The sequence below is a fragment of the Scomber japonicus genome, chromosome 21, assembly GCF_027409825.1.
Source record: "Scomber japonicus isolate fScoJap1 chromosome 21, fScoJap1.pri, whole genome shotgun sequence".
Taxonomy (NCBI): Eukaryota; Metazoa; Chordata; class Actinopteri; order Scombriformes; family Scombridae; genus Scomber; species Scomber japonicus.
This window is the reverse complement of record NC_070598.1, coordinates 19,406,347-19,694,704: the sequence shown is the minus strand read 5'-3', so window position 1 is coordinate 19,694,704 and position 288,358 is coordinate 19,406,347. Positions and strand designations below refer to the sequence as shown.

Below are 288,358 nucleotides of genomic sequence, written 5' to 3'. Positions count from 1 at the left end.
GTTCCTCATTTGAGCTCAATGCTGCAGTCAAGAAATGTGCAAAAGTAAAACAGTAAGATAAATTGATATTTTCAGTGTTGTGTGGCTGTAGTATTAGTTAGGGGTGTGACGAGACGAAAACATTTCGATATTCGATATTAAGTGAATTTTGTCTCGTGAAGCTACAATTAAGGGGCACACCAAAAAAAAAAAAAAACGACAATTGGTTTTCTATGGCTCATTCACACGTCATGTCTTCTTTTTATAATGTCACGTGTGGATCATTAACCTTGTTGCAGCTTCTACCTGCTGAGAAGATCTCAGTCAGCAGTATGAGATGAGGAGAGGAGCAGGTTGACCTCAGGTCTCAACACTGAAAGCCTGAAGTAGGAGGAGCGGAGGAATCTAGCTGAACTATGGAAGCCTAATGATGCCAAAAAGTAAAATGAGTCACTCTACCAAATTATAACACAATTCATATGTTGTTCTATTTGTGTATTTATGTGATACAGGAAATGTGCAATTTACTTTTATTTCTGTGTTTTTTTATTAGTAATAAGTCATTTATTTCCTCATTGAAGTTTTCTTAAAAATAGAGTTAAAAGCTCGTCTTGTCTCGATCTCATGAAGCCAATGTCGTGTCTCGTCTCGTCTCGTGAGCTGAGTGTATCGTCACACCCCTAGCATTAGTTTAAGACTTTGAATGGACTTTGCCTCATTCATCCTTTATTTGGCACTTCTATTTCTTCTCACCTCTGTGCAGTTGTCATAATTGCGTCCACCACTTCAATGATTCTGTGCAAAGCGGAGTCGGTGCCGATTGTCATGTCAGTTCCGCAGAAGTCGTTATCGATGGAGCCAACCATCCCGACAATGTGGAGGGCCGAGTACTTCTGTACAGCGTCGGCTTGAATTGAACCTGAAATGATCCATTGGTCAGTGCATCTTCTGTGTTTTCCAGTATTATTCTACAGTGATTCACACACGCCACGCTCACAGCTTGTTGTCATAATACAATGTGATGAGCAGCACTGCTTTGAGTCATGGAATGCTGAGCTCAGGGAAAATCCAAAACATTTCCTCACTCTTAAGTTTTGGTAAAATATTAGTTACCTTGCTCCACCAGCTCCCCCAGCAGCCCGCTCCATTCCTCCCTGAAGAGGTTGGCTCCCGTCAGGCTGCCGTCTCCACCAATCACACACAGGTTGGTGATGCCACGCTTCACCAGGTTGTGAGCCGCCTTCAGACGCCCCTCATGAGTGCGGAACTCTTTGCAGCGGGCGCTACCAATAACAGTCCCACCCTAATGATGACATGGCAAATTTACAGTGTGAACATGTCAACAACTTCAGTTAATCCATTTTTCTTTCAACTGTACATTGCATTCAACCTCCACTACTGTACATGTTATTATTATTTTTATTCATAGTAGGGATGGGCCGTTAAAATTGAATGACCAAATAATGACTTGCAGGGTCAAACTTCAGCCTTTGTGCTGTGGTCGTTGTTGCTGTGTTTGTTTTTTAGAGTTGAGCTGTGTAGTCTAGTATGAAGGGTTCATTAAAAGTTAGAGAGCAGTTTTTTTTTTCAATTTCAGCCACTAGTAGGATGTCTCTGGTTTTGTAAACAACCTCCACCTTGTGTTGAAGGAGAATCTGACATGGAGTGTATTTGTACTCTTATCCCTGGCTACTAGGGCTGGGTATCAGTACTGGGTACCTTCAAGATATCAACCAAAATAAATCGATACCAAGTAGTATGGAAACATCTCCCGTCATATGATACGTATGTGATTGGCCCACTACCACAGCAGCTACAACCCGTCTGTGGTGGTGAAGTCGTGGTGAATTTGAGTCAGCGAGCTTAGTAGTTCAGCAGCCAAGATGCCACCTAAACACCCTAAAGTGTATCTACACCACACACCTGTTACACTGGATAAGCAAGAGCACAAAATGTGACATGGGTATTGAATGAAGTACTCAATAGATATCAGTATAACTTTATGGGTACTTGGGATTGGTAGTGGTATCATCATTTTTTAAAACAATACCCAGTCATACTGGCTACTTTGACTCTGTAGTAAGTTAGCCTGCTAGCTAGCTGACAGGAGGGAATATGATGCAGACATAGTCACACAAAAGTCCAGCGTGGACAAACTTTAACAAAGTAAAGGATAATCTTGTCAGATGTGAAATATGTGGAACAGAATTGAGCTATCGTGGTTTCACAGCGACAATGGTGACTCGTAAAGAAGCTGCTGTCTGCTGTGGCGGTTACTGAGGGAGATCGACTTGACACTAATCACCAAACTAGTACATCAACATTTGTAACAGCTCCTTGAAAGTGTGACAAAAATTACACCTCTCATTTATGACGGGTAGAAAAAATAATCCAAGCTGTTAAATTTATAAGCAAGTAAGATTTGCTTTTCTTTTTATTAATGTGTTTCTGTTGTTTATTGTAAATATTTAGTTATTTCTTGACATATCTATTTAGTTCTTGTGAATGTCTGCATGCAGCAGATAGTCAGTTATTTGTTCTGACCACCCACTAGTGAACCGACCATGAAAACATGGGTTCATGCACATCCCTGATTCATATTATCTTACTTTTGTTGTATTTTTATCCTTCTATATCGCCTTTGTGGGAGCAAACGGCAAGACACATTCTTTGTATGCTGCACATTTGCTAATGAAACTAATGAACACTTATAAACTGATTGTGTTCTGATCTAAAGTCAGTTGTGTGTCCTTGGTGCAGTATGAGATTCAGCATCTTTTAGATAATACACACTATTAGATGTTGAACGGAAGTGGTGACATCTCTAACAGCAAAATCTTTAGTTACTGTACATGACTTGCATATTTTTTCTATTAGCCAATACTTCCTGACGTCTTCCTGCTGTTTCAGTCTGAAAACTATGAGAATAATTGTACTTTTACTCTAAACAATTAAAACAGTCAAACAGAAATCCACAGATGAGAGATCATTTCCAGAACCTCATAGTCATTGCATTACTGTGTGAAATGCAGCTCGTGCTAATGACTCACCACTTGCAGCATGCTGGAGACACTCTCCCATGAGGCTTCCCTTATGTTCTCCCCACCGTCCACCATACCCTGATATCCCTGAGAAACAAATAAACAAGAGTTAGAACAACAAACATGTTCAAATCCATCAGCAGCTCATCACTGCTGAAAGAAATACTATAACTAACCAGCACATGACAAACGTGACTGTGAAATTCAATAATTCTATATGATTGGTGTTAAATACTGTCCATCCATTCTCATACATTGTATTCAAACACACACACACACACTCTCACTGTGGTACCTGAGTGGGAGGCGAGTGTCATACAGGACATCTGCTAAAGCCTCAAGTCAGTTATGTAACCACAGTTAGCGAGTGGGACCATAACATACACACAGATGTGCTGGGATCAGCACAGGATGAGCAAGCAGAGTACAGCTCCTGCCAAAGCTTCCCCTAACATCTGTTAACATGAGAATAAACAGCCAAGTGTTCAAAGGGAAGTGCTGACATTCATTTAGTCACACGTGCCTAAACTTCTTATGCTGATACTGATAGAATTATTATAAGAACATTAACTAAGATACTGTATTTAATGAGGATCCATCACTTTATTCCAAATACTGAACCTGCTTAATATGAGTATTTTCTGACTTCAGGCCCATTATAATAAGCAGGAAGGAGTAGATTATAATCCTACTTTAAAGTAAAAGGCTGGCAATTTTCTTCATCTTCCTTCCTGTCAACACATCTCAAGTGCAGACTTTGTGCTGAAGTTCTTTGAGAAATTATACATTGTGGTAGAAGCAGTCTCTTCTCTGTGAGCTCTGTAAACAGACCTGCGTACCAGCACATGCGCCGTAGCATCAGCCACACATGGAATTTCTCTCCTGAGGCTGAGATCACTGTTATTTGTCTTTGGATCCGTTTCTAAACAAACTACCGTGACCGCAGTTCTCCAGCAAGGAAGGGAAACATGTCAGCCAGTGCAAAAAGTGTGATTCACTGATGTTTCTGGTCAACGAGATATATATCAGGCTTTGGATACACACGTAGTACTTAGTAGTAGTTTGTTTGAATTTTCACACAAGATTTGTTGACAATAAGGAAATTAGAGTGTTGAAAATTGCACTTATAAGCACATAGAAAGGCTGGTGGTAGATTTGTGGATTCACCTCATGAATGAAATAAACTTTAGCTCCCACATATAAGCCCATTCGAACCACAGCACGCACGGCAGCATTCATCCCTGCAAGAAAAAAGAGAAAATAAAAAAAACATTTAGAGTAATAAAATAAGAAATATTACATAATTTAAACACAGCGTGCTGCGATGAGTAAATAAACAAGCTGTAGACAGGAAGAACATGTAGGATGCCACTGCAGCAGATTATCTTGATGTGCATGGTTAACTTGTGGTTTGAGCTTAGATATTTATTTCGTCAGAACTACAGCTGTAAAACTTCAACTTTTACAGTATGTGTGTTGAAGCGTAGGCTATCTGTATTTATGTTGTCTATCTTTGTCTTAGGCCTTGTTTTTCTTTTTCTTTTTTTCTTCTCACACACACACTCCACACACTGCCTTTTTTGGTCTGAAGGTTTCTCAGCTCCTCCTACAGCCTTTCAGTTTCTCTGTGCTCACTCCAAGACAACTCACTAACCAATAAAACACTCTGTGACTCGACTGTCGATCACAGGTTCGCTTTACACACTGACACTGATGATCGTGGACAGCACTTTACACACAGCGGGGCTGATAGGAACTTGGCTGACTGTAGGTGGGGGGGTGACTGGGCTATAAACAACAGAGCAAAAGGACTGAACCTCTTTTCTTGTTGCAAACCTGGCAAACCCTACGAGTCTGATGGCAGCCAACATGTTGCGGTTACTAAGCAACGCAAAGGTTCAGGCCACTGGGGCAGCGAGAGAGGACAGTAATGAAAGAAAGAGAGGAAATCTGAGGAGTGGGAAAACTCTGTTTCCTGTGTGGCATTCAAGGCACCCATAACCACCAGAAAGCGATGAAATATTCACCATACTGTCTGATGTGTGGTTATGTAACTATGCTCAAATGAACAGCCTGGTTTTTATTCACCTTCGGGGATAAAAGAGGGATCAGAGACAGGCAGATAATCAAAAGACACATATCCTTCATTTTTCTTGTAGAGGTTTAGAAGTCTTTATCAAAGTCATTTTTGGCCTTCTCGTTCTGCATGCCTGACACTTTGTCCTGCAGACTGAGTGAAAGGACTAAGCCAAGGCTACACAATGCTCTCTGACACTGACGTTCAGCTCCTGTCATGCATGCCACTGCCTCATTGGCTCAAGTTCGCTCTGGGGCCAACTAAATGCTTTTATTATGTGTGTGCATGTGCGAGTGTGAGTGTGCGTGTGTGTGCTCTTGCAGTGAATGTTCGCTCTAAAACCAAAGAGCAATTAATTTCTCCTGAGCAGAGGAGGAGAGCTGTGGATGGAACTTGGCCGGAGATCAACATTCAGAAAGTTGTGGCGCTGCTTCTTTTTGAAAGAGAAGTGGGGGGAAAAAGTGAAGAATGTGAGCTCAACATTTACAAGTCGACTTCCAAAATGGTACGCAGCAACAGGTGATTTTCCTTTCCCTGGCACTAACACAGCCCACTATCTACAATTACAGTCCAAGCCACAGTAGATGAAGGAGAAGTCCAACGTGCTTGACCTGGGAAGAAAAACAGGGTCTCCCATGACTACATAGATATGCCATTGTTAAAGTTAATATATAAAAGACAGTATACCAGCATCACTGCTCTGCCACACAGGCTGACAGACAACAAGTCAGTATTATGATGGAATCAATTAAGCTTGTGTGGTTACATAATGATTGTATAATTAATGAGAAACAATAACCACAATTCAAAAACAACAATAAAGGTGTTCAATCTTTAATGTTCCAATATTTAACCATAATGTAAGCACTTGCACAATCTCCTTAATAGACATTTGCTTTAATCTAATTGTATTATGATGAAAACCTCTCATATTTCCTCATGTAATAGCTGCATTAGACAGTATGAGGACCGGATGTGAAAAGCCACTTAGTGCATCTATTAGTGCTTCCACGCTCTACTTTCAATGCTTTACACTGCAGCAGGTGTGCAATATAAAAATGTGTTTAAGTCAAATGAAGAGACAAGCCGTGGAGAGCACATGATCAGGGATCTCCCCCCCTCCTGTGACGCAGAGGATGTATGCAGCACATCACGTACACAGGATACAGGCATCTCACCGCTCAGCCACATATACTGTTCATCTTAAATCTCCTCGGGCTCAAAATAGAAATATCACGATATGTTCTTTTTGCAGTTTTATTAGGTCTTCCTTATTTAAGCCTGTTACTGTAACTATGAGCTAACCTACACGACGACCCGCATTGCAGTGGCCCGTTAAGTGAATTAAACAGCTAGTACATGTAGTGGGGTAGCCTAATATAAAGTCTACAGTAATGATGCTGTGCTGGTGATTTGTTTCCCACACAACATGGCTCGACCTTGGCGACAACAAAGCCCACCCCCAAAAAAATAATGACAGAGGATGCTGCTGTTGCTGTAAGTGTTAGCGGGTTAGCAAGATATATGATGTGTTAGCAGCTAACTGGCTTCCTGAATCAAATGAATTAACTTTGCTGCGCTTTTAGCTGCTGCGCAATGTTTGGCGCCCTCATGGATAAAAGCCTCCGCTCACAGTCCAGCATCGGTTTTTCTGTCGTCACTCAAAGACAAGATACATATCTCCCAAACTGTCCCTCCACACTTTACCTTGAGCATCACCTCCGCTCGTCAATACAGCTATAGCCTTCCCGGCCCCCGAAAGGTTCTCAAAGAATATCTTCTTGCTGTCGGGCTGCGCCATTTTCACCGCGTTTTAGTATTTATCCCAGTCCTCGATAAAAACTCAGCAGCAGGCCGGCGACAGTATGAAACTGTGCTGAAAGGATGAAGGGCAACTGTCGTCAGCCTCCTGTATGCCCGCTATGCTCTCCTTCTCTGTTCCGCATCTAGCCGACGATTTGCATAGACTGACTGGAGGGGAGGGTGATTGGCGTTGTTGTGGACGAATCAAGTGTCGGTCCTTTTGTTTTTAAACCAATAGGAGTCATTTTGATGCTGTTGTAGGCGGGACTGCTGTGATAGGTAGGGGAATGTACGTGAGTCTTAGTTCTTAGGGATGTTGTTGAGGTAAGTTAAGTGAGTTAAGTTTTTCTCTCATAGCTGTTGTCACTTAGCATGGGGCATGTGTGCTATAAACAGGACGCATCATACTGCAACAACATGAATGAACACTTAGTGGAATGACACAATGTTGCAGTGTTACAGTTTAACTAATTCAAACTCTTATTTCCCCTGAGTAGATACATTATCACAGCCTCTGACTCTTCTGTGATATTATGTCTGTTCTGTTGTACAGCACATTTAACGTTTTACATATAACTTTTATTTAAGATTATTATGATGGCTATTACTATTAGTAGACCTAGCAGTTGCACTACTAGTTGTAGTAGTATTGGAATAGTTGAATACCCAGGTGCAGACACCATCCAGCAATAACTCTTTTTTTCTATTAATTTCTCATGCAATAAGTTTTCACCTGACAGATTTATAGATCAATAGATTTATTATCACAGTCTCTCAACTCTTCTGTCAGTCATGTCATGTCTCTTCTGTTGTATAGCACTTTGTTGCATGTTTTAAAGTGTTTTACAAATGAAAATTGTTACTTTACAATATAATAACAATACCTTTATTTATGTTGCACCCTTCAAAAGAATGTTACAAAGTGCTTTCCATTAAAAACAAGTAAAATATAGAAAGAGCAAAATTGATAGTTCTGAAAACAGTACACGCAATTAAGATTATAAAACATCAAATCATAAAACAGTCAAACCAACAATAGTCAAAACCATGAAATAGAAATAAAATACAGAATTGAAGATGATGGTTATTAAAAGTACTTGCAGTGGTAGTAGTATTAAAATACCTAATATCCAGGCATACAGACAATCCAGCATACTCTATTTTCTGTAATAAGTTTTCTCATGAGCACACACATTTCTCTTCACTTACACAGACCTTATCCATGCCTGCAGCACAGAGTTAATACACCACAATATGTTTCCCTGTTGGGGAGGGAAAAACCTACTGTAACCTTTCCATTGTGCAAGTTTCAGCCCTTTGACTGCTTTGTGTGACATTTATTTTCATAAAAGCTAACATGTGCAGAGCTTTGATTGCATATGTCAAGACCAGCTGTGCTCTGAGGATTCCTCTCAGTGTAGGTCAGATTCCAGTAAGTTAGCTCAGAATCCCTCCTGACAAACAAAATCTAATTTTCCAATTTTCCAATTAGATTTTCACTCTCTGTTGCCATCTTGTGGCATCCAACTCAAATTACAAGTATTTCTCAGTACTAAAATAGATTGAAATGGAAGTTATCCTCTGTATTTGACCCATCCTATGCACACACACTAGTGCATCACCGGAGGACCAACTCCAGTTCCTTTTGCTTGTGCCTTGGTCAGGAGCACTCTCAGGAGTATTAACCTTAACATACACGTCTTTGATGGTAGGAGGAAACTGGGGCACCTGGTGAAAACTCATGCAGACATGAAGAGAACATTAAGATCCACACAAAAAGGCCCTGAGGTAGCAGGGCTTCAAAGGCCCTTCTTTGAATGTGCTTTTTATTGTTGCTTGTTGTTTCTTGTCACATCAGTTAGGAGCAGTCACAAAACCTTTTTTTACTGATGTCATACTGATGTCTTCATGAACCAGAAAACCAGCCAGATCAAAACTATGTTTGTCATTATCACTCATTTGGAGATACAGAATAAGTCATTCATTCACACATGGAGGCAAGTGTAAGTCATGTAAATAAGGGGATTACAATCACAGTGTGTACCATTGACTGGAAATTACTGGGGAAAAAACATTTACAGAAAATAGTCAACTTAATTGTGCCAAAAGGATGTGCGCTAAAGTCTTGAAATTGAGCATTATGTCCATATGCTGCTGTACTGATGACATGACTGGGATAATCAAACCTAATGCACAAACTTTAATGTCATTACACTATTCGGTACTATACTTTCTATATATCTGCCTGAATCATCACTGGAAATCAGTTTGCGAACACAGATTGCGGCACCATCTAATTAAGCTCCAGTATTTCAAATTTAATAAACTCAAGTGTTTCCTTGAGAACAACGTCCAGGCTTGACATTTGTGATGACGTCTTCAAAAAAAGTCTGATGACAACTCTGCTGCCAGATCCTCACCAAGACCAGGACAGTGGATCACATCACTGACTTGCCTTTATTTCAAAGTCTTTGCAAGGTAACTGTCCCTTACTACACCAAATGTGGGACTATTCATCTTAAATTGTAACTGCACTCTAAAATTCAGTCTATTTTAACCCTGTATTTTATTTCATTCTTTTCATATCCTACAGTACCTGTGCTTTGATATTACCTTGTATTTCTTTTATGTCTGATGTGAAACACTTTAAATTGCCTTGTTGTTGAAAGGCATTACACAAATAAACTTTCCTTTTAGTGTTCTGGTAAAATCTGAAGATGAAAAATGTCAGGTCCATATCAAAACTGAATAAAAACATGCTAAACAAACACATACTGTTTCTTTTAAATGATCCTTTACCTCCGTCTAACTTGTGCTAACAGTCACTTCTTTTTTATCTCTCAGCTCTGAGAGAGGGAATTGCTTCCTTTTACATTAGCAATCCTCCTCACCCCTCGGGCGTTTACAGCAATCATATGGTTTCACTCCATGGGGTAGCCGAGAAGACTGCTTTACTAGGAAACTGCAGAAAGATGATGCTGCCAGCTGGAATCTCAAGTAGAGCCTTTTCATCTCTATTTTATCTGTATTCATCAATTTTTTTTTGCCTTCAGCTTTTTTGCCTCACGTAACATAAAAGCTCTATATCTGTCAAATTATGTCATCTGCTGCAGCACAATAGGTCGTGTGGGTACAGATGATAAAGACATTTTAATCCATGTGACTTAAATCTACAGCATCTGTACAATTTTTTTATCTTTGCTTTTTAGTTTAAATGGATTTCTGAGAGTTTGATTTACACACCAGAAGCTCATTGTACATAATCTTACTTGGCTCTAACCTGAGTATGCATTATAGCATTCAGCTTTCAATTAAACTAATCACAGATTCTCAGAGAAGCATGAGAAACACCAGTATTATCAGTCTTGTATAGGGATGTAAACAGCAGGTGTATCTGCAGTGTTTTGACACGGTACCTGTACAGTAAATAGACCTTTGTATTTAAAGAGCTGGCTCTCTCTGGGAAACTGAGCCTTTGTCTCTGCCTGTTACACTCTGTTAGCTTCATCCTAGACGTCTGTAATGGAAATGACACTGAATGTGAAGAGAATGGCTGAATAAACTGCATCGAAGGGAAAATGAATGCCTTCGTGTCTGGCTTTGGTGTTGATAAGATTTAATGGTGTGTTGAGAGACTATCAGGAGCAAGGGTGTAATTGTGACATCGGAGTTAAAACGCTGTGGTAGCCTGCAGGTACAGTAAAGCTCTCCAGGCATGACGTTCAATGAAAGGTTGCTTTTAAAACAGTCAGACCTTATAAAAAAAAAAGGTCTGACTTCTGCACTGTTGCATGAATGTTTCAGATAGAAAATTAAATCAAACACTGACTCCACAGTCAAGTTATTATTTTAAACGATTACATCTATACCTGCTATAGCTATAGCTGCTTCTAGTGGATACCTATCTTTGTCTCCATCATTGTTGCTAAGCACCCACTCCTATGGTGTTTCTACTCTGACTTCCAAAAGTGTTTTCTTAAATGGAATTTGATACTGTAGTAGTCACCATTTCTCATAAATACACAGTTTTTCTTCTGTATATTACATGCAGAACTTTTAAATACAGCATTTATTATATGACTATTGTCTTATATTGTATCAGACTCTCGATATTTATAGCACAAAAAAAAAGTTCTCATTAACTGCTAGATTAAATTATAATGTTGCGGTATTAGCTAGTGATACAGTGCATTGAACATAAGCATCATTTGTGAATGGAGATGACCCACATTAAACTAAACCTGACATTTTTAGTGAAAAATCATTTAAAAAAGTATTTACATAAATGCGTGTTGTCAGGCGTGCGACAGCTAATAATGAGTTTCAGTTTGACTCCAACTGAAATGAGATTCTAAATAAAACGTTTTACACTGATTGCTTATATGTTTTCTGCCAATATTCATCATTGCGTTGTTATAAGTGTTAGCAGTGAATGGAAGTAATGGATCAATCAAGTAAAAACAGGACAACAGTTATGCTAGCAGCTCTGTGGCAAGACCGCGGTTCTTTGAGCTAAATGCTAACGTTAGAATGCTAATGAATAACGAATGAGAATGCAATTAGTTTTATAGGGATAAGTTAAAAGTCTGTACAAAATTTCATAGTAATTTATCCATAGCTGTTGAGATATAGATACTTTATTGATCTTTCACAGGAAATAGCTTGTTTTACAGCAGCTACAGCCACACTTAATACAGCCACACGTAACATCACATAGAAACACATCTCTAACTATCCAATGGAGAAAAAAAACCTAAAAAAACGTATTTCTAAAAATACCCAAAAGTTTTACAAATAAAACCAATATATGTATATATGTGTGTGTGTAATAAATAATTATAGAATATTCGGTACGCAAAAAGTGCCAGTAAAAGTGCAAAATATCTAAAAGATATAACACCTAAAAAAAAAAATGGTGACTGTCTTCCATAGCTGCCAGTATGGCTAATCAATGCAGTATTATACCGTTTGCAGAGAAGACCTTCCTCCTGCCTCAAAAATGCTAATCAGCTGATACGTGATATATTTTAATAAAGGCTTCTATATTCTTACTGAAATACCAATATACCATCTAATAAACTATCCAACATTAGTGAAATCTGTGAGTCTGATTGTGACTGTTCCCTCCCAGCAGAGGTCACTCATGACATCATTTCATATCCCAGCGGCTGTCTGTCCCTTAAGGAGAACCTCAATCTTTGTCAAATTACCTGCTTGTAATTTTGCACCACAGACCACGTCTCTTATTGCATTGCTCAGTTGCAACTTGTGTCCCAGGGGAAATCATGTCCCAATTTGAGCAGGTTTGTGCAATAGGCTCACATTGATTGTTTGTTTATTGGCTGGAGGTTGTCATTCAGATTGCTCGGTTTGTTGGGATAAGGTTTTAGCAGATATTGTGACCCAAAGGGAAAGAGCTCAATCTTTACCCATCCCAGGTGAATTACAGCTGCCTCATAGCTGCGCTGCATGGAGCAAGTTAACACTGAGCACAAAACTTTTTTTTTTTTTAATTTTAATTGCAACCACCCACTCCCCAATGTAAATTAATGGTGGAAATAATTAAATGATTAATTAAATTATAAGCTGCAAGGTGCTTAATAAACAGGTACAACAACCACTGTGAAGAATTACAATTAAATGTAATGAGCTTTAGATTACAGCCCACATATTGCAATGTCAATATTTTTATACAGCTACCAGTTGATACTTACTGGGTAACCACCAGCAGGTAAGGGAATAGGGTTATAGGTAATAAGGCTGTAAATAAATGTGCATTAGGGGGGCCATTTGGATTCTTTTACAAAAGGTATGGAAGGTATGAAAAGAAATCATGTATGTAGTCCAATAAAGATGTGAAATTATATGTATTTAGCTCCATACCTTAATATAATATTATGATATGAAGGGACATAAAGGTTGGTCTAGGTTTGATTGTCTGAAAGATCCCATAGTGGATCCTGAAATAACATTCCTGTTTCCCAGTTTTTTATCATCATTCAAACGTATACCTCCTTTACCTATGCACAGCTCACACATATACTGTACACCACAAGTGTCCCATATCAAAAACCTTGTAATAGTGTAATTTTAGTTTAGTTTAGTTTATTGTGTTTTGATTAGTAATACGATAATTAGTTTCACTACAATATTAGCACTGTTATCCTGTTCTATAATGTTTTTATGTCCTGTTATCTACTGTATAAGATAAGATAAGATATTTGTTTATTGGTCCTACAGTGGGGACATTTACATTATTACAGCATCAAGTGGACAGCAAAAATAGAAAAGCATCAATAGAAAGAATAAAGAACAATAAATAATAAGTAAGTATACAAGCAATAAAAAGACAGGAGTAGTAAAAAAAAAAGTAATATTCATGCTGAATAACAAGATACCTGAGTTTGATATTGTTATTGCACAGGTTTTAAAGTGACAAAATAAATATGTATGTATACATATTGCACATTTGAACTGAAGTAATAGTGTACTGAAAATACTGATATTACTATACCTGTATGATAGATGATACTAGATATATACAATAGAGTGTACCCTATTATTAAATAGGTAATCAGTAATTTAAAAATATATACAGCATAACTTAACTAACTATTTAGAATTATTTTATTGCTTTAATTTCTTATTGTTTGAATCCTTCTTTAACATAAAGTTGTTATCATTTTGTTCCCTAGCCTCTAGTCTTCAGGGCTACTTCACTTGTCTGGTATGATACCCAGTCATTATTGTATTGATACCCCATACAGTAAAGTGACATTTGCAGGCTGTAATCTTAAACACTGATACTGCTAATAAATTCAAGTCTTAAGTATTAATGAGATGTAAAGATGAAGTGATCCAGGGTATGGACAGAAGCAAAAAGCACACAGCATACTTGTCTTTCTCATTATCTTTATTTAAATAGTGAAGCTTAGATTATTTAAAGTTTGTTACTATGTTGGACTTTAAAGTGGGATCATGTAAAGTACACACCGCACAGACATTGTGAGGTAATGGCGTGTAAAAAGTGGAGAGCCGTGAACAATATTCTCCATGAGCAGAATATGATTGTGCCTGTCATGCATGTCTGCTGACGTGATGCATCATTTAGGTTGATACACGAGGCTCATTAAAGTATTTTTAGTATGCTTGATGGCAGACATTTGAAATGCAGGGAACATGTGTATTTAACAATGCCGATTATTAAAAAATAAGCATCACTGATTTTTTTTATTTCTTTTCTTTTTTTTAAACAGGCAGATTAAATTGGGTGTTGTTACCACCAGACACAAAAAAGGTGTTGTCTCGGGGTTAATAGAGGTCGCATTTGGATTCAGGAACATATATTTTCAGCACCAAATCACAGAAAAGAAGAAAAGTGACAAGAAAAGTAACAATACAAGAATACAAAGAGACGGTTTATAATGTCAGGTAATAGAATAAAGGTTGTGAACTGAATTTTTTTCCCGCTCTCTGATTGCCACATGAGAACAAATGAACAAGCTGCCAATCTGTTGAACTGATTTCGGTGGGCCTCAGGTTGCTGATTAATGAAATGTGGGAGGACAAAAAGACGGCTGTGAGCGGTGGCACAGCCTACCCACAATCCCTCACTGCTTTTTTTTTTTCTGATTGAGCTAATCACCCCATTGTCCCTCAGCACTTTGAGTCCGGGATTTTTAACAGCAAGAAGAAAAGACTGACGGAGGAGAATTGGGCAGAAGAGAACTACATTTCCTTTTTCCACCCTCTCTCTCTCTCTCTCTCACTCTCTCTCTTTCTCCCACATCAAATCTTGCACCATTACCTCCAGTTTTTCCATAACGCCTCGTGTGTCATCCATCTAGCTCACTTTAATGGCAGCCTCATAATTATTCAGATGATTATGTGTTGCAAGCCATTTAGCATGCTCAATGACACATGTTTAATTTATTTGCTGCTGCAGCTTCACATAGAGGAGCAGAGAAAAGGAAGTGAAGACGGGGCGATGGTGCTACTGCCGCCGTGGTGCTGCTAGTGAAGCAAATCAATGCCAAAATTGTTTGATAAATTGCTGCTGTTGATATAATATGCTATGCCACATCAAAGAGCTAATGTGATACAAATAAGGTATGCTTTGTGTAGCATTGCAAAGCAACGTTTGCTCGGGCTAATGGCGTGTGTCTTGGTTGACCAGTGAACCCATATAACACACTGCACCATTGAGCAAGCTATTAGGACATGATAATGGGCAAAGCTGCCTCTGATGCTCAATGTAGCTTCCATCGCTTCAGTGTTTTCACAACTCCAGCAGACTAGGGATAAGAAAACGCTGTTACTTCCTACAGTGGATATTCATATTTCGACTAAATCAAATGGTTTTAATTCTGCAGTTTATAAAAATACATTTTTAGGGGAGTCATAGTGTCTAAAAAGTGCAAAAGTGATTAAAAATGTTGGTTTTGATAGTAAAAAATTGACATTGTAAGGAGATCTGCTCTGAAAAATATACGAGTGGAATTTGTGCTTTCACTTCTGTGTTCCTGCAGCAGTTTCAAAAGACCACTAGAGAGTAGTATAACCTCACTGGAAGGTAACAGATGACAGATTCCTCCTAATCCCAGAAGTGTTGTTTTTTTTTTGTTGTTGTTGTTTTTTGGTCTTAAAAAGATGGAGAAGTTTGTTTTTGACAGGTGTAAAGGCTTTTCCATGTTTTATCTGTTTATTTTGTCGACTTCATTCAGAATAGATTCATTCTTTATGTTTGAAATGTTAGAAATGTGATTCTGAGTGAATGAGATTACAATACAGATGACATTTTGCTGTGTTTTTTCTTTCTTTTTTTTACTATTTGCAACAAAATGTAAACATATTTTTTTATTTGTGATGTAGGAGAAGAAGCTCTCTCTGGGGACTCAGCTTTGCGATCAGTACAGATTTGTGCTTGCACAGTGCAGAGCAGCACAGCTTGCAGACAGCGTGTCGGGTGCGGTGTGTTGCAGCTGGGTCTTGACGTGCGCTGAAGTCTGTCACTGCTGCTCCCGGACCGCTCTGTCATCTCCAGCATCTGCCGTGACTTCTTGTTGTTGGAGGAGCTTCTGGAACAATCACAGTTCCCTGGTTGTCAGCACCTTGTGTTCCTGTCTGCTTCCCTACAACACACACACACACACACACACACACACACACACACACACGTCTACACACACATCTGGCCTGTAAGCATATCCTGCTCTAGCTATGTATTCTCATAAAAGTGCATCTACAAACATATGCACCTCTGACTCACCAGATTTATTGTTATAGCAACGCTCACTTTCTTCTTCTTATGTATACGTGCACATGAGATGATTCACGTGTCAGGCAATAGAAAGAAAAAACTGTTTTATATTGAATTTCTAACATCTTCTATAACTCCATGTTTCATAAGTGTACAATTCTGTCGCTGCAGTAGCAATTAGGGCCTTTACTGAAACAGTTTTTCACAGCTGGTTAGAGACATTATCCAAAAGTGGGTTCATGTTTCAGAGCATTTGATTCTCAGCAGTACAGAGCTGCTTGAATAAAAGGTTGATTTCATTCTTTAAATGCGCTCCGACTCTCAAACAATATTAAAAAACAGCACATCTGCTCTGGTGTTACACACTAACCCACAAAACACAGACAACATGTATTAATACTGCAGTGAGCCCTTTGTGTTTGTGTGGTGGGCTGTGTAAAATGTATACATATATATATATAAGCTTCTGCCTACATGGACTTTCTGCTGACACCACATAAAGATATAAGAATGGAGAAAAAGGGGGAAAATGCACAAGTGGACACATTCTGCAGTGTTATACTTTTTTATTGCTTTATATTGTTCATTATCAGAGAAAACTAAAGCTGACAACAATGTTATATTGTGACACTGATATCATACATTCTCTCAGCCCTTGTGTTTGTCCAGGGTTTGATGGATAGTGACCAGTAGAGATTGATATCAGTGCTATAATAAATCAGTTTTCAGATCCTTTACTTAAATAAAAGACTCATGTGACAACCATGTGACCAGTAACATCCAATCGTATTCATTCAGGTGTAGAGCACAAACATTATAAGGTGGCACTGTGGCAGGTAAGTCAGATGTTCACAATCATTTCACCAGTCTAAGCGTTTAGTTTAGTTTAGTTTAGTTTAGTTTAGTTTAGTTTAGTTTAGTTTAGTTTGGACCACTTTATCAAGCAGTAAATGTGTTGGGACTCTGTGGTCAGTTTTTCAAACAGCTGGTTCAGATGTGAGGACAGAAGCAGAAGATTTCCTATGTTTGCTGTCAGACCCTGAGGCCTGCTCGCCGGATTTCCACTTGTCTTTTGAAAGTCTGAGATAAGTATCTGCTCTGCTGCTTGTGCTTCCATTCTTTGCTAGTGGCATGGCCATGGTTTGGATCTCTTTCTGTGTTATTGCCAGTAAGCTGCTAGGCTGCATTGTGCAAGTTGTTGATGTTGAGCTGCTGGATGCTCTGTTTGCTATTATGCTGCTCAATATCTGCATTACTTTACGATGCCTGTGTATTCATGTGCATTGGTGTTGTATGAAGTTGTATGTATGCATGTATCAGTGGAGCTCATTTCTTGTACTGTCTGGCATTGGTTTACCTTGTTGCTAATGTCCAAGTGATACAGTATGAATCCTCCTGTATGGGCTGAATTGGTTTGGGCACATTTTCCTCTAACATTTGGAATTGTTATGGAGGTTTTCTATTGGTTTATGCATGCTATTTAGATAATACTACATTAAGTTTTGGTGAGTGGGCCTTTATGTTATATAGCTGAACTTCTGCTCAGTGCTAATTTGGGTCTAATTTGCATCTGGCTTGCATAAAAGCAACATATTACTTTACATCGTTTAGCTACATTTTAGTTTAGATTCCCTTGTATCAAGAAGATATTATTAATCCCACCACATGTTCTTCTGAGGGAGATCCATATTGTTGAGCTTCATCTTACATCATTTACAAGACATTGCCACATGCTGTTGCTTCTGGTTGTGTACATTTAATTTAGAATATTTCTGTTGAACATAGTTTTCCTTTCTCGCTAAATGTTCATCTGAGGTGGAATGTCTGAGCTCTCACATGTTGGCTGATGTAACTCCCTCCACCACCCCAACCTTCTCATAACATGGTAGTTCATATTGTTAATTTTAGCTAAGATGTATCACCATGTATGTTTATTAGGGGGATTAGCTCTCTAAGCAGAATCCTCATCACTGCTTAGATTCTTTGAGGACCCAAATCGAACTGCTATGTGACTCAAATCATTATATATTTCTCTAGAGTGTTAATTTCTTGTTAAATATCGGAAAATCATCTTTTTGAATTAAATGAAACCATCTAAGAAGCCGTTAGGGGGAAGGACTTGGTGGAACTGCTAATAACTAGTAGATACCAGTGACTAGACAGTACACAAGACATAAAGGTTAGGGGTCGCTGGTTTCAACCTCAGCATGTATTATATTTTATAAGATTATCATGTTTTTTGTATTTTTCAATCATAGTCCATATAGTCACCAGTGACTATAGCTTTTGTTGTATGGCAGTGGAGGTAAAAAGCAGTGTAACATGGAAAAACAAGAGTAAAGTAAGTTACGATATGTTGAAATATGCTGTCAAAGATGTCTATTTTATGGGTTTAATACAAAAACTGAAATACATGAAGTAAAAGAGCCTACATCAGATCTGTCAGTGAGTGAACATGGTATAAAAGAGGCATCCTCGTATGTGTCATCCACATCAGAACAGTGGAGAGTGAGATGTCTGGCTAGAATGAAAGATTTAGACGTTAAAACAATTATTCATTGATATTGCATAGGAAGACGATTACAATGGGTTACCTCACTCGCACTAAAACCATCCTCTCCCTTCAAAGTTTTCCACAGCTGGATTAAAACATTGATAGAGATGATGAATAAGAAAAGAAAAGATCCGAGGTAAGAGGCAAGGAGATGTACCGGTACTCCGATTTTCCCACACAGCAATCCATTCTGTGCAGGGCTGCTTCAGGGCTCCAACCTCCCTTCAAAGTGAATTTACACAGTTAAGCAAACATGTTCCCCTCCTCCGTTGCCATTTCGACCAAGTTTGATTCAGCACCTTGGAGACACGCTCAAATCCACACACCTTTTTTTTTTAAACAGGAAGAAAAGTTCAAATTCTTCCGCTCAACTTTTTTTTTTTCCTTTGCCTCAGCTTCTCTAAATAACACATTTCAAACTCTAGAGATAATTTGAACCTCTTCACAATCCTCCAAGTGGGATACTTTAGAGTCGCATCTCTTCCTCATCACTATTAATTAATGATTAAATGATGATTGAAAGTTCCCTCACCTGACTGCTTATGGTGATGTGTTTAGTTTGCTGATTGAAGTCTCTCAATCAGCGGCTAAGTCCGTAATCAACACCTGATTATGACATGCCAAACATTACAGTGGTCCCCTTCCCCCATCCTAAAATCACCCTCCCCCCATTTATTTCAATTAATCTGTTAATGATGTTAAGGTCAGTTAATGTGCTGCCTATCATATCCACTCTTATAGCTTAGACTCCCTCTTTTCTCTCTACAACATAAACCGACCCAGCATCCCTCCATCACTCCATCAAGTGACACATTAAAGGAAGTAAGAGAATGATAATCTCGGGGCTTCATGTTTTCTCAGTGATTGATTGGCCAGTTAGGGAGCTAGCAGGCAGCTCAGATCTCCAAAGTTCAGAAAAACTGACACTGCAGCCGAGACCGTGTTCCAATTTTTCAATTTTTTCCCCCTCAGCTCTGACTGAGATCTAAAGTTTCCTTATCACTGTGAAAAACAAAAAAGCAGCACAGGTTGAAGCTTGTTTTTTTAAGCTCCTGAATCATACAGAGAAGTGGAACAAAATCAGATTCTGGGACATGCAGATGTTTAATCCCCAAAAAATGAAAGCCAATCAGAAGATGTGTTTGGTGCTTGGAAAGGCACCTGAATTCAGTCAAAGCGTCATTGAAAAGCAGAAGTAGCGTAGGTACAAAAAAACCCAATGCTGTCTGCACACATTTCGCCGTCAGTGTTTGTTCACATTAGTAACAAAGTATGTGTTATATCTCATAATAGATATGAGCAGTCAACCGACAAAAACGGGAACAAGAAGGGACTCGGAATGGAGCGTGAAGGTTTGTGTGCAGTGTGAAAACCGCTTTGTTTACAACCCATCAAACCCAGCTTAAAGGAATACTTTGACATTTTGGGGAAATACACTTATTTGCTTTCTTGCTGAGAGTTAGATGAGAAGATCGATACCGCTCTTGGAGAGTGGTGAAGAAAGCTAAATGAGATTATTTCCCAAAAAAATGTTGAACTATTCCTTTAAATCTCTAGAAACAGCTGTGTTTAAGGAGATAGCATAAAGTGTGATTGTACATCTCTAGCAATTTAGCACATTTTTTCCCATGTTCTTAGGGTTTGCACTGCTTGGCCACCTTTCCCAAAATCCACCACCCTGTTCTGGCTCTGGAATCGGGGAAAGGTCATTGTAATTTTACTCCTGAAAAGGATTATAGTGAAATACTGATTACCTGACAGAGGGAAATGAGACCACAGCCAGTGTTAGTGGGTTTTTAACAAATCTGAATTGACAGGGCGGAGGTGGGTGGTTAAGTTCAATCCACTATTGCTGATGAGCAGGCTGATTTCTATTAACCTGCAGCCTGCAGATCAGACTGTTCCATTCTGCTGCTGTGAGAGAGAGAGAGAGAGAGAGAGAGAGAGAGAGGGAGAGAGGGGGGGGGGGGGGGGACTCTGCCACCAAACTTTTATGACACAGAAAGTCTGCTTAATGGGCTGGAAGATTCTTCCCATTTAGCCCTGTGCGGAAATAAAAGGAACCTGGTCGGTGCTCAGGAAAAATGGCTACTTCCAGTTAAGTCCCCCAGTGGATTGGAAATTAGGAAATTATAAGCAGAGTGATCAATCATGGAGTAGTACGTGCTCCCGCATGAAACGCCCCAGTATTCTCCAAGATGGGTTTGTGAGAATGTAGAGTGACGTAAAACTTCATCTGAGCAATTATCATAGGAGCATCACGGCCTGTCCCATTAGTTCAGCTGCGCCTCACAGAGCACGCTACTGACTTAGACGCAATATTCATTCAAAGACGGATGAAATAGAAGCTCACATCAGACGCCATTGTGATTATTTTTAAGCACCGACACCAGCAGGTACCAGTTTGTCTGGATACAAACACAATATGTTGAACAACCAAGCTAATCTCAGTGATATCCTTCACAAAAGCAACTCTTATTCACACCACATCCTGTTGTATCCAGCCAGTCGTGAAGCCTACCGGCGACACACACACAAACAAGCAAACATCCAATGTTAAAAAAGATTGGCGTTTTTTGTCTCCCAGTCTCCCGTTCACTGACAGCCAGAACCCCCTGGAACACGAGCGCACAGAGCCAGGAGCGGCGGCAGTACGAGATCAGGATGCCCCCCCCCCGAAAGGAGAAGCAGAACTGGGGCAGATGGGAAATGTGTCAGCCTCTGTGCTGTGGGAGGGTTGGAGGGTAAAATATTGATGCTAATCAATCATGACAAACAAGATGCAGATTGTCAACATAAACAATCAAACGTTTCTCTCAGCTGACAGTTGGAGATGTTTGATTGATAGTGAGACAGAAGTATTAGAATAGAATCGAGTTTAAAGCGGCGACACTAAACTTTTTTGATTGGCGCACATCATGAGACATGACAACAAGGAGAGAGGCAAATAAGCAAAGATGCAACGAAGCTAAACACAAGGCATTGTTTTTACTGTGTTTTTTTGGTTAAAACAATAATTAAATGTGTTCAAATGACCTTTTTCTGCTACCAGTGCTGGCTAACCTGAAGCCATCTAAAGCTCATCAGTGAGTGACAAGTGTTAGAGCAGAACTTAAGCAAATGAGGGAACAGACTGAGATCATAGACTGTCAAAAACCACATGTTGTGTTTGTTACGTCATGCATCATCTTCTGAAGGGAAAGGGGATTATTGTTCTAATTGCTCCATCGGATAGGATGACACAGCTGTCAATCTGCCAGTTAGGAAAACATGCTCTGACACATACCTATTTTAAGTCCTTATATCCTCTTAACTGAATAATAACTTTCAAAACCAGCATGTAAAATACATCAACTGTCAAATTTACTGCTGAGTATATTAAAAAAAAGTTTCTGCACTGTAAAAAAAAAAGAAGTAAATTGTTTCTTAAAAAACAAGCTTAATGTAACTGGAGCTAAATTATTAGTTCAAATTTGGCTCTTGAGTTATTATGCTAAACAAACCAAGAAAATAAATTAAATAAATTAAAGATATTAGGTTAAATATCAAGTGTTCAGTCACATTGGTGCTTCATTTGTCACAGAGGCCCTGACCTGTTACTGCTTCTGTTACAATATTTTGCATCCAGAGTTAAAGTCCAGTCAGCAGATTTTTTTAATCAAACAATCATTTAAACATTTATTTCCCTAGAAAAAAACTTAAAAATTAAGTGGTTTCAGCTTCCAAAATGTCATAAAAAAATGAAACAAAAAACCCACTTATGTTTAGGGTCTGGATTATGGTTGGCCAAAACAAGACATTTGAAGAATAAGAGTAGATGGAGAGTTTGCAGTCATGATATCAGCTCTGTAAAGACTGATCTTAGCTAAATGTTGAAGTTAGCATGCTACAATCACAATGCTAACATGATGTTTAGCAGATATGTTTACCATGTTGTTCACCATCTTAGTTTAGCCTGCTAACAAGTAGTGCTGCAACTAATGATTTCATTCATTATTTATAAATGTGCAGATTGTTAAATTATGAAGAAATGGCATTCACAGTTGAAATCTTATATTTGCTTGTTTTGTCCGACAAACAATCCAAAAGCTTTTCACTTTGCTGTTAAATATGTTAAAGAAAAGCAGTCAATCCTTATCGTTCACATCTGAGAAGCAAAAAATAGAGAATATTAGCCTTTGTGCATCAACAATTAAGTAAAAGATTATTCAGTTATCCAAATAGTTGTTGATTCACCTGTTGGAACTCTTCTCATTAGTACTTAACACACAATCTAGATGAGGCAGATGGAGATGTTATTAGTTTGCCAGGTATTGGATATGAAATCAAATTATTGAAGAAAATAAAATGTTGACCTGATGATGGTCTGGCATTGATATCACTAGATGCATAATACTAGTAACTTACTACAATAAAAAGGGTTTAGAGTTAGAGTAATAATAGGACAAACATCAGATGGTGAAGTTTTTGGGAAGCCTTGCAGATCGCCTCCACACTGGGCACCGAGTAGCAATGTGGGAAATATCTGCCTCTGCTGCGTCTCCATGCTCTGCTTCTTCAACACCACCCATGCATTCCACCCCGCTAATGACTTTGCAAGGCCGAATAGAAGAGAGTGCAATTCCTCACAGACATTTCCACTCACACGAATTACTTCAGCCTTGTGGGCTCTTAGTTTTCCCACTGATTCATTCTATTCATTCCTTGTCACAATTTAAGAGTTTTGGACTAAATAATGGTCAATTAGGAACCATTGCTTAGGAGCTCAAGTAGCTTAGGTCAGTAGAACAGACCAGCCCCCATCCTGTCTTTATGTTTGTGCAGAATCCCCTGTCAGGACCTGATAAATCGTACCCCAGAAATAGTTTATGAATTAATGTTTTGATGGTTTTGGTAAGAGAGAAAGAGAGTATTAATGTGAAATAGGCCCTGTGATGAAAATAGGGTCTATGATGAAAGGTGTGGGCAGGAAAATCTTTTATATAAATTGTCTGTATGGGAGAGGTGAGGAAGACACAGAGGAAGTAATGGCCAGAGAGCCAAGAGATGTCTGGGATGGCTATAGGATCTGTGTGTGTGTGTGTGTGTGTGTGTGTGTGTGTGTGTGTGTGTGTGTGTGTGTGTGTGTGTGTGTGTGTGTGTGTGTGTGTGTGTGTGTGTGTGTGTGTGTGTGTGTGTGTGTGTGTGCGCTACAGCCTGCACAGGGAGCTGCCATGGCGGGTGTGCGCTGATCATTCATGATGGCACCTTAGAGGCCATCCTGTAAGGAAGAAAAATGAAAACTATTAAAGGCTCGCTGGGCTATGTTGGCTTTGGTGTGTCAGCAATTATTAGCCAGGGACAGCAGTCTTTAGGTCCTCAGATACAGAAGAGTGGGAAACTGTGGCAGAGGAGAGAAGGACACTATGATCCTGTTTTTACTCTGCTCTGATCTGTGCCGCACAACTTTCTGCACTGAGTGGCAGCGCTGGTGCTGAGGGTTTATTTTTATCAACAGATTATAGAGTAAATTACTTGTGATCCTCAAGGTTGGCTCCATCTTTTGTTTCTGCTCTGATTTGCCAAAGATCACCTGTCAGTCAGACAGTGTGGATGGTACTGTTACCTGTGTTCCTTTGAAAAAATATGCACTGTTGTTTCTTTGTCTTTTCTTCCATGGTGGGTTTTTTTTGGTGGTTCCTAGAAGCCAGGAAAAGATGATGTTGTCCAACTACTTCTAAAGGCCAGAGGGTGTACAGGTCTTCCAAATGGCCACACTCGATAGCTCAAACTTGTTCAAATGTAGATAACAGCACACACTTTCTGACAATCTCTCTTCAGAGGCATTCATAGTGTTGTGCTCATTTAAGTGGAAATGAAAGGAATAGTTTTGTGAATGTCAGGTTGGAAAGTTTTCTTAAAAAGTCAGACACAGGAGTCAGACACACGAGCTCGAAACTCTTTAACTAAAAGTGGAATCTTTAAGATTCATACAATTTGATTGAAATCCAGTTACTGATTAAATAAATAGCAAGGGGGCCTGTGTTGACCACTGACCCTAATCCTAACATTATTCAATTTGGTTCTATTTTTCCTGTCCACCCCCTGCCTTTTACCTCAAGCCAAAATGGACAAAATACAAATGCATAGATCAACCGTTGACACCTTCGTCATAAGTTAAATTTGCGAAATACTCCTGGGTCATTTGAAAGGCCATACACAACTACAAAGTTGCTAAGTTAGCAAGAAAAACACTGATTTATATGAAAATGCAGCAGATGATTACTTTCATATTATTTTTTCATCATAAATAACATAAAAAAACGACTGTAGGCACATACGCTATAAATCACATAAATGAAGGTCACTGTGTCTATTAATGCATAGCCTGCTGGTCATATTCACATATCGCATTATCAAACTCCTACCTGCTTGTGAATTTGGTGTCCTTGTATTTGCGGCCCCTGCTGGAAGACAGATCCTCGATGGACTAACCCTCATTACTCATTACAGTGTTTGAGGACGCCGGGGACCACCTGCAACACTTATAAATGACTTGCTTGTACAGTTTGCCTCAGGCAGAGCTGTTGCTGGGTCTGACCAGATGGCCTGTGATCGACTCTCATGTGGTGCAATATACATGCAGCGTGTCCATCGCCCAAGGGCCCAGTTTACTTTTCACATATATTATAAGGTGAAAGAAATGCAGTGCTGCATGAATGACTCTTTCTGGGACAAATTATTATTTTAAAAGATCAGTTGAGTTTGGTTAGTGGGAACACAGGCTGTCATAATGCGTATTTAGCTTATTCAAGACTTTTTTCCGATATTTACCACTAATTGTGAATTCCTAATACAAAATAGTTGCAGGCATAAAAATTTTTTGGGGACTGGGGAGGCCCCTCTGTAAGTTATTTTCTGTAAACACTCCCTGGTTCACATTTTTAACAGACAAAGCTCTGATAAATCTTTGTCATCTTCTTAAAAAAATTAGTATTCTGCTTGGAAAACAAAGGTAGACAAGGAACACAAATGGCGACGTTTGTGACAGTAATCCATGACGGAGTGGGAAGGTGATGCAGGAGGTCACTGAATGTAAACGCTGCTGTTATTCGGGTAGTGTTAATCCCTCGGACATGGCGACTGAGCATGCATCAATCACAGCCGTGTGTGTCCAGAGGTGAGCCAACAGGCATTAACCTTGAACCAGAAGTCAAAGTCTCTCTGCTCTACCCCCATGGCCACGAGATAGACCACCATCATGTCCACTCGCAGATATACAAGCTGGAACTCAGCCAAAGTTAAGAAGCCCTGTGCTGGTGTGACAGAACTGAGGAGTCAAATTTTCTGTTTTGAATATTGTCACTGGAAAATCACATGCTAGTTGCCGGCATAAGTGACTGCTAAATACCTCATTCATTGGTCAGAGATTACAAGTTTTCTCAATGATGCATTTAACTTTCTTTTTTGGCCACTTGGAGGCAAAAACTACGCAATCAAACACATTTGACTCAATATGACCAAAGAGGCTGATATGGACAACATTAACAAACAATTACATTGGGTTTCTTGAGAATATTTGTCAAACACCTGCTACTACTAGAAATTTGTAGCCTGGAAAACCAAAACACTGAGCTAAAGCAGGCTATAAAGCACTGTAAGGGAACTGGAGAGTCGGGTGACAATCGTCTCTGGGTTAGTCACTACAAGCTTATGGACCTCCTTTCAATGTGTTTCGACAGAAGACAACACACAGGTAGCAACAATAAATAGCTATTTAATTAAATTGGTCCACACAGTGTCCCTGGTGCTTTAAATAATAACAAAAGAACAACTTTATGGGAATAAAGTAGAAGAAACACATATAAAATCATATAAAGCCAAAACATAGAAGGAGGTGGCCTGTACAGTATTATGTAGCCCCATGCCTTTGGTGCATACAAAGCAATAAACATGTTTGTTTGTTTTTTTCAAAACTAGCCATACTAGTTTATAGATAGCAAGCAAACCTAACTAGGCCACTTACCTTCAAATATAAAATAGGACCTTCCAAAACTTTTCCATTATAAAAGGGTACCAGGGTCATTTTTGCATATAAAGTTCATCTGATTAAATTTCTTTCATGGACATGTCAGAGTAGGAAATGCACAACGATGGCTGATTTCCATTTAGTTGCTTCAGTTTCAGGGTCTTAGTACTGAGCATCCAATTGCTCACTGTCACACTGTCATGGTTTACTGGGACACTTGAATAGAATGACACTATCATTAATGTTATAAGTAACACCTGTTTCTTTTCTACTGTGACAAGTCAAATGTCTGCTGTTAAAAAGGCATATTGGCTGGAGTCAAAAGAGGGAGTTGGCTCTTCACTGAAATACTTGATTGGACTCTGATACCACGTTTATATCACATAGTTCAGTGTGTAATTACAAGCAACCAGGTAAGCCCATTTAAACATCAGCTACAGTATACATGGTTCATTTGTATCTGATTTTACTTATTAACAGACTGCTCTAAATATGTAACACATTGTCATCAAAGATATTACCTGGTGAAACCCAAATCCTCAGAGGTCAACGTACATCAATTCCCAAACTAATTATCACCACTGCTTACCATTTGCTGAGTGGCTCGTAGTGTTTCTCTTCAGGTGTGGACTATTTGCTGGTTTCTGGAATTTGTCTAAGAACCACAATAGTAACAGTGCAGTTAATGTGGTGATAAAAAAAAATACACATAGCGTAGTTCTGGGGCTACATTCCAACGCAGGTAAGAGGTCAATTAGTATGTACTGTCCTTTCAATTCTCCACTAGTGCTACAGACCTGAACGTGTTCATTCATAAGTTCTGTGAGGAATTGAAACCCAGTTCTTAGGAGAGCCAGTGTTAATGACATCAGCTGTTGTGTTTTTGGTGTTCCTGGTGTTTTTGCCAATCCCTCGTACTATAGTTAACATCTTATGGCATGGTCTAGTGATGTTTTGTCTAGACAAAGGTTGACTGGTAAACAAATCCTATTGGAGGTTTTACAAAGTATTGCTCAGGACCCTCCTTTAGACTTTGGAATACAGTCTCTTATAGAGACACTGAGGTGAATGCTACCCCAATGTCTCCTTGGTCGGTTAAGTTGCCAGTTTTTGCTTCATCCAAAACTCCTGGTGTTCCTGAATTAGCAAACTCCAGATTTGTACACCACTATATTGTTTGATAAATATCACTGTGTTTCAGTGATCATGGTAGACTCAGCAATGTATAGACGAGTGTTTGACCGTTTTGTCCTGTAGATTACATTTTTCTACAGAGAGAACTTTTTGCCTCGTGGCTATTTTAGAAAAGACTAAAGTGACTTTATAGCTTAGATCTAATCATGCTTCCTCAGCAAGCAACATCAGATAGGCTCCCACACCTTATCAGTGTAGGCAGGCAGAGGAATCATTTCAAGCATCTACGGCCAGAAGGGAGGAAAAGGAGGAATTCATGGCTGTAATAGCAGTGGTTCAACAATTAGAGAAAAACTCAGAGAAACTGGATGAGGGGGGAAAAACAAAAGTACGCCTTGGAGGCTTTTGTGATTGGGGGAAAAAAAGGAGGGAAGAGGAAATGAAGAAACAGCCAGACTTTTATAAAATTTCAAGAGCAGATGAGGACGATAAGCTCGTATAGCACTGTTTGATTCCTTGGGTTTTTGATTTCCTGCTAAGTTATATAAATGGTGCTCATAGAGAGAACATCAAAATTCAATAACTCCCTTTGAGAAGCATGTTATTAGATTTTCATATGAGTGGAAGTGTTCTTTCATCTGGCAACAAAAGCAATACAGCTGAAAAAGACTTTGTAGTGTTTGCATTAATATCACATCAATTAGCATAAATCTGAACCTCTATGACATTGGCTGGACAATAGTGTTATTACTCTCAAGTGCGGAGTATTTTAGCAGGTAAATGAGGACAATGTCATAATAAATATGTGCTCAATGAAAATGAGGCCATTTAAAAAGTAATTCAACATTATCAAAAGTGTTGACAAATGTAATAGGTTTTGTAAAGAAAATATGTTCCTTAAAATGGCATCTACTTCATCTCCATCATTAAAAATTCCAGAATCTAGAAACAAAATAAAAAATAATACAAATATTTTTTTAATTTCAAATGTTTAACTGCTGAACACAAGATGTCTCCTACTTGACTGTAAAGGTTATTTTCAGTGTTTGTGCATTGAAGACTTTCCACATCATGCTTGTGAATACTGGACCTTCCACACTAATTGTTATGTCAAAAATCCTGCTCATGGACCTGTCCCTTAAAGTGGAGGGGGGACTTTAAACTCTAACATATCAATATCTGCCTCAAAAAACCTGTATCACTGGGGTTATAATTATATAAAATATAATCTGAATTCATAATATAGGGTCAGTGAATACATTTCAGTGCAGGTTATCAAGATGATTCACCCAAAACCAAAAGTGTCAGCCTCATCAGGGGTTCAACAAACTCATTAGAAAATAACCCAGGAAGAACATGAATGTGTGTACCAAATTACATTATTATCCATGTAATAGTTTCAGTTTGGACCAGGAGTGATGGATAGCCATGCTAAAAACACTAAAAATGGATCCAACTTTTCAATCAGTACCTTTATCGAGGATGAAATTTAATAAGAGATAGACTCATGTTTACTCATTATGTTACCTCGATGTCCACGTGCAACTAATCAGTTATTTAATTTCAACTTTCTCCAAAATACTAATTTATTGATGTGGCTGAGGCTGCAGAGAATATTGCGTTAGGAATCGGAGATGTCTAATAAGGTGCAGAGAATGATTTTCCACTTTGAAATGCTAAAAGGGACGGAGGTACAAATTAGCCTGGAAATGCCTTGTGCGTGTAATTAAAGGCTCCAATGAATTCCAATAATCAAATAGGCCATCTTCTGAGAAAACTATTACAGGAGGAATATTAGTGTAGCAGGTTTCACTAATCACTCACTGACAGACAGGTTGTCTGCCAGCAGTCTCGTCTGTCAGAGAGGTTACTGTCACACACACATATGCACAAGGCCATGCAGTCGCACATGCAGACGTTCATGTGTAATCACAGTCACACAACCCCCCCACCCGAAAACATGCATGTAGACAGACTGGTACACACGCACGCACACAGGCAGAGACAGTCAGTCAGTCCTATTGATGTCAACCTTTTGCTCTCAGTTATCATCTGCACACAGGCAGGCTTCATATTGAATCAGAGGGACAGGGTTAAATAAAACTGGAAGGCTTTCACTTTCAATCTCATCCAGCCTCCAACTTACATGCCTCCACCCAAAAGATTCAAGAGATAGAGGGGCTTTGGATGTCAACATGCAGAGACAACATATATGGGCATTTATTGTGTGCTGTGTATCTGTAAAAATTCTCTGGTCCAAACACTCGGAATTGAAATTATATTTCGGTGCTGTAATGAGAAAAGTGATAAAAGCTCATAATGTGATGCCCATTCAGATGAGTGTTCTTTACAGCAGTTAAGTATTTACTACATCAGATTCAACCACACACAGACTTGCACACAATTTGTTAGCTGTCAGCCCTCTGCAGCACCGAAGGACCCTGGTAAAATTAATCAGTGACATTAAAAAACAGACCAAAATGCGTCACGCTTTGATGCAACCCAATGTGTTTATTGATTAATAAACGGTCAAAGGATTCCATTTCCCAGATATACTGTCTCTGCCTGGCGCTGCTCTTTTTGCTGCCGAAGAGGCTTTTTCCCCCAGGACAAATGTGTTTCAGCTGAGCTGATCCAATCCCTTCTCCATTGTTTTTATGTACTTCTGTTTAGCTCTCCCCGAGCTCCACTGACTACCTGTCTGTTTAGAAGCCTATAAACATAAATCAGACTTGTTAGAGACTTTTTCATAAATTCCTCACTACAGAAAAAGCCACTCTAACAGATGGATGAAACACCAACAGGGCTGGAGTTTTTTTTCTCTTTTCTGAAATTAATTTCTGTCCTGCCAGCGTTCAGAACATTATTGGTATCATTAAATCCCTGATGAAAACCTGTGGTAGTAAGCCAAGAGTCAAAGCACCAAGCCGTTGTTTTATGTCCATATAACATACTGTACAGTAGATTTAAATGATTGGATCAGATCAGCTGTATGGCCATAACTTTTTCCACCAGTTCATATTGACATTCTGGTGAGACTCCTTGAAAGACATTGATTTGTAATTTACAACAAACCCCAGAAGACCTATTCTCTGTCTACTTTCTACTTATAGAAAATGACAAACAGTAAACACAGCTGTTCTGCCATGCATTGAAAATCTTCATATGCAGTGCAAACCCTTGTCATTTCTGCTGTAAAGGCCAACCGGATAGATAAAAAAGCTTCAAAGAACTGACCTTAATCTTTTTTTTGTTTGCCATAAGCATTCATCAATATTTCCATCTCTCAGGCAACTTTGATTTTAACCTAAATTGTATGTGTTAGTCATCATAACTCTCTATTTTTCCCCTCGCTAGTCTTTTGGCTCGGAGGTTTGACCTTTTGTAGCCCACCAGTAGAGAATCTATGTCACCTCTGGCGCTCCCATTTGTCCCCTCACTGCACTTCAGTGGGAAAGATAATTACGCTTCAAATGAAGCTCCCTTCAACGTGCCGGCTAATGTTTAAAGCTCGCTCTCTCCCTCTCACACGCAGCACAATGGAGAGGGTCAATGGATCCACGCTCACCTCTTATTTACAAGATTCATGTTTATCTAATGCAAAATCAATAGCTCAGCACCAGGGAGAAGTTAGGGCTCGACTAACAATCGTTGAGAGCTACTTAACAGCACATCTGCCAGTGCTTTAGAAGGCCATAAAGGAGAGGGATCAGCGTGGACTTGTCCTCAACGGCTGAGACTAGTGTCTAGACACAGTTGTGGTTCAGCAGCACATATATCTCAGTTTCCCTGTTTAACTACTGTAATGGTGCTTAAATCTGCAGTTACCGTGTTTGGCCACTTGGGGGCAGTAAACACAAGGGAGACATATTATCACCTTTAAATTGATACAGTCGTTAGCAAACTGTTGCCAATTTACAGATCCAGAAGACACAGAGCAATATTAGCTTTCATTTGGGGTTGTGTTTCTGTCTAGTTGCTAGCATAAGTGACTGCTTGTTGTATTCTCTATTAAACATAAAAGTGATTAGTTTGGCGTTAAGTTGATAGCGTTCTGTGGGCTTTTAGACCTTTTCCGCTAAAAACAGCTGCTTGCTGTGGTTAAAAAAAAGCAGTGACATTAATAAGACTGTACCAAAAAAGTAAAGTTATGCAAGTGTAAAACCATAACAAGAAACTAAAGGCAGTTAATAATGCTTAGGGGAACCGCAGAATATGATAATTGCCTGTGGGATCATTACTAACTTTGCACATACAAATATTCATGTGATTCATTGTTAATATGCAAACATTGGTTATAGATGCTGGTTAATTCCAGTTTTGTGCCGTCCAGCAGATTTAAGAAGCCTGAGTGGTCTCCATCTAAAACTGCAAGATGATGAACACTTTTGGAAAGCAAAAGAAATAAACCCATTTCCTTTTTCTTACTTCTCTCTAGTCTTGTCTTTTTACTCTTGTGATATATATTTGACCTTTTCAAACTATTAAAATAAAACAGTCTTACAAGAGTACATCACTCTCTAGTTGAACTGGTCACAGCTGGACACATGAGCTGTAATGAAGGGTTGTGGGTGGACAGAGTCAAAAGCCAAAAAAGCTTTTCTCTCTGGCCACCCACAGAAGCAGAAACGTAATTAGGCACTGGTCTTTTTTTGATTAGGATAATTGTAACAATGCTTAAAATCTTAGATTTAAAATCTCAGATAAGACAAACATGGGTAAATCAAGAAATATGTACAGATTGTGATGTTCTTAAGCACCAACAATGGGGCTATGTGCTGCAATAAAAGTTTCCAAGACTAATTGACTAACTGTGATGATACTTAAATTACGTCTCTTCATCATGCAAAACTCTCCCTTGACATAGTGGTATAATATCCTCTAGACCTGTAGACACCTCTACCTTATTTCCTGGTTCCTTGCACTTTGAATAGATCAGCACTTCGAAATCTGCCTCAGCGGCTCTGCTCGGGGGTGTGTATCATTTGGCCCCAAAATTCACTTTTCTCCACCAGTAAGCACTATCCGCCTCACACCCCCAATAACCCGACAAAGACCTTGCCATCTGTCAGTGTCGTTCGCCGCAAAGTGGCTGCGATTAATTGAAAAACAATGGTGGGGCCAAGTGGGTGGGTCAAAGCAATATGCATTGTGGCCTCGCCGGGTCACCTCCTCATTTCCTCATTGTCGAAGCGCCTTCTCTTGACATTAGCCGCAGAGATGTCGGAACACATTGTGCCTGTTCGGTTTAACATCCTCCTCTCTTTTGGCAGTAGATATTATCAGGTGGACAGATCCAGGAGACTCTATCTGTCTCTGTCCATGTCAGTGTAACACAGTACTAATCAATGCTGAGGGGGAAAACATGGAGTTGATCCCCGAGGACAGGAGGCTTCTTCTACGACAAAACTCTACATGAGTTATGACCACCCAGAAGAACTGTTGAGAGTGATGGACAGTGAAGCACAGCAGTGAGAATAAAAGATACATTGGGAGGTTAACAGTGAATGTGAGCGCCCAGCAGGACACGATACCTCCGTGCCCACAATGTTATTTTTAATCCTGAATGAGTTTCAAGCTCCTCAATCTCCAAGTTTCAACTATCCTGCCTCTCGAGTGAATTCTTCCTCCATGTGATGGGTTTTCCCTTCTATGCAGCCTCAGCAGATCGAATCGTCCTCCACACATGCTTTCAGGGTTGACTGCGCAGCTTCTCGCCCTCAGTAACCAGGTGAAGTGACCCTGTCTATATGCAGACTTACAACTCGACACCGCCGTTTACAGCCATCCAGTCCATTTTGCTGACACCGTATTGCAAGCTGATACATCGAAGCAACGGAGCGTCTCCATCAGTGCCAAGCCGAGGGTTGGTCATCTTTATGTCACCCACCGGTTTCAGCATCGGTCTTTCACTGATAGATTGCTGATGCAGCTGGGCCGAGAAGAAGGAAAGAAGTCTGTTACTTAGAGATACAACACTAACTTTAAGTTTTGCATAAGTAAAACATGTTATGACAGAATTTCCGGGTCAGTGTATGTAATATTTTAAAAAACATACTACTTTAAAGCCCAAATGATCACATGGTCATTTGACCAGCCAAAAGGATAGTGACTAGTGACCAGAATCTCCAAATGAATACTAAAGATGCTGCATACCTGACAGATGTGTAAATAAATAAATGTGCAGGGTGGTAATATGTCATGGTTGTGTTTGCAGATAGTTTCCACTGCCCCAAAATGACCAAAAAAACAGTTGATACAGGTTTAAATGCATTAAAAACATTTAAAAGTCACAGTGTCCAATCCATGCATTTTATGTGTAACTAGTAACGGTTGTTGACAGTCAAAACTTTTTTTTTTCACTTTCACATTAGTGTTTACCCACTGTAGATGTTTGGTTAATATTGATAACTATAAGGACTTATTATGGAGACTTTCAACTTTAAGCAAATAGTTTTCTTTGTGGAAACGAATAATCAAATGACACATGATCCATTGGTTTTGTGAAGCAGTGCATATAGTCCAAATTTGCTCAATTGGGGTTTAAGATAGTATTTTTTTAAATGCGAGTTGTTCAATTAAGAGGACTAATGTTTTGAAAGTAACTCCTGAAGCTATTGTATTAGCCAGGCTCATTTTAGAATAACATAAAATCTAAAACAATATTGAACAATACTATATCATATTACTGATGTTTCTGTGTTCCAGGAGTATGAAAGAGGCAGATCAAAAAAATGTGCAGATTTTCATCACATCCTCCAAATCAATCTCTCATTTCATTTAGAGAATTTAGCACGTCACACTGTTTGAATATTAGATCACCAGCAGTTCTACGGACGTTCTGGAGGGATCACAGCAGGTATATTAACAAATCAATAACCTATGGTCTACCCTTCATTCACAGAACATATCCATGGAAAACAATATCAGAGTCTGAGCATCATTTTTCTGCCATTAGAAACGTCTACACATGAGGAGACAATGAAAAGTAACTAACCTCTCATATATACATGATATGACCCTAACCCTAACCCTTGCTTTACTTGTTCACTGTCTAATAATCACATTTTATTATTGCTGTCAAGTAGCAACTGTAAATCGCTGGGCTCTCAGGGTTGAACTAGAAACTAAGCAAACTACAAACTTAACTAGATGTGAAGAAAGTTTAGTTGAACCTGTCTGCAATACTCATAAATACACCACAGCCATATGCTCCTCCATGTCCTCTTTATTTAAAAATATCCCAGGGTACCGCATTCGACGACATCTTTAACTTCCTTCATTGCCCATCATGAAAGGATCTTCTAATGTATTTCTGCTACCGTGTAATTAACATTAAAATTATTCATCTGATACTCGTCAGATTGCAGACAACCAGTGGTTACGTCGGGCACTGTTCTAAAAAAGATGGCAGAGGGGCTCAATTACCTCCGGCTGAACAAAACCACTGTCTCCTGTGCTTGATGCGCGACCTAATACCGAATGATTTGATTATTCTGCACAAGCAAACACATGCAAATTACATTTCAGTTTGAAGTTGTTAATTTCTAAGCATGTTGATTAAGTGTAAGCATATGTTAGAGATATCCTGCCAAGTATTCATGTGGATTTCAAATCAAAACATTGGAAGGAAAGTTCAAAATCATATTTGTATCCACGGGAATGAAAAGCTTTAAATATTTTTGAAAGAGGATAAAAGTAAAGTCCATCTGAACCTGCCTTTTCTGTGCTTTTTTCCTCTTGAAGAAAGCCAGCCGGGGTTAAATTCAGAGGCCGTTTTTACAAAGTGAAAGGGGGATAAAACATGGGCCGACCTGGTTGTTCACTCTGCCATCCAAGCCTTTGTTTTTCTCACAGTGTGGATGGCCATCTGTCAACCTTACCTGGAGAGAGGCAATGATTTTTGCTCGCCTGAGTGAACACCCCAGCAAAGCAATATTTCACATGTTAGCACTGAAAAAAGACCCGTCTCTGAGAGGGGTGGGGGGTGGTGGTGGTGGTGAGGGGGGGGGGGGGGGGTTTGCTTACTGGAGTGATGTGGTGGTTTACATCAAGAGTGATCGCGGTACCTCGGTGATGGAGCAGAAGCTGGTTAACCTCAAACACCAAACTCACCTAAACACCTGGTTGCTGCTTGAATACCCAGTTTCCTAAATACTACATTCTGTTTTTTGCTTTATTTAAAAGAAACCATTTCCCAAAAACAATCCATGAGGGGGATGTTTGTGAGGCACCACTGGTTACCTTCAGTGATGTTCATCCATCCATTCTCAATAAATACTTCTATTCTGGGTCACTGGGTGGCTGAGGCCCATCCCAGCATGCTTTGTGCTACAGGCTACATGGAAACAAGAAAACGTGCCAGACAGTTTGCCAGCATGTCTGCAGGTCTTCCGAAAATGTCAAATAAGGTCAAAGGTTGAATGCTTTCTCTGTTGCTACGCTTTTATATCTATGTGACATTGGTTGCTATGCTCCTCATAATCATTGTAGTATAACAGGAATGCTCTCTAAATTACAATGACTTAATTTAACCACTTTGGACAATTATGTTTAATGTTATTGACTGTGATCTGATGCTCTAAGATAGCTTTTTATTTTATTTACATATTCCCTATTAAGAGTGCTTTGCTGTATTGCCTTATCTTTCATTGATATTTAATTCTAGCATCATTTTTAAGGGAATATTACTCTTCTAGTCTTCCAAACCACTCTGGTCAGACTTCCCTACACACAGCTTTGGCTTTTGTGTGCCTGCTCCTCTAGACTCAGTTTTTTTTTTGCAGCATGATTATGAGCTGAGGTTCTGTGCTGTAAAAAACAAGCTATCAGAAAGTTGTCTGCAGAGGTTTCTCATGAAGAAAATAGTCCCTCAATTTGAAAGGTGTTCTTTCTAAATCAGATGTGTGTGTGTGTGTGTGTGTGCTGATGGGGTTTTTTTTATTTAAATATTTCAGTTTTGCATGCCAATACTATGTGAAAGTAGTCATGTTTTAAAGTGTTTTGGCAATAACTCAGCTTTTTATCGTTTAATTCATCAATTCGATATGATTGGAAGTGATTTCTCAATAATGCTGCTCAACCTGGAGAGGCTGCGAAACTGAGAGGAGAGATTTCTAATATCCCACCCCACTGTGCGTGAAGTCAACATTAACCCACTCCCCTCTTTCATCTCCCTCGCTTTACTTTTTTACGACTTGAAGCCAACTGCAAGAAGAATCGATCCTGCGACTGCCGTTGCTGACATTTTAGAGACGCACATCAAAGGCAAGTTTTTCTATGCAGCTTGAAAATGTGACTTTGAGGAAGTTTCATTTATTCTGCACGGAGTGACCAACGAGCAGCAACACCTACCCCCCCCCCCCAAAAAAAAACAAAGTGTCACTCTGTCTCGGCCATTAGCTTTCACGCCCGGGGTATCATTTGTCAGATCTCAACTTCTTTTCAAGGTTGCAGTCTACGGCGGGGCTATAATTCAACTATCATGCAATTAGGGAGGCCAATGATCATTTGAAAGGAGTAATGAAGTATAGAAAATGCCTACGTCAGACTGTATTAGTGCCAAGCAGGACACTCTCAGAAGTGATGAGCCATTAGCCAAAGGGATACAACCAGATGAACAGCTAATTAGCATCTCAAAGGAAACCTAAAGAGCAAATTGGCTAATAATTATTGTAAAATCTGTGAAAATAAATATTACCACCCATTCATTCATGCAATAAACCAAACGGTGGAATTTGTAACTTTTCAGTGTGGCGTTAATCAGTTTGCTAATGAATCTCACTAAAACACATGTAGATGAGCTACTATTTGGAGAACATTTTGTAAATATATGTTAATGAAAGACATTTTTTCAAATATTTTATCACACAACAAGAAACAGGTTATTTATGTAGCGGCTTCTGCTCTGTAAGAGGAAGTGCGGCTGACAAAACAAGGCAAAGTTTATGGAAATACAAACTCCCGGTTGTTCAAGCTTGTCGAATTGCTTCCGTTTAGCAACCATTTCCTCCACAGCCATGTAATTGTGTTGCTGTCATACGTCCCCCCCCCTCCCTACATGAAGCTTTGGATTCTGAGTCTTTATCTAATTTATGCATCTCGTGAAAGTACAAGTCTGAATTTATTGGCGCCGGGCTAATGGCATTCATTAACCTTCGCAACAGTGAAATGTTTGATTGGAATATGGCATTTCCTCCTTCAAAGACATGTTTCATTCCCTTTGCAATTCAAATACTTCAAATAAGTCATTAAATGCTATTTTACTTCAAACGTCCGGTTTATGTATGGTAATAACTATACCCGATCACGCTTAACACACGCACCCACACTGAGAGACAGACACGCCGTCGTGCACACGGGCAGACAGGGTGAAATGTATTCAAAGCGGGGGTCACGAAAACAGGAAGTCGCTTCACTGTGACAGACAGTTTACATCTGACACTCACTGGGCTGTGTTTGAATATTAGCTCTCTTGATTAGAAACAATGCATTCGGAGACATAATTGTGTCTTATCATTAGGGTGAACTCGGACTAATTATAGGCTGTAATTCATGAGCTGTGATTATGAGACTAATTATGAGTTCCAAGTTGGAGTTTGCAAAGATGTTAAAACATGAAGAAAAATAAATTAAAAGAGTTGACTTTGGTGACTTTTAAAGGAACGACATGCATCAGCTTTCTGTCTGTTGCTGAGAGATGTAACACGATCGTGACTCAATCTGATGAAACGTGCTTGCTTAATTTTCCTGTTTATTTGGATTGGGAAGTTGTTACCTTGGCAACAACTTGTGCTCTTGCTGTGAGTCATATTGAAAACTTTATGGAATAAACAAAATATATTTGAAAGGAACAGAATAAATGTAAACAGGGCCTGAGATATCCTGCATTTAAGGCCCTAGTCCAAAAACTCTGGATCCTACAGTTCCCATAATGCAACTCAATAGCATCTTTCATTAGACCCTCCAAAAACTCACTCCAAAGCCACAGAAGACATTTTAACTTCACAAGCTGTGAAAGGCTCCTTATGGTTAGTCTACTATTGGTGAAGTGCCCCTGTAAAGTCCCTGTGTGTAGGATTTGAATATTTCTGACTGTGGTGACTCCTAGTGGTAGTATGAAAAATAAACTGTAGGCAAAAGCAAAACCATCCTTCCCCCATAGATGCAACACAGTAAAACAGATCAATTTACATCAATTTTTAAAAACAATCAAAAACTACAACCATTACAACAATTTGGAAGATGTTATAATAACAGTACATTTCTACAACATACAGTAGGGGCTTTAAAACAGCAGAAACAGTGAACAAAGGCTGCTGCAACACATGAAGATGAAATAATAATACCACTGAATAGTAGCTTTAAAGCATTTGACATACAGTACAATGTGTTTTACTCAAAGTCATAAGTCCATCTCGGCCTGTTCTCCTAAGAATAGTCAACTGTCGTTTAGACTCCTGGACGGGGTGATGAGGAAGTGTTTCATTCAAGGGCGTTTTGGTCACGGAGCGATCCATGCCGCATCCCAAGCGGCCGATTGCCTCCGAAGTTCTCCAAAACGTCCGGCTCTGTGTAATGATTTTTCCAGACAGCTGACTGGCCCGGTTCGCTCGCGTCATTCCACTGATTTCACCTGATAATACGCTTAGACACAGTGGCTGATCACATTCACCTGACCTTGCTGCACCAGCTAACTCGGGAGAAGAGAGGAAGAAAACGTTTCCGCTTATCTGTTCCATTTGCTGAAAGAGGAGAGATTCTCCAACACTCGCTCTCAGCGTGGCTCCCATCCACTGTGAACCTTTTGTTTCACTCAGGCCACGGATAGTATCTCAGGGGGTTGCTCAAATCGTGCACAATCACCCCCAAATACAATTCGCCATTATGAAATGAATAAACGTGAAATCCCTGAAGGACGTGACAGATTTATCTGCCTTGTTTGGCACAATGTAGTCACATGTTTCTTGTTTTGGAGCACTAATTGCATTTGTCATTGAAGGCTGCCTAAATCAGGCAGTTTGCTGCACCTAATGAGATGCTGATTAAAGATTCTGAAATTCACTCACTACTGATTTGGTGTTATTTTAGCAGAAAAATTAAGATAATTTTCTGTAATGCCACTTGTTAAGGTAATTACTCCATAATTGCCTTATCAAGGTGTCACAGAGTCGAGACAAAAAAAATATCACTAACCCCTCAAGGGCACTTTGTCACTCTCCATTTAGCTTTTATTCTGTTAAAGCGCAGTCCCATCGCACCGGCACCATTTCCACACATTGAATGAAGTAAAAGAGCTTGTGTGGTGTGTGTGAATATTACTTTTCCAGAGGCAACGCACCTGGTGGCACAAAAACAAGACTTGCTGCATATAAATAGACAGAAAACATGACCAAAAAAAATCCCAGCCATGGTTAAAAGGGGATCACATTTCAACATCAAATACTTTATCTGAATCTATGGGACATATTTGAAGTTGAAACCATGCATCATTTAATTAATCTCATTTTATTAAAGCAGTTATGATCATTCAAAAAAAGTCAAGTTTAGGAAAAAAAATGAAACTAAACAAAATGGCCTGTAATGTCTCCTAGAGGATGCAATATTGAAGCCCTGTGCTTCCTGTGGAGCTTGTTATTGGTTTATCGTGTACCATGTAATTTGTCTGTGATTGAAACAAACAGCAGAGATGAACAAATAGTGAGGTGTATAGGAATCTACCCCTGGCAGCAGCGGGGTCATAGTGTTTCAGCTCAAAGACTAGCAGGTCTCCATATCGGTGCAAGCAATCGGTTCTAAATCAACTTGAATGGCGTCTCATCAGCAATCACTTCAAATACTTTTTTCCACCAGAAACATGCAGCCATGACGCTGAAATATTTTTCTAGATATGAAAAGACCTACTACCTACAATGTCCTGATTAGAGAGGTAAGCTCAGACAATAACCTGCTGATTGTGGCCAGAGCTCCCCTCACAATAGGGTATGAACAAGACTCCTGTATTTCTTTATTACATTTTTTTTTAAAGTATATTTCTTTGCCAGCATTGATAATAACTTTAAACAAGAATGCACAATCACTCACCCCGTAATTGTATGCACATGTATATATTTAAAGTTACTATGAGGCATTATTCAGTTGTGTTTCATAACAAGCTTTATTGTTTTCAGCAGCATGGGTCAAATATATTTTGCTAAACAGTCTTTGCACATATTTTTTTTGTGAGGAAACTAAGCAGCTAAAATGATAGTCTAGGCAGCATGGATATATGGCAGCATGAATATATGCAAGCAGTGTCCATCTGCTGATACACACAACACATTTACATGCATCTGTCTCTCTTGACTGGTGCACAGTGCAGCACTCGGGCTATTTACAGTGAGAAAACATTTTGTTCACACCTTGCAATGAGTCATTTTATATCAGTTACTTAAACAATATACTAATTATACCACACTCTGAGTGTTGGTATGCTTTCTGCCTGAGCCTGAATAACCCAATCACATGTATTACAGCAGATTGAATGATTATTAAAGCCACTATGTGATGAATTTGAAAATTCCAATTTTTAGCACCCTCTTGTGGGAAAATTAAAAAAGACCCTGTGGGCGCGCAGGTGGTCGAGTGGTTATAGCGCATGCCATATACGCAGCTGACCCCGGTTCGAATCCCGATCGGAGATCCTTTGCTGCATGTCATCCCCCTCTCTCTCCCATGTTTCCTGTCAATCTGATGATTAATAAAGGTGTCTATGCCAACAAAATCTTTAAAAAAAAAAAGACCCTGTGTCAGATTAGAATTCTGAGTAATTATCTAATCATGTCCTGAAAGATACACTAACTTAAAAATTAATATATAAAACTAAACAAGACATTTACTTAACTACAACAGGTCTTAAAGATCCCCTCCAGATATACATATATTAATAAATACGCTGCTTGGAATAATGATAATTTGTTATATGTGATGTGATATGGTTTTTCAACTAAAAATTACAGTTAAATCTTCCTCATTAAAACAATACAGAACCGATGAATATGCAAATATTTGTGTAAAGCAAACAAGATGTCTTCTTGTCACTGCTAAGTCCATTCTCAGTGTTTGTGCACTTTAGTTTTAGTGTGAGTGAAGCTCCAAAAAAACCTGAATCCTACACTTCTTATAATGCAACATTATATTGTTCATCATAACCTTCATTTAATTGCCTTCCTCATCTTCAGTTTGTAGCACAGGCTTGCTGTTAAGAATTTTAAGTCTCAAACCCAAAGCAAAGACACCTCTGATAACATCTTCATGGATATTTTTTTTTACATGTTGCAAAGCTGCCGCAGATGCACAGAAGACAGTTTACAACATGCTGAGAAATACTGTTTGTGATGAATTTCATGTGTAAATTTGGTGGAGTGTCTCTTTAAACACAGTGGTGTTAGATGAAAAGATGCTGTTATGTTTGATAATTTGTAAGTTATCAGATCAGTAAATGCCTGTATGTGTTGTTCAGGAGTGCAGTTACACAAAAACACATAGACCAAATTTTTCTTTTTTCTTTTTCTTCAAATAAAGGAAGAAACATAGAAAGCTGAGTACATAAAAAATGTTACAGATGGGGACTTTAATTTGACATGATAAATACATTTTGACCTTTAAAATGGAGGCATTATCTGCTAGTAATTTATTTTCTGTACTTCTGTCATGATAATAGTCAATAGTTAATGATCAGCAGAGGATGTGACTCATACATGTTGGTGAGTTCAACAGTGAAAGCACTATAACTCCAAACAGCTATGACCTGTTTATGCCTTGTGATGGCATCTTTTCCAACACGTTGCGATGTAACTGGACTGTTTTGACTGACCCGTCCAACTGGTGTGGACGCTAACAATAACCACAACAGAACCGCGTGTCACAGTCTCCGCCATGGCTGGATTTTTTGCCCTCGGACCCATCTAGCCTACTTTCACATGAGCAAAGCCCGTCTGTCATCATGTGTTACAGTGAATGATGCCTTATCTTATTTTTTATGGCTGGAAAGAAAAAAAAGCCCCAATATTGGAGAAGCTTTTTTCCTTTATCCAACTTTAAGGATTTTCTTTGTGCAACAGGACCAAACAAGGGGTGTATTTAACTTGCAGAGCTCAATCCATGCTCATTTATGCAGCCTAACCTCTGTTTCTCTCAACTATAAATAACCAAAAATGCTCCCTAATGGAGTAATTTACACACACCCTGCTAAAGCCATTGACAGCACTCTCTCCTATGGCAAATGTCTGGCATTTAGCAAATCGATGACATGAGTTATTAAGAGGAGCCGGGGCCTTGCAGCCTCTCCATTCTTCTCAATAACAAAAGAGGAAGTGCATTAAAAACTAGCATTGATGGGTTGTTGGGAGTTGCAGTCAATGAGCTCTCAAGAGTTTAAAATTAAAAGGCTCTTAGGGTGAAAATTGTTTTCTCTGGTCATCCGTCATGTCATGAAGGGTCTTTTTCATAGTGATTAATTAGAAAGTAAAAGGGTAAAGGAGGGAGGAGGGAGGAGGAGTTTGAAATCCAGTTGTTATAAAATCCTGGTGTACTTACCCTGCTCAGTTGTGAGTTAATGACACCAGTTTCGCCTTGACTAAGTGTTATTGCTGCAGTCCATAATTTCATCTTGAAAATGGGCGAGGGAGTGGATCTTCCTTATAGTAATTGAGTATTGATTTGAAAATAAACAGCAGCGAGACTCCCACCCTACTGACAGACCCATCTTTCGGATGGAATCGACAATAAATGGGCCCCTGGTTGGAGGAAAAGTTATGGATCAGGATGATACAGTCAAGCGCGCCTTTTCCCCCTGCGATCTCTCTTCCAATATATATTGGATTTTAGATAACCCATTTACGAGCCCTGTCATCTAAAACCTATAGTTTTGAGCAGGCAGATGATAAGTTAAGGGCAGGACTTTGCACGGCTCTCTGCTGCTTACACTTCTGCAGTCCCAGAGGTGTTTTTTTTCTTTCTTTTTTTTTCTTCTTTAAAGCATATGTATCATACAGGAAATGTTTCAGGTATCTGATAGAAAAGCGTGATGAAACTGAGACCTGACCGAAATGAAATGAGATTCTGAACCAGCGTTAAGCAAATGTTTGAAGTCAAACATAATGTATGCTCTCATAAATGCAAAGTACAGCTGTCTAGCCGTGGGCAAATACCTTTATCTGAGTGTGAGGGGGAGACAGTGGTAATGGTTCAACAGCTCAGTGAATCGACATAATACGAGGAGTCTAACACTTATGTCGGGGCCGGCCGTTAACCTCCGCGTAATCACCGTTGAACTATGCTCACACGCCCCAACACCACCCCACCCCACCTCCTCCCCCTCCTCCCCCCCGAGACACCCCACCCACCCCACTCGGCGCTAACGACATACAAATGCGCTATTCGTTTTCATTAGCCGCCACTTCACTTATGATTCAGGGGAAACTGGAGTTGCGTTTACGGGAGGGGTGGTGGGTGGGGGGGGAGTCAACGTGGAGGAGTAAAACGGTGCTCTGCCAAATGACCTCTAGGTTCCTATCAGGCTGCAGAACAGATTAACAGAGAGATACGGGGGCTCAGTTAATTTCACCGGCTGCCCTTAGAGCGCCGGAGGTGATGTCAAACTGTGGTCGCCACCGTGCTATTGTATTGTCATTCACACCTGCCTAATGACTCCTGATTATCATTCACATGCTAACGCTTCATTTGTTATCGGTGTGACCTGCGTTATCTATATTTATCTTGCCAATTATTGATTACCTTTTTCCCGCCGCACGTCATTATTAATTTGATGTGCTGTGTCAAGCTCACTGTTAATCATATTTAAACAGATATGGGGAGATAAAAATCAATTTTCCATTATCCTTGAGGTTTCTCATATCCATCCGGGCGCCGCGGAGGGGACTTGAGAGATCGGCTATGCATGACTGAGCAGATACAGAGCCATGCAGGGTAAATAATCATCTAATTTGAGTTTAATGGGGAAAAGCGGTAGAAAGATGGAAGTGGTGTCTTGGTTTTTTTTTCTTAAGGTAAGATTACAGCATATAATATAATGTCATTTTCAGATGTTTCACTGAGCTGGTGTTATGGTATTTATTCAGGTCTTATCACTTTATGAGTGCTGCAAGGGAATCCATGTTACAGACGATCATGATGGAGATGAGTCCCTTATCACGAGCATCAATACCCACTCTAAGAGGTTTTATATTATAGCAATTACGCCTTACATTAAAGCAGTATAAAAGGAGTTCTCGCAGTTCAGAGAAAGAAACCAAACAAGTTTTTCTTTTTCTTGTAACAAAAGCAGGACAGAAAGACAAGAAGTCTAAAGAGCTATTACCCAGAGGAAGGTAATGGCGCGAGGCGAGGGAGGATACAAATAGCCGAGGAATGGCACTTCACCCAGATAATGGGGTTGAAGGATCCTGGCATGGTGAGATTCATGTACGGACAAGGCTCCTTTGATGCAGTGACATTGGAGAGCCCATAAAAGCCGTAGTATAAAATACTGAGGCGTTACTCTCAGCTAATAGGATACCCTGCTTTTTGGAGGCAGATTTAGCATAGCCTGACACAGAAGACACAGAAACACTAATTGGATACACCTACCTGGGTTCAATAAATGAACACAAGGGGATCCATCAGAGAGGATAGAGGTTTGGAGTAGGGAAGGAGGGGGTTTAAGAAGTGGGAAGAAATAGTGTGTGTTACTCTGAGCTTGCTGTACACATAAGTAGCAGAGGTACACATTTCCTTCCTCATGTAAAACATAAAGGCAGAAAAGAAAGAGAAAAAAAGAAGGTTACTGGCACTGCAATAATATTAATACAACACTGAGAATAGAAACCCACTCAACCCATAAATCATTGAAGAAAAGCTTTTTTTTTATTCCTTATGTATTTTTGTGCATTAAATATATTGTACAGTCAAAAGTAAAAGTATAATATAAATTTTCAGTAGCAGGGGTTCAGTATTTGGCATTCACTCGCAGATGCTCTACAGTTCAGTTACAGTGTGGAGGTCCACAAAGAGGTGGCTGTGTGCTAACAGGGTTTTCAAACCTATACTTTATTTCCTCTGCTCTGAGTCAGTGGATGTGTTGATACACTTTCCACTCGGTTCAGTTGCTTTTCACACAGAAAGTGAGCCAAAATGCATCAGTACAAACCAAGTGGACACATTAACTCAGTGGTCAGATGTGTCTGGAGCAAGAGCAAGAAGGTCATGAAGAAGGTCATGAAGAAGGTCCTAAAGAAGGTCCTCTGGTTTTATACAATGTATTTTGCAACTGATGATTTCACTCATCTGCACTCCTGTACGCAAAGCACATGTGGCTACAGGAGTACACCTTAGAGTTGGGTCAGGTGGAGGTCAGATCATATGTGTATACATTATTTTGGTCCACACCCGAGTATGATTGCTATGTTCAGATCCAGCTAAACAAATCAGACCAAGGGGGAAAAACAAACAGACTTAACAGTTCAGGTTGTAAAATGTCCAGGAGTTTACAGCCTTGCTAGCAGCTCTGTGAGACTGTATTTAGGTAAAGGTAAGCTAAATGTTAACACAAGCATGCTAATATGCTAATCTGTCAACTGTATTCACCATCACCATCAGTTTAGTGTTTTAAATTTGGGCATGACAATTTGTACAGTATACAACATGCTCTATTTTTAGACTCATGACTCTTCTTCAAAATTGAGGCTCTGACTGATCAAAATTGGTATTTGGTCAAAATTAAAGGTAGATTAAAAGAAAGGTTTAACTAACTAATGTTTTAACTTGCTGCCAGCATTTCTGATAAATATCAGACTGGTTGTCAGCTTGGTTGATTTAAAACCCTACAGTATAACTGGCTTACACCAGCAAGCTTCTACTGTCTCAAGGAAAAACTGCTGAAACAGAGCTCATCACAGCGCTAAGGCTACAGTGTCGATGCAGGTTTTCAGTGTAGATTCCTAACGAGGGACCGGTGAGCATCTCTAGTGTAAGTAAATCTCTATCCCACACTGCTCTTCTCTGGGACAAATGATACATACATGATTTATCTCACACACAGGAGACTGAGGTTTGATTCTCCCCGTCTGCATCCAGCCAGACACTATTTAGCGTTGCTGTCAGAAAAGCTCTTTAGACGGACTAATCTTTGGCCCGCTGACAGCTGTGTCCTCTTCCAAAATGAACACAAATTCCCTCAGACCAGCTTCTCCTCCGGCTCAGATCAATATGGCTCTGATAAGCCAGGACACCTTCCAGGAGCTGCAGGGCATGAGGAAGGGCTCTGACATATCATGATTTGGGCTTTAATTACTTGGCAAATGCAGCTGACTTGAATGCATGTTTAAATGTGTGTGTGTGTGTGTGTGTGTGTGTGTGTGTGTGTGTGTGTGTGTGTGTGTGTGTGTGTGTGTGTGTGTGTGTGTGTGTGTGTGTGTGCATACAAGGATGTGTGCCTGCAAGGTAATTATGAATATGATCGATTAGTTCAGTTTAAATGAAGGGAGGTGATTTTATAATATTAATAACTTTGTTACAATGTGCTGTACACATAAAATAAAGTAATGAAAATCATGGGTAAAAAGAAAAAAACAAACCAACTAATTGTCAGTTGGCAAAGACGTGTTAAAGCTGCAATTTCAAATATGAATGTAAAAAAGAAATTGAATAAAACTAAAAGATAAAAAGTAAATAAATGGGTAAAAACAGGGGGTAAAACATCAGAATCAACAATAAAAAGCAGCTTTAGACAAGTGTGTAATGAGGAGTGAATTAAAATATGGCACTGATTCAGCGCCCCCGATCTCCTCAGGCAGGGCGTTCTGTAGTCTCGGCGTTCTGAACAACAAACACACAGACACCTTTAGTTTTTAGCTGTGACTTTGGAACAGATCTCAGGCAGCGTGTTTATTCATATCACAAACTATCCCAACCTTTTCAGCAGCATCCCTACTCAAACTAATGTGTTGAGTCATGGTATTGATGTGGGTGATCACAAACTCATAAAATAGCACACTTTTACTTTTGAATTTAAACTTAAACCATAAACTTAATTTCACATCTAATAACTTCATAATAAAACATCTCAACATATGAACTCTTTTCTCCGTGTGTATCTCACTGACAGTCAAGTCTCTCCGCATGTACAAATGCACAGACTTGATTGGCTGATTAGCATCACGTGAGATTTGTTATGCACAGTGGTCTGTGATCCCAAGGGCAGCTCCACTTTTACCGTAACAGTTAGAGAAGCTGCACCCATTAAAATAGAAATGCTCAGAAAAAATGTAACAATCCTGATCAGTTACAGGTCCGGGTCCAGATAGGAGTGGGTCTGGGTCCGGATCTGGAACACAGTCTGCCCATGAGTGTCCTCTGATTTAGAACATGGTTTTGCTGTTCCAAGCAGTAGCCCTTGGAGTCCACCTTCATTACTTGTCCCCAAGTCTGATGGGACCTCACCGTTTTGCAACAAGTATTGTAAGTTGAACAGCATCACCAAACTAGATTCATTTCCACCTCCACCAATGGATGACTGTTGATCATGTAGGCTCAGCCAAATTTGTCACAAAGCTCAATCTCCTTAAAGGTTATTGGCAAGTCCCACTTACACCCCACACGTTTGAAATATGTGCATTTGTCACCCCTGCCCATTTCATACAGTACACAGTGATGCCATTCTGGTTGAGAAATGCACCAGACACTTTTCAGCAGCTGATGAACACAGTACTGCGTGGTGTGAAATATTGTGAGGTTTATCTAAATGATATAGTGGCCTATTTGTCTGTTTGCATACCGCTTACCTCACACTCAGTTTGGCTAAATGTGAGTTTAGAAAGGCCTCTGTTACCTATCTGGGTAAACAAGTGGGACAGAGTTGTATTAGCCCTGTCTCTGCCTAGGTGCAGGCAGTTTTAGATGTCCCAACTCCCCAAATGTGCCTTGAACTCCGCCGGTTCCTGGAGATGGGACAGGGGAACCCATTTTTAGAGTCAAATAAATTTTTACTTTATAGCAGATTTCTCAACAATGTAAAATCTAATAATCTGTTATGTTAAATGAACTATTATTTCATTATTATCTCAGTATGTTTTGAAATGATGAGTTGACTAAATTAAGATAGACATTTTGTTTGCATATTGGCATATCCAGCATGCATTGCATATAGGTTAGAATTTGATTCTCTAGTTTAAAGAAATGTATTATGTTTACATTTTTTAAATTTTAGTTATGGAGGCTTGTGTTTCTTGTAGTATACAGTATCATACTTTTTTTTAATGTAAGTCAGACTTGACCCTATTATACTGCTGTCAAAGTAAACATTATTAGTGATCAAACCCTATTATAAAGAAAATTCCAGTTGTGAACAATTCAGTTTAAGTAAATTAATATAACTAAATATAGTGTTGCAATTATATACTAATGTAAACTAACTGTGTATGATTTTTACACAGTTAAAATGTATAGCATTTATAGAGCTTGGCACATACTTAAAACTTAAATTAAACAAACTCCAAGCAAAGATTTTAAATAATGAATTAACTTAATGAATTAGCATAATGTAAAATGTTATTGAAGTTTGTTGCCTTTTTTAATATAGAATTTTCTGCACATGTTTGACAATGTAAAAGGGAGACACTGAAATGGACTCTGGTGTTGAACATTTTTACACAGCCCTCATGTTGAGACCTAGCTTTCAGTTTGCAAACTATCATGACCGCTGTCCAAGGTGCTGATCCTGAAGCAGCTGTGGGTGAGATAAAATAAGAATAGATAAACTTCAATGCCCCGAGGGAAATTCATCTCGAGCAAAAGTGCTGCACAGTGCTGCAGTCAAGTAATGCATAACAATACAATACATAGTCAAAATAACTGACAAGACAATGCAGTAGTGCACAGGTCCAAAAAGTGCTGCACAATACATGGCAATACAATGACAATATAATGCATGAACAAGAAAGACAATGCAGTGATGCAACAGTTACAAGCTGTAACCACACATGATCAATGAATACACCGCTCTCAAGACAATGCAGTGGTCCATTCATGCTAAAAATACTGCACACAGCTGCAATCAAACAATAAACAAATTCATCACCAACATGATCAATGCAATCCATATAATGCAGTGGTGCACTCGGACACCAAGTTGAATACATCCAACTAGAAGAAGGGATAAGATACTGCACATAACCCATGATAAAAGAAGTAAAACATAATTCACCTTGTGAGAAAATAAATCCAATCTTAAAAATCATAAAACAGTGCTGTAGCTGTCCAAGGGTAACCATTGAAACAAACAAAAATAATACTAAGACAGATCTAAGCATGGACAGTTCTCCTAAATCAGGTTAAAAAAAACTCCAGCTTGTGTAATTTTAATAGTAGTATATAGGCCTTTTCTGAGCTCTTGGTGTTCATGGCTGAAACCTCACAGGATATAAACATCACACCATGTATTATATACTCAATATATGATGTTGATACAGTACAGTACATATGGTACTTGATGTTTTTCCTGTGGTCTGTGAAAGGACTTACTCGGTCCTCTCGAGCCCCAGCATACATGATACTTCTCCTACATTTAATTTATCTCCTCAGCACGCTCCAGGCCTCTGGCTAGTATGGCGGAATGGGAAATAAATGACACAGAGGGGAGTGAGCCCATCACTCTGCCAGCCCACAGGCCCTCACATAAATAGCTTTTAACATGGGGATCAATAATGTTAAGTTGTGATTAAATAGATTATTACATTCAAAATTAGCCACCCCAGGGGCTAACACATGTTTATGGAATAACTAAAGGAGTTCAGTTACGCCTTCTTAGTTTTTTAAAGGAGTGCTTGCAGATGTTTTTGCAGATGTTTTGAGCATGCTAGTTGTTTGAAAGGTAAACCGTACAATCCAAATCCCATTTTGTTCCAGTGGAGAGGAGGACAACGATCTATGGATCAAAAAATAAAATCCTTGTCACATTGTTCTCTTTTCTCACCTGTAGAGATGTGTTGACATCTTACCCTGTTCAAGCCTTATCCTTTTCTATAATGCTTCTTCTTTTTCTTTGAGTTGACAGGGTGTTTTTGTATTTCCCACCCTTACTTTCCTCGAGCAGATCATGACACGTTAGTTTTCAGGTCTTAAGTATTCACATCATAGCAATGATTTAAGCTAATCATGTCGTTTGTGTAAAATGACAGTGTTTCAGTAGGCTACAGCTGCATTATCTCACTGCCAGATACACACTGAATCAGTGTTACGGTAGATGTAAGACTCAGATCAGATACTCTGTATTAAATGACTCAGATCCATCACGTCCCCAAAAAACTTGATTATGTCATCTTTAAATGTAAGATTACATCTCTTGTTAGGTAGAAATAGAGTCTTTAGTTTTGTCTCATCTGGATTATTGTAAATCATTATATTCCAGACAAAATACCATGTACTGTTTTAAACTGATGCCTACTGCTTTAAATTGGATCCAGAAAATACTGGATGTATGAACATATTATCACATATTGGTTGATACCAGTATTGAGTTGATAATGATACATCAGTGGGTATTAATCTCTTTTTAGCAATTGTGACTAAGACCTATGCTAGACAGGAAGCTTTACACTTGGAAAATAAACTTGTCTTACTGTCTGGAGGACAAACTGAATGGTAACACTATGTCAATATAGTTGTGTCATTTCTGTATTTATTTTTCAAATGTAATTGTTTGCTTACAAACAGTCATGGTCTTACAGCTTCTTACATTAGTGACCTCTTGACCCCATACAGTATATGTATCTGTTTATAATCTGTCATTCATGGCAGCTCTACAGTCTGGACTTAAGCTAAACTTATGACAAGGCCTGACAGCATCTCTGCAGTCACCACCTCAAGGTTTTGGAAGAATTTGTCAGAAAATCTCAAGTTAGATGCTTTGAAATCTCTTTCGAAAACTTTTTATTTGAGTCATTTTCCCCTCACGTAATGTGTGTGACTTTACTTACTGTGTCACACAGGTTGTTTTCATTGAAGCCATTTGTGCTTTGTTTTAAAAAATCTACCCAAAGTACAACATAGCTCCTCTTTTTAAAAACTGAAACTACTGTATATTTCATTTACAGGTCTAATCCATTTCTGACAACTTTGGTTATTCTTGTAGTGTGTGTGTGTGTGTGTGTGTGTGTGTGTGTGTGTGTGTGTGTGTGTGTGTGTGTGTGTGTGTGTGTGTGTGTGTGTGTGTGTGTGTGTGTGTGTGTGTGTGTGTGTGTGTGCATGTGCCGTCATAAGCTACTTTTGGGGACATATTTCACTTGTGTCCTCAAGTAGGAAAAAGCTTATTTTTGGGTCAGTGGTTAAGGTTAGATCATGGTTAGGGTTAGGCAAGTAGTGGTGATAGTTAGATAGGTAATGAATGTAAGTCTACGTAATGTCCCCAAAAGTGACCATGATCTGATATGCGTGTGTGTATGAGAGAGAAAGAGAGAGAGAGGGAGGGAAATTCTTCCTCTCAGCCTTTGCCAAATCCATTTGACATTACACGGAAGTTCATTTATTAAATATTTAATAGGCCCTTATATTATGTATGCTTGTAAAGATCCTAATAGAGATGTAAGGTAATGAAACTCTGCTTTCTTAAAAAGCTCATGAATCTTTATAACTGCTGTTTCAAAGGAAACCTGTTCCAATTGAATCTGATGTTTTATTCACTAGAAAATGTTCCTTCTGTGTAAGTAACTAAGTATGATTTATCTTTACATTTTCCAGCATGCTCATTATAAAATAACTGTGTTGTTTAGTAAGCAAATTATTGATGAATGTAATTAAAGTTATGCTGAAGTTTTTTTCTAGTCTAGAAAAGTAGAATCTTTAACAAAGTGACTCCTGACTTATCCAACTTCCTCTCAGAAGACCTCAAATGGACCAAAATAGCAGTGGAGGGGAGGAGAAGTGGTGTGGCATAATGGGAGGTTTTCATAGAAGAGAGTTGGTGTGCTGATAAGTGGCAGATAGAGGTTTTACACTTGGCTGGAGCATATCGTTAATAGCTCCAGGAGCTGCAGTGCATTGACTCCGGTCGGGGAGACGGAGAGAGGGAGAGGAAGCATCGTGTCTGTGTGCGGCTTGAAAGAGGGTGACGCCCAGCTCTGGAAGAGTGCAGGTCTCCCGGGACGAATATCTGCCATGGAACAGATGTCCCGGTCACAGAGGCTGAAGGTGCAATCACACCTACCATTTTCTTTCCTTTTTGGGGAAGTTGGATGGGCGGAAATTTGACTCGGGTGTATTAGTAGAGTTTACAAGTGCAACAACAGTGGGCAAATTGCTCTCTGCACAGTTAGTGGTAGTGACAGGATGTGTTTAATTGTGCGATAATGTGGGAGATTCTAAAGTAGTGGATTATTAAGCACATTGTATGAAAATAACAAGCACACAAACTGATTAAATGAGCAGTTAAACTTATAATGTTTGATTAACAGAGAGGAAGAGAGAGGCAGTCTGGCAAGTTTGGATTGATGGTAACTTGAGAGTCACAGTGATAGGGTCACAACAATGTATCCATTTCTATTTCTTGGGAGCAAGAATGAATTTAGTGCCAATCAAACAAACTGGATGAATGAAGTATAATCACAAACCTGCCTTGAGTAAATGACAAGTGATATTTATATTGCATTACATTTCAGTACATTCATTTGAGCTTTACTGTGTAGAATCGTGTAAGTACTTTGACAGGGAACGTTTCTCAGTGCTCACCTAAAACCTGAGTTCAAGTCATTTATTTATGATCACAACCAGTCACAAATATTCAATGTACACTATTGTGTTGTGGATACTTGAAGCATCTAAGGCACAAACACTGTGATTCAAAATTAGATGCAATCTTACTATTTTAAGTATTTTCTTTCTTTTTATTTGTAGGAAAAACTAGATCAAATTACATATTACTTGTACCTTTCAGTGACTTTCATTGCAGCTTTTGACATACAGTACAAAGTGTTGTAATCATATGATGAGGTTGTGAGGTATTAACTACACAAGCATACTATTTATTTACTTTTTTATTCACATTTAGTCATTTGGCAGATGCTTTTATCCAAAGTGACTTACAAGCGAGGCAAGACAATAATGAGTGAGAGGACAGTGACTCCGAAAGAGTTCAAACTCTCAAGTAGCTGACCATGTAGAAGTGCTAGATATATCATGTCAGAAACAACAGGAAGTAGAAAAGATCTTAAGAAATATGAAAAGTTTCTTATGTGTTTTTTCTTCTTTTTACGTTGTTGAAAGCAGCAGAGGTGAGCCAGTGACGGCGGCACTCTAAACACACTTCATCACATTCTGCCTCTTCATTACCAGCCTCTGCCTACTTCATTTACTGTATTTGTACTGGCGGTGAATTTTATGTTAAAACATTTTAATAGTATAACATCCGAACAGTTTTTTGGGTTATTTAATTGTCTCATTCTCCAGTCACTGCTCTGTAGTTCATCTGAACAAGAACTGAAGCCATGTAAAGTGTTAATTAATGAGCTTTGAAAGTATCTTTATAGACAGATTTTGTCATCTTTTAATAAACCCAGGCCAGCTGGTTCCTCTCATTTCCCTTTTTAAAGCTAATCTAAAGTAGCTGTCTCCAGGATGTAGTTTCATATTTACTGATCAGACATGAGAGTGATCAATCTCTTCATCTAATTCTTGGCAAGTTATTGTTTTCCCCCCAAAAAATCAAACTATTCCTTTAACACTCATTGCCACTATGCCCTAAGACCCTTTCCCATCTTTTGGTTGTATTCTATGTTATAAAAGAACAGTACTAAAGCCATTTTAATAACAAAAGCCCCAATAAACTTGAATATTTCCAATAATACAGTTTATCTGCTCATTGGAAAAATAAAACCTCATTTTTCATTTGTACTCTGTTGTCTACAAACTGCACCTCCATGTCAAGTGTTTGGAAGATTCTGCTAATCCTTTTTAGTATTTTAAAGGTTTTAAAATGCATAAATTAGTTCATTAAAACTTTTTTTTCCCTTTTTAACAAAACTGCAAACATTATAGTCAGCACTTCATCTCGGGGGCCTTAAGCACACACCGTCCAGAAGTGCAGCCATTTGCACTTTTTATAAGCTTTATCCCCACCTAGTTATTCTAAGATCTGCTGCTAAATTTGTCCCTCATTCCCTCTCCCTAAGCTTAAGCCGTCAGCCCAGTAATACAGCTTCAAGAGCACATCTCCCGCCAACTTATTTATTTATATACGTGTCTGCCTTTGGTGAAGGCCGCCATACAGCCAGGGTGCAGCGCAGTGTGAGACGAGAAGGCAGAGACGTTACGTTATATCACACTGCTTATGTCTCCGTGGTGTGGCTTATCTGTAAAGCGCTCTGTTTGATGTCAGGCAAGGTGATTCTGATAAGTTCAAAATGCAGCCAGTGAAGAGTTTACTGTGTTTGCATATGCTTGAAGACAGGCATATTTATATTTGACAGTGAAGGGCAGAAATAAATCTACATCAATACAGTAGATTAATAAAAAAAAGCCTAAAATTCTATATTGTAAATGGTTGTATTGTTCTAAGTGAGCACAAAACATCATTTTCCCACTGATTTCTGGTGCATTTGAATGTCACTCAGCTCTGCAGGAGGTCTACACTTTTTGATATCCTACTATTTTTCTCTGAGCAAACATGTTTTGAACACTTCACCAACAGTTGAAATGTTGAAACTTTGCTTCTCTCACATCTTTAATGCTGTTAGACATTCCTGATGCACTTGACACAAATCTCTTGCTTTTTTCGCCCTGTGAGAGCTAACACTGTTTTTCTTTGAGCACACGTATGACAGCATGTAACATTTTATCACCGCTATCCTCACGCTCTCTACTATAGCTTTACCTTCAGTTCCACGCAGAGGTGGAGTTGTTTCAATCCGAGGCCTGCAGACGATTGTGTTCTGTGTTTCACGTCTCATGCTGTTCCTCCCTCTGTCAAAACGCTGAGGTGATATTTGGGTAACTGCAGGCAGTGAGGTAGAGCACCAGACTCCACCAGAGTGCCTCGAGTCATCAAGGGGAGGGACGTCATGATGTGTCAGCCGGCATCACATCACGTTTGGCTTCCAGCAAGGCGAAGGTCTCCGGCCAAATCAGTTTATATAACAGACAGGATGAAAAACAGCAAACGCAGTCAGATGCAGTCTGCACAGTCGGACACAATGGGGACTATAGATATGTAATGTTTTCACGGTCATGTTGGTTCGTGACGGTGGCCTGAATGTTGTTAAGAATGTATTAAATCACAAATAAAAGGGTTGCAGTCAAGCTATTAATGTACATGTATGTCAGTACATCATAAAAAAGACAAAAAGTAAAATGCTACTGTGCATAAATAGATTAACCATTTTTCTCGATAGTGCTGACATTTTCACTACGATCACACCTTGCTGGATTCTGCTGTATATAAGATGTGAGTATATACTACACAGTGTGACATATGCTTACTGCAAATCGTTGCCGAGAGCCAAAAAAATCAGTACATCCTTATTCATATGGTGCCTTATGCAGCGGAAGTTTCCAACCTTTCTGGCTTGAAACACTGTCATACAGTGTATTATTAAAAAATAGATTTTGTGAATGCAAGAGTTCAAGATTTACATGGATGATAGTGGAAATCAGGGCTAAGCTATAACTAAGTGATCATTTAAATACACATTAGGTTGAACTTTTTGTTTTATGGTTTTGACGATGATATTGAAGGTGCTACAATTATACATTTTATGTTAAATTTGCTATTCAGGTCATTGCTGAACCTACAGTATATTACACTTGTGGTATCTAAGTAGTAGACAGTAGGAGTGCTCCTCCTCCCTTCGCTCTCCCCCCTGTGTAAAACAGTCCACCTGAGATTTGTGTGAAAGTGCTCACCTGTGCCAGTGAATGAGCCACCATGGGAACGTAGAGGCAAGGCTGTTCATCCTCTCTGATTCTGTGCAGACTAGTAATTTGACCATTATTTTCTGGCTCTAACAAAATCAGTCGATGTGTGAAAAGAGGAGAAATAAGCCTGTAGTGTGAATAATTGATCAAATCTGGTTCTACAACTTGATGTTAAATTAGCGTTGTGCTGCCCTCAGGGTTAGGCTGGGTTTAAGGGTCAGTAGTTAGAAGGGCTAAGGTGGAATTCAGGTTAAATGTTTTTTTGTGTGTTATTTGTATTATCTATGTTCATATTTCAGCTCAAACATATATTTGAGAAGTTGACAAATATAAGTACAGACCAAGTTAAAGATGAAAACCTACTACTTCTACTACTGCATGTCTAAATAGCTGGTGGACGTTGGTCAAGATTCAGCTTTCTATGAGCATATGTTGCAGGTATATTGATGTTGACCAATTAATAACAAGACATATCAGTCCAAAAGGTCAAAGATATGTTTGAAAATGTACTTCCATAACAATATATAGCATGTCCAATTAGTGCATACATGGTCACAATTCTTGTGGAAAAAATGAATCTTTAACAAAGAAAATGTTTTTGTGTTAATGTTTTTATATAAAAAGCAAATACATTGTTAATGGATGTTCTAAGCTTTAATATCAATATCAGGATTGGCAAAAGTATCCTCAGGTCATAAGTTACATTTGTTTTGCTGTACATCGGATGACTTGCTGTAATTAACACTGGTTTCTTTAAGTTCTATGTAGTGGGAAAAATAGATATATAATTAAAGCCAATGTAACAGTAAAGGAGTAAATAGTGTACTGATGCTTCTCTCTTAATCTCAGTGTATTTGAGATGCAAGAACAACAATAGAAATGGAGCCCACAGAGTTGGTGTGCTGCCAGGCTTCATGTAGGCGGCTCATGTTTTCAATAGCAATTAGTGAATAGTGGTGATATACTGCTGACTGCAGCTCCACTGCAGGGCTTTGACTGAAAAAGCCACAGCCACAAAATTAACATGTTTAATGAGTATCCATAATCATATTCTATGTACAATATAAAGAAAATAAGAAATAATATATGTTGTGTATGTTGACAGCTTCAACTCTTGTGTTGTTCCAGACAATATAATGGACTGTACCAGACAGGACAGGAATACAAAATCACTAACTGAACACTTCAAACAAAAGTGACCTTTAGACTAATTTGCAGGCAAATGTTACCTTTCATTTTATATTTAACACCATAATTAAAATGTTTACTCATCAAACGTTTTCTCATTTTGATCTCACCGTGCTGCGCTTGCCTTTTGTTTTTCATTTGTCTTCCACACAAAAGCCACTAATTAAAGATCTTCTGATATAGTAATCGTCAATAGAGAACGGCCCATAAACAGAGACCAGCACAAATGAATGATGATAGGTCTTTTTGAGTGTCTTGCTCTCACATGACATGAATCAATCAGCAGACAAAACAGATTCACGGGCCCGGCAACAATGAGTCCAATTGAGCTGAGCTGTGATTATGATTCACTGAACAGCGTGATTCAAAGAATAGCAATGTGTTGCCTAAAGGAAACTGATCATGCTTTCTTCCGAGGGAGTTTTCTGCCTCTCGGGTCTCAGAATCAGCTGGTTGTATCGCTGATGTTGGAAGAGCCACTCAGTGGGATAAGTTTCAAGTGATTGAGGGGGGCCATGAGATTTTTGTTTATTCAGGAGCCAGGTGCAGATAACAGGGCCATTAATGATTGGAAGTTGATTACAACTCACTTCTGCCGGAGCACAGCGTGAAGCTTCACAGTTTAATCAAGAACAAAAAGTTAATGGGTGCAGTTTCACATTTGTTTATGCGTTAATATCTAGGTTACTGTTTATCACTGGGTTGGCTGGCAGAATATCTTACCATGGATCATCTTTGCACTTTAGTTTAGTATGGAAGCAAATAAGGGCCAAAAAGTTTAGCATCTTCATAAGAAACTGAATACCTAATGGTGAAATTGAATCACTGAATACCTAATGTTAAAATTTAAATACTACTCAATTTAGCATTGAAATATTCAACTATATTCAAGGAGAGGTGAATCAAGGATAAATGGACTTGTTTGTTGATACTTGAAGACGTTTCATTTGTAATCCAAAAGGCTTCTTCAGGGGAGTCCTGCAGGGAGGTCATTGATGCCACTTGGTTTGTTAGTGCTCCTGGCTGTTGTAAGAAAAGTCTTTCAGGTTGTTGGAATCATCTGAGGCCATGTAAACAAAAGTCAACAGACATGTAAAAGAGCATGACTGTACCTTGGACCCCCCCAGTATCTCTCATTGTGGCTAACATCTACATGGAAGAAGCAGAGAAACAGCTGAAGAGATCTATGACGATACTTATCTTTCACCTCCAATGCCTTTCCCTGGATACTTACCAACTGTTCAGATTTGGCCTCAGGTGACTCCAATGACTCATTACAACAGCAGGGAGCACTAACGAACCAAGTGGTATCAATGACCTCGTTAAGAACTGACAGAGGTTAATTACTTGGGACACCCCACCAGTCAGTTAGAACTGAAGAAGCCTCTTAGATTAGAGAAGAAACATCTTCAAGTGTCTAAAACTCAGTCCTGTTGCCCTCGATTCAACCCTCCTTGGATAACCATGACCTGAATAACTGAGAATCTTCTTTGAAAACCTCTCTCTGAATCTATGTGGTCTGAATTCCACCCTCACTTTCATACTTTGAAATATAAATATTACGCTATGCTTTTTATTGGTTATAGAAAATTCAATATTTAAAAAACATTGTCAAATTATTCAAATTCAATAAGACCAAAATAGGATATTAAAATTCAAATAAAAAAATCTGATTGTTTCAAAGTCAGACATCACTTAAAATAAAACAACTAAATCAACCAAAATATAACAACAAAAGTGTGAGGACTGCAATCAATAGCATGTCTAGCTAACTAGCATTACCATACAGAACCTCCAAGACCAAGAAGAACATCATAAACTAATCCCTCTATTTTGTGGGGTAACATTAAAAAAAACCCCTGTTCAGGACTGGAACATCAGCTCAATAACACCTGGATGTTACTGTATCGAAATGTATGCTAATGTTAGCGGCTCATTCCTGATATCTGAGATAGTACATTAGTCAAACTCATCAGTCAGTCCACATCCTCAACACTTTTTTCTCTTTTAAAAGTGACACAATGTATAAATTCTGCTGGGTAATACAAACAGTAAAAAAAATAAAAAATCATAGACGTTAGTGTTATTTTTCCAAGTATAGAAATTAATGTTTTTTTTTACCAATAGTAGTGTGCCATGGTTTTGTCCTTTTTTCCCATATTTAACCCAATCAATCTGAAAAACAATCACTTAGGAAAGTGTACTGTTATTACAATCTGGATTAAACCGAGTTAACAAATAGTTAAAAGAGTTTATTGGAGTTCTTATTTGAAGTATACCAGATTTGTCCATTCAGTGTTGATTGCTAATATTTGGTGTTTTTTTGAATATTGGACACATGAACTGTCCATGTGATTTGGTAAACTCTTTAAACCCTGTGGCCTCTCCACTCCTCACTAGACCAGAACTGAGAAGACGGCAGCCAGAGAAACTGCTTTCAACAGGCTGACTGAATGGAAGAATTTACCAAACCACAATTATTGTTTGGAGAAAAGTGATTGTTTGTATATATTGTATTATATTAGTCATCGATGCGGTTAATAATTTTGAAAACACATATACAGCAGGATGTTTGTGTGGTTTAAATAGCTGCCTGCTCAGATTATGCTTCATTAAACATGACGAGCAGACTCAAAGTGTGAGGGGTCTACATGAGGCTGTCTTAGATTCAATGTGAATTAACATATTTTGTTTGTTTTCCATTAATTAAAAGTAAATAATTTTTCTCCAGAATCACTGACCCTACCTTTAAGTATACAGTGGTGATTTACATTGCATATTACCTGTTACCAATGGGATTCAAATCTTTATGACCAGTATTTGCATCCGTAGGTTAGTGTCAGAATACTATGTGTGGCAGTGGAGTTATGTTACCAGGTTTGGACTATTTATTGCTCAGACTGTCAGGCTCCCTGCTCTAATGGTTGAATGTAATCATTCTGCACCAATATGAAATAATGAAGTATGAAGGGTAATTGTTAAACAAGTGGCCTCCTGGGAATCCGTACAAGATTGTACCTGACGTGTGATGTGTACAAGGCGTCGTGTTAGCAAGGATGCGCACCCAGACACATACACACACACACACACACACACACACACACACACACACACACACACACACACACACACACACACACTTGCAGATTAAACCCTATTAATGCAAACTCAAAGCCCAAGTGACATCTCCAGCAGAGTAATGAGAAATTTAGCAGGAATCTGAGGCTGATTATCAACTGCAAATTTGCTGTAATGCCAGTAATCAGAGGAGATGGTACAGTGGAGAGAGAGAGTGAGAGAGAAATGAAGGGAAGCCAACAGCGAGCCAGAGCACTAATTAAACCGTACCTGCAACTTGTTTCCTGCCATCTTCTTTACATGACAATGGCACCGAGGCCCCAAGGAGAATTTATTTCTCTTCCACAGAAAGAAGTTCTGATTTTAATGGATTGCTGTTTATTGTTGACTCCAACTACTTATCTAGCTTAAATGACTTATGAATAAACATCACAACATGTTTTAGCTTTTTAATATTGCCAGGTTTATATTTGGCAGCATGTAATCTTTGACATTCATTCACCCGTTCCAAATAACTGTCCTGGTGTCAGAGAGCAAGTCTGCGGGGACACAAACTAAAATGATAATCGCCTCGTGATATTCATGTCTGCCCATGTGTCGGAGGGTTAATCACAAAATTAACTTATCATCTTCCTGGATGAAGTAATTAAGCAGTGCAGGACTAACTCTTTGCATAATTGAGGGTGAATAATGAGGGAGAGGCACGCAGTCTAGTGGGAGGGAGGAAGATGGAGGGAAGATCACAGTTTGGTAATTAGGGGACAGGACACTTGATGGAACCTGTGCGGGAAAAATGTTGTTGTGCCACTTATGGCACAGTTCTATCTGTGTGATGTAAGGCTGCAGTGGTAATGAGAGGATGTACGCTGGGAGCTTCGCAGGAAAAATACGTTTTCACACGTACAAAAGAAATAATTTACTATTAATAAACTACCTTTGTGTGACTAAACCAGGCCAATGCAGACTTATTTAACACACAAAGATAAATATATGAGCATACTGTATATTTACATGAAGATTTGAGTTACAAAGGAGCTGCTGACTAAAGGTCAAATGTAATCTAGTAGAGATCTGACAGAGAAAGCTACTCGTACAACAATATAACAACTTTTGATCCTTTGCATCTTCACATTTAAATTTCAAGCCACTTGACAATATAAAAGAAAACTGCCCATTTTAAAATAGAAGATAGTACATAGTAGTGAGGAACTCTAAGAAATATCCCCTATTTTTCTCACATCAAGACTTTATATTACAGCTGTTTCGATGCTTTACTTTGTAAACATGCCAGAACATAATTTAAAGATAGATCTGCAACTAACACTTTTTCATTTTCTCTATGAATGAATGTGGAAAATTGAAATATAGCCTTTATAATTTCAATATATTATAAGACAAAAGTTTAAAGTGATCCATAACACAAATATAATTCTTTAATATCATACGAAACAAACAAACAAATTCAGCATTTTAACTGCAGATTCGGCTGACATCAATTGATCTATTCAGCTCATTAATGCCATTACATTTTTCTTTTTAAGGGAAGGCCTGATATGAAGGGATGTTGTTGCTGCAGCTCTTCATTTCAATCACTAAGTAGGGCTCCTTTTTTAAATAAACAAGCAATGCTGTAAAGGCAGCATTACATCGGTTTTAGTTTGACTAAAAAAAGCTACAAATAATGCTGAAAAGTCAACATTATAGGACATATAAATCATTCACAAGGTAATATTGAATTAAATTAAATACAGTAAGAAATCTTTACTTTTTGGAGGTAAAAAAATTGCTTTATTTATGATTAAATATGTCAGAAAATTAAATCAGGAGTTGGAGGTTTCAGTCCTTGACAAAACCCTTTTATAGAAATTCTCCTTGGAGCTGCATATAGTATGTGGTTAATCTACAGTATGATCAATGAAACACAATATTCAAGTTCTTTTCTTGAGGTCATTCAACACAAGGAAATAATAAAATCCAATGAATAATAGTTCAGAGGAGAGGTTTTAGGAGTTTATACTGGAGCCGGCAAGTCAAGAGACTGTCAAGTTCAAATGTGGAGGACAGTTAAGAGGGTTTTTGTACTCAAACTACACTTTCAAATGTCAAGAGTGAGCTTTTCATGCTGAAACGTGTAACATGTCAGCTCAACATTTAACTGTGCTCATGGCTAGAAAAGGATTGCTATGCAATGTTGTTCAGACATGCATGGTTTCCAGATGATGAATCCTATACTGACTTTAATGATCCCCTGACTTTTAATTTAGTGCCACTATGAGGCTGAAATTTGTGGAGCAGAATAATTTATCTCTATAACTATTCAATGGATATCCATGAATTATACAACAGATATTCAAGGTCCCTGGAGAATACATTCCAATGACTTTTTAGTGCTTCATTGAAATATCTATGCTACTGGACAATACAACGATTGAATGAGTTGATCTGAAATTTGGTACATTCAGGGGTAGGCTACTACACGCGGGAAAAAGTTTTTAAATCAACCTATCATCATTACTCATTAATAAATACTAAAATAATATTTGATTTACATTGTACTCATTAAACAAACTGTTTTCTTATTTTTGGCACAAAACAAAAAACAAACAAATATCCAAAGTCCCCCCCCCCCCCCCCCCCCCCCCGCCCCCTGTATTTAGATGACATGGTTCAGTCCTGTCTCCAACCCAGGTGCACCGTGCAACACTAATTAGCGACAATTATGAGTGAGGAGTAGCTAAAGGAGCGTCGTGTCTCAACAGCACAGTAAAACATAACCAGGGTTCAAACATGAAAAACAAAGAAAAGAGCGAGAGAACTGAAAGGGCGACAGTATGTCAGCCAATGTTTAATTAAATAAAGGTGAGTGTTTAGTCCATGAGTGGTGGAAATGAACCTGTTAGCTAAGTTTAGTCCACAGTGAAACAAGCTAATGTTAGTTTTGCTACGCTAACATTAGTTACTGCCTTCTATACAGTCTATGGTTACTGCTAATGTCGTCATAGAACATAACGAGTGTTTGCATTTCATTCGTCTTTTAGCTGACATTTAACCAATGCAGGTAAACATTTAGCAAGTTATTGATACTAAATAAGTTTTCCCTGCTCCTGGTCTCAGGTAGCCCCGTCTCCCCACAATAATGAACCAGTCCTGAACTGAGGAAGGAGGTGAGCAGCATTGTGTTTAATGATATGCTACTTAACATATCTGAAAAGATTAAATAATGGTCAATGATAAGGATTGGTAGTAGTATACGTAGTTCAAAAATGTGATGCTGATTTTACCATTTTATTTGTTATATCATTTTATAGATGATAATGTTCATTAATTTAACTGAAGAGGTTAACATATATTTAAGTTATATTTATTTATAGTTATTCATTAACAACAAGAGAATTTTACCATTAGCCTGTTAAAGACTGTTTACAGCACATTACACATTACTACTACACATTACTACACTAGAGTGTATCAGTCGTGCATCAAATAGTTAATTCCACTGTATGCATGTCTGCACAGTGTTATATTTTCACAGCTCAATGTCAGTAAATGTTGTATAGTATGATGTGGCCTGTACCTGGTAGTGGAGCCTAATATCATATCTTTTCATGAGGCCCAAAATCCTTGGCAGCGCCCCTGGACACATTCACAGTCACCAGAGGATAAACTGCAATAACTTTGATATTTGGTGTAAGTACAGCCTCACAAAGGCACTATAAGGTAGAATGCAGATTCTTAGAGGGATATTTACTTAAGATTTGTAGCCCTTTTTTAGGTGATGAAAGAAGCTGGACCACTGAAAATAGCACATTTAGACTACTGCATTATGTATTTTTGGTATTCCTGTTTGGAGGCGTTAAATGTTGGAGGAGGAAATTAAAATTACTGCACCTGATTTATCACCACAGACTGACCACTGCGATATAGAAAATTGCGTCTAAAATTTGCCATCAGGGAAGAGCAGTTGTAAAATTGTCAGCACTGTTTTTAGACAGCACACACACACACACACACACACACACACACACACACACACTCAGAAGGAGAGAGACACCACACCAGTGAGAAAAAGACAAAGATGCAACACAAAAACAGAAGACAAAAGAGCAGGAATGCAACAGTCTTATTTTCCACATAGCTTTACCTCTCTGTTTCCTTCTTCTCTATATTTGACCTGACTTTTAATGTTTTACAGCAGCTCCAGTCAAGTACAGTATGATTAAGTCAGCAGCTCCAAACGTGTCAGCTTCTCTTCAACCAGTATTCCACTTTTGTTTGTGCTGCACATTACTAATATTAGTAAATAACCCTCTAAAAAGTTGCAGTGATGCAAAAGTTTCCTCCCCTGATGTTAATTCGCAAAAGGCGTAGTACAGTAAATATCCCCCTTAGTCTTGTTAAATGGTGACAAAGCAGCTCAGGAGGATACAGATTTGTGTCACTTGTTCACAGCAAAAGCCGTCTGTCTGCTTAGAAGTCTGAAGTTTGGTTTAAAACAAGGATGCACATGAGAACGATGGAACATAAAAGCTAATGTTGACATATTATACTTATGAATTTATCTTTATACTTCTAGATTATTTGAGCTCTTACGCAAGTGTTATGATTGTCTCATGAAGCTGCATTTACATAATGTGAAATGATTTTATGGTCTTAAGTTGAAGCATTTAAATGAAGCAGTATTACATCAATATGAGACCTTCTGAGCTCTGTGTAGATCTATACATGTCTGTGTAACAGGAATCCAATGTCTGCTACAGCCCTCAGTGCTAATGTTGGTTTAATGTGCAGGTCTGTGGCACCAGAGGTATTATTAGGATCCCATGTCTCCCAAAAGGACAGCATTTGTCTCCTCTGCATTTTCTGCATGGTGAGCACATGAATACAGCAAATCAATACAGAGAATAGCAATCATGAGAAACTGCTCGAGCGTCTGGGAAAAGTGCGATGCGCCAAGCGGTGCTCACTGTTTAACGGGACATACACGGCCTGCTTAGGCCTTGCTCAATTTATCGACTGCTGCAAGAAATCAACAGTGGCAAGCAGCTTAGCGGCTCTCTCTCCCCATAATAGACTCCATTCGCACAGGCCTTTTATTCTCCGCGCTGCGCCAGGTGACAAATGGACATAATGTCTGCCAGCCTGCCTCTGAATTTATTTGATTTTTTTCTTCCTCCCTCCCCTCCCTGTCCTCCCTTCACTTGTGATCCTCCCTGATATATCTTGACGCTCTGAAGTATCCAGAGTAAATTCACTCTGCTTCTATTGCTGTTTATAACCTTCAGGCTGCCAGTAACAATCTGTGTATGCACACCACAAACAGCCACTGTCATCCTTGGATAACTTGAGAACACAGAAAGAAGAAGAAAAAGGGGTAAAAAAAAAAAAAAAGACTTATAATGCAGAATAAACAGTGAAAAGGCTTTTAAAATAAACACAGCCTGTTAAGAAAAGTTAATTAAGTGACTTATTTTCTGCAAAGTCTGATCAATGATTTGAATGTACGTAATAGTAATGAAGTAGCTGCTGTGTGTGGGGGTGATAAAACAGTCTATGCACTGCATCATCATTTCTGAAACCACAGATGGTAAACTGAATATGAAATTGTTCATATAAATCAGATGGCAGTTTGTTTATAGCTACAACAGCAAGTAAATGCATCTTCTTAGAGCGACATAATCTTATTACATATAAACAAATATGTTTACTGCTTTTCAAAAGTTTAGCTAAACACCATCAAGCACACAGTTTCTTGTTTATACCTTTCTTTTAAAGAGTAAAGTCGCAATGATCATAATTCCATGTGATGATGCAGAGCATTAATAATGAGAGCATTTTACTATGGGTGTAAATAAATATTGCAGCCTTAGAAGCCTTGTGTACGTAATCTATCACCCCTCACTCCCAAAGATGGGATGGTCCCCACGGGAAGATAATTCACAAGTTGTGGATCCTGAGCAGCAGATGATCTATACAGTCTTGGAAAAGGTTATTTATTGCTTTCATAATTAAATTTGGTATCTTGGTGGAGGGGCTGTAATGGTATGATTAATCAAGTCCCTCAGTGGCCAGAGCTGGAGAGGGCCAAGTAGCAGGTGTTGCTCACCCCGGCCTCAAACGTTGCTGTTCACTGCGGTGGGTCGGTGCAAATATGATGCTCAGCTTTCTAAAAGAAATAGGATCACATCACTGACCTGACGCATACAGCTCTGTCAAGGTTCACAAGTAAAGCTTAAAAAGATGTACATATCTCAGTGATCATCATCAAACATGATTATTTCCACCTCTCTAAGTCACATAATCCTGTGTATGCATGGTCTAAAGCAGTGTTTGCAGACTCAAGGTCAGGACCTCTCAAGCGGTCATAGGATAAATGTAAGGCAGCGGTTCTCAAACACAGTTGGAGAGGGCCAGTTACCAAATGTTCACCTCATCAGAGATCCAGTGAAGGTGCATTACATAATATTTCAGTACAAAAGCACTACATCTGCAGCATTTCTATTAATGTGAGATGTGATACATTTGTTGTGTTACCAAATCCTTGAGCTTGAGCATAAAAAGGTTCAATGTCCCTGGTGAAGACATGAGTGACAGTGTTCATTAATGCACTCTTCGCTGTGTTCATTGTTGTTACCTTTGTTTTTTGGGGATTGTTTAGTTCAAAATTGGCATATTTGACATCATAGTGGTGTATTACATTACCACCCTTTTAAATGAACGCATACGCTGCAGTACACTCATCCTTAACCGCATGACTTTAACTGTCAACCATTTTGTTTTTGTAATTGCTTTTTTTTTTTTTTTTTTTTTTTACTTTCAGCTGGAACTCCAACATCCGACAGTAACTTTGCTAACTGCAGCGTCTGGAAGGTGGCTGACTCATGACAGGTGAGATGATATGATAGTGATGTGTCACTCAAAAGCAGTCAGGTTGTGGTGAAATGTTGTTCCTGATCTAAATTAAAATATTATACAGTCCAGACCCAGATGTAGTGTGATTTAAGAGGTCTTAGTTTATCAAAATAGTATATTAACTTATCAAATGAATTACTGTTTCAGCTCTAATATTATTGATTTGATTGTGTTGAAAATCTTTGGGATTAATGTAGTTAATTGATTTGTCTATATAATATTCTTAAAAACTGTGAAAAAATGCTCATTAACAAGTGGCCAGAGCTAAGATTGACTTCCTTAAAATGCTTGTTTGTCTGAAAAAGAGTCCAAAGACATTCAATTATAATAATGTAAAACAGAGAAAGTCAGTAAATTCTCACATTGGAGAAGTTGGAAAGGTAAGTGTTTGAAATTTTTACCCTTAGAAATCACAAATGATTTTTGACAGTGTAGTCCATTCATGTGTATGTGTGTCATCTGTGTATCAACATAGTACCACAGTGTTATACATAAGATACGTATCATAAACCATTATCACCCTTTTCCAAAAACCGGTACACATATATTGCCCTCAAGGACCTTTACCGTACACAAATTCCCTACAAGCTCCTTTTTTTTCCACCTAAGATTGACGAGTATTAGAATAAAAGGCACTTCCATTTATTGATTAAATGTCAACAATTGGGCAATAGAGGACACAAAGCAGAGGAAGATGGTATTCTCGTTGTCATCAAGGAGCCTTTTAACCACAATGAAGTGTCTAATGAATATGAATGGGAGCGACTGGTGAATTAAGTAATTAAACTGGGTGCACTTTGGAAAGGTAGCAGGGAAGCCGCGCCGCCTCGCAACCACATTAGTGTCACTGTGACGCTTAAAGCTGCGAGTCGCCATGTCAGCAGTGTGGAGAGGGGATGAACTGACTGTAGGACAACAGAAAGTCAATATCTGTGTTGAGCACAAAATGAACATGGTGTTTAATCCTATGTCCACAACAACAGTCCGCTCCATCACGCTGCTTCAGCCGAGCCGCTGTTCAATTTACCTTCCACTGCTCAGCCTGGAGGCAGAGGCAGAAGGTGTGTGGGGTTTATTACCCTCAGTGGTGTGTGTGTGTGTTTCTGTTTCTCTGTGTGTGTGTGTGTGTATGTGTGTGTGTGATCAGGAGCTATATGGATTACACTCTGCAAAAGCTGTTCCTAGACTTGTTTTGAAAGGGTTGAAATTGGCAGAAGTTGTGTGTGGGGAAAAAAAAAGTGACAGCTCTTGTGAGGAGCTGGTCTGATGATCATCGTCTCTCTCTCTCTCCCTGACAAATGCGATTAAAAGGAGCTGTTATGTAAAGTCGGGATTAGCGAGGTTTTGACAATCTCCTGTAAAAATGGGACAAATTGAGTCCTCGAGCTATACACACCGAGTGTTTATGTTAATCAACGGTGGTACAGTATGTGACCTGAGCTAAGCAGCGTGCTTTTAGGTCTTTCATCTTTACGTGGATGCTGCAGTCAGCTACTTGACGAGAATGTTGAAAGTGAACAGGTACAGATGAGGAAAAGATTAGATTTTTTTTTATTTCTGGTTCATCAGCACAGCAGGTTAATAATTAGCTGTCATCTGGATCCTGGGAAGTAGTAAGCTTTTACATTGTGCTAGTAGCTGGAATACTGGGGGGAAAGTGCTGCTACATATAAGGAATGTTGTACAATTTAATTAAAAAAATAAACATACATATGCTCAGGTTTGTTCCTTATGACAGTCATCAATATAATCAGATAGTTCTTCTTCTGCTGGAAAAATTTGACATTTGGCATTTAACATTTACTCATGGAGAAGTATTATTATTCTATGTTTTTTCCCATTTTCTCATTGTTCTAGGTCAAATATACAAATATTAAAATTAAATATTTAGTTGTGTATCCAGGTGCAACACAAGCATCAATTAGCCACATTAGGATTGTCTGTCCACATTGAATATCTGTATCATCAATCAGTGAATCTCTTATAATATTTGCATTGGTGGAGGAAGTATTCAGATTCTTTACCTGAGTAAATGTAGTAATACCACACTATGAAAATATTCCATTCCAAGGAAAGGGCCTGCATGGAAACCTGAGGTATAATGCAAAATTGATAAATGTTGTTAGACTATTATATATTGGATTATTATTGAGGGAATTATGTGTGAAAAAGCATTTTACTCTCAGGTGGTGTAATCTGAAACAATGCATCATATTTGATTAATTCTTCATATGTTTAATGTGTACATTTGAATATGTAAAGTTACTAGTGAGTATTGCTGTAATATACATGTAGTGCAGTGTGACAAATCTCCCTTTGAAGTAGAAGTCTGACGTAGCATCAAATGGAAATACTCATCCTTAGTTACAGTACTTGAGTAAATGTATATGCCACTGATTATTAGATCATTTTCTCTTAGGGCTGCAACTGATGATTATCTTCGTCTTATTATTGTTTGGATTTAAAAAAAATGATTTTTTGATTAATGAATACTTACAAACAACAAACAAGAACAAATACTGATGGTAGATTTTTTTTTTAGAGCCCAATCTGTTGTTTTCCAGTTGCACGCTTTGTCTAACATTTTTTTCAAAAACACTGTTAAAACTGAGTTAATTAATAATAGCTGATAATAATATGAGATGGAGAAAAAGACGCACGTCTTCTAATGAATAATGAATAACAACAAATTATTCATCACTTATTAAAATTGAATTTTCTGTCCATCAATAAACTAAATCAGCTCTGTCCTTTGTGTTGCAGCTGTATTGTTCCAAATGTATTGTGTGTCTGCTTTTCTTACACTTCTAACATCTAATATCCACTAAAAACACACAGTTTGATTCTACTTAAATGATGTAACTTTGATTTGATAGGTCCTGCTTCCCTTTGCTGTGTGCTTTTACTACTTGCTGTTGAAATTGTGACTGTATACAGTATGTTTAGTCTACTATCACTATTTGTTGTTGCAATGGCCCAGTTTCCCCACAGGCCTCATTAAAGTTTCATCCCATATTATCCTGTTTGATGCTCATACAGACGGTCTCTATTGCGGTCCGACGTCCACCAACTGCCTGCGTGGTGTTGGTACACCAGAGGGTTGCTTTCCTCTCTCTCGGTGTTGTCCTGTGGTTTTATCCCTCTCACCTCCCCACCTAGCTGCTGGCCTGTGGGCTGCCAGCCTCAGATGGTTAATTATCTCTTGTCTGAGCCGTGATCACCTCCCCCGGGGGCTCAGCAGCATAACGCTGTATCAGAGGCTGCCTATTGAACATTCTCCCAGCCCCACTGGGGTGTCCGACCGCCTGGCTAATAACGATTCATGCAGCTGCCAATCCACCTGAGCTGCGCCATCAATATTCCTGTCTGCAGAATAACATCAATTAAGAGACAGGGATCTGAACATTAAGACACAGGACAAATATCATCCGCTGGGTTGATGTCTTAAATGGCAAGAGCGGACAGTGTTCTCAGTCGGTGTGAAAACTGAGAAGGGGGCTGTGTGTCCGCTCAGACAGGCGCTTAAGAAATAGTTCAGCATTTTTTCCTGGGTTGTTGATCTTCTTGTGATGTTAAGTGTGCACTGAGCTCAGTGTTAGTTTCAGATGATTTAGGTTCATGAAAGCTAAAGCAAAACATTTCAGGGATGATCAAGTTATCATCTGTTCTCCAGTACAGTGTCAGCAGCACTCTCCTGTCTTCTTCCTCTACTCCTGCACCTGGCTTCCAACCTCACACATGCTGATATTAGATAAGAATAAGGCTGAAAATAACAATTATTTCCATTATCTATTCATCTGCTGATTACTTTCTCAATGTCTCAATAGATTGTTGAGTTTAATTGTTGGAAAAATTATGTAAAAATTCTATTCAGACTTTCTTAGAGGCTCTGGTGACGCCTTCAGTTTGTTTGTTTTCTCTGCACTTACAGACCAAAAGTTTTAGATATTCAGTTCATTGTCATACATGACAATGAAAACTGCAAATGCTCACATAAGAGCAGTTGAAACCATATATTATATACTTGAAAAATGATTGAAATTATCATTTGATTATGACAGTAGTTGGATAATTTTTCTATTATCAATCCACTAATTGATTAATCCGTCATCATTCTTTAACCTTTATTTAATCAGGGAAGTTATGCTGAGAGGCAGCCTCACTTTTGCAGGAAAGCCCTGACCTCTCTCACTTCAGATAAGAACCACCTTCTTGAAGCTCGGCAGCCAATGAAAATGACAAAGAACAACCTCTGACCTGACTGTTGGGATTATAAATTCAAATTTCTTACTAAAACGGCCGCATGAAGAATAGACAATTACTATTGTATCTCTCGTTTCACGCCCGTCATATACAATTACTGCTGCAGCCCACCCTCAATATATGCACATTTTTATTCTATTTCATTATTGTGATTTTTATTACATCTGATTGTGGTTAATGGATGTTAGTGGGTGTCACGAAAAGAGACGACGATCTTTAAAATATCTATTACTACTTTTTGGAGAATAAACAAACCCAAAGAAAAACATTAGTCAGTAACTTGTAAACAGCTGTTGTTAAAATTCATAGCACAGACTCTTACCAGGGGGTTATGTTAAGAGTCAAGGGTTGTCTTAATCATGCTGAACAGTGGGGAATGCCTCAGAGCCCGTCGGTGTTAATGGCAGCAGCAGTGGGAACAGAGGTGCTGGCTGAAAACCCGAGGCCCTACAGTGTAGGCTGGGGTTATTATCTGCAATTACCCTGATTACTGAGCCCTTCATTTGAATGACTAAGGTGAAATTCATTTATCATTGCTATTACTACCAAACTGAATTGGACATTAAACAGTCAGTGAGCAAGGCCTGAATTATTTGGTTAAAGAAACACAGGACAGTATGATTATGCTAACACAGTGTTATTGACAACAAAACTCTCCCCTTGGTCTAAAACTATTTCACTAAAACACAGCAAAAGCCTCATTGCATTTAATAAAAGCACTTTCATCGCCCTAGTTATGCCATCTGTGAAAGTCAAATTCCCAAATACATAGTTATTGCTAATTCTCCCTGCGTCCTCAGACAAATATTGCTGCTCGGAAGCACCATATCTAGTGATCAATCATATCACCTCTCTGAACCTGCTATGCAATTTATTAAGTGCTGAACAAATGGGCCGGAGCAGGCGAGCGACTGTTCCCAGGGCCGGGGAATGTAAATCTAAGCAGAGTAACAAATTAGTCGGACTTCTCCCTTTTTTCCTGCTTGCATACTAAAACTGCCGGTGGCAATGCAAAGCAACCTGAGGTAGACATTAAACATGCAAAGGTTATAAGTAGTAGGCAGACAGCCAGAAGTTGTTGCATAGCGATGCATTTCTAGGAAAATGCTGCTCTACAGTAACTGTTTTTACTCATTTTTCTCATCTAATTATGATTTAATCATGTCAAAGCTCATTGTGTTCACCGATTCCAAGAACATTATTATATACTTGTACACACATTCAGTAAGAGGGAAGAGAAAAACAGTAATTCCAGGGATATAATAATTCCAGACAGAAGAATATTTAGACAAGAAGATGAATGTTTAAATTACATAAGATAAAAAATACTGGTACGTCGTTTGGGTCTTGCTCTGTGGAACCAGATGCTTCGTTGCATCTTAGAATCAGTCTCCAATGAGCAGATGAGACATTTCCACAGTCAACATATGAATACATATCTCCACATAGAATGTTGACATGTAAATTAAATTAAACAAGAACATGTTTAATGTCTAATGCCAACAGTTTCAAAATCATTTCTTTCTACAAACGATGTTTAATGTCAAGGCAAATAAACTAAGGTTAAAGGATCCTTTGTACTGTGGAGCTCTGCTGTCATCTAATAATTATTAACAGACATTAGCATTGCACTGGATGACATGTTCTTTCATTATAATGACACAGGCACTGGCTCAGTCCCACATACCTTGTCCTGCTGTCGGAAATACTCACCAGAGCAGCACATGTGTGACTGAAAATAGTCCTCAACAAATACACTATTTCCTCTTGCTTGAGTAAAGATTGTTAAAAACTACCTTGCACACCTTTTTCAGTAAATTACTGCACTGAAAACAACAGGATCCTCAGTTCCTGCAGGGTTTTCATAGACTCCAAACAACAGGCTGACATCCATCCTGGCTTTCAGGGAAGCCTGTTCCTGTAACATGTTAGTCAGTAGTAACATACTAGATTTTTTTTCTCACGTTACCATTTGTTGATTGTGAGTTTAATCATTTTTAAATTAATTGGCACTCGTTTTATGTACACTTCATGATGATTTTTGATACCCTTTTGAAGACTCCGTGTGCGTTATTAAATACATCAGAGTTTCGTTTTCCTAAATGTATATCCATATATTTCAGGTACAAAATATGCAGATTTAAGCCTCAGTTACTTTCCTAACATTGTAATACCTCTCGACTGTTGACGTGTTCCCTCCAGGAAAGCATAATACACTGTGATTCAGAGAGATGAAATTAACTCACTAATGAACTGTATTATAGGCCCATGTATTTTCACATTATTTTGCCATTTGGGGTGTAAACAAATAATTAGAATTGACTTAATCAATCCAGACATATTACACCAACAGCAATTGCAATTATTTTTTTCTTGGTTAACAATTTGAGACATAATTCAGGAACAAAGACAGCAGTCTAAATTGTGGGCAGACTGAGTTGGCGTGTGTTGCAAATCAGGAAAGCAGGTGGCTCATCAGTTTTTTTTCCCCGCCAGTACTCGTCATGGACGGAAATGGCATCACAAGGCTCTTTCAAGATGAATACCAACCTCATACCGATGCTCCGACCTGGTCGTGAACTTCTCGGTATCTTTGGCAAACAGACGTCCCCCTGAAAATGGCAAAATGTTTGAAATCCCTCTGCTAGATTTCCTCTATGCCATATGAGAAGAGGAGATTTTTTTTCTTCTCCCCTCAGCATTAACACTCCCCAAACCTCACCTTTTATCTGGTCATTTAAAATTCATAAAGTGTGACTCGATGATTACTTTTACACATACTGCCTTTGACCTCCTGTCACTTAATTATCATAAAGCTGCACAGAGGAGAACGAGCCATCGCCTCCTCTTTTGTGCCACTGTAATTGCATTCTTAATTTTCGGAGGTGAGGAATACTGATACGGCAGCTCAGACCTGATATCACAGGAGTTACATTGTTGTGGTGGTGGGAGGGATGGGTGAGCTTCTACTGAAAAACAATGAGAGTCAGTCCAGTAAAAAACATCTACCCTACACCAGTCTGCTCATACAACTTAATAATTTGTCATTAAGAAGCAAAAGTGTGGCCATGGGGAAACTGAATTTGAAGGTTGACTTTGTGGAAAGCAGAATGATTGAATTTTGCATCCACGTTGTGTTTCTCACACTGAGTATGAACCTGAAAATCTGTCAGTTTCCCTGTAAATATAGTCTCTTTCAAGGCACAGTGTCTCTGCAGTATATATATCCTCCTATAGACATGTTACCCAAACAGGTACGATTATGAAAGGTCGTAAACATTCCTCTGTTTTCAGCTTCATATTCCTATTCGTTTTTCCCCCAGACTCAGTAGAATCAACAGCCATGACATAAACAAACAAGACTAAGAGTCCACAGCCATGCTAGCAGCTCTGTGAGACTGTATTGTATGAGGCACAGTGTTGCTTTGGAAAGCTATATCAGGGTGGCCGCGGGTCCTTAAAAAGTCTTAAAAAGTCGTAAATCAATTTTCATGAAAATAAGGCCTTAAAAAATATTAAATTGTCTTAAATTCAGATTGCTTGGGTCTTAAATATTTGAGTCTCGTCGCCGCGAAAATGCGGGCAATCTGTTTTGTTAGGTCGAATATTTTTTCTCCGGTGCTGCGTTGTGCTGCGTTGTCTATGGTTAGGTCAGAGCGTAGTCTACTGCGCAGCTCGTATTGCGCAGCTCTTGATGGCGTAGGGTAAAGCATCTACAGGTGGTCCTAATTCAGCACTGATAGCCACTCGACTTAAACATGGGGAAATGCAAGTTCAATCACAAATGGCTAGACAGGAATGAATACTCAGTGTGTATGAATCAGGGCCTGAATTTCAGCGCGGGATTGCGGGTATTGCGCACAATTTAATTGATTCCCGCAAATCCAACACTTGTAATGCGGGAAATTCCCGCACACATTTACAGCGACCAACGTCTGCAGCGCGCCGGAACCGCTGTGTCCGACTGTCTGACTGCGACCCTGAACACACCTGTAGCTCTCTCTGTACCTCCCGCTAGCATAACACAGACAAGCTAGCCTAACAGTGATATTAAGTTTAAGGAACAAACACAGACCGCTGGTTAAAACATAAATCTACATCATCTGAGGAAGAACCTGCTCAGAAAAAAACAGCAGAGCCTGAAAAACTAATGAAAACAGCTCCATGTGATGTCACCATTAACAACGTTTATCCTCAGACAGGTAACTGTGACGTTACTATACTATGCTGCGGTGCTGCGCGTTTTATCAGCTGATGTTACACAACATCAATTTTAAGTCACTCAGAGGTTTCTCATTCAACAGACCTTAAGAGAGAGAGTGAGGCATTCAACAAAAAACATGACGCTACTGAAGCTGAGTACAACTACTTAACTGTATAATACTAGATAACTTGTAATTACTATAAAATATAGTTCAGAGAATAAGTTAACTACATAAAATAGACTCACTGGCTTCCAATCTAATTTAATCCAATACAGCAGCTCTGCTATAAATTCTACATTTATGAAGTTTATACATTTTTTGACAAGAAGGTGAAAATTCAGCTTTATGTTCATTATTGAGAGATTAGGGTGCATTATATTGAAAGGTGTTCCTAATATTTTGTCCACTCCATTAACATACATGAGGAGTCACACCACCACCACTTAGTACAGCCGCAGTAATTTAATTTAGGACAGTGATGACATTTTTGTGATCTTTTTGCATGACACACATTTAGCCGATGTTCTTAAACTCAATCGTCATTTGTCATTTTACCATAGGTACTGTCAGTGTGTTTACTTGGAAATATTACTGTATTTCCATCGTACGTTTGGTCTTAAATTTCATTTAGAAGTGGTATTAAAAGGTCTTAAAAAGTCTTAAATTTAACTTGTTTATACCTGTATACACCCTGTATATGTGGCTCGCCTAGCTAGCCCTGATGTATTGCATATTTTTTATCGAAGCTGGCGAGTGCAAAGTTAGCATGACCCATAAAGCCATATGGCCATATTTACAGAAAATACACCAGATTGAAATTAACGGCATTATTATTTAAGGTATGTCTAAAAAATTGCTAGATTTGTTGCTAGGCTCTTTTTTGAAGAAAAAAAAAATGCTGAAGGACTCTTAAAAGTTGCCAAATCTAGCAATAAAGTTGCTAAGTAAACAGTGCTGGTTACTACCTTGAAGAGAGCCCAATGTTGTTCCCTTAACTTTTCTTCTAGTGTCATCACCAGGTCAAATTCCTAATTTTTATAATAATCCTTGGTTATGCGACAATCTGGAGGATAAATCTGATTTAGGCCTTTTTATATTTAGGAGTTAAAATCTGGATGATTACGCCACTACTTTCCAAGCGGGACCACGATAGCCAAGAGAGACAAGAGATAAGTCTAAAGGAGGCCGTATTGCTGAGCAGCCCTTGAGGCTAACGTTACATTCTACGATACATAATACTGTTGACAGATATTAAAATTGACAGTTAAAATCTTACCTCCAGAACTCCATGAGGAACAGACACTGTCAAGCATTTCTAAAGCAAGTTGTTGCGCCATGTCAGTCTCCATTTTATTTATCAGCTTCCCCATAAGACCACATAAGAGCACATGAGATGGTGCGTTCTTCCCTCTGGCACAGTCATTTTAATCTCCTGTAGTGTGTGACGCGCCATTATTTTCCAATCTTGTAGTGTTTGCCTATTTGAAATGAGAGAGAATAACATCTGTGCAACCTGATTTCAAATTGGTTAGTATTTTAAAACTCCTGTAGTCTGGGCATTGCTTCAGATACAGTATTTTTCTTTACAGATCTCAGTGAGTGCTCTTTGGAGACTTATCTTTGTTTAAATGTCGACATTGAAGAGTCCAGTGACTTGTCAACAGAATCTTTCTTTCTTGACTGCATCTGAAAACAAACACAGGCCTATATCTGCTCAGTGTTTCTTTTTTATTAATGAATATGCAGTTTTCTCAGAGTGTCTGTGACTCTTCAGTTGTTTAAGAAGTTTGAAAAAGAGTTGGCTTTCAGTTTTGTCCTCTCATATATTCCCAGCCTCAAACTGGTACCTCTCAAACAGTACAGCTTGCAGCGACCATCAGCAAATCCTATATAACCTTGTCAAGGTCGAGCTTTTGAAGATAACAAGATTCCGTTGTGATAGTCACAACATAGATAAGAAATATACATTTTATAATCAAATATTGATTTTTTTTTCTATCTTGTTTTCAAGTGTTTGACATCAAATTGACTTTGCAGGACAGCAAAGACTCATATTTATCTAAGACAGGGAAGCAGTAAGATCTGAATTTAGTGGAAAATACTAGAATAAATGAACATATTTGATTGATAATTATGAATATGAATCATTTGCGTTCGCGTGTCAAAATGTTTTTGGTAAAGGTTTTGTGGAAGATATAAATAAGCACATGATGTTGTTCAACTATTTGACCCGCCATGATGACTGAGATATATGTCACAATTATTGTATGTCTCATGTGTGGTTCTGCTGGCCTTTGTTTAATCATGAAAAATTATGTTTTTGGTATTTTGGCACATAAACAATGGACGTATGATGCTGGATCAATGAAACCGCCTCTGCTTGTCCATTCACCCAGACAGCCAGTCCCACCTAACAGCCATCTTTAATTATTACCTGCATTCATCCATCCTTGCCTCTTATTCTTTCTCATTCTCAACTAACCATCTTACCACCTCAAGTTCTGTTTCATACAAATGTTTGGTAAATCAAAATGACCTTTTCCACAAAGAAAAATTTAAGGAATGGGTAGACTTCTGTTTGTGTGACCCATCAGCCTTCCCTCCAATATCAGAAAGGCTCTATATAGTAGTTGGCGTTGGCCTTCTAGCAATGCAACGTCAGTCATGGCAGCTAGCTAACTTGTGACAGGTACTAGATGTGAATATTTACATTGTCAAATTACATTGTCTGGTCCTATTTCCATGGAAATATACCTGTCTGACTGTGTGTCTGTGTACACTTGTGTATACGTATATTGAAAACTATAATACGTACTAAAATTGCAAACCCTTCTCCAAACCTCACTGACACTTCCATGGAATTATAAAAGATATAGTCCAACCTTAAATTGGAGTAATGCAGTAAACTAGATTCACCTGCAAGAATTCCCTCCACCTACTCTATTATCGTAACAAATTACAGAGATCTGTAAATGTAAATTATGCAGATGGTTCAACAAGTGGCTTAATCTGATATGCAGACCCTCATTCTCAAATTAGAGTTTCAGGGTCAATTGTAGAGTGGCATTCAACAGGTAGAGTCTCAAATGTAGAAGATTGCCCTGTGTTCAAGAGCAATGATCCAATTCCTCAAACATCTGAAACAACACACCAGAATGACTTAATGTGATGGATATTCCAACTTTATCACTTAATGCAGTAACTTCAGATCAACCCTACAAAGATGGTCAGACATTCCTAATTAACTCCTCCAATGTAAAACTGTTGAAGATAAACTGCAAAGCAAAGAAACAGTTCTGCATGTTTGGCGATTTGTTTCCAACTCAAAGTGAGTATACTTCACATGTAAGAATTGTTGTTCATCAAAAAAAAAAAAAATCTCCATATTCAAACAAATATGAAAGTACCACCAGAAATTTAGAATAAATGTAAATGAATGATTATTTTCCATCTTGCTTTAATATCAGAAAAAGTGTGATATAATCCTAGGATGTATCAATTTTAAAATCCCAGTAAAATCTTCAATCCTAACTGGTACTTCATTGGGGAGCATGGTGTAAGCACAGTGTTCTTTCATTACAAACTCCACATGACTGATCAGAAGCTCATTCACAAAGACAACAAAAATCTAGGAATGACAAAGTCTATAATCCATTTTTACCCAGGAGAAAATCAGTGATGCAGGTAACTTCTGTAACGCAGCTGGTGGCTGTTGGTTGCAGGGTTATAAAAAACAAGAAAGCTGGAGGGACACTTTTAGAGTTGCAGTAGGAGTTATGGCGGGAGATACTGGCAGTCATTATGTGTACCTGTCACCCAGACATAATGTAAGGTCAGACCTAACTTTGCAATAAATTTATGTCATAAAGATTATCATCCTAAAAAAGTTGTAAATTCTACTTTACCAATAAACAGCAGGTAAACTGATTCTTGGTGCTTTTACAGGACATTTAGTAATATTTTATAGTTGACTGTAAATAATACTATTTATCTCATTGAGAAAAATGTCATAAACTTTCTTTCTTGAACTTCTACAGACCTGTACTAGATTTCAGTGTTTGTGTCAGGGGTGTAGCTGAGCCCAGGTTCTTCTCCAGTGTGGATATAATCTGCACATGAATATTACCATCACTCAAACGTGTCAAACCAAAATGAGCATAGTCATTATTACTAGTTCTATATGATGGGAAATCCTCACAAATTACAGTTGAAAACAGCTAACTGCTTAAAGTGGGTAAACCTTCATTATTAGGTTACAAAGTCATTACTGATGGACTTACTTGATATGAACCATAATATATGATTGCTCAGCATACTGTATAGTACACCTGACACTGATCTACAGTGATGTGTGTGTGACATATCTAAATCATATAGATTCAGTCCCTATTTCCTAGTTTAATCTGACATCTTGTGAGTAGGGTTGCAAAATTCCGGGAATTTTCAAACTTGGAAACTTTCCATGGGAATTAGCGGGAATTAACGGGAATAAACCGGTAATTTACTAAACTGAAGGTATGTTCTTATTAGGGAACTTAAATATAGTTGTGTAAAATAATATTTTAGCATAATCCTGACTAAAACAACCAAATATCATGCAGTACAGTTGAATATCTATACTATCACATGCTCACATAGCACACTGTTTACTGCAGGGCTACTGAGACCACGCCCCCTACATTCACTGTGCATACTGAGACCACACCCCCTACATGCACTGTGCATTCCTCCATCACATACACAGATGATTTCTACAGTTCTGGACCACACTTTTGAGCCCAGAGCACACAACTTGAAGCCAGACTTTTGAGCCTGTGGTTTTGATGACATTATATGATAATATATTTAGGGATATCTTTATGTGTAAGTGCTATATTTAGCCTTATGGTGGAAAAAATAAAACTGGTCAAAACCAAATAAACCACAATTTATACAGTAAATATCACTTTAACAGACAGGAGTGGAACTTTGATGTTACTAGTTATATCATTTGCACCTAAGTAAATAATAATAACTAATAGTTTTAAAAACATCTTGTATATTTTGGATTTTATGAGTTGTATCTCCACCAGGATACATTAAACACATCCCCCTCAGGGATGTGTAGCTTCACAGACACATTGTTGTATTTTTTCAGAGTTGTATTATTAATTAATTAATTATAAATAATTTTAATTTTAAATAATTTTATAATTTAATATAACTTCACCAGCTCAGGGACATCAAGTGATATTGTGCACCTTTTTTCATCGTCAACTTAAAATAATGTTCTGTTTTTTAATGTTTTTTAATATAATTTTTTATCCAATTAATCAATCAAATGATGATACCTGTCCACTAAATTACCCTCAATTACCATAAATTCCAATTTAATTCCCATAAATTCCCATAATTCCCATAGAAAGTTTCCAATTTGGAATATTTCCAAAATTCCAAAGCTTAACTTCCCATGGAAATTTACCGGAAATTTTCTACCCCTTTTTAACCCTACTTGTGAGTGAGCCAACTTTTTGAAGCTGTGGTAGCTTAATTATCAATTTATGACATGATCAGAAACAAGTTGGATTGGATTTAAATCTTGTCTCAGTTATGTTATCACTGTTAGTAGAAATATCAGTCCAATAATATATAAACCTTTTGGCTATCTGACATGAGAAGGGGAGGCACAACTAAACTGCATATAATGTATGCTCATCTCGTATTCAGATAAGTTGGAGCTCATACAGACATTTACACACCTTGTTAGCTCAGCAGGGGAGGATGTTTGTTCCACTGCTTCAGCTTCAACCTTTACTGGTAAAAAAATCTTTGTATCCATTTTTGTCCTCACGCTGACTAACAGTATGAGCTCAATTTTGGCGCAGTATCCCAATCTATTGAAGAATTGACAGAGAACTATAAGCAAATAAGATATTTCCACGTATTTTCCTGTAAACCCTCTCTGATTGCTGTTACCTCTGTTCTGTTCACTTAAGGTATAACATTTTAATATTGCCGTCTTCTTTAGTGACAAACTGTTCAAAGTGGGGAATTATTTGGGCCTAAAGAAAAAAATCTTCAGGGCTACAACCCTGTATTCCCAGGCCAGGCAACACCAATGATTTGTATCATTTTCAGTGATCAGCCCCTACTGTAATTAGATGAGCACTGTGTTTATAAGTAGATGATGAGTATGAACGTGAAGAGTGAATAGGTGCACACATGTAATATCTTTAGAGTACTTTAGCTGTCAAAAGAGCGTAGGGAGGGGACAAAAAAGAAGTGCAGCTTGGAGCGCTTCACTAACATAACCAGGCAGCACTGGGGAAATGGTAATGTAGCCTCCCTGGGTAGATATGGTTTATGTCGAAACAAGACTGTAATCAAGCATGAGGACAGGGTCTAATTACTCATCTCCCCCCTGTCTATCAGAGATCACATCACTGCACATGAATTACAGGCTACATGGTGACCTGTCTCTGTCAGGGGCAAGACTCACTGTGACAGCACCTGGGTTACACACACACAGACACACACAGACACACACAGACACACACATACACACACACACACACACACACACACACACACACACACACACACACACACACACACACTGCACTCTTAAGTTCTATGTACTGTATGTGTAGAAATAGAGTAGACTGGGGATGCAGTGGAGGGCAAATCTGTCTAAGTTGAGTCTATTTTTCCCCCACGTATTGAATTTAATTAATAGTGTACTATGCACTGCTGCAAGTATCAATCTGACGCAAATGATGAAAAAGGAGGATGATTTAATGGTAAAATAGTTGTTGCAGGCCATCAAGCAGCCATATTCAAGGTCCTCAGCATATGGGAAATGATAGCTCTGAAGGACTGAAAGTATCATGAAATGTAAAACTTGGCCATCTCAGCAGACTCAGTTCTGTGCAATAAAGAAGTTCACCTCTTAACCCACTAGATCTCTAGATATCACAGTTTAACATTTTGCCTAGGACACTGTGTTTTGCATGTAGATATACTTACAGCGTCTAAAGATTTGATGTGTAGTGACACTTGAACTAATTTAACATTATTGGAGCGTTGAGGAGACTATAACATAATGAATACCTGAAGCAAACATAAATGCCATATTTCCATCAAGTTTTCGACATTGTTTTTACACACTGGCACTCCAGTACTCAGTAATCGTCTGAAATGGTTTAATGGCCCTTGATTGTAAATCTGCATATAAGCAGTGGATGGAAACGTGTATTTATTATAATTTTTATTCACTGTTTTTTCTGGAAATTAAATAAAAATTTGGGCTACATTTGGAGGGAAGCGTATAATGTTTTTAGTTTTTTCCAGAATATCAGCTCCTGACAAGATAAGCATGATGAATGTTTTCATGGTCATGCTTAGGACATTCATAGCAAGTTTAAGAAAAGGAGGTGATGGTTTGGTTAAATTTAGAAGATAAATTAATGCTACTTTGAGCGCAAGACAGGACTCATTGATATATTTAACCAAATATATCAATGAGTGGGGGGGGGGGGGGGGGGGGCTGAGCTTTGTAAATCCCTCATTAACCCTGATCTCCTATGTATGAGCAGGTCAAGGATGTTGCAGGTCAAGGATGTTATCCCACTGTAGGATCCAGGCAGCCAAAATGTTTACTCTAAAACATATAGGGCAAAGCAAATTAGTAATATATTAATATTGGTTGGATTAATTGGATATATGACATAGGGTTATGTATTTAGACAATGTACACTTGTTAAATGGCAATTAAAGTTGCATCTGTAAAGTATTTAACTTACAACACTGGTGATGTTTGATTTATTCATAGACTTTTTATTCTTTCAAAACATATTGCAACAGCAGATGAATCCATTCAGTGTGTTGGTGGTAATGGAGCATTATAAAAATTCAGCCACATGCCCAGATGACACTTTTGAGACATTTATGTTCCATTTTTATCTGACTTAAATGTCTCTTTACGACATTTCTAAGAAATTGATGATAAACTAGAGAGATTTAAAAAGAGTGGAAATGTCACCCCAAAATAGCTGCGATGTTTAAGCTTGAAGAGATCCACTTAGCCAAACAACCTTTTCCAAGAATCCTTATTTGACTGCAAGAAATCAGTGGGATGTTTCCTGCATAAGTCTTCCTCACCTGCCTTAGATAAACAAAGGTGTTTATTAAAACTAAAACAAATAGTGAACTGACAGTCAAACATCCTTACACTGACTGTGCATCTGTACACACAACAAACAAAGTCACAGTCAGTGGTTTATCATCAATGGCAAATTATAAAAGAGTCCTCCTCTTGCTGGATTTATGTATTTCTCTGTTCAGTCTTTGACAAAAACATAATCAAGAATTTTTTAAAGTCTTTATGTTTTAAATTTTATTGTACAGTTGTTCATCTGACCTCACTGAACTGTAGCAAAAACACAAAGGTGCAATAGAGAAACACACTAGTATTTAACATATCAGAGGCAATTAAAAAGACAACCACAGGCAAAAGCCTATAAAGAATTAATTGGACAAGATTGTTGCAGTTGTGTATGTTGACTTGACCACTTGCTAAAACCCTCCCCTGACAAGTGATTGTTCAATTATAGCGTTTGCAACTATAATGAGGTGCAGCAGGCCTGTCAAGCTTTGGCTTTCTATGCGTGTTTAAACTTAAAGTTTGTAGGGTCATGTCTCTTTCCGTTACCTTTCAGAAAACCAAAAGCACAAGTAGCGTGTTTGTTTGCTCTAAGGTAGTCTATAAAGGTTAACATGTCTAGCTAACAAGCTTACTGTCTCTATAGAAACCAAACTCGGAGTTGCTCCCAAGATTAACGAACATTTCAAACTACATTGTTTAGTGAGATTTTGTTTAAACAAAGCTCCATTCACGACGAGCACGTCCATTATGTAGCATTTCCCAAATGTATGGGAGCTGCTCCTGGATGCTATCAAAGTGTATGCTAATGTTAGCAGTTTTATCCTACTTTAGGAAGTTTGAAGTCTAGCAACCCCAGCTTCAATGTGTTGTCCAAGATAGTGTTATAGTTGCCATACTGGTTAGTATTTTGTTTTGTAAGTGGCACATACTGCCTATAACTGAAGATACAATCAACCTAACCTCCATCTTGCTTGTTAAGTAGTAAGCAGTTATAGGTTTGTAAGAATATTAAAACCCCTTTATAATATTCTCATTTTAAACCAAGTCGGCTTGAAACAATAAAAAAGTCACCTGGAGATGGCCAACTATAATGGTTGCTGATTAGAAATGAGAAACCTGCTTTTGTCTAACTCTGTATGAAGCCAAGGACCCACAAAATTTCTGTTATTGAATCTTTTATAGACCAAATTGTTTCCAAATGTTGATTAAATGAGGGGTGTTGTTAGTTAATTGGCCAAAATGACAATTTAGCAAACCAACTTATGTTGAATCTCGTACAGTTGAACTGATGACCCATTTAATGATGGAGAAGTATTTTGCCTTCAATCAAGCATAAATACATTTGGGCTTAGTATCTACTGTAGGTATATTATATGATATCACATGTAAATGTTTGTGCAGACATGTGTTATTGGAAACATTTCCCTGACAGCTGTTGAAAAAAATAAATACACAGATGTCCACACACACACACACACATACACACTCGTAGCCCTCCCCTCCTCGCTTCCCTTGCTGAGATTGATTTACCTTTGTGTCCCAGGCCTGTCGTTATCATGGGCCTCTCAGACAGGCCTGCTATGATAGCTCAGGGAAAGTGGGACGGAGGTGGCAGCAGGCGCATGATGGAGAAGAGCTTCTTATCACCGATGGAGAGATCAATCATTCTTACACTGAGAAAAACAGAGGGAGGGAGGGAAAAAGAGAGAGAGGAGAGTTTGGTCCCTTTTTCCTTTCTAAGGTAAACAGTTCAACTCACTGTAAGAGCTTAAATGTCATTACTGATAAAAAAACAGACTCATGAATGATTCCATAGATCAGCTTTACCATAAATCTGAAGTAGTCTCAAAATGATGCATTTCTCACACCATAGTGTTAGAGAACATAACGTTAGCTTAACATGAACAGTTGAAGGGGTCGAGTAGCGTTTGTCTAGCAAAGCTGGAGTGAGCAGAGCCATATTTTCAGCTAATAAATTAACTTACAGTAGGTTACAAGTTATAGTTATATATTTTTGGCTTTTTTGTGAGGTCTTGTGTGGTTGTAGTAATTTGCGGTTTTAGGTGCTTGTGGTAGTCGACATTGTTTTTTAATGTGTTTCTGAACAGCACAAATTTTTACAGTGCAAGCATTGATTTTTTTGTCAGATCTCTTAATGGATGAACTTATTTATTCTTCTTCACCATTGCTTGGTTTCCACCATAGCATTGGTTAACTTTGGGATCAATTTCAAGCCTTTTTATTGACACTGTGGATCTCCCTGCTGGTGCAAACAAAGCAGAAATTTCACGAAAAGTAAAATGATTAATTTATTTCAGTTGAACTTGCAACCGTCATAGCAGCTCTGGAGAAGCAGGACTGGTAGACCTAATGGTTAGGATCTGGAACATGCTCAGTACAGTTTATAGACAGAGTTAAATGTGTAACAAATGACATAAACTGGCCGCAAGTCCCTACAGCAGCATGATTAACCCAACAGCACAAACAGCAGTCTATAGCCAACGCTCGTTACTTTACTCACCATTATTTACAGCAGTCTGTGCCGTCTAATTGATTTTCAGCTCAGGTTTTGACAGATTTACAGTCTTCTTTATTCCAATTATACACCATGTAGATATTTGAACAGGTAGTTAAGTTTAGGATTGTGTGTATATATGTGTGCCTTTCCACTTCAGCCTGAGGAGTTCTCTATTTATGCAGTGTACACAAACGCAGGAACTGACCTATCAAGTCTCTTTATCCAAGAGACAAGTATTAGCCTCATACAGTGTTTTTTTCCCCCCGGGGTGAAACATGTCAGACCATGATAAAGATAGCATATCTCTCCCCTCTCACCTGTCATACACTGACTGTTTCCCCGCCTGAAAATGGCTGTCAGATAATAGCGTTTAAAAGCCTGACCAGTAGTTATATCACAAGCTATTTCTGCCTGAAATCATTGTGATCTGAGAGCTAACTATGCTACTGTGGAGACATAAGTATCCTCATACAGCCTAATGACCATTTAATCTATACGGGGCGTGGATCTAGCAATTTCACTGATTCACTATGACATATGATATAATGCCACATAAAATCCAAGCTTTGTTACAGTTATTCAAGTCTAAAGTGAAAGCGTTATTGATCCTGTAATTTCTGGGCAGTGGATATACTAGATGGACCTGTTCTCTGTTTGACTATAATTATGGCTCTAGTTTGCAGGGGGAAAGTAAAAGTCTATTGACAGAACATTGTGTAATTTCCATCGTTGTTTCTCCAATGTGCGGCAGCAATATTTGGTAATACTTTGAGTTGTGGCCGCTCACTTAAGCTTTAATTATTCTCTGTAAGCATGAAATATAATTATGAAGCATTTCTCCTCCTTGAATGTTAAAGAAGTCCAGAGAGTGCTTTGTTATTTGTTGCCAATGCGCTTTGTTAGCTCGCTGCAGTTGACTCAGTTCCACCTACCTAATGCTGGCAAACTATGAAAAACCCACCAGTGACACATTTGGAGATGCACAAAGAAGAGGCAGATGGCCTCTGCTGATGACCAGGATGTTTGTATGATATCTCATCTGCGGCCTTTCTCACCAGTTAATGGAATCTTTTCTGAGGAAGACTCTGTGGATTTTAAAGCTGCTATCTCCTTCAACAGCTTTTTTTAAAGCTTTTGGCACTCCTAATTTTTTATTTAAGCCCTTAATGACTTGTATGTGTATATGGATACCTCTATATCATCCTTGTTTATTCCATAAACAAGAGTCAAGATAATTTGCAGCCTGTATCCGTAGCACTGCCAATAAAGCCTGTTGCTGCCTCTCTGTCCAACATTTAAAGTATAATAACCAGATAATTACAATTTGGGTTTTAATTTCATAGTTTATGCCATCATTTCTATAATTTAGGACTACATTATACTCACCAAAATATTTCAGAGATCTGGGAACAGGGAGACATTGCTGCATCAAAGTCATTCAAGTCAAGCCAGTTTTAATTATATCATCCCAAATCACAATAACAAAGTGCTTTACAATCTGTACAGAATGTGACACCATTTATCCACATGTCCCTGTGTTTGAACAAAGAAAAAACAGAATGAATATAATACTATAAGGATTTTTTAATAGTAAAAATTCGATATAAAAATGTCCATCCATAAATAAGAGGAGACATTTTAGCGTCAAGAAATAACTTGAGCACTCTCTCGTCCCCCCTTCAGATGAATAAGACCGGCTTATTGTCCAATATTGTTTCTCACTGTCTGTGCGGCCCAGCTGTTTATGCAGTCTACAAACATTACTGTGCTTTGAGAGTTGGAGCCAAATGTGGAAGGACACAACGCCCAAGGGTGATTTGTTTAACTTTGAAAGGTTCTTTGGTTTGTGTTAGATTTGCTGGGAGCTACGCAGCAGCGGATCATCTAGCCCGTTCTCCCAAGTGGGTAGCAGCCAACAGAGCCTGGGCGATGCGCGTGGGTAGAGGAAAAAGATAACCCCACCAGGGACTAAACGACAGTCCTCATTTAGACAGCGCCAGGCAGGGCAGTCATTTAACAACACAGAAACAAAACCTCCATTAGATAATTTTTTTTTCCTTTCTCAAGTCTCTCTGTTTTACCCTCTCGGGAGTGTAATGTTGTTCTCTAACCAGCAGAGAATGAGTTAGATGTATCTCATGAATCATATTAGAGCGCCTTTAATCCTCTAAAGTGAGGGTCTCGGGAGGGTAAGGTTGCAGAAGAGGAAGCACAAACTAAAGAGGTAGATGAAAACAGATGGGGAAGAGAAGGAGAAAAAAAAGCCTCACGCTGAACCAGGTAGAAGAAAAGATAAGTCGGCTGAGCTGGGGTGCTGTCCTGCTAGCTGTCAATCTGCACAGCTGGATGTTGCCTTTTCCCCATGGGGTTATGGGTAAAGAGAGCGTAGATAGAACTGCTTGCTTCCATCCTCATCCATCCCTCCTAATCCAGCCTAAGCACTTAACCAAAGAGGTGCGGTGGAGATCACCTGGGTCTGTGGGGGATCAAAGCCGCTTCAGCGAAAATAAGAGAAGTCTTGAGGACGGAAAAGCTGATGTAACAAGAAGAGGTAGATTAGCATTAAAGACTTGACAGATGCAAAAAAGGGGTAAAAAAAGTTTCCAGGGCTTCAGCAGTAATCTTCACCGTGAATCACAGCGCTTCTAGATTGCCGCTAATGGCAGGTATGCCTGCATAAGTACCCATCAAAGTAAGCGTCAAATGAAAAGAGCGGTTATTTCATTTACCTTTCTGAAAAGCAAGCTTGGCGATGAGGGATCCATTTGAAAAGGTTCACACTCATCTTAAAAGACAGGATGGGAGACGTACTATTTTCACTGTCCCAATTTAGTATAGCCTACTATCCATAATTTAGCAGATGGCTGCCGCCTATTCTCTGCTCGCACCAGGGCAGAGCTCCCCCATAGTCATATTTCAGACCACACATGGTAATGTATTTTGACAAGTAAATTGCTTGCCCCTTTGCTGATAGCTACTCACTTAAATAATGAATTCTTAGTAATAGTCACAGAAATAATGCATACCACAGAGTGACATGGATGAGTTATTACTGATGGAGGACACACATTAGGAATCTTTCCAGAAACTGTGGCGAATCTGCAGAGAATCAATCAATGCTGTATGTGGGGGGAATCAAGACTAAACCTCATTTGGACTGGGTGTATGTTCCTAGATCAGGGATTGTAATATAATCTGGAGTGTGTACATGGCTAATATCTCACCCCTACCCACTAATAAGTATAGCCTAAATCTACCTATTGCTGGTCCTACTGTAATTTAAATCTGAACCACTGTCCTTGAGGTTTTTTTTCCCAGCAGGAGGAGCTGCTTTTTCTTCTGCTGCATTTAATCATTCCAGTGTGAAATGTAACTTTTGTGTTAAAAAAGTAAGTCAGAAACTTCTGTGTTTAATATTATGTACAGAATAATGTTAACACCAACATATAGACCCATTTGGTAACCAATACAACAGAAAATATATTAAAGCTATTAGGAAAGCAAGACCCTGTAACCTCATTCTGTAATTTTGCGATGGGTAACATGCCGTCCCAAATATTTACTAAGAAGCACAGTGTAGTGAATATTTTATAACCTCCCCTTGTAATAATAATCCCATTCGTTTGGGGTTTAAGATTATTACCATTCATAACATGAATTTGCGTTCCAATTTCCATGGCAACACATCCAGTAGTTGTTGCAATATTCCAGTAAACCTAAAAATGTCAACCTCATGTGGCGCTAGACTAAAAACTGGGGGATAAGAAGTTGTCAGGATTCCTCGTTAGAGAATTCATGTCTTAAATATTTTTTATGGCAATCCAACCAGTAAATTGCAGTATTTCACTGTATAAGAGAGCTCTTTGATGTGCCGGTGGTGCTACATGAAAGGTCAGGGGATCACCAAAGTCAATGGGTATGATCCTTTAGTGACTATGAATGTGTTTATAAAATTTAATGGGAATCCATTAAAAACTGTTGTTGAGATAATTCAGTCTGGACAAAGTGGAGGACCAACTGTCAGACATGGAAGCATGGCTAAAAAAGTCAAAACCGTATTCAATTAGATTTAAAGGTTAATGACTACAGCTGATCTTTTATGATAATGTCCATCCATTTAAATTTGCCCAAAGAAGGATGAAGAAAAAAATGCCAAAATACTCCCAGACCAGACAGGAAAGGACATTTATTCACAAGTGTTTGGCACATCATAGCAAGGTTGTTTGTCTTCCATTCAGTGTACCAGAGCGACGTTTGACTGGACAGCCTCAGGTGTTGGCAGCACTGATAGGGAAGGGCATAGTGATAATGCAGCTGATTAGACTCTGATCATTATCTACACTATAGCTTATGATGGTCAAAATCAATGGGAGGAAAGAGAGGCGCTAGCCCTGTGAAAAGATTAAATGTCTCACACAGTATGATAAAGTCTAGCTCATCCGACTCTGTTTTTGAACTTTTAGAGATGCTGTTTGAATGTATGAAGTGCATTCACAAAGTGCAGCCAGGCAAAACTTTTCTTTCTTCCAGCATCCCGTCAGATTGAAAATCGAGCCACAGGCAGGTTGTTTTGAAGAGCTGATAAAACACACACAACCTCACATCAGCATACTCCTCCATCAATGTCCTCTGTATTTGGCAGGTTCAAAACAAGGCCAGCAGTGTCTGTATGCGACCAATTTGGTACTGTGGTCCATATCCTTGAACACTTTGAAGAGGGAGACATTTGACACAGCATCAAAGACTCCCCAGAAAGACAGAAAAGGGAGAAAGAAGGGAGCGAGGTGGCAAATTGCTGGATATTAGCCAACATGAAACAAGGGGGCAGATCCAGCGTCACCATCATCATCTGACCCTGAACCCCCCCTGGATTCAGAATGGGCTAATTATGATATTATGTGAATGATGACGCTGTTTTGTTGCCCCTCAAACAGTCACCCCAAACTTACAGAATACACTCAAACAACTTTCTGTCTGTTACTTTGATTTCCTTTCTGCACCGGCATGCTTTGAGTAGCACCCATCCTGAGCTATGTGGCTTTGAAAGGAATTCTAACTACAGCAAAAACAGTGTTTTCAGTCAGTCGTGTACAGCTATAGGTTTTTGGAGTAGGCATGGTAGAATTTAGGTCACCATTATCCTCTCTGGGCCATGTTTACTTAATTTAATTCTAGATGAGTAAAATGAAAAGAAAGAGCAATTAGTGAATAGAACAGCCATAATTTGCAAGAGGCATAATTATGAAAACATTACCGCTAATCTTTGGTTAAATAGTAATGATTTTCACAATGGTGTACTTTTCACAATATCACCTCCGCAGCATAGTGTTTTTACTTATTTATTAACTACAAATGCTATAATTTATTTAGTACCTGCCAAAGGGTGTAAATCTTCAGGTTAAACAAAACTGCTCTCTGCTTCTTTCCACAACAGGCACACTGTGTATGGTAGAAGTTTAAGGCTTAAGAGAATGACATTTTCTGCTCTACAGTGTATGATATTGATGGGGTGGAACAGTCTGTCCACTTGTTCAATTTCCCTGTGTAAGCATTACAGAAGAGGCTAAAAGGCTCAAAGATTTGGAGCATGCTGACACCATATATTCTGTCAGTAAGATTCTTAGTGGGAGACCGGAAATGGGAATAAACCAGGGCACTGTCGTTGGCGGGGCAAGATTTATCTCCTTAAATTGACAACACAAAACATTTACCACGAAGAGATGTTGAGTAACACATATATAGGAAAAAGGAAAAGCTGATGGATCCCTAAAGGTCACATTGGAGTCTGTAGAGGTTCATGTTGAACAAGGGGACTGAAGTGAGTTCCCATTTAACAGCTCAATATAGTGGTATTTCTATTGAGTAAAGGTGTTTTCAGAGGCAGAAATTATCTGATTGTGCAAACCTCAAATGAACACATAACCAGTGTTCTGTTAATAGCAGTGGCACAGTCATGAGCTCTGCTGTAGGTTCCTAGAATCATCAACCCACTGACAGCAAATGAAACTCAGTAAAAGATTTAAGGATAAGAGAGGAGGAAACTAGTTAGCAGGAAATTACTGTTTTCTTTGCTAACGTTAAAAGGAGAAAACTGTGTGTATTCTACATCACAGCCGCATCCTGACATCGGTCTGTACTAATGTATATGCTACACTATTGCACACCTTCAAAAGTAATAATTGTCATGGTATCCATATAGCTGGTATTTTGGTAATTTCCATTATTCATCATTTTATTATTCCTTTAATCATCTCTGACCCTGGAAAAAAATCCTAATTGTATTTGTATGTGTAAAACTGTGATACATATACTGTGGGAATTGTTATATTCTACTTTATTAAATAGCTAAACATGCAGTCACACAAAATGTTCATGGTAGGTTTTTTTTAGTCTTTTAAATTAAAGTCTGTTAATCATGTATTTTGTAGTCTTAACCTTTTTTCATTTGCAATTAAATTATTCAAGCTATAAAAAGTCCTTAATTCATGAACCCAATTCAGTGACCAATTTTAATTTTCATTAATTTTTCTTTTATACTGGTCCATTTTAGTGATCTAAGGGGGATTAAAATAACCTGTATGTTACTGTGTATTTTATTCCTTAAGCACCTGTTCTATGATAAATGAGTGTGTAATTACAATTATGCCACAGAATGACCAATGATGAGTTAGTGCAATGACCTGAAACTGCTGTAGGTCATGTGCAGGTGTACCACAGCGGGGCAATGAGTACATATTTTACAATATTCAGTGATCCACCAAGAGCTACTGCTGCACCTAGTTCTGGGAGAAAAGTGCTGTAGTTGAACTGAACCTCAGCTGCTCGTCTTCCTCTCACCAGGCTGAACATCAGTCTTGATCCCTGTGGACGGGGAGGCAGTGTTCAGGTGGAGCTGCCTGGTTAGTGAGAACAGAGAGGAGACTCATTAAAAGTGATTTTCTTGTCCAGAGCAGCCTGATCACTTTCAGCCCTGCTATCCCTTCGTTGCTTTTGAAGAGGTGGGCCTAATCCCAGGCCTGTTACGTTGTCGTGGCCAACCTGGGTTACACTGCTAATGAGTGAGGGGCTGGGAGGAAGTTCACACTGTTGTCCAAGAGCTGCTTGATGGGTAAAAGCAACACAATGAGTGGAATTATTGAGTGACACTTAGTAACTCTTAATGTTTTGGAGGTGATAATGTACGTGAGAAAGTAGTCTCCTCTTCAGTTTGTTAATCTGGCTTTCATTTCGGTTTATCCTTTCAACTAAACCAACAAGAATGAGTTAATAGTGAGGATACACTGTGGTGCTTTAACCAATGGTGGTTACTAGCCTGCAGCTCATTTAATAACATCTGCTTTGCTAGGTTACAAAAAGGTTACAAAAAAGGCTGCTTCTGCTTTAACAACACAAATAGATAAATACGTGTTGGACAGTGTATCTAAGAGATGACTAGTTTCAAAATTTAAAAGGTAATGTACAAGTCAGAGAAGATAGAAAACAAAAACATATATTAAGACAAGCAATGATATACATTTACCCTGGAAGTAGATGTCTATGCAGTTAGTAAAATCATTTATTTGGAAAGCTTTAGGAGGCTTGCACTGTTTGTCTTGTTACATTTTTATTGCCTGACTCCACATGTCTGGAATCTCTACAACAGAGGCTGAAGGTGCATAAATAACCTCAACTATGATCTGAATGGTGTTAATCATGAGAGATAGACCTCTATTGATATAGAGTTGAGAAGTGAGTTGCTGATGTTGGAAGTGTTTTGTAATGAATACTTTAAGAAGAGTTTTTCCTCATTCTGCATTCCCATTTCAACATTTTCTTCGTATGATATTTTCACTATTTCTTAACACATAAATGCAGTCTCCTTTTATAATGTTACAGTCCTATAATTTAATATTATGACCACCAGTTTCAAAAATGTATACTTTGTTTCTGAGAACTCATGTCTTATCTGTCATTTTGGCGTGGTGGACAGCAAAAATTACACATCAGCATGAACCATCTTTGCTTTCGAGAAATCAGTCAGAGGCTTCACTAAGTATTCTAGAGAAATTCAAAATGCCTCGTCCTAACAGTTGTAAAGAAGATGTAGCGTCATAGTTGCTGAATTCACTAAAAAGTGTCCCAAAAAAAATAAAATAAAAAAAAAAGTAAACAGATTTACATTGTAGATTGTAAAATGTTCATCTTTAGCTTCCACCCACCGTCAGCAGGGCATGTAAGCATATGAACCTTGTTGTTTGGATACATTTTTTAAATCATAGAACCGGATATCTTCTAACACAGTTGTTCATCTTTTGTACTGATGATTTAATTTAATTTAATGCCGATTCAAGCGGTTAAACTGCACCTACTGCGAGTCCCATAACATTATCTTTTAGGAAAGACTAATCAGGTTTTTACCTCAGGAATTACAGGCACCTCCCACTACGCCCTGCTGTAACCTTGGTCCAAAAATATCAGTTACAATCTTATGCTGAATACCTATATTCTGGTTTGAAATAGAAACAAATCCAAAACTGGATTTGTAACTGAACCTTTCCGCACACATTCATTTTTACATCAGGTTTTCTGAGTGTTATTCTTGTCCCTGCTGCCTGCATGTGCTCCAGCTGTGCAATAATCCATATTTACCTTTTTCTCTGCTGGTTTTTTACCTGTGCGACAGCTTCAGGGCCTGCCTTTGTCTTTCCCTTCTCCCGAAAGAACCAAGACAGACACAGCCTCCTATCCTCAGTGTTACCTGTGCTGTATGTACAAAGAGGCGGTGTAGCATAAGTCACATCCCCAGAGGAAAGTGTGGGTAAAAAAGAGGGAAACCAAAAGGGTGGGGAGGGATTAAAGCACAGTGTAATGATGTGGGGGTAAGGAGGAGTGAAGTGTGATACGAAGTGAAACCACATGCGCGCTGTGCTATAGCGAGAACAGGCATATGCATAAATACGCTGCGTCTCATCATTTCATAGAGAACAAGCCTACACAGGCACAGCCTTCTATATGGAGATCACACAAGTACACAGTGCTCCAGGATAACAAGGCAATGTCAAAAACACTTTAAACAACCAACAGCAATCCACGCATAACATGAGCTTGGGAAAATTGAGGGTGGAGATGATCAGATGAGAGTATTCTTGCCTGCTCTTTTTTCAAATACAAAAGACGCACGAGGGAAAGGAATAGAGAAGGGGGGCTAATTTGAGAAAGGAGCAAAAAAAAAAAAAAAAAAAAAACAGCAAGTGGGACGAACTGAAACAGATCGGAGGGAGTTGTGTTTTGTCAAAGTGTGCAAGTAATGACTCACCAGTGTGATTAACTAACTGTTACAGCACGGCTTCAAACCCAACTCCTTCCTTGCTTAAATGTCTAACAAGGACAACACTAGCCTGCACAGCTTTGCACTTTGATTAAAGCTAAGTGAGCGCTCGCTGTAATCCCTGAATCCTTTTTAGTCTCGGTGGGATTTAGGTGAGAATGATTTCCTCTCAGCAGTGAGATTTGTGGCTTGCTCACTCTTTGTTTGGGATGACATCTCAATGTTTATTCAATCGTTCCTCGCGTGCTATGCAGCTGGCATTTTGGTGTATATCAAAGTGCCTTAAAATCTGCCCAATCACCCAAAGTTAAATCCCAAGCGAACATCAGTGAAGCCAGATTCTAGACAACATTAATCACACAGCTGTCTTAAAAAAAAAATCAAGTGAAACCTGTACTGTTGTTTTTTCATGCAGTGAGTAACCCTTGCTGGCTCTTTCTCTAGATATGAGCATCACCATGGCAATACACCAACACTGATCTCCAGTGAAATATGTATTAGTGGCACTATTTTTCCTCTCCCTGTAAAACATCTTGTTAATTACTCTGTAGCACTAACATGACAGGAGGACTAACAGTGCCTCTGGAAGGTTCAGAGATGGCCAAGCAGAGCTGTTTATTGGCTCAGAAGCGTGATTTATGATGCCTCATTGGGAGGACTAAATTGTCTCTGTCTCTGTGTGTGTGTGTGTGTGTGTGTGTGTGTGTGTGTGTGTGTGTGTGTGTGTGTGTGTGTGTGTGTGTGTGTGTGTGTGTGTGTGTGTGTGTGTGTGTCTGTCTGTCTGTCTGTCTGTCTCTACACGGGAGAGCAGCTGAGGGGACAGTTGATTGAAGTCTAAAAATGTTTGGCGGGAATAAATAAGCTTGACTCCTTGACATTATTCTAAACTCCAACCATTTAGCAGTGCGCGCTGAGAGGGCCATGATTAATTGGAGCAGCTAACAAACGAGGGATTCATTTCCCAACAGATTTAACAGCGTGAGCGGTTACATGCCGCTGTCATGTCTGTCCCCCAGACCCAAACCCTGCGGTGTCTCACTGCGCCGGCTCAAAGCAACGGGTCAATGATGAGAGATGTGCACCAGTGGAAACATCAGACAGGAAGAGTGGGAGCTTCATTCTAAAATTTAACTGGCTAAATTTAATCCCTCGTGGTATTTTACCTCACTGTTGCATGATATTATAATGAAAGGATTAAAAGAAAATAAAAGTAATTTGTTGTGCAACACACCTAGATGATACACCACCAATACAATTCGGCTTTCTTGGGGGGAAAAGAACACCAAATCTCTTCAAGCAGCCAAAGATGATCCACTAGATACATGATAGCTGAGTAATGGAATACTCTAATAATCTTTAAACTCTATTTTGCCCAAGCAGCGTGCATCTCTAAAGCGTATATTTATTGACAAATGACAAGAAATTAGTATCTTAAGATGAATTTAATTTATTACTGACTGTGTCTTTAACTACCGATCTAGATTTTCTTGTTTAGGTCAGCCTTCTGTCCTCTATCGACTAGTTTACCAAGGTAATTGTTGGCTGATGTAGCTCGTTAACCTAATGGAATTACCTAAGCTAGACACTTAAACAATGGTTCCACTGTTTTTTTAGTTTGTAGCAAAATAACTTACATTTTTTTGTATTAACCACAGGGGTTCAGCCTAAAGGTCGCTTTGTGGTTGATTGGAACTACTTTGTACACCTTATGACCTTATGTCTCAGAAGTATAGTTGGACAAGAGACGTGGTCGGACAACTGTGTGTTTATAACTGTTCAAACAGTTACTCTTGAAGGTAGTTTGAAAAGTTGTGTCAAGAATGGAAAAATAGAGCTTAAGAGAGAAGTTGAAACCCTGTATCATTTCTCACCTCCAAACAGGTGGCCAATCATAGCGTGAAGTGGTTGTGAATGTCGGGTTGCCACATGTATGGGAAACTCACAGAAAGGGTCGTATACAGCCCCGTAAATCCCACGGTGGAGAGGTATGTGTGGAAGAGGTTTGGGAAGCTATTCAGACGTCCTTAGCCTGCTGTTTAGATCCCTCCTTTCAGTTTTAATTCAACTTATGAGATTATTTCTGCTTCAAGGGCACCTCAAAGGAAATATCAAATTGCATCCTGCAACCTGGGTAGGTATTTATGTGTGTGCATAAAGTAAGTACTTACACCGAGGCGTGCACGTGTGAACCTTGTATTACCTTGTGTATTTTGGTTAATAAAGGAATCCTGCTAAATGACTGAGAGGAGGTGCTGCACAGAGACAAGAAGAAGTGGACCTTTGCCAGGATATCCTAGGCAGTGTCATAAAGGGCCATTTTTTGTAGCAAAATTATGGAATTACACTGAGCTGAGGACAGTTCTTCAAGATTGGATAAGGGATGAATAATTTAAGGCCCAATGATTAATCCAGTGGCAAAATGCCCTGCTGAAATATAGCGTCTCTGAAGGTAACTTTAGCCCTCAAGTAAGACGGATGTGGCGGTTTGTCATATGATTTTCTAAGGGAAATTTCATCTGGCACGGCATAAATCTTACTGGCGGGGGGGAAAAGTATAATAAGTTCATCATGAAACGTCTACATCGTTCACAATTATGCCACAATTGTCCATGCTCCCGAAAAGCAACATGTAAACTAAGTGCATATAACTTCCTGAAGTTGGGATTGGTCCAGTGTATAATCCTGTTGTTGATACAGACTTTCAAGCTACTTTGAAGATGAGCTTACAGGGTTTGCTGTGAGTTAAAGACTCTCATGCTGTCACTTATACGTATAGCTTACTGAGAAACTTCCAAAACATTTTGAGGAGTTGCAGGATTACAGCATTAAACGGTCTAAACTGACTGTGTGTTTGTGAGCGTTTCCTGGATATGTGTGCAGCACAGGAATTAGAAGAGAGCAAGACAGGCAGAGAGTGCAAGCTGATTTACTTTCCCTGATAAATATAGATAGCACTAAGGGCAACAGTATATTGCTTTACACAGTGAAAAACACAACCTGAATCAATTTCACAATTAGCCAGTTCAGTGTTTTAATTAAAAAACAACAGTCGCCTTTGAAGAAATCAATTCCAACTAAAGAGGCAAAAGAGAGAATTCCCTCGCTGGTTTACGATCCCTCAGCACTGTCAATTCAAAGACATGATGCTTTTGGGCCTCTCTTTTGTATACATACAGTACATTACAGTGTTACATTTATGAAAGAGTCTTAGCGCCGTCTGCAGAGACTATTTTGATATAGTCTCTCATGAGAGTTGAAATGAAAGCCTTACATTTCATCCAGGAATTAATCTGATTAAGACTGAAACATTGCTTGTCCTTTGCAGCTTTGTCTTTTGGAAAATGATGTGCTTAAGCATCTATTTTCATATTCATATTTCATATTAGGAATAGATGATTATTATTTTTTGAAATTATCAACTATTCATTCATCTTGAATGTGCATGAAAATATTCACTGCATACGCATGACTTTGTAGAATGTTGATATTCAGTTTAAAATTTCAGGATGTGTACAGTACAGATTTTTACAATATTTTCTTGCAGTTTCTGTGTATGGACACCAGGGTCCGACTTGAATAACCTGATTAAAACTGGGATTAAAGTGCAGTGTTGCTATGACGGATTTCCGTAATTTGGAGTCCATTAGGATCACTTATGACATCAGTGTAGATCTGAAGAGGAACAAGAGGGAGAGTGAGTGGGTTTGAGCAAGATAGCAAGAGATGTTCCATTCCTTCACTATCTCGTTTATGGACTTTGATGTTAAAAAAAACATACAATGGGAGCTTCATCCAACCAGATGTTTTTCACAAACGAGCCAATTGGATTGTTTACAGCGTGACACTAACCAGTGTGGAATATGTAAACACAGAGCATCGCTTAACTTTAGCAAACTGTTCTGAATGACAGATGAAACATCTGAATAACAACAGTAAGATTTGTATTATTGTTGTTGGATGTTCAGTCAGTGAAAATGAGTTAATGTACATAGATAATAGATAGACGGATAGATGATGGCTGGCTAATGTTAGCCTTACCCTTGACAACTCTGTTGGCTAACTAATTAGTCATTGTACCAAATGGGCTCTACTTCCACGCAGATGCTTATTAATAGAACTGGTGTGTAGGCTCCTAGAAGCAATGTGCCATTGATTGTTGTAACCAGCAGGCCTACCTGTGGTCACGGTAGTTGAAAAAGCTTTGCAGACAACTTTATAGCCTTTTCAAGTTTGTTTCATTTCATAGATTGAATATGGCATTGAAACAACAAAAAAGAGAAAGGAATATAAAGGCTGTTCAAAAGCATCTTCTTCACTATTGGTCCCGAGGATGAGCTGTATGAAAGAACAGCAGCAATGGTTGTGTGTGTAGTGATGCTGAAATCTCATCATTTTACATATTTAATTTTTTATTTTGTTATTTGTTTAGCAAGAGTCATGGAATATAACCTAGTAATATGTTTTTCAAATTACAGATGGGGAATATGACTTTGCTTGAATAAAGTGTCAGAAGAAATCCTGTTAAAATGGCAGCAGATAGGATAAATGTTGATGTGGAAAAACTGGCACAGTTCTCCACAGACAAAAGAGCTTTACTCAATCTCTCACCAGCCTGATATGTTGTTTTTATTCAACGTGAGAAGAAAAGGCTTGAAAATGTCTTATCTAAACCAAAATTAAGGATATACAGCATGTGCATATTAAACCAAAAGTTTGGACCTGCATCACACTGCATGCTACATAATCTTTCTTATCCAGAGGCCAAAGTTGCACAGTTGAGCACTGAGAATATTTGATATTGGCAGATTCAAAAATATTCTAGAGGAAAACAAATTGTGTGAGCTGTGTGATTTGGGGCACACAGGCCACACAATCTTTTATAGTGTACATTCTGTGATTACATTTTTCATGAAATGGCAAAAACTCAGAAATATGCTGGTACAGATTATGAAAAACTGGAATGGTTGTATTTTTAATCTAACATTTTCTGACTTTATGCCAAAAAAACAAGATGTAATAAATTATTTTTTATTCAGATTCACAGTGTCTGAATAAGAGTATTACACAATACATGTTTACTTAGTGATTTGTTTTTTGTAGACCATGAAGGTTTTAAAAAATCTGATTGTGAAATTATATAAACTGATTTTCTTGATTTTTTAAATGTATTTTAAGTATATATAAAAATATATATGCAGCATTCTTGATCAATTTAGATGATAAAAGCATTTGATAGGCTGAGCTAGTGTTTTTTTTTCTTAAGCTGAACACTGCAAAAGTCAGCCTCTATTTTTAGTGAGAGCCATGATGTAAACCCTGTATTCTAGATGCATATGAACATTTTTCATATGAGACAGGGTTGCTTCTTTTGTAACAACATACTATCTGTAAGCACAATGTCTGTGACTGGATTTCCCTCTTAAATATAAATCTTTACATGCTCCATTTTCAGTGTAGATTACATAGTGAGTCTAGTATTTGTACTGTATTGTCTCTGACAGGGCTTTGGTTCTCACAGTTATTGATCTGCCAGCTTTAATTTCCATAGACAGTGCTTTTATCCCCTACACTTGAGAAAATACATACACCCTCTCCATCGCTGCACGCCCTTGCATTTTGTCAGCCACTTTTCTTTTTTTTTCCTGTCAGAAAAACGAACTCCACCCATGTTCACGCATGGCTGGCGTGTCTAATAACAGCCATGCTGAATTCTCACCTTCCTTCCTCCTCGTGATGCTGAGCGTGGTCGTCCATTTTTGACGGGGATCTGGTCCCGGCTGCTCACCTCAATGTGTGGTTTAGTGAGGAAGGGAGGTGGAGGGGGGGAAGGCTTGAAACTTCAAACGCAGCCGTTCTGTGACGCGGCAGTAAACCCTGCCTGATGAAAGACTGGAGCTTCAGAGAAGAGGAGGTGATGAGCTTAACTTGGGGGATTTAACAGCTCTGTCTCTCCCTTCCCGCGTTTTGTCGAACACTGTGTAGCCAACTTGTCTGATTGTTATTCTGAGTAACAGGAAAAGTAATGACGCTTGTCTTTGATCCGTGGAGAATGTTAACACAAGAGTGAATAAAGGCATCTTTATAGGCAAAACGTATATGCGTGTGTGTTCAAACTGTAGAATATGCTTCATGGAAAATGAACTCCTCATTAGATTCCTCTATGATGCCTTTGGAAGCATACATGATAGTTTGAGGTGCTCTGTCTGACAGTGTGCAGTCCCTGTCCCAGCTACATGTAAAATGTTTACTACCACCATCTACTGTTCACTTGGAGGAGTTGGCTTTTCAAAACCAGAAGGCAGTTGATTCACATGGCTCTGACTGCCAGCAAGAATGATTTGAACTAAATGCTGGGACATAATCATAATTTCCAAAGTAGTTTATTTCAAAGCGCATAGTTGAGAGAAAGTGATTCACTAAACACTGACATTGTCTGAAGCACTTAAAGAGACATATTGCCTCCAAGGATACACACCGTCTCCCATTCAGTGTTTACACCATTAAGAAAGAATCTAATAGAAGGTGTTTAATCCCTTTCATCCGAAGGACAGAGGTTACAGTTGTACTCTTAGCAAAGAATCTCTGGCTTTGTGTTGTACTGCTCAGCTGTATCAATTACTGAATTATCTGCCAAGAACGAATGCCATTTAAACAAAGTGTAGTTCAAGCAGTCATCTCATCCATTACAGCTGCATGTCAGCCTTTGCAAACAAATACTTAAAAGTCTAAAGTGTGAATGCTGACATCTAAGAACTATTTTTTCCTTCTTTTTTTGATGTCATGATTTTTGTATTAATTTAAAGTTTCTGTTTGCAGCATTTCCACATGAATAAATCACTTTTCGCAGCCTTGTAAAGTCTCTTTGCTGTATTTTTCATCGCGTGCCCATATGTTAAATTTAGAAATGCTGCTGGATTGCACAAAAGATGGCACTGTTCTTTAAGTGCACATAAGACAAGTAGTAACATCTCTCCAGCATGAATGTAGGAGGATTTGTGAGAAGAGGAACTCCAGCAATATGGTCTCATTTGTTTACAGTCATGTTTTTTTATCACATTTAAAAGTATTCCTGCCGACTGCCTTTTTGGTGCATTAAGATTCAAATTGAACAACTTATATTTCATAAAAACAGACTCCTGCAGGATTCATCATTTGGCCTCCTTGACCTAAAGAAGCAGTGATGGACAGAAAGAAGAGATAGATGCTCACTAACTTAATGTCAGTGAGTCACTACTGTGCAGAGCATCTCTTTGTCATGACCCTCGGTCCCCTGGGAGCCCCTTAACTCCAACCTCATCAGAGCCCCACAGAGACCTCTCTGTCAGTCACCCGGACATCGACTTCTGATTGGATCAAAGATTGATTACACCCTATTCATGCGGCGCCATCATTGGAGGACAGAAACGTGTGCACCGCTGGTCAATGAGGCCTTGTAATCAGTGCCAGTGCAGTGGTAGGAAAATCACCCGTCTGATTTCAGCGCAGACATGCACCGAATGTCGTCATTTCAGTGCAAATCAAAATCTGCCATGTCCTCAGCATACAAAGTTAATTGCCAAGCGAGGATTGAGTTTGTAAAAGCTTTGAGTGATTTCCAGCCAGCCTTTGATTCATCTCCGGCAAATGCAGGGAAAATATCCCTCAATGCTAATCCTCATTAATCTTGAGATGCATTATGTTTTTATATGCACACCACAAGCTTGATGCTCATTTGGTCAACAATTCAATAGTATCATTTGACTACTTAGTCTTATTTCCATGGAACAAGAAAATCAAAAGTGACAACAAGGTTAATGTCACTGTGTCACCACTGTGTCAGTTTGATACCTTTTCTGATATGAAAAAGATTTAGCAGAAGGATATTTTAATGATTAAATCCCTGCAGCCATCTGTTGGTGTAATGAAATGGCTGGCGCTGCCAGAAGATCTGGATGACCTCTCACTATCCATGGACAGCATATGCTGCTCCACTGAGTCGAAGGCACAACCTTTCCAATGCCGGTGACCATCAGCAACCTCATAATCATCAAAACCTCATCTGTTACATTCATAAATCCCACGCCGGTCTGGATTCTTGAGGATTTGCAAAACGGAGCATACCATATGCTGCCGTTCTGCACACTTGTGGTCTTATGAACAAAGGCAGGAGAAATTAATTAAAACTGCGGTCTTCAAATATCACAGGAAAACAACAACAGAACCCTTTCTGATCTCTGTTTTAATCCATGAGGTATTAAAAGAGCTAGAGATGGTTCTGGAGCAGCAATTCCACCAGTGCTAAGACTCACCGTACCCAAGCTACCAGTACACCCCGTATTGTGAGATTAACGAATTTAACTCCCCGCCGAGAAGCGGAATGTGACGCAACACGTGCAAAACATCATTGTTGCTTCTCGTGCTTCCTGCCACTCACACAACTGTGACTCTGTAATACTTCAAACGTCTGCGAGACTTAAAGTAATTCTGGACGCTGGCTTTAAAGTGCTAATGGGCTGGATATTAGTGATCTAGTAAAGTGTGTGTGTGAGAGTGGTAGGGGGAGGGCCTGTTTGACTTAATATGGTGGTATCCTTGGTGTGTGGGAGAGGAGTGGTGGCTGGCTGAGATGCTGTTGCACCAAGCAGAGGCAGTTTCAAGGATTACTGTCGGGGCGGAAAAGAGGCAATTAATCTCTGTCTTCAAAATGGGATACAGCTGAGCTTCAAGGCCTTTAGGATCTTTTGGAAAATGATAAGCTCCTGTTTACTAATTTTCCCATGTGGCCGTATTGACAGCAGCGTGTTGTAGATTGTGTGTGTGAATATGTGGCAGATATCCAAACATTCACGTGAGTGCACACTCACGGGTTAGTTAAGAAGTAGGTTTATAGTGATGAAACCCATTCAAGTTTTTAAATCAGACATGCGTGAGAGCACCAGTGTTTGTTTGATTTCATTTTGCCCATTTTCAATTACAGCCAGTTCCCGAGCGGCTGGAGCGTCCAGGGTGCTATCAGTTTGAACAGGATGTTTGATCAGAACTAAGCTCTGCTGACATTTGATTTTTTTTTTTTTTTTTTTACTCATGTCCTTGTCCCTCGCTCTGTTGTCAGGTCAAAACCAGAGGAGCTCATAATGTCTGCATGAGGTGTACAACAAACATAGTGCCAGGAAAGATGTCGCATGTCCACAGCATAGAGGTTTAGAGAGTTATTTTTGAATTCCATAGATTGTGGTTTGTACTTTAAATCTGCCATCAGGGAGGGTTCAGGGGAGTTTCCAGCACTGTACCTGCCTGACACCAATGAGCAAAACAAAACCCAAATGTAACTGTACATCATGTCCCCCCACCAACCCCCACACACCACCAAAGTGCAGAATTCAGCCTGATCAGACCTGGCAACAAGCTTCTTTACCTTCAGGGACCTCCACAATGGTTTTCTCCATCTGTCTGTGCAGATATAACTCTCAGCCTGCCCCAAAACACAAACTACAAAAGGCACAAACATGAGCTCAGGTTGAGCTTGCTTTTCTCTTGTATTAGTAGGGATACAGTAGTCAACCATGAAACATGCTATTTGATATACATGTATTTTCCAACTGAAATTTGGATTCTCTTTACTTTTTGTTTGAGGAAATGTAAGGCGTTGCTAGCAGACACGCTAGCATCTTCTGTGAGCTACTGCCTGATGCTCTTTATAGCCCGGTTTAGCCTACAAACATTGATGTAAGATTTTTTCCCCCTTCTTTAACAAGCGCACATATTATGATGTACCATTGGCAATGACTCTTCAAAACCTACAACCAATTTACGATTTGTTAAGAACAGTTTTGCTTTTAAGTTTCTATTTAATATGTAAAGAGGAAGCTAACAAGAAGTAGCTTTGACTCAGAAATTGGAAAGTAGTAAGGCTAGCTAACGTTAGCACTAATTTCTTTTGTGTTTGTAATTTGGGTATTAACTGTTTGAAAAAGAATTGTCTACTCTTGAGTACATTTAAATAAGCAACTTCATACTTAAATGAGGTATATTTCTCAGTAGTGTTTGTCTTGAGTTGAATATTTTAGTCATCTTTTTACCTGTGTTTACAACACAGTGTTGCATGGAGTGAAAAGCCTTAAAAGGTCAATATGAAAAACAAACTGACAGCCACCTTTATGCATCTTGACAGGCGAGTACAGATTTACAGCTTTGTGAAATTTCAAATGTAATATGTCAGTAGCTTAAAAGTAAATGACATACAGCTCTGTTACTTATACAGATTCTTCTACAATGTTTCAAAATACTGTACAATGGGTGTAGATTACACACACATATACACACAGAGTCACACATGTATGCCTTTTTTTAATGAACGGTTTTGAAAGTGGAGCACTTATATGCAAAATGTAAAGACAAAGGCCTTGAACCTGGTGCTTTAGCTTCATAAGGAGGGTTTTGACCACACAGAAGCTCAAATTAAGGGGGATCAGTTGGGAAAAAAGCTCTAATGAGAGTGACCAAAGAGGCTCAGGAGGAGCTTGAGAAAACCTGCAAACCCTCCTACAGTACTGCTGCAGCTGAACAAGGAGATGGTGACTCTTCTGAGAAAGGCAGAGGAGCCTCCGGAGGAACATCAATGAGATGAAAAGGCCTGGTTTGTGAAAGCCCCTGAAGAGGAGGGAGCAGGAGTGGTCTGAGAGGGAGACCGACATGAGGTCATAGCTGGGCAGGAATAGCTGGAAAAGAAGATCAAGAAGAAAGGCTGGTACGTCTGTCACATCATATAAACTAGATTTCAATCATAACCAGCCCAGACTGACTTGAACATAAATTACTAATTTTATTACCCATGATCATTCAGCTCTGATCCTGGACTTCTTCTTTATGATGCTAGGACTTGGGGACTGTTGTAGTCATTCTCACACCTGAATTTGGGTGTAGCGTAGACTGAAATGTGCAGTTAGCGCTCTTCAGACAAACATAAATTGTGGTAATGTATTTATTACAGGCTAATTGCTTTGTTTATTCTTAAATTACTAGATGAATACAAGTGCAACAATAGACATTTAAATATATTTTAATAGTTACAGTAGCCTGTCACTAATGAGTATTTAATTTTTTCATAATCATTTATCCAATTTATCCATTGCTGCAGCAGTATTCTTTAAAAAGAACATTTATTTCTAGTGTTTTCTGCTCATCTAATAATCCCTCAAAAACCAGTTCTAGCCAGCTGTTTTGAACTGTGATGATCAGACATTAGTGAAGGGGATTAGTGATTCCAGAAAGACGCTGTGCCTCAGCTTTGAACTTAAAAAATATAAAAAAATAAAACCTATAGTTTCTCCATTGCAAAACAGATGTCATGTGTTTCCAATGCACCGACTGTAACTGTACCAACATGTACTTGAATCATGATCGCCAAGTCTAAATAAACACCACGGATACACACTGATATCTTAGCAGAAATTAATTTTAATTCAACTTCAGTTCATCTTTAATTGAACAAGGTGTCTGAATCCAGCGCTGTGAAGAATTACTATTTTGAGAAATCTCTCCTTTACAAAAACAGATCGAATTTACTTTTATTCTATTCATTTTCTCCTTTCCTTTCTCCTTTCCTGTCTTTCACTGATAAGCTCCCCTCAACACAGAACACAATGGCTCCATTGTACTAAACCACAGAGCTGATAATGTTACGTGACATTAAGGGCAATGATGTTAGTTCCTATTCACAGAGACATTTTGATTGGAATGTAGACTTACAAAGAGCACCATAATATTCAATGGTTTCAGAAATTAAGGAATCCAATATGAAACACTATCACTATTGATCTGCACAATCCTCTGAGTATTTTATTAGCGTATATGCCAGAAGATGGTTGGTTTCCAGATAGGCAAAAGTGAAAGCTACCTAATAGAGCAGTAATATTAAGGAGACAGATTTTAATGATGATCTTATACACTCATACAAGTGCAGTTAAGCACAATCAAGTCAATACTGTACGTGCAGCCTTTTGCTACCAATACGTTAATTTGAAACCTACCCAGGAAATCTGTACACAGCAGCAGAAACACTGTGAATTCCCAATGTCATTCAACTCCTCTGAAGTAAGAACTCAATTGTTTTCCTCTCTTTTTATGTATAATAATATTCATATTCCCCTGAACGCTGACCCACGAAAAAAGGGGCTATTTCAGAGCTGTCAGTGCAACGTCTTTATCTTCACTCTCCAAATGTTGGGGTCAGCCAAGACTGACGCTCAGCAGACAAATTCTCCCAAAGACCTAATGTGATTAATGGGTGTCAGTTAAGAGGGGTGGGGTGAGGTTGAAAAAGAAAAGAAAGAAGGAAAAAAAAGTTATCCAAAGGAGATTGTTGCTGAAGAAAAGGTACATTGGCGGCACTTCATCAGCAGCAGCAAGAATTTAGCCCCCCTGGCTGTAGCTACGTGCTACAAAATGAAATGTTCAATGTCACTTTCAAAGTTTAAAATACAGTTGGGGAATGCAACCTTGAAATGAGGTGCGGGCCAAGAGTTTGCAGCTAGCAATTAGCGCGCTTTGTGTTCGGCCTCAGTGATGTTTGCAAGGTGCATTAAGGTGTAGTTTACTCAAATTCCTGACAAAAAATTGCATTCCAACATTGCTATATCGCCTCCATTTGCTGGTTACTGCCTCTGTTGGGAGAACTGTGTTGGTATTTTTTTAAAAAAAAGCTCTTGAGTCAGTTTCCTGACACAGCTGTCCTTGCTTGTCCTGCTCTTTCATTCGACAGGCAATCTTTGCATTAACGGTGCCTGGCAACTGGAAGTAAAGTAAAGCAAGATACAAGGAGGAAGACAGAAAGAAAGCTTTAAATCTGTTAACATTTGTACTTCTTGTTTCTAGATGTAGTCAGATTGTAGTTACAACTGAAACATTTTTTTATAATTAATATACAAGAGTAGCTTGTCACAAATGTCACTTACACTCCTCATATTGACACCACCTAAAGCTTGCTTAGATTTTTCTCATTCCAGAAACATCCTGATAATCCCCTTTAATGAAGTAGGTTTAAAATGCTTGCCACCTGTTGTGCATCCCTTATTTGGTCACATGCAAAAGCCTATTTTTGTTCACTTTGTGTAGATCTTATATGTGGATTGTACAGATAAAGATGTTCAAATCTGGATGTGGTAGTTCTTAGCCATGATAGCAGTGTGGCTGTAGAGACAGCACCGCTGGTCTGTGGATTGTGGATTTCTGTGAAATTTTGTACAGACATGATCATGATTCATGATCCCCAAAGGATGTATCTTAATGACTTTGGTTATCCAGAAGCATTACCAGCAAGTCACATTCTTCAGTTAACCACTGAAACATCTCATTATATTATAGACATTCATGGTTGTCACTCAATGAATCCTACTGACTTTGATAATCCCCTAACCCCTGTAAGGTTGTACAAGCAACTATTGGATGGCCATGAGAATGAACTCTAATAACTTTGATGGTCCCTTGTTGAAAATGGTTAATATTATACCTGCAAATCATATTAACATCATCATTGTGAGCATGTTAGTATGCTGACATTTGCATTTGGGTCAAAGCACTGTTGTAAGTACAGCCTCAATGAGTATGGCCAGTCTTGTTTGATGGTTCGATCTTCTATGCATGTTGGATTCTTTCATTTTAGTCAAATCAAGTAGATATCTTTCAACGTTAGTCTTGTCAGTGTCAAAGTTCAGCTACTATACTTCCACCCCAGCTCAACAGGGACAGCAGTGGACAGCATGGATACATAGTAGTTTTGCTTTGCTCATAATCCTCTCTAAAGTCTGCATTCCACACATCCACAGTAGATCAGAGTCTCCATTGAAAATGTATGGATAGTATGTTGTGACTTGTCCACGTGGTCACAACAAATTGGAGGGCACAGAGCCTACGTGATTACGAGATTTACATCATACAAACTTTTATTTACATTTTTATATGAAATGACTGCATGGACACACTGTGTATTTTAGCCGCATCACTTCCATTGAAAAGCACATTTAAAGGAGATCTTTAACAGTCAGTATGAACAGGAGGAACCTGATGGACACCTAATTATTTCTGTAAGACAGACTTGGAAAACTGTAAAACTATCCTTCGAAATGAAGGTAAATTCACATGTTTTGCACATATAACACCTTCCCAAATTAAAATACAATTTTATTTGCATCCACTCATATGCTTGTTACCTGCACAATGTGCATGTGACATATAATATGCGAATGCACTCTGAGTTGTAGCAGCAAAGTGCCACCTGTGTGGATTAGAGTCTGTGGAGCACACCGGCTGTGGAAGGGAGATGAAGGTACATGTGAGTCTCCCAGTCGTCCGCCTTGTGAGGAGCCAGAACACCTGATAAGGCTACAGCCACCTAATCCACCCCACCTCCAACACCACTACCCCACCTCTGGAAAAAAAAGAAAAGAAAAGCTTAAAGTCAATACCAACCCAGAGACTGATGAGGCCTCCAAGGCTTCCATCTTTACAACGTTCACCTGGCTGGGAAGGTTGATAAGCAGGCTAGCTTGCTGTCACCAAATTCCCATTATTTCCATCAAGCAGAAAAGTTTTTTATACTGTTGGATTTGTCAGATTTAAAAGTGGAATGTTTGAGTAATTGATAATTTGGAGGTTTTTTTGTGTTCTTTTTTTTCCAAAGCTGTTTGAGGATGACAGTTTAGGAAGCAAAATTTGACATTGTGTAGGTAAAAACACTACAAAGCACTGAAGTAATTAAATATAATAGTACCACTTGTAACTTATAAATATGAGTCTAATATAGCCTGAAACTCACACTGGGTTGTTGTAGCAGGAGCTGAATACTTCTCAAGAGGCAGGACAGCTTTCTTTTCTCCTCAAATCAATGTCTGTAGGCTCAGGCTCTGCTGACTGACACATGTTCTCTCTCAACTGTGACTTAACTAAAATGGCTAAGAGACTTTAAATAGAGTATTTTGATTAGTGCAACAGATGTATTACCATGGAGACAATCCTATCTTAACACTGGGGCAAATTCACAAAGAATGGATGGTGGCTGCTATCTGCCCCTTTCTCAAGATCTACTTGGCGCCCACACATACACATCCATAAAGTTTTGCAGCGGAGTGCAGTTTGTCCTTGTTTTGTTTGTTTAGATTGAGTTGGCTGAGCAGTTTCCAGTGTTTTAGGCTTTTCTCCACATTTCAGCACACAGATAGGTCTAAAATGAAAACTGTGGAAAGCACGAAAAAGCCTCAGAGCTTAATCACAAGCCAACTTTCATGTAGTTTGCTTCTTCTCTAGTATTTCGTGACTATCACATAATCTACTGAAATGTCAAATGTCAGAGTACAGCTATTAATGTGACTTTGGCAGGTCTGAAACTTGTTAGGTTGATATCTGAATCTTATGTTAATGTTGTTCAGGTATCACTAAGTGTTTTGGGACTTCACACAAACATCAGTACTGATGTTCTGTTTGTTGTCCACAGCTTGCTGCAGCATCACACAGCGGCTGAAACGAAACGTGGATGGATCAGGATCTGAAGGTAAGTGTTCTGCTTCATATCTACACAAGTCAGCTGTTTGGATTCAGGTTTATATGGCGGGATTTGTTTGTAATAAAGCAGAACTTATGGATGAACCCTGAGCTCCATCAGAGCTGTTGGGACTGATTTTGCCCTTGATATCATTCAATATCATTCAATATCATTCAATGGCTCACAAGCTTGAAGATCTGAAGCACTCTCTGAAGATGTGAATAATTTCATTATATGCGCTTTTTGAATTGGACTGCTTTTGATGAGGCAATGAGGCACATTTGCATACAAAAGGGCCAATTTTGCACCAAATAGATGCATATTATCTAATTTCGGTGCAAAGGATCAGGTGATTCTATTTGCTTGGAGACACAGTTTGGGGTACTTTACTTTATGAATTACACGGCTTCTTTTTGTCACATTTGCGCACGTGTAGTAGACATAAAGCCTCCAATCCTTTTGTCAGTGTGCCCCTGAGAGTTATATTAATTATTCTAATAATAAAAACAGCAAAAAAAAAATCAAAGTCGACAAATGAAAAGCACTCTGACAAGCATGTAGACCCACAATTTCTTAATTTCTAGACAGTCATCTTCCATCAAATATGTGAAAAAAAAAAATCAAAAGTGCAGAAAATGAACGTGTCTGAACAGTGTGCTGATTGGCCTCCTTATCTTAGATTGCAGGTGTCTGATTTGATGATGGAAAAAAAAGGAAGAGTTGTTGCCACGTGTTTTGCTGTTAATCTCAGTTGAAATCTAACCCTTTAATCCACAGATATCAAACTAATGCAGAGTGTTTGGCTAAATAATTCCAGTGAGTAAACACAGAATCAGAGGAATCCATCACTTGCTGAGCTTTTCATGTCATAGGAATTGTCAAACGCATGTATTTCCAAAGCCCATATTTTACTGTGTCATTATGTTAACGTTTTCCAACACACAGGCTCTATTTATCCATGAACAGTCTCTAAGATAAGACATATATTCAAAGGCATTACAGACTTTTTTTCTTATCTTTATGGGTTTTTCACATTAAACATGAGTCACTTTTTGGATCTCTCAAAAGAGAAAGCAAGGAGAGTCAAACAGCATTGTACATGTAAGGTGGCACTTGTTGCTTAGTTAATGGCAAATATAATATAATAAAGGAAAACATTTAGCACACTCTGGTAAATATTCAATTAATTTCATAACATTAGTCATTGTTAATTAAAAATATCTTCTTGAGATGATTTAACTGTTATTAAAGTGGAATATGTAACAGTGTTTGGGTTAATCCTATGGTTTAATTTAACAAATGTGTGTTTCTCCCATCTTAAAAGCTAGGAAACACCAATATATTATAAAGTACACACTCTTTTGGCAGATTATGATTACCACACATATATTTAATATAGATTAGGTCTGTACACAGGGCTCAGCAAAAAGCCATTGGTATTTCCATGAGAATGCTGTAAGCCATATTCATTATAAGGTAGGTTTTTTCAAGTCTCACATGCCCAGATGTATTTTAAAAAGAGTTGCCGGTCTCTGTAGTTGTTCATCTTCTACGTTGGAATGTCATTATGTGTTAGTATTCCTAAAGTTCAGTGTTTTTCAAAGTTCCAGTTGTTTTCATACAAAATTCCTGTTCAGTGTTGTTATCCCTCCACCACAGCTGAACAAGGAAACACAGCTCAGAGAAACACAAAAGGGGGATTTTGCACAGAAAGACAGCAACTTTGAAGGTCATACTTTAGTTTCAGTTGAAATATGGATTATATATATTTTTACAACAAGGAAAATATGAACCTATCCTTAAAGAATGTTTTTAACCGGAGAAATCTATTTCCCATCATCATACATACAGTGCATGCAGCAGGTTTAACACAGTGTGATATCTGCATAAAACAATTAAATAAGTTTACTGGTAGCAAAGTTTCCTGAATGATGAAACATGTATTGCTCATATACTGTAGAACACTATTAGAGCATGTTAGTGGCAAGTGTTTAAGGGTACATTTAGCAGAATCTTGTTATAAGGCAGGGTTAGAAGCAGTGAACATTGTGATGTCAAATGTTAGATGTGTTGTGTACAGATGCCCGATAGTTTGAGGAGCAATGACAAGTCACATGCTCGTTCTAATAGTGGCAATAATCCAGTTGATTTCTGAGCTTTTAGTGTCACTCTGCACTCATCTAACAATTATACTGACCTTGTCGTGTGTGTGTGTGTGTGTGCACACAAACATGTGTCTCTAACCTGTACCTCCTCCCCCCACCCTGCCCTTTTGCTGTTATCTATGTACGCTTCAGCCGCCCCGCCCCCCTCGCCACCACCAGCACACCTTCATTACTGCCCCAGATAGTGGCATTGGCAACTTGTCACTTGTATTGATTTCTCTTAAACTGCAATTTACATGGATATTTGTGGGCGTCCTGAGGGCAGGCTGCAGCCTGGCGGACGGCCCCGGCCCCCTCGCTCTTTCTCTCTCTCCTCCCTCTCCTGCCCTCGGGGGGCCGGGAGGAAATGTTTCCACCCCAACAACAGAACCTCAAAGTGACTTTTCAGTCTGACATCAGCGAACGTGTCACACTGTTATTTCTGCAACTGCTTTTTTTTCTTTTTTTTAAAAACCGTCAATAGATAGGTGGGAGCAGTGGAGGTAAAAGAGATGCAGTATATTGATTTGATGGAAAGATTTATAATTTTACTTTACATATCATACTTTAAAACATCTACACAAGCCGGCTATTGTGTGTGTTCTTGATGAGGCCTTAACAAATCTGTGTGTGTGTGTGTATTCAGCGTGTCCGGCAATCCTGCAGCACCTTCTCCTCCCAACACACACCTGACCTTCCACTGTAGAGGGAATAAAAACAATAACCTCCAGCTAGGAAAGCTGCAAATGCTTTCTGAAAGCTCCGACACTCTGCTTTCACACAAGAACGCCAAAATGTCACAAACTTCAAACTTTGTGGCCGCGACACACTGTCAGCACAGTTTTTGCCTTCCAACGCTGAAGGTCACCTGCAACCTCCAAACTGCATTTTCAAAGGACAACACAGTTTACAGGACATATTTATTCCAATATTTAATAGGCTGCTGAATTTATAAAGCTGATAAATTGTACAGTAATTATTTCAAACTGTATATCAAAGATGTATTTGATTTGGCAAGTTAATTGAACATAACTCATCTCAGCTCAATAATCTTCCTTCATGGACTTTGTCAGTGATTTCTACTTTATTTAGAACAGAGAGCAGGAATGATAGGGAATTATTTCAGATCCATAATCCATAAATCTCAGAAGACAAACACTTCTGCAGAAAGAGAGGAGAAAGAAGGATTTATGTAAGGGATGAGTCTCTGTGGAGACTTCGTGTTTACCACATCATCTCCTTTTTCTTTAAGCCTTAACTTAGTGGTGATGAGTTTGCAGCAGTGTGGAGAGTCCGCCAGCAGGAGAAACTCATATTCAGGCGCCTCATGCTGGTAAACACACGACCTGCCGAAGTGCCCTTGAGCAAGTATCCCTACATCAGACTGACCTCTGACCCCGCCAGTGGAGGGCGGAAGAGAACAGAAATTTTCCCTGCAGTGTGTGTGTTAAAAAAAGTGTGAGGAAAAAGTAAAAAAAAAAGAAGAAATGCAACAAACATTTAAAAAAAAAAGAAGCACCGGGTGAATAAGGGGTGTGAGTTGGTGGGTGTCGCTGGTGATGTCACACCTCCCAGACAGCCAGGATTGGACCCTAATTAGAAAGCTCGGCAGCAAATAGATAGGCGTCCTGCATGATTGAATTCAAAGTGGCTGACGTTAAAAATTTCTGCAGAGGCGCGGAAAAAAAAAAAAAAAAAGCTGGAGGAGAGGAGCTGAGGAGACGGGGCGCCGGTATCAGTGGTGCTGAGAGCTGCCACGCTGCGCTGCAAACAGTCTCTCCGTGAGGCTGGAGGAGAGCTGGAGTTTCAGAGGCGATAGGGACAGCAAGATGCGCTCCCCCCCTGGTTTGGAGGGATAAAAAAAAAAGAAAAATCGAGGGAGAGCAGAAAATACAGTCTGAGTCTACGTCAAACCCGAGGACGCTGCGTTATCAGAGAGCAACGGAGGCTGAAGCCAGACAAGTACAAAGGGAGAGTCGAGCCGCCGAGTCCAACTTATTCCTGATGGCATCCGTACTTGGAAACAACAGCCGTGCGTCGGGGGCTCAGAGCGGCCAGGTCAAATGCAAGCTGAAAAGGAGAAGGAGGAGGCGATCGAAGAGAAAAGGTAAAAAAACAACAACAACAACTTTAAACCACTTCTTCCATTTTGTGCCCCCTCTTTTTTTTTTCTTCCCTCCCTCCAGTGGAAGGGAAGGCAGAGGTCGTGCGCACCTTGGCGGGGTATCGGAGCGCACGGTAGCCGGGCGACTGCGCGCTGCTTCAGCCGGTGTAGAGCAGGCTCCGCGGCGCGTTTGTTCCGTTCAAATTGAACTGCTTAAAAAACAGTGAAGGTGCAGAAACGTTACAGTGTAAATGGATAGAAGTAAACCGGAATAACGCCCTGTTTTTTCTCTGTAAAGTTGAAGTTGCTGCTTCCTCTGTAGGGCTTAAAAAAGCCTTCATGAACATCGGCGAGGACAACGATCACATTTCACCACAGACTCGCTTTAATACACATAGAAAAGTAACCTTATCATGTCAAAGTAGCCTCATCAATGAAAGCGGTAGATTATTTGTTAATGCATCCGAATAGTAACCGACAATGTCTCTGAATCCAGTTGAACTTCAGCTCCTCGTTGAAAACAAACTCCATCATTTGAATTACATTAACGCATCAGTTTCAATCAGTAACTTAATATAAATTCAGCTCATAGACTCAGGTAAAAGCAAAGCCTCATGTGCACTGTAATAAGAATTTACACCTCTACATTAAAACTACACTAACATCCTGTTATTCAGCACAGATATACCTGATAATTACTATGAGCCTCTTTCCTTTCCTGTTGCCTCATATCAAATGTTTTAGATTAGATGCTTGATTCTTCAGAGCTGCTGAACTATACCGAACACTAAAAAGTCTTAAGTTTGAGAAACACTTAAAGGCCTGCAGCAGGGGGAGAAAAGCAAGAGGAAAAGCTGTTTGTCACTTTAGAGTAATATTTCATTTTGTTTGCTGCTATTTTATTTGTGTATTTAAAAAAATCCTAATATCTCAGATTGACTACAGTAGAAGTGTTGCTGCTGATGAAGTCAGTGTATTAACAGCTGGATCTAATGAACTGAGACACACTGTAGGAGAATCAGTTACATGTGTATCAGAATGGAAAGGCGTGCTGATTTTCAGTGACTGAAACATAATAAGAGTGTCCCTCTTTATCTGGACTGTTAATAGATGCTGACCGAGGTTCACGGTAAACAAATCCCCCCTCCCTGTGTGGTTTTTACACCCCTTCAACCCGCAGGGGAGACGTCCAGTTCCAGTATCAGTGCCGCCTGACACACATTTTCTACCATTTATTCCACGCGTTTACCGACAAAATTAATTCACAGCACTCTGGACCGATCCCACATTTCCACCTCGCCACCTCTCACTCGGTTATTTTTCTTGATTTTTGAAAAATTTAAAATGGTCTCAATTTTGCTGCTCAGTGTTAAAATCAATCTGCAAGTGATTTTTGTTTTTTTAATACACCAGTTTATTTCATGTTGTAGCTCACAGTGTAGAATGAGGAGAAAGTGACATTTTAAAAAGAGAAAAACATCACGTAGAATGTCAGTGCAGCTTTGAAAGCTTTAAAAAAAAAAAAAGCCTGATTTAGCTTCCTTGATTACATCTTCAAGTATTTTTAAATCAGCTTTGTGGCTAATTACCAGCAACTTACACAAATTGAAGCTTTGGAACAGACAACAAACACTCACTTCTTTTATTTTTTAATATTTTGTGCCACTGCTATAAGATCTAAATGAAATGGCAACAACACATTTCATTTTCTTCCTTTATATTTCTAACAGATGATAACACAACTGTTTGTTCTGTGTGTGCTCGGAGATACTGACGTGCCAACCCCGTTGCATTGTGGAATATGGGCGAACGCTCGGAGCGTGTTGACGTATCCGACTGCAACTGAATGCATAAAGAGCCTTCACAAACACTTTGCACTTGTCGTCAAACTACAAACAGACAACCGCACCTCATTTCCATAACCTCTTGATTTTTAATAGCCCAAGTAATTGAGACAAGGGAGACAATACATAAAATATAGTGCTGAGGCAAATGTATTTACATAATGGAAACGACAGAATTGGTTCCACAACATTAAGCATTGCATATGAGAATCACACGACGCGCACACATTAGCTGACAGGCCTTCGCAGCGTGTTTCCCAACGGCTAATTTATCAGCACTGCTGATTCATTCTGATAACACGGGACATTAGGGGCCAGTTCAGGGACCGATTGTAAATGAACTGTGTCTTCAGGAAGTGCTGATAGCCGCTGACTCCTCCAAAGCTCCAGGAGGTGGTTTTTCCTGTGCAGTTTTTTATTTATTTATTTTTTTGGGTGGGGAGAAAGAAAAAAACACTTTGAACAGGAAATGTTTCTTAAGCTGTCAAAATGAAAGCCCGATTTATGATTGAAGGATTTTTTTTTCCTCTCCCTGCTTCAAACTTGACCACAAATTACACAAAGCCGCCCGCACAGCTTTTTTTTCTTCTTCTTTTTCTTCCATACAATCATTATTATCCTTTATCTTTTATACTGTAAATGCCTGAAAATGCCAGCTGATCATCATCTTGAGATTTCACACAATTGTAATTTTTTTCGAGCCTTAAAGGCATGAAGTCTCGGGGGGATTATTGCGTGGCATTTGGGGTTTAATCCCTTGAAAAAGGCTGCAGATTATTTGTAGTTGGACTCACTGAAACCTATGTGTGTATTCAAAAGGTTGTAAGCAGATTTCCCACCACCCCTCCCTAACACTTCTATTGATTTATTTTATTTGTCTTTTTTGGAATTGTTTTTTTTTAGAAGACTTTAGATCAAAACAAGAGAAGATGATGTGGGGCAGCGTTCATCAAAGTAGAGATTTATTTGTTTACTCTTGTTGTCGGAGCAGACTTCCTGGAAATCTCACACACATTCTCTGCGAGCCACAGTTTGCCAACCGCTGCCATTGCCCCCCCCCCCCCAGTATTGTGCAGGTTGCAATACTCCTGTCAGTTTGGCATTGTGGGGACGTGCTCCTCGCTCCGCGTTTTGTTTGCTGTCCCTTAAGCTCAGTGTTTGACCAGCGACCTCTGTCTGTCACCGCTTTCCCAAGGATTCATGGACGTGCTGCGTATCTGCCTCTTAATTAATCACAGTCTTGTGATATACGGTTATGCCTCTCAGGAGAGGGGGGGGGGGTGTGCTACTGCTGCTTTATTCCTGCCACAAATATAAAATTCTCTTTTGGAGATGGGTGACAGTCCAGTGATGTACAGTACAGCAACATCTGGGTGAAAAGTGCTGCACTCCCTGTTACAGCGCAACCCAGGGTTACTGTCTGCAGAATCACATCTGTCAATCCACCTCCATCACTCTGACACAAGCCTTTATTCTCCCCTTCTTCCTTTATCTGTGGCATATGTGGCACATATTCCTTGTCTTTTATCCACACAATGTGTTTTTTTTTTTTTTTTACGAACAAAAATAAGCACTGCAGAGATTTATAGACCAACATTATTTTTTACAGCCGCACTTATCACCCTGTGCTCTTCAGTGTGCGGTACAGTATATCAGCGTATCATCAAGAGTGCCGGGAGGGGGGAGGGGGGGTTGAAAAAAAAACCCACAAGAGTGTAACATAATTTATGTAGCGGTTAATGTTTACGCTCTTGTTCCTCACGAGGGGTCGAGTGTGGGCAGCCGGGGTGATGGTGGAAGTTGAGGCGGTGGGGGCACGAGGGTCATTGCTCCCTCGCGTGTGCGGCGACCGGAGCCATTGGGAAAGAGAAGGGGGGTCGATCATTGTCGAGCAACCCGGATGCTCTCTGAGGGCTGATGTGACTGTCTGCTGAACAGAGCAGAGTGAGAGGAAACTGTGCTGATGGCAGTGGTTGTACAGGCTGTAGAGGAGGTGAGGGTGGAGGTCATGGTGGAGGCTGAGTCTGAGTGGACAGACAACACTCACTTTATAAAGCTTGCGCGCATTTAAACAATCCAAAATCATTGATTTAACCAGCCAGGCACAAGATTTTATTAATGACAGGTTTGCGGCTCTTAACACAAAACTCTCACTGTTGAATGAAAACCTTGTACCTCCAAAATGTCATGTATTTCTGTTTATTTAGAAAGGAGAAAAAAACTGCTTTAGTTTGATGATAATGTAAGAGTACTTTTTTAGCTTGTAGTGGTAAATGAAATGTAAAGTGACTGAATGACAGTTGATAGCAGCAAAAACGTATACAAATGATCCATCATATCTATTTAAGTTAGTTTCTGCTTGTCCCAACTGAACCTTACTGTCAGTGAAGTTAGTTTGTAATTTGCTTGATTTCTAAGATGTAAAAAAAAATCACCATAGTAAAAAGAAGTATATATACCTTTTTAGCAATTTAGCATTTTTAGATGTTAGGATGAGAGAGGGGAACAGCATGTAACAGTCAGAATGAGTGAGGATGTTTAAGTTACATATTATATATGATGCAGCACTGGACCACCAGGATTCCCCCTCCAAATGTTATTGTTTACGCAAACTCTTGCAGCTTCAGCATTCATCCTCATGTAATACATCAGAATCAGAAAAAACTTTATTGTCCATTGCAAGGCAGTGGAAATTCATCTGTTTGGGCACATCTAAGTCCCATTGTTTGAATGAAATGTTTACATCATTCTGTCGACCCACTGAAACCGCCCAGTTCAAGTCAAAATTGCTGTTACGAGGGTTTTATTTAAGCAGGCGACAGAACTGCAAAGAGAAAAAAAAGGATACAAATTCAGAAAAATAGGTCTCTTTTATGTACAGTACAATACGCACACACTGTCTGAATGAATGATCCCATTGAAAAAAGAAGTGTTACACCCACAATAGTAAACAGTGGAGATGTGCTGTGGTGAAGTGCTGTGGTTCATTGTGGTTCACTGGAGTGTTGTGCAGTTCAGATGAGAGTGTCTGTGTGTCCGCCTGTGAGATGATTATTTTCAATGTAACATCAGTGTCCCAGTGCCTGTAAACCTGTATGTATGCATTGTGACGGTACAGTATATTTGCTGCAATGGCCTACATTTTCATTCAGAATCCATTGCTAAATAAAACCCAGCAAGACACAGACAGGTAGTAAACGCCCATCTTGCCTACTCTCTCTCAAATTGTCCACTCCACTTATTTCCTCATGTAGATGTATTCACAGCAGGGCTTGGAGGGGGTGGGGGGCATTCCTGGTTGGGGAACACGGATATTGGGACAGCCCAATGTCACACAGCCTGTGAGTTGTGGGAGGATGGAGAAAAAAAAAAGCGGGGGGGGGGGTGATGTAAAGCTCTAGTTTTAGCCCTGAAACACTTCTGTCACATTTGTTTGTGTTTGTGCTGATAAACGCATTAAGAGCCGCCACAAAAAAAAACACCTCTGGCATTTATGAGGTTAATGAAGGTCAGCGCTGGTGGTAACGGTGCGGCGCTCCTCCGTGTGCGCACCCACGGCTTGCTGAATTTTACAGGCACTTCCTGATTAAAGGTAGCGGCAGAAGTCGTCGGTTTAGGACACAGTGTCCTCTAACCGACTGAACATTTAGCTGAGGGGGGGAAAAAAAAGGTTATTGCTACTGACTGTGGTCTCTTGAGGACAGCTGATAAAATGACCAAGGAAAAGGAGTAGCACAACTTTAGCCCATTAGCATAATTAGTAATTATCTCGTAATAGTCCCTCTTGGCTTTTTTTTGTAGCTCGGCAGTGGGAAATTCTACTTAAAGTTCAGGCACAGAAAACAAATTTTGAGCCAAAATGTCTCAGTGACGCACACACACACACACACACACACTGGTGAGAGCCTCTGCAGTCAGGTTGCGGAGAGAAAAGAAAAAAACACGAGTATCAAAAGCACAGATGCCGGTTTAAAAAATTCAGAAGGTGACACTTAAGTTAATTAGTCTGTTGTTTGATGACTCCCAGAGTTGGAGAGATAAGGGTATTACTCACATCACAAATAACTTGTTGCTATGACGACAAAACACAGAAATTAAATTGAGTTAGTCATGTGTTGGGTGCCGTCAATCTGTCCACAACAGCTTTCAAAACAATAACGACTTCAGTGTGGACATTTGAGGATTGTAATACCGCAACACTGTTAAATGTCGCTAATTTATGTGTTGGCGGGGTGGAAGTGGTGCTCCTAAGTGTATCAGATGATACGTCTCTGTGTTAATTTGTTTGCATGTGCAGAGTGATTTATTTTCACTGTGTGTGTGTGTGGGTGTGTGTGGGGCGGGGAGGGGAGGGAGGAGGGGGGGCTGTACAGTACGTGCTGGTGCGCTGTCGATCGTAGCGAGCTGTCAGTCCTCATAAACAGAGATGTAGCACAGCAAGTCAGCAGCATTATCGCTTCCTGTCAGTGTTTGTGCGTCTGCAGTGGAATCCAGCAGACAAAGCAACACGGGAGAGTTGGTGGTGTAAATAGTGGGCGAAGCTGCCTCGTAAGAACTGACAAGAGATGTGGAGGTGGCTTTGGACATAGAGCAGGGCAACAAACCTGAGTCAAAATCCAGCCGTTTGAATCACAGCTTCAATGATATGTTGCTTTGTCATACGTGTGTCAGACGTTCAGTGAATGCATCATAATGTTTTGTAATGAAAATGGTTTGTTGGAGCCATAAGTTTGACAGGTAACTGATTTCTTTATCCAGCTGGACCTTCATTATTGTTTTGACTTAGTTCTTCTTTGCTTGTGAGACCCCATAGTTTAAGGCATTATCTCCCTGTGATCCCTTAGTGCATGTCTGAGTTGTGAGCAGTGATTTTCCCTTATTAGAGTGTTTCTTTCGAATAACTTAAATTGCCTGAAGAGGTAAAACGATACAGTGTTTAACAAGACATAACCAAAAATGTCAGTACATTCTAAAAAACTGAAGATAATTTAGTGCAGTGGAATTTTGGGTTTTCTTTTTTACCACCTTGGAAAATCATCTTGAGGCCACCGTGATTGATAAAGTGACTTCCTGTGGTGGTCTTGTCCCATAGATTGGGATAAATCATCTTATAGTATACTTTTGTGGAGAGTAGGACACTTCTGAAGGAACTTAGAGCTCTTCAATGAAAATGAATTACATTATTAATCCACTAATACACAGAATTATGTTCAGTTTCCTTGATGTTTTCACTACTGTCTTATCTTTTGATGTTTAATACTAGGACAATAGCTGGTAATTATATTACCTTGTTAATTAAAAAATCATGCGGGAGATGTGTACTGAGTAGTGTCTTCTGTCTTGCTCTCAGGATGCAACCAACCTCCAGTAACCTGTATGTAGCCTGACAGTCAAAACTCGGGGGGGAAAAAAAGATAGTTGGAAAAGTGCTTGTAATGTCATGTTTGTTGCTCTTAGTACATTTGGACTTTGGAAGCTTGAAGATGACACCATTCAGGAAGATTTCAGTCAGAAATTCGAACAAAAACAGCATTTTTAATAGTGAAAGGAACCAGTTGAGTGTCATATGAAATGTCCTTTTTATGATTGGTCTCGCAACAGAAATACTGTACTGAAATGTTGCACTGCAAATGTGTTAGCTACATGCTGGAAGATATTCAGTCACATGACAATTTGCTCTAAAATTGTATTATTATTACTTTTTTGTTTCTACTAGTTTAGTATGCTCTCAAGACGAGCTCTCACATCTAATCTGAGGTCCTGCCAATAGCGAGGAAGCACCCCACACATCATGGTGGCAAAACATTTCTCCAGTTTATGATCCTAATTAGCTCTAACTGTGCCATCATCCCTGAGTCATCATGCCTGGAGAGAAGCCAGATCATCCCTCTCCTCTCCGTCTTCCTCTCTCATTTTCTCTTCTTTCATGTGGTCTCTTCCCGTTTCTGTCTCGCTCTCTTTTCCTGTCTTTCATTTCAGTGCACACACACTCTCTGTTATTGTTATTGTTGTCCTCTGGCTTGCTCCTGAGTATTCGCAGCACGGTAGCTGCTACTGTGAAAAGGGACATATTTCATGAGCAGAAAATAGCTAAAGAAGGTGTTAGAATTTGTGCACAAAAAAAAAAAATCTTCATGCTTTTTGACAAATTCACTCCTGAATCCTGCAGGTCAGCGATGAAATGTACCCCACTGCCATTTGAGCGCATCTGAAAATTAACAATCAGAGGAATGCCCCTTTTGACAGCATCTGATCAGCTGGCCGAGGCTGCACTGTTGACTCTCGGCAACTTAAACCTTTGCACTGATGTCATGCTTCAGCCACATGGCAGCACAACTACCTCGTGTGCTGTGCTGACATAGCAAAGTTAACACTGATACCCCGCCTCATATGGAATAATGAAATTGGATGAAGCAGCTTAACCGCACGCCATCCCCTTCTCTCGCCATCAGACTGGGTGCCTATTTGAGATAACGTTAATGAAGGGGACTTTAGCCAAGAATAGACACGTCTTATTGCTGGAGGGGGCGGGTGAGGGGGGGTCGGGGAGGGACGAGGAGGGGTGGGGCGCTAACAGCATTTATTTCCATTAATAAGATGGAACGTTTTACAAGAGGGCCTCTCCTGAGGGCTCTCTCCGGAGGTCGGAAAGAATCCTACACCTTAACAACCTCCAAACGAGTTCATTTTACCAAGCGGGGGCCGCGTGGAGAGACTCTGCGGTGTGTCTTTTCTCAAAGAAACTTGTCTTAACCTTGACGTGGGCTCCTCACAACTTGAGCCGAGGTGGACACTCAATCACGATAATCACTGCTGTCCGTTCCTGATAGATCTTTTTTAGGTCATTAATATGAATCTGAGCCGAAGCAGCTTCAGAAGCTGGTACCTTTGCTCTGTCAGCACTTTGGTATGTCTTTTTATTCCTTGAGGAGATGGCAAATTACTTATCTTCAAGTTCTTCAGTCCAGTTGACTGTTCATTACATCCTGTCCTCTAACAGCCAAAAATGTCACTGTATTGTAAAGAGTTTGGAGGACCTTTAGCCTCAATTTTTTTAGCATTATGCCTCTATCAACCCAACAAGTTCACATTTAAGACCATTTTATAGGGTTTCCCCATTAAAGGGAATATATTATTCATATTTCCAGGTCTAAATTTTTAAAACAGGGCTTTATTGGAATATCTTTGCATGATTTAGAGTTAAAAACTCCTTATTTGACTCATACTGACCCTTTATGTGGGCCCTCAGTTTAGTCCCCATCTGAAACAGGCCATTTTACCTAATTTCTTTTAGGTTCCTATCCCGAGGAGCCCACTGTATTCTGATTGGTTAACTCCTGGAAGCTGCCGCCCATGTCAGTAAACCATACAACAAACTGTAGTAGCAGGGTTTCAAAAGGTCATCTTCTTAAATACGTCCGTACATGTTTGAGCCAAAATCCCACCTGATATATGAGTGTGGACAAGGCAAACAGCACCTGGGAGAACCTTAGCAACAACCTTAACAACCAAGGCTACAGGACAAATGACCGTTTATGGTCATGCACAAGAAGCTGAATTCAGCTGATCTGCAAAGTAGAAAAAAACACTGGAAGAGCAAAGGAGCATGTTTTTTTTTAAATAAAAACCATGTGACCATGTTTAGCATACATATCCTACATCATAATAGTATGTAAGTAACAGAAAATAACAAGTTAGTCAGATGGAGTTTTCAACCAACTCATTGATTTTTGTCACTTCAGCCAACAATATTCAGGGTTGTTGGCTAGACATGAGAAGCCTTCTTTGCCTTACTAAGAATTTTAATTGGTAAATCTGCCATATGATTGCTTCATCATTGTAATCTGTGCCAAAAGTTTGACAAGTAGCAACATGGGAGGGGGCGGGGGGGTCAAGCAAATGGTCGTTTCTGCCTTCTATCTATTTTGTAATAGCCCTGCGATGATGCAATATACTCACTAAGGATTACAGTATTATATGATGGGAGAGCATCACAGGGAGTAGTGCATTATCTCTGTGTGGTGAGGAGGTCATGAGCTCAATTAATATGTTGGTATACAGAATGTTTTGTAGCACTGTGATATTTTTACTCTCTGCAAGGGGTCAAGAGCAATCCCCCTCTTCTTCCTCAGTATATTAATAAGTCTGTTGGCTGAGTCATGTTAAATGGTAAATACACGTTTCACCCGGCGCACATTAGATCCATGTGGCTGATGGAATTGCTTAATGGCAGATTAGTCCATTGATAATGATGAGAGCGCACATGTGAGCTTACTTTACCGCTTCATTATTCTGCTCACATGCCAGCATTAAATAACAGTTTTCCCCCTCTTCGCCCTACAGTAAATCCTCTCTCATCCATCGATTCTAGCATCCTTTAGGGGTTCCTTCTGGGGGAGACCGACAGGCTTATCTTGCAAATCCTTTAAAAGGTTTTAAGGAAAAAAATAAAAAAAATCTTTGCCTGCATTAACTGTCTGATGTTCAGCATATCACCGCTGAGTCGACCGCTGATGGCCGCGTTGGAGTTTTATACACCTCTGGGCCGATTCCTGCGATATGTGCAGTCCTGTTTTCCAAGTTTCTTAACAGTCACACAGCGTGGTGTTTATTTTTCCCCCTTGCCACCCTGATTTTGATTTGTACAGCTTGAAGTGATGGAGCGTAATAGATGTGTTTGCATTTGCTGAAAAACTGAGAGTTCCAATCACTCATCCATTGCCTTTGATAGCTCAGAGTGTATTTGGTTTTGCCCAGATAAGGCCTGAGTATACATCGAGTCGGATTCAGTTGGATTGTTTGTACACACATGGTGCTTTGGCATGGGTCTGCTTGGATGGGCTTTGGCATGATGGAGAATTTCATCCCCGACCCTTTCTCCACACATCCCACCCCCTCCTCCCTGCTCCTCTACCTCCCTGACAATCCCACAGTGGTGCTTTGGGGCTCGAGCTGTCGGTGAAGGGTGAAGGGTGTGTAGGACCCAAGGCTACCAATGGTGCCTCGCGTTAAAGGACAAAAGAAGAGAGGATGTCTCTAGGTTGAAAGAGTCCCAGAAATGCTGGCACAGATGAACCTGCCAGCATTCCAATTTTAGACACAAGGTATATTGTGCAAGTCCTCGTCAGAGGTACACATGCAGTGAAAAACTGAATTCAGTGTTCGGCGAGGATAAAACCACCTGCTGTATATCTGAAGAGAAGCAACCTGATCAGACAAACAACATTGCTTTTGTATGTCTTCCAGTTTTCTCTCAATAATGATGGAAGACAACTTCACATGTCATACATCTACTACATAGCACACTTTGTTGGACCCTACTATTGAAAGTGGCTGACAAAACAGTGAATTCATACATTTCAGTCATGAAATCTCCAAATGGAAAGTAGCTAACCCTGGCTCTAGCACTGGATGGTCATGCTAACAAACATTAAACATAAAAAAATACAGTTTATGATGAAATGTACTACTTGCTACACACCTTCTTTCTTTGTAATTTTTTTCATCCTTTTCTTTATGTTGTCCTCTGTCCTGACTTGTTCTGTCTTATTATCAGCTTGTCAATCAACTTAGAACCACTTAGAACTACATTAATCAGTATGAAAGGTGCTATGTTTATCGTATGTGTAAAGTTTGATTGATTGATACCTGCAAAAAAGGACAATCAGTAAACACATAATGCAGCTCAATGATTTCTCTTTTTTTTAAATGCTCCACCAAATATTGTATATCTGCCACAGTGGGTGTTATAGTATTTTATTATTATATTAGTAGAGTGAGTGTTATTGTGCTCAAATTAGATTGAGTGCTTTCCAAAACATGTATAATTTCTTAAAACTCAGAAATAATGAATAAAATCAAAGCAATCATCTGTAGTACTTTAACATCGAGCTGGGGTTCCGCCTCTAAAACAACAGCCCGCCTCTGAGCAGAATTCAAACTGCAGTACACTCAGTGTGTCCCGTTTGTTTTAGGCGGAAGGAGAGAGTGGCAACCGGGTTTAATGATAATAGCCTTGACGATAGCAATGATAATCCTCCTGCTATTCCTGCTGACTGCAGAGAGCCTGCGCTTTGTTCTCCGCTCCTCCTATTAGCATGATGGAGGTTCATTTTAATTTGAATGGACCATCAGTTGGATAAGGAGAGAAGCGTTCGCTCGCCCGCTCACCCGTGTACGTGCGCAGACTTGTGTGGAAGAGAAATCGAGCATGGAGGGAAATATGTGCGCATGAAAGGACGCAGGCCACACGCATGCACACACACACACACACACACACAGACACACACAACGTCTGTGCTGTCAAACAAAGACACAACAATGGAGAAGTGCCCGCAGGTCAGTGTGGCGACCTCTCAGGGCTGCAGGTGCTATTATCTTCTTGGCACCTGTTCCAGGAGAGATTCTCCCAACTGTCAGCCACAGCTGAGGCTTAAAACGCCAAGATGGCTGACAAAGAAGGCTTCAAATAACGAGGTCGAGGCATGTGGACAGGAAGCCTTGTTGCTCTTCAGGTGCCATTTGTTTCAGGAAGAGTGGCGAGATAGGGATACTTAACAATAAATTAACTAGTTTGGATAGATGTAAAAGTTGATATGTTGGTTTGTATAATGAAGGTTCCACACTTTAAAGGGAAAGTTGTGTTCTTATAAGTCTAGCTCAGTTCATAGAAAGATAGATGCACATTAGGCCACTCAACCAAGCATGCTAAAGATTTCAAGGAGTAAAGGAGAGAAGAACGAGACCTGACTGATGATTTCCAGAGGAATAATTAGAAAATATTAGTCAAACATCTGGTTTGTTTAATCTGTACAACAACTGAAGTGATTATGAAGGATTCTTTATCAGACTATTGTTTGGCTGGACTATTTGCTGGATTGTTTGTTGCCAGGCAGCCTCACGCTGACGGCAAGAACTCCAGGAAGCTACTGTGCCTTGCCGAGAAATAGTCCGATACATAACCCCTCATGAAACCCAAATTGTTGTGCGTGTTATATGTGAGCTAAAGGTGCTGATAGGTGGATTTAATTTCCTTTTGAAAAGAGCCAGGCTAGATGTTGAAGCTGAATAATGTTCACGTCAAACTATTCCTTTAATAATAAGAATTATACATCAGTCCTGTTTATCACGCTGCTACATTCTGCAAATTTAAAGTGACTCAAACATATGAGCTAAATGTTTTTTCTGTAGCATCTCTGTCTGCTGTAGTATTACTATTTGTGTGTGTGTGTGCATGTGTGAAATAACACACATGCACACATATGTGGTATTCAGGAAGTTCATGGTGTGACATTATACTTTATTTTTAAACCTACTTTGTCATTCCATTAAATAGTGGGCGACTATTTGAGTGGAGTGCTGCAGTGTTAGCGAGGGTGTAAAAGCTGCTCTGGAGGCTTTTTCACACTGACTGCGATATAGTTAGTGAGAAAACAATAAATCAATGAAAACCAGTTTGAACATCTGTACAATATAACAGCATTTACAACCATTAATGAGCCAAAACTTACCAAATTTTAGTGAATGTGAAATTTAGCATGGTGACAGGAATTGGTTTGTTTCAGTTTGTGTGCATAAATGTGTCTGAATATTAAACTAACTGTATATACTGTCTGCATTAGTATTAGTATGAAAAGTTGGCAGCCTCACTGAGACCGATGCTTGTTCTTAGTTGTGACCCTGAGTTTGTTCTGGTTCCCTGTGGCACAGTTAGAGTTTATACAGTCTCCTGCCTTGTGTCGGACGTGGCAAACAGTATAAGCAAGGCTCAGCCCTGGCTCTCTGCGTAGGTAGTTTGTCATCGCTGTTTCTTCAGGGCTATCTAAATAGCAGCAAACGGGGCGCGTTCATCATCACATTCATCCTCACCAGGGTGAGCGATGGATGCCCTACCAGTCCACCAGGTCATGAGTTATCACCCACCAGGGGCTGCTGGTTCATACAAAGGTCAAAGGACTATTTGTCTTTAGGCAAGTGGGTCTTTCTGTTTAAGCCCTCTGCTGCACACACACACACACACACACACACACACACACACACACACACACACACACACACACACACACACACACACACACACACACACACACAGCCCCAGTCACATACCTGTTGGCTCCAGTTCCTTATTTTAGTTATACAACAACTATATTTTTAAGTTGAATTTGTAGACGCTGGAAGGCTATTTCTCTCCTGGCTGTGGCTCCATATTTACTGCATAAACAAGAAACTCAGCAAATAATACTTACTGCTTATTGTAATCAGTAGTTTATGCAGATGATCTCACCGTGTTATCACATAAACTATCCTGTATCAACAAAGACAATAGTGCCATTTCAACAATGTGATTTCACAGCCATGTCCTTTTTCTATGTAGCTGCTGTTCAGTTGTCATCGCTGGCCCTTTTCACATCTGATATTAATATGTGTCTGTGGTGATCAGATCATAAGTGGACAGCTCTAAGTACAAGTGAGAACGCACCCAACGCATTGAGATGTGATATCTGGCCTCATGTGGCCACATAGTTTTAGCAGTGTGAATGTATACGTGTCCTGTGCTGCGTTGAAAGACCGTCACCTCCACTGACGTCCTCTATTTTCCAGCAGACTGGGCACAGGAAGTGTGTGCTGCCTCCCGGGCCTGTGTGCTTTCAGTCCAAAGCTGTGTTCAACTTTCCTGATAACAGGATAAATAAATGCAGTATTTTGTTTTTCTGTTTTTCATGTGAAAAAATAAAAATTTAAAATGAAATTCACTTACCATTTTTTCCCTGTTTCCCCGTTTTTCATCTTTTATTTGGCAGTTGGAACAGAAATTAAATCAAAACCAGAAAATAAGTTGTTTTGAGCTTGTCTGTCTAAATATTTCAGAAGCTAAACACTGACTTTGTTTCCTCTGCTCTGTCAAGTTGATAACAGTTGGTATTTTTGCTGCGCTGCTCAACACGATGGAGGTCAGGATTTATCAGGAGGACAATCTCACTGTATGAACCTGGACTGTGTGCTTGACCTTTTGGATGTGTAGAAGAGCACAGGACATTCCTCCTGCTGATTTAAAAAGAACAAAGCATTTTGTCTTTGCTAATGTAAAGGATGTAGGTGTTTATTGCACATGGAGTGGAGAAGTGAGATCTGATCACAGGTGGTCATTCAGGACGCATGTGGAGAAGCATTTTACTGCCAGGTGTGAACTTGATGTACTTGGAGTTGTCCACTTGTGATCAGATCACCCATGATGCATGTGTAAACAGTGCCATTGTTGTCCGGGCAATATGGCACCCTGAGATTAGAGAGAGGAGAGCGGTGACAGAAAGTGTCAGATCGGCAAAGGGATACTCGAATATGAACAAATTCACCACAGATTTCCTTCATATGATTTTCCTGCTGGAGGTTTCTCTACGTCGGCCTGTATTTATTGTGTTTATGGAGGTTGTGTTGGCCTGTTGACAGCTTCCTTTTTATATCACCACACTGTCATTGACCGAGAGCGTCGACACTTATGATGACTGTGATTTCTGCTCTTTTTTCCCACACTATCAATAGCAAATTTAATAGTATTTCCACATCGAAAAACATCAGAGTGCAAAGCTTAAATGTGTAATAATAAGAACAATAAGCATTTTTACAAAGCGCTTTCACAATAATACACTAATGATAAAAATTAACTGCAGCACCAATGATCAAAACATCAACACATAAACTGAATACCTCCAGACCTGCTGGCTCTGAGTTAGAGGATTGTTATGTAATGAGTCTGAGGGCATATGGATCGGCTCTTTGTTAAAACTAGAGAACACATTATCATTAGTCTGGCTACAGTAAAGAGCCAGCCAGCCCTGAATGCTGAATACATTCATTGGCTTTCATTCCCACTCATTAGACTCTTATAATGAAGACTGGTTTGCTCCCAGCACAAATGTACCCTTTTTTATTTATTTACAGGAGATACTTTACATAGCCACTAACATCACCTGTTCAGATAAGATAAAATAACATGAAACTTTAATGATCTCTGTGGGGAAATTGTAGAGTGTTGCAGCTGTAGACGGTAATAATGAATACACTGAAGGAAAAAAAGAAAGGTTTATAGCAAAGCAGGGAGTATTAAATGATCCCAGACCAGCAATCTCACCATTAAACATGTTAAATAGGCATTTATGAATACAATTACAAAAACCTAATTATTGTATTATGCAAAATAACCGCCAGAAACCTTAAAACCATTTAAAATATGAAACATATTGTGTTTATCATGTTTTTGAGGAAAGAGTTTATTGTGTATATAATGTTAATTGAACATGGACATGTATCCTTATATAACCCTTATGTACTCTGTAGGTTAGAATATGTAATGTACTGATTATAGTTTTTTATGCACACATTTCTGAATAGTACATTTATATTTACAGTATATTTATTATTATTCGCGTATAATAATTTGACTGTTACAAAGCAGCAGTTTGTAAACACTGATATATTTAAAGCTACTGAATGATTAGAAATGATGTAATAGGAGGACAAATGATTATGTGATTACAATTATGTATTAATAAGCAAACAAATATAGGATATCTGTTTACAGGAAAAGTAGTGTGCTATATTGTTTTATAAAGCATTTATTAATAGTTCATATGCCGCTTATAAATTATAAGTGTTAGCCAAAAGTTCTCAATTCTAACAAGGATTCACAAATACAACATTAATCATCTCAGCAGTGCCATCAGCCATCAGGCATACTGGGACAAATCCCAGTGGTCTGCCGCATTGATGGACCGTCAAAAGATCTGTTTTTAGCGTCCCTGTCTGTCTCCCAGCACAGCCCTGTGACACAGACAGTACATAACAAACCACATAAAGAGTTTGGAGCACACATGGTGTCCTGCGTTTATCAGGATGCGTGTAACAAACAACAAATGACTGCAGCAGGTTTTTAGGTTAATGTGGATGAAAGTAGCCCAAGCAATAAAAGAAAACAATCAGACTTTTCTGTCACCATGTTCTCTCTCTCCGCTGCTCATCAAAATAACTCTAGCTTCCAGGCTGAAGTCTTTCACACACCTGCTTGTCGACCGGCTCTCCTTGCCAAGATGGTAATCTGATCCTTATTGGCTGCGCACTTGGCTAAACTGCAGCGATGCCCATTATCGTCCACCAAGCAGGTGCTGAGACGTATCGCTCCTTGATCACAATGCAGATTTTGCGCGGGGCGCACATCAAGCAATCCATTTTTCAATTTGGTTTCCTGCCTGAGATAAATTAACAGATGTCGATTGATTTTTCCCTTCCCGTGCAACTGTGAGCCTTGTTTACATCTGACAGCCAGGGCTTTATACCTGAGTGGTTGTTTGAGACGAATGCGCAGTATAATTAGCGTTTTTTTTAATTAGACTGACAACTGGCAGGAGACTTAGTAGGCAGTTACTTTGACGTGTTTTACTTTTCTTACCTCTTTGTTAAGCTAATCAACAGATTGCTTTGTGACAGAGAAGGTGTTGCTGTGAGATAGAAGGCAAAGCTACAAAGGCCTGTGTCATAATCACACTTACACACACGCACTCATACGTCTGTAATTAATATTCTATTGCTGTATTATCAGTTCAGTAATATCTGCATTAAGGACATCACTCTCTTTTTTCACTCGTATGCCTTAATCACACCAACAACAGCACAGCAAAGGCTCCATTGTCACATGTCATCCCCCTGGAGGCTCAGACTCAACTTGACTCCATCACTGAGGCCCCCCCGGCGTTTTCACCGCCATCCATGTTCACCAGCTGGTTATTATTGCTAAAAATACACTTACAAGACTTGTGTAGCCTGGCACCATCACACCCTAATGACGGGAGTCAAGTGGCGCGCAGCAGATATGCCCTCACATGAGCGCTGTCACAAGCCATTTAATTGAACTTGAGAAAATGGGAGCCAGCGTTGATTAGCTTTAAGCCCAGCCCGACCCCACCACCCCCCCACTAACCCCTCCCCACTACCGCCACCACACACAAACACACACACGCGCCCTATTCCCGCAGGTCATTATGCACTAATATGCCATCTTTATTACCATCATCTCAGTGATCATGATAGTTTTCATATAGTGATGATCTGATATTATTTCCCCGAGTTCCCTGTTCAGGCTGGTTGGAAGAAAACAGAAGTGTAGTATTGAGGGTTAATGAGGAGCACTGCTTGGACATTAGCAACCGTCAAACAAATGTTCAAATTTTAAGTGTTTCTCTACAATGTTAAATATTCATTACTTATTAAGCAACAGCCAAAGTTAAGGTTTTAAAAATGTCTTAGAACGTATTTATTACAAATGTAACACGCACAACCTCAGTTAATCTTCTCCATTGGAAGTGTGTGGGTGTGATTTAGTCGCGTGATTGACAGTGGCCTGGCAATATAAGCAAAAAGAAAAAAATCACACAACTGTATCAAACGACTCAAAATTCAGATAAAAAACAAGGCTGAAGCAGTAATCCCTTATGTGGAATAAACAAAACTGATTGATCTGTGTGAATTCATGTAGAGCCCTATGTTCAGAGCAAGGAGCTGTTTAAGAAAGTTGGTTTTCAGGACATTTAAAGCCCTTAAATTGTGGAGGTTTTTTGTTTGTTTGTTTTGGTTTTTGGCGCAACCAAGGTAAAATCCACAAGTCAAACAACAATGTGTAAGATTTGTAGCTTTAGGCTCATTTTCATGTCATGTTTTCCTTCCATATTAATATGCCACTCTCAATTATTTTTTGATACCAGGAGCTTACATCACCAATGGTATTTTAAGTATTAGCAGGGACTCCTGGATCAATATCTGCAACGCTGATGATCTTATTAAGTGGATTGTGTATTGGCCAGATGAGTCTATATTAATACAACTACATTAAATGCAGATACGGCAGATACTCTGTGTTCAGGTATCAGGACTGGTATTGTGGGAGAAAAGGTCAGATTGGCGTGTATCTAATTAATGTTGTATTTTTGACATGATATTTCCTAGACCTTGATATCTCATAACATTTTACCTGCCAGCTTCAACCACTATCTGACAGTATAAAAACTGTTTACGTAGTCTGGTAGAGGCCAGCAGTTTTCTTGCTAAAGGAGTAGTTATTAAAATGTATCATTATCATTGAAATATGGTTTATTTAGGATGCTCCATATACTGTTGCACCCTCAAGCAGGCTCCATGTAGGGAAAACATCCACCAGATTTGCAACAGTAAGGGGTAGATGTAAGGGGTAGCATACTGCTTTTGGTTCTAATAATGCAGCATTCCCATAAGGATTCCTTACTCTTTTCCCTTCTGCGGTGGGAGGTAAGAGGTCAGTGCCAGTGACAGAATACCAGCTCCAGAACTGGTAGCAGCTCAGTGTCCTGCTCAAGGACGTCTGCCAACACAGGAGGGCTTGTGCTTCTCTGCTCTCTCCCAAACAAATGTCCCATAAAGCCAAGCCATTGTCTTGAGAATCCCACCTGCCTTTCAAGTGTTTAGCCATCCGTGTCCGTGAGCATGTTCCCCTCACCGGTGCACCAGTGTCGAAGGCTCCTGCAGAAAAAGCACAAGAAAAAAGAGTCCAGAGAAGGTCTTCAGGGAAGCAGGAGGAAAGTGGAGCAGTGTTGGGTCGCACACGGTGATGGCATGCTGGGGGAGGGAGACCGGATGATAGATGGAAAATGAGGTTGATTCCCAACAATCTGTGTGTGTTCGTGTTCATGTGTAAAAGACATTGACAGCGGTTTGAGTGTACAAGTGTCTGACAGTTGGGACAACTGCAGGGGTTGTGTGTACCCAATCCATAGGTCAGCGACAGGTACCACACCTGAGCGACCTGAGGATAAACGCAAGCAACTGACCCAGGGCAGGTGCGAGGGAAAGAAACATTTAGGAGGATGGCAAGATGGTGCAAGAGGGTGGATGATTGAGCGAGGGAGAGAAGCAGGGTTAAGCACCTGGGTGATGAGCTCTCCCCCAGTTTAGAGAACGACAGTTTGATGGATGAAGACGAGAGCCGGAGGAGAGGAACTGAAAGGATGGAGCAACATAGCATCGATTGAGCGCACAGGAGTCTGGAAAGTTGTTTTTCAAGTTGGCTCGATTGTGGCTCTCTTTCCACTTGACACTCGTCTTCTCGGTGTCTGTGAGGGCAACGGTCATGAGAGAGAGAGGGGGAGAGGGAGGAAGACCGGCTGCAGTCCGTGTACTTCTCAAGGTCCATTGAGTGCAATTACACAGAACAATAGAGACAGCATGACGCACGCTGACTGTGCTAAACATTACTTCTTTCTGACACGAGGGGAGGCAAAGTGGCTGAGCTGGATCGAGATGCAAAGCCCCTACTAGCTCCTTTGTTCTCCCCCGTTGTCTCTCGCACAAGTCGACGCGGCGGCCAGGAAAACGAGGAGGATGGCGGGATTATGTTTGGCTGATTTGAGGCCAATTGCCGGTTTCACGGAGCGTCAGATGAGAGAGGAGGAGGGGATGTCAGAGAGATGTGAGTGTCAGTGATTATTAGAGGGTTGGGAGGGCAATGGAGGGAGAAGACTAAAGTGTCTCCTTGCTGGGTCTCAGCTTGAACATGACAGACTCAAACCCCCCCCTCTACAGTCTCACACGCTCTGCCTGGCTGGTGGCTAGGCTTCAGAGTGGGTGTTCTCGGTCTATGCCTGTGGTCCTCTTGTGAGAGTCTGCTACTGTTGTGACAGTGTGTCAAAATTAACAGCCGACCAAAACTATAATTTCTGAACTTGTTGGAAACATGAAACAAAGAGCCCAATGCATTTTGCTGTTGTCTTGTCTCTGATATTTGTTGTATTCCTGGCTGTTATAGCTTGTTGGGGTGTCTAAAGTGTCAAAGTTTAACATATAAAAGGGGAATAAATTATCAGTTACCCTTCAATTGTCAAGTATCTGTCCTGCTAAAATATTCTTATGCTCGGATCAGAGTATATGACATTTATCATTTCAAAAGTTGATGATGGTACATCAGCAACATTTTAATGAAACCTATACAGGCATTGGGCCTCTTGCAAGAACATTGTATTGTTGTTCTAAATCAGAGTATCCCATCTTGGATTCAACAAACTGTCTATTCAACCTGATGAATGCCACTGGTCCATGAGCAGGTACATATTCGTGAGATGTGATTGACAGCTCCAAGTTTCTAGAAGGCAACCTGTTCCACTTTGTTTGTGAACAAGTTTCACCAGAAGTTAATCAAGGAGTCGAATTTAACACGGCAAACCTTCAGGTTCTGCTGTTGGATATCGTTAAATGAAAGAATATTTGAGGACCTTGGGGCAGACATGTACTGTTACAGAAATAAAGATGGAATAGTTTGTAATGAAGTTATATGCAAAGAAAAAAGTCTTTCCAAAGCAAAGCAGTCCATGAATTTGATGGGGCGTGGTCAACGAGATGAGACGCTGATGTAGATTGATGAGAGAATAGAGTAGGTGATGTTACACTGTCGGGTGTAATGGAGGATGTTTCCCTGGACAGTGAGCTGCATAAAGACCTTCATGCTGCTGTCCAAGTGACAACTTTCATCCTGAACTGTAGCCTACAAATAAGAACCAGAGATATTATCTTTTTTATTCTGTTCAGACTTTAGATACCAGATTTGTTATGCTAGTAACACCTAATGTGTCCTCAAACCTTTTCATCTGTGTCCACTTTTTTTACATTTTCGAACTTGTAGTCTTCAGCCTCAACCCACGCTGACTGAAGTGACATCACTTAAGGCAGTTTATCAAATTTTATGGAGGTCCCTCTGGAGCCACAATAGGCTGTACACAACTTTGTATATGTACAGTAGCAGAACTAAAGTTAGTGGAGTTTCCCTTCAACACCTCAGGTCTGTTGGTTCGTATAATTTATTGGGCTGATATTATGTAGTCTGATCCTGGTGTCATGTAAAATACTTTTAATCCCTGCTCCAAGGATGCTGTGCTGTGGTTGATGTCAGTCTCTAACCTCCCTGGTGTAATTTCCCCTCAGGCATCAATAAGGAATCACTGTCTTCATTATAATTTAAAGCAGAAAACATCCATGCCCCCCGTGTACAAACCTGACACTTGCCTTGCCCTTCTCCGGCTATCTAAGTAAGCTGTTATATCAGTAAACACCTTGCTGTTCATGTCAGGTGTGTGCTCCACTTCCTAAAGGGGGGTATGTCTGCTCTTTACAACATCACAAAGCGCTGTCTGCACCATATGCTGTATTTTTAATTCAACAAGGGCGTTTTGAAAGCCTCGTAGCATGTCATACGCTAGTAGCTCAGAGTGGCGTTCCCCAGACGCTGACAGAAAGAAATCAAACGTAAAAATGGAGCACCAGAGCGAGGGAGCGGCGATACAGAGCAGATGTTCGCAGGAATGTTGACTTTTTGTTTGGCCCTTATCTTTGACGCTGCCATCCTCCGGTAAAGTGAGTGACGGGAGAGGAAAGAATAAAGAGATAGGGAGGAGGAGATGAGTGAAAGGAAACGACGAAGAGGAAAAGGGGAAAGCGGCACTGTTGGGAGAACTAAGTGGAGGAAATGTTGGCAGGCGGGGTGTTCGATGGCAGAAAAGTGGGACAACCGCACAGCTGTGTTTTGGCGTCGAGGGACCCCCGAGATTGGTGTCACTGTATTTCATTGTCAGGAAGAAGAAAGGGAGAGAAACGCTAGAGACATTGTGATGTACAGAGAGAGAGAGGGGAAGGATTGGGGTTGAGGCACAAATATATGAAAGTAAAAGACAGACAGACCATGGAGCAGCTGCTCTTATATTACCTGATGGTGTTGAAGAGGGGGGGGGGACCTTGTGTTGGTAATCAGGGGCAGGTAAACAGGATGACTGGTTCAATTGTAGGGGTGACCCGGAGACTGCAGCTTGTCATTTAAAGTAGGAGAGAGGAGGACAACATTTCCCATGACTCAGCTGCTACAGTGTATAAGGCAGTGCTGACATCTTTAAGATCAGCTTGACAGTTTTGCTTGCCACTTCACAATAAATGGCCCTTTTGAGTTATAGAACAGCTTCTGTGATGCGTAAGAATTTATGACCCGCCATTATTTCATCCTTACAGGGTGATAAATAGGGTGATAAATTCCTGTGGCTGAAATCACTGTGGGGTCAGGTTCTTTTCATGTTCGCTATTTCATGTTTATTTTGCCCAGAGTTATCTGTCAAGGTGAAGTGTCTGAGTAATGCCCCTGAAGTCAGATGGTAAGGATAGCAAGGGATAGTGCAACAACTCAGGTCAGCGCTTCCACACAACGGACTCTCCTTGCACCGACTGCAGGAAAATCTCACCTTCACCGCCTTTTGTCAAATCATGGTCTTCAGCTGGAAAGAAAACATCCGCCACAGATCGTCTTATCACTCAAATGGTCGCTAAAAGCAGCAGATAGAGGGAGTAAATGCGAAGCCATTGTGGCCGTGATTGCTTGCCGCGGCACTTGTGGGTACTTGCAGAGGCTCGAGGAGAGTCGGACAGAGTAAATGATGGCAGGCCTGATTCACACCATAAGCCACTCTGTGCTGGAATATATGGGACAGCTGAGGTAAGGACAGATAAACTAGACCCAAGAGGGAGAGAGTGAGCCTCTTCAGATCTCATCCCTGAATGTTTCATCTTAAATCATCACCCTCGATTAGGACTCTACAGTGGGACCGCCAGCAAGACACTTTTTACGGCTGAGCTAAGAAGTGCTGCTTAAGTTCCTCAAAGATTAAAAAGTCCTTCTGTCATAGAAGGAAAAAAAAGAAATGTAGGCAGAAAAGGCAAAACAACAACAGATGAGTACAACCCCGCTTCCTTTTTCTTTGCTTTCCAGCACACTGCTGGTAAACAGTGCGTGAACAAGCGGGCTGCAATTTTGAACGCAGCTTTATTTTCCACCGTTTATTTAAGCCCAAAATGGGTCCTGATGGAGTCATCAGCCCCCACTTGCCAGCTAATGGTTTAATTATGTCCATCTGGAGGAGGCTGGGAAGGGGAGCTCGCCTTACTCTCCAGTCATTCCTCTGGTAATTTGTCTTCCCCCGCGCCCACTGACTAGCGCGCTGATGGTGCGGAGATGCGTCTGGTGGTGGATCAGCCTACCGCCTCCCACCCAAAACGCCCACCCTTCCTCTCTCTAATACTTCTACCGCCTCTGTGTCGCACAGTGAGAAGCTAGAAGCTGTTATGTTGTGTGATCCCTGACCTTATCGAAACCCAGCTGGGTTTCATAAAAGCAAGTTAGCACTTTGAGAATCTCTTACTTTTTCACTGAGAGCGGGGATGAAATCCTCTGATGAGATCCTACGAAAGACTGATTATTGCTGTCATGATTTGCAAAATGAAATCATTTCAAACGTTCCCATAAAAGAAATGTAACTTTTGTCAAGCTAATGCAACACTATAGTGATTTAGCCTATTGCAGTTCAAATATTGATCACACATATCAGATGGGACATATTTTCCAGTAGTAGCAACAGTGGAGGTAGTAGCAAAAAGTACAGGGCAACCTCACCCAAGTTAACACAATTACTCTGGCACTGACCCTTCGGACATGGACAGCTAGATAGATAGAACCCATTAGTCTCAAAAACTAAACAAATCACACAATTTCTTTTTTGTGGATCAATGTTTGAAATGTAACAGAATCATAAAACTTTTTTAGAAGGATTACTTGTTTCTTTGATGAGAGTAACATGAGAAGATACCAATGTCTTATCTGTACATCAAACACAAAGCAAAGAGGGCTAACCTGATTCTGTTCAGATCTACGTACTAGCACCTCTAAGGCTCACTAATTAACACAAATTATCTTAATTGTCTAATGCAGGGAAAGAAGACAGTGTTCATGCCTGCTAGCTTAAGCATGTGGGTTAATGTATGTTATGGATGTATTCAGAGAACTGGATACAGTATTGGAGGCAGGCTCTGTTCATTCCTATGAAAGTTGTTCTGTGGCTCATGAAGCCAAAAAAGTTAGTTAGCTGAGATGGCTAACTTCCGGTTTAGCACTCAGCCAAATAGAGATAGAATAATTCAATTGTCCAACTATTCTAGACTATTTTATCAGAGAAATGAGTAAAACATAATTTATGCCCATTTATCCTCAGCTAAAACTACTCCTACGAATCAATAGAAGAATTAAGTTTCTAATATAAACAGACAATAGCTCCTCTGGCTGAACAGGCAAAGAAAAAGAAAAAAAGGCAGGCGTTTTATCAGCAGAAAATGTAAACAACATCACCCACAATAAGAGATTTTGATAGGCCACCTGTGGGATTTGCAGTACTGTGAGATAACATGGCAGATTAAAGCACAGGTTGCTCCTTAAAAATGCTGCGAAAAAACCAACATCTTCCTTCACTATCCCTTTCGCTGTTTCACTTAGAACTTCACCGCTGACCCTGAACTCATTTCCCTCATGTCTCTGTCATGTAGCCGTGTGGATCAAGTGCTTTTAGATCACATTTCATGGCTGATTTGTACATAATGATGTTGTCTCGTCTAAGAAGTTTGTTGAGCTGAATGGCTTTGTTAGTTTGCGGGGCGAACATCATTACTTAGTCTGGGTATTGTTACGAGCAGACTAAGCTGTATTCCCCTGCCAGGAAGATGACATTGAATTACTCGTTGAGGAATTGGGTCAATAATGAGCGTCAGCGGCAACAGTGTGTGTGTTTGTGTGTGTGTGTGTGTGTGTGTGTGTGTGTGTGTGTGTGTGTGTGTGTTGTGAGACACTCTGTCTGAATGTGTATGGGTTCAACTTATTAAATTTACATTACAATGTGCAGGTCTTTGCATGCAGATATGTTATACGTATGAAGGTAGAAGGTCACTGTTGCTGTTATAAAACCCTTCGATGGTTCTGCTTTCGTCTTTCGTCGTCGTATTTTTTGATGTCTCATCTTGCCTTCAGATTTAGGGTCAGAGCGTCTTGGTTCAGGTGGTTCATTTTACCCGCCGGCTATTACTGCCGCCATCATTTCAGCAATGCATGCAGAAATGGCTCATTCCTTTTGCAAGGTGATTTAACATTTGAATAGAGGTCTGTTCTGCACAGATGACCCAGTTACCTTTTTACTCCTGAGAGCACACAGTTTTGAATCTGAAGGTCGCAATGACGCATGGACATAATATGCTGTTAGGATATAAAAGTAAAATGCTATGGTTATGGCCTCGTGTTTTATCAGCTCCTTTGAGTGAAGGGAAAGTGAACGCTTTTACTTTACTGTCCTTATCTGTTGCTCTCTGTGAAAAGCTATTGTACTCCCTATTTGTTGACTCCACTGAGGTAGCTGGAGCTGAAGCTCAAAGCCGTTTCCACCACGTCTCGTCTGTGTGCATAAATGTGCAGGATTTATCGTTAGCAGATAGGTTTTTCGCTAATAGGCAGCAGCAAGAATGTTGTTTCAGCTCGTCAGCTGTTCTCACCTTTACTGGCACCTCAAAGACCGAGTCTTCTGTCTGACACCACCGCCGATCAAAGCAGGGAAAGCACTGTCAACCTGCAGTCTGAGCCTTTGAAAGTTCAACTCACTTCCATCTGCTTTCTGACAGAAAAAGATGACTTTGATTTCTGTTAAAGGGGGGCAAACATTTTCTCTCAGTCTGGACAAAAAAGTCTCAGTAATTGCCAAACACACCGAGTGGGCGTGTAAAATAATTAGATCAATGGGTCATCTCTGGCTAAAGCCACACAATTACATATTATTGTATTTATTCTAATATGTTTCAGTCCTCATCCATCATAGGAGCAGAGTTTACCTGTGGTTGAACAGTCACGTTGGCCAGCTGTGAAAATTTCTGTTACTCAGTGGAGAGTTTTAATATCCTGAGATAGTTTAAATATTGTCTAAAAAATAATGTACAGTATATAAGCAATGAATGATGGAAATTAAAAAAATAACATTGGTATTTACTTTCCATACACCTTAAGCGTTGGTTAAATCTGAGGTCAAGTTGTAAGTCAGAAAAAGAGACTCTGGTCAGGTCTGGTGATTTTTCTTAGCCTGGCCCAGGGAAAATATTTTTTGTGCAGCGATAAGGCAGACAGAGGAAGACAGAAGGATGGGAGGAGGGAAAGGGGTGAGAAGCACTTTAAGATGGCAGCCATAGGGGAACGGTATCGGCCTCAATTATGACGGGCAGTGGAGCGCTGCTCGGGAGCAGATGAGCTGAGAGCCGGCCCCAGCGGAAAAGTCAGCGGCTGATAGCTGATAATCCTCGGGATGAACCGGGACAAACCGGTCACAGATGGAGCCGGCCCGTAGTCAGGTGTGATGCCGACCACTGGCGGTGCTGTGCAGGGATGCATGGCATGGAAATGTGGTGAACGTTGAAAGTGGGGAGGAAAGAGTTTGTGGCGTAATGCAGGAATATGGTTGTTAAAAGTAGTAACGGGTGGGAAGTCCACCCGCCTCTAGAGAAGTGTGTCAACCAATGTACACCCAGCTGAACTACCCTTGAGTTGGTTGTCTACTCCGTCAGTCCACCACTTTGGTGCAGACTGAAATGTCCCAACAACCATTGAAGAGACTGCCATGAAATTTGGTACAGACATTGATATTCTCCAGAATACGGTCCAAATAGAATGAATCTTAATGACTTTGTTATGAAATTTGATCTCAAAGCACTTCTATACCTAGGTGCAGCCTCACAGAGCAGCTAGCATGACTGAACACTTTGGGGTCCAGTTTCTCAGACGGAGATTAAGACCTGTCCTAGACCAGGAATATCTAAACTCTGCCATAAAAGGTCATGTGGCTGCAGGTTTTCATTCCAACCAAGCAGGAGCACACCAGGCTTGACTCAATTAATCAACTGATCTCAGTCTTCTGACAGTTAATTGGTCAAATCATGCTGTTGATTAATAGTTTGGACATGCCTGTCTTACACTAAAGACAATATTCTGTGAAAATATCCATTGAGGGACAAGTCTAGTCTTGGACTAGACATAATCCCTGTCCAGGAAATCAGCTCAGGGCCTTGCTTTAAATGATTAGTTAGTTTGTTGAAGAGTTCTGTGGCATTGAACATGATCACTCAACAACCTGCCCTGTTCTCATTTGTATCCTATGCCTCAGTTTTTAGGCCAACATTACAGCTATTTGTAAGGCTCAAATCAATTGAGCAGTTGCATAATGATTTCCATAAAATGAATAACTGGTCATTATGAGAGGTTCCTCAGTAGAAGTTAAAAACTAAATCATATTTTGGGAAGCATAAAGGAAGAAAAACTTATTTCAGCTTTGGCACAAGTTTTTCCTGCTTCTGGAAGCGTCATTACCACCCTCTGTCAGTGAAAATGAAGGATATCCAGGTCATAGCCGACAGTCTGCCACCGAGGAGAGGAAGAGGAAGAGGCTGCATCACAAACGGACTTGCTGGTGTTGTTGAGGCATGTTTATATTCATGGGAAGGAGATACTTTTGGATCAACTGAAACAGTACTCTTTGTTTCCATTAGCAGAAAACAGTATTTTATTTTTAATTAATTTGTTAAACTTTCCTTACTTGAACATAGGTTCCAGCGTTGTTGCACTATTTCTTGATAAATCAAAGGTGTGCTCTACAAACCTGCTGATTTGTGTGTGAAAAGCAAGAAGCGTTAGTCAGAATAAATTCAGTGTCACACTGCCTGCAGCAACACAATAATGATGTGTTCATTGATTCTTTTTTTTTTTTTTTTTCCATGAGACATGAAACACAGATCTGTACTTCTGAGAAAAGTCAAGTAGCAAGTGACAATAGAAAATGTCTTTTGGGAGAGGTATTTGTGATTAAAAAATCATTTCAACACACACCTTCAAACAGTTACACTCCCTGATGAAGTGAAAAAGACTTGTCTTAAGTGATTCATGGAGGTGATTCAGGCCACAATATTCATATAAATACTAGAAGTGCTTTTTTCAGCCTGTGTACAGTAGAGTTGGTGGTTGTAGGATTTTTATTGTTTTTTTCATTAAACAAATGTAGTAGGTTAGAGCTCATGTTCCAGTTCTACCTGTTATTCTTTACAGTAAGTAGTATGTTGTACAGCTATCATTTTATTTAAATCAGCTTTTATCAACACCTTAGAAACACATTTATCACTATCAGTCCCAGTGCTGTTCTCCCTTTTTCTTGAACTAACAAAGCTCCTTGTCGCAGTCATCTATCATTAATTAAGCTTTATGGAATTGGCATTTGTGCACATTGTACTTATTGACAGACTAATGCATACAAATAGTATATATATGAAAATCCACCCCTTTGAAATTATAATAGTCAATTTTGGATATACACAGCTGTGTAACAAACTCAGAACATTTCTTCATAGATGATTAAATATAAATGTAAATCATGAAAATATACCAAATGAAAGTATGACTTCAGTCCGGTGACATACTTGACACTTTCAATCTGAGCGGCCTGGTATTAAGTTATACTTTAAGTATATTAACTCTGACCTGTAATATAGCCGTGGTTACCACTTTGACTAGCATGACACGTTTTTTTCACATATTGGTTATCATCGCAAGAATTCACGAGCGTTACGACACAAGATGATCTTTTGCTCCTGTCGTTCATTCTTTGCTCTGCACCAGCTGCTGCGGCTCCTGCACTGAATCTGCTGTACCACTTGTGCATCCTGAATATTTAAGTATCTGTTCCCCCTCAATGTTAACGGTAAGCACTGTGTGAAGAATGACAGCTACTGTTATCTAAACTCCTGTGATCACACTCAAACACACAGCACACAGGTCCAAACCAGGATTCCTCATTAGAGAACACAGAACATCAAAAACCTGCATGACAACAACTAAATCTGATACCTGATACGCTTAAAACTCAACGATACAGCAGGGTGTAAAGCAAACATTATGTTTCTGGGGACTTCCTCTGTGTGTGAAATGTGTACACACATAATGTGTGTTTGTGTGTATGCACATGATCATCATAGTGAGCCGAGGCGCCTCATCAGAACACAGATGCGCCCTGATTAAGGGCGAGCGCAGCAATGACAGAACTGCATTAGTGTGATGTATGTGTTGTTAGCCAGCAAGCCGCTAATTCCAAATTTAACACCTGATTCGCACAATGCAGTCACACCTGAGTGCAAGCCAAGATTTACTACCCTTGTCAGACCACTGATGGCTTTTATAAGTAATTTTTCGGAGTACCCGATTCATTCTCTCTCGCCGTGGCTGATAATGAATTATGATTCTGGGTCAGGATTCAGCATAAAAGCAAAATTATAGTCATTTGGAAACTGGGTTGGCGTCAGAGAGTCACTTCGCTGGAGGGAAAGCCTCCTCCACACCCTCCACCCGTGAGGATTCTTGAAAGGCAGGAACCACTGTTTTAAAAGACAAATTGATTCTCATTTGGGCAGGCGCACACTTCCGTTCGTGTTGCAGTCTTTCTCAAAACCGGATGCAAAAAAGTCATATTTGGCGGGGAACTACTTTTCTTTGTTTCCTTGCACAGATGAAGCACAACCAGCACCGACAAAACATCTAACGTTGAGCTAACAGGCATCACGACATCCTAGTTTAATGCTCATTTCCAGTGATTCATAATGACAGTGTGTGAGGTCGTCATGATGGAAAACAAGTGTGAGATTCATGTCAGGCACCGCAGGCTTTTGTCTGCCGACAGGCTGTGTGATTTTGAACAGGTGTATGTGATGCCTTGTCCCATCTGGCCTTGGTATATTTCCCAACCTGCTATTTGTCCCGTTTTATACTTCTCGCAGTGAAACAGCCGTGCGTGTGTGTATGTGTATGTGCGCGCACTTGTGTGTGACTGTGTGTGTGTGTACATGATTGTTAGTGGTGTTGTTCCAGGTCAAGCTGGTCCTGTATAATCATGGTTGTGTCAGCAGCCCTCCCGCTCATCACTGCACAAGGATACCAGTCTCTGATATTGACCCTCGAACCCCTCCTTCCGCCTCACGCACACAGACACAGACACAGACACACACACACACACACACACAGACATAAACACAAAGTGACTAAGTTCAAGGATGGAGAACGCTGCCTAATAGAAGCTTTATATGAGCTTATTTATCATGTTTGCTGCTCTTTCACACAGTCTGTAAATCATTTCATCAGCTCAGGTCTGTTAGCACACAGTAGCCTTCTAGACTCACTTAAATATGCAGAGTGACGCACAGGACGTCCTACAGCCAGCACTGCATGTGAGCTGAGCTATTAGGAGATGTTTGCTGTGGTGTGTGTGTGGGGGTGGGTGGGTGTGTGTTTCCAATCTCCAATCTGATGTGATTGAGTGTGCAGCTGCATGTCACTTGATTACCCCCCTGTCCCCCGTCCCCTCCATACACACACACACACACACACACACACTCTTTCCTAAAAGTTATCACATTTGTTGTGCCTGGATTTTTTCTTTTTTTTTTACCCGTGTGTGTGTGTGTGTGTGTGTGTGTGTGTGTGTGTGTGTGCGTGTGCGTGCCTTTAAAGCATGTGCGTATTTGTGGGTGTGAATGTGTGTGTGAGTATTTGCCTGAGGACAGTGGTCATGCTCCATTAATTAGCGCAGCAACCTGCTGACTTTCAAGTGGCAGTGGCAAAATTAACCCTGCATCTATGAAAAGACCCCAGAAAACGCTTTAGTTATTCCAGCCTTGATTACCACTCTTATTACCGTTACTGTGAAGACACCAGTGCATTTCTACATTTGTGTGTGTGTGTGCGTTTCATGTCATCAGATACCATCTCTCAGCTGGAGATCCCCTGCTGAGCGCCTGAAAACATCGGGGAAAAAAACTCCAACTGGCTTTCCTTTCGTTAAGAATCCCATCAGATTGGAAAATGCAATCATAACAAAGTGGCAGCTAAATTGTATTTCTTTTTCTCTTAAGAGGGAGAAAGGGGTGGGGGGTGGGGGGTGGGGTGACTGGGTGAATAGTGGATATGAAATAAACAGATTTCTGGTGCATGCAGACACATGAGACTGTTAAATACTGGCTACATTAACATTTTAAATTCTGCGGAGGACTGCTGGAGGAACTGAAGGCTCTTCTTGCTACAGTATCTCGCAGATCCTTCTTTAAACTGATGATTGAGGTCAACACATAATGGTCAGCTCTCCAGTCATAGGTTTTCACATCTGTCAGTGGTGTTTTGAAGGGCCGCTCACTGTTCTCGCTCCCTCTCCTCCTCCCTCCCAGCATTTGGCTGCCCAAAAGTCTTGTGAGATGTCACCCTGCATTATGGTGCCCTCCCACATCTCCCTCTGGTACAATTACTGACTGTCAGGATGTGTATTGACCTCGCACTACAGAGCTAGAGCCAGCGGCTGCCCCCCCCATGCACCTCGCGCACACACACACACACACACACACACACACACACAAAATACTGCATGAGGGAGGCTGACACCCACGGCTCTCCCGCTTGCAGTGAGGGAGAGAGGGATGGAGAATGCCGACAGCAGCAAAGGTGGAACGCAAAGAGAAAAGCTGATGTATAAAATAGCTTCTGTCAGAGAGATGACTGGTTTTATTGTTTGTCCTCCAAGGTGAGTGCCGCTCTGTGGGGGGGAAGCAAGTGGCTTAATGCTGATTTTCAGCTCAGTTACTCGTAACTCATTGAAGAGATGTTTTTACATTCTTTTGGGGGGGTAACTGTTGAAAGCATAAATAACACATTTCTTACTTCTTTAAAACTTTACTTCATAAAAAATAAAACTCACCTTCCTTCAGTTGAGCACACTCAGGGTTTTTTCCTCCTCTGGCTTTAGTTGGTCTGATATAACTAGTAGCTCATGATGACTAATGTTCACTAGTAACAACCAGATAACCCTTATGTCACTTCTGACCACAGTGGCTGTTGTCCTGCAAAGTCACAGTCTGGCCTTAAAGTTTTTATTTTTAGATAGTAGTAGAGCTTCACATTTATATTTTTTTAATCCAGGGTTTTCTCTAATTAATTATTGTCAATTACTTTTGGATGAATTAATCAATTGTTAGGTCTAAAATGTTAGAAAATAGTAAAAGAAAATTGTGTCATCTGCAGTTTTTGCAATATAATCAAATCAAACCTTTATATTTGAGAAGTTGACACTAGCAGATATTTAATATTTTCCACATATTGATCAGTTGATTAATTTTCTGTCAACTGTGCGGTGCAACGTATACTTTCAATTTAACCGCTGTGTTTTTGTTGCATTTTCATTGAAGTTTCTCTCATTTTCTCTGTCTGTTCAGCCACAACAGCTATCACATGTTAATGCTACATGCCTTGTCACGCATTGGTTTATTGGTAAAAAAGAAAAAAAAGCACGTTACTGCTGCTGGGACTGTTATACGCATCACTTCCTGTGTGTCAGAGCATGTTTTTCAGCATGATGCTACCTGAGCATCAGTATATTGGAAAAAGTTTTAAACTGTCTATGTTGAAGGGACACTCTGTCTTCATAAATAAGAGATTATAACTTTAAGTGCTCTGAAGGGAGGCTGTAAATATGAAATCAGAGAGTGTGCGTGTGTGTTTAGTGCTTCCATGAGAGGTGGTGTTTGGCTGCTGTCTGCTGTCATCAGTGTGGCTCTTCAGTGAGTGGCGCTGACAGTTGAGCTGGCCTGGATGCTGTCACATGTCCTTGTCAGTCCACTCAGAGTTAGGGGACGCACCTCGCTATTGTCAGCTTCTATTACCTCTTCACACACACACACACACACACACACACACACACACACACACACACACTGACACACTGTGTCCTCTCTCCAGACCATGCACATACAGTGTATTCCTCACACATACACACAGAGAAATCTCAGACTTTTTTTCTCTTGGCAATGTGCCAGTGGCAACATCTCTTTCTAGCTTTGCTTCACTCAACAGCAGCGTACGCACACACACACACACACCATTGGGACCTTGTGACCTTTCCTGTCTGCCCCATCCTGCCCCTGTCCATGTTAAGTGTCAGCTCTCTCATGCCATCCCGCCTTAAGCTGCTGCTCCCCTAGGGCCGGATCACACTCGCCGTACTGGGCTAGTGAGAAAGCCCCGCCAGCGCTCCCAGCACCACCAGAGCGCACTCAGAAAGCAGCGCCAGTAGCTTTCACATAAATTGTCTTTATTTTCAAACACCAAGGAAGAGGAAGAGGCCCTGAGAGAGAAGAGACGCTGCCTGGAACGCTGATTGAAACAACCAGGGGGTGTGCTTGCTTGTCGCCTGAGCTCATTTCAAGACGTTTGGCATCCAGCGTTAGCAGCACAGATCAGGCTCGCCTCTGGTGGAATTTAAAATGTTGCCTGGTGTCACACTGACAGCAGCGTTGTCACATGCAGACTCAGGAGAAGTCAATAAGGCTGTCGAGTGTTTCACTGGTTCTGCCAGTCATCAGATTTGAGTTTTTTGCACTTTAAAATTCAAATCATTTTTCCTATTTTATGGGTGTGTTTAAGTCTCAGTTAATGTTCAGTGTTCTTTTTCTTTTTTTCATCTAGAGCTGTCACAACGTGAGTGTGTATTTGTGACGTGTAGATGGAGTGTGTGTGTGTTATCACAGTCTGGGGATCTACAAAGCCTGGCATCCAATTTCCACACGCATATACCTAACAAACACACACACACACACACACACACACACACACACACACACACACACACACACACACACACACACACACACACACACACACACTCTGGTTTCTCTATTCCTGTCCACTTTTTCAATTCAGTAACTTTTCTAGTGTGTCTGTTTATCTGAGCACTGATCCATAACTTTTGTGTGATTGACATTACTCCATCCTGTCGATGCTCAATGGAAAAACTTTGAGTTATCATACATGATCAGACTTCATGAGTTAATAATGGTATCTTTTCATAGTACATGCTTACATATAAACACCATTCATCATATTTACATGAACACTTTCACGCTTGAAATTTATAGTGCCACGTATGCCTGTTCTCCTTTGTTTAAACTCCTATCCCTGAACATCAGGTGCTTTGGATTTGTCCACACCAGACAGTGTGTATGGAGTTGTAATGTTATAGCTAAATAAAGCAACAACATAAGTATGTGGCTAACTAGCTACTGCCTACAACAGTAACAGGCCAGCGTTACTTTTGAAGCATTGTGTAGTATTTAAAAAAACAAAAACAGGCTCATTTAGCCCCACCTACTGCTCTTATTGCAAATTGCCAGAATCCACCGCAGCCGGAAAAAAGAACCAATCAGAGCCAGGATTGTGTCTGATGGAGTGTCTGACAGCTGCAAACCACTGCTCACGCACACAGACCCCTCACCCTTCCTCCTCAGCTCAGTCAAGCTCATATCTATATCTATATTATATCTATCAATAAGTTTCTAGGTAAGGTATAGCCATGTGAAAGTCACTGTAGAGTGTTTTATATCTAGCTGTGTGGAGTGTAGTTCATGTATTACCAGTCATGTGCACGTGGTCGTGTGCATGTCAGCCTCCTCTGGGGGAGGGACTTTGGAGGCAGGGCAGGAGTGCAGCGGAGAGGGAGGGGGAGGGATCTGACAGTTGTACTTCTTCAAATTTGATGCTAAGTCCTCTCTCTCCTCAAAGTACTCCAGCAGCTAAACTTGTTATCTGGGGTAGCGTAGCGTTAGCCAAACACACTGATCTTAAATTTAATAGTTGCTGCAACACAGCAGAAGTGCCACTGTCTGTTAGCGTTATATCATCTACTTAGCCATGTGCATATTTAAGACCTATTCAACTTGAAATGTGAAAAATTAACCAGTTTTTCAACCTACTCACAAGGCTATAACGTTAGCCTCGTGAGTAGGTTGAAAAACTGGTTAATTTTTGGTGTAGCTAACTAGCTACAGCTGTTAAAATCTGCGTCCAACTTTTTTTTCATTTCGGCCACAAAATTGACATTTGAAAAGAGAAACGTGCTTTTGTCTGGATGATGATATTTATTATCATCCGCCGTAAACTGTGTTTGTGCCATGTGAGAATTGAAAGCTTGTAACAACAGTAAGTGCTAATGCTTATAGTTAACAGTTAATACATCTTGTGATACTATCCCTCTACATGGGTTTCCATTAAAGGAAACATAATGCACTTAATAATTTATCATTACTAAAAGCTGATAGGAAATATTTCAAACCAATTCCTCAATATAACATATACATTGTAGTTTTGCTTGAAGTGGTGGAAGTATGTTAATTAGGATGGAAATGTATTTGTTGTGCATACATTCTAATGTAGCAAAACATCTGCAGGTATATTGGACCTCTCATGGTTTTGTTGCCATTAGTTATGGTGACAGAATATTCCCAATATTAGCTGTAACAGAATAACCACTACTTTCCTACTATCTGTACATCAAAGACACTAAAGTCACCCATGGCATCACAGCCTTGTATATACACTGATATAGTTATAGATACAAGACAAGATTTTAAAGACTTTTTAGGGCCACTGTTCTGTACTTCCCAGCAGATCTGACGCCTGTTTGATTCACTCTCAGTTGATTATTCAACACATACAAGTCTAAAACAAGTCCAATTAATCGTTATTTTCATCATTCTAATGGCAAGATCAAGCGAAAACCACCAGAGATCTATTTGCAGGAAACATCTGAACAAAGATTTATGATTCTGCCTAATAATATCTTAGTCTAGTAGTATCTTGTCAGTCATCAGCCGTTGCTTCACTTAATCATCAGCGATTTACTTGATAAAAGCGAGTTTTGATGATTTGATAACAAATGATATCAGATGTAAGGAGAGAGAAACTCATGTCAAAGAGAGATGTTAGAGAAAAAAGAAAAAGAAAAACCCCCTCAGAGCGACACCACAATAATTAGCATAGCAGGAGAGAGAGACGCAGTGCGGGAGAGATAATCATAGCGCCTTAATGTCTGCTGAATGCTATTAATCAGCAGCATTACCCATAGTGCCCTGGCTTTTCTTCACAGTTATCTCACGGTGCGGGGTGATGATGAGCCTCCCCTCTTGATCCAGAGCCATGTCAGCACCGTGTGTGTGTGTGTGTGTGTGTGTGTGTGGTCTTTTATTTTTGATTCTTTATTCTATTTATATGATATTTTAGTTTTTTCCCCCATATATTTAAGTTTCTATCTTCCCTCAACATGCCTTGTTTACTTCTGCTTCATTTAGTGTTTTCCTATATTTCCCAGAGTGCAATTCAACAACCTCAAAAGATTCATCTGGACAGGTTCCTTTCCATTCAGCTGTCAGCCAATAAGAGAAAAAGCATACTAAGATGTCAAGAGTTTTTCTTTTTCAACAAAAAAACCTCTTGTCAACCCTCTTTCTCAAAGCACAACCTGTCTACTAGCTGTACTGATTTCTGGTCTATCGGGGCCACTGTCACTGGAAATTTTGACATCCTCGTCTATAATAGATTTCTCCCAGTGTCGTTGTTTGTCTCTGCTAAACAGTAGAGAGTAGAAACAGGGAATTGTTTTTTTATTTCAAGTGACTGACAGCAACATTTGATATTCACAGTTCATGTTTCATGATCACTAAAACAGTAACTCCATTATGCTCTGTTAGAAGTAGCTCAACATGATACCGTGTTCTCTCAGTTTGACCAAATATCCACTACTTGCATCAAAGAAGGAAAACTGCTTCTGCTGAACCTAGGTCTTTAGCGAGGCACTTAACAGAGCTGCTGGACAGGTTAAAAGATGTCAGAGTCTACTTATTACTCACGACCTCCCATTCCCTACCAGACCACAGAGCCTCCGTCTGCTCTGTAATTGCAGAGAAAACTAAATGTTTTGGCATTTGATTGGAATAGTGGTGCCTTGTTTTGGACATAATGTCTTAAATGTCCCTAATACTCCATATTACGCTCATGGAAAGAAGTTAAAGATATCACAGAGAAAAAGTTTTAACTCTTGGCTAAGATTGAAAAGACGGTGTGTTTAAAAAAAGAAAATATGTGATAAAGGCAGATGGACATAGATTAGTAGTTACACAATTGGCTTGTCTCTGGGGTATGTTAGTCTGTTGGTCCACTTTGTTTGGACTGAAATATCTCAAGAAGTATTGGACGAATTTCCATGAAAATACATTTGGAAGTACATTTGGTCCTCTGACTATTACTTTAGTGCTGCCATGCAGTTGACACTTATCCTTTGGAGTGAAATGTCTGGACAACTATTAAATGGATTGACATCAAATTTAGTATAGATGTTCCTGTCCCCTTCAGGATGAACTTTGGTGATCCTCTGACTCTTCATCGAGCCCCATATTCAGTTCAAATGTTGTCCAATATGTTTTGTGTTTTTTTTTAGGAAATGTGAGCATTCTGAAACTCTGGATACACATTGATGTTGTTCCTGCTTTCACTTGTCCTGCTGTAGATAAGTCAATTACATCAAGCTCAACACTCACCGTTATGCCACATGAAATGCTATGATGTATCAGCTACTGAAGCAAAACAAATGACTTGATAATTGCCACATCCTCATTTTCACATAAAGGTAATTGATGGAAACAGTGATTAATTCATGTTAAGTTTGGCTGAAAATTCAGAAATGAGCTTTAAACTTCTTTTCAAGCACTGCGTCACTGAACCATTCAATGTGTTGTCTTTTACATTACTTGTTTCATTCATTAGATGTGCTCTCTTATACGTACAGTTAATAGACGTCCCAGTTTGTCTTGGATTGTCCCAGTTTGTCTTGGATTGTCCCAGTTTTTAGTTGGGTGTCCCGGGTCCTGGCAAATATTGGTAAAACACTAAAATATCCTGGGTTTTTAGCACAATTAAAATAATAATTATATTATACTTGTTTCCAGCACTTACATACAGTTTTCATTTTCTGTCCCACTCATTATTAACTAACCTAATATAAAGAGATAAACAATGTACCATGTGACTGAATCATGTCTCGTTGTCAAGTCTTTTGCCAGAATATGATGCTTGTGGCTCTTTCTGACAGAATCAGTCAGTATGCTAACAGTCAGCTATCGTGGGGAAGAGAGAGTCAGCCTTTTCTAAAGAGCTCCAGGAGGCTTACTGCTTTTTTCGTAAAGTGCCCGGCAACGAAAATGCTGTGTTCCACACATTTTTTTCAAACGTATATTTTCGAATGTGCATGGTGGAAATGCCGATATAAAAGATCATATTTAGACGACCAAGCACAAGCAGTGGCTACAAGCAGGAAGTACCAGTAAATACTCCCAGTAGGTGAAATAATCATCTTCCATCCTGATTGAAATGCCTATATATAGTGTGCCTATGTGGACATTTATGGATGCGTGAACTTGCCGTAACTTACACTTAAGGGTCCCAGTTTGGGAGTTTGAAAATATGGTCACCCTACTTATACCTTCATTATTCTCTCCATCTTTCTCCTCTGTGGTTGGGGATTCCTGCAGTGCATCTAGGCCAGTTCACCTGTCCACATCATTCATCACTATAAACATTGCTCATTGCTCCCAGCGCAAATATGTTTATTGTTGATATTCACTCATAGGCCATTTATTTAATGTGTTTTCTCTCCCTGTCCTCTCACTCTCTACGTCTCTGTTCATTGTGAGGAGTGAGTGTATTGTGAGGAAATCAAACACGTATTTAATGATAATGGACTGATGTGCGAGTGAATGGAAGGAGACTGGGACAGAACAGTGTGCTGGAAAATCAGATCCTAACATCTCCAAGATACAAACATAATAGGAAGTCAAAAAGAATGCCTTCGCGCCTCAGCTGTTGTGAATTCGTCTTTTGTGAGTCGGGGCCCGGCCATCGCTGCCATTGTTCAGCTTTTTAGAGAAGGAATTGGATTTTTCTTCTGGTGTCGACAGGCTGACTTCTCTCGCTCACCAATGGGCAGACTTAATTAGGACATTTCTGAGTGATTTATTCACAAAAGGACCCTGTCTGTACCTCTGACCAATTCATTTTGAATAGAAGAGGACAATGCCTTCCAGAGATTGCAAATGGCATGTCGTGGAAAAATAAGCAATCAAGCTGCTGGGCAATGATTTATCAAAATGAATTCAGCCTGTTGGTTTGCACTTTATTGGTTTTCCAATATGCTTTGATCACTCTAATGAAGTCTGAGGTTTGTGGAACAACTCTAAATGAAGCAACAATAGAAACAAAGAGTTGCTGAGATTACAGGTTCATATAATAAACACAGTAAAAGGACTGAAGACTGTGTAGGAGTGTGCATGTTTGAACACACTTGTACTCATTCCCTCAAATGACATATTGCCCTTTACCTCACCGCGCTGCAAATCCTCGATCATGCTAACCAAGTTAATGCAAGTTATTATGGCACTTTGCAAACACACACACATGCATGCACACACAACTATCTGTACAAATGGAAAAGGTCAGCATTTTAATGGCTTTGCTCCCTGTGGTAATCGCCTTTTTGGTTAGCCGTGCAAACCAAATGAAAAGATGTCGGCCCACATGTGGGGTCAACCTATGCCACTCCATTTCAATAAGTGACGTGCCATTAGCCTTGCCCTCCACTGTGAGCTCTGTGAAATCGGGTAATCCACTGACTCACACTGATGCCCAGCAGTGAGCACTGAGGGGGAGGGGTGGGGGGGGGGGGGGGGGGGGGGGGGGGGGGGTTCCCCTTTAAACTCTCATTTCATCCCCATTGTCTCAACATGATTCGTTTCCACCATATGGCTAAAGAGCTGTGAGACTTTGGGGAGGATCAAGTTGATCTATGAACATGGAGTCAGTGTATTATTATGTACACTTCAGTAGAAATGTGCCAAAGTGTTAATTTGAACTTATTTTACATTTGGTGTTAAACAGAAACAAAAGGTGTTCAGTTAGTTGTTTTTTTGAGAGCAATTGAAGTCACATTTCGGGCTTCAGCATCAGCTAGATGGCAATGAGAGCAGTGAGGTGAGAACTACTTCTCTATTGTTGACCAGAAAACCAAAACAAGCAGCTGAAAGACACTAAAGCTCTGTAGAGCTCATTGGAACTGCAGAGTCAGGTAATAATTGTCTGTTTTGTAGTACAGGCGACCCCTTTCACATATAAGTAGTCATGTGAGCTGTTAAAAGGTGGACGTACAGTACCAATCAAAAGTTTGGACACACTTTCTCACTGATGTGAATGGGAAAGTGTGTCCAAACTTTTGACTGGTACTGTATGTTGACATAATGTAAACTAAGTTAGATGTTGAAGTGTAAGCCTGAAGAGTTGATAGAATTGACTTGTCTCAGCTTCTAAAGTGAAAGTGTTACCACGTGCACCATGAATACATAGATAATGTTGGTTCCACTGATCTCATCACATATTGAATAAAGTGACTGAACTCCCAAAATGCCTGTATAGTAGTGAGGCGTATCAGCATTTCATTGTGCCAATATAAGCAACTAACCATAATTTCAGTTTGCATTTCTCTATTTCCCTTTTTGAAGAGTCTGTGTTTCCAGACAAGCAAGGCAAGATTAATTCCCCAAATCTGTATTCAAGTCTCAAGACATTTAAAAAGAAAAAAAAAAAGCCCATCTAATAGGAGTAAATAGACTAAACAAGTCCTCTGAATGTGGCAAAGTGCAGCACTACTCCTCTCCACTCCTGCTGCAGCTCAAACCCTCCTGATTGGTTTAAGAATGCACGCTTGCACCGATAATCAGCTTCAATCCATGTGGAGAATTTCACAAAGTCCACAAGTGTGCCCTTCAGGGAGGAGAGAGAGGAGTGACACAGGGCTCCGTAGTCAATGTTGTTTTCACACTAGCCGGCGCGCGTCACGTCCTAATCCTTCCCCCTGGAACCCAGGCAGCGTTAAACTAGCTGAAATGAGTGCCATGCAGGGAGTAAATGGAGGGAGACGACCGTCCACAATGGCCCTGGAAAGTGGCTGCTCTTGTAAACGGGAGGATTAGAGGGAAAGAAATCCTCCTCTCCTTGTGTAGGCGTGCCCACAGAGACAAAGCCCCGGTGTTTTCTCTCTCTTTCTCTGCACCTGTAGTTCTCCACTGGCCACTGTGGCATCAGCTGAGCTCAATGGGAGCAGGAGGTGAGCTACTTACTCTGAGATCTACCTGCTTTTGATCCTCAGAAGTAAAACATAGACACACAAAAAAACATTTTTACAATGAAAACAAACTCCATTTACTCTTTTTTTAAAATGAATTCAATTATCAATCAATAAATCGTTAACATTTAATTTGTGTCTCGCCCAGTAAATCCCTTCCCGTCCTCCTCCCTGCCATCCACCACATATCGAGGTTGTGGCTGACTACACGACCGCCATCTTTCACTGTCACAATTACGCTTTAAAGTGAGCTCATTAAGTGGTGGCCCTCGAGGTCTCTTACCCATTTAGAGCCACCATTTGCATTCCACACCTGACCCCCATCCCCCCACCCCTGACAAATGGAGAAACCAGGCTATTGCGGGGGAACGTGGACAGGCATGACCGGAGAAAACAGAGCGGCGAGCCACCTCCGCTACCCACAATCCTCTGCCATGTTGCACTTTGCTCTCACTCACCTCTCTTTGCCTCCGACTCCCACCTCTCCTTTTCATGTCACATTTTCTTCCCTGTCAGTTTGATTTTCTTTTTCTTAACATACCCTACAACTGCTCTGGCCCTGGTACTCACTAATATTAGAAAAAATGCAAATGAGCCCATGTATTTTTTTTTCTTTTTTTAGCAAATCTATGGCATTTAAGTGAGGAGGAGAAAAAAAGGCAGGAGTGCAGCTGAGACGGGGAGTCATTGTTGTGTGTCTGTCCCTATATTGGGCAGCTGATGATCTATTTAGAGATCCATACAGCTAACGAGCACTTCATTTTCAGGTCCTGCAGAGTCTGATGGCCCATAAATAACAGTGCATTTCATTATGCTAATATTTGGCAGAAAAAGGTGCGGGCTGAGAGCCGTGAGTGGGATTGTGCCTTGTGTTGTGAGCACCAGTGTGTGTGTGTGTGTGTGTGTGTGTGTGTGTGTCAGACACAGACTGTGCTTGGTTGATGGAGCTATTCAGTCTCGTAGACATGCCCCCTAGAAATACCGTCTGGTAATGTCTGCGCTCTTCCGAAGTGTCTACGGTGAGACGCTGGGTGCCCTCTCTGCTCCCTCTCCTTTTTTTTTCACTTTCCATTTGCCACACAACAAACTGTCATGAAGTCTCATTCTCAAATTGGAAATTATACATATTCAAATTGTTCCTCCAATCAAAACAGGCCTTGGTATTTTTTATTTATTTAATTTTTTTTTTAAGGTGGCATCTAATCAGTGATGCTCCTCAAACATTGTCAAAGATTGCTTTCCAAATGATCAGAGAGTTACAAAGTATAGTGGAGCGAAACGTCGAACACATGTTCATTAATAACAAGTCTTTGGTGTAAATATGGAAGCTAATCAGACAAACCTCGCCTTATGAGGTAATCAGGAGAGAGTGTGTGTGTGTTTGTAATGTGTGTGTGTGTATGTGTGTGTGTGTGTGTGTGTAGGGGTGTGCGTATGGGTGCGTTGTGTGATCGGGCTCCCAGGTAATTATAGCAGACAGCTGCCATGGCATCCTGGATCAGTCCCACATCAACAAGCTGCAAACACACACTTCCACACGCGCACACACAAAATAGGTCCCGCATCAACATGGCATCATTATTAGCGGGCTGATGCCCAGATTTGTGTCATTTTATTCAGAGTCTCAGATAAGCCCGGGCAAATTGTGTCTGCCGCGCATCCAGAGTGGCTCATACCGAGATGAGATGCACCTGCCGCACAGCGAAGCAGGAGGAGTTGTCGAGATAGCGGGGAGACAATGGTGTCAATGCTCGCCGCTAAGGTGTGTGGGATGCCGACGCTGTTATGCAAAACATCCTCTGTGTTGTTGTACAATACAGAGGATAGAGACCCGCTAGGCCTCACCCGGCTGATACAGGCTGAAATACTGAATGTGCTACTCCATATTTATCCCCTCTTTTTTTCCCCACCACACCTGATCTTTCCCTTGATGTTGCCTGATCTGTCAAAATGCTCCTCCTGTCTCTCCTCCCTCCTCTCTCTCTCTCTCTCTCCTCCGTCTGTCTGTGTCTCTCTCTCTCTAGTCTGTGCTGTGTTCGGCGGTCTTGGTGTGGTATGATGCCTGCATGCATCATGGACCCGCTAACAAATTACATAGAGTAGCCACTCCGCTTCCCTCTCACTCAGCTGTCAAGTGGAGCCACTGAAGCATTCTCCCTCCTCTCCTCTCCTCTCTGCTGCCATCCATCCATCCATCCATCCATCCCTCCATCTTGCCATCCAGCCTCCCTCCTCCTGGCACGCTCCTTCGCCTGCTCAACCCACATTCTCCCCACTCCACCCCATTTCCTATACCTGTTCACCCATCAGGGCTGCAGAAGTTATCCCCCTCCCCCTGTCATCATTCCCCTTCATTTACCCATCCATCCCACATTACTTCATCATTCCCTCTGCTCAGTTTCCACCTTCTGAGAAAGCATCTCTTCACTTTTAAGAAACACTATAAAGCTGAAATGTGCCATTTGTTAAGAAAGCTTTGTTTGCTCAGTTAATACCAGGTTTAAAATAATATTGTGCTTCCATTTGCTCCACACTTCATTCTCCTGAAACAACTCTACATTATAAATCCAGCTTATCAAAATCAGCCAATAAACGTTAAGTATTCCATCAGCCGCTTGCCACCAAAGCATAAAACACTGCTTCATGTAAAAGAACAGAACCTGTTTCATTCTGCTTCAATAATAACCATTTTTATGCCTCTCTGGTAGTTGGAGGTGAGTAAGCACCTTAGTCATCAAGCAAACACTCACATGTAATAACTCTTAAAAGAGCTTATGATTTATTTACACATGATTAGGCCACAAATGTCTACGGGTTATAGGAGAAATCTGGTAAACAGTGGTGTAATGAAAATTTGCTGAAAGTGCTCACAGTGCCCTAATGCATGATGTCATGTGCCTGACTTCAGTCTGAGATCGGATTGGTGACCACAGATTGATCACAAAACCTGGGGCAGCCATAATAAACTACCCACAAATAAGACTCTATTTACATTTGTCAGTTCTAGTCTCCTAACAAAATCTAGATGTAATTCAAGTTAAAGTCCTCCCTCTACTCAAAAATACATTTTTCTTCTTGTCACCTGACTGTGATGTTTGTTTGAGCTCCACTGTGCAGAGTGATATATGTGTACAGTTTGTTTTCACATTCATCTGCTGAAGGTGGAACATTTTTCTCTGTGCTCACTGAACATCTGAGTCTAAGGTTTGTACATAGGGCATCACAACTAGTTTGAACCCAACTGTGGTCCAGTACACAACACATCACACGTGTGGAAACATGAAGCCTGTAGTGCACACACACTGAGAATAGACTTTTCATTGATGTTGAAGACTTTAAATGTTTGAAACTAAAAGTATTTGCATATTGACAGAGTTTTTTAGATGGAGTGTATGTATTTCTGTAAAGATGAATTCTTAAATAGTTAACTGGACTTTTTTATTTTTGTAACAGCTTGCAAATCTGCTACTGTAGATGCAGTATCTGCTATTCCTCCCACCACTATTCGGACAGTGGAATTGGAAATGTGTTTAACAATTTCTGTAAAGTTCTGAAACGGACAGTCATGCCCACTACAAGCAGCATTTCGTCAGGTGTACATCGGTGAGAAAGTAGGCAGGGTTGGATATTCTTTCAAAAGCTCTGTTTTTCAATCTTGACAGAACTACTTCTATCAATTTTCTTATGTACAGTCTAGCAAAACACCATGAATCAGTTCCCAGAAAGACTGTCCCAAAGTTTACCCTGTTAAACCACTTTGAATCATTATCATGCCACTCTCTATGACTGAGAAGCCTTTCGTTCTGCGGCTAACAGCTATTAACACTTATGCCTTCAAATACGGTCGGAAAGCTTACCCCATTTCTTCACTCCAGCCCTGTGATGGTGTCTGAAGGTCTTCGGACATTTCAGCTAGTTAGCTAACGAGACCTGTCAACAAACACGTGGATGGCTCAAATGGATTGACTGTGAGAGAGACAACGGAATTCTGAAACCACTTTTCTTGCTTTTATGTGGAGAACAAAGGCACTCCATAAGTGGCTACTTCCACAATTTGCTTTCAGACACAGTTACACTACAGAGGCGTAAATATGACATATGTGTCTGAGAGGGATGGATCCATTTACACATCTTCCACATCTAAGCAAAATGCATCTCAAATGATCTTCTGTAGTCGTTTAGACAATCAGATTTGGATTGATATTGTTAATGTTTTTTTTTTTTAGCTGCTTTACACTTTGCTTTTTTTGATATTGAACAGCTATATATACATGAAATGGTTGTGTGTAAATGGAGAGGGTGAATCAACAACAAAAACAAATGACAGAATTTAACCACTGATTAGCCAGAATTCCGAGGCTAATAATAGGCTACTCAGCAGCTGATAGTTCATTTGATTACCTGTTGGGGGATTTGTTCTTCGATGGAGCGGACATGCGGGCAGTGAGCCTTAGCGCTGGATGTCTAACCTGACACACACACAGCGGCGCTAAACACAGTAGCCTCAGCCAGTCTGTCTTCATGGCAGCAGAGGAGCGAGACACGGCTGTGATTAATAGGCTGACGGTGGAGCCCTGGCCTCTGAAGGTCGCCAGGTTGTTTCCTGTTTGACTGGCCACATGAGCACACTCACACACACACTTATTCATAACTATATACTGTACAAGAGCGCACACACAGCAGGTAGTCTAATGCACCACTGCCTTTACACCGACCTCACCGAGACAATATTCTTTGTATTTACTGGCCATTGAAAAGCTTTGAATATCTACGAGTCTCAGATTTACTGGAGTGATAACATGCCTTGGCTTTCATTTGCATGTCTTGTCATCATAATACTACCCCTGCCAAATGTCATGTGACCGTGTCAAGATCATAAATAACCCCTGTGGTGTACTTGAAAAGGAAGCTTGTACCTTATTCCACAGACCACTGTTAATTGGGCCGTCTCCACGTCCTCTTCTATTAAGATGAGGAAAAGGAAGACGAAGGCCAGACCCCCCACCCCCTCCCAATACGTCATATCAATGGAGCCATCTGGTCTGAGTCATCATCCTTAATGCCCTCCTCAACCTTCAATGACCGTGGCTGCAGTCGAATAGAACCCATCCTGCCCCCCACCCACCTTTCATATCAAAGGTGATCCTCTCCCTTACCACTTCCTTAATAGAGCTGCCCTATTGATATGCATTGCTTTTCACCAGAGAGCAAATCTTCTTCTCTGACTGCTGGTGGGTGGAGTGGTACAGGTCGTGACCCCCAAAGCCAGGAAAAGAATGGGAAAGCAGCTTATGGTTTCTCCCTCAGATGTGTGTTTTACTACATAAACTGGATTCTCTGATCATTCTTCTTCGCTTCAGTCAACCCCCAACCAGACACACTTCTCTTAACCACCAGGTATGAAGCAGATGTTCTCCATTGGTCCTAATATATTTAATTACCACAAAGTTTAATTGAAACTTTGAAAAAAGTTACCAGGTGTGAAAGTGTGATTTAAAAACATCTATTCAGAGATGATTCTGAAATGACACTTGAACCATGTGGGTGTGAGGAAGGCAGGAGTGTGTTAACCAGTGAGCAATCAGAGGCAGATTGTAGTATGTTCCTAAGGGATATAAGATAGCATACAGATAGCAGCTAAATACAGCCTGAAGGGTCCCTTAACGTGGCTGCCTGGAGGGATCATACAGTGATACATCGCACTTGCTCACTTTTATGCAGAAGTAGCGAAAAGCAGAAACGCTGCAATAAGCATAGTGAGAGATGACATGTTCTACCACTGCTTTACATAATTATTTCTACTATAATGTAGGTAAGTGTGTTATATTGGAAATCTAATCTCTTAAAGCTACATAGAGAATAGCCAAACATGTTTATTGTGAAGTTTTAAAAGTTAGTTGTACCATCATCTTTGTGCCGGAAACCAATCCACCCTGTGACGTTGGAAGTTGTCAGCATGTATCTCAAAGGAATTACAAGGCTCTGTCTGCTGAAGCTTAAAAAGCGACGTTTGTCTTTAAAAACATTGGATAATTAATAATAATAATGATAATCATAATAAACTTAATTTTTATAGCACCTTTGAAAACCAGAGCTATACGGTGCTCTGATAGCGTAAAAAGAGAGAAATTAAAAACAAAATAAAATAAAAAGAACTTCATACACAGAAAATGTGGAAAAACGTGGTCAAACATAGAGAGATAGATAAAACACAATATAAAAGAAAATTATTAAAACTTTTGAACTGACATAAAAATATATAAGTGTCTGTAGAGATTGGTTTTGAAAAGATTTTTAAATTGAGGCATTCACTCAGCTGATCTGATACTGAAGGGGAGTGTGTTCCATAGCACTGGAGCTAAAACAGAGCAAAAGATTTTGAGCCTGGACTGCAGAATAAAGGGTTGAGAATTCAGAAATATAAAGGGGACCCGGACAATGTAGGGATTTAAAAGTAATCAACACAATCTTAAATTGAATTCTGCAATTGATGGGGAGTAATTCAGTCAAAAATGGATCAATTTCTAAGTTCATCTGTTTCTGGGGAGCATTGGTTTGACTTTGGTGATATTTATTATTTGTAAATAGCAGGATTGGACAAGTTGTGCTTATTGAAGTTGGGGTACAGATAAAAAAGATAACTCCAAAGTTTCTAGCTGGTGTTTTGTGTTAGTTGTTAGTGGTCCAAGGTGGTCAACTATTCCACCACTGGTCCACCAATAACTAGGACTGTAAGCTGTAAGCCATCCAGTTCTTAACGGCAGCAAGGCAGCAGTGCAGAGAATCCAGATTGTTATGATTTTAAGATCTAAACGGGATATACAACTGGGACTCATCGGTGTAACAGTGGTAGAATATAGGGTTGAAATGGCCATGGAGCGACAGATCAGAACTAAACAAAATAGGGCCCAGGACTGTGCCCTGTGGGACCCCACGACATGAGAGCAGTTAAAGAACTAAAACCGTTAACAGTGACTTTGAATACTCTGTTTGATAAGGTGAAAACCAGTTAAGAGTTGTTTGACCTCAGCCAACCCAGTTCCTGAGTCTGTTGAGTAGAATTGTTTGATCAACTGTATCTAAGGCTGCAATCAAGTCCAGTGAAATGAGTACAGTGAGATTACCAGAGTCCACACTCTTTGTTACTCTGAGTAGGCCTGTTTCTGTACTGTAATTCTTTCTAAAGGCTGATTGGAATTTGTAAAAAAAAAATCCTTCCTTCCATTATTTCTAAAAGTTGCTTAGCAACCACCTTTTCAACAATTTTTGAAACCAAAGGTAATTTGGATGTAGGACAGTAGTTGTGGGGGAGTGTTGGATCTAATCCATAAGTGCTGAAGGTAGAAGCAAAGTCTGTAGCTGAATGGCTATTTAAAATGTGTGTAGTCTTACTTTGGTTTAATATACGGACGGTATTAGTTACTGAAAGCAATATTAGATAATTGGGTACAGACAGAAATTCAGCAGTATTCTTTAAGGGTACATAAATACATTTGATCAAGTGATCTGAACTGATAATTCATACATTTTACTCTCTTCTGTTTCTTCTCTGCTCCCAAATGTTCCTAGATAGTCCAGAGTCATCATTGCCACCATTATTTACATTATGGTTTTAACTACTATCGTCTTTAAATTAGTCACAATAACTTTGAGTCACCAATAATAATAATAAGTTTTGCTAACAAACATTAACATGGTGTGCAAATAAAATGAGCATGGTAGCTCACGGTAAAAAAAGCTTTTATCAAGTTCAAACTGAGTAAAAATTTCTGAAATGGATTGACAGCAACATATACAAGATTTAAAAAATGTATTTTGAAGTTTTCACACAATCATGATTTGTTTTAAAGCCCCTTTTAAGATTATTACAAATGAAAATATGGTATTTGATATTGGCTTCACAGGTGGAACAAACCAAGTTAGAGATAACATTATAGGTGCAGTGGAACCTTCTTATTGAAATTATGTGACCATCAATCTATAATCCACCCACATAAAATTGTGAATAACTGGTCTAACAGTAGTGGCATGTGAATAACTCATATTTGTTATTTGTTTAACAGTGTAAAATGTAGAGCAAACATGTCTACAGTCTCATCGTATCATAGTCTACTTAACTGTCTTTTTAAAAACAGCAATGACTATAATACAGCACATAACACCTCTAAAGGAAACTCGGGAGTGTGAAAGTGAGAATTGTTGACTACTTTATGGCTCAGGGGCAGCACGCTGTACTTCTTGAAGACCTGACTTCTCCAGCAACACACTCCTACTGAGTGAACTAAATATGTACACAATGACAGGACCCGAATCTCTGCAATTGCCCGGTGTTCCCTGTTGTCCCAAGATGGCCGAGACTGTTCTGTACTGAGCTGCAGCTGCAGGTAGTAATTACTGATTAGGCTGTGGAAAGTGGGGACAAATGCACTGTATAATCAGAGAGCCCGTCGACAGTGGGAGCCCTTCACAATGGCTTGTAATTAACAAGATAATTGGCGAGAGATGGCAAAGATTTCTTGAGTTCTTCCTTATTTGCATGTCATTTTGCACAGAGTTCTTTATGACTTCTTTTTTCATCGGTGAAGGTTGAGTTGCTAATGATACTGTGTCCTACGGTGTAACTTGCTTGTGTTTTTGGAGTCAAACAGACAGCGTGCGCCCGAAGCAAGAAGCGAAGCAGCGTTTATGGCGTGCACCTGTACGCTCGCAAGATCCAATATTTGTTTTGTGGAGAAATCCAGAGTCCTTTTCTATTCACAAGAGCTATTTACACCGCTGCTCACCACATTCATATGCGGCTGGCGAAAGTGCAACAAGCCTTTTTAAGCATTACTTTATCCTGTAAGAAAGCCTAGAAGACTGTTTTGACATCAGAGTTCCTTCTTTTAGCCCCTGAAGACGTCTCTCCATATGTATTCATTAGTGTTATTCTTACAATAACTCCAGTAATGAGTGCTCAGGCGACTTCCTTTCGAATACTGTTCAGTACATCACACACTCAGATAGGAAGATGTTTATCTCTCCTTTTCCAATTATATTTCTCCAGATTAAGGTGTCGCCGTGGCACTTGTTTCCTTGACAACGCCGTCGTTATTTCACCCTTCTTCCAAGTACCCTTAATCTGAGCGGATATGAAAACTCTTCATGTGTATTTTCTCGTCCCCCCTCCCCACCCAGTTAGCCACACTAGCGCTGTCAGTCCAACCTCTCAAGTCTGCATCATGGTGTTCTTTTCTGGATGACTTAAATAGTTGACGCTTGATTGTCCTCTCCTTCTCTATTTTTCTTCTCGTTCTGACTTCCTCCCTCACCCGAGTGTGAAGAGGCTCCCTGTTGAATTCCACATGTGGCATTATGGCTCTTAATATGTTGGATTAAAAAAAGAGCAGAGATGCCAAGAACAAACAGCTTGTTTATTAGATTTTATGTCATGGAAACAGAAGAGAAAGAGAGCACGGGTAAAAAAAAGAAAAGAAAAAAGAATCTACCTCGGTAAATTGATGAAGCATGAAGGGTGTTAATAATGTATAAGGTTTTCAAAATTCAATCTCGAAAATGTGCGCCGTTGGAAGAAAAAAAAGAAAAAACAGAGCGACACAGAGCAGAGTGTATATTTGACAGGTGACATGATTCTTTTTCATGTAATTGATTTGCTTTGCCATTTGTTTCCCCCCTTTTTTCATCTTTTGTGGAGCATAGGAGGCAGCTAGTGTGATAGATGAACCTTGTGGAGTTCATTCTTTTCCCTCCACACCGCCGGGTAGCCTCCAGTGCAATGAACAGTGGTGCTTTTCCTGTGTGAGTCATGGCAGAATAGTAATGTTCACGAGTTGAAGGAGAGTAATTATACGCACATCACGTATAGGTGCAAAAGGCTATCAGAAAACAGCATCGGCGAAAAAAGGTAACGCCTGGACACTCACTCCGAACCACATAAGTTTGATAATGACAACGTTTCAATGGTTCTTGGATCTTTGCCAGGACATCCGGATCTAGCCAGGACATCCGGATTTAAATATTGTGCATACCAGTAGGCTTACAAGCTTTTATAATGGCAGGTAACAAACATCTAAAAAACATGAACATCCCAGAACAATGCTATACTTCAAAATATCCAACATACAGTAAATTGTATGAATAAATATACCAGATTAATTATCTCATATATCAGAGTCTACTTCACCTACATTCAAAAATAAATTGTATATAGTTAGGAAGAGGGATGACATTCTTGTACAGGAACTGGAGGGTTTTAAGACCCAAGACATAAAAGAAGTATGTCTGATATAGCTTACATATTTCACATTTTTTAAATGTGCTTTTTTTATATACTTGCTTGAATTGTTTATTGTTTCTGGATGGTTATCATTCAGAGAGATTGCGATGGTTAACCAGACTTGCCATCATAGAGCTTCAGCCTATTGGTGTGCATGATGTATAAATACAGATGTGGTTTCCATTGTTTAAACATAACCTGTAACATAACCCTAACCCCTAATGAAGATCCAAGTAAGATCAAATGTCCTTATCAAACTTTTATAGCTTGGAGTAAATATGCAGGTGTTGCCTTTTTTCATATTCAGAATAGTATGTTCCCCATTCATTAAGCATGTGTCTCCCACTATATGTGGATTTCATAGTGCATGATACAGGTGTTTTTCTAAAGACTGCAAAAGACAGTATGAATAAGAAAAAAAGCTTCTTTTTTTTTTCTTGGAAGGATGGTGACCTTTAAGCTGTTTAAATGCTGAATTACTCTGAACTGCAAAATACGCAAATTACATGTTGTATTTATTGAAAAAACACTTAACTATTGAACGAAACATATGAATAACATTCTTTTTCCTTTCCTTCCCTCATGCCTCTCTTGATGTTATCTCCATCAGGTAAGAACCCTCTTACCCATGAGTGTGCTTGTTTGTGTGTGTTTGTGTTTGTGTGTGTGTGTGTGTGTGTGTGTGTGTGTGTGTGTGTGTGTGTGTGTGTGTACTGTGCACATTTCATTACATGTGTTTCATCATGTCTGACACTTGAGTCTGTCACTGACCTCTCAGTAACAGGCCAAGGGACCTGTGCACACAATCTCCCTGACACAAACCTCCACTGCAGTCTGAACCACAGGTCAGCCGCGTGTTGTCATACATCATATACATCCTGATGTGTTTGTCAGCCACTGAGTATCATATACCCATAAAGTGTACAGTGTATGGGGGGGATGTATCAGCTGCTGCAGGAAATGTATAATGCACACTTAGCTTGTGCTTTCTGACTCAAGCATTATCCTCAAGGTTGGTCTCACTTGACGTTGAATCATCCGCTCAGTCACTGGTGCTTGTTATTACACACCTCCTCTCTCACCTCACTTTCTGAGGAAAAGTTTGTGCCTACTGTAGCAGCAGCAGCTACGCCGCTCTCCCGTAGCTTTGAACAGATCGAGCACTTTGACAATTAAGGCTGAAATAGCACAGTGGCAATTGTTCACGCCTATTGTAATTCTGTTTTGTCAAACCGCACGCCTGAAGGTGATAGCCTTGCTGTCTTTGATTTCTCCCTTTCAGTGTTTTTTTTTTCTCTCTTCTTCCCTCTCTTCCCTTCGTCTGCTTTTTTCCTCTAGAATACTCATTCAATTTTTACTGCGGTATGAGACTGTGAACAGCTTGCGGGGCGGGAGCGCAGTAATTACCACGGTTATGTCAGGCGGAGCTGAGAAACGTAGCCTGGGGAGGAGAAAGGCCACTGTGCGGTGATGGCCCCCCGAAATTAATGGAGAATTGGAAATGAATCAATAGCTAATGAAAATGTGTGTTCACTCTATTACTGCTTTTATGACGGCTGTAGCCTCTGGCGGGGCGCTTTGTCACCCGACTACACAGAGAGTGGTGGCGCCTGTCTCCCTCACTCTCTCTCATCATATGCATCTCTCTTTTACTCGTTCCTCTGTGATGCTTCTCTATTCCTCTGAACCTCTTCCTGCCTCCCTCTTTCTACCTCCCTGTTTCCCAAATTAATTGAGATATGAAAAAGGCTTCATTTCATATTTAGAGGGAACAAATGATTGTTTGGTCGATGTTAAATGTTAAAGCTGTTTGGGTTGTATTGAGAGGAGCCATATCTCTACAGATTTCTGTTTGTGCAGTAACTAACCCTCAAGCTCTGCCCCGCTAAAAATGTTGTTTGCCTGTTTTTCGCACAGCACATTAGCAGTTTACAAAAATAACTGTGGCAGATGTACCACTCAAACTTCTCAGTAACTTGCTAACTCTAACAGATTCTTGATTTCACACAGAGATTCAACAATTCTAACTGGCAGGTGTCAATTTTGCTGGCTGAAATGAGAAGCTCACTAGCATACTATATCATAGCTAGTTAGTTCATTTTCGTTAGCCTAAAGAATTGGTTGAAAACTCCATGTTCTTCTAACTAATTTTAAAACAAAAACCCTGTAAAAGGTAAAATAAACAGATGGGTGTCCATTATTTCAAGACTGAGACTGAAGCTTATAGGTCCCGCTAGTTAGCTGTAATATTGTATACAATTATGGATCCTTGATTTCACGCATAGCATAGCATAGATTCAACATAGCAGACTTCTCAATTCTCACTGGCAAATGACAGTGAGAAACTCACTCAGTGACAGAAACTCACATAGCATATTATATCGCAGCTAGCTAGCTTATTTTCATTAGCTTAAAGAATTGGTTGAAAACTCCGTGTTTTAACTTAGAACAAAAATCCTATAAAGAGCCTTAAATATGCACTTGATGGTTAAGTTCATGATATCAAGCTTTAAGTCTGAGGCTAAAGCTAATAGGTCCCAGTAAAAAAGTTAGTAACATGATACATTTACAATACCTTGTACTTTAATGTTAGCCTTAATATTGCAGACAGTACACTTCCACTTTTGAAAAATGTAATCTCAGACAGTTATTTCATTCTGATGTTAACTTGATTGGTGCTTTAAGAAAAACATACATGCATAATCAACACAGGTTATGATAGTTACAGGATTTAGGCTTGATGCATATTTTCAAAATTATTTTTCAATAGCCTATTACAAGATTTGAAAAAGAGGTTGAGGATCAGTAAGAGTTAGGGTATATATTGATATATTTTTGGCAAACGTATTTCAGATACTGGTTGAGTTGCGGTTGCTGGAGTACAAACTTTCCCCAAATCAGGTTTAATGTTGCACTCAACTGAAGCACCCAGGACTGGTTCCCTGCAGTGGATGGATAGTATGTATTCAATTTCTCACTCCAAATAAGTTTTTGTGGTGACCTCACAAAATGATGTAGTTCTTTGAGGTTATGTTACATTAGTACATCATTGAATCCATTCCTCACATTTTTTTGGTTGTGTGTTTTTGGTTTTGAAAAGGCAAACAAACCCCACCCTTTAACTGTTTGGCTACCAGCACTCACTCTTACTACACCCCTGTCCAGATCACTATTAACATTCAAAGAAATGTAAATACAAAGCTGTGATTGGACAATCACTGTTTAGGGAAGTGGTGACTTACCAAAGTGACTTTTAACATAGTGAGGTTTCCTTTTCCATTGAAATTGTAACACTTTTAAGGATTAAAAAAACATGACATCTATGACTTCAATGAAGAATGAGACTGTCTAGAAAGAAAGAGAGATACATGAACGGAGGAAGGGAACCTTTCATGTCACTTATCCAGGTTGTACAGGGACACAGAGCTCAGTGCACATTAGTTGACTGCTCCCCCAGGATTCACAGATCATTTCTCTTCCCTGACATGGTACATGCAGCACTGCCCTGGGGTGCCTGACAGCGCGTGACATCGCCTCTGTGTGTGTGTGTGTGTGTGTGTGTTGCAAAGAAGCCCGAACCTCAACCCATCAGCACCTCCTGCAGACTACAAACCCTCAGGGCCCCTTGCCATTCACGTTAGTTGCCTGTCTTTGTTAACATGCTGTATGATACTGTAGATAAACAACATTTATACAAGGTAATTGTTGACACCATTGAAACTCTGCCTTAGGACATTATTTTATCTTATTACCCCGCAGCTGTGTAGATAGTAAATTAATGTAACACAACACTGATTCTTTTTCCTGTACAGTTAGACAATCAAAGTGTTTTATAGTTGTGTAGAGGTGTGAGTTCTTTGAGACACGCAGCTAATGTATCACAGTGAAAGTCAGCTCACTCACACAACACTGTAATCAATCTATTGACAAATCGCTGGAAATCTATTTTTATGTTCTCAGTAGTTGCAGTCAGTTCATTGTTGCTGCTGCCTGCCAAAAAACTCATTTTTCAAAATAGTCAAAGTGTCAGTCATGCATTGTTGTTCTATTATGTCCTTTGAGTGAGTTTTAAGTCAAACCTAATCTGCAATAAATAGCTGCTGTGTTCGTCTCTATCACTGACTGATAGAACACAATGGTAATTCCTTATGCCGAAAGCTTTAATAACTGTTGTTCAGAAATATCCTGTGTCTTGTTGGTGTAAAAGAAAAACTAATCTGATGCACATTCAATGATTATTTTACATTTTTCGGTTTCTTAAAATTGGAAACAAATAAAATAAAATTCAGTGATGAGGACTGAAACCCAAAAGCCCATTTTAGGAATAAAATGTCACTTTGACAAGTATGTCAACCTCAAAAAGCATGAATTCACTTGAGACGGTGCAAACAAGCAACCCCTCTTATATTGCACATAGACATTTGGCCCAGTTTTATATGAAAATATCCATTATCAGGAGCAACCTTCATACTCCTAGCTAGCCCCTGCTGTTAGCTAGCTAAGCTAATGAGTCACATATTTTGGCTTTTTGTGATTCACAATTTTGGCAAAAAGATTTATTATTTTTACAAGCAGTCAAATTAACATGAATAAAGCAAGAGGAATATTTGTTTCTGTTGATTCTTTGATATTTTGGGAAACATGCTAGCCTGGGTCTATACTAATGTCTATCTACCCGCACCTCTAAAGCTTTCTACTTTGTTTAAGCTATGCAAAAACATAATGGTATAAATTTAAACAAATGTGTTACAGTGTGTTAAGTCATGAGCTTCATAGGTGGTCGTTGCCAGTTTTTGTGCTAAGCTAAGCTAACCGGCTTCTAGCACAAATCTTCTCATCAAACTCGACAAGAAAGCGAATAAGTAAATAATGCTTGTATTATTTCCTACACTTTCTTGCATCATACTATTGCACAGGAAATTAATCCGAGCTGAGAGACTGTTCAGGTTTATTGCAGTGTTTGAAACAGACCAAAGACCTGGAGCAATGCAATGGGGCCCAAACTGGCTCGATTACACACTTGTTCAGATCCGTAATTTAGTCCACGTTTATAATCTCAGGTCCTGAGTTGTTTATATACCAAAGTGAACATCGTGCTTTGTATGAATCTATGTCCTCTTTTGGATGTTAGATGCTAGATGTGGGGTAGTACCATGTTATGGGTGCAACAGGAGGACAGAGGAGTCTCAGCTGACACATCTGTTCCATTAGCATGCTGGTCAGCCTGCTAGCCCAGAGGAGTCAACACACCTCGGGGGTCAAGAATCCCTCAAGTGATGAAATTAACCATTCACTGATGTTCCTGGAGAGGGAGGGAGGGAGGGAGAGAGAGAGAGAGAGAGAGAGAGAGAGAAAGAGAGAGTGAGAGAGGAAAGGGGGATAGCTGCCTTATCATGCCACAGAACCCTGCAATCATCCTTGGAGGCAGATTAGTGAGCGGACTGGTGAGCCTGTGAATACCCTTCACTGCCTGAGCAGGTGGCCTCCCATACCAAGTACAGCACATTAATCCAGTCTGTTAACAAATAAGCAGCCTGGCTAATAGAGCACTGCCAGAGGCTTATGGTTCCACCATTACAGGGAGACTTGTTTAATTTGTCTCAGCTTTGGACAAAGAGGGGAGGGAGAAAGAGAAAAGAGGGAGAAAGTGGGATCAAATGAGGTAGGACGACAGGGATTGAAGGAGAAGTAGAAGGGGGAGGAAGAAGGAGAGCTGAAAGGACAAAAGTAGCTGAGTAAGTGGCTAGCTTGGCGAGTGAGAGCGGGTCTTAAATGGTGGGTTTGTGTTGTCAGCAGTATCATACGCAGCCTGCTGTTTCCTATGAATGTTTGCCTGGCGTGTTGTCAATCAAAAATGGTGTTAAGTTAGCTGCACATTATGTGTTTGGAAAGAGCCCAAGAGACTTCTTGGCATTAACTCACCACTTATACCCCGAATATTACCAAAGGTCCCATGGTGTCTGTACAGTATTTTGTAAGAAAGATGATCACCACAGGCACATATGCATGCAGACACACATTAAACTGCTTCTGGGTGAAATTAGGGACTGTATGAAAATTACTTGGGTGGTGAGGGGTGTTCTAAATTATTATTCACTTTTTGAAAAGGGAACACACTCCCTAATGTTGTTATTATGTTCTTTGGAGACAACTTTATAGGACACAGTTAACTTGTTATAGAGACCCTTAAGACATGTTGAAGATATATAAAAATATGATTTGTGCCTTATATTCAATTTAACCCTCCTGTTGTCAATATTGACCAAGTTTAGTTTGACAGTTTATAAAGCACAAGGTCTAATTTATCGCCCAATTCTGTCTTACCCAACTTCATTCAAACTTTCTGCCATAGGTTTTACACATATTTTTTGAAAATTGTGGTCAAGAGGCCTCATTTAAATTAAATTATACCTGACCCGAGGACAGTTAAAAATGTCCTGGTTAGAAAAAAAATCTAAAATTTAAAACTGGACCATGATTGGCTTCTGAATTAGTAGTGATGTCACAAATCATGCAGTAGATACATGCCTTAAACTCAGATTTAACATTGTACTTTCAGCAGCTTCATGTGAAAATAGCCTTCTCGTGTCAAACGTGCAATTCTGTACAGTGAAGCATCTTTTTCTGCTATGATGGAGACAAAAGTGAAGGAAAGAATCACTATAGTGATAATATTTAATCGTTAAGATCCATGTGTATTCTATGTATTTCATAACTGACGTATTTGATTAGCTAGTGAACTGTGCTGGGAAAAATAAAGTCTTCATCAAAGATGATTTTTTCCCCCTGCATATATCAAGTGCTGTCCTTTATTAGTAGACTTACTAATCTGATCTATAGTTACATGGCTGATGTGAGCGGCTGGTGATTTATTAGTGGATGTCTCCTGTACTGCATTGTTGCCCCTTGAGGATTGGCGAGAACAGCACTTTACTCCTCTGCTTGCCTTTAGTCCAGAGGCAGCCATGCTCCCTAATGGGCTCGCTGACATGCGTTCAGTGTAATGATCACCTCAGGGGATTTCCCCTTAGTTTGTCTCAATGACGGACGCCCGTGAGGACAAATCAATAACAAGCCTACTGTCGCCACCCAGGTGACCATTCTCATCTCGTATTTCCTCTTTGATTTGGATGAACGCTTCCAACCTGCCGCTCGGGGCCACTTTCCCCCTCTCATCTGCTTACTCTCTCGTGCTCCCGCCTCTCACTCCGACAAAACGTCTGAACAAACAGCCGATTTCCTTGAAGTTGTTCTTTCAGGCGTTGTATTTGAAGTATGTAAAGAAACTAGCGACTGTCTGAATGAGCAGCTGAACGTCCAAATGAATAGAGCCGAACGCACTGCAGCAAATGCTCATATTACCATTCATGCCTGGGGGTTGTTTTGGCTTATGAGGCTGCAATATTCCTCTTCTAATCACTTTAACTCAATAGTAATATTGTTTTAATTCATTTTACAGTTTCTAAAGGCAATTGAAACTAATTTGCCTAAACTACTGTTGTATCCAATTACTGTAAACCTCTTTAGCATAGACTGAAACTGTAAATGAATTAACAACAACCACATTGTTTGACAAGAAGAATAGAACATGCACAATTAAAAGAAAATAATTCATGTGAAGTCAGACCTCACAGTGACGCATTTGCAGTCCACAGTGTGAGTAATTTACCCGAAGTTTAAAACTGAAAGGAGCAATATTCCCGTAATCTTTCCTGCGAATGTCTGCCCAAGCTATTTTAGCAATTAGTAGTAGGCTGGTCGTTGATTAGTAATTTCTTTCAGGGCCAAAGAAGGGCGGTTAGCGGACCTCTCATAAATCCCCTCGTCTTCATCAAGCCTTATTTCCTACTAATGAGGTTTATTAGATTACAACTCTACCTCACACGTTTAACAAAAGATTAAATTGGCAAAACTCTGCAGGGAATATGTTTTTATAATACACCCGTAATGAGTGAAAGTTAAGGAAATGTGAAGCGCTAAGCAGGAATAAGTCATTGGACATGGTGAACTAGGCTGGGAGGGCCTAAGCGCTCAAAGAGGCGCGTAATGCTGTCGGATAGCTACTAAATGAAAGTGACGTGACAGCGTTAATTAGACGGCTTCACATTACGTGTGACTCCTGCCTGAGGGACACATTATGGCTGACTTAATGAGAGGAGATATTGTACACAGGCACTTTTATAGTTGAGCGATGAGACCGCCGGCCTTGCTGCTTAGGTACAAGACACCACAGCGTGTGAGTGGTTTGTTTAAGTGGCTGACAGGTTGAGCAGCAGGGAGCGCTCCGGCTAAATGCTCATTGCTATGACCGAGGTGTCAGAATGAGTGCAGGTCAGACTTTTCTTAACATCTGATTCACATACATCAAGGAAACACAGGGCTTCAAATGCAGCCAGCTAGAGAAGAATGAACAAATTGACTAAATTAACAGTTATAAATAACTAACAAGTAACTTTAAGTACTATGGTATTCACACGTGTCATGTATTATGTTGAATAATTTCTTGGGATAGTTCATAATATATCACAGCTACCACCTTTTGCATGTATGACTGTAGTAAATTAGACAAAAGGCTTAAATGTATGACAAGTATCTAGCAGTAGTCTTTTTTGTTTAATGAGCAGTGACCATTGGCAAATTTAGACTCTTTAGTGGCGCTCAAGCACATCTGAATTTCATCTCAGTACCCTAAAAAAAAAAAAAAAAGTATTTTCTGAAATCGTTTTTAGTTAGATTTTGCAAACTGTCTGAGGGCTTAAATTGAAAATCAACATCCTTTTACACCTCCTACCCAATCCTAGTCTTAAACTGAGCGTGAGATTTTGCAAAGTAGTGAATTTAGGATTTCATGAAAACACAAGTTGAAATGTTAGCAAATAGAATTGTTGAATGTTCTGAAAAGAACATTGAAAAAATAAAATGGTTGTTAACCAAATTCAGTTCTAGAAATGGTCAGAAAACCACTTACTGTCTATGTATCTATGAAAGCTATAGGCCTACATCCTCTGCATGCTCTCAGTGTCTGGTTTGTGGTTGTAAAGTCCCATGCAGCTGTTATTAGAGGCCTAGAGGTAACAATAGGTCATAGTCAGGTTTATACAGTGAGGTCAACTTTTTTTAAAATGGCCTCGCTATAATGAAATGGCTACTATGAAGACTAACATCATCACATATGAATACCATTAAAGACTCTCAGCTTTCAAGTCATACCAAGTTCTGTGAAGTTATTCAGGATAAGCCACCTGGTAAACAACTAAGTTTGCAGTTATGCACCATGAATTAACCAAACTCTAGTTCACATGACTACATTGTTGATTCTGACTTTTGACTTCACACCACTCACCCCCTACATGCTATTGTCTCTTTTCCTGTAGTTCTCTTCATAACAAGCTAATACTACAGTGATACTACAGTAACAGTGAACACCACGTCACTCATAGTTACGCAATTGGGCTATGAACAACAACCTCCTGCAGCTTAGTCCACCAAGTCCACCTGTAGCTAGTTAGGATCTATCCACCCACCCAACCTACCGCCTCTAATTTATGGCATTATGTACATTTGTCAACTTCAAATGTACATAACGTCATCTCAACTGTGTCACTTGACAGGCTCTTTGAAAGTCCATATACACAAATTAACGGTTCAAATTTCATGACTTCTTCACGAACACCCATGATACTGAGCTGAAATGTCAGGAGAGGCTGTTTGCTGTGGTTGATGCAGCCATGTACAATGTGTTGACACCCTGCTCGCTGTGCTCTGGTCAGGCCTCACTTGTCTGGCTGACTGATAGATCTCTGGCATCTATTGACTGCACAGAAGAGAAAATAAGAGAAAAGAGAGGGTCACAGAGAGGTGGAGGGAGTGGTGGTGGTGGTGGGGGGTTTGAGAGTATGATCGTTTGCTCAACTCTCCACAAGACACAAGTCACACCTCATTAGTAGGTAGTGGAAAAGAGAACGGCGGTTATGTCTGCTGTGAATGCGCTGTCTCACACAAACACACACGGGCACACACGCTTCTACCCCAATTACCCCTATCCTGTCCCTTGAGTTGACGGGTTGAGTTATGCTGACAGGCACCCCCACTATAAAGTGGGGGCAAGGAGGGTGAGATTCAAAAGAAAGAGATGGAAGGAAGGAGGAAAGTGATAGAAGGGTGAAAGCCAGGGGAGTTCGGAGAGGGGAGCAGAACAGAGTTGGGAGAGAGAGAGAGAGAGAGAGAGAGAGAGAGAGAGAGAGAGAGAGAGAGAGAGAGAGAGAGAGAGAGAGAGAGAGAGAGAGAGAGAGAGAGAGAGAGAGAGAGAGAGAGAGAGAGAGAGAGAGAGAGAGAGAGAGAGAGAGAGAGAGAGAGAGAGAGAGAGAGAGAGAGAGAGGAACCACATCACGTTGCAAGAGGAAGAATGAAACATGTCTTCCTGTCACCTGCCACGCACTGTAAATGGATGGCCCCGCAATCTTGCCATCAGCGACTTATCTCTGCAGCCCGAAAGTGGAAAAAAAGGGAGAGCAAAAAGAAGAGAAGGAAGAGAGGAAATAGTAAAAGAAGAGTGTCTTCCGCTGCAAACTCACTGTAATTTGTTACAATTTCTAAAGACAAATATGACAGGATGGAATTACTCTGCCACTACGGAGTCATTTGCAAATGCCATAAAGTGCAGGTATAAATCTTCCAGCCAGATGCACTTAATCTGAGGCTTCTGCGCTCTTCAGCAGCTGCCGTCTAGTCAAGCATGTGTTTACAGTGAAAGGCCTCTCCAGTTCTCTTTTTAAAAAGTATTGTAAGCTGGTACACAGTGGTGACTGGTGCTTTCTGATGATGCCAGGAACAGGCAGAAAACTTTGGAGGTGGCAGCAAGATGATTTTGACAGCACAGAAACAGTAACCTTCAAAATGTTTTTATTAACTGGTTGCCATTACTACAAGTGGCAAATTTCTACATTTCAAATACTGGTTTCACCAACTATTCAGAAAAAAGCTACAGAGAGCTACTACTTGTGTTGTAGGCTACTAATGTGTTTAAAATGATCCTGTTTTCAGTGAAGCTGAGGCCACTTTTGCCCCCTTGTTGTGCTACATATTACAACCTCTTAACTTTGTACTAAAACAATGTAATAAAAGTCATGGGGTTGTCATGTATAGCACAAAAAGCTAGCAAAGCTGTGAACAGAACTGCATGCCTGTGATAGCGCAGTAGCCTCTACACAAAATTACTCTCGGGAGATTGAAAACTTTATTTATTAGCTGTTTCTAGACAAACTAACATGCTCATATTATTCATTATGAAGGAACATGTCATCAAGTGTAGTGGTGTAGCTCATTGATGTGTTTTAATCGTGTTTGCACAACAGCAGAGGTAGGCCTGTCACAATAACTGCTTTTGTTGGACGATATATTGTCTCAGAAATAATCACGATAAACACTATTATTGTTATTTAAAGATCATTTTACATGATGATATAATAGCATAATAATGTGTGGGTCCAACTTCTTGCTTAGCCAACGTGACATGAAGAGCCTATTAGCTGCTAATGAAAAGTGTGGGATTATCAAGGTCATGTCCATATATCATACGATAAGTTGACTAGTCGGACCAAAACAAAAAATGGCGGCAGCGTGTAGCAGCAGCAGCAGCAGCGGGAGTCAGAGAAAAGTGCTCTAAAGAGAGAAAGTTAGACAGCAAAATCAGAGCTTTTAATCAAGAATGGACACTCTGACCCTGTGTCTAGACAGAATGTGTAGCGTTAGCAGCATGTTTAGAAGATCAACAGCAAGTTTTGTCCAGCCCTAAAGTTATCGACATGATTATGTTGATAATTATATTATTGTGCGATTAGTCTATAACAAAATTATTGTGACAGGCTCGCATTTAGATCTAACAGACTTTCTTGATCTTAATTCACTCTTTACTTACTACGACTTGTGACTTGCACCCAAATAATGTAAGAGGTGCCCCAAAACAGTTTTGATACATTGGACCTATCCTTAAAATGGCTAAGGCAATCCTCACATAAAACTCTCTAAGCTGAAAGGCTTCTTTATTTTCTGGTGTTTATGCATCAGCTCAAACTGAGAAAGACACCTGCCTTCAGTTTCTGTTTGTCAACACATTTTTTTCTCTTTTTTTCCGCGAACGTCTCACCTGCAGTTGAGCAATTAGCATAACTTCTTTTGAAACTGTCAGCCGTCTCAGTGGTCATGTCACGGTAAACATTTCACACTCACTCCTCCTAGACAAGAACACAACAGTGCAGGTTTGTTCACGTTGGAAACATTAACAACAGTGATGAGATATGACCACACAGCATAGAGTATTATTGGCGTATCAGACGGTGAGTGATGAGTACAGTCACTGCCTTAATTTATGCATTGCTACTTTGTCTTGTCACCACTGTTCAGCTAGAGGGATTTTACTCCACCATGAGGACGGAAGGATGGAGAAAGCGAAGGAGAGAGAGAGAGAGAGAAAAAAAAAATAACACGGGAAATGTGACTGTAATGCAGCTCGCGAGTGCAAGCGTGGATTTTCTACTTCCTCTCTGACCAAATCCCACCATTTCAGGAGATTAACCTCGGCATGCGATAAATGTTCGACTTCTTCTTCCCCTCCAATTTCCTTGGAGCTAGAAACTCCAGAAGCCAGCGCGGCATGTAAGATAAAAAATGATCACCTAATTCACTCAAGCACAAAATACAATTCTGGAGAGAGGAGGAAAAGCGGGCAGAAGAGAGAGGGAGAGAGTGGGAGAAGGAGAAGGAGAAAGAAAGAGGGAGTGTGTCACCAGTGCACTACCTCACATCCACCGTTCAGAATCCTCCTCAATCAATTATTATTAAATGAAGCACTTATTTGAACGGACCTGTGCATAGCAAATAGGTCGTGGCTCTGTGATTGTCTGTGGAATTTCTTCTTTTTCTCTTATCCAGTGGGATTAATCGCATTGTTCAGCGCTCCCCGCTACCCATAGTGCACCTCACATGGCAGCTGTGCTCAAACGCTGTTGATTGCTGAAGGTGCCCTCTGCAGATTGCTGCTGCCACTAAGCCATTTAAATGGAGTTGTTAATAAAATGTAGCGATGATTGCCTTCCACTTCCCCCTCATCTCTGGTTTGGCAGATGGTTGTCGCTGGACTAATGTAGGGATTTTGGCTAACCATCAAATTGGACTTAAATGTTAAAGTCGAACTGAAATTACTTTTCTGTTTTACTATTTTCGTATGTATCTATATCTATCTGTATATCTATGTATATATCCCTGATGTTTGTCCTAACTTGTACACTGTATGTTGAGGTTCACCAGAACCCTGTATGTTTCTACGTGACTTCGTGATTCTATCGTGATTCAAATCCTGCGGTTATGTACGAAGTGCTGAGGTGCTGAGGTTACAGGATTACCTGTTGCTCTGGGTTTCGAGTCTGGTCATTAGTCATCACCACAAGTGGACCCATGAAAGAGAGATAGCAAACATTAGCTAGACACATCCCTTCAAAATAGATGAATTAACATAGCACTCAGTGAATGAATGACTCAGCAGTTGTTCAAATAACATTAACGAAATGTTACGTTTATCGGAATAAGTGCAAGCGTTACGATAGCAAACTACGCTAATTAGCTTCCACTACACTTGTTCACCCAACTTGATGATGATGGGTCCTCCCAAATTTTAAAAGCCACAGACATGTTAAATCACAGATGGTTCATTACCATGCTTGTTGTAAAAGATTAAAACCTAAATTCTTGTTTTGCCATTCGTAGGTTACTATGTGATCCAGTCAGTAGTATGCTATTGAAGCTGACAGTGTGTCTCCTGGCAATACTGGCCCTAAAATGTCAGTCAACTGCTACCATGGGAACCGGCACCCAGAGGCCCAATGCTTAGGCACCATTCATTTTCTCTAACACAAGAAATGATTTCTTCCTTTCTTGAAACTGGAATTTATACACACAATAGCTGTAGAATTCATATTTCACTTCAACTTTAAGGTCATATATTGTAGTTTCTGGATCTATTTGACTCTTCAATTTCAAACTTTGTTGTAGACAAAATACTCTAATTTAAAGAAATCTTGAATAGCAGCTGACAATGGCCCCTAACATTGACTTGGTCTATCATACTCAGACCTCACTGGCTAACTTGTGAGTTTGCATTTGAATCATTGCCACATGCCTATTCATGTATTTTAAACTGGTCTTTTAAATATTCTTGTTTAGCCTTCATGTGCCAGCATCCAATCACTGCTGGCAGTCAGCCTCAGTGCTTCATCTAAAACCTCGCTGGGGCATTTTATTACATCGAGATGTCATCCAAGACATTTTTATCAGCCAAAAGTTGCCTCTAATGATCCATTAAAGCTTGGATGCGTTTCTTCACCAACTCTCGTCTTTATTTTAGTATTGATCACAGTCTGACTCATGAGTAAAGGAAGTTTTATTTACCTGACTGATCTCACTATAAAAAATGTTAATTAACTGTTGTTAATACAGTAACTGCAGTCAAGAACATGCTGTACAAAAAAAGGAGCTTTCAGATGTGAATATGTAAATGCTATGATTAGCTTCAAATTCATATGGAGGCGATGAGTGAAGCAATCACATTTTTCTTTCTGGCTTTCCTTGGCCAAAATACCTCCTACACAATTGAATAATGCATATGGACAAGTGTTGGACTAATTAATGTCCACCAACCTACCTCCACCATAAAAAAGGTTTCCCTTGACACAACGAGTTAATGAACCCATTGGTGACGCAGCTACCAACGGTCTGTTATGGAGGAGGCGAGTGATAGTGAGTAGGTGGATTATGATGGTGATTAGAACCAGTGGGTCAGGAGGGCCCATTGAATTGTCATCAATACCCACGAGATGGGATATCATACTAAAACAGTGCTTCGTGTACTGAAGGCACGCACACACACACTGTGCCAGTGGGCAGAGGTATTTGAATATTAACAGAGAGGTGGGAAATACATAAACACTCCATCTTGTTGGCAGAGCCTGTTTGTCTGTCCCCGCAGAGTGTTGAACGTATGCCACGGCTGTGTCGGCCTGCATCCTTGTGATAAAAGGAGGGAAAAATTACACAGGCTCTCTCTGGCCAGACACTAACATATTCATTAGTGAGGAATGACTGACTGGGCTGGTTGAAATGTCACTGGGCCAAACCGTCTCCCTGGACTAATGACCTCCCTCTCTGCGTTTGATGCTGCTGCAATTTTCTAGAGATTTTGGCTCTTCCTGACCAATCTGTATATAGTGCCAACCAGCAACAACTTACAACGTAGACCATTAAAAAAATGCATCAGACTAGTTGATGAATCAAGTGGATTGACAGAAAAGACCATTTTGACAATAAATTAGTTGTTTAAGTCATTTATCAAACATGAGACTACAGCCAGAGCTAGTGGCTCGGTAAGGCTGTACTTAGGAACAGCTGTGCTTTCAGCTAAATGGTAATGCCAGCATGCTAATAGGCTTACAGTGGTAAGTGTTTAGATCTTGACTTGGCATTTTAGCATGATAACAAAGGTACAGCTGAGGCTGTTGGGAACATCAGTCGTTTTGTTTAGGTATTTGGCCATAAAGTATTGAACACATTAAAACTTTGACCTGTTGGTGAGGCAACAGCATTAGAAGGGGGATATCAGAAATGCTATTAGCATTCATCCTCTGGGAGCCATGGATATCTGTGCCAGATGTCATGGCCATCTATCTAATAGTTGTCTGGACATTTCACTAAAACAAAAAATGCCAACCACATTTTGGCAATAGAGGAAAAGTCAAAGGATCACCAATGTCAGTAGCCTTTTGCCTTTTGGGGACCATGAATGTCAGTTAAAAATTTTCACAGCAGTCTATCCAACAGTTTTTAGATATTTCAGTTTGGACTAAAACGGTCGAACAACAGTCTAACATCCTTAGAGCCATACCGCTAGCTCATGCTTATTCCAGGTTTTAGAGAATCTTCTGCTTTTCTCTTCAAGTTTAAATAACAGTGATGCATTTGACACCAGTTTATTACAAGTGGGAGATGTGGTAGTTCTACAAAAGATATCCACATGTCTTCATTGTAATTAATACATGAAGGTTGACCTAAATGTTTTCCTAGCTAGCAGCCAGTATTTACAGTGAACAACAACCATATGCAGCATGATTTATGTTCCCAGGATACACCTGTTTGATTGTCAGTGTGGATGCTTATAGTATAGTGCTAATAGTAATATGAGTTAAAAGATTTGATGTGAAATTGCATCTCTCTTTTGAAGTGTGAATATATGAAGTCAAAACTATAGAACTGATGTCTAAGGTTGTTATCCAGGAGTCGGACTATGCCATGGAAACAGCTTTTGCAAATAGTCCCGGTTATGAAGTGTCAGGAGCCGTGATGAATAACTCTAATGATCAAGTGTGTGTCCTGGGTCACAACAGTTAAAAGCGGTCATGATAGAACAGAATGCAACATGGCAACAACTTGTCCTTGCCGACACCACCGCAGCGTGGTAAAAGCCACACAGGCCTTATGTGTTAATACACCTGACAAAACGCTCCCTGCGTGATGGAGCGCTAAAAGCCCCTCCGAGCAGAGCCAGACAGGGTTTTTTCTCCTGCGCAGGTGACTGCCGGCTGCCGCTGTCGGCTCCAATCACGTTGCCTTCTGTACCATGCTGTTCCTCAAACGCTCAAACCGAGCGAAGCTTTTCTCCCACCACCTTCTCTCCTCCCCTGTTGTTTTATTCATAGGGCTCAGGGTTCATTTGCCAAGTCCTCTGTTGTAGATTTAAGAAGACAAACAGCGCTGCAAATCCACCAGAACAGTGTTAGACTAAATGACATTTTGCTCTGCCGCCTGGCTAATCGTAAAGAAAACAGTGGCGGATCAGCGCTTAAACCTCGTGTCTTCGGGCAGATATCATGCTCAGTATCGCGGAGGGATCCTTTGAAGTGTTTGTTGTCTTCCAGAGGGCCCCCAGAGGAAATGCTTCTCTCTCACACACACACACACACACACACACGCAGGATCACACACAAGCACATACACACATATATGCATGCTTTTACACACAAGCACACACCCTGAGACTTAGTTAATGGTAGAGAAGGCATTAAACAACACTCTGCTGTGTGTATTACTGGTCGCATATCGGTGGCACTGATGGTGAGGATCCCTCTGCAGCTTTAGCACTGCCGTACCCACGTCTCAGCAGCAGGATTACCTGGGAGAGCCAATAAAAGCACATTAGGCAAAGCACTGACACACACTATTTTGCACACACTCACACATACACAGCAGGGAGAGCAGCTATGAAAGTATATTTGACAGGTTAATGCACATATATACATGCAGATAAACAGCTGCTGTGTGTGGACTGCTGGCCACATTGTGTGTATATATTTATATGGACACACATATATGTTGTGTAGCTTCAGGCAAGAGGCTATAAAAACATATTAGAAAGGAAGAATCCTGCCAGGAGGGAAGCTAACAATGGGGGGAGAAGAGGGAACTGTGGGATGGCCCGCTTATCTTTGGGTGAGACTCAACTCTGCAGATTTAGAGCGGTGTATCGTTCCAAGAAGCGTTATTAAAAAATTGTTTAATAGTCATGGTCGGCCAATTAGTTGTTACTTCTTGAGTCACATCTGAATGACTGCCATGCACCTACTCTTAGTTGCATATTTAGCCCTAAAGACAGATTGTGTGCAAAGAGAGAGAGAGAGAAAAAAAAAAGAAATCTAGAAATACTCTGTGAAAAGCCTACCTGTGCCAACATTGTGTAAGAGCTGGCAGGCACTTACAGCCACACTTTATGCTGTCATACTCTTAAATACATTGAAAAATAAGTGCAATAGTTTGGTTTAAGTTAAATGGTTTTGTTACTTTTTCAGCAATGCACCCATTATAATTTAAAAGGTGCCTAAGTGGTGACCCCAAAGTCGCACTAATGACTGAGTGGATGGGGTTCAGGCGTGTTCCCATATCAAACTGGGAAGCATGTGTTTGTCAGATACAGTGGTGGTCATTGTTTCATTCTGTCAGCCTCTGACTCATAGACACAAACAACTTTCTTTCCCTCGAGTTTGTCTGCGGGTGCTCCAAACTTCCAGCATCTCCACGGTCACGCATGATGTGTCCGATGAAGAGATGCGGCGCTGGGCAGGTTGACACTCCTGTCAGTAGCCAGCTGTTTGCTACAATGAGTGTGTGTATTTCCATTTGTGTTTGTGTCAGGGTTGTTTTTGACAGCGACATCGAGCGCTTGCATGCCTTCAAACTCTCCATCAATCCATCCATCCATCTATCTATCCATTCATCCATCCATCTATCCATCCATCCATCCATCCATCCATGTATTCATCACTGTTACTTAATGATGGCATTGCACATCAAAGTTCATTGGCTGTGTGCAGACAAACCCTGATTTAATTGGGCCCCACCACTGAAATGCTTGCCCTCTCTAGCAAATGCACTGGCTTCGCAAAATAATGACACATTTACATTTAACCGTCTAACCTATTTCTAATTAGTCAGTTGGGTATTGTTTTTTTTATTATTTTTTTTATGATGGCAGACAGTTCAGCAAAATGACAAACAGATGTATTGCCAATTATCATGCATTCTGAACAGCTCATTATTCCTCCATTTGTTTTCTACCGTCATCTATCTAGTTTTTGGCTCTCTAATTTGTACAAGTGAGCTTGTGTAACCGAGCTGAGAGTCGGAGCTGGCAGGACCTGAATGCTCCTCCTTGTGTCTTGACTGGCTCAGCAGTTGCACCTCCAGCCAGTTGAAATCAATGGGGGCAGCGGGCAACTGTGGCTCTGTGTGGAGCAGATGGCAGAAGAATGGCCCTTCCTCCTGGTGTGGCACGCTCAGCAACATACAAATGGGTCAACTCTCATCACCGGTCACATAATATCATGGAGCCAGGTCTTTGGTCCAGTGAGGCTGTGCAACAAGGGAAATTTGGTCTCCTCAAACATTTATCTCAGATCTCAAGTTGGATGACTTGGTTTGATAAATAGTGGAAGTTCAGGAAAAACAGAGGCAGTTGGTGTCCAGTGTATTTACTGTATCAATGGGAACGTCGTACCCAAATATGACCAACAAACAACCTACAACTGCTCAAAAAAAAATGTAATATTTGCCCTCTTCTTAGACCGTACAAATGCCCCTTTCAGGGATAGTTTGACATTTTGAACTGAGTTATTCATAACAAACACTGCAAGACTTTGAAATGACTAAAGTCTCCTAAAAAACTAAAGTTTGTAGTTACAAATGCAAAGACTAGGGATCTTTCAGGGTCACTATTTGCAAAACTTTAACTACATTCCTTTTGAGATGATTTCCCTTCATTCTCTTGGTAGAAATGTACTGTACAAGAAAAGCTGTTGAACAATAGAACAGCAACAGCAGCAGCGTTTGGCTGCATCTTCCCATTTGGGTGCAGTGCTTTATTCTGAAAAACTAGAAAAAAGTAAAAAGAGATGATACCGCAGAATGTGCTTGAGACCACTCTAATATCTGTGTGTTAAATATGTAGCTAGAGCTAAGGGGGAATTAGCTTAGCTTAGCATAGCCTGTCCCAAACCACAGTTCATATAAACTCTACACCTGCATGTCTAGAGCTCAATAGTTAACATATTGTATCTTGTTTGCCAGGCTAGCTGCTTCCCCCTGCTTTTAATCTTTACGCTAGTCTAAGCTAATTGCCTACAACCTAATATCCAAAGGGAAATAGCTAGCCAAGTAAAGAACATATTACATGTTAATTAATGAACTTTAGATGTGCTGGTAGGCAAGTTTTTAAACTTTGGACAGAGCTAGGCTAGATTCATGCTAAGCTACACTAATGCTCTCCTAGCTTTAGCTACAAACATGAGAGTGATATCAATCTTCTCATCTAACTCAATAAAATGTCCAACTACTCCTTTAAAGGAGGACTTGTTAGTTCTTACCTTAAGCAGACTCTCTTCAATCATGGAATTGCAACAATGTCTTTAGATATTCAACATATATTGAGCAGAGCTACATTTGCACAAGAAAAATAAGCACAGAAGCACACTACCTAGTGAAGCTGAATTAATTGTTGGGTCATTGGTATTAATCACAGGACACACAGATATATATTCTGGCTAGTTTGTTCAATAGAAAAAAAGTCAAAAGTATGAATTTTACAGAAGGCTAACCCTCAAAATATTGTCTAAAACATCAGTGCAGCTGTCCATTATGAGCTCATATAGTGAAGGAAAACTGCCTCAACGGATGAGACATGGTATAAAAGTGATATTCATCATACACTAAGGTTATTGCTGTAGATTAGCATCAGTGTATATGTTCAGGAAGTTGTTTAATCCGATTTATTATTCTTTGTATACTATATTTCTTCACCCTTGACCTCTCCTTATACTGCTTTGTAAATCCACATCAATATTTACAAGTACATAATGAAGCAGAGGAGTGTTTCATACGTCTGCTCATGATTTATGGCGTCTCCACCACGGCTGGGTTTTAATTGCTTGACACACGTGTTAGTGTCAGCCTCACTGTGGTGGATGGATGGCTGCCAGCACGACTCTGTCACACATTCACCCTCGTGTGTTTTGCTCAGTTTGGTTGTATATTACTTATTCCTTCACTCCTCCTCCTCCTCTACTTTAACTCCAGTTTCTCTGCCTTCAATCATCTCGCTGTCTCTCCTCCTCTCTCTGTTTGTTTTTCTGGGTTTCTCCCAGTGCATCACATCTCTCTGTTTCTCTTGCTCTCCTCTTCTCGTTGCTTTCTTCCCCTCATCTGTGCAGCCAATTGTCTGCCGGAGTAACATGTGGCAGGCGGTGAGAGGAAAAAAGCAACAGTGAGGATGGAAAAAGCCACACTGACAAAAGCCTCTTCCGTTGAGCTTGCTTATAGCTGCAAAAGAAAAACCAAAAACCAAAACATCAATTACCTTCCATGATTGAATGATGTTAGCACAACTCTGAGGATGTTGCCTCTGTTGAGATGAATGGCGCAGCTCGGCTCGACGCACATTTCTGTGTTTGTTTTACACATGCAGCCTCACCATCAGTAATTATAGCACCGTGTTGCTTGGCCTGCCAATCAAATCATGAGAGTTATGTGCTACAACACTGCAACATCTGTGTAGTAACGGTCTGTGTGTCAGGATTCTTAGTAGTGACTCCAGGAGCTCCAGTTTCACCTCAGAGATAAGCTGGCAACTCTGTGAGCAAAAGGAGGACAATAGCATGAAATGATGCTACGCCGTTACTCTTTTTGCATTCCAGAGAGTGATCAATGCTGATATATTCTGTGAATGGAAGCTACTAAATATGATACATTCTGCTCATTAAATATTTTATTGTTTTTGTTGCTGAAAATCCCCCAAAATTATGATTCATATTCAGTATATCATAGATTTTTCTTCCTTTTCCAGATGAAAAAAAAAACTTCTAAAACTACATTCAGACCATGAGGCACTAACTTTCTACTTTAAAACCCAGGACGGTGTTGCCAGTATGACTAATACTGCTGCATATGAACGTAAAAACATTCAGTGATTAAAAAAAATACTGTTTTGATAAAAGGTAATTTATTTGCATGCTGGAGGTTGAAGAGTCTGGCTAAAGCATCACAACAAAATAGGCAATCTTAACAAGTTTCCATGTAGTGACTGTGCAGATACAGGATGTGTGTGTGTGTGTGTGTGTGTGTGTGTGTGTGTGTGTGTGTGTGTGTGTGTGTGTATAGTGAGGTATTCAGTACTGTTTTACTTGCATCGTTGCCTAACAAGCAGCATCCAAACCCTCATGTAAGTACAGATGTAGTTCACATCTGGCCAGAGCTGGATCATCCTTGTGACAGACAAGAAGAGAAGCCTGCCAGCAAACGGATGCTCAGCTTCACAATACACACTGATGTTGTGCGACTGAGTTTGTGTCCTCAGCCAAGAAACCTGCTTAGTTTCCTGGTGTCTTGTGGCATGTTCTTGCTCACTCTCGCTTTGTCTCACTCTCTTTTTTTTTTTGTCTCTCTTTTAGTCGCTTCTATTTCCCTCTCATCTCTATTTGCATATCTGTAGGTACACATCTTTAGATCGTTTCCGAGTCTAGTATCTTTTCATCCATTTGTCTGTTTGCCCATGTTCCTTGAATACAGTACTCGGAGAGGTTGAATGCTAAGTAGCTCTCTTTGCCGAGAGGCTGAAAAGCTTGGCAGAGATGTCATGTGGAGATATTAAAAAGTTCAGGTTGGGTTAGCATTGTGGAGTGCAGATTAATAATGGAACACAGATAAATCGTAGATATGTGACACCGATGTCTGATTAAAGTGGCTTTTTAGAATCTAAATCCCCATTAATTTAAACAGCCCCAAATACATTTCTCTACTGCTGCACATCAAAATGTAAAGAGCTTGTATAGTCTTGACATGTCTTAACAGGAGACTGACTGTGCTTCTGCCTAGAGAGATCCATCAATTGATAATTGCAGTGATTCATGGTATTGGGTGCAGCCAATGACAATGGAGGATATTAAGCAATCTAGAAAGAACAAGATCAATAATTTAATCCTGAGTAATTGTGCTCGACAAGAGTCAAAATATTGTTGTATTTTCAGACCTAATAGCACTTACAGCAGACTCTAAACTCTAGTTATGACATTGGACAGGTACAGTATGCTTGCAAAGAGGCACAATGATGAAATTGCCTCAGTCTTCAACCATGCTGATGCTCTAAATATTTCCCCCACAAGATAAACCCCATTATATCAAAGACAGCCGCATTGTTTGCCAGAGACATATAGGACTACCTTTAGCCAGAGAATGACATTTTGCTGTTCTCTGGCGTTATCAATGTGCTAAACGTCGATAAGGAAAACATGCATTAGGATGGCGACACACAAGGTAATGATAACCTATGCCAATCCTAATAGAATGTCAGAAATCTTGATTGAAATCTCCCAGTTTTGCTCGCTCTAAAAAGCCAATCAGCATGCCTTCTTTTTCTTAACGTCTTCCCTCGCTTTCGCCCCTGTTCCTAACGCTTGTTTTCCAGGGTGTGAATATTTGTTGTGTGTAGCAGGGCTGCAACGATGTGTTGTTTAATGTCATGGCTATTGGGAGGAGAGGAGGTTGGGTCCTGTGCTTTATATAGGTGATAAAGTCCTTTAGACAAAGCCATGTTGATATCTTTTATCTGTATGAAAAGCTGCTCACAAGCATCATTATAACCATATTACAGGTTCAAGATTACTGTAATCAGTTCTCACAGCATACAAAACTGTGTAATATGTTGTTAGAGGCAAGTAGATGTTAAAGCTATTATTACCATATTCAGTTTGAGACTGAGAAATAAATACTTAAGTAGTTTAGCAAATATGCATATTCACTTTATCATCAAGAGCTACATGAGACAGTCGATACCACTCTCATGTGTATATATATATATACATGTGCTACAGCCAGGTTAGCTTAGCTTGTTCAAGCAGTAGATGGCAGCAGAAGAAGTTGTAACTACAGTGAACATTGCCATGTTTTACAAATGTAAATTAAACATGTGTCATATAAGCCTTCAGTAGGTTTATTGGGTTTATTTAGCAGTCTGTTGTAATTTGGTTCTGCAAATGCTAACACTAACTTGCTAACGCTAGCTTGCTTAACTAGCTAATTGTCATTTCTGGTAAGTGCGCAACGGCCGTGTTTGATTTGAGACAACCTGTCGAATATGCGCGCTACACAAGAAAGTATATAGTGTACACAGTGTACTAACAGAAGCATGCAAATTGAGACACAGCACTTGTTTTTGTCTTTGTGCTACTCTAAGCTAACTGGTCACAGACTATTGTTTCATATGTTGCCTACAGACAGCCAAACACCAAGCAAGAAACAAAATAAGAGTAAAACAGAAACGCTTCTACTGCCCATTACATTATATATTTTTTATTGTTAAGCAGAGGGAGAAGATTTTGGCATGAATTCAAACACCAATGGAAACATCACTGAGCCAAACTTTTAGTTAAAGATCTTCTGCAACAGGATTTGTTGCAAATGAGCTCTTAAATTGGACACGGCAGCGCGAACAATACCACTGGAATAAGATAAAGGCTTTATTCATTTCAGCCATGGTTACATTTGTTTACACTGATTAAACCATGTTAACTGTACAGTGATTAATTAGACATGAACGTAACCATGTTTATAAATCCTACATGTAGCGTGTATACTGGATGTAATTTCCTGATGATTATACCTAGGTACCTTTATCTGTTCTTGCGATGGGCTTCTGACATGTGCAGCTCATAAAAGCGCTAGTGTTTTTTTTTTCCCAATGCTGCCATTCATATCAACTTCTTTTGTTTCTCTCCCCTGTCTTGCTCTCGATGCTGTTGCTGACTCTGTGAAGCAGGTAAGACTGTTATTAGCTCTCTCCTTTCAGCTTGTGTGCTTTTCCACACTATATGTGTGCCTGTGCTGGTGTGTACGTGCATGCGCGTTTGCCTGCTTGTGTGTGTGTGTGTGTGTGTGTGTGTGTGTGTGTGTGTGTGTGTGTGTGTGGCAGAGATGGGTTTAGCTGAGATGAGTAAAGCTAGGTCACATGCTGTCTCTGGTGCTGCTGATATTGCTCCGGCTGTGGGGGGCTTACAGGGGGCACTGCTGAAAGTGAAAGAATTATGACACCCACTCGTTCACACATGCACACACGCTCACACACACACACATCCAATAACAGGCACTGGCCAACACACTTTACACCCACTATTGAAGGGTTACAATTGGATGATTCCAGTAACATACTGTACAGTAAATCAGTGCAACTACACTGAAAGTTTGACGGCCTCTTTACTGTTACTGTGGACCTATAAAATAAACATTGAGCCAAGTCACAATACACACTGTCTTCATGGAGTGCTTTAATGTAAATGGAAGAAAAAGGATGATTAAAGGACCTGTTCATAACTTTTCCAAGTCATACTAACCATTAGAAGATCCCAAATGCACTTACAATGCACTTAATTGGGGTTAAAATCAACACTTCTCTTTTATGTTAAGGTAATATGAAGCCTAGACCATCTGAGTAAGTGAAATACAGTGGATATCTCTCACAGTCTCAGTCTTTTTAGTGAAAAAAAATTCCTGTGTTTTCCTGTTCAGCTGCAGTGGAGGGATCATAACTCTGGAAGATATGGACTTGACTTGACTAATTTGGATGACTGGAGCCTCATTATTTTAAAATACACTTTTAAATTGAAGGACTGTAGATTTCATTCCCCATCACTTACATTTGTATGAATAGGAGGTATGATTATGACAAGAAAAATGTTCACTTGGGTTCCTGACTGTTGTTTTTGGACAGACCAGAATTACAAGCCTATCCCTTAAGACTGCTCTCTACTGAGGAAAAATAGCAATAACAGTGCTTTTCACATAAGAAGGAGTGAAACAAAAAAAAAGAGTGTGAAATCCTCTCTGTGAATATGCAGTATATTGAGTCATTTTTTTTCACATCCCTGCTTGGTAGAGCTGTCAAATTCCAATTTAAAAACTGGTACTGTGCGTTGTAACATTATTTCCCACCATAATAGAAAAGGCAACCGGAGGTTACAATCAAATTTCAAATGCAGGCAAAGGTTTGAAGAGTTTTCAATGAGTGGCTGTTATTTCCTAAATGGTAAAAGAGGAGAAGGGGGAGAAAAGAAAAAAAAAGTGTTTCTTTTCTATTATTTCTCCCCCTTTTGTTTCGGCGACATCGTCTGAAGGTTGCGCATTGGGGAAGGACCTTAATTAAGATTTTTGTGCCTCGGGCTCTGTTTGCAAGCTGTAGTACATCAAGAACGAGCGAGAGCCAGATACAGATCATTGGCTACCCGGGTCAAGTCATGTGATTAGGAGAAAATATTAACATTTTCACCACAGTGACCCCTGTGACTTAGCAATCAAATGTGTGTGTTTTTGTGTGTGTTTTAAAAAAAAAAAAAGACAGATGGAGGCGAGTAAACTCATTCACTACCTGCCATGGCGTCACCAGTTTTAATGTTTTAGGTGAAAGTGACCTTTAATTAGAAAAATGTGAGGAGGTTGCATTGTAGCTTTTCATATGCGAATGTGTTTGATTTTTGTAAACAGGCACGCGCACACACACACACACATACACACACACACACACACACACACACACACACACACACACACACACATACAGCAGGGGGTGAGGCGGTGTCTGACTACAGAAAAACAACACCGCTCGCAGATTTATCGATTGCAACAACTTCTTGGTGAAATATTTGTTCTTGCTGTGATCAGAACTCGACCACAGCCAAATAACACATTTTGCTTCACTTCCTGGCACCTTTACTTCCACGCTGTGTGTGCTACAGATGTGTCTGGGACAGATAAACCGATAAAACATTCACACCCTCCATCTGCGGGTTAATATAGCCAATGATTGACAGCTGGGTGACTGTATTGATTGAATCCAGAGTTCCCCCCAACCCACCCCCTCTCCCTCTCTCTCTCCTCCCTCCCTCCCTCTTCCTGTTTGTTTGGTTTAGTTTTGAAATTCAGGCTGGTTATTACAAGGAGAGGAGAGGAAGTTATTGCTTGGTGCGAGGGGGCACTGACTTATAGTGGCCACCTTTGGAGCAGCTCATCTGTCTTTCTCTGCCTCCCTCTGTTAGCAGGCTGGCCTCCCTCCACGTGCATACAAGTGGGCTTGTTTTATGCGCATATCACACCAGCTCATCAGAATAACAACCAAGAGCAACTGTATTTGTGTGTTTGACGGCTCAAATGTAGCTCATGAAGTCAGTCCAGTGAGTAATATCTATATTGTAGATTTTAACAACACTATTAGTTTTAATAAGCAAGGGCCAAGTTGGGGAATTAGCCTGTAATTCATCACCACACTGCCTTCTGATGGGTATGAATGTACTTTACTTCAGCGTGATTTTTTTCTATATTGTCTAAAGCTTCTGCAAATACAGGCATAATGGGATGAGAGGTTGGAGGGAGAAAAAAAAAAGAGTAGCGAGTGAGTGTGGAAGGAGGGAGGGGGCTGGCTGTAGCCTAGAAGAGACCGCTATTAGCTGTTAATTCTGAAACAAATTATGCAATTAGCTCTGGCATCAGGATGTAGGCCATGAGAGAGGACAGCATAACCTTCATTTGATCTGTTCTGCAGCGAGCCAGGCAAGAGAGAAAGAGAGGGAGAAAGAGAGAGACCCATTTAATAAGAGAATTTCTTTTACGCGAGCAAAACGCTAACAGTATCCATAAGTGCCACTTTAGCTTCCCTTTGAGTGCTTTCTTTTTCCTATTTATGGGGGGATTTTCATAATATGTGAGTGTGTGTGTGTGTGTGTGTTTTCTTTCCTTTTTGAGAAATACTCATGTCCTTAAAACAAAGAGGTAATTTGTCTGTGCATATGAGATAATATTGTCTGGGGAGCTGTGCGATTCGCTGCCCCTGCTTGACTGTGAAACAGAGGGAAGGTGTTGATTTCAAGGTGTGTGTGTGCGTGTGTGTGTATGTCTGCGTGCACCTATTTTTTTTTTTGAGTGCCTCTCCGTGTGTTCGTGCACCATCAATAAAGGTCTCAAACAGCGGCGGAACCAATCGCAGCTCTACTTAAATGTGTCGGCCTGGTTCTCAATGAGGATTGGTCGTTAGCCTAACACAAACAAATTTGTCCACAGTGAGGAAGTCATTAATTCTAAGTGGACCATTCATTTAATGTTGTTAGGAAGCAGAGAGGCAAAGAGTCCCTCAGCATTATAACGACGTGTGTAACTCCAGTGAAGCTTCGCCACAGCAAACAAACACTAGATCATGCTTCACTCTAACACAGTAGAAAGTAAAGGAAACACTTGTATAGATATGTGTGTGTGCTAAAGAACTCTTCAGAGAATGATACTTTATCATAGAGAGGGGGTGAAGTATGTCTTCATTTGTTACAGACCACAGAAAAAATCTTTCAGTTCTGCTTCACTTCTTGTTCACACCAGCTTTTCTCCAACAAACCAACAGCTGTAAGCATCAAGTCACATGGACAGAAAAGTAACTCGTTCATTGGACAGTTTTGGTGATGTCAACCTGCATCATCAGTGCTACGTGGGCTCGGAAATCAAAACCCAGTGACTGACAGCAGCTCATGTAGTACTTTTCTGCATTAACGTGTCAATACTTTTTTTCTGGTGCCACATAACTGATTATGAACATGCACTCGCTACATTTTACTTGTTTTGTTCAGTTTTTGATGAGGAACTATTGAAATACATGGACAACACACGTTAGCACTCTTTTTAAAGACACAGTGGGGTTATAATAAATTAAATTTGCAATCCTGTTAATTACTCATTCATCTCTTATATCATGCTAATTATGTATTATGAGTTTTTTTTAATATATTCATAATCCCTTTTTCCTGTAAAATGTAAACATATTTTTGATGATTCATCTTGAACTCAGGTGCAGTGAAATAAATTCATCAAATTAAATATGATTTGGGGTAACTAGCTTACCTGCCCATCATGTAATGCTGCACTTACCAGGTAGCTTGTTAGCACACTTGCCCATTAGCTTGAGAGTGACTAGCACCGCAAAATCTTCATAGTACATGTGTAGTACATTTCAAAAGGGTGTGGCTGAGGTCTAATTTATTCACTTTACCCTTATCTAGCTGGTCCTCCTAATTTCGGTTTTTACAGATGTTTATACATGTTAACATGGTTACCAGTAGGACTGAATGATTGTGAAAAAAACTAATTGCGATTATTTTGACAGATATTGCAATTGTAATATGATTTACGATATTAGAAGGAGTGATAATATTTACATCATCGTGAACAAAGAGGTGTTAAGTCAGTAGAATATTATGTGTAGGCCAGGACATCTCATCAGCACCACAATACTTACAGCAGCATACACATTCTCCTTTAACAAATATTGGGCATTGTGCAATTTGAAAGTTGCAGTAGGCCATATTGCAATTTTGATAACATTTTGAAAAATTGTTTAGCTCTAGTTACCAGTTTACTTGACAATGTAAAATCAGCAGATGGATTTAATAGTAGTTTTTCTTCCATATGTATTATATTGTATTTGCTTTGATGAAATCCTTAGGGCGGTCCGTTTTCTTTACATTTTAGAGGATTAAGTTTCCCTGGCGACCAAAACAAAAACAATCTGTGAGTGTTCAGCCAGATGAACAAAAAAATAAAATATAGGAGATATATATAGGCTAAATATATATATATATATATATATATATATATATATATATATATATATATATATATAGATATATATATATATATATATATATCTATATATATATATATATATATATATATATATATATATATATATATATAGATATATATATATATATATATATATATATAGATATATATATATAGATACAGTATATGATGTTTCCATGTTTTTTTGTTTCCTCCCATAGACATGAGTGAAGTGCCAATTTACTGTGGCTGGGTCCATTTCTAAGAGCTTAGCCTGACACAGGTTTTGGGTAATGATTTGGGATGTTATCAGTGCAGAGCAGGAAAGTAAACAGCAGCGCTATCTCCAAAAGGTTAGCCATATGTTAAATCAGTGGCAGGGTAGGGGAGGGAGAACAGCTGCTCTCTCTCTCTCTCTCTCCCTCCAATGCTATCTGACGATTTACACACACCCACACAAAATATATATACACACACAACTGCACGTGCGCGCTCTGTTGATTGTTCTCCGAGCATTGTGTGTGAAAGTAAATCAAACATAATCCTGGAAAGATAATACACGTTCAGATCTAACTTTGCAGGCTTCCCGGAGAGAGAGACAGAGAGGCGGCCACTTAGATTCATCTGGAAAGTGAAGTGTAGCGGAGGCTTGTTTGGTGACCGTGGCCTCTGCATTTCAAATATGGCAGACACACATGTGGGCGAAACATCTGGAAAGCTGAGCAGACCAGTGATCAAAATCAAGCCAATGTGTAAACAAAACAAGGCGTCTATGCAATATTAGTTGGCCAGCTGTCAGAATGAAACTTGTGTAAATTAGTGCCTTTCTTATTTATTTATTTATTTATATGGAAGGCGAGGAGAGACTTCTGAACAATACAGTAAACAGAAAGCAAATTTAAAGGCCTTTTTTATACTTTGTGTTTTTGTTGGGACACAGTATGTGGGTGTAGGGAGTATTTTCAATGATAATATAATAATCGCACAGATTTTTGCACAAAATGAATGACATGCATAATTACTGTGATGCTGCATTTGTGTATAATCATACTGTTATCATGGAATTATCTTTCATGTCCGACGTTTTCACAGATGATTATCTAATTGGCATACAATTTCACACAGTGGCAAGCTCAAAGACTCCTATTATGCACCACTGCTTAATTAAAGTCGTTTTTTCGCACTCATGAAATCCTGTCACAAAAAGCCTTTTCACAAATTCCTACATGCAGTCCTCTCACGCATAATTGTATTACGGACTGCATCGCATTGTCCCGCTTTAATTCACAGCCCGCGGCTTACAATTTGTAAAACAAAGACTGGAGCGTATGTGGGATTCGCCGGTTTCTATGTCTCACTTTCGTGATAGCGCCGACTCGGTGATTATTCCCTTGATAGGCTGAAACCAGTCACATCACCTTGTGTGTCAGGAGTCATTAAACCAGCGAAGACTTTAACTCTGGAGGTCATTGCTGAGTATTCAGGGGAACAAATACACACTGTGCTTTCATATTAAAACACCTTTTCCAGATAAAGAAACTCCAATTCTAACTGTGCTTCATAGATATGTGTATAAATGTGGATGAATTGATTAATTTCATACTAGTTGCAGTTGGAAATCCCTTTATATACTGTATGTGTGTAAGTTGTCGTCACTGAAGTGAACACTGATTAGGCTGACATTGATTAGATAAAATGAAACCGGTAATGTTGGATTACATTCATAATTAATTTCCTGTCAGTCATTAAAGCTTGTGAAGGCAATTTGAATCCAGCATAGGAATGACAGACTCTAGCACTATATATAGAGGTAACCATAGTGAGCACAGTAAGTAAACACACTGAAAAAATCATGACCAGTAATCTAATTTCATGAAAATCTTAAGGACCACATATTTAAGGTGGTATTTATTCAGGGACTGAGAAGCAACTACAGTGAAGCATCAATATGGGAAAATCGGAGGAAGACTTTTAAATGTCCTGCAGTTGAAGCATCTCTAGTTACTACAGATGATTGCATGGTGCTGTATAGGATGACTGTCAGTCATTTAAGAATACATAAATACAGTATTTAATATATCATATATCACTGAAAATACACTTTTCTAGTACTGTATAGGCCATTTTTAATGTTTTCAAAGGAAACAAAAGAATCAGTCCCTCTAGACAACCCCTTTGCCAGTTATCACATCCTGTCTACAGCACTCCAGCGAGCAGCAGATAATGTAACAGCTTTGCCTCTGTATGCCTGCTCCATCACCGCTGCAGACACCATCCACTGCAAACACACATCTGGCACCTCCGCAATCACCACTTAGCTAAATTACATTACTTCTAGCCTAGCGCCTCTAACAAGGTGCTCTGTGTATTCACTAGCCGAGAAAATAGGAAGGGAACAAGGCAAGAGACAAAGAAGTGGAGTAGCTAACATGATGTTAACAATTGCTCAGTGAGTTCCTCTGCTTCCCATTACACACACTTTGCACCTTTTAACCTTGTTAGCGGGCCACGGCAGCGCACCGCCCCAGAATGCTTGTTCCATAATTAAGGGTGGCTCAGGTGCTAGATTCATGGAGATTTGCGGGCTTGTGATTAAAATTGAAATTTAATTCTGGTAATCTGGTGGAGGTGAGGGAAGTGGAATATTGAATGTGAAAGGGGAGGGAAGGACGGTTTGGGTGGTTGGCTAGCCACATATCAGTGTGAGATACTTCACACAGGCTGTTCAAACATGGACTTAAAACAGGCTTATCTCCCAAAAGGTTAATGAGGAGCGGCTGGCTGCGCCTGCTACAAACGCACAACAGAGGTCTCATCTTCCACTGCACGGCGGCGTGTCAGCCTCAGAAATACACACACATATATACACACACACACACACACACACACACAGGCTGGATAAGCTGCAGGCATCACAAGCCCACAGCCTCACTGATAGAATTCTCGTTTCCAATAACATCCTCAGACGACTTAATTACTTTTCCTTTTGATGCGACTCACAAGAATAAGCGGACTCTAGATGGAATCTCTCCTTTCTCCATCTGTGTCTCTCTCTCTGTGTTTCTCCCTCCTCAGTGATAGCTGATAATTTAGATGTGGCATTTCAGATGGCCGGGCACGACTCTGAAGTCCATTTCCCTGAGTCGCCGTAGTGCTTGTGGCGTGCGCGGTTCACAGTGCGGGCTCGTTGGCGATGTGTGTGAATTCGCTGAGGCTGCGCAGTGGATAAATGACATGTAGACAGCTTTGTTGTCTGATGTGTGGTGGTGACTAGAGCTGCTTCTGTGGACAGTAAAATAAAACAACAAAGACAAGAAAAATACTGGCACATACCACACTTACACACCTTTTACCTTGGCTCAAAAATGTCTGCCCTTTGCCTTTTGTTCTCTTCTTTTTTTATCTTGCTGCTAACTGAACTAAAAGTGTGCCACCATTAGACGAAGAAATGTTCTATTTTACCTCGAGGTGCCCCATTTACCATTTTGAACTAACCCTGTTAGTCCCCCATGTGCATATGCTATTCTTTCTATTGTTACCCCTAAAATGAATAGAGACTCTTGACTTCCATTCCAGGGTGTTAAATCATGAGCATCCTGGACGAGCACATACTGTAGATTAATGTTGATGCCACAGAGGAGTATTATAAATGCAGCCCACTGTGTGAGATGCAGTGTGTTGATGTCCAGCTTGTTTTTACACCTGCAGGGAAGCAAGTGGTTCCTCTGTCTTATCAGCACCTGGTGGTGTTTAGGCCTGTGTGTGTGTGTGTGTGTGGTCAGGATTGCCTGTATAGCTCCAATACAGACTTCTTGTGTGTATATGTCATAGACTGTATAAAAGAAATGGATGTAACATCCGTGACGTCACCCATTGGTTTGTGGATCTGGGCAGCGCCATCTTTAAAATTTCAGGTGCATGCCGGGAGAAAAAAAAAAACGGATTCTACTTATATGGGCATGAGGCGGGCCCATGGGCGGAGCGGGGAGGTAGTGAGGGCTGGATCTCGAGGACATTGGGCAATCAACCTGTCAATCACGACGTAGCCACGCCCTATTGCATTCCCTGCTTTATCATCAAATATAAAATCAGGGAGGCCAAAATTTCACAAATGAACATCATACTGTATTGAAGAAGGCTTTAAACTAGCGATTGAGACCATAAACACATTTTGAAAATGTTTACTGAGGTTAGAAATCAGGTGAGAAGTTGGTGAATTCTCCATTGACTTGTATTGAGACGGAAGTCCTTTTGACACCAAAACGGTCGCCCCCTGGTGGCCTTTTGCTAGAATGCAGTTCTAAGTTAATTCCGCGTTGGCCTCATTTCAGAGGACCGGAACTCCCCGCCTGGTATATGTATGTTTTCACACAAGCACATGTGCTTTCTGTCTATCAAAAATGTTTTGGGACCATTTGAGGTGGTGCAACCAATGGCATGAGGTCAAAATGTAGCATTAACACAAACTTTGGAGCTTGGGCATTTGAGAAAAAGAAAGTATTTCATCTATTCAATTTCATACATTTCACCATGAGGTTTTCCTTACAACCTCTTACTAACCAATGTATCCTATATAATAATACCTTGATGTATAATATAGTATATACTGTCCTAGGATAGTGTCAGGCTAACATGACACATTAATACATTCACATACACAAGATATACAGTAAAACATAAGACATGAGACACATGTACAGTCATATATTATCACATTCATTCATCTTACAGGTGACACATATACCTCTGATCCCGACCCCTACCTCTAAAAACATAACAAATCCACACAAACACATTCATTCTTTGTCCTGTTTAATCCATGGAGTCCCCCTTTACCTTCTCAGCCACGCCACAAGTTCTTTTTTAAGTCTTCAGGGCATCATAAATGTACTTCCATACCTCATTGAATTGCTTCATTTTATTGTTATTTTAAAACTGTGTATTCAGTGGTCACATAATATCTTATCACTTCTATCCAAATCATTGTTTCTTCCAGTGCTTTAAAACAAGGGAGGAAAACATAATCTGCCATCCCTAAAATAGACCCAATAACATCCATCTTATAGGATTTTTTTCAGCATTCTGAAAATACACAGTTTAGCATGTTTTTTGTTTGTTTTTTAACAATTGATAGATATCCTTTCTTCGATTGCATTCCGTATTTTCTTCTCTTCTGTACAAAACCAGAAGGAATGCATAAGGGAGTTGTGAGAGCCACACTTCACACACTGATCAGAGGAATCTGGATCATGCTTTGTGTTTCAGTACTCTGGTGTAGTGTGTTCATACTGCATTAACCATAGATTTTCATTTGTGCTAATGCTGTTGGAGAAATATAAGCAGTTTTTTTTATTTTGTATTGGTTTTAAAATTTAGATCTTTATCCCATTTATTATACAACTCTTGCAGTGAGTAATATTTTTTATTGTTATTACAGCAGCATGTTGACGTATTCTGAAATTGAATTTTTTTTTTTTCCATGTTTAAACAGAACATACTAAAAAGGTCCGGGTACCAAATCAAAGTGTAAATTGAAATGTTCAGTAATCTAGTTTTTTTTTAGCTGTAAATATTTACAAAGTTCTTAATTTGTCAATGTAAATTTATTCAGAAGTTGTGTAAATGATTGAACCCTATTATGCATAATTATATCTGATAAATGTTTAATCCGCTTTTATTCCAAGTGCCCCAGTTGAGCTCCACATTTGGATTTTTATTGATGGATTATTCTTAAATCTGTGTTCCTAGGGATACTAAATTGCAGTTTTGTCCCATGATTTGAATGTGCTCTTTATAACGAAGATACTTTTATATTGTGTTTTGCAAATAGAGCGCTGTGAGGCTTTAATTGTTTGCTTTCATTGTTTCATTGTTCATAATTCATTGTTCTTCAGCTGTATTATTGATTAGACGATCTAAATATCTGAGGCACAATAATACAGTTCTAAATTTGGAAATTGAACAACTCCTTCTGTTCTTACATTTTGAAGAAGCATTGTACTCGACTTGTTATTAGACCAGACAAAAGAGGTGAATAAAGCATTAAGTCATGTAAAAAGTTGTTTTTTAAAAGGGATTAAAGGTACAGTATGGCAAATAAAGAGAAACTTAAGTAACTATATCACTTTAAACAGGTGTATCCTTCCAATTAAATTGCTTTTCAATTTATTAATTAGTGAAAGAAAGCTATCATTGTATAATTGTTTTTTTTCTGAATTTTACTGTACTGTAAAATAAGGTATCTTTGTTTCCCACCAAAAACTATTCAAGTCTTGAATGCTACAAAATCCTTTATTACTTTACATCATATCAGTTGTTTCAATGTTCATCTCATAACCTAATATTTTGGAGAAATACTCCAAAATACTACCTTTCAATGACATGTTTTAATATTAGTTAAATATAATATCAAATCATCAGTAAATAAGCTCTGTTGATATTTTCCCTCAGGTACATTTGTGCCACTCACTTCTCCTGTGTGTCTCATTTTCTGAGCCAAAGGTTCACTTGCCAAAATAAGGAGAGTGATAACTTGCAATTTGTCTAGTGCCTCTTTTTAATTTAAATATCTCAGATAAAGGAACATTAACACACATCAGTGCTGTTGGTGACTTATACATGTTGTATATCGTGCTAGATAGATAGAGAGATAGATAGATAGAGAGAGAGAGAGAGAGAGATAGATAGATAGATAGATAGATAGATGGACTTTATTGTCCCATGGGGAAATTCATTTTCACAATCTGTCAAAACACCACCAAACACTGAACAATATACACATTGTACAAACACCACCAAACATTGAGAAACATATGAATACACACACACTGTACAAACACCACTAAACATTGAGCTGGGTCCATATGGGGTAATGAAATGAATTTACATATATCATACTTTAAAAAGATTTTAATTGGTTGAAAGCTTTCTCTGCATTCACCACCATCAATGTCAAGCCTAGTTGTTCCCTCTTGGCACATTGTATTAATGATATACAGGTTCAAATATTGGGCCTCTATTACATATATAGCCCATTTGATTATATTGAATTATATTTGATAAAAATTAATGTTGCCATCACTTTGAGCTTGGTCATTTCATTGTTCACGCAGCATCCCATTTTCCTTTGCAACCTCTGAAGGCAGCGTCCCTGGTTTGATTCTGGCAAGGGACCTTTGCTGCAAGTTATTCCCCTTTCTCTCCCCTTTTCCTGTCAGCCTCTATGCCATTTACTTTGAAATTAAGGCAAAAAAGAATAAAAAAATAAATCTTGGAAGAAAAAAAAAAGATAGCATATTTAGCTGTGCAAGCAGCTTTGTCAATGGCAAAGTTGGTGGGTCCACCTCTTTGATCGAGACTGAAATGTCTTAGTACGTATAAAGCATTCATGCTGGCCAGAGGATGAATCCTGCTGACTTTGGTGAAGCCTCCATCTTTAGTAGTAGTAATGTTTCAACATTGGATCAACATTCATTTCCCCCTCAGAACAAACTCGTAATACCTTTGGTGAGACTTTGACTTTCTATCTTTTTGATGGCTGTAGACTTAGTTTTGTTTAAAAGTAGTCATAAGTGAAATGATGTTTCTGTAGAGTAAAAATGACTCTGTGCTGTTTCTGTGATGGAGTATATTCACGTGCATGTGCGTGTGTTTCTAGGACTTTGTTTTGCACCATCTGCAACAGCAGCAGTGGTAGCGCTGGCAGCATGGCGTCTCTCTGGCCAGGGTTGTGTCAGCCGCAGAGATGAATAGCCCTCTGCTCTCGGCCCACTAAGTAATCCAGCCAATGATGAATCGCTGCTCTCACTGACACCCAAATTGGAATCATTGGGTCCAGGAGCCAAAACTAGAAAAAAAACAACAAAAAAACACAAGTCCTTTGGCGGTGGCATCTAGTCATCTGTTACTGTGTCGCTACCCGAGGCCGCAGGAGGTATTCCCCACCTCTGTGTGCTCAAGGCCTCCGATAAATAGAAGACAAAGGGCCTTTCAGGAATGTGTCACACTGATATCCTTCCCCATCAGAAACGTGCTACCATAATTCCACTACCCCCATTCTGGACTTGTTAGACTGATAGCAGGAGCCAAGGACCCTTGTAAGTGAAGATAGTTGGTCATGATAGAAAAAGTGTAGCATTGTGGTGCACTGCAACCATCAGAATCTGTTTTCCTTTCACATTTAAAAGTCTCTAACAAGTTTTTCCTTGTGCTTTTTTTTCGTCAGCCCAAATGCTTTTCACTTTGTACTGTATCCATTGAATGCAGCCTCAGTTAGCCTACATTCTGGTAGCGGTGGCCTGAGTCTGCTGGCGGCGCATGTAAAACAAATCCCCCAACACAAGGAATGACTTAATGAACTTAATGAGGTTTTCTAATTACAGAGGGAAGTTAGCCCATGTCAAATGGGCCTTTTCTGCCTTCCTTGACATGGATTAACAGCCAGGCTATTAAATCCAGCCCTACATTACCACAGAGGAGAGACTGAAACACAATCAGTCATATCTGCTGTAATTCTGGCCTACATTCAGAGGCATGTTGCTTCATTTGAAGGGAATGAAGCTTGTATTTTTTAGAGTAGACTGAACGAGCCGAAGGCAGGATCTGAACCCCCCGCTTGAAACCTTCTCAGGGATGGTGAATGGGGAATAAAAACAGGCACAGAAATGTTTTAGTGTCTGAACCGTGAAGTCCATAACCTTCATGTTAATGGGTTTGATATAAAATAGACATTATTCTATAAGCATGGACTGTTGCTTCCCGCCATTCATTCCTCTGCCTCTGCACGTCTTTTCATTTTCCTTCGTTTTTTACACATTGATGCTTTTTTCCTCTTTCTATGTCTGTCTCTCCAACTCCTCCATGGTAGAGAGGATGATTTACTTTGTCATCATTAACACATCAAAAGAGCCAAGTGTGTATTTCAAAGTCATCTGATAACTGATACTCTTTAATGACGCACTGGAACAGTAATTAATTTCAAAAACATCCCATTTATTTGTTCTGGAAGTGAACGCTCCCGCCAAAGCAGCATAAATCCTGTCTGTAGCTGCAGCTCAAATTAATTTACGTGTTGCGTCTCCTCGCATCCTTTGAGAATTTAATTATCTCAGCAAACAGGCTCTGGGTGTGTTGAATATACATTCTTTTAACAGAGTTGTACTGAAGCCAAAACAGTACAGAGCCACGTTGTTTCATTCTGACTCTTCTGTGTCATTCCAGGCAGTCCCTCGCCACAAACATGACAACAAAACTTTTCAAAGAAAACAGCAGATATAGTAGGGATAATATCATGGAGTGGTGAATAATGCAGTGGGAAGGTAGACGCTAAATGTCATCCAGTGGGTCCATCGACTGCTTAGCTAGAGTCCCCTCCTTCATTTCCCTGTCAGCACACTTGATCCGAGTCAATCCCGGAGCCTCGCTGCTCTGGATTTCTGAGAGTAGCTTTTGGCAAATATGGGCAGACCCACTTAGACGACAGTCACCCTGCCATAAATGACAGATGGGTACAGAGCAGAGTTCACCTCAGGTCAGCCAAGCTAGTTTGAGGACATTTACCTTAAATCCTAACACGGTCAAACGTTCACGTTCAGAAAGTAAACTACTATCTTGAACTGGAACCCAACAACTCATAACTAAAAGCCATTGTGACTGGTTCTGCTTTTGTTGCCACTGTGCTCCTCATGCTTTTGGGACTAATTCCCTGAACCTAAATGTTGGCACTGTTCAAGTACTTGCAACATGGCAAACTGCATGATTAAAAAGACAGGACATGTTTAGATAAGCACTGATAGGAAGTGTGTTTCTTACTCAGAATATCTGACATTTGCAGCCTTGTCATGTATTTGTCTGTGTGAACTGAAGATTGTTTGCACAGTGTTAGGGAGTATGTGATTATTAGTTTAAATACATTTCCTAGTAACATGTTTGTGCAGGTATCAGAATCATGTAATGTATCTAGTAGTGAGCTGTTTTTTCCACTGATTAGCAGCGTGACTGAACTCTACAATGCTACATTTGTCACTTTTTCTATATAAAACAAGCAATTGCACAGCAGCCTACAGTCTGCTCTCCATCACATTCCTCACTGGTACCTCTCCATCATTGGATTCAGGAGCAGATCAACTAGTGGGATGATTTTAAGACAGTATGGAGCAGAGAGAAAGAGCAGGACCAATAGTTGTTGGTGTGTCCCTTGGGGATGTAGTCTGTCCTGAGTGATGCACCTGGCTATGGATAGCTGGTCAGTGTAGGGTCTTTCCATTATATTAACCATACTGACAGTTAGTGGCACTTTGTTGTCTGTACCACAGTTGAATGCTCATCTATAAAACAGCACATACAAATGATGATGTTTGTCCTCCCTTAAAGGTCTTTAGGTAAGGGGCCTTTTAGTACAATTCAGGGTTGATGTGGGGTTATGGTGAACTGACACAGGTTAGGACAAGTTAAATTACTCAAAGAGCAACTTAACACCCTGAATTAGCTTAAACATGCCCCTTGAGAAATGAAAAATTGAATGTAGTCAAACACAAACATTACCCTATGACCACTGACACTCCCACTCCCTTTAACAGCTCACACTATCTGTCTTCAGCTGCTTTAATGTCTAGATTACATCCAGTGGTCATCCAGAATTCATAGGACTGCAGCCACACACATAGCTTAACATCTACATCAGCTATTAACAGCATGCATTTTACCTTAGTCACCCCGAATCTTCACCCACACTGACGGCCAAAGTGGTGGTTCAGAGCCATCTGAACTGCTAGTTTATCTTAGCCAGGCATCAGCAGATGCAGCACAGGCACCGGAGATTGACAGACTAGGGGATGAGAATGAGTGGTTGAGAAGCGGTAAATATGCCCCAGGCAAACTATATCTACAGCTATTCTCATGGGTAAATATGACATTGCTTTGTAGTTTGGGGGTGGATTGAACCAGGGAACATCATAGATTTCAGGGTCTCTAGAAGACAGAATTACTGGATTTTCTCCAGAAAAAGGAAATTAAACAGGGCCTGGATCAATTGACTGTGAAATAAAGTGACTTTACTAACTTAAAAAAGTGGATTAATGTTAAGTTACTGTTTAAGAGTTTGCCATTAGCTTTGTTTTGACATCCAGGTTACAAACGAAATGGGAATGTTGACATGCATGTATGTTTAGGTTTTCTTGTGAGCACAATGTTGGAGGTTAACAGTGAAGGTTTTCTGGATTAGTCACAATTGCACACAACTTGGCCAGAATCATCTAGATTGATCGAATAACACAAAAACACATACATTTTTAACTTCAATCAAATAACGACCTTCTTGTAGTAGTGGAAGTCATCAACTTTTAAGTTGAGTTCACAACACATTGTGCTTTTATTCATTTCATCTTTTAACACGTATTGATTTCACCTATCTGGTAGTTGGAAGAGACTCAGACATGCTTCTGTAAATTAATGGTTTCATGTTTTTAAAAAAAAGGGAATTCAAATATTAAATCAGGTCTGAGTGATGCACAGGAACTGAAATATGGCAATAAAAGAGTTACAGCTCCCTGTCATCTTTGTTTTGACAGACGATCCTGGCACAGCACACACACGCACATGCAAACAGCTTGACAAACAGATACACACTCGCGCACACAAAGTCAGCATGAGTTGTTGGGGATTTTCTCACAAATCGGCCCCCTAAAGGGAAAGAGGCCGGCATAAATCAGCTGGTGTCAGGGCTACAGACACCCACGGCTCCTTATCACCACACGCAGGCGGACATACTCACAGATTGATAGGTAGATAGTCAGTCTGACAGGCAGGGCGACAGGCAGCCAGGTAGAGAGGCTTACAGACGCAGGCACGCAGGGTGGAGGCAGACACAGGGAGGCAAAGGCACAGATAGACAGGAAGAGGCAATAACACGGAGCAAAGGCAGCGACCACATGGACACTGGTCAGTTGATATTGACTTCGTTTTCCATTAATAAAAGTGTATTTATCAAGGCTATAACCTTTTCCAAAATTAATTTAACACAGCAGTGATTCATATTACAGCAGGTTCATGGAGCTAATTAAAACCCCTGCTATGTGTCTTCTACATGTACTGTTATTGGTACACACACTCTCTGAGATGATAATTTACATTTCCCAGTTTCAACAGCATTTTTTGGGAGGAATAAACAGAAAAACTGAGGCATTACTGTGAACAGTGATAGAAAGAATAGATAAATGAATACAACCTACAGGAAAGCAAATATCAAGGCTACAGTGTTGGCCACAAATAAATTCTGGGGATTGACCATTCACAAAGCCTCATTACGCTGTAGATACTGTTGCTGGGCCTGTCAAAACTTCTGTTTGTCCTTGCATGGCTCATATGCAGTTCACAAAGAAGTAAGTCTCAGTTATTAGTGCAAATTGTACTATAGTTAGCAAGACATGCTAATGAAACACAAGTGCTAAAGCAAGTTAGAAAAGCAGGATCATGTGCATTAAGCAAAGCAAAAGACCTCGAAACACTTACAGTCCAAGCTACGACGGAGCCCTCTCCTCCCTCCAATTCCAAACACTATACGGATCTAAACAGACAAAGGCTTGTAGTACTGTCAGAGAGCATTTAGGACACACTGTATCATACACAGCTATGTTGGATAGCAGCGCCAAACTCTATTTGTTTCCACCCATCAGAGTCTACTCGAGCAATACTAAACTGGTGTTCCATATCATGGACTTGTCTGTTTTGGCTCATGCACCAGAAGTAAAATGCTTTGCCTACACAGACAGTAGATAACATATCTGATCCCATTATTTACTCTGTGGCATAGACTTATACATTCCTTCTGAGATTTTCTTATACGCTGGGAAGTTTTCCCTCCTCCTGTTTTCTCCTGGTTACTCAAGGGAGGGTATCCCGACACTCTCCTCCTTGTAGCTCACAAACAAGCACAACCTTGAAATGACTAAATATTTGATGTTGTATTGTTTTTATGATTCAGTATGTTTTTAATGACTTGTTGAAATGAAGGGGAGGACTTTGTATATGCCTTCTGGGCTTCTTCTTTCCTCTTCTGCACAATTAATATGGCTTCTTTTTTTTAACTGTGTAATATTTTATCATAACCTCTGTGCAAATACACCTAACTAAACCATATGTGTGGTATCACCCTAGAAATAGCAGCCATCCACATGAGATGAAAGAAAATGAAACCATAGAATGATTCAGACTTGATATATAAGGGAAGACACAGCAGGACGGACACACACACACACACACACACCCACAGCGGTGCAGAGTGAGTTTGACGTCTTCACGTACATAAAAACACCTCTGGTGAAAATAATAATATTATGATATTTTTAGAGGCTTTGGAGTTGCATCATACATCTCCTAGCAACCTTGCCTGGTGTCACTGAGGTCCACTGGAGATTTGCCTCTGTGGTAATAATGACTAACAGCTGGAGAAGGAAACAACATGAAGATGTTAACATAAGTGTGGGTGGAGGTCAATTGAAGAACATATAAAGTAAAAGACTGACTGATTTCCAGATTTAGACTTGTCAGAACCTGACCTTACCCTAATTACATTAAAAACACACTTCATGGTGTAGTTTACTCTCAGAAACACAGTTGTAGTTTAAGTTATATAGCATGCTACTTTGGAAAAACAATGAATGTTAACAAGCACTACAAAATATGTGGATGTTGAGGTACCACTACTATCATTATTGGAGATATTATCTATTAAATATATCATTGTTAAACCAGGATTTTTTAAGATAAGATATTCCTTTATTAGTCCAACAGTGGGGACATTTACAGTATTGCAGCAGCAAGTCGACAGCCAAAATAGAAAGAGCATTGATACAAAGAATAAAGGACAATAAATAATATTAGTATAATAAGTACGCAACTAAATATAGTAAGAACATAACATTATGTTCATAGCAACGTGTAAACACAACATTGATATATTATCACCTTGCAAAATTAATTTGGCAAAAGTATTGAAACATTCAGCAAACACAAAGAAACATTCATTTCAATTTCAGCTCTGTTTTTGTCTCCACCAGCTCCTGACAGAAATATCAACGTCAGCTAGTGTATGTAGTGTTATCACAGCTTTTTTGAGCTGATGGCCGCCTGCTGCTGCTGCTGCTAGAAACAACATAACGCTAATGAGAGTGTTGAGACTGACTAAACGATACGGCTGCAGGTTGTAAAACTAAACTAACGAACTGAAAGATGCTAATGGTCGCTGGGTTTGTCACTTTTCCTAAACATGTAGTCATTTAATCCATTGTGTATATTAACATTTTGATTAGTGCAGTTTTTAATACAGCAGGCTAGTATAGGAAAGCATTGAATGTCACTGCTAGTGCAAGCTGAACTGCTCAAACTTGTATTGTTGCTGTGATTGTCAGCATTAATGTTGTCAGCATTCAGGGACCACTGGAAACCTGCTGGAAAACAGTTTCTAAACTGAGTCAGGCCCACAGCTGGTGATGGTTACACTGCTTTGCTGCTTTTTCCTGCTAACATAAAATGAAATGAAATGAAATTAACTGACCAGCAACTGTGGTCTGACTTTTAGATTAGATTAGATTTTGTGCATGCATAATGCTATGCTATGCTATGCTCCAATGTGGTTATTATGCAGGAACACCAGACCTTCATATACTTGTTTAATGTGATTTTATATTTGTATAAAGCCTATATATATATGTGTGTGTGTGTGTGGGGGGGGGGGGGGCATCATATATATCATCTTCTTTTGGCTTAGTGAAATATTGAAAGTTACTTCTTTCATCTCACCAACACACACTCGCAGAGCATATGGACACAAAAAAAACCCACATTTCTCTCCCTTTTTCTTTGACATGCCAGCAATAAGAAAGTTTGCGGTAAAGAGAACTCTACACACACACAAACATTACATTATACTTCAGCTTCCCAAATTGCTTCCATCCAGCTTTTTGGGAAGTATTGCAGAGGCCCGTCTCAAAATAGATCAGCCTGCTTTAGCTTCAAAAAGACAAAGCGGAAATGAGCAGAAACACCAGTCTCCCCACTACAAGTCAGGTGTGCCGCACACTTCAAAGTCAAAAGGAGTCGTGAATGCAGCACAAATGAAGCCTCCGGTGTGCTGATTCAAACTTCCACATCTCGATAATGACCTCACTCTCCTACACGATTACTCATCATTCATTCAGCCACTGCCGCGGTGGGAAGGTATAGTGCTGGCTTCTGGATTGGAGGCTCACAGGAGGTGTTAGGAGGAAGGGAGGCTTGTGTGAATGAAAGCGATTTTGAGCGTTTGGATAAGATTTGCCTCCGCTATGATGCCCCCTTAGAATAATCAGTCAGTTTAACTTTCATGTGACGTTTGGTCTCATTAGTTTTTTCTCTTTAGTTCAAATGTGGTGTGATTGCTGCTGAAGAATCTTATCTATGGTATCTACTATAACAGTCAATTTCAGTCCTCATGCTGTATGTCAGCCTGAAAGCGTGATAAACTCTTTCTTTTTGGTGTGTTTACCCTTCGCTCCATTTGTTCATGATACTGATTTATGTGGTTTTTAGCTACGCTAGCAGCATGACTCTATGTAGGGTATTTGGTCTGCCAAACAGCGTGTTGGTCTGGTGGTCCACCACTAACATAAAACTGGTATAAACATGTATGTTCCACAGAAGACGAAAACTGGTGCATGTTCTTTCTGACTGAACTGAAATATTTAGCATCATTACCTGCTAAAAATGTAAATTTAATGTTACGCATTCTGACATGGTGTTACTAATTTGCTCAAGGCAGTGCAGATTCGTACCTAACAGTTTTGTTAGCATGGCTGTCACTTGTTCAATGTAAATATTTGCTTTTATTTAACATATTTATTTGATAGAGACAGTGTAGTGATGACAGGAGACAAGGGGGAAAGAGTTGTGGAGAATCTCAGGAGTTTGTAGCATGGACAGTGTCTTGAACTCAGAGGGTACCAGTGGACCCCCATATTAGTCATTTTTCAAGCAAAAAACACCAATCATTTCCCGATTCAAGTTTGTAAAAAGTGAGGTTTTCATACTTCTCTTTGTTATAACTGGTTAGTTGAACAAAGGAAGCAATTTCATTTCACCTTGGGCTCTAGTTGTAACTGCATGAAAAATATTTGAATCTTGATATCAGCTGCTGCTTAGTAAGTGAACAAGTAGCCTTCACGTATCTTGAATTCTCACACGTTTTGGTATTTCATGTTGTCACACTCAAAAGTGAACCCGAGACCTTCTACTGAGATGGAACAATGTCCTTTTTCAGGTCAATGGGACATCATTGCTGATCTGTCAGACTGAATTAAAGCTTTAAAAACAAGGTGAAGATACAGGGACAGGACTACAGCTACTATTTCACGATGACACAACACACACTTGCATTTTAGTAACACCAAGTGAAAAAGAAAAGAAAAATACAGCAAAAACCTTTTACCGTGTCTGCATGCCCACATTCTCCCGCTCCATTATTCAGTACACCTCTCAGCAATTGGTGACAGTTTGAGAGCTAAGTGTATCTTCTCTTTCTCTCTCTTCTGTACATTTGTGCTTGACTATACATTTGCTCCATGTAGAAGTTATGATTGTTTTAAACCAGCTGTGCATTCAACCAGCTGAACAGTGATGTGATATTGAATGCAACACACAAGTCATGTGGTGTAAGTAAGTATGACGAGGCTCCAGGTTTCTCTGTTGGGCCTCTAGAAGAACAATAACTCTGTTAGTCTGAGCAATGATCAGTTTTTTTCCATTGTTTGAATTTTGATCATGGAACACTGTGAATGTGAATTTTTCACTCTGGTGAGCTTCCTCTCTGGTCAGAGACCATACTTGGCATGATTGTGCCAATTCATAAAAACCCTCCATTTCAGTCTTCACAAAACCAGCCTATTGAATTACAGGAAATCACATTTCCCCGCTTTACCTACTCATGTAGTTTTCAGCTTTCTCTACTGTACATTACATTTAGGCAAATTTGAAAATATTTTTAAGTTACTTATAACTAGATTGGACTAACACAATGGCTAAGCAGCACGCAGAAGCTCTTACCTTTTCAATTGAAGTAAATGTAAAACTGATATTTCTAAGATATTAAGTGCTGTGGAATCTTTTGAGTCCCTTTGCAGCCAGTATTACCACAGCAACATCTTCCCCTGCAACATTAATGTCATTCTTAAGTAGCCAAGGAAAGTGCTTGTCGACAGATAAGTCTTTTTTTCTCCCTCCCTGAAAAATAGATTTCTGTGCGAGCACCGAGCCATTTACATTTCACTCAAACCCGCTACTTTTCCAGTGCCCCTTTCATTCTGTTTGTATTGTATTTTGGATAAAAATACATCAGTGAACGTGTGCATCTCAGTGTGTTTTATGCAAAGCTCGGTTAGCAATTCTCCTTTCAAAGAGCTATACGGCCTGCTGGCATAAATACGGACGTGAAGACCAGTGACGCAAACTAACAAACTACCAGACTGGGGCTTAATTTCCAAGTCTGGATGTATCAACATCAAACTGTTTTTTAATTGACTTAGAATCGTACTAAATGTAGAGCATAGGGGGGGAAAGGGGATATTATGAGCTGTCAGATTGCATTCATCACCTTTTCTTTCTTTTCTTTTTTTTCACTCTGGTATTGTATGGAAGACTGAGGCTCGGAGAAAAAAAAAACAGGCAGAGAAATCTGAAGTGAGGACTCTGATATTCCCACAATCATCCGTGTCAGCGTGTGAAATGTTGTGCCACTTGAAATTATCACTCAGGTTAGGCCGCCTGTGGTCACATACACACTTCACACTTCTAATGAAGCCCTTTTAAATATTTGTATTTTTTTAATTCACAAGTGCTTGTGGGGAGACTGGAGAGTGAAAGTGGGTTATCTGTTCACCTCTCCCTGGATATTGAGGGTTAAGGAGTTGCTTTAAAGTGAAAATCACAGTCTCTCTGCACTCCTTTTGTATGCTCCCTCCCTCTTTTACATCCCATTTCTTCCCTCCCTTCTGCTCTTCTCTCTAACAGTCAGATGGCTCGTGCGAGCGAGTCCCAAGCGGCCAGCCAGCCGGGCCGCCTGAAACTTATGACTAGCCATGTTCTTCAAACATCATGCCGCAACCAAAGCATGGCAGGATGACAGATAGTCCCTTCAATATATAGTGACAAACAAATTAGTGCAAAGATGCTTCTCGCTGCATACCAGATGTGTTGGGCTCTGTGGTATGGAACAGCCGATGAAAAACTATCCACATCCCATCTGTGCTTTGCCAAGACCATCGGTGCAGCAATTTGTGCTGAACAAAGTAGTGCAAACAGCCAGCCTGATTATATGTGTCATAATGTGAGGCGTAAAACACTGCAGGGGGAAGATCACACAGAAGCTTGTAGGTTTATTTGATGGGAGGAGAGGGAGGCCATTTAGCAGAAAAGGACAGGATGTAGGTAAAATAATGACGGGACGGGGGGAGAGATAGGTAAACAGGATATAAAAATGGGAATAGGTGAGGCGGATGGAGAAAGTGAATCTGAAAAATGGGGAAATACAAATTTCTTTCAGCCCTCCAAACACACAAATTGTGTTTCATATTAAGTCAGACTGTTGGGCGAAAAAAATCACACTCCTATCAGCTATCTTTCTTCCTCACACCTTTACTTTCCTCCTTGTCGCTTCCCAGTGCTAACCAACGTCCAGGCTTGAGCTGGTGACTGCGGGGCTGTGGAAGGAACAGGCCAATTTGTATCTAACCTCGCACCTACATATTGACTCTCACACACTCTGAGATTGGAGACCACACGCAGGGTCACCATCACCATCTGAGCGCCGTGTCAGCCTGGTTGTGCACTCGCTGCCGAGATACGCAACGAGCAACACGACGTCGGCGCGCACGATGAAGTACAGTTCACTGACGGAAAGCAGGATAACAGTAGGAGACAACACTCTGAGAGGCAGAGACATTCCTGACCTGCTTAGTGTCATTACACCGCAGACTTATCTTGCTCGCTCTGCCTTGTAAATACACTTGAGTGCTTGTTATCAAACGAGCGAGGCGACAAACCTCATCCAGGTTTGAGTCCTCAGCCTTCTCTGCATGCTTGTAAATGAGTCATTCTCATGGATGACAGCCTGCATTAATATTCTGTTAAGAAGGGAAGCGAGTGCGCATTAAATCCGCCACTTATCAGGTAGCGATCGTGATCTGTGTAGAACTTTGGAGGGGGAAAAAGTCATGCCTGTTTGCTCTTAATTGCTGAAACGTATTCGGAGAAGATTGGCACCAGTGCATGGGATTCATTTAGCTTATTTCTATTCCTATTCTACCTCCAGGCCACAGTGACATCTCAGCTGGGGTTAAGGTCACTTTTAGGATGTCGCTCGCATGTTTCTTTGCTTTCACTCTTTTCATGAAGGCTTTTTTCAGCTCTCTAAAGTACCATTGTTCAGCTGGTGATATTTTAGCACTAAAAGCTTTTGCAGTTTAACACAATGTTGTCCAGTCAACATAGTTTCTATCCAAAGTGCGGGATGCAAATAAAAAAAGCATGCAGTGAAGAAATCTTATGTGTTGCTTCTTCAAAAACCGTACTTTTGTACAGTACAGGCATGAGGAAGGACATTAAAAAGCTTTTATCGTGACAGTATTTTTAAATCTTATCCCTGCACTGAAGAGCAAGTGCGGCTCTTAGAGGTGAGTGCTTGAGGAGATGTGAGCGGTGTTAGGCGACGGTATGGTCGACGAGGCAGAGCCTTGGTGTGATCATAAACCCTGCTGTACCATCGCACCGTCTGGTGGGCCTCTGACAATCCACTGCCGTCACACACTCTGAGCAGGTTCCTCAATGACACTCAACCGTGGCAAGTCGCCTCTCAGGAGCATAAGAGTGTACTCTGTGTCCATCTGTCAAAATGGAAAAGCAAAGAAAAAAAACTGAGAGAAAGTGGCATCAGACTTTCCCCTGCGCCACAATATGATTAAGCAATTCACCGTCCACTGGAGTTCTTCTCCTGATATCCCACCTTGGAATACATTGTCGTATTCAGTGGCACCTCAGTTTCACTCAGTGGAAAGTCGCCTTCGCTTCCAGCTCTGCCTATGAATTCAAAAAGGCTCTGCTAAATCTTATCTTTCATTGTATTATACAGAGTAGGCCTGCAGGGAGCTGCTGTAGTATTTGCAGTAATAAATAGTAATAATACAGCAAGCAATACACGGCAAACTATAAGAACATGTGAAGTAGAAATAAAAAGATGAAAAGGATTTATATTTTTGACCTATTGTAGCAATATAAACACAATCAAATCAAACAAATGGCACTGTACAATTTGAATGTCTTTCAACACAGTATATACGAGTGTACATGTGTACATGTTGAGGTAGTGTTAGGTACTTATGAGTTGCATAAAGCAATGTCAGGCTATTTTTAACACATGGGCTTAGTAGAAGTTGACACCATAACAACAAGTGTACTTACAGTACTTACAGGGTTTCGTAAAACAGTGCAATAAATAAAGAAATAGCCAAGGAAAAGTTGGCATCCCAAGAGGTGCACTAAGGATTCTATACATTTGATAATTGATACGTGTAACCCAGCTCTCAGCGCACTTGCACTAGACATGACATTATCATGTATCAAGAATGTAGTCTGAAATCATGAATCATGAAACAAAATAGCCAAAACTTAATTTTCACGCTGGACAACAGATTTCCTATGATGATCAAGAAATGTGAGAACTATTTATAGCCAATCATCTGACATTGTTTTCACAGCTGATCTGATGAAATTCACACATCTGGCTTAACAGTCACAGTCATGCCACTGACACTATTTAAACATTCATTCACTGCTGTTGTCAGGCTGTGACAAGCGGCATGCCTGCACCCTATTGGAGGGGACACAGTGACTAATCAGCTGACAGCTTTAAAAAAAAATTAAAAAACCAGCATCGCACAGCGACTGTAAGCAGCAAATAAAATAGCATGTCCTACTTCAGTAAGCTAGGAGATGTCTCATCCTCCATCCTGTTGATTATCCATCAGTCATCACTGTCCAAAGCCATGAAAATGTCTTTTTTCCACCATCTTTTTATTAGTTTTTTCGTACAGCTTCAGTTATGACATTTCACCAAAATAATTATTTATACATGAATAAGTACTCTTCCCCCCCATTCCCACCCTGCACATACCCACTGACAATGCTATCAGGCAGAAAAATAAAACAAAATTAAATTAAAATTAAAATAAATAAGATAAAATGGCACAGAATGTACCAAATGGCTGATGGACAGTATTCTAGTCAATACTATTTACATACCACAAAAATGGGTTCCAGATCTTTCCAAATGTATTACCAGCACCAGAGAGAGTTAATCAGATTTGTTCTAATTTTTAAAAATACAAGACATCCTTAATCCAGTTTTTCTGTGACTATAAGCATGATTGTTCAAGATGTAATACTGTAATCTGTTCTTGATGTATTTTAAAGTTGAAAAGTTGTGCATTCCACTATATCTTGTTTAACAGGTAACTTTTGAGGCCAAGCTAACATTCGCTGTCATTCCTGTCTTTTTGCCAAGCTAAGCTAACATCTCATTAAACTATTAGCAAGAAAATTAGTAATATTTATACAACAATTTATACAACAAACTATTGCCTTTTAAGTTTGCAAAACATATTGTGATACGGTGTACATTAATGTGTGAAAATGTGTAATATAAAGGTTTACTAGGAGCCATGCTAGCTGTTACAGTATCCCTGTCTTTTTGTCAAGCTAAGCTAACGTCTTTTTTAACTGTTGGCAAGAAATGCATTTCCCAAAACTATTGCTTTAAAGTTGCCAAACGTATTTTGATATAGTGTATGTTAATGTGTGTAGATGTATAATATACAGGTGTACTAATTAAGGTGACTATTATACATTTTTGTGTAAAAATAGGTTTATTCCTGCCTTAATGATGATTTTTGTATCTCATTGTCTGTTGTAATTATTAATTTAGAAAATTAAAAAGATATTATTTCCAAACAAGTCAATTCAGAAAAGTGTACGATTGGGAAAAAAAGTCTTAAAGTTTAATCATTCACAGTCTCTAAAGGTTTCACACATGCAGCTTTTTATTTGATTAAATGAAAAGCAATACCTGCCTGCCAACGTAAGTCCCGAGATGAGAACAAGAAATTACAAAAAATAAACAGTAAGTGAAAAATGTGGCTCAAAGCAATTGACATGAATGTCACAGCATGTATATGATAGGAATGGTGTATATTTATAGTCCTATATAGTGTGTAATATATAGTATACTATATGTATTGTGTAAGAGCAGAACATCTGCTTAAAAAGGCATTACAAAAACCACACATTACTTTTGAGAGGACTTTCACTTCGATCACATATTGACATTGACTGACTGCAGTCACTGAAGATAATCACAGTATTTTGGTAGTTGTGCTACCACTTATACAACTGGCAGGCTGGGTGTCTACATTGAAGGCTCTCTGTCCTTTGTACTCATGGCCAAGAGAGCAAATGTAAAGCAGATGGCCTGGCTACTTTGTCCTCACTACTGCTAATCAGGTGCTAAATATCCATCAGTCTGTACATTTCCCCCTCTGCCTATCCAAAGCAATGTAGAAATTCATTAAAGGCTAATTCTGATTATTGGTTTTCATCTAACCTTATTTTATATATATATATATATATCTTTTTAGTTTCCTTATGTATACCATCATTTTTGTACTCAAAATGTCATGTACTATGTTTAGAGGTATATAGCTTATTTGAGCTTGGTTTGTGTGTAGCACTATTCTCCAATAGACACTAGCAGCAATTAAAACACATCCTTCCAGCACAGAAACACTCATGTTGGTGTTGACAGGTGGGAAATATAAGAGCCTGGAAGAAAAAAAATCCCATATCCTGTTAGTAGTTATTACTGTGTGGTCGATGTGAATAGGTTTCCCAGGCTGACAGTTTGTTTTTACAGAGCAGTCAATATGTATCGAGCTCAACATCAGAAGAGCTGACAACTATACACACCGACTAAGTAGATGATTAACACTTTTAATCACATTATAGCTACGTTTAAACGTTAACAAAATCCTCTGAGGTGGGTCCCTTAGTCGTGCTAGTAGTGTGCTGAAAGGATGTTTTATTTGTGGTTTAGTTTTGTTGCTGACTTAAGGTCTAGGATATGTGCTTACTGATGTAGGAGATCAAATTTAAAAGCTGGTTCATTTTTTAGCCATGTTAGTGATGATAGTCATAATATCCTGACCTTTCATCTAGCACCATCAGGTCTAAATTTTAATGTGTTCAACAATTTGATTTACGACCCAATAACTGCTAAACTAATGACATCCCCATCAGCCTAAACTGTCCTTTGTGTTAATCGTGCTAATTAAAAGCTAAAACTAAAAGTGCTAGTTTGCAAATGGTGGCAGATGTTACTCTGATCACCAGGTGATCATGGTAAACGTAATACCTGCTGAACATAAACTGTTGTTCAATCACGCCTTTTACGTTTGTTCATTTATACAGAGCAGTGATCACGGGAAAGCAGAAGGTTTGCTTTGGAAATGGCTTTTCTACGTGTGTTACTGAGGTATTATTATGGAACCCACCGTTTTTCATGGCAAGACCCATCCTACTATGCCTCTCACTAAGCTAATCAGCAGCAGCCAAAAAAACTGTGCAATCATAAGGTGTTATTGAGCCTTTCTTTAACTTTCTCAACAATCTCTGTTGGAGGAAACTCAATGGGCATGGGTTCTTGTGGTCTCCCCTGTGGTATCTCTATTGCCATTCTAGCTGCGACGTGTAGTTACATGATTTAGGAGCTACAGCGTAACCTACAACAGAGCTTTGGTGACTTTCGTACACTCAACTTTAGTCATTCTACCTTTACAATGCAGTTACAGTCTTGTACTAGTTAGTGGCCTGACACTGTCCCAATAAAGTCTTGTTGATTAATGCAGCTGGATGGCTCCTTCTAAGTCCTTTGTATTAAGTGGTTTAATCAACTTCAAGTAGAGGTTTAACACATGGGCTTTCTACGTTTCTATGTGATGATACATATGCGCACAAAAAATGGAGACGACTCTTAACACCATGCCTTTTTTATGTAGCTATTACCCTTAGAGATCAAATTAGAGATGTGACAGAAATCAGGTTTTAAGTGCTGTGGAGAAACAATGCAGCCTCTCATTTAGTGGCTCAGTGGCTTTCAATCTGAGGCTTGCAGGAAGACATTGAGAAGAAGAGAGAGAGAGAGAAAGGCGTGTGGTAAATCGAGAGACAGAGAGAGAGAGAGAGAGTCAATGATTTCCCCCAGCGCCTGTTTCAATAGTGTCTCCTGTCGCTCATCTGACCCATTCGTTATGCTGAGCCATGGGGAAATCTGATTGGGCTCATTACCCTCTCCTCAGAACTGATACAGGAAGTGCAAGACGAGAAAGAGAGAGAGGGTGTCTCCTCCCCAGCTCATTGTGAATGGACACCATCACTAGTGTTGTCACTATCAGGAGTATATGGCCATCTGCCAAGGCTCTCCCTATCTAACCTGGCTCTCTTCTGCCTCCCCTCCTTTGGGCGCTGGAAACAAATGAGCGTCGTCTCCTCTGTCTGTGTCGCGGCGGTGCAGTCAGGGGATGGACGTAGTGAGCTGAGACTATATTGTATATTGGCATGCATTGTCTCATTCACTAGGCCCCACTGGTGAATTAGAAGGGACGGACGGCAGATACCGTGAAGGGCATGTGAGGTAACAACGTTCACATCAGCGTGGCACATTAAATGAACTTTGCACCAGGAAGGATTTATCCTCTCTGCTTTGAAGTGAGGCTTTAAAAAAACTGTTTCATCCTCACTGTAGATTCACTTCATTTCCCCGAATTAAATTCTGATGTCATGTAAGGTCAGTGGGAGGATATTGCTGCTTAACCTGTTCCTCATCACACACAAACACACACAAAGGAGATATTTAGTTCTAAGAAATATGCATTTACTGATAACACGCCACATGCTGTCTATGTAGAAGAGTTTTCAGGTGGTGTAACAGCCTGGTGGCCATATGGACTTCCTCAGCAGTATTACAGTAGCTCTGTTAACAGCTTCCTGTGTTTCTAAACAGGCAATCCTATAATAAGAGTAACATTAAATACATTTACCCAAGTGTACTGCACAATTTGATGCACTAATACCTTACTTGAGTGTTTCTGTGTTCTTTGACCTCACTGCATTTATTCAACAACTACAAGAAATGCTTATAAAATACACTGCAGTGTTAAAATTAAATCAGTTGCTTCAAATCGTTTTGCCCTGTGACCCATTAACATTGTCTACTTTTCCCGTGACCCATTTCAGATGAGTTGTAAGATAGATTTCCCCTCTGAACTTCTCAGATGGTTTCATTTACATAACAGTTTGAGGGTTAAGGACATAAATGAACCAATATTTCACAAAAAAACAAAACCTACATCTTTGAACCTACAGATTTGAATAGCAGAGCTTTGTTTTTCATCTCGTTAATCAACCCTTTGTCCATATGGAGGGGCCCAACCCCTATAGTAGAAACCAGCAGACTGAACTACCTAATTGTACATAAAGCAGTTCAATCAAGTCACAGTGGTAATTTTCTAGTACGAGTACATCTTTATACCTTCAGTACATTTTTCTACTAGTGAAATTCTAGATTCAAGATCACTTCCTTGTGTCATTGTTTAAAAACACACAATGAAATTTAGTGCACTGCCTAAAAACAGAACTCATGATAAGTACTACTTAGGTTTTGAACTTATGTTTTTATTATATATTTTAAAGTGTTCTGATACTTAAGTAAAGGATTTGAATATTTATTCTACAATTCAGAGTAGTGCAGTTAGACAAATATAGCAGATTACTCACATTTACTTAAATTGCAAAAAATGTCGTTTCAGGTGGACTACTTGTTTGATTGTTAGTTAATATTTGCACAGAGCTCATTTTCTCTTGACCTCCAGGCCAGCCCATTACGGCTATATGAGATTTATAGTGTGACACCTAAAATGACCAAATGTTATTGCTGTCATTTAGGTATAATGATGTGCAAAATTGCCTTGAACAGCTTTTTTTTGTAATAGAACACACCACTAGTATTGTGTTCAGCATCACTGTGCAAGCTCTCTGCTGTGTATTTTAATTTACAAGGTTGAAAATATGCTGTACCTCTCAGCGAAAATCAATCACCGTACATATTGTAAAGCGCTAACAGAAACGGCCCCTGATGTTATACACAGCTCATTCATAAATACACTGCTGCTGATTCATAAATCAGACCGACGTGTGCGTGGGCCTGCGCTTCGTAAACCTATCAAAAAGCGATCAGAGGTGGCATTTGGAGGATGACCTCTAAACTGCTCTGCTTGCCACTGCGCAGTTGATTCAGAGTCAGAGTTATTGAAAACATGATGATATTTTCTGCTCAATAGCTACTTCCTGAGACATTTGAAATGAACTGTGGTCCATTGAAAGGGAGAAGAATTGTTTTTGAGGGTTGCTTTGAAATTAAACAGACCTGAAGAGCTCTACACATAAAAGCTCTATTCTGGCTGTGAACTAACTTAAAAATCCTTTGACTGCAGAATAAAAGGGTCTATTAAGGCTTTCATGCAGCCCGGTGTTGTGTGCACAATCAGCAAGCACTGAGGATAGTGCATAGATGTGATTCACGTTTATATTTTACCATACTTTTTAGGGATGGTAATGACAGTCTATCCGTCCATCTATCCACCACAATAGTCCAGACTGAAATATCTCAATATTCTTAGATAATGGATGGGTTGCCAGTGGATTTTATTCAAACATTCATCGTTCCCACCCAGAGGATGACTCCCTCTGACCTTGATGATCGTCTGACTTTTCCATTGGCACCACCATGAGGTTGACATTAGTGGTTTTTAAGTAAAATGTCTAAACAACTATTGGATGGATTGCCATGGAATTTGATATAGACATTCATGACCCCCTTAGGTTGAATTGTAATAACTCGCTTAACATTTCATCTAGTGCCTCCAGAATATGTCCAATACTTTGGTTTCTGATCAAACATCTGCAAAACGAATGACGTTCACACCCTCAACTGCACTCTATATGTAACTGTTACTGTGTTAGCATTATATTGTGACATTAACTTTTAGCTGAAAGCCCAGCTGTGTCTAAGTGCCAACTTACAGAACTGCTAGTCTGGTTACTTCCTGTTGGTCTTTGCAGAGAATACATTACTGTACATCAGCACTGTTTATGCAGTTTAGCTTACCTGCAGGTTCAAAGTCCAATTGGTAGCATTACAGCCAATTATACTCTACATCATAGTCAAAATGATGAACCATTTGGCAGCTATATATATAAACCATAAGTCTGCTCCCCTTTGTGTTGTAAGTGAAAGATAAAATGGATCTTACTTAGATGAGTACGACTCATGTTGTTTTCTTAGATCTACATTCACATGAGACATCCGCAAAGGAAATCAATTAAATATCAACCCGCTCGCTTCTAAACCTGTAGATGTAGAGTGTTAACAGCAGCTTTCTCTCTAAGGAGACTAAATTTGCTTACGCCGTAGCGGCCTCTGGTTTTGAAAGCTTGTGACATATTGCACACACCGTATGCATCTGTTAACGCTGATCCTGGTATCTCATTGCCCACTGGGCCCTTTGACTTGGCAGAAGCTGTTGAGTGGGTGGTGTAGACCCTCGGCAAAACAGGATTATCAAATATACATTACAGGCTTTTCAGGGCCCCAGTGTGAAAGCTTAGGCTCTTGCGTGTTAATTGCTGGCCTCGCTGTGCTCCGCAATTTCATGCTTGATGTGAACATTTGTCTTTCACGCTACAAAGGATCTGGATACATTATGTGTACAAATGCAAGAATGAGCTAAGATATGCTGTACCAGCCAACAGACCCTTTTAACACCCCTAATTTTGACACTTTGGTAAACACATCAGACAGCCTTGTTTTTTACTGTAAACGGGGCTTCGGGGGCCTTAAAAACAATATAGACTGATTTGAAAATGGTCTGGATAATGACCCTGTTGGCCGAGGGAGTCATTTAGGGCCAAATTGCTGCTTGTGTTGGGCTTCAGTCCGTAATTAGGTCAGAATGCAAATGCTCGTATTGTGATGTTGGCCCACGAGGACTAACTCAGCTCCAGCCTCAGTGTTTAGAGTGTATCCATGTGTGTCAGAGTGACTCATTGAGCCCCTCTAGTGCTGTTGAGCTGTGAGTAGAGAGAGAGCACTGGGGGCCGAGCTCATTCACAACCTTGCGCTCTTATCAAAACATGTTTATTGCACTGTAATGTGGCACCCTGTTTATGCAGCATTTAGCTCTATGAAATTGCCGCTGCTGCAGGCCTGAGTGCTGCTTCAGGACCCTGGAGGAGAGAGGCAGGGAGCTCTGAGGCTGTCTTGACCTCAGGCTCACCCTCTAACCTTTCTAACATGAAGTTATCCTACCTCAATTTCTTCCTTCCTGCTTTTTCCTACTTTATTAACACCCCACTACTTCTGTCTACCCTCACTTCCTCTCCCTCTCTTGCTGCCTCTCCCTTACCTTTCACTTTTATTGATCATTAGCTGATGTTAGGAACAGACAGGGGGTGTAATTAAAGAGCCAGACTGGGCTGTCAATTCTGCTCAGCGCTGCATGGAGAGCACCAGACCAAGCGATAGCCCTAATAGGGCTTCATACTGTAAACAACACGCACACCTGGACAGCAACAGGCCCCGGGGAGAAACAGGAGAGAGCCGCCACTGTCTGCCAGTTAACTCTGATAAGAGAGGAAGTTTATCACCAAAGATGTTGTGTGCATGTGTGTGTGTAAAGGTTTGTGTTTGCTTCCTGGTGTGGGCGTGTATGTGTTGTGTCGACAGAGACAGAGAAACAGATTTGTTTGCATACTCCTGCTCACTTATGCTTGGTCTCTGTCCCCACGTTGGTGATGCTGATCCAGGGTTTTAATCGATAAAACTATCAAAACATCTCCAGCGCTGCCCTCTTGTTGACTCTGCATGTCTCTTGTCTCTCCTCCAGAGAAAGTCAGTATGCTGTCAGCATTGATCGCTCCCTTCAAGTACATAAGCCCTGGGACCAGCAGCACAGAGGACGAGGACAGTTTGAGTAAGCTGCTGCCTCTTTTCTTTCTCTCTTTCAGCATGCTGCACTAACTCCCTCAGTGGCCAGCCTAATATGGAAATGATCTCTCCGTCACCCATTTAATTATTTGGGGTATTGGGTAAATGGGGTATTTGATTACTCACGGGTGTCAGCTTGTCTGATAATCGTGACAAATCTGTATTATCTCATAAAAGTGGGTTATTAAATATTAAAATTGAATGTTCATTATAAATAAGTCATTAGATAGGTGCATGTGTGCCTGTATATGCCATCATCTAGGACTCCAATCAGCCCAGCAGTGAATGTCAGCACTTGATCCCAGCCTCCCGACTCACCATTAACATTCTTGTGGCAAGATCTGAGCACCCTATTTTTGTTCATTTCCCATCAGAAATGCAATATGCCACCACTTCCCCGTAACTAGGTTTGAAGAGCGTATCACAGCTGTTCAGACTCAGCTCTCACGGAGGATAGAAGTGTGAAATAAAGCGGGCTACAGACATTTCTCTCATCCTTTCTCGCAGTGTCTGCTACTTGTGCAATCCCCCCACCCCCATTACAAATAGGATTGATGCTTTGCATTGGCCACAGGGACCGATGTTTCCCACTTACGACATGGATTTGGAACCAATTTGGAGGCAGATTACAGAATGATTTGGCAGATAATGTCCCCATTTTTAGGGGATTTGTATTTGTATTTTAAAACACTTAAATACGATCGAGCCCTGTGGTATGAAGTGGGCTTGGCTCAGGGAGATGATTGTAGATTTGTTCATTACCATTTCATTGTGTATCAAGTGCCTGAATCTGCCTGGAGAGATTTTCCTTGATTCATTTTGTTCAACCAGGATGAAGTGAGTTTCACACAGTTATAACTATGGCTGTAGTCAACCAAAGAAAATCTTGGTCGACTGAAATCGTACCGATGCTTCAACCAATCGATTGGTAGTTTAGTTTAGTTTATTTGGATAATAAGTTAACCTCCAAACTAATGCTAATTACGATAACTACAGTAGTGACTAGTTGGCACCTAGGGTGAGTCCGGCTGTAACACCAGTGATTGTCCGATCAATGAGAGTTTGGTCAGACAAGAGCATATCAACCAACCAATCACAATCAACCAGACTACAGCCATAGCAACAACTGTTTTTTATCCCACTCTTGTGTTCAGAAGAGGTTTTATCACTTTGAATGACGTTGTTTTTCATTCCAGGTACCAGCAGTGCAGAGGTGAAGGAAAACCGCAATTTTGGTAACTTAGAGGACCGCTCCATAGGATCTGCAGAGTGCCAATCACTTTTCTGCTCCGACTCTACAAGAAGCGGGAGCTCTGGTCTAAAGAGGAAACGCCCACTGGAGGAAGACAATAACGGGCACTTGTGCCAACTCCGTCTCATTTATAAGAAACTGTCCTGGTCTGAAGCACCAAAGAATGCTTTGGTGCAGCTGAATGAGCTCCGGCCAGGTCTGCAGTACCGCATGGTTTCTCAGACAGGCCCGGTCCACGCTCCTGTCTTCTCCATCGCTGTGGAGGTCAATGGCCTGACTTTCGAGGGCACGGGCCCCACAAAAAAGAAAGCTAAGATGAGGGCAGCAGAGCTGGCCCTCAAGTCCTTCATTCAGTTCCCCAACGCTCCTCAGGCCCACCTAGCCATGGGAAACATCTCTAACCCCTCGGCCGACTTCACATCGGACCAGGCTGACTTCCCTGACACGCTCTTCAAGGAATTTGAATCTTCGCCATGCTCTGATGGCCTGTCACTCTGCAACTCAGCAGCAGAGAGCGAGCTACTATCGAGTGAGCTACTGAGACATGGACGGTTGCTTCGCCATACCTTGGACCTCATGGTGCAGGCTCAGCAAAGGCTGGGTGGGATTGTTCCAGAGCCCGAGTCCCCCAAGAGCCCCGTGGCGATGCTCAATGAGCTCCGGCCAGGCCTGCGCTATGCCTGTCTTTCCGAGCAAGCTGAGGGTCGGCGGCTGCGTAGCTTTGTGATGGCAGTGCGGGTGGACGGGCGGATATTCGAGGGCTGCGGTCGCAGCAAGAAGCTGGCAAAGACACAAGCGGCCCAGTGTGCTCTTCAGGCCCTCTTCAACATCAGGACAGCCCCTGAGGGGAGGACAGGTCTCAAAGCCAGCAGGAAGAGTTGTCCTCATTTACCCCAGGTGAGTACAGACACATCCCAGCGCCTGTCTTCAGCTAAGCTTCTTTGGCAGCCACTCCACTACCGACAGGGGCCTGTAATGACCAAAACAGCAGGCGTGCAGCGAAAAGCCAAACATCTTCCAACAAGTAATTAAGGGGGAAATGAGATAGGAGTTAAAAGAGTGGGGATGGGAGGAAAAATGGTGGCAAAACTGATAAAGCTATGTGTGAGCAAGCTGGCATTTACTTTATGTCAAAAAATAGGGCATGCAATGAAAATACATATCACAAAACTGGCGACATGTGTTTGTGGGTGTATTTGTGTGTGTGCTCTGCAAAGCCTGCGCCTTGGATAAACAATATCTGTTTTTTGTTTTATTTAAATAGAAAAAGCATGTAAATGAAGCTAATTATTGTCCTTGTGCCTGTGACACAAGAGAAATCTGCATCACAACCCAAATGGGTTTTTTTCAGAGTCTTATGTGTATGTAGAGCTGTAATTGGGAGAGTTTCGTAATTTTGCAGAATCTCTTGTTTCCTCATGTGTGGCATCACAGTGACTACAAACATTAATTCAATCTGTTGCCCAAAGGAGATAGAAAAGCAAAGAGCAAATCGACAAACAAACCACCGAGCCCAATCCCATGCTCATTTACCCAAATATGTAAATAGCAATCATAGCGAGGAAACTAGTTTTTGAGAAACTTGAGGAAATTGGAGAGCCTAAAGACACAGTGGCTGGATTGGCTGGCACTTGTTGACAGCCATTTAAAAATTCATTTCAGCTGCAGAATTTCATCTCAAATAAAACTGCCCTGAGTAGATAGTCACACTGATTTATTTTGTTGTTTACTATTGTTTGCATAGAGAGAAACCTCATACTCAAGTAATCCAGGTCACTGGTATAGTGTCAACTAAAAGTTAAACTATACATTTCCTCTACTGCACAAAAGCATGTGTAAAGCACCAAAATTAAGTTGTACAGGTCCAAAGTGTCCTTTCCCTCCATGAACCTGTTGACACACGCTACCATATTTGTGCTTCTGCACGTCTTGTAGGATATGTGTCATATTAACATTCTTTTCCATCCTTGAAGAAATAAACTGGCGAGTGTCCTTCCCCAGAGCATGACATCAACCCAACAAACCTGCACGTTTGCCTGGGAGAAACTTTTTCTTTTTCTCCCCGCTGCCACGGTGTCTAAAAGGATTTTAAGAGGATTTGCCGCACCCGTTTAGTTCCAGAAAGCACTCGCTTGTGGAATTTCTTGAAAGTCAGCCGTGCTGTCTGCCAGACTCAAGAGGCATTTTATTTTCAGTGATAAAGGACAAAAGCACAACAATATACATGCATACATGCGCGAATAAACATGTGACCAGGCATGTGAGCATGATGTGTTACATGTTTGCACTTTTGCGTAATGTTAAGGCAAAGCCCTCAAGCTCACATACACTCTCTCTATTTTTACATGCAAGTCAGTGTTCATGCCAAGCTCTGATTGCAGGGCCAGTGTTTGACTACTGTACACGACAGATGTGACATGCAATGTGTGGGTGGATGCCAGCTATAGCCTGAGGGTAATGGAAGCGTTATGTGTGCCATCTCCGTTCTTTCCTCAGATTTTCCTCTGGCTTCACCTGTTGCAGGATAAAGCTTATAATACCTTTTGATAAATTATTTTTTGTCAAACATAAGTAATTATATGTATATAAGTTCCAACATTTTGTATATATTTATTTTATGCCTATAATTTCTATTTCCAAATTCGTTCTCTAGTTTGGTTCTCTAAGGCTCTACCTGTGAAGCTAACATCATGTTCTGCTGCTTGCCCGTGTTGCCTCAAGATTTGATCAGAAACCTTATGAATGACTCTTACAAACTAACCAACTTGGTTTGCTAAATGTAGTTAAACAGCTCATTAACAATAAATATTGGCATTATTAAAATAAATTAATCACTTAATTATTTTGGTACCAGTGTGTGAGATTAAGTGACATCTAGCAGTGAGTTTGCAGATTGCAGCCAACTGAATACTTCTCCCCTCACCCTCCTATGTGTAGGAGAACATATGATGGCCATGAGACTCCTAGCCCTCTCTACAGCCAGTGTTTGGTTTGTTCTTTCTGGGCTACTGTAGAAACTATGCAGTGCAACATGGTGGGTTCAATGGAAGAGGACCTGCTTAGGTCATTCTAATAAAAACACCACTATTCTTATGTTCAGGGGTTTATACACTGATTAAAACATATACGAATATTATATTCCATTTCTGCTAAGTCTGTTGCATTAGATATGTTTAAACCTTACACACTGGTCATTTAACTTAATTTCATTTCAAAGTGACTGGGACATTCAAATCAATTACAGCAAATATGTGGCCAAAATTTCAACAACCAGTAAGAATTTGCGATGAATTCAGATTTTTAGCTCACTAGTTGCTAAACCATTTCATGATTTAATGCTAGTTCTGCCATTTGCCCGGGTTTCTTGCCCTTTAGCAATGTCATCCCTTTCCAATTTCAACAATAAACTTGATGGCAACAGTGTTATTGGTGATAGGGATGACAACCAAAGCTGCAGACTCTGAACTGTGTCCTTAAAAACTGCACAGCGGTAGTCTGAGTTGAGAAAAGATCCACCAAAAAGTCATTTGCCAGATTTAACCAGATTTAGTTTCCTTTGAATAATTGAGGCATGACAAAGTATGATTACTAAGGATTATACGAGAAAAAAATTTGAGAAAATCCTGCATGCCTTTAGGTATTTAATCTCGAAAAACACTATCTCTTATATCATTGCTGTTTTGGAGATAAACTTGCAAGCCCAAAAAAGGTCCTGAGGCAATTTAGCTGCTGTAAGAGCCCATGTGTATACACTCTATTTACACTGTATAAATCCTACTGGCAGAAAAAGCCATGGGTCATCTTAATCATACTCTACTGTTTAATGACAGAGAACTTTCACACTCAACCCTTGATTGATTGGTTTGCTTTAAATAAAGACCAGCTAATGTCTAACAGGGTCATGGAGGAAGCACAGGGTTAGGATAACAATGCCACCTCCCTCTTATGAAGCAAATTAAGGAACGCAGAGGATAAGAGAGGAACTCACCAGCTGAATGCAATGATGGGGACAATGAAAGTAGTGAAAGACAGGACAGAATTAAGAGTCACCTTTTCAGGATATTACATTAACTCACCAGAGTGGAACTTAAGGATGAGGAACTGTATTAGTCCTTCAAACTTGAGCTGAGCTGAACTGGAAGGCTTGTAGCTCCAGAAAGAACCCCCATGAAAAATTTAAACTCGCCAGAACTGCACGGTGCTGTATTCTTCTCAGACCTTCCCTGCTTCACATCCATACTAAAAGATAATACAGCAAGATTGACAAGGCAGGCATACTAGGGCTCATCCACACATGCAATAGTCTCTCTCTCCCACAGTAATATAATCTGTACTTTCATCCATCCCTCCTACACTCATGTATATGGGAATTGACTTTAACAATCGAACCAGAAATGAGGCAATGGACCGCAGTCTGCTTGACATTAAAGAGCTATCTACCTTCCAGCAAGGACTTTATCTTGTATTCCTTTATTTAACCTTTATTTATCCAGGGAAATCAAATGAGAATGTATTCTGGAGATATACCTTCCATTACATTCACTTATTCCTCTTATTCATGGCTAAGACATAGCCAGTACAACCACAGTCTTCAACTTTTTGACCTCAAAGGGAGTTGCTGCCTTGCTCAACAGCACATAGATCTGGAAATAGAAATATTTTAGCCGGTTTGAACATTCAAGGCAGCAACCTTTTGGTCAAAAAGCCTTTTTGAAACATAACTTTAGTCTTTATAATTAATCAGTCAGTAGCTGCTCTAATCCAACCCGCAGCACTCCAGTTTCCGGAAAACGTATTTGCCCTATTAACGCCTGCACAGTGAAGTGAGAAAGTGCCAGAGTAATCCTGACACCCATTTTACCAAGTGGAATGATTACTCCACTGTTCAGGCCTTGATTGGCCACTTAATCTCCCCTCGCCGTCACAACGCACTGCGGTGTTGCCAAGTCAACTGAAGCCGGAGACTTGCGTGCAGCGGTTGGGAAGGTAGAGGAGTCAGCAGGTCCACGTGGAAGGACAGCACGGAGGTCAGTGGTCAGGACGCTGCACTCTGCCACCTTGGATTAAGGTTTATTTGAATAGGGAAATGTGCTCGACGGCAGAGCAGAATGAAAATGAAGGAGGTTGAGGAGAGAAAGAATGAAAAGACTGCAAGTGAAAAAGCAGACGTACAGTATAGAATATTTAAATTTGTCATATCAATTTAGATCTGACGCAACTGTATATTGTCCTTTAGTTTATTACAGTTGAAGATGATTTGATTTAGTTATCTCTAAACATGAACCATCCCAGACAGAAGGATACAGACTGGTCAAGTGGAGTAATTTCTCTGCCTCCACCACGGCAAATTGAATATGATTTCAGACACGTGAAGGTGACCCCTGTCAGCGGCTGAGCCTTTCGCAGATTGTTTTCTTTGTCTAATCTCTCCCACTTCTAATCTGTCTCAATATAAACAGCTGTGACAGGCCGATCATTAATTAATATTGCCACAACAAATTAGCGACAGCGATCGCCCAGCCAGGCACCCTGTCTAAGATAGAAATCCACCAACTCTGTAGAGAGAGAGAGAGATAGAGAGAAGGTGTGAACAACACATTAGAGAGGAGTTGATTAACAGCTTTGGAGACCTTGCAGATAGTGTTACAGCTTCAGCATGTGGACAGTGACGGCGACAGATACACACAAAGTGACAGCAACTGAAGCAGACTGTACTCACAGGATCAACTGTGATTAACAGCTTAAGTGGTGCAGTGCAAATTGCCTGATGAAACATCTGCATTCATCATTTTCTGTAGATTAAATCACAGGAAATGACTCTTACTGATGTTTCTTCAGGCAGGTTTGAACACATGGAGAAAAATTCACAGTGCATCAGCAAGTGACGTTAAGTTTCCAAAAGTATGTTTTTTCACAAGGTTATCTTAAATGTAATTAATTGCTACCCAGTACCTAGGTTCAGTTAATGAATCTAAGAAAATATACTGTTTCCAGATTAATGTTTTTGATAGTTAAATGATAGTTCCGGGTTATTACAACTTAACTTTGGCGTAATTTTTCATCATTAATAATAACATTTACTTCCCATAGTAGTCACTAGTCATTGAGATCCATAATGAAAAACAATCAGATCCTCAGTCAGACCCACCATTTCAAACACTGGCAGATGATCCAGTTAATACTGAAAGTGTCAGTTGTAAACATCCATCTGTGACATCTTGGTTCAGCTTTGATTTACTGTATTTACCTTAGTTGCACTCAGACAGTGTTCCTGTGCAATGAGAAATGATAATCAAACGATCAGGTGCACTCAGCTTCAGTTTAAGCTCCAAATGAAGTGGTTGAAATAATTTGGTTAAACTGTTGGCCTGTTTACCATCTGTGTGCCTGCTTGTGTTTCATGTACTGTCAAACTTTGTTGTAGCAATGAAGTGAAACAATTAGGCGATGAATCAATTAATTGCACTCAATTAATACTTGATTTGTCATTTTTCAAGAAAAAGTCCTAGTCAGTCTCTAGCTGAAGCCTCCTTAATGTAATATTTTGCTTATTTTCTCTGTTTTATATCATTATAAATTTAATATGTTTGGGGTTTTAAGCAATGGGAAGATGTTACTTAGGACTTTAGGAAGTATTATGAATATTTTTCTCTATTGTCTTACTTTTGGAATCTAGGGACTGATCAAGAAACTAATTTGAAGATTGTCAAGTTATTAAAAATAAATACATAAAGTAATAGTAACTGATGGACCTAAGTTGTAATAAATCAGACATATTTTAAAAACCACTAGTAGGACCTGCTATTTATCAAAACTACTTCTGATCTCTTACCTGTGTAATTGAGAGCAAAAAAAGGAATTTCTCCTCATTGCAACATGTCACTTATTTTACAAAAAATGAATGTGTGCGAGGAGCCACTGTTTGCCTCTGGACTGTCAGGCTGCCCTTTTAACAGCCACTTAGCTCATCATTTGCCGTTAAAGAAAAAAAAGCAGCATGGAAGAGTGAAGATTTGTGTGTGAAATTACTGAACAATAATGTTTCCTCATCTGAATGTGAGCACCCTGTACATAGAAAGGTTAGAATCATCCTCAACTGTCTAATATGTATGCAAAATATGACCTATGAAGATGCAGGCTGTTGAATCTAATGTACCGCGTCAGCATGCGGCTTTCAGGGGAAAATCCCTTAGCGGGTAGGGACTGAAATGGGGTTGGTCGGGTCAAGTCACCTCAAATATACAGTAAAACGCCCCTGTAATCTATTACTAAAGAAGTGTGGCACTCCTCTCTGCACCTCTGCTCGGCCTACACTATGCTGAGTCGCTTCTACTAAGTCTACATTGTTTGTGACAATCCTCCATTCCTCCTTCTCCTTCTTCCTCCCTCCTCTTTTCCCCCTCCAAAGCCCCTAGCTGTGTGCCAGAGCATGGCTATAATCATTTCTGAAGAACCCCCCCTTCCCCACACACACTTCATTAAAAGCATAATCAAGTTCATTAGAATTTCATAGGCATTCAGGTACCAAATGGCTTCCGATAAATCACGACTATTGGTCCTGTGTGGCTGGCATGTGTAGGTTTATCTCTGGCTCTCAGGCAGGGGAAAGGAGAAGAGGAGGGAGGAGAGGTCTGGATGTCTGGCCTTTAAATGACCTTCCAGCCTGGAGCGATGGACCGCTCTGTCATACGCGCCCAACAGAGATGTGCACACACCCAAAAGTCAGCACACGTCACAGCTGGGAAATCAGATTGTACATGAAGGCGTCACGGTGACATACAGTGAGCAGATCGACAGATGTGGCGACGTAGTATTATTTTAGGACTCAACAGCACAAGCAGCAACCTGTGATTTGTAGTTCTATTTGTAGCTATTTTAGATGTATTATCCTTTATATACTCTTACTATATACTGTCAAAATAGTGATTATACCATAAAACTTACATTTAAGACAGTAAAAAGAAGAAAATATAAACACAAATGAGATTAAACATAATTTGCTGAACTTGTCAGAAATATACCAAATCCTGTGTTAGGATTCTATTCAGGGATACTGATCAATACTACAATAAATATGCAATCAAACAGCATGATAGTGATCTAATTAGCATTATCTGACAGTACCTGATTTCACATCTTGGTTGGCCTGCTTGGTAATGTGGTTTTAAGGACTGAATGTCTCTGAAGATTTGCAAAAACTGTACTTTTTAATATTAATTTTGCATGTTGCATCAACTCACACAGCATGTTTTAATCGTCCGGTCTGCACGGTCAGAACATATGATTTATTTACTCTGACTGTACTTATGGACATGTACATGATGCGGTTGCTTCCTGTGAACCCACACAAAACTCCTCCGTTTTTGTCCCTTGACAATTCAAAGTTTGATTCAAACAAGAAGCAGTGTTCTCAAAAAAAGAGAAAGAAAAAAAGGAAAGGGGCCAAGCAGCAATTCAACTTTGAATTGAAAGCAGAAATTTAAAAAAAAGAATATGAAGCTGCAGAGGTCTTTGCAGATGTGGATAATATGATCTGTCTGTTCTGCAAGGAAGCTCCATTTTATTTCTATCACAGCTTAGTCTCTGTCAACACTTTTTGGCGACAACATGTAAAATATTCAAGTAATATTAAAACAAGCACACAAGAGTTTATAATGGAAGTCCTGACAACAGCCGTGTGGGAAATCAGCCTTAAACTTCGGACAGGCCATTGAACCCATCTGGTCATCCGATAGCAAGAACGTTTCATCAGCTGATCTACTAGATTTTTTGTCTCCATTCTCAAATTAGTCAACCAATTTGGGTTTAATATCAGGCTTGATGCATACAGTATCTGCCTAGCCCTAGCATTAGCCAGCATAGTTGAAAGAGCATGTGTCTGATGCCTTGACTGGAAAAACCAGTGACGTCAGTGAGAGGAGCAGTTTCTGTCTTTTTTAAGCCTTCCTGTTTAAGTTCTATTTATTCATGAAAGTGGCTTATTAGTGTTATCTTCAGCGCCTTTGGCTTTTCAAAGGCAGTGATTTCTGAAGAGTCAGTGTCTTCTCTATAGTGTCTGTTTGCTCTGTAGGAACTGCTGTGGCAAAAAGAAGTACTATATCCAACAGTGGAGGAATTTGATAGAAGAATTGAGCTATAATTTATTTACAAAGATCTTACAATTAGATCATATTTGCAGTTACACATATTTATTAATATCCTCCCTTCGGATTATAAAGTTTGTCTAATTGTCACAATCACTCCACAAAGTTGGTGTCAGTCTCTCCAAGATTCCTGAATGTATTTATTCAGACGTCTGAGAGTTGCTGATTGTTGATTTGGGTTTTCATGAAATAATAATCAGCCATGAGACCGCGTCATGTCCTCAAAAACAAAATGTCCAAACCATGTGTCCTGCTGTACCACGTCAACACGCGGAAACAAACACACATCCCCTGACAGTGATTGTCCCTCTCCTCCCACTCACACGCCTGACTGATCGCTTTGGACCCGCTGGACCTCCCAAACCTCTATAGATGTTTCCTCCAGGGGTTTTCTCCAGCTCGCTTCCAGAGCTGAGGCAACATGTCTTGTGTTGTTGATGTGCTCTGCTTCCCTGTGGAATGAAATGAATTATATGAGCAGGGTTGGGGTGTTTTTTTTTTTTTTTTTTTTACGGGTATTATGGTAAAATACTCACCTGTCTCGTAATACCTATATTGAACTAAGTTAGTATTTACATATCCTGCCCTCGATAAAGTGTCGCCTGGAGTAAAATGTAACAATAAAGCAAAGAATCACAGTATGTTAATGTTTTAAAATATATTAAAGGAATTGCTCAACATTTTGGGAAATATTCTTATTTTCTGTCTTGTTGAGAATTAGATGAGAAGATTGAATACTACCCAATCTTTTCACCCAACTCAAAAACTGCTTATTTCCCCCCAAAACACCTTTAACAGTTCCTTGAGAATCATGAAGACTGAACCCTCTAGGATTGTAAATACGCACATCTGTGCATTAGTCTGCTGTTAACTGTCTGCTTCATTATGGATCACCGTCTCCACAATACCAGATACCTGCTGAAACCCACAGAAGTCTCTCACATGAGTATAATATAGGTGAATACTGGGAATAAATGTAACAACAGTCATACATTTTTCTCTCGACTAAATTACCCCAACGATGGGGAAAAAAAAAAAAGCAAAACATCTGTTACCTCTGCCCTGCTCTCTGGGATTGTACCGCACCTCCCTTGGGGGAAGACAAAATGGGAGAGGCTGGAATACGGTGCATGTATTAATGTGTATGTGTGTGGGGAAGGAGGAGGGGTAAAAAACCAAGCTGGCAGGGGGAAGGATGAGAGTCAGGCTGTGGGGGGAGTGAGGGAGGTGAGGATGGATGGAGTGCAGTAAGGGGAAAGAGAGGAAAACCTCAGCGGAACAAAAGACCTTCAGGATTAATTAGGCGTCAGATTGGTTGCAGGGCACAGCGGGGGGAGAGAGAGAGAAAGATAGAGAGGGGGGGCGAGAGTTTAGCATTCTGGGAAGACCTCATGTCCTCAGCCCTCATATTTCAGCCTGCCTGCCCATGAGTATACAACAGCCAGCTAGTTAAGGCCTGCACTGTGCCTGGAACCACTGTCCACTGGGTAATGGATGGAGCACCTTCTCCATCTTCGTGTATTTTTATGTTATCCCACTGGGCAATAAGAGGAAATACAGAGGTCATACATGTAACGCATAATGTTTACATGATGGTTCTCACGCCCCCATGTCGGCACTCTCACATAGTTTGCAAATAGGATTGCAGGGGTAAGCAGGTGAAATATTTCAGCAGCATTTCTCCCTGCCCGAGTTCCCCTTCATGATAGCTGAGCTCTGCCAAGTTAGGAGGTGTATGAATGCACAAAATAAATGCAGCTGAACTCTGACTGAACTCGACTGGATTCTCACTTTCTATGCTCTTATCAGCTGTTTTTTTTTTTTTTTTTGTAACAATTGCAGCTGAATTGCCCATTCAGGTCACAGGCGTCACCTTCTAAATTTAAGAGGTGGGACCCGGAGCTGCCTGTTAATACCGTCTCCGTTGTCATTGTCACAGAAGGATGTTACTGGGGCGACCTTTGACGCTGCTTCTTCCCCTTCCAATACAGGAAGTGCTGAACTCTGCATACAGATGACAGGCGGGGTTTGCCGTGAGTCATAATACCGTAGCCCGACACCCGTCTCCCTGCGAAGCACTTAACAGATCAAATAAGAGCCATCCTGGAGGCCAGAGTAAATCATGCCCTCACAACGTTTGGAGCAATCACTCACGCTATCACAGAGGTGGTTCGTACATGCAGCTTCAAGATATCTCAGCAGGGTGAACTTTAGAACAAAGTCTTCTGGGTAGATGAGCTGATTAACCGTTCGATTGGCGACACAGAGCAGTGATAAAGCTTTGACACATTCTGTTATATGTAAAAAAAAAAAAAAAAAAAAAAAAAATCCACAGCTCACAGCATGAATAGTTATCACATGGTTTAGTCAGAGCCTGAAAGGAAAAGTTTTCTCTCCTGGTGACTTTTAAGCTTTTAGACTAAGAAAAGTTTGACCCAGCTCGCTGCACTTATCCATCACTTTCAGTAAAAAGATGATGAATTACTAATAGTGATGGCAGAGTTATCCTCACGGTTGCATATAACTTTAACCGCCAGTGCAGAATGCACACGCTCAGACTTTTAATGCATTTCTCCAGTTTCTTTAGCACCTGGTTGTACGTCAGCAGGTACATAACAAATCCATTCCGGCTGCCCCGCTTCTTGTCTCTGCATGCCGACTGAATCTCGGGGCCCGTGTTGCACTCTCCTGTGCAGGATGATGAAATAGCACCGTTCCCGCTGATGAAGAAATGGAACGCCACGGTCGCAGACAGACGCACATAGTTTGACAGTTTCACAGAGTTTTTGGGGACTAGAGGCAAAGAAACAGAAGTCAGCTCAGGTCAAAACATGCCAGTGGTGTGTGAGTTTGCAACAGCAGTAACTTAATACAGCTGTGGAGAAGGCTGATTTCAAAGAGAGAGCTTAAAACAGCATCTAGATTACCTGCCGCCTTATTTTCTGTGAAACCTATTTAAGTCCAGCGTGAAAATGGTGGATTCTATGTGGAGAATGTGGAACTATGTAAACTACGTGAAGAGGGGTAAATACAGAATGTTGCTGAAAAAATACGACCATAAATAGTATCAAAACAGGGCTAAATGTCATGAAAATCTTAAAAATGTTGACTTTAAGCTAAATAAATAATTTGCAAACATGTTCGCTCATCTGAAAAATGTATCGTGAAGGTGAAAACAGGGCAGCTTTCTCAGCTCATGAAAAGTTAACATTTTGTGACATATGGATAATGTGGATGTCAGTGTCATCATTATTTATTGAAGTATGTTTTTAAAATACATAAATGTTTGAATATATGCACAATTATTTGTAAATGCTTAATCTATGGCAACATTTTATCTCCCGTTTTTTTTTTTTTTTTCTGATTGCTGAGTGAAATGTCAGCATTGAGCATTACAACATCGCGTGCTGCATCGCCTCATTTCCAAGTCTTCCCATCTCATAGAAGGATGCATGAGTACACACACTTAACCTATACAGTATACACACAGCGCGTTGTCATCCGTAGACACTACGCACTACCCTTTTGTCCCCCTCTTCAGTTTCTCCCACTTGTTTTCTCTTTCTGTCTCCTCTACAACAACCCCCATGATGTCAAGCATCCTCCCCCTCTGCACCGCTTTATAGTAACACATTTACAGCTTTGGCTTGTTTAAATGTGGCAGCTACTTCAGACAAACAGCCAGACACTCCAGAATCCCTCAGTACTGTTATTAAAATCTAATCCAACAGGTGGTTGACAAAGATACATGCACAGTTGCAGAGGTGGAGAGACAATGATCTCTTCTCTCTTAAGGTGAACCATTTATTTATATCTTTGTTTCTTTTTCTGATCACCTCTCTTGCTCTGTCTAGCATAGCAAACAGCATGCATTAAGAGCTTCGGGGAAGGACAAAAAACATGAAAAAGGAAGCTAGTTATATCTCCTGTAAAACGCTTAGAAACTTAACAGGCTTTCATTGTAGAAACCGTCTGACACATCAGACAGCACCGAGCAACCGTGTGTAATTTTCAAAAGGAAGCACCGACTTAAAAGTACAACACGCACACACACACACACACACAGGCACACACACAATAGGTATAGACCTTCAGTGTTCTTTGGATCTTTTTTTCTCTTCTTGGTTCAATATTGACTCTCCTTTCAGTCTATTGTCATGCCTCTCCTGCTCTCTCTGCTGGCCTACTGCAGGAGCTTATGAAGAGAGCGTGTGTGCGTGTGTGCACTTGAAAGGATTGGCGGAAAGGATAGAAAAGGTGACAAAAGAGAGCATGTGCATTTGTTACAGTCTATCTAGCATTCTGCTTACTCCGCAAACGCCACGTGATGGATTTTTTAGTAAATGTTAAAAGAGCAGGGGGCCACAGACTGATTTCTCTGGCACGCTCTAAAGGCTTTCTCACACGCTTATTTGCATTCATTGCATCCGCGGGCTCTGAAGTGCATATTATATTGTGTCGCGCAGCTGTGTGTGCGTGTGTGTGTATGTGTGTGTGCACAGCGGTTGGCGGTGAGAGGGGATCATGCACTGTTTAAGCCTCTTCTGTCATGGGATGTATTTTAGAAGCCACATTCATCAGTGCAGAAAAGAGCAGTGCTATTTTCTCCAAAGGGCAGGTGTAAACTTATAGAGACTGTCTGCAGGATAAACATATCACTGGTGTTTTTTGGGAGGAGGGGGGGCTCACATCTCCAAAATGTCAGAAGCAGTGTTTAGAGTTTGACATCCATGTATTCAATTGGTACAGGGGCATCTGAAAGGTTGCCATAAGCCACCAGAGGTGAACTTTCTCACCCCCCAAAAGAGAAGCATGTCATCTGTTAATCGCAGCTTTAAACATGACAGTCAGTGAAATTTGGAGTTAGGAGATTTCACACACTGACTCATGCATCAAGGTTTGGGATGTAAATGAGATGTAGACGGACACTGATGAGCTGAAGTTTGGGACCGTCTCAAAAGTACATGCACAATAGCCGAAAGAGCTTTTCAGATTTTTGTTAACACCCTCAAACCAATTTTACATTGATATGAGCCTATACTCACAACCCCTGGTATTTAAAAATAATCATGTAGTATATTTTTTTAAAGATTGGATTCAAATGCAAATACTGCTTTCATATTTTATTTATATAGGTATATGGTGAACATAGAGTAAGAGTAGAAAACAGCTAGATTTGTCTAGATACTGTATGATTTGAATGTCTCAATTTTTAAGCATTTCAAGCAAAAAAAAACACAATTTTGTGTACTGAAGTTTGGACTTGATGTGCTTTTGTTTACATCCCACTTACTTCAATGTATGAGTCACACATATTGGCTCAGGATGAAGTACCAGAGCTGGTGCTAAAGTGCATGTGAAAAAAAATGTATGCAAGTAAAAGAAGTCCATGTAAAATAACAAGCACATGCTGCATGGTGTAGAAAATTGTGATGTCCTCATTTGTAGTCGTGGTGACCCAGAATCAGCTAATGCTAGAACATACAGCAATAAGCATTATACTTTATTTTATGTGCCCGGTATCCCCAGAGATGAAATCCACATGGAACCATTCTGCGCCTCACAATATACCATACGTCCAATACAGGAGGTAGTGTGTTATTTATAAATGTATAGTGCATATAGAAATGTGTGTAGCAAAGCAGGAAGTAAGAGTATGGAGGTCAGGTTGGTGCATGAACATGTAGCGAGTCTAGAGTTTGCTTTTCTGCACACGTTTCTGTATTTTTAGGGGCATTTTTATTAACTATAACCATGATCTTTCCTTGAACTTAAACATACCACAGGTTCCATGCAGATAGTGTAGAAAGAAAGAGAGACTTTTAGACAGTTTGAATTGAATGTTAAAAAAATGAATAAATTGAACAAAATGTGGAGTTTTGCAAAATTGTGTAATATCAACGTTCTTTTCTGTGAGAGGGTTGCTTTATGGCAGCCCAAATCTGTTGAAAATAATGACAAATTGTACTTTCAATATGTTTTAGTTTCTTTTATTACTTAGTTATGACAAAATTCGTCAGCAGAATTGACAGTAAATCAAACCACAAAATCTAAAATCCAATTCTTAATTGTATCCAACCCTACCTGCACAAACACAGTCCCACACCAAAGTGCCATTAGCCCAAGAAAAAGTTAGCCACCTGTCCCAACCAACTCCATTATTTTATACCACTCTCCCTCATGTCAGAATTGACATTTCCTCATGATCCCTTGTTGACTTGAATTCAAAAAGAGCACCCAGAGCTATGAATCAAATGTCAGCCGTGGTGCTGTGGTGGAACCGTATCAATATCTGATGATGTATGGTTGGCTGTGGGGCCTTTGGCCGCAACAGCACCCACAGACATGACACAGAGGCTGGTCCACACTTACTCACCAGCAGAGGGAAGGCCGCTGGATAAATGGACGCGCCGCACTGAAAATAAATACAGCTGGATCATCAAATGAACTCAGTTACAAAAGCACAATTTTCTTGAAGCACATAAACACATAGTTTATTAACAATGTACACTGGTTTATTTGTTGACATTATACCATCTCACAGTTTTAATACAAATTATAATACTGCTGGCATAATTTGAGCAGTGCAGGTTGTATTTCTGCATTGGTAGCAGCACATTGTACCCTTGACAGTGCATTATGTAGCAGGCATAGCTTGACAGGGAGAGAGAAAAGCATCTGAAAGAACCAGTGTTTCCCCTCGTCTGGTTCTCTAATCTCTGCGCCGAGAGGAAAGCAGTGCTTGGCAACAGACGTTCACGGGTGCCGTTCAAAGGGTGGCGCCGGGTTTTGAAGTCTCGTTGATTGCCAGGGTCGAGCCCGCCAAAAGAGCTACTGTGGTATCTTCAAGAGCAGCAGAGATGGAGGAGCGGCCGCTGCGTCTGGGCGGAGGCCGACACAGTCACCCACCCTTTGGAGGGAGCCATCGCAGCGCTTCAGAAGAGCCATTTGAATGGCTCGGCCCTTTCAAGACATGAAAGGCGATGCCAGATCTTGCCGTCCTCCCCCAAATGTTTTAAGGTTTTGCTGCAGCCTCCCCACGTGTGGAAATAACAAACACTGTTTTGTTGCTTTTATTAGTTCTGTGGATCTCAAAGTATTTGAGTCTGCTCTGACCGGCATTAATATTACAGATTCCAGACTGAAATTGTCTGTTGGGAGATTGAGAATAGAGTTAGACTGATAAATCTGTGAGTGGACACACCATGCCAATATATGACTTTTATTAAAAACTGTCCCACACCTGTGTTATGATACAGGTCTGTCTCTGACCACAGCTAGTGCATATTATTTTGTTATGATTATTAGTTTATATCAGGTATCTGACTTCAAATAATCCTTTTAGTGTGTGTGGGTGTTGTTGTAGGTGTAGACTAATGTATTCACTTACAGTATAAACCCTGCAGAAAAACCTGCATTTGGGAAATACACTTATTTGTTTTCTTGTGGAGATTTAGATGAGAAGATAAATACCTCTCTCAGATGAAAGTGGTATCAATCATTTCATCTTTGGCAAGAAAGCTAATAAAGGTATTTCCCAAACTGTCAAACTATTGTGGTATATATCTGGTATAACTTAACCAGTAGGATACCAGGGCTCCACTATCAGCGAAGACACTTGTTTTCCACTTTTGTCAAAAGAAGCAAATACAAGAAGAAAACCTTGTATTTGTTCTTTTTGACCTACATTTTTTATGTTGATCAAAATGCTGAAAAACTGAATATATTTGAAGGTTTCGGTCCAAAAGTATCAATATCTGCCATTTGTCTTCACTAATGGACAGTTATAGTTACAGTTATAGATTTTCTTGGTTTTAGATACAATACCATATCAGAAATCCCTCAGTATTCATAAATGTTGTTAGTTAGTTAGTTGCAGCTGAGTGGCTAATAAAGCTACTCACTACTACTGCAAATCTTAAATTATTCCTGATGTGCATGAATTTCATAGTACAGTATGTAATATATGTATATATAAAATTATCCTCTTAATGATAGAGCAAAGAGACCACAACGATTGGTCTCTCTTAGTCTCTCTCTGTTGAATCATGTGCAGATTAATGGGAGTTGTGTGAAAAGCCCTCTGGGGCCTTTGGAGTGGCCTCCCTCCTCCTCCTCCTCCTCCTCCTCCATCCCTCCCTCCCTCCCTCCTCCTCCTCCATCCTCTCTTAGTCAGCTACGTACTGTAGATGATAGACTCTTGTTAAATCCTCATGGCTGACCCTCTCATTTCCTCCTCTGTCTCGCTCCAGCCTCCTTACCTCTCTCCGAGTGCCTGCCAGTCGGTCCCCTGTTTCTCCCTCTCTCCTCCCTTCTTCTCTCCGTCTTTCTCAGGGGTAGGTCATGTTATCTTTTCGCAGGAGTCCCTCTGCTGGCCTTTGGTGCATAATGTATAAAGCCGCTGGTGTGTGTTTTACACTGTGCCTGACATTATTAAGTCGTTTCAGGCATATCGCTGCTTTTATCTCCAGCGTGGAGGTTAATCAGAGGGGATTTATACCGAAACGACTTAGACGCGCTCCAACCGTTGTCACCCTCAACCCTTTTTTGTTTTTTTTTCTTCTCCTCTCGCTCTCTGTCATCTCCCACTGTCTGCCTTGTGCATATTTTAAAGACAAATTCAGGAACAGGATGTTAGTCTGGCCAGTCACTTTAAACTGTCGACTGTCTAGAAAAGCAGAAGTGACATAATCTTTTAAATGACAGTTCTCCAGGAAAGCTCGGCAGGTCTGGGATCACAATGCAGCCCTGTGGAACATTATCCTGAAAATCTCCTGTTAGCGCATGTGGTGGCTTTTATGAACATATCTCAGCAGGGAAAATGCCACATAATTGCATTTCTAATTTCTCAGCGTGGTTAATAACAGTAATTGGTGCTTAATGAAATCCAATCTGAAAAAATTACAGGTATGAAATGCAATGTGAAATATCAGACAAAGCAAAACAGACTTCTTGTTTTCTAGAAAACAGGATAACATCATGCACATATTCACACATGTATACAGTCTTATTTCTAGATGATTTAATTTAGTTTATAACAAAATCTATGTTGGTTTTAATTAAGTAAAATATGCACTTTCAAGTTGTAGCCTTTCAAAAGTATACTTCCATCAGTTAGTTTATGACTTAATGTGAGTTGTTGATGCCCTCCAGATTAGTTATGTGCCTGTTTTTGTTTGCAGTGCCTCGGGTGATCAATATTAGTCAAGCCCAAGTAGAAACAGTCTAGAGAGGTTTTCTGGACAGGATTTCTGATTTAGCTCCTACTGTATATATTGTGTTTGTTTTTTTTGTAGCAACATCACTATAAATCAAAAGATATCTTTAAGTGACACATACTGTATGTGATACCAAAAGAAAACCCAGGAAATTATTTCATTTTCAACTGGATTGCTGTACAGTATGTAGGCTAATTAAGTTAAACATGACTATTATTTCTAAAAAAAAAAAATAGATGAAGGCAGCTAATTACCCATTGAGCCAAAGTAATCGTTAATACCTCATAGATATGTGGTTCTCTACATCTTGACTTAGTAATACCTGTGAATGTCTGGTGCCTGCAGGTTAACATTTGCCCATCTGACTTTTGACTGCTTTTAAAACTTGCAGCATAATCAGTGACAGCTCAGTGGAATGAACACTGTAAATATGCTGTGGTATACCTGGTGAAGGTTATTCGGGGACCTGGCAAACATGGCTTCCGTGTTACAACCACACCAAACATGGCCCCACAGATGGGCCAGGGCCTGATAGTGTCTATGTTGTCATGACTCGCTGTGCTTGTTTGATCAGATGAAGAGAATTTAGATTGATAATGAGTTTTAGAGTCAGTCGTGCTTAACATCTGCGGTTTGTGGTCATGATTCAGTGGCTTCAGTTCATTTTGGCTTCAATGTTGGGGTTTCATTTCCCAAATTAATGTTTGGATTTAGGATTAAGAGCATTAGTGGCTTTGAGCAGATGTAACCAATCAGGGGACACATAAAGTTAGCTGTGAACAAAGTTTGGGTGACACAATTTCACTTTAGTTTTACATTATCTATAAATTACTGAACTATGATCTCAATCTCTACATGTGTCTGGCCTAACCTTTTCTTCAATGTATGTTTGATTCTTTTCTAAGATAATGTCTAGATACTGAGTGACAGGTTGACAAAGGACCATACCTGTCATTTCAACATGATTTGAGATAAGTCCAAAGTATGGACTTACTTAGTCTTGGACTTATACCAAGACTAAGACTCTTTATCATCATGCTCACAATGACAATGTTGACATGCTGATGTGTAGCCAGTATAATGTTTACCTTATTCACCATTTAAGAAGTATGTTGGCTTGCTAATCAGCACTTGACACAAACTACAACTGAGGCTGAACATCATTGGGTTTGAGGGTATTTGGTCGCAAACCAAAGTATTGATAAAACAAATTATTCCCAATTATCCTGTACCAAATTCCATGCAAAATCTATCCAAGTGAGACATTTCATTTAAAATCACTAATGTCAGAGCTAGAGGTCAGGTGAACAACAGAATCATTATCCTCTGTACAAATTGTGTTCCCGTCATGGAGTAAATGCAAAGATATTTCACTAGGTATGATAAAAAATTTCACTCACTTGTAGTGCTCAAGGAAAATTCGATCATTAGGGTATATTCCCTGGACAACATCAATGTATGTGCCAAATGTCATGGCGATCCATCCAATAGTTACTGAGTCATAAGCACAAAAAAAAGTCAACCTCGCAATGGTGCAATAGGTCAGTTGGTCATCAAAGTCATTAGGATTCATCCTCTGGGTAGCATGAATATCTATACAAAATGAATCTATCCCAGCTGTTGCTGAGTTCTTTAAATGTGGATGAAGGTGATGGACCAACGGATCGGCATCCCTAGAGTCTTGCCATTTGCATGACTAGAAATCTCATTTCCTGTGGCCTTTGTTGTGTATTTTACTTCACAGCTTCGATGGTTCCTTGTAGAGCAAGTGGGCCATAGAGATTGATTTAGTCCCCAAGTGGAGAATAAGAAAGAAATAATGATCCACTTCTATGTTTAGCATCATCACTAGGAAGTAGTGTCCTTGGTTTTTGGATGAGGCCATCATTCTTGTGGTAGCTCATCCTTGACTCTGATCCTTACCACATACACAGACTTATCTTCTTGGTTTCCACCTTTTCAAGCCTAATGAGGAGTCTGCTTGAGCTGTGCTTTGCTGTTGGGAACCTGTGGTGCAGCATCCCCCCTCACACACGCAGGGGAAAGAAGGTGGGGCGAGCTCAGGCAAGACAGATCAATTGCACAATCTCTGTCACTCGCTCTCTCTCTTGTGCTCCTTCATCTACCTTTGTTCTCACTTGCTAACATCAAACATGTGATTTGAAAGGGAAAAACCTCTTCTTATGATGACGATGGCCACATGGTGCAGCCCGGCCGCCTGATCTGACTGACAAGGCCCCGCTGTTCAGGCAAAAAGTTTGACACATACATACGCACACACTGAGAGAAATCTGTTCCACGGGCTGCAGGGCCATCTGGCCAGAGCACAAGAAAAGGTTGGATGTAGTTAGAGGCGGGGTGCTGGAGTGTTGCACAACACTCGACAAATTTGTACACAGTTCAGCTTCTCTGGGTTGCACTTTCTGTGTCACATGTCGACAGCAGACATCTTTTACTGTCAATAAAAGACTAGACAACAGAACAGCCACTAAAAGAAGATCCGAGCAACAGCACTGACATATCTGTTGTTTTGGGTTTTTTTTCCTCTTGTGATACAGATCTGGGGGACAGCGAGAGAAACGAGAAGGAGCAAAAGATTTAGGAGGGAGAGTGACGCTATGTGTCATATGGAGAACAAACAAGAGGGAAATCTGTCTCGCCGCGAGGAGTCTGGCTTTTTGAGAATCTAAAAAGCCCCCAGAGGCAACGCTTCCACCAAATGAATAGATCTCCATTTTCAAAAGCCTCATGCTTGGCGGCAGGCGAGGGACGGGGAGAAGGAAAGGTGGGGTTGGGGTTGGTGGTGGTGGTGGGGAGGGGAGGGGAGATATCCAGGCAGAGGGCAGACACTATTAAAACTCGGGAGAATGAATTGTTAAATACCTCTATAAAGAAATATAAGACATGGTGGCCCCGTTTTTATGCTGCCTGGGCTGTTCTGCAGGCGGGTGATAAGGTGGTGAGGGTGGTGGGTTGGAGTGTGTGTGTGTGTGTTTTCCTGAGGGCGGGGTAAAATCAAGCCTACATCCTCCACCTCCCCACTCCCACCCCCCTCCTCCCCACATGGACACACACAATCAACATGGCTGCCTCAGTATTACACTCCATCAGCTTTGCCCTTCCTGCTGAATGTCTCACCAAATTAACTGAGCTACAATGTGTGCAAGCATATGGAGAATGTTATGGAAGGCCTTAAAATGTGATCAGTGATGAATCTGGAGTCTTCACTCTTCATTTCCCATTGGGGCCTTGGAGCTAAACAATAAATTATACAATTGAACATCTTTTTTTTTTTTTTCTTTCTGACAACACACACTCATACCATCACCCCTACCAGCATGCACAGACTTCTAGGTCAGGCAGCAGCGGAGAAAATTTCCCCGTTGACATTTTGTGTTTCTGGCACAATATTGACTTCAGAGGGAAGGCAGCAGGAGGATTGTTGGTGACATTCCACATTACCTTGGAGATAGATACCGAAATGTTTACGTGCACAAACAGCTGGGGAGGGGCAGAGGGGAGAAAGACAAGGCGGAGAAGGAGAGAGAGAGATGGATGGACAGAAAAAAATGAAGGGAAAATGAGAAAAATAGGTCAGCATTGCATTGAAGATCTGTATCATTTTTTAACTTTGTTCCCCACTATGCTCTCAGAAACATTTTCACCAGCAGAATCTCACAGCACAGCCAAAGCTCTTTACTCTGGTCATGTTTGAAAGGGAAAAGCTGCCACATTCAATATTTTTATATTAACAGTAGATCACATGACTGTGTGTGTATGAAAGGATTTGCTCATGGTCACACATCTACAGAGAGTTATTACCTGAGTCTGCAATTCACCTCCACTCTACAGAGCTTTGTAGCATTTTTTTTTAGCTTGTTGTTTTAGTCGTGCATCTCCCAACTTTACTGTTCTGGTCTAATTATTCTCATAACATAATTTCATAACACAGCAGGCAACTGTTTCAATGAAAGAAAAAGACTTATAAAGTACTGTACGATACCTGTTTGGGACTTAAGGAGACAGACAAAGCTAGCAGCTAGCTTGTAAACAGCTAGCTATTTCTCTCAGGAGTTAGCAGAGACTGACAGTAGAGCTAAAAATAGACTGAATTTTGGACTTTTATTCATTGGGTGACCAGAAACACAACACTCTGTAATTACTGAAGGTATACATAGAAGTTAGCCATATAATCTCAAAAGATAATGGTGTCAGTGTTGCATTTACAGCTTGTTTTGCTACTCATATTGCAGGTTTAAGGCTATGCTATGCCATTGTATCTCTGAACAGTGACTGTAAAAGTGCTTTCAGTTGCAATGTTTCTTTATATTTGTGTGAATGTATTCTTTGAAATCTTTCTGTAGTCCATGTATCAACACAAAGAAATTAGGCTAACTGTGTAGATATTAGTTGGCTAACCTAGAAAGTGAGCATGTGTGTGCAGTTCTGTGTGTTGGGGAACTGTGTCAGACTTTGACTAATCTCAAAACTAAATCAAAGACTAAATCACAAAAACACAGGAACTATAGTTTTTTTTTCTCTCCAGACCCTCATTTCCTTTCCTTCTCATATATGTATGTTTATGAAAAAGAGTAATTGTAAACACCTGGATGTGTTTTTTTTTAGCTCGCACTGTTTAGAATGACTTAGCATCAGTTTCTCGTCCTCTTGTTTCTTATTGTCGGCTTTCTATTGTGACAAATTGTTTCTCATTTCGTCTGAATCTTAAAATTCTTCATACTAAACAACACAACTGTATTTTGGCAAATACAGGTTAATGCATTGGATTCAGTGTTGTGTACTTAATTACCTCTTCTTGATTCAGGCTGATTGAAGTATTCCTACAACAAATCTCTTCCAGTGCAGCTGTAGCAGTTACTAAATAACCACTGCTGCTTGTTTTCTCCACCCAAAGGAGGCCCGTAGGAATTGCTAAGTAAATTGGTCAGAACTAATGTAGGAAAGACACCAGGTGGGATGAGTAACACAACCGCCACTACAGCACTTTCTGTTTCGAGTGAGCTACCTGAGATATAATCCAAGTGGAGCTTACATCAGTTACCTGAAATAGCTTTTGAAACCAAATTCCCAGATGTAGCTACTGGAGCAGCATTAACCTTGATGCTCATCCAAGAGGAAGCCAGCCAGCCAGCCACACGCCAGCCCTCCTCTCACTGTGTGGCAGGTCGCCGTGATGTTCTGTCTGACTGTGGAGCAAGATCCTTGGCCCCGTTTTTCTGCCATATTAGGCCCACAATGAAGGTGGCACTTAACTCCCCCACTGAGTGCCTGCAACTGTGTGTGTATGTGTTGTGTGTTAAGAGGAAAACGAGGCAGAAATACAGACAGATGTATGTATTGTATTAGCTGATTAACTGATATAAACAGAGGTAGAAAAGCGAAGGAGGTTTATTTGTTACAAAGAGAACCACTGCTGTAAATCCCAGGCTAGTTCAGGTAATGTTTTTTTGTTTCCCCTCTCCAGCTGACAGGATGAGGATATTATAGGGTCTGACTCACTGTTGGCTTCTTAGTCCTGGCACATCACTGCCCTCTATCACAAACTAGCATGAAAGAGGTAGAAAGACCTGACAACGGAGGAGGAAGAGCATGATGGGGGTTAAAAGGGAGAAGAGAGGTGTGAGTGAAAGGCCTAAAAAAGATGGGAAGAGGAAGCACTGTGGTAGTAAAATGGTTACAGTGCATGCCACAAAATTACAACGTCCCTGTTTTGAATCTGCCTGGAGACCTTTGCTGCATGTGTACCCCTCTCTCCTCCCCTTGTTTCCTGTCTGCTTCTTCACTGTCAACTGTCAAAGAAAGGCAGAAATGCCCGAAACCTTATCTAAAAAGAAAGATGGGAAGAGAAGGAGTGGAAGCATGAATTGAAGAGAGGTGAAGGAGGGGAGAAAGGAGAGACAAAGAGAAGAGAGACAACAAAAGGAAAGGAGGAGGAGGAAGCAGGAGGGAGGGACAAAAAGCTGGGCCATGTGCCAGGGTCTATTCCACCTTTGCTCTCCAGGCCTTTCTGAGCTGCCACCTTCTCTCACCTCTGTAATGCCATCAATGAAAAGGCCTTTAGGAGGGATGGAGGACTTGACTCAGGGTTCAGACTGTGACCGACACCAGCTGACGCTGCCAAGCCAAGCAGAATTCTGTTAGAATTAATTGGATGTCACTTTCAGGTACAAGGAACAAGGCAGGTTTTTTCACATTTTTGTAGCTTGTACAGAATCAGAAAACTCTGCCACGTTTGGGCTGATGAAATACATTAGATTAACTCAAAGAAAGGCTGTTTTTATTCCCTCCTGTAAAAGCTGACACTGGAGGTACAAGGTTTTCTCTTCACAGCCGAAAAATAGAAATCCATTTGATGAGAAAATACATACAGTAACAACTTTGGTGTTAGGTAGGTATTGCCACTAATTCATTTTTTAAAACATCTAATATAATATATCAACATTCTCATTTTAGACTGCAGCTTGTTTATTGTACTTGTATTGAAATGGTGCTAACTTTTACGAATTCCTTTCAAACCACAGTTTTTGCTTTAGTGTTCATAAAATGCAGATATCCTTGTGCTGCATTACAATCTTAACCACACTACTGATGTGGCTCTAGGGATGGCATTGTCAATCTCTCTGTCCACCACTTTGGTCCAGACTGAAATATCTCTGAAGCTACTGAATGGATTGATGTGAAATTTTGTATAGACATTTCTGATCCCCAGAGGATGAATCCTGGTTGTGGTGGTATCATGACTTTTCCTCTGGTACCATCAGAGATATAAGAGCCACATGGCTTTAGAGTCATGTTACTTCATAGGCACGAAATTCATCAGTCAATGTGATTAAAGACAGATAATCCTCTGATTTTGGTCACGATGTTGGAGAAAGTGTGCATGTAATATAGAAACTGCCCCAACATGCTACATTAATAGCAACACTTATAGTAGTTGTTTCCAAGAAAGAGGGATCCTACCATAGGCTGTAAAAAATAAACAACGTAGCCACAGACTTTTGTTTTCAAGCCTTGAGTTAGCATTTTTACCATGACCATTTTATTTTTTATATATAAATTCTACCTCCATAGAGTTGTCATGAATGGGGAAATTAGCTATAGAGACCCAAACTGTTAATGTGCCTATTTCTGTGTATTTCTGTTGTGAAGTTGAGCATTCTATCATGGGCGTCTATAGAAATTGACTTGCTTTTGGAGCCAGCTTCAAGTGGCCATTAAAGGAACTGCAGTTTCAGGCATTTATGTGTTTGCCTTATTTTTCAGCCCGAGGTTGGCACTTGGATTATACATTGGGAAGAACAGCAAAACTCTCTACTGCTGTGTCTTAAGTTTGTGATAGAGAGCTTAAACTGTGATATTTCATATGGCAAGTCACTTTTATGCATGGAATCATTTTGTCAGGGGTCACTCAAAAAAAAAATTCTAACATTAAATCTGGACCAATGATGTGGTGAATCTACCCGTCCATGTGATTTTGTTCATTTTGTCCCACATAGACAAACACACTCATAGACGGGGTGGATTATTCAACCATTAAGTAAACAACATGAGATGAATAGTTCAGAGGACAACATGTCTCTTTCTCTTGTCCTTCTTGCCAGTTCTTGCAGAGCACTACATCCTCTTCAGTCGTGACCTGTCATATAACTGTTACATAGTTTAGAAAGTTATTCATTGTGTTGACTCCCACTGCAACTCAACCCTACTTTCTGCTCTATTCTCCAAAATTCCTTCAGGCTGACACCAGTGTCAGAGCAACAATATGTACACGTGCCTGCATATACACAGACACACACCACCCACCACACCGCAAGCTGTGAGCACCTTGAAAGCCAGTTCCAACTGTGAGAGTATTTCACAGCCCTGACGAGGGCTATAATGTGCAATATGCTCACTAATTCAGTCGCTCTCTCCCTCTCCCTGTCTTTTTTTCACCCTTAATCTCTCTCCTTCTCTCTCACTCCATGCGTCTGTCACCGTGGCATCTGTTGATGTCCTTTTAGCTACCGGGGCTCAATCTGTCCAAAAGGCCCACTCTGTTGCCATCTCCTGGTGATCCAGGACTCGCCAACTGTAGACTCTACTGTTGGCATGAGGGCAGCTGGGAAACTAAGCCCTTAATTACCACTAGAGTAAAGAGCATTAAAGGTTCTGAGGGGTATGAATGGGATCCACATGTCTTGGCGACATCTGTTGAACAGTGTGGTTGTCTGGAGAGAACTCTGTATTTGGCTGGAGGGGTGGATGGAGAACTGGGATAGATGAATGGAAGGATGTAGTTATGCTCATACTTTAAGTTGTCAACATGTCTTTGATTACAGTGTCTGCATTAAAATATGTGGCTACCTGTTACACCAAAGAGTCATTTCACTGTACTAATGAGTTTTACATTCCCGATGTTAAGAATAAACAATACCAACCTCATGTTTTTTATGTGACTGTGACAATATAGGCAAAACCTTATTTAATTTTCTGTTTTGTTGTGTTGTTGTTCTTGTCTTTTAATACCAGTCTGTTCTAAAACCTTTCTGCTGTCAGTGGACTAAATTTCAAATCAAGCCATTGAGAATTAACTGTACAATATCATTTTTATCTTTAAAGATAGACATAACAGGAAGCACCCTGGTAGGTGAATAGTTATTGTGCATGCCACATAACAGTGTGATTCCAGCCAGGGAGTCATCTCTCTCCCCTTGTTTCCTGTCTGACACAACTGTCCAATAAAGGCAAAAATGCTATATAGCAATAATAAAAAAGTTATACATAACCTATGCAGAAACATAAGATATGTAGATAGATAATATGGTTTATGCCTCTTAGGTCAACTTAACCTTCAAGTGGTGAGAATGTTGACACTAAATCTACCGTATGTGTCCCTTGTGGACCCTTTAGCAAACACACAATGTTGAGTGATAGTAGGATACTGGCAGTTTTGTACCAGTTAAATGTCAGTCTGCATTCCCTGTATACATAAGAGTAAAAATGTTTAACAAACCAGGAATGTGTGTAGATAGAAATCACTCCACAATAGATAAATATATGTTTTCTCACCTGAAATAGTTCCTAAAATAATCCTGGCTATCAGGCTGTCATTTGTTGAATAATGTTGTAAACATGTAGATCTACATAGCAGTCAGTAACAACCTTCTTTCTATTGGTCATGCTACTGTTCAACTTGCTGTATGCCTGGAAACATCACTATTATGATTTAAAAGAAATGTTTGGATGATTTCTATCTGTACTCACAGCTGAACAGGTAAGTTGGCCTTTGGGGCAATCTCCCCAAAACTCACTGAATTACTTGAACAGGTACATTAGAGAATTGAAATATTACATAGCAAAATGAAAATCCTGTGAAGTCCATAGATTGTGTCTGATAGAAATTAAGGGAGAAATTGTGTTTTTCAGGACTTTGCTGATTCAATATTCCACTTGGTGAGGGAGAAGTACCGGTCACTGGTGGGCGGCTGCAGTCCCGCGCACGCTCGACACAAATCCCTGGCAGGCGTCGTAATGACCCGAGGTATGGCAAATTTCATTGACTTTTATATATCACTTTGAATTATTGAAGTGGCGCAATATAGAGAGAGTGAGTGAGGGAGGGGGGTAAAGAGATAGAGAGGGGACGAGAAATGGGAAGAGAAATGATAAACTGAGGGGGAGATAAGCAGGAAGGAGAGAGTTTCTACTCCATGCTCTACCTTGCACTCGTACAGGAGAGTATACCTTCCTGATGAATTATTGACTATGCAGAGTCTCTGAGGAGAATGAGACATGGTAGTGAGTGTCAGTCATCCTCACTGCATGCTGGACTTGACAGGAGTTCCAGATGCCACAGTGGGAATCATAACTAGATCATCTTAAAACTTAATCTGAAACCCGACTGAGTGACACACTGAAGCAGCAGTGAGGAGGAGGAGGAGGAAGGAGGAAGCTTCACACTGCTGTTCCCCTGCAGCATGAAACAATGAGTTGTTACCGCACATTTATCTTTCATGCTTTATTTATCTTCCTTGTGTGGTGTTTGTGGCACCAAGGCCTCCCACATACACACAAGTGCACACAAAAACCCAAACAGAGTCATATGTTGAAGCCCTCACACATCCACACACACACAAAAGCACACTCTCACATGCCCCCACAAACATGCACACACTCCAACATATAATATGCGCCGATGCATACATAAACCCCAGAATGATCTCACATGAAATTTGTACAAGAGCTGTCATGTTTCGTTAATGCTGTTCATGGAGAAATTGCCAAACATTTCAACCTTGAATATTTGAGCTTTACCTAAAATAATGTTCAATGTTCAATGTAAGCCAAATCATTTCAAATCAGTTGAGCGGTACATTAGGTCAGAGAATGGTTTGGAAAGCTTCTGATATAATTAGTAGCTATTTGTAAGAATAGTAAAGCTAGATAAGCAGAGATAGTGGTTGGACCACCGAGCTGTGGCATTCAGATGAAACTGCTTATCAAGCCAGTGGGCCCAGCCAACATAGTTGAGCCAAAGCAGATGCAATGATGATATACGGCCTGGTCAACCTATATGCTCTCATCTCAGGTCATCAAATACCAACGCTTTGTCAGCGCCCCTTGACGTCTGATACTGACACATAAGGTACCCTTTAGTGTCTGTATGAGAAGCAGCAGGTTTTCCACTAACCCCAATGTAGACCTGTTCATGGGGATAGTAGAAGCTCAGAGCTGGTGAGGTCTTGTTAGGTTTTGTTACAGAAACCATTTGGTTGCGGATTAGGGAAAGATTTTTAGCCCATCTAGATTGGAACCGGATGGCTCTTATGAAGTCTGAATAGTCATAATTCACATGAGATCCGATTTTTGCAAACCAGATTGAAACCACCTTTGGGAGGTAGTTTCAAATCGCATTTGGACAGATGTGACTGAGTCTGAACAGCTCCAAACACTCATATCGGATTTGACTGTCCGTGACGTCTCTCTACGTCTCTACGATACGTCAGTCTATGCGACACCAGACCCGCGCTTATTCCAGTTGTTGTTGCTAGGTGATATCACTGGAGGCAACGGAGGACGTAAACATCAGTCCATGGACAGAGGACCAAACCATAATCTTAATCTTTGGGGAGATGGCTCGGTTCAAGCGAAGCTCGAGGGTTTGTTGTTGCTGTCGCAATTATTAAACAATACATGCTAGATGACGCCTCTGCTCTGACAATGTTGCCACGGCAACCTGTCAGATTGGTCATTAATGTGGCCCAGTCTGAACAGAGCCAAATCCGATTTGGACACTTGCTAAAAACAGTGTGGACAGTCAGGCCTAAAAATCAGATTTGAGAAAGAATCAGATTTGAATCAGATTTGCCGGCAGTGTGAATGCAGCCTAATAATGATGCAGATGGATCTATATTGGAGTTAGTTGAAAGCCTTGCGCATCTCATTCAGACACCAAAGGGTTTCTTGTACGTCAGTATCAGACACGAGGGTCAAATGAGAATGGGCTCTGTCAGCTGCCGATCATCTGCTCTTTGCTTGGGTGAGGGTAAGGCAGCTTAAAGGATAGCCTGTTTTCAAGTCCACACTGGACAGTAGCAACTGTACTGTAAGAAATGGGGCTAAAAAGCTACAGCCTTCATTCTGTACAAATATACACTCAAAAGTTCAGCTTTGGAAGAGTGAGATACATGGAGTCAGTATCTTCTATAAGTTACAGTCTGTTTAGCACAAAATTCACTCTTTTTGCTCTTCTGAAACGCTCCTTGCCAAGTTGCTACAGAGGGATACAATCTAGTGGTTGTGTGTAGATTTTAGAGGTTAGAGGAGATTTATACCTACACAGTCTGATACCCACAGCAGAGTAATGACCTAATGATGGGTCAAAACATCCCTTAACATGAATACTGGACTTCCATGGGAATGCTTGCCCAACGTTTGCCACATTTCACCATGTGTCCTGACAGCAAACCCATATAATCACCTTAAACCTAAGTAATAGATGTAAAAGTATAATATTAGATAGAACATACATTAGTAGTAATATTAAAAAACATAGAGCTTTTCACTTTTTCTGGAATATAATTTAAAAAAAAGACCATACACACAGGTCTACACATGGCGAGTGCTGACACACACACTCATATCCATGCACACACACACACACACACACAGAGGAGTGTTATCTCCCTCTGGACTGCAGGCTGTGGGGGTGCAGGGGTCAGTGAGGAGGGATTGGTATCTCCGCTGTCTTTGGAGTGCTGCAGCTCATCAGTTTAGACTTCAGTGAGACCCACGCTCATCCTGACCTAATCCAATCCCTCTCCTCTCCTCTGCCTCCCAGTAATTGCTTCTGTTTGTTTATTAATAGCACCCGTTATCTTCAAAGATCCAGACATAGGGCTGCCAAGTATTCGCAGTGAGGCGGTGGCGGCGGCGGCAACGGTGCGGTGGCCAGCGTCCATGCAGTCAGACACCAAACTTGACAGAAACACTGGGGAGCTCTGTTCTATGTCTCCCTCACCCCTTTTTTCTCTCTGTCTCCCCTCTCTGTGTCTCATGCTTCTGCTTTTGCCTCAGGAATATTAATCAGGGTCCGTCTTTGAACCGTAGACAGACAGCGAGCCCCCCCCGCCCCCCACTCCCTCTCACACCCCGCCCTCGCCGGAGTCCCGCTGAGACAGTTGAGCCCCAACCTGAGTGAGATTAGCCTCGCCACCGGGCTGAGAGTTGCGAGACGACCGCCAAAGTAAAGCGCCGGCACACATTGTCAAATAGTGTGGAAAATGTCATTTGAATCGATCTGAGATAGCATTGGGTGTCTGGAGATGATAAACAGTGTTCAGATGTGCTTAGAGACATGAAAAATCAGGAACATCCACATGGAAAAATGCTAAAAAGACCCCCCTCCTCGTTTGTATTTGATTTTTTTTTTTACTTGTTTGTTAGATTGGATGAGAAAAGCTTCTTCTGAGGCTTTTTTTTTTTTATATTGAGAGAGACGACGAGTGGGGAGAAATACCACAGGGACTCAAAGAAAGAGATGAGAGCAAAGAGTTTCAAACAAGTTGATTACAAATGACGGTTAAGCTATGGTTCTTAGTCTGCATATCTGTTTTCAAACAGGGATTTTTTTTCCTTCTACTTTTTTATCTAGTTTTCCGGGTGCCACAAATTTTTAACATTCAATAATCACATCCGGCAACAAAACAGCTTGCTAAGAGGCGAAAATGAGCAGAGATGTGCCCAGGGTATGTTGCAGGCGAGAAAGAGAGATTTGAGTAGCTTCAGCAGCATTTCACAAAGACGCCCTTATATGTTCAGAGCGGTTTGCCTGTTAAAGCTAATAAAGATTCAACAGGGTGCATTCTCTACTCATGCCAAGTCCTTTCTTTCCCTCCCTCTCTCTATCTCTCTCTCTCCCCCTCTCTCGGAAAGTGCTGAGCGTTTTTCTGAGATTTTCCGAGATCCAAACAACACGCGTTGGATGACATTCAGTGTAATCGTCTAACATCTTGCGTTGAAAGAGCACATGAAAGATGGGATTTGCGGAGTTTGTGCGAATTTACCAAAAGCTGACCTTGAGAGCTCATTCTGCTTCAGAAGAAAATGTTTTAATGTCTGCTTTATGGTGCTCAGAGATAATGGGTGGCTTATTATGGTATTTTTTTTTCTTCTGTTTCATAAGCACAGAGAATAAAGGGATTCAGATAATAGCTTTGCAGAGTCTGTCTGCGGTTGCCTTGTGTTATAATGGATCATTGTAAAGTTCATGGTCCAGTTTTTTTAATCTGGATTTTTCTATTTGAATCTCAGTGGTTCCTCCTGATGATTGCCAGTAAAGTGGTCTTCATAATCAGCCCTCTCTTTGGACTTCAAATGCATGTGTTAAGAATGTCGGTGGAAACTCATTGCTCATTGTTGCTTAAATGGTCAAGATCGATGAAACTTGCCTATATCCTTCACTGATTGTTGGGTTATTATTCCTGGCTTTTTTCTTTATGTGTGAAATTGGTCAGTCATTTCTAAACTAATATTACTAACCCTGGCAGCATTTTTACAGTACTTTTTTAATACAGTATGTAATAAATATACAACACGCTGGTAGAATACCACATATGAAGCTTAGACATTCGTTTTTATCTTCCTGAGTCCCCTTGTTTGTCCCAGGTTGACATCAGTAAAGATCCCCTCACTGCACTGCTTGATTTGTTTTCCCAGACAGTAACCAGCCCCGTGAATCAGAGGCCCGGTCTGTTTAGTCGAAATATAAATTTAGGAGATGCTGTCTGATCTGACATCCCAAACGACTGGCTCACAGTCTGCTGCAGTGCTGTGTAGTGTAGTGTGATGCAGCCTGGTGGTGAGAGACCGTTTTGCCCACATGCATGTTGTGGGTTGGAAGTGATGCAACATTAAGCAGAAACACAGAGGTAGCACATACAGTATACTGGAGCTGCTGGATGATGAGAATAATACTAATAATAACATTTATTTATAGAGCATTTTTCAATATGTGAGTCACAAAGTGTTTCACAAGGCTGCAAAATATAAGAAACAATTTAGTGCATAGAAACTAGTTCTGTGTATGGAAAAAAGCAAGCAAAAAAAACATTTTTGAAAGAGATAAAAGACAGTTCCAAGAAAATTAAAACCCAAGTAAGATTAGTAAAGGCTCTCACTTCAAAGTATGTTTTAAGAACAGATTTAAAAGAGATCACTGAGTGAGCTGACCTGGTTTCCTCAGGCAGATCGTCCCAGAGCCTCGGGGTCATGACTACAAATGCTCTTTACGTCCCCTTATGTATTCACCAGTATAGACCTCATCTTAAAATGAATTCTAAAACATGGAGGGAGACGGTGTAAAGAGGCTAAAACATGATGTGATTACGTCTCCTGGCTCAGGTTAAAACTCACTGAAACACAACTGCAACTGCAACTGGATTCAGTTTCCTTTAATTCTCAAGAGGAAAACTGCACTGCTTTGCTTGATTGTTACCCCCCCCCCCCCCCACCTCACTACTCCCTTCATTTAGGCATGGTCAAGTTCAGGAGTAGTTTGTTTACCACCTGAGTTGCCACAGTGAGGACAAGTATGCTTTGTCTTGCTGTTAAAGGCCGTTGACAGTATTGTGCACTGAACAGTATATTGCATGTGAGTAGTTCCAGGTCTCTGTCTGTGATGTACACGCTTTTTGACAGTGCTGTTATCCTGGGGTGTGACATCTTTGAATCACCAGTAATCAACAGATATATTTGTGTGTGAAGAGAGCCTCAGGCCTTTGACTCTACTCTACCTTGTTCCTTTTGACCCTCTCTTTTTGTAGTTCTGTGATGCAGCTGATTATTCCTGGTTTAAAAACAGCACACTGCCTGTGGGTCTCTCTCTCTCTCTCTCTCTCTCTCTCTCTCTCTCGCTCTCGCTCTCTCACACTCCTCTCTCTCTCTCTCTCTCTCTCTCTCTCTCTCCCTACACCTCTCTCTCTTTCATTCATCTCTCCTCCTCCTTCTCCTCTCCTCTCTCCGGCAAACTGAAGGCAACCTCAGTGCCAATTTCATGGCAGGGTAGCAAGCAGCGCAGCAGAAATTATCCACTGCAAAATTGATCTAAACAATCGCAAAGTGGAACGGCGAGGAAAAGCAGGAGAATGAAATTGGGAGAGTCTGTTACCTTTTTGAACTAGCTTTATCACTGAGAAGGAATTGGGTTGCATTGCTTACAGGGAATGCCAACAGTTGGACTCATGATATAGAGATTTTTATGGAGCTGCACAGTCATACATATTGTCTGTTTTCCATGCAGAAAAACAACAGTTCAACAGTTCAACCTGCCTTTTTTCCCCCAGACATTTGCTTTTCCTTCATTAGTGATATTTACTGTCATGTTGATGAAGAGAAAATATAAGGTGATTGAAAACTGCTTTAATAGCTTGATTAAAGCTCAACAGTTTGACTCATTTGATTCATCACTGCACACAGCTGTATGCACAGGAAGCCTCTGACACAGTTTACACATATTTCTGTTAATGATATGTTTACATCCTGACAAAGGTGCGATGCAGAAACAAGGGAGTGAATAGATGTAAATAAGGATGCACTAGAGGAACAGGGAATATATATATATATGTATGTATGTATGTATGTATATATATATAGGCTTTGCCTCTGTGTGAACAGCATTTATATATTAGTGGGTTTTTCTCTATAATTGATTTAGAACAAATACAGATCCAAGAGCATAGTCCTAAAACATATAAATAAAGAAAGCCATAATTATTAGTCTTATGTAAAGGACAATGACAACTCATTTGGACTCAGAATTACAGTTTTTGTTGGCAAAAATGTCATGTTTTCTGTAGTAACAAAATATGTTGAAAGCAAGAACAGTAGCAATAGGTCATTTTCAATGAGAATTATAGTTATGTTTTTAAGTAGCTACAAAATAGTCTCTACACCATTTCACATTCATAAATTCCCCATCAGTCATTAATACATGTTTGATTAATCTTATAGAAAAGAAAGACATTCATAATTACTGTTTTATGATCCAGGTGAACATTTTATAGAATATAATGAATACAACAACATGCTTGAATGCTGATTATTGAACTTAAACATAAAATAAACACACGTCAAACTGCACAAAAATGTAAAAACTGTGGGAAAAGTCCAACTAAAAGAGTGTTTTTAAGGCTCTCAAATGTTAAAATGAGTCACATTTGACCCTGAACAGTATGTATTTTTATGCATGTATGTGAGAGATTCTGCTTGTACTGATAATTATCACCAGGCCCTGCAGTTCCCCTTCAGCTTTGCACAGCTTTTTAGCATCTTTCAGCTCATTGTTTTGGTTTTCAGGCTTGCAACTTCACTATGACCACTCTCATCAACACTATTTTCAACAGCAGGCAACTGTTTTCAGCTCTGATAAACCCCTTTACACACACTGCCTGCCCAGGATCGCAGACCAGACGGATACAGTTAGTGACTAGCTGGGGAACACAGTTGAGTGTTCAGCAGCTAAAGAGTCAGATAATTCCGTCAGGAGTTTGTGTAAATCACAAACAGATCTAAAAGGACGGTGGATACTGGTCCACCATACACCAGGGGACCAGAAACATGACTCCAAATAAATGCAAATATCTGCTGGATGTGTAAACCAGCAACTGCTGATTTCATTATCCCCAAGTCACACAAAAAAATCAGTTATTGCAGATTTAAATAAAGCCAACATAATAATCTGCCAATGTGATGAGAAAGTGTGCCTCATTTTGTGTGTCAGTGAAGAGAAGCCACTACTGTTTGGAAACTAATGAAATGATCTCTGTCTACTGGCAGAAACAGGATAAGAGAAAATCCACTTATTGGCCAATAAAGGTCACTCTGATGCTGTATTTGATTCAAACAGCACAACTGACAATCTATTGAACTCAATGTTATTTGCAGTTTTCTTCTATAGTTTCTAGAGGAGAAAGTTGAACTTGTTACCCTACCTTAGACTTTCCTTTCTTCTATGCATTGCTCTTTCTTTTCCTTAACTGCCCGCACACACAACACACACACACATTCCTCCCTCCCTCCCGACTTTTTCCTTCCCTGCCCTCCTTCCCTCTCCTCATCAGTGGAGGTGTCAGGACTCTACCGCCGCAGTGCCATCTGGGCCGAGGCTGATAAAAGCTCATGTGCCGGGCCGGCAGCGCCTGCAGGTCTGCCAGAAGCCAGCGAAGCCTGACTTTCAGAGGCGATGGGAGAGATTTGTGGCAGCCAAGGAAGGAATGGCATGCTGTTAACGTGCTGATCCATCCTCCCCCACCCCCCCCACCCCCCTGCACCACCTCTGTCTATCTGTCAGTCAGTCAGGCTCTCACATGGCTCTGCACTGGCCTAGGAATCATCCTCACTAAGAAAAGTGTCTTTTTTTTTCTCAAAGGGAAACAAACACGAGACCGGATGTCTTTGTCAGCTGTGATCTCTTTCATATGATTGTCTCATGCCTCCATTGGGAAACCTGCTGAGGTGACCTCTTTCGAAGCTCCTATCATACTATCCCAGTCAAAACTGGCTGCAGCCAAGATCCTGAGAGTCAGGTAGAGACCCTGACACCATACCATTGCTGCCTGAGATGCCTCATCTCGCTCCAGCTGGGTCCTTCCTCATTCTCTAAACTCAACTGTCCTTTAAGAACTAAACTAATTCCTTTAACACTAAACTTTGTCACCAGCCACCAACCAACCCCTTTTGTTCTCAGTCTGAATGGTTCTTCAAGGGACCCACACAGAACAGTTTTGTCTCAGGGGAATAAGCTATGAGTACAGTTCTTTCTCTTAGTCTGTCCTAAAACCCACAGGCATTTGTAAAAAGTGTCGTTCTTCTTTTTGCTGGTTTTAGACTTAATATAGAGAGTATGAGGCGTTTGTGAGCATCTCACAAGGCCATACTCTTTGCTCTTGTGTTATGACAAAGAAGTTCCAGCCCAGTTTATAGGTGGAGGACCGCGCACTCTCTCACTCCTTGGATCCAGCTAATCCTGGCTGCTGTAGTTTGATAGGAACTTCTGAAGGGACTCTCATGCTACTCAGAGAACTGTGGAGACTGAAATAAACCAAACTTAGCGAGAATGACCTTTTCACTCTGTTCGCCTTTGAGTTTTTGGTCTTTTTTTCCCTGTGTACAAGTGGGAACTCTCCCACTTTGTCTGATAAAGTTTTAGACATGACCAACTTCATTTTATAGTTCATTTTTCCATCCATCTATTCCTGTTAAGAGTTGTGTAGTGGTTTTATTTTAGTGTGTAATTTAGTAATTAAAGAAATGTAAGGTTTTTTTTCTTTCTTTGTGAAGGTCTGTTCTTTCTGCGACTTTTTTCTTAATGATGACAAAATATCTCCCGCAGACAGAAAGGTGAAAAAGGACATGCATTAGATGTTAGATGCTGAGGGTTACCATTAAGCTCCTGGATTGAGGAATCGATGTGCTCAATGGAACGTATGACGAGCACAATACAGTGAACATTTGTCTTTCAATTGTTAACAGGTCTGGACCTGAGGCACGCCCAGGTGGTGGCATTATCCACGGGCACCAAGTGTATCAACGGGGAGTATCTGAGTGACCAGGGACAAGTTGTCAACGACTGTCACGCTGAAGTCACAGCCCGCAGATCGCTGCTACGCTTCCTCTACTCTCAACTTGAGCTCTTCTTGAGGTAATAGATCTATCTTTTGTTGTATGTTTAAGACACACAGTACATACACTGTCTGCAGTATTGAATCCCTGTGGTATTTACATTCTTAACTTGCTGACAGATAATACTCACTATGACTAGTTGATATGGAAGGCTGGCTTGTTATAAACCAATCAACCACCTTCATCCCATGCTTCTTTGCCAACCATATGCAGGTAGGAGAATATACTTCTCCTTTAGCCAAAAGGCCAATATGAAAATAAAGAGACTATGCTAGGTGAATTTGTGGGGTGGTTCATTGATTCCCCAGTGTGACAAGAAGATTTGCCTCTAAAATCATCTCTGTGAATCCAGTTGATGTTGTAGAGGTGCTACAGCTTCTATTACTGGGGTCATTTTGGCTACCAAAAAAGACATTTAATTCTATTAAATGTCTTGTTTGGTGTGACATCCCACTGCAGTACCTCTATAATAAACTGTGGAAAACCGCAGAGCTTTGTTCACCAGAGACTTTTCAATAATCAACGAGCCATATGTGCGCTGTTCTCTCCAGCTAACTAAGCATATTATCACACACTCAACTGGTTCAGCTCGGGGTCTCAATGGCCTATTTGTTTTTAGCACTTTTTTAAGTGTAGCTGTTTTATGTGCCTTTGCAACCTGTACAGTGTGCTCTGATGCACACAAACTCTCACCAAGATTTTTTGCCAGTATCAAGAGACAGCCTTGATGAGTTTGACTCCTAACTGCCTCCGGTGTGTAAGCATATATTATGTTTTTTCAAGTTCCCCCGAGGAACTCGATGGCAAGGTTGATTCATCAGATTACTGGCTAGAAGTCTAGATGGTGAATGTCATATTTGCATACATAGCACTGACTTTTTGTCTTAGCACAATGCTGGATGGCAGGAACAGAGACTTTGCGGCTGAGTAAAATGGCTAATGGGGAAGATAACTCATAATGAAATGACCAAACAAAATGCCAGAACTGCCATATTTACACTCTGTGAAAGGACATTGGAGACAGAGGAGAGGTTATATAAAGAGTGTAGTCGTGCTTTGCATTGTGATGGGAAGTTTAAATATATCATATCTAATGTGTGCATGAGTGATGAATGCCTCATTCCTGCTCTCAGCCTGTCAAACAATGACCCAGTTTTATAAACTGATTTTCAAGTTGGACCATGTGTCCGTTAGTCTGCCATTTAGCTCACTGAACAATGTATGGAAAACAACTTTTCTGTACTTCTGGTTCAGCTGTCTTAACACATTTGACTGCAATCTCATATTTTATCACTAATCTGTAATTTGTATTTAGATCATGTCAATTAGTCTGTCTTGTTTCAGTGTATGAGCAGATAGAAGACAGTTGCCACTATTGAAGTTGTGTTCAGACAGAAAGCCAAATGTATTTTTGCAAATTTGACTGCTGGGCTGTTTTGTGTCATCTATTTATTTACCCCAAACAGCCAATGTACAGATGTTAGCTATCACGTTAGCTAGCTAACAATGTACGTTAGCTACAATGCCAGCTAGCTAACAATACATGTAAAAAGCTTGTGTGGTCGTTGCAAGCCTGTCTGACCTCAGGACTCCAGTTCTTTGTTACGTCCTGTCTTATTAAAATTTTAAAGTGCTATAAATAAAGTGTATTATTGTTATTATTATGAATACACTGGATAAGTGTACGTTTTTTACTAAAGGTGAAATCATTTTAACTTACGCCTGCTAATTTTCACCTCAGTATGCTCTGCTGAGGGGGAATTTTCTGTCTTCAACTCTGTCTGAACACACCTTAACAAAGGCTATCAAACTATTAACGTTTATTTCCAATGCCATTATTCACACCCTCACATCACTGAACAAATTTCTCATATTATTATCATGTTAACTTATATTTAGCCATGATTTGCACCCAGCAAAATCTTCAGTTGACCTTCATAATGGGTCTGGTATGATTTAAATCTGTAGACCAGCAGGTTAAACTCACTCTCTCCTGTTTCCCCTGAGATATTTGGACAGCCTGAGTAATGTCCAGTCGTATGTGTGACAGCAGGAGAATAGGCTGTGGTCAGAGAGAGGGCCAGTGTCCGTCTCTCTCTGCCTCTGCCTCACTTCATCATTGCAAAAGAAAAGTGGAAATCTATTTCCTATGCTGTGATGAATGGTGCCACCTTTCTCATCAGTCTGCCTCATTCTCGTTGTCCCCCCCCCCCCCTTTTTTTTTCTCGCCTTTTCTCTTTTTCACCACCAAAAGTAAAAGGCCAGAAGACTGGGAGGAGTCGATATTTGTGCGGCACAAGGAGTGCAGCTACAGGTTAAGAGACAACATCCATTTCCACATGTACATCAGTACCTCACCGTGTGGGGACGGGAGACTCAACTCGCCATATGAAATCACCACTGACCGTAAGACCTAAAGCCCTTCTGTTTCTTTTGTTCTCCAAATATATAATGAATATAAAAAAGCTATTTCTATACACACATACACATCTATTTAATATCTTCATGTCATACTTTCTCTCAGGTTTATACAGTGACCATTTTCCCTAGTAGATATTCTGAAATCCACTGCCCTACTTTTTTTTTTTTTTTTTTTTTTTTTTTTTTTTTGACACTGTCAAGAAGCTGGCATCCTTTTCATGTTACATTCTGTCTTTGGCCTCTTTCAGCCACACTGTGCTGACTAGATGACATTTTATTGCTTACCCACTGAGAAAAAAATTGTATATTCATTTAGATGATTGGCCCAGCATTTTTCTGCCGGCCTACAAGTACAAGAAATGTAATCTGGACTGCAGTTTCCATCAGTAGAATGTATATATTTCCCCCTTCCTTTCATTTCAGACTGAAGCTACTGCTTAATAACGGCTGAGCCTGACAAAGTTAGTAAAATGGCCCTCTGAAACAGAGTATGTGCTACAGTAAAATATATGTGGAGGTTTTCATGAAACCAGAAGGGATGGAGGGAGAAAAAGACGAAGCTGTCATCGGAGAAGCCTTTGAACTTGACGTTTTTGGTCATTAAACCTTTTAAATGTTCTGCTCTGTGCTCTCGGAGATTACAAAATTACTTAGTACCTTTTTCCTGACTTGTTCTTAAAAACATTTCTGAGCTGGAAGTCGGGGCTTAATTTTTAGAAGCTGTCACATCAGCTGAAGCAACAGCCATGGAGCAAGAGAGGGAATGGAAGAGACTAGTGAGGAGGGTTTTAAGCCTGAAGAAATGAGAGGTCGTTAAAATAAGAACAGTTCTTATCCACACTTTGACACCATATTAGGGAGATATGCATATTGTTATTTTAGAGGGAGCAGGAAAAGCGTAATCTTTTATTTATCCCATGCTGTTTGAATGTCTCATTCTTCCTCAAAGTGAGGAGATTCTGTTTACATTATTAGTGCCTGCAGAGGTCATGCTGCTCTATATTTACAGAAAACCACATGAGAGTGATTAACATACAATACCATTATACAATACTGAATGTACTTAGTAGAGAAATGGTGTTTCTTCCCTCCAAAACATCATACATCCAGCTTCAGTCTAGTCAAATCCTTCCTCATTAAAGATCCCCTCCACACATTTTAAGGCATATAGAAATACTCCACTGTAAATGATTGATTTGGTTTTCCCACAAAACACATCAATGATCACTTCAGTTTTTGTCTTTTAAAAAAAACTTCAAATGTTTGATTATTATCAAAATAGTTGCCAATTAATATAGTAGTTGACAACTAATCAATTCATTGTCTAATGGTTGCAGCTTTAATCTACTTATTCTCCATCATTGAGACTAGAAATGCAAGTATAATTCATTTCAGAAGCTTAACTATTAAACACAAGATATCTCCTACTTCAGTGTTTATGCACTGGAAGCCTCAACTTCCATAATGGCCAAATCCATACACGCCTTAAACTGAGCACAGAGAAACCTTCTGCCTTCATTGGACAGCTGTGGAAAAAGTGGATTGTATTAGGCAGTCAACAGTTCCATGACAATATGTTGAATCCCTCAAAAGAAGCTAATACCCTCATTTAAACTGTCATTTTGAAAATAATTGCAATATTTGTCTTTCAGTGGAAATGAATGTATTATTGAATAGATTTCTATTTTTATGTAGCCAGACAGATTTATTCAAAGTATTGTAAACTGAACCTGTGGCCTTATTTGAATATATACCAATAATGTTTTCTCTTTGCCCATCATAACATTGGATAACTTTTGAATACATGCAGCCAGTTACACATGAACACCAATTATTAGTAGCTGAGGACCATCCCTGATTATGCAGACAATGAAACACTAATGTGTACAATACAATGGGGAATTTTCTTTAATATATTAAAAGCTGATGACTTTCTGTTATAATCTATTCTAAGTTAATACGATCAGAAATCCACTAAATGAATCAGATTTCTTGACTGCTGATTGACATGATTATATTTGTACAGCTTTGTGTTATTTAGCAATAAAAGATTTAACTGGGTGATTAAATTGAGTATCTAGTAAAGCCGTGTAATGAGAAATGACATAATGCAGAGTGATGATGACACTGAGTCTGTGCTTGTATGTGTGCTGTTTGCAGTACACAGTAGCAGACACCTCATGAGGAAGCACCGCAGCCACCTGCGGACCAAAATCGAGTCCGGCGAGGGGACAGTGCCGGTGCGGTGCCGGGGGCCCGTCCAGACTTGGGACGGTGTTTTACAGGGCGAGCAGCTCATCACCATGTCCTGCACTGACAAGATCACCAGGTTAGAATTTGAGTTATTTTTGCACTCTTTCTGTTCAAAATGAAAACTTTCATTTATTGATTAAACTGTCTGTTAATCGGCTTCAAAACTAAATCAAACAAAAGTGCCTTTCTGCTATGATGCCACACTGAATATCCAGTACTGAACATTTATATTTATATTTATCTCTCTTGGTGAGTGGGAACTGATAATCTGATCTGATCCTGATCAGATTAAGTGTTGTCCTTGCTGGCTTTTGTTGAGATGGAGCAGGCCTGCAGGTTTAATATGGGACTATTGAAGTCTGGAGCCACACATTTGACTAAAAATCTTGTTTGATGCTGCTTTAATTGCCTCTGTTTCTCCAATAAAAATGAATTTCTACATTTGGAGTGTTTAATTTAAGTTTGGGCATTGATCCCAGGTAGATTGAGTCAGTGGAGTTCAACATATTCTACTGCTAAGTTTTCTCTGCGCATGGCAATTATTATCGGGTTAGGGTTAGATGGTGGATTTTGTTGTAAAGGTGAACATATAAACACCCAACAAACCACGTAATCAACACATCGCTGCCTTCACCTGTGTCTCTTGCCTTAGCACAAAAAGACAGGATTGGTGGAAGGGTTAACTTTATTAAGAGATTAGCTTTCTTATGAGAAGAAGTGATCTCTGTTTACATAAAGCATTTCCAAATGTGCGTTATGAGCCTGGTATAGATTTGTCTGATATTTACCTGAGTGCATCTGTCTGCATGCACGCGTGTGTGTGTGTGTGTGTTACCATGAGCCACGCTGTATGTGTCATCTTTGATAGTCCAGGTGGAGACTATTGATTTCCCATATGTGATTTCAGCAGCTAATCCCATTCTAATGAATTAGTGTATTAATCACGTCATTGTTCTAATCTCCAGATCTGTAGGGCTCACTCTCAACCAGATAACATATTAGTCACACAAGCCCTCACCCACTGTGGTCTCTTTATTTATTCCAGGTATGTGCTTAAATGTAAAGATAATATCGCTGTACTAAAGATTTTCCCATGAATTGTATGTAATCTTTTTCTAGCGTTGGTGATTTATTATGAAGCAAAAACAAATGATATTTGGTGATAGATGGAAACTGATGGTAACAGTACTAGATGACACAATGTGTATATTTTTAAAATTTCCAATGTATCGAATGCAACGTTGGCAAGCCAGCTCAAGACAGACGGCAACACTACATCACGACAGCTTTGCTCTTCCGCCTCCGTTTTCACACTGTCTTCACGTGTGAAGAGCAAAAACATCGGTGTGTACACACTGGAGTATCTTTACAGGCAGAGGGAGTCGCACACATGCACAGTGATATCATTTGTTTAACTATATGTTGTAAATTATTGGAGATGATACCTGATGATTTGAATAAAATAACATGTTATTTGCTTCTTTTTCATATCACACAATATCTACACCTGCAGGCACTTTGACCCTCTGTGAGCTACAAATGCCTTTAATTAAGTAAACAAGCAGCACTTGCCCCCCCTCATTACCACCACTGAGGTGCCCTTGAGCAAGGCCCTTAACCCCACCTGCCCAGTGGAGCTGCTCAGTGGCCAGCAGATCAGACTGTGGTTGCACTGTGTGTGAAATGTACATATTGATACTGAATAATTACACAGTGTTTCAGGTAAAATGATGAAGTAAATCATTTTAATGCAAAAGCAAAAGAAATCTGAAAATAGTACGACTCAAATTGTAGTTACTTATAACACTTCCAGCCTCGACATTGCATTTTCTGAAATCAATTTCTAATATAGCTAGTGTTTTTGTGCCATGACTGGGCCTCACCAGGAACTGAACCCATGAATTCAGCTTAGTAAGCACCGCACTGTGCCAACTGAGCCATACAGGACCACAGCTGAGCCGTGTGTGTGTGTGTGTGTGTGTGTGTGTGTGTGTGTGTGTGTGTGTGTGTGTGTGTGTGTGTGTGTGTGTGTGTGTGTGTGTGTGTGTGTGTGTGTGTGTGTGTGTGTGTGTGTGTGTTTTGGCACAAACACACACACACACACAGAGAGAGAGAGAGGTGAACCCTTCTCCTGTGGAGCCGCTGTTAATTTGACCAATTTGATTCAGTTGGCCAGGGCTGGAGATGGTGTGATTAAATCTACCCAGGTCACCAACGGGGGTGAAAGCAATTACTTTACAAAAAAATAGAGTGACGGGGGAGGGAAAGAAGGGACAACCTGCTTTTCTTCCCTCCCACCATCACCTCCCTCCATCCAACCAGGCCAGACGGCACACGCGTTCTCTTTGCTCCACAGCACTCCTCTTTCCGTTTTTTTTTTTTTTTTTTTATATATCGCTGTAAATGATCGGTGGCCATCGTTAAAGTGAGTGGGTCACCGAGGGCCAGTTTATCAAGGTCAGGGTGGAGGGTGGAACTGAGAGGAGCTCAGGACCGCAGACTTAACACACACACACACACACACACACTGCTGCAATCTTAAAGTGATCCCCTGGATACTCCTTTTGTCCTCTGTCACACTCATTTTGCTAGCTCCCATTACTTTTTTATTTCCCCACTTCCTTCAGTCCCTGCACTTTATTACGGTTGGTTCAGGTCTGACCAAAGGGGATTTTTAGGATCTTTGCTCTAATCATTTACATCTTTGATTACAGCCATCATCGCTTCACCTGATGATCACTCATTCTGTTTTCTTGAGCCAGGCAGAGAGTTGGCGCCAGGATGACGCTCCTGTGCTAATATTTGATTCTAAGTTGACAGCTGGATTTAATTGAGGGGCCTAAATGGCTTTCATAGTACGATGATGTTCTCCATTCCATCGCCATTTTATGCAGATGAACACATTACTTTAATGGTCGGCGTTTACCGAGGGAGAGAAGAAAGGATAGATGAAGAGAGACAGACAGAGAGAGAGAGAGAGTGAGAGAGAGAAGAGGTCTCTCCCTGCTCCTCTCTTTAAATTCACGCACCCAAGCCAGATGGCTGTCTTTTCTTGCATGAGATTAGAAGATGTTTCTGATTCACGGTGTCGCTTTCGGGGTAAATTAATATTTCAGGCTAAACTATTTCTGGTGTGTGTGTGTGTGTGTGTGTGTGTGTGTGTGTGTGTGTGTGTGTGTGTGTGTGTGTGTGTGTGTGTGTGTGTGTGTGTGTGTGTGTGTGTGTGTGTGTGTGTGTGTGTGTGTGTGTATCTCTTACCTCATTGGGACTTTTTCCGGTAAAAACACCAACATTGTCGGGACTAGTAGACCTAATGGGGACCATAGCCTGGTCCTAATCATGCAAAACATCATTTTTGAGGTCCTGGTTATAGGGATAAGATGTGAATTGAGGTCAGGTTAAAGGACCAGTGTGTAATATTTAGTGATATCTACTGGTGAGCTTCCAGACTGCAACCAACACAATACGCCGCACCCCACTCTTTTAAGTATATAGTATAAGTTACGGTGGCCACGATACTCACAAAAGATGCGAAAGGCCCTCTCTAGAGCCAGTGTTTGGTTTGTCCATTCTGGGCTACCGTAGAAACATGGTGGGCTCTGTGTAAGAGGACCTGCTCCCTATGTAGATATAAAGGACTCAATCTAAGATCATGAAAACACAATGATTCTTATTTGCACGTGATTATATAAAAGATAAAACACAACTATGAATATTATACTGCTAAGTCCATTCCACTAGATGTCACTATATTCTACACACTGCACCTTTAAGGTCAGAGTTAAGGTTTAGATTAGGTAGGTCATAAGAAGGACAGCTACGGAAACTTGTGTGTGTGTGCACATTTGAACAAAGCTCTTCTTTGTTTGGGAGGGAAGGACAGATCTTGACGACAGATTGCAGGTAAAGCATAGGCAGACGTCCGCTGCTTCGTGAGCCCGTTCAGTGATTCCCTGAAAGCCGTTGATGTTAATTGACTGCCGGGGAAGCGAAAGAAGCTGTAATGAGTGATTATTAAGTCCACAAGGGGGGGAAAAAACAAAAACCAGGCAGCTACTGTAATTGCATCCATAATAAAGAGACATTGATTAACAAAAAGAACAATGATGGAAAAATTAGTAGCATAATGTCGAGGCTCTGATTGTGCCTCGCATAAGTTCATTAGTCCGACTCGCCGGAGAGTACACAGCTCAGGTACACAGCAGGCTGCCTCTCGCTTTATCAAGGGCAGGAATGATAATAAACACGGTAATTATCATTTTCCATCCATAAATTAACATCTGCTGCTTAAATAGAGGAGATTCCAACAGTAGGTGGCACATGACCAGCTGGCTACAGTATCAGGCATCAGTGTGGCTGGCAGGATTAGCCCCACAGTGATTCTGTGTCACTCGTGGATCTCCCCACACAAAGCCCGAGGTGATCGCCCTCACACTGAGCAGTCGACGGAAGCTTGCCTGAAGCCCCGAGCAGTGCATTAACCTCAATGGCACTGATGAATGCACACAAGCTAATGTGTTGTTCCATGTAATGAATGCTGATGTACTGACCTTTGGCAGTGTTGTTGTTGGTGGTGGTGGTGATGGTTGGTGCCTCTAAATTAGGGAAAGTGTGTGTCTGTCACATTATGCTTGTGTGTGTGTGTGTGTGTGTGTGTGTGTGTGTGTGTGTGTGTGTGTGTGTGTGTGTGTGTGTGTGTGTGTGTGTGTGTGTGTGTGTGTGTGTGTGTGTGTGTGTGTGTGTGTGTGTGTGTGTTGTCAGTCCAGTGGCTGTTATTCATCACGTCCCACATCAAGATAATGATCAAATTGTCTCTACCTGTCATTGACGCTCTCACATTGGTCTCTCTCTGCCTCTCTCCTCCCTTTTGCCTCCTTTTCTCCCCTGATCCTGCCTCTCCTCCCACATATCCTCCCTCCCTCCCTCCAACTGTTGCCTCCTCTCTGTCTTTATCTCTTTCTGTCTTCCTCTCCACACCACTCCCCCTCCTTTCTGTTTCGCCCTCATCATCATAAACACTCTTTATCCCATTCTGCGCTCTTTTCTTTATCTTTCTTCTTTCTCACCTTTTCCCTCTCCCTATTTAATCCCCTTCTTCTCCTCCTCCTCCTCCTCCTCCTCCCGCACTTCTTCTTCCCCCACTCTCTCCTGTCTCCACTCTCCCTTCAGATGGAACATCCTGGGCCTGCAGGGGGCGTTGCTGAGCCACTTTGTGGAGCCGGTGTACCTGCAGAGCGTGACCGTAGGCAGCCTGCGCCACACGGGCCATCTGGGTAGAGTTCTGAACCAGAGGCAGGAGCGACTGGGCCCACTGCCCACCACGTACAGACGCAACCAGCCCCTGCTCAGCGGTACGACCACGACACAGACAGTCACACATGTCTCAGCAGGATGTAGATTTAGTGCATTGAAGGAGCACATTCACTTTTTTTTAGGAGCCTAATACCAGGATGTGGAAGCAGGATGTGATTTGCCATGCCTTCCGAAATAGTCAATTTTGGATTCTGTTTCCTCAAAACTCAGCTGTATCAAGATGGGTTTAAAATGATTGAAAAAGCGTGATTTGTTCTTGAAAGTTCAAAAATGTTGAATTTATCTACTTCCATGAACAAATCTCCTGATCCCAGAAATATGATTGAAATTACTGGATTCTGGTCAGCTTCCCTGATAACTGATGGTAATATAAACACCCTGATTATCCATGTGTATCTATTACAGTAGACCACTGGCTATATGGCTAGATTCATAGTAATTTAGCACTTTATAGTCATTGTAGGACTCTAGTATTATATTGTGGTTACAGCAGTTTTGCATAAAGTTAACAAGAACTATGATATTAAATAACATGTTGAACTTTACTTAACTTTATATAGACTGTTATGATGGCTTACAGCTAAAAGCAGATACATGCGTTTACTCAGCTGAATCATTTATGAGTCAGCCTTGTCACATTAGCTCTAATTAGTTGATTTAATCCCTTATTTTTTTAACGTGTGATCCGGTATGATGAAAATTACTAACAATTTTTTAAAGGTCATTCTTCTTAAGTTGATGAAGCTACATTACTACAGAGCGTCAGAGTAAATGATCTACAAGAAAAACATTAATTTTCATGTTCTCGTCTCTTAAATTGCAGAAAAATGAGAATTTGTATTATGTGATTATTCTAAATCATAGTGAAAATACACACACTGTGTTTAAGCTAACGAAACCAGGAACTCGTAGGTTGGATTGATTGACCTGGTTGGATCCTCTGTGGCTTCCAAATGATGAAAGTTGGGAGGGTTTGTTGTTTTTTGCCCCAATTTTTGTTTTCTACAGCTAAATGACAGACTGTGTTTGAGTCCTCAGTCCTCATATTTATACAGCATTTATTTCCAGTGATTCCTTTTAAGAAATATGTCAGCTCCAGACCAAATCAATCACAACAGATCCCACATGTAACACCCACACACACACACACACACCCACACATACGCCTGCGCCCGCTTAACCAACTCGCGTACCCGTGCCTCTCTACTGTTACATTGTGCCAGCCAGACAAGCAGCAACTAAGAAGTTGTCTGGCACGTCTGCTTCCAGGGCTCCACTGAGACCTGAGGCTTTCGTTTGTAGTGAAGATGAATGCTGGAAGAGGATCTGAATGACACCCAACTTGTAGAAACTGCATCAGCCCGTCACTTCAGATCTAGGCCAGTCGCAGCGGCTGAGCGATGGAGACGCGCAGCGATGTAGGACACAGTTTGTTGCCGGGGAATCGTTGATAAGAACAAAAGCGGTAACAAACGCTTACAAGGAAATGCTTTAAAAAAAATGATGTAACTCAAATGCACACACTGGTAAAATCTAAATCTAAATCTGATACCAAATCTACCACACTTTTGTCAGGATTGGAGTGTGCACCACTTGAAGGGCATAGGAGCTCTTTACTTTGCTGGCTCTGGGTAATTGGGTACCATGAGGATGAATATTTTGCAAGGCCTATCCTCATCAAGATTGATAATTGTACTGAATTGTCCTCTGGTGGAGATAACCGCAGTTGAATTTATCATTGAACTCCCTCGACCACCGCCTTGGCGAGCATTTCTCACGATTTGTTCTATCGCTTTTTGAATGGCATCATTTGACATGTCTGGGATGGAGTTTCTTTTGGATCAAATGAAACCGATATTACACGCTGCTCTTAATAATTGGAGACTTGTGGTCAGGTATGATTCATTTGTTCATCCTTCATAATTACTTACAATGTTAAGTAATTCACTTTATCTGTAATAAACCACACAGAAAGTACAGTTTATTTATGACAGATGCTGCAGAATGTTCTTTACACTATTTCTTAGTATTATGGGTTATCCGTGTTGACAAATGGTATAGATGTGCCCCTTTACCCTCAGACATCCTCTTTACTCAAAACAGAGTCAGCAGCAAACGTTCTGCCCTCCCCTCTGACACGCTTCACAATGATTGTGTCCTCACTGTGTGCGTGCACACGTCCCAAACTGTCAGATCTGTGCACCTGCAGTACCTCGAGTAGCTGCAGTCTATTGAAGGGTAGAAGGTGAAGGAAGGAGAGGGGGAGGGAGGGAGATGGACAGACAGCGGAGATGGCCCCACTCCAAATCAATGTAATCACAGCCCTTATCGGACAGTCATTCAATCAGAAGGGAGCTCAGACGGAGAGAGAGAGAGAGAGAGAGAGACAGGCGAGGGGAGGAGAGGGAGACAGTGAGGCAGGAAAAGAATAAAAGGAAAAGAGAGCTTTGCTTGCATTCAGATGTACGTATCTCCCCCCACCCGCCTCCTCTCATCACCTCTTCTGTCCTTTCATTGGCTCTGATGAGCTCCCTGGCTATTGTGTTTCCAGGGTTATTTAAAAGCAACACCCCAAGAGGAAATTCCTGGGGATTGCAGGGCCCTCTCTTATCACACACAGCCAAAGCAGCTCCACCTGAACCCCGAGGGACAAACACATCGATGGATGGACTCTTTCCTCACTCTCATCCTGTGGTTCAATTCCAGCCCAGCGTGAACAGAAACTGTGGCGGGGCTTTATCGTTTTGGGATAAGAAGAATGAGAGCAACGGCAGATAAAGGCAATATTAATAATGGTCGCCCAACACCGCTGGATCTCAAGAAAAAGCGGATTGTTCTGCGGTTGAATGCACATGCTTGTTTTACAGCTTCACTCTGTTTGGTTCATGTAATTTCACACATTCACAGTTCAGATTTTTCCCAGTTGAGATAAAACACTTCTTCTGTGGTCTGATACTGTATGTGTGTCTCCATGAAACATGAAATTGGAGCTGAATCTAACATCAGGAGCAACTTGATTTTAACATGCAGCTGAACTATAGTCCACTCCTGCTGCTGGTGAGCTTAAAGGAACTGGGAAAATACACTTATTTGCTTTCTTGTTGAGAGTCAGATGAGAAGATTGTTACCAAACTCATGGCTGTACAGTCAATATGAAGCAGCTGGTTAGCTTAGCTTAGCTTAGACTGGAAGCAGGGGGACACAGCTAGCCTGGCTCTGTCTAAATGTAAAATCTGCCTACCAGCTCTTCTAAAGCTCAGTAATTAACACATTATAATTGTTTAATCCACACAACATACTAAGGTGTAAAAATGACACTGGGATTTTACAGGGGGTTGTGTGTGGTGCTATTTCTTGGCAGGGGGTAGTGCCGAAAAACAGCACAGTATATAACCACCCAGTAAACCAAATTGCCATTTTTACACACACAAGCATAGATGCAACGTGTACACATTAACACACAGGCTGTTGTGATGTGTGACTCTACAGCAGCCTCAGATATTAAGCCGCAGGTATCTGTACTGTACAGTTATGCATCTCATAACCAAAGGCTCTAATTCTGCTTCTTTCATGTCTGCCAAAACACTTCCCAGAAGAGAAATTGATCAAGTCTTCAATGAGGGAAAAATCAAATTGGCTATTACAGAAACAGAGGAGTCAAGTCCATTGAAGGGATCAAATGAGCCATGAATGGAGCGAGAGAAAGGGAAAAAGGCAGGATGGATAGGAGGGCCTTTTGTTCAAAGAGGTGCGTCTGCACACGGGAGAAGAGATGGGTAATAAGAGACTAGGAGGATTGTTACTGTGGCAGGCAATTCATTCCACCTCCAAGGAGCTAGAGAAAAGAAGAGCTGAGATTGGTGAATGGAAGAGTGAAGATGCGAAAATGAGTGTGGCAAGAGAGAGGGGGGGGGGGGGGGGGGGTGATCTGCAGGCATGTATTGTGGTATTGTACATCAGGTATTGTACTATAACAAGCTGTCTGTCAGACGGCAAGATCAGAGGCAACTGTTGTTCACCCGTCACAGAGAATATCCGTCTGGTGAATTTTTATGAAGGTACCTTTAACATTGCATGATATAATAAATAACTGGGTTTGGAAGTCAAGATGACATCCAAGACACTCACTTCTGACGACAGTTTTACAGATTTAGAGTGGATATAATGTTCAAACGGCACTTAGCTGTCAGATTTTGTTAGCACAGATGCTACATGTAAAGTACACTTCTGACAGTATGTCACATTACACCTGACATTTCTCTAGCTGTGGAGTGTTCAGCAGGATGTTAAAACACAATGCAGCATGTTGTAGTGTAATTAATAGTAAACAGCTTTATTAGATTTAGGCTTAGTTAATACTCAGAGGAGAAACTCTTTACAAGTCCTTTATTTTATTGTTATTCTATAATACTAACACTTATAGTTTGACTTTTTGGGGCGATTATGGGAGTGAGCTTTAAAGTGCTGGTTTGTGGATTCCATTAGCTTCAGACTCAGGCTCACTGTTTCCAGTCTGGTTTATTATAGTTAAATAAAACTTAAACTAAAACCAGTAGTGAAAAAATAGTTTTGTTTACTGAAAACTAAATTTAAAAACTACAATGAACAAAACAAACTAAAACAAAACAGAATTGCAGATAAAATCAGCTTTGTTTTTGTTTTCTTTCTCCCTTGATTTTTACTGTGTTCAGTTTGACTTAGAGATAACGTGCTAGTGCCAGGAGGTGGCAGCATAGCGGAAGTTTTTAGACGCACAATTAGTTAGAAATGGCTAAAGTTCCAGGCAGATGCCTGAAAACTAAAACTAAAATGAAAACTAAATGAAAACCTAAAACTAGTCTTTTCTTCAACAATAAAAACAAAACTACTTGATCACTTGTTAAACTAAGTAAAACTAAGCTGGTCTGTACGCTAAACTGGCTTTTGGCAGTAATAGCTTCATACGTGCCGTGTGTATTTACTACGTTTATGTGCATGATGTGAATTTCCTGCTAAAACTCCTGGAAAGAAAGCAAATGAATATATTTTCCAAAATGTCAAACTATTTAATTCCTTTGCGGCAGTATGAATGTTAACCACGAAAACCTTTAACGTGTCCCTTTTAGTTTCTACTCATAACCTCTGACAGGCCTGTTTTCTCACTCCAAGCCCAACCAGTATGTGGTTCATACATTCAAACATGTTATACTGCTTCAGATAGATAAGCTTTTTGAAATAGTTTTCAATGAGTGAAGTTTTTTTTACTTCCGGTTCTTGCAGTTTTTGCAGGACACCCAGAATGGCTTGAGTTAAAAGAACAGCAGGGCTGGAGTGATTTTATTTCACAGCAAAATAATGGTTAGGCGAAGGACAGGTAATTCAGTTGTTGCCTAGCAACAGTTTAAAAAAATGCAGTAAGCTACCCTTCTTTTAAAATTGTAGGCTTAAACAAAAAAGGCAGCGCAGTGTGCCTCGCGTTTTGCAGGTTGCGGGTCGCTCTGTCTGATCGGGGCTGTGTAGGTAAATGTTCTCGAAATCTCAACCACCAAATTAAAACTTATCCATTTTACTCACCCAGAATGCACCAGAAAGCTGGTCACAGGCTCCCATGAAACACCTTCGGCAAACTCACAAGGACGTTTTTGCCGAGCTTTCATTGGTTTCTCACCATGCTGTCAGCTCTGTTTCTGCCACCGGCCCAGCACCTCTGCCTGCACCCGTGTTCTCAATGCAGACAGCTAATTCTCTGCATGGAGCCCGATGTGACTGCCACTCACCTCCACTTTCCCTCTACCTCTGTCTTTCTCTCACTTTCCTCCACTGACCATTTTGTGCTCTTTGCTAGCGAGGCTAATTATTTTGGAGAGGAAGGTAGAGGGGGCGGGACAGAGTCAGAGACACAGAGGGTTCATGTTTGTGACTGGAGATGGTATTTACCACATGCATATGTAGCAATATTCAAACACTGTTAACTGCAGGAGCACAAGAGCAGACCAGCACTCACACAAAGGCAAGAACAGGTAGCTAATGTTCCTGATAGCCCTCACCTCACTCTCTCTGAGGGAATATCAAAGCTTCATATAAACAGCCATGCAGTTTCAGGCCCAGGTTGACTTGGGTTTTTGCAGGAGCAGCAAAACTTTATGCCTGCCATCAGCCTGAGGGAGAGAGTGAGGAAAGGTTAAAAGAAGGTTAAACAAAACAACTAAGTGGAGGTTTGAAAGGAAAAACACATAGTTGCAAATGTCCACTCAGATACTTGCTGGCTTTTACTCACAAGTGCAGTTTGAACTATGAATTTTAGAATTTGTTTTGTTTTAATTTGCATCCCATGTTGGGGGAATAGCTTGAATTCAGCAGAGGTTGACCCCACCTGCCCTGTGTGTGTGTTTCTCCTGTAGGGTTGAGCTGTGCTGAGTATCAGCAGGCGGGGAAGGCCTCATGCGTGAGTGTCAACTGGACGCTGGGCGACTCACAGTTGGAGGTGGTCAACACCGCCACGGGACGGAGACGGGACTCAGGAACACCCTCGCGTCTCTGCAAGCACGCCCTCTTCACCCGCTGGAGCAGACTGTTCCGTAAGGTGAGGACAAGTTAAAACCGGAGCGGAATGAGCTCAAACTGATCAGTCAGGAAAGAGAGAGAACGTGTGAGAGGGATTTTTGGAAGGTGTCTGGTATAAGTTGATGTTCTGCATGTTAACAGACTTCCAAGGCTTCCAAGTTGCAATAGATAACGTCTGGTTCTTTGATAAATATTCACAAGCACAAGCTAGTGAAGTTGAGCACAACTCATAAGGAGCATTTCAGTCAGAAACAGTGATTCGCGCCAGCGCTGCTCACACCAAGCTGAAGATCACACTTCATAGAAACCTGATAATATATGTAAGCACCTTAAATCACTTCACTTTCACAATTTCAGATGAACTCAGAAACTATTGTGGAGTGCTCTCTACACCTCTAACTAGCCTCCTCTTTATAGTAATGGTGGCTGAGGTTCATGGATATTGTAGAATCTAGAGCCATCCGCCAAACCCAACTTCTAAGATCAGACTGACTTGAGATAATTGAAACAAGTCCTACAGTAGTGATGATGAGGACAACGACACATTTAACTCTTAAGTTATGTTAGTAAAGTGCAGCTGAACCTAATAACATAATGATAACTCTACTCCAGTTAAGAGTCCCAGGAGCTTAAGACCAGAGCACACCTCTATGGAGTGCAGCTATTACTCATATTATAATTACACCTACTTAGCTTGTTTGCCATGTCAAAATATCTACTGTTAAAAAGTCCTTCCAATTTAAATGTTAATTAAAAATCACTTTCAACAATGTATCTTTTGGTTTGCTGAACAAATAAAGATGTAGAATTGAATTAATATGAACCTAAACAGTACTCAACGTAGTTCAGTGAATAAGTATCTGTGGTGCCTCTTCACTCCACTCTACTCTAAAGCTCCTCTGCTGGAAAGCGAGAGGCATTACTCAGTTATTGTCAAAAACAATATGCGCTCCACTGACGTCAAGAATACACACTCTCAGTAAAACAGAAACATTAACTACAGAGACCTGTGCCAACATCCACCCGCCGAAAAAGCACAAACACGTGTATTAAAGGCGGCGTGGTGGAGCGGTGTGGCTGCAGGTGAACGCTCTGTAGAGGAGATGTGGAATTTCCTTTTTTTTCCTTCCGCCGTAGATACATTTGTCAGAGCCGCAACATCTGCTGTCTATGCGGCTTATCAAAAACCGGCAGATCTTTTAACAGCAGCACACACACACACACGCACGCGCGCTGCACTTTCATTTCCATTCTGAAACTTTATGTAACACACACTGCCTGCATCGCCAAATGGCAGCCGTTAAAGCATAATGACTATGAAACCATAATTATTTGGAGACGTACTCGAGGAGGCCCCCACCCTAAGTGCTCCCTGTGCGCCGTATATAATGGCCACGCAAGAGCAGTCGCACTAATCTCCAAAAGAAACTTTTGCTCTCTCTTTCTCTTTCTCTCCACTTGTCTCTCTGCCGATCTTCATTGTTTCCCCTCGCGACAAAAGGAATGCACAAAAAAGCACAGAGAATGTTCAATTGCTTGTGAAATTTAAATGGGGAGATTACACAGCTGTTGAAGTCCGCCCTCCCCTCACCCCGCTCACCCCCGCCACCTCCCAACCCCACCCAAATGCATTTGTGCCGGCTCATTCGTTTTATTTTGCTCGCTCTTCCCCCCCCCCCTCCGTACACACAGAACCTTTAGCCTCTGTGCCCCTGCTTTATTCCTCTCTTCCACTATCTTCATATCTGCGCTCCTCTGTGTGTGCCTCTTATCTGACTCCTGATCACTCGATCACTCGCTCTCTCTCTCTCTCTCTGTCTCTCTCTCTCTCTCTCTAGTTGGGAGTCCACGTGTCCGGCTCGGCCGACCGCCAGCTCATGTACTGCGAGGCCAAGATGGCGGCGCGTCCTTACCAGACAGTGAAGCAGCAGTGGTTCAGGTCTCTGCAGGAAACAGGCCTCGGCACCTGGGTGAAGAAACCGCCCGAGCAGGAACAGTTCCTGCTGTCGGTCTGAGAAGAAGAAGTGTGTGTGCGTGTGTGTGAGAGTGTGAGTGAGGTAGAGTGTGTGTGTGTTTGTTTGTTTAACCTTTATTTTTTTAGGGTAAGATGACTCCATGCTGTTCACCAACACCCTGCTTCACCCTGATACACACCTTCATGCCTGAGAGTTTAAACCAGTACAACCTCTAAACTCACCATCACGTGTGTGTGCGTGTGTGTGCGTGTGTGTGCGTGCCACCCGTACAAAAACGACAAGAGGAAGGTCGAGCGGACAAGCTGAAAGACTTTTTCTATGACTCGCCCTTCTTTAAACACAAACACACACTAAAGCACACCCCCATCCCCCATCACCCCCCTCCCCTCCTCAGGTGTGGTTCGGCTGTCAAGGAAAGGTGGGGTAACCTTGAGCAGAATGAAAGGCAGCCGCTATCTTGTCATCAGCTATTTCCGGGCCCCAAGGCTCCTGCTGAGGAGCGGAGCCACGGGGGAGAGAGAGAGAAAGGGAAAAAAAGAAATAAAGAGAGAGAAGAGAGAGAGAGAGGGGTCCACGTCCAATTACCGGCCCTGTCATGGTGACGGGTGATAGAGGAAGGAGAAGCGATGGGAAGAGAGAGGCAGTGAGAAAAAGAGGACAGGCATGATTCAGACGGGCCAGCCGCCTCACCTTCTCCTCTCACGTTTCTATCATTCCTCCTCTGACTCACCCTTTGACTCCTGATTTCCTTTTCTTTCTCCTTTTGTCTCCATCTGTGCATTTTTTTTCTTCTTCTCTTCCTTCCCCCAGCCATTTCCCTCGCCTCCTCTTTGTCACTCTTTCCTCTCCCCTCCCTGTCTGCCTTTCAAGCGCAGCAGAGTTTAACACGACACAGCGACAGGTTAATACACCCCCTTTTTTTTCCCCTTTTCTCTCTCCCTTCCTCTTTCCCTCCCTCCCTTCCACCACCCCACTGGGTTAGAGAGAAGGAGAGGAATCAAAGCGAGGTACATAAACGCAGCCATTACAGCTTGCCTATGTACAAGTGGAGGTGATGATGGAGGGAGGGGAGCGGTTTCCTGTTTTTCACCCCTCTCTCTTTCACACCAGATTTGTTTCTTCTCCCTCTCTTTCTTTTTGACCTGGACGAGCTCAGTCTTCTGCCTGTTGCGGCCGCGGGTCTCCGTGTATCTAAATCCAAGCTCTTTTGTCGCCAATAAGAGCCGCTTTCGGTCGTGACTCATTAGTGCGAGGCCTTGTTGACCCGATCGACTTGTGCTTTTTTCTCTGTGGTCATGACCGCCCTGAACAGGTAATAGCCAAGGTGGCGGAAAGTTTTGTAATCCCCCCACCACCCACATAACCTCTCCTCACCGTCAGCACTGTGGTTCGATTTGATTTGGAAAACGCCATTTTTTTTAAACACACACACGTACAAGTCAAAGATGAACAATCAGCATCCCTGATCTGTACCATGTGAATTTGCACCTCACACACCTTTTTCTGTCTTTTTATGTCTTATATTTCACACCCCCCCCCTACTGTATGTGTGTGAGTGTGTGTGTGTTTTTTTTTACGTAGCTCAGTGTTTATACTCATTATGATCATGGCCGTGTTGTTCATCCCTCTCTCTTTCTCTTTAAGGAATTTAGGTGAGGCAACCAAACTGCCACCAGCATGGCTCAGTCAGCAGTAAAATCAGAGTAGTGAGAGTGACATCTAGTGGTGTTTTCCTGTTTCTGTGGCCTCCCCACCTGAGCCCCCCCTCCTCTCCTTCACCTCCCCCTCCTCTCCTTCACCTCCCCTCACCTCCCCCCTGTTCTTGGCAGCATTGCCGGTGAGGATACAGTATCAAGTGAAACTGTAGAGTAAGATCAGTGTGAGTTAAAGATGATGTGACACACGGACGGATTTACACAGGAGCTGATAGCTTGATCCACATGTGACCTGCATCTGCATGTGTCTCTTGTCCGGTCGGCCAATTAGTATTTCTATTTTTAAGATTCTCTTTGGTGTCAGAGTTTCTCCTACTCTTATTAGATGAGTGGGTGGGTCTTATTTTTATTGCAGCACTTAAATATTTTGTCATGTTTTTCAGTAAAAATTTGGTTTTAAAAAAGAAGTAATAAAACTGCCAGATTTGGCATTATTGATACCATTAAATACCTTTCTATTATCAAAAGCAACTAATGTATAATTATGTTTTAGGAGTTCATTAAGTGAACCAATAAGCAATATGTATATTAGGCTCTTTTTTCCCCTTTTTCACTATTCTGGTAATCACTTAATCACATGCATGTTACACCTTTTACATTACAATTAATAAATGATGTGCAGCTGCTCAGAGCAAAGAAGACTGTTCATATACCCAAAACATGATCTAAAGTGAGGCCAATGCTTTTTCGTTAAATTTGGCATTGATCCTATTATTGACAGTATTGATATTTAACATTTTGATCCACCCACCTACAGTCTTTGTCCCATGATGGTCAATGTGCCATTTCAGAGGCTTTTTCTCATCAGGACAGAAGCTAAATTGTGGAAGACATTCCCTTTTAATGTCATAAAAATGACAGAATACAAAGATATTGGCACAGTATAGTGTGTGCTAGTGGCAGCTTTAATACATATCCCAGTGGAATTCAGCTTTTAGGAGCTCATACCTTTGTTTACACCTGAAAATCCTAAATCTGCTCCACCACAGCAGCAAAGATCAGGTTTTGTGTAAATCTCGTCTGTGTGTCAGAACACAGTAGAGTAAGTGTGTCTTTCATCTGTATGTGGTGCACAGTTTTATCATCTGGGTGTCATCCTAACATCAGACTCCACATTGCTCATCCACACATCTCGGTCACTGGAACACCTCGCGTCCTCAGCACCCATGACAACAGATTTGCAGATTTATTTTGAGAGAAAATAAATATAAGGCATGTCTGAATGGCAATATTGTATCTATGAGTTTACATATGTAAAAACAAATGTATAAAAGATGTTGACAAAGATGTGAAAGAGATCCTAAAATGTCTAATTATGATGTAAATTAAAGTATATGAATAACTGCTGCTAAGGTCTGTAAATTGCACTTCAGTAACAAATAAAAAGTGAATGTTTGTACTGTATATGTGAATAAAACCACAAAATCTTGTAATTTTATCTTGGCTTGATGTTTTTTTTAATTAATCTGATGTGAATGTCAATGTATATGTAATTTCAGAATGATGGGTAACAGTATTTTACCTTCTCTTGTAACTAATACGCTTTCTCCACATTGTCAGCTTCATGATCACCTGTCTGTCTGGCGCTGGGCCTCAGGAGCATCCACACTGATATTAAAGAGGCCTCCCTCCTCCTGACTCTCCCAGGGGAAATCCATGAGGAAATGGTTATCTCTGTTAGGCTCGGTGGCAGGTGTCATACAGACCAGCCACCAAATTAGCCTGGAGGAAGAATGAAGCGAGGAAGAAGAGAAGAGGAGAAAAAGAGGAGGGGGAGAGGTTTGAGGTGTGCTTCCTCAGCAGCATCCACCCTTCCCCCCCTAAGGCCTCGGAGTCGGCTGTGTGCTCTACAATAAACATCATAATTGACAATTTGCTCCAGTGGCTGGTCACGGCCAGCCGGCTATAATCTAATGGACGAGGCCAGAGAGGTAAAACGCCACCGAATATTATCTCCCTCAGTGTCACGCTGCTCCTCAATAAAATCCCAGAGCCGGAACACTAAAAATGACACTTATTTCAACATGTAGGGTTAAACCAACCTACTGCACTTACATAAGGTGCTTTTTGGTATGGTCCATCTCAAACATGAAGGATATCATTGAATTTGGTTTACATTTTAACTGTGAAGGGCATCATAATAAATAATACATATAAATCAAACATTATCTTCAAATCCACCAATATTTGTGTGTGGCACCAAATGCTCCTCAGGGTGTAAATGACCATAAATATGGCAGCAGGGGCAGGAATTTACTAAGTACACAGACCAGACGGAGATACTGTACATTATATGTATTTTTTTATAGTTACTCATTACATGCTAGATCAAAAGGTTATGTAAGAAATATAATAATTTTATAATATTGTTAAAGATTGAGTTTAAGATTAAATTCAGGCTTGTGTCCCTCAACAAAAGACTTATTGGGGCTCCTCATCACATAAGTCAGTTGTTGGCAGCTCCCCAAAGTGGTATTTCACCACTTAACTTCTTTTAGTTAAGTATCTAATTGAAGCCCAAATGATCCAATATGGTGAGGCGTTCAGGGCACGTCCCACCCGTAGGAGACCCCGGGGAAGACCCAGGACACGCTGGACAGGTTATGACTAGTGTATTTTCATAAACGGACATTTCACCCTCTCCGTTTACAAAAAAACCTGTGTGCACACC

General features: G+C 40.3%; 2 protein-coding genes across 9 annotated transcripts in view; one reads left to right on the top strand and one right to left on the bottom strand.

Moving 5' to 3' along the window:
- The window catches only part of pfkpa (phosphofructokinase, platelet a), a 20,905-nt gene extending 13,886 nt beyond the window's left edge, over positions 1–7,019 (bottom strand). For all 8 annotated transcript variants that reach the window (XM_053342234.1, XM_053342233.1, XM_053342232.1 and 5 more), the window contains exons 1-5: positions 6,805–7,019; positions 4,188–4,261; positions 3,030–3,107; positions 1,093–1,282; positions 733–898 (exon numbers count right to left, since the gene is read on the bottom strand). In XM_053342234.1, the coding sequence (XP_053198209.1) occupies positions 733–898; positions 1,093–1,282; positions 3,030–3,107; positions 4,188–4,261; positions 6,805–6,898 (602 nt within the window). In that variant the 5' untranslated portion in view covers positions 6,899–7,019. The remainder of the gene's footprint in view (positions 1–732; positions 899–1,092; positions 1,283–3,029; positions 3,108–4,187; positions 4,262–6,804) is intronic.
- A 109,047-nt stretch (positions 7,020–116,066) lies between these two features.
- On the top strand, positions 116,067–284,011 carry adarb2 (adenosine deaminase RNA specific B2 (inactive)). The gene is made up of 10 exons (XM_053342049.1): positions 116,067–116,169; positions 226,571–226,657; positions 227,868–228,820; positions 255,714–255,828; positions 265,317–265,485; positions 267,721–267,872; positions 270,048–270,216; positions 275,310–275,491; positions 281,834–282,015; positions 283,835–284,011. The coding sequence occupies exons 1-10, from the start codon at positions 116,067–116,069 to the stop codon at positions 284,009–284,011; spliced, it is 2,289 nt and encodes a 762-aa protein (XP_053198024.1).
- The last annotated feature ends 4,347 nt before the right edge of the window (positions 284,012–288,358 follow it).

Coding starts and splice junctions, on each gene's coding strand:
- adarb2 (XM_053342049.1), top strand. CDS start 116,067: ATGGCATCCGTACTTGGAAACAACAGCCGTGCGTCGGGGGCTCAGAGC. Junction 255,829..265,316: donor AGGCGTCGTAATGACCCGAG/GTATGGCAAATT, acceptor AATTGTTAACAG/GTCTGGACCTGAGGCACGCC. Junction 265,486..267,720: donor CAACTTGAGCTCTTCTTGAG/GTAATAGATCTA, acceptor CACCACCAAAAG/TAAAAGGCCAGAAGACTGGG.